Source organism: Dermacentor variabilis, chromosome 6 (genome assembly GCF_050947875.1).
Source record: "Dermacentor variabilis isolate Ectoservices chromosome 6, ASM5094787v1, whole genome shotgun sequence".
Lineage (NCBI taxonomy): Eukaryota > Metazoa > Arthropoda > Arachnida > Ixodida > Ixodidae > Dermacentor > Dermacentor variabilis.
In genome coordinates, this window is record NC_134573.1 from 124,416,853 (window position 1) to 124,624,352 (window position 207,500).

Below are 207,500 nucleotides of genomic sequence, written 5' to 3' on the forward strand. Positions count from 1 at the left end.
ACGCTGTCCGCAAGTTCACGCGCCCCGGACAGCAATTAGGCAACAAGGGCCGACGGGCTCGCCCGAGGCCAATTTCTTGCTGGCTCTCGGGGCTGCTTTCACCGAGCACGCAGCGCTCGCGAGACTAAAGAACGTCATGGAATGTGCCTGGTTCTGTGCCTAATTCTGCGTCTCTCAGGGATACTGCCTTTTTCCGTCTGCCTTCTTGTTGTACCCTCCTTTCCAGCTATGGAGCTTCGCAGTATTGGTTTACCCATGCACGTTTGTATGTATATTTCTTAATGCTTCGTATCTCCAGGCATAGATCTTGTTGCAGCGCTTAATATTACAAAGTGATGGTGGTCTCTCTTTTTCCTTCTTAGTAGGTAACTCCGTCGAAATCGATACAAACCGTGCGGCTGCCGTACAGCATCACCAGTAATTTAGCTAGTAGCGTCGCCAAACTCTTAACCTCATTTCACATGGGTTAAGTTAGAATGTGGAGAATATTCACAAGTACGTTTCATTTACTAAATGGAAACTATATTGAACAAATGTTGCCGGACATCACTGTTCCTTCTGTGGCGCTCTATTTTCATGACTAAGACTTGAAAGCACAGTGCACTTCTTGACATCCACCAGCCTGCATCACATCTCATCATCAATCGCTTCATTGTGTGTGCGTGCGTGCGTGCGTGCGTGCGCGCGCGCGTGCGTGCGCGCATAGTATAATCTCCTCTCGTTCTCATATTTAAGTACCCTTTGCCTCTTCCCCATTGCGGGGTAGCCAACAAGGCTCAGCCTTGTTTAACCCTCTTCGTTTCCGCTATGACTTCTGTTTCTCTTAGTTTCCCTCCACGTATGTTCGACCAAGTATGTGGGACATATTGGCAAAACGCTTTTCCACCTATTTAGTGCAACCTATGTGGAACGTAGTTACTAGTGTAGTAGCGTGTTTTCCTACGTGGCATGTGACGCACAGGACGCAAAACAGTGTCGAGGACAACTCCCAAAGAAAGCATGGCTTTCCATAGTAGGTAACTATGCAGTGCGTCCCACTTGAGCCAAACATGAAAAATATGCAAATGCCGCTCAGCTGGCCAGAGCCAAGGTAATGTTGTTTGCCGTCACTCGTAAATACTCAGGATATATATTTTTTATTCCTCCTAGTAATATCATTATTCTTAATTAATTAATCAACATTTCAAATATTTTAGTTAGATGGAAAGGGTCAATGAGAAAACTGTAGGGCAACTTGAAAAACTCCGGATACAGCTTTCTATTGCTCGATACTTGTTTCCTAACACTTTTTCCGAGCGTGAAAGAAGCCGGCGAATACACGCAGAGTGCCTCGAGCGGCCAGTCGCACGGCAATTTTGCGTGTATTTGCGGGCTCCTTTCACGCTCGGAAAAGCACTTTTATGTAGCACGTATTGAGCAGCAGAAAGCAGTATCCGGAGTTTTCCTTGTTTCCCTACAATTTTCTCATTGACCCTTTTCTTCTAATTACAATATTTGAAAAGTTTATTAGTAAATTAGGACTAATTATCTAATTAGGCGGAGCGAAAATAAATATATATTTTGAGTATCTCCGAGCGACGGCAAACAACATTACTTTGGTTCTGTTGAGCTATGTGGCGTCTGCGTACTTATAATGTTTGGCTCAAGTTACGTGGGACACCTTGTATAGAGCCTAGTATAAACAGAATAGTAAAATAAATCGCATAAGAGCAAACAGTCGGTTGGTCACCACCACATCGTAGCTTTAACTTTCTCTTTGGAGACCTCCCTGGTTTTCCTCTCTTTGCTATCTCTCTCTCTCTCTCTGTCTTTCTCTTTGGATTTCCCTTTGACCGTTAGGATTTTTAAGGAGAAGGCCTCAAGGCCTGCGAAAGGGGGGACACTATCATGACGCTCATTTATACATATAGATCCCCATTATCAAATTTTAGTGATCTGTAGATTTTTATAGGCCTGCGCCTTTGGGCATCTCGCCAGACATGGTGGCTCACTGGCTGTGACGTTCTTTCCCCTTCTTCCCCGGTACTCCGCTGGTTCACGCAAGGTTAAGCCCAAAGCTAAAGCCGTACTTTCCAAACACGAATATTGCGAGTGTGCCCTGGAAACGCAGTATAAAAAAAAGCATTTCATAAGAAAACAAACTTCTCTTTTTCTTGTTTCATACTGACTGTTGGGCTTGTGTTCCAGCTTGTGAGCTTGAATTTCAAAGTTAGGGCTTATTTTTCCCTACCTCCTCGAGCTACTAGTGAGAACTCATTCTCGATAGCTTTTTGTATCGCTAAAGCTTCGCACTTCTCAAGGCGTTCATCTTTTATCGCTCGTTGGATCGCACGAATGCCCGGCGCCTCTACGACCCGCAAACATCTCCCTACATACATTCCATAATATTAAAAAAAAAATTCATCCCTTTGGTGGCCTTCTATGGAAGCGGGATTAGACGCCGTTTTGGGAGGGAACATCGGCGCGAGATACGTTGCAAAAGAGTGTCCTGCACTCGAAGAACAGGGCACGTAAGCGCAGAGGCACGCGAGAGTACGTGATGTTTTTTTTTTTTTTTTTTTTTTGTGCGTCGCGGCTCTTATTCGATCATGAATCACCGACTCGCCCCGCAGGAAAGCGGGGGAAGGTGGAGACCTTAAAAAGGATGCCGTGCGGGTCCTTTCAGGGTGGCAGGTAAATTAATTCTCCGAACCGGTGCACGGACTCCGGGGAATACCTGAGTATCAATTTGTATGCGCGAGGCAAGAAACGCTACACCCCATTTCTGTACGGGACCTGTTCGTCTTTCTTTTTTCGAAGGCCTCTGGCAAAGGCGTGCGCCCACAAAGTGATATGCGTTGGTATGGTTTTTATTGTTCCTGCCTCTTTTCTTTCTTGCTATTGTTCTTCTTTTTCTTTCACGCGAGCGTGCAAGAAGAACAGGTTGGGGCACAAATACGGCACCAGCTATTCCTTCTTTCGAGAAGAGGTGGTACGGTTGCGAATGTAAGTTTGAGCAATTATGTCGCTTTGTCGTGAACTAGTTGAACAGTTAATGCACGAGCATTGACGGTATACCATAGTAGTCATATCAACACAGTGATATTAGAAAGAAACTTTCCAAGCAACGATGCGAGAAAAAAAAACACGAAATGACTGACGCTCTCAGTGGAGTCCGCACTTCGTATACTGTGTGTTCCAGCTAACGTTAGCCAAGCTGTTCAAAGAAAAAGAAGATTTTAAAAAACTCGTTGCAGGATGCAAATAAAATGCCTACGGGGTTCGGTTGTCAGAGGTCTGTCGACCGAACATGACAGGTTTAAAGTAGTATCTCCCTCCGTGTCTTCAAAGTTTCTTATTTTGTAACCGCTTGGCAAGGGTTAGCCGGGACACCCTATATACGCTACAAGAATCGTTTGCACCTGTTGGGGCTTATTTTGTCCCCAAACAATGATGGTCATTAATCTTGCGCGCCTTTCCTTTCTTTAGCGCTGCATTCCCCGTGCTTCCAGGTCACAAATGACGGGGCGTTATCAGCATGACATGGCATTTCCGACAGGAAAGTAGCAAGCTCAGGGTTTCCATGAAAGAAAATTAAATGCAACCAAGACAGATGACGAATATTGTTTGGGAACAAAATGCGCCCTAAAGGGATCAAACTCTTTTTCGTGTGTATTTTCCCAAAATTCAGCGTACTTTCAAAGGTTTTTACGTGCACTAAAAATTTGCTTTTCTTTTTCTTTTTTTTTTCATGAGTACATTTTGCCAGATATAGTTTCACAGGTGGCTTTCTCTTTCTTTTTTATTTGAACAACTTTCCGCACCAAGTTTACCGCGATTATATTTATTTTCGGTGAGTACCTTGTTCCTTTATTATGGGGCGACATGCGAAAACATTTAGATTTAGGTGCACGTTAAAGGAGCCCAGGTGGTCCAAATTTCCGGAGTCCCCCACTACGGCGTGCCTCATAATCAGAAAGTAGTTTTGGCACGTAAAACCCCATATTTTACTTTTTTTCCCTTTATCTTCTTTTTTTTCGCTGAAACCTGCTTTGTGACTGCAAATTCTGATCTTCGAAACTGTGATGGCATCGAACATGCATAATGACAAAGTTTTTCAGATGCAGTCTCGCTAAGACACAACGCTATACGAAAAAGTGATTCTTCACTAACTCGGAAAGCATGCTCTTTATATTCGAAGTCAAATAAGATGAGAATGTATTTGTAACGTTATGCGAGTACCGAGCTCCAGGGAATTATAAAAAGAAATACTGGTTGGATATGACTATCCGTTACCATCCCAGAAATTGCTCAGTTTAATTATTGAAGTAGCCAGCATCGCGAAGACTGCGATTATCCGAGGCCACGGATATCCAGACTCCTATGCGCAACAATGTACCCCTTTCTGCTTCCGGTTTTTGTCGCAGCGATAGGCAGAACGAATGGAAATCAAATGAAGTAATTAATGATTGATTCTGTGGCAGGCTTACACACGAGGCCACAAAGCTGCAACATATGTTAGCTAACGGCTGAACCCAAAACATTTACTTAGCTCTCTTCTCAATTTTGATTAAATTTGACGTAAAATTAAATTTTAAAAAATTGGCGTAGCTTTGCTTTTTTGTTTAAAACGAAAACGCTGAAACCTACAGATAACTTACAAGACAACTGTGCAAATGAGGAACACTTACAAAAAGCGCTTTTAGTAACAGTTATCCGAATATCCTTTGAATAACATTGCTAGGACTTACCAACGGTCAATTGAAATCGTACGTACAATCATTAGACTTTCTCACAACTCCCTAGTAACATCCAATTAATTATTGGTATTGATGTTTTATTTCAACCATGTTCATAGACTTTCTGTCAACTTCCTGCCAACTGACGATATCTGTGTCTGGACTTCGGCAGCCACACGTCCTCAGATACGTGCACGACTTCAAAGAGCGGCCACTTTGACAGCGAACTACTTGTGTAAACAGGGTCTCAGCATATCAGCAGAAAAATGCGCACTAGTAGCATTTACTCGAAAACCGATGACGCCTTATGTCATCTCAATCAATGGGCGGACCATTTCCTATGTCCGAACCCACAGATTCCTTGGCGTAAATATTGACCGAGACCTCTGTTGGAGCCCGCACGTGGCCTACAAGAAACGGCGCCTGACAGCAACTTCCCAGTTGTTTAAATACTTGACAGGAAAGGCGTGGGGGATGTCAGTAGACGCCATGCTTAAACTCTACCGAGCTTTCTTTCTCTGTTTTTTAAGATATAGTCTACCTGTACTGACCAACACCTGCAAGACAAATATTCGTGTTCTGCAGGCAGAGCAAGCTCAAGCACTCGAGTCAGCCTTGGTTTGCCCAGATGCACGTCAACAGAGGCAACTCTTGCGATTGCTTGGGACCATCCAATGCGAACTCACATTACGGTGGAAGCCCTGAGAACGCACATCAGACATTTTGCACGTGCCCCCTATCACCATCTTGCAGCACTACCTTCAGGCGGGCACCAATCATCCTTCTCTAAAGCTATCATCAAGTGCAACGACAAACTTCCCTCGGGCTTCACCGCTGCATCTAAACCATCGATGCCCCCTTGGTGTCTTATCAGCCCCACAGTCCATCTCAGTGTGCCAGGAATCGGGAAAAAGTCTGAACTGTCGTCGCCTGTGCTGAAACAACTGTCTCTGCTTCTTCTGCACGAGAGGTACGCGGACAGATAACAGATTTATACTGATGGTTCCACAAACATCCAGTGTTCGTCCGGTGCTGTGGTTGTCCCAGCAAAAGATATTACCATCAGCTTTAGGACTGACTACCTAACAACATCGACATCTGCTGAACTAGCTGCTCTTCGCGCTGCACTTCGCTTCGTCAATCGGGAGCCACCTCGACAATGGTCAATCTTCAGCGACTCAAAGGCAGCCCTACAATCTGTACTATCAGCTCTGCGTCGCGGGCCATTCGAACAGCTCATATTCGATATTAGATGCCTACTCCATACATCACAGGAGAAAGGACACCACGTGACTTTTCAGTGGCTGCCAAGTCACTGCGGTGTCACTGGAAACGAAGACGCCGATAATGCCGCTCGGGCAGCTCTTGAAGACGCACAAGAAGAAGCCATACCGCTTTCACGATCCGACGCAGCTAGCAGACTTCGAGTGCTTGCACAGGAGATCACGCTCTCTCTATGGTGCACACCAAACAGCCAGACCAACCAGAGCAACCGTCAATACCACCTGCCCTCTTTGATGCATCGTTGTGGGCCAACTGGACTCCGCCGAAGAGAGGCGACTCTGCCTTATTGCTTATGGCTAGGGGTGGCTTTCACGAAATCTTACTCATTCCGCATTGGAATGGCCAACAACGCTCTCTGCAATGCCTGTCTTTGCGAGGAGACGCTGGAACACATTCTGTGCGACTGTCCTGAATATAATGTTCAGCGACAGTCCCTGGCATCCGTTCTAGCGCACCTTGACACTAGTCCATTGTCCCTCGACACGATTTTCACATGCCGTCGACAGAAGACATCGCAGGTGAAGGCGACGAAGGGACTACTTCGGTTTTTGAATGAGACGGGATTGGACAAGCGGCTGTGACAGTGATATCACGTACCATGCCAGATTGATGGACTCTAACGGACGATGTGTGTGTGCTGTGCTATGTGCTCTATCTCCCTGCCCCTTCCCCATATTGCATCGCCCCATCCCTCTCCCATGTGTAGAGTAGCAAACCGGTTAAGCTAAACTGGTTAACCTCCCTGCCTTTCCCTCTCCACTTTTTCCTTCCTTCCTTCCTTCCTTCCTGCCAACTGCCTAGAAACATCTCTCTTCGCACCCTCTAGAAATATTCTTTAAAATGAAACATGTTCTTATATTGTCTGTAAACTAGCGCGTAGGAATGTATTATTTTTTATTAGACACCGCAGAGTAACATTCTATGAGCAGTTGGTTAATATATATGAATTGAAAGATGTTTTTAGGCTTTTTGTCATCATCTTACCGACATTCTACGAAAAATTGTTTAGGCACCGTCGTGGCTTTGTCAGCTACTTACAACCGCTTACCAACACTGTCCCTTTATACGTCCCAAAAAAGTCGCAGTTTCACCCGAATGGCGACGCATCGATGGCGATAGAAAAGCATTACACATCTACGCCAAATAAAGCTTGGACTTTTATGGGTCGTGTAAATTGCAGTAAACTTCAGCTTACGAATTAGCAAATATGGCGTCACGCGCCGTGTAGGCAACCAAACATATATCGCTCGATGATCGCAATCACTGGCTGTCACGACACTGGCGTGATGAAGAACGCCCTCCGAGCCGGCCTCTGCAAGCAAGTGCTTCGTGCTGTGTTTATCTTCGACGCGTCTTCGAAATTTGAGATTACGCAACCTCCAAGAGTTGGTTCGCGGGAAGGTAGCGTACATGAAGCTACCCGCCATCACGGCTCGTTCTAGCTTTGCAACCGCCACACCTTACCTCCGCGGTAACGCGCACGCCGTGTATGGCAGCCACGCTGGCATCCACGCACAGCAGCAGCCGCGCTAGAATAGGAGGTGCGCGAGCATTCAGCGCAGTTGGAGGCACAGTGTTCGAAAGCTTCCAGTGTAGAAAGGTGTGTAATAACTTGAAAACGTTGAAAATATTGCAGAAGGCTCTTAGTACATTATTCTATCGCTGATAAACTTCGCAGCAGCAGAAATAAACGTGAACTTTTGCGAAGCTGCCACAACATTATGGGCGTTAATTGTATGTTTCCAACGTCAATTATGTCATTTTTCATGTGAGTCTGCTGCTGTTGAATCCTGGGCCTTGAGTCCTGCAAGAGAGATGAAGTATTAGTCACTTGTCTATTACAATACAATACACAGAGGGGCGCATGTGCTTGGAAGAAGTCACGCTCGCTAATACAGTTCCCATTTCGGCATTAAATCATAGGCAAAACATTTATTTCACAAGTTCTCGTGTACCGCCTAAGCAGCAAAAAGCGAAAGACGAATGCACGATTGTTAGGAATGTGTGCGAATATTCGCCATTTCGAATACCATTGTAATATTTCTTGCTTTATGATTTATATTTTCTTCCAGTACTAACTAATCAAAGGTATTCGTTTCTGTTGGAATATTTGAGACTCCAAAGAACACTGCAGGGTCTCGAGAGAGACACCGAAACAAGTAGTCCCTGTTTCGATGGAGAGTGTATGAGCGCGACTGAACGAGGACGTAGAAAGAAACAGATACGCAGACACAGCGCTTGTCCCAGAAGATACACAGAAGCGCTGTGTCTGTGTATCTGCTCCTTTCTACGTCCTCCTTCAGTCGCGCTTCTACACTCTACCATGGAGTCTAACCAACTAGCCCGACAACGTATTTCAATCCTGTTTCGAATGATTTTTCTGCAGAAGAGCCACCGTTTGTTGCACAGAGGCATCAGTTGCTGAATGAACGTACGGAGCAGGTAACTTCTGCGAAATAATTTGCAGTTAGTCAATTATAATGCCTCACCTTTAGGCAGTTATACGCGAATTTGTTTTCTCGATTCAGGCAAAGCCATTTTTTTTTTGGCCACTTTACCACATTAACGTAGTAACGTGGTAATAGTTATGTGGTATCACCCTTGTCCCCTTCAACGAAGACAACATTCTATGTGGGTCTGGTTATGTACTGCTTCCTCATTTAATGAAATCAATAGTTCGACCGAAACTCCTCTGGTCGGAAATGCCGAAAGTCAAAGGCAGAATCGACGCTGACCAGAAACATAAGAATAAGACAAAACAAAACGTTTCGGCTCCCATACGGGGGCCTTCTTCACAGTGCTTGCTCCGCCAGGGTAGAAGCTTGGGCGAGTTGGTCGTGGTTCATAACGGCATTGTTTGCGCAGCGCACGAAAGTAGGAAACTACGAAAGGAAGGACAGAGACGAATAAGAGCGCTCTTTATTCGTCTCTATCCTTCCTTTCCTACTGTCGTGCGCTACGCAAACTCGTCCGCCAGGTTTGTTCCTCGTAAACGTGCTGCAATACTGTATGCTCCCGGTACTAGTGAAGCCTTATTCCGCGTACTTCGTTCTTTTTTTTTCTATGTACATGTTGCACCTGTGTCAGCAAAAAAAAAAAAAACTGAGAAAACATGTTTCTAAATATCAAAGACAAGCTTCCGAAAGAAAAGTACCCAGGTGTTGTGTACAATATTCCTTGTGCAAACTGAATCACGTCTATATCGGCGAGACGGGCAATTTCCAAAGGCGCTTCACAGAACACTCTTATGATGTCACAAAGCACAGCGTGTCTTCTAAGGCTGTTGCCGAGTATTCTATGTCAGAATGACATGTTGACTGGGGTAGGGCGCATGTGCTAGCCACGGAAAGTAACCTCACCTCGAGTTTGCGTCTCGAGTTACTGCTAATCCAAACTACTGATACCCCGCGGAACCGCAATGACGGCATCCTTTCTTTCGTTTATGCCGCTGTTTGCGCCGTCTGTTCACACGTACATAGTCATCTCCCCCAAACGTTTGCTTTCCATTGTGAGCAAAGTTCCCGTATGAGAACCGAAACGTTTTGTTTTCTTTTCTTTTAATGTTTTTAGTAGGCGTCCGTTTTGCCTCTGACTGCTTCCTCATTTCTTCACTGTCGTTCTCGTGGTGCTCGAGATAGCCTATAGCAGTTTCTCATTTGCAATATTCCTTAGTTAATTGGGCATGAAGCTGCGCAAGCCATTACATGCACGTTTGACAAGATGAAAATGGCTGTATCACCATAAGGGCGAATTGGTGACCGCGATAGCAAGGCTTAGCGCTGTACTCAAACTCGAAGAACGGCGTTCAAACAACACGCGGTTGTGACATATTGACAGTGAGAGAGAGACAGAAACAACTTTATTTACTGCATAATTAAGTTGTTAAATTAGCTTGCCGGTTGTCCGAAGGGCGGTGGCCAATTGCTTACCACGACCGTTTCGGCCCAGTTAGTTACTTCTTGACATGAAAACTGTTTACAGCGCAAACACATGCAACCACAAAGTATAAGGGACAGGACACAAGCGCTGACTGTCAACTAACTTTTATTAACAGAAGACGGGTGCCTTATATAAGGGGAAAGGCAGAAGTGAAGGGGGAAGGGAGTGATACAATCGGGGAAAATGACGATGCGCTTCGATGAACGAACGTGCTAGCAGTCAACGCATTCAGACGCGAAGAAACAACAAAACGAAAAAAGTAGACAAACACTAACGATAGGCGAGGGATACTAAGATACAATGAAATCAGTAAGCAGCCGCTTCCAAAAAATGAAGCTCTGCCGCAAAAAGCGATACAGAAGGGGTGCTTACGCACTTGCTGCCATATTTGTGTATGTAGAACGCTTCCAAACTGACGCGCGCCGTCGCGTCGGCACTTTTGCCGAGAATCTTCGTCTCTCCCAAACGAGCCTCGCATCCTGTGCATCCAATTACATGCGCGACCAAATGTGCGTACTTGTCCTTTAAGTTGCTTAAATTTCGGGCATGTTCCTGTGTCCTGTCCTTATACTTTGTGGTTGCATGTGTTTGCGCTGTAAACAGTTTTCGTGTCAAGTATGCACCAACTCGCCCAGAAAGAAGTTTTAATGTAGTTACTTCTGCCTGAATCCGGTAGTCAATCTTAGACAGAAGTGAATCCCATGTATCGTGGGAGGTATTTAGCAGTATTGTCACGTGGTAGTGACGATCAAGAACACAGTTGCAGAACTGTGAATTGCGAAACTAACTCTTTATTGGGCGACCCTGTGCCCAGACAAACAGGCTACACGCAAGGCACAACGATAGCGGCGAATACAGTCACAGATTGTGGACAATATGATGAGCGGGTCAAGTGCGTCGGCTTTTATATATGAGTCATCGAAGGTTCCACAGTAATCGCTGGTGCCCGCGTGTCTGCCAGAAAGTACAAAAATGACTTTGTAAACTCGTCGTTTTCAGCAATGTACTGTGTAATAAATAATTGAATAAACATTACTAAAATTGTCCGATGGCAGGATTCGAACACAGGACCTATATCAGACAAGCCTGATATTGAAACCATTAAGCTATGGACGCATGCATCCACCAGCGATGTGCAACGCTCTTATTAATTTATCGCGGGCATGTCAGTACCTTGAGACGCTTGGAGCGTTTCGATTTGGCCACCTCGACAAGGTCAATCGTTTTAATAACAGCGATTGTGCGTGTTCGCGGCATCTTCCGCACTTTGTATAGTATAGATTGCTCTGAAATTTACAATAAGATTTATACTGCCTAATATACAAAGCCACAAGAGCGTCCGAATCCACAAGCCCGAAGAACACACAAATCCAGGTACTTCCCATCATTCGCATGGTAGCACAGTGACTGCAGTATCAGAGTTCCCTCTAGTATATTGTAGGAAACTCTATAAAAATAAGTCGTAACGGCCCACTGTGTAATCCTTAGGTTCCATGCGTGTCGTGTGTCTAGCCACTTCTAGCGATTCGCACGACATGTTGCATGTTTGTAAGAATCGCTCCAATTGAAAGATATTCTATACGCCACCGCAAGGAAGAAGGCAAGTCGGGCTGCTTACGTAATGCAGCAAGGGCAAGATAAGCAGTAGAGGATGGGGGCCAATGGAGAGAAGACGATAAGGTGGCGTGATGAGATTAGAAAACTTACGGGCACAGAATTGGGCCGGCTGACGCAAACAAGGTGTAATTGGAGATCGCCGGGCGAAACCTTCGTTTTGCCAAGGCCATAATCAGGCTGGTGATGATGCGCATACTATTATTTCGGTAGATCTGGGCCCGTTCTCGCCCGCTTTCTCTTACGTAAATGTCATCTGCGATTGCCCGTCACCTAAGCAATCGTCTCGTTATCGCGCTGATGGCTATAATCAGCGGCGTGCTCCCGAACGCTGGCCAATTAGGCAGCGCTGTTACATAAAAGTAGTTCTGTTAAGGCACTACCATATGTTTGTCTTTCTCTGGGTTCATCGTGAAGTTTTCCTACTCTTCGTTCAGCCATACAGAAAGCGCTTAACGACATATTTACGAAAGCTAGTTCAATGGCAGGTGATTTTCATACCTTATTCGTTGTCGTTATTTCTGCTCACTCGCAGTGAACCACCAGATCCATTTATGCATTTTTGCATCTGCTCTGGCGAAAGCGTAAATGTCATCATCTTCGAAAACATGTGCCTGCGCTACGACGCAGCGGCTTTCTATAGCGCATGCCACAGTGGATGTTACTGTAGCCGAAGCGGTGCGTTCGAACCTCAAATTTGTCTTGGAACGAGTTCCAAGATTTTGATCCGTACTTGGCAAAAGTATTTTTTGCTGGCCATAGATCTACATCCCGTTACTGCTTCAGTGCTCGAAAGCAGTCCAATCGGATATTCGCCGTGTGGTAGTTATCAATTCTCTACTGAAAAACCCATATGCCACATAACTCCCATATCCAATAATATGATGTGAAACATACAGGGTTGCTTATAGGCGTATTTATAGTATAGGAGTTATACTGAATAGGGAGTAGTTTCAGCACGGAGTGTTCACCTTATGCTGCTTCAAGAGAGATGCTTCAAAATTGCACGAGGATCATCAAAACAGAATCCACAAGAAAGGAGTTTCGAGTCGAGATGAGCACAAAAAGGCAGGAAATCTACATTGAATTATCATTATATAGAAAGTGCGCTCTGGAAACAGAATGCACATTGCCAGTGGGCACACATGTTCAAGGAAGGGTGAAGTTGAGTGTGTGTGAGACGTTACATGTGCCCCGCAAACAGTGCAAATATTTGCATCGAAACAAAGCACTGCAAGAATTGACATGCGTTACTGGACCGCCCCATGAATGACCAACAAGAGCAACAGCTGCGCTACCGACTTAGGGCACTGGGCAACCATCCATTTGCACTGCGGACAATACTTCGTCCATGGCGAGGCTTTGAAACAGCAGTTTTGAGTGCAGTGCTTCTAGTACGTTAGCATTAGCAGTGTCGAAGTGGAAACAAATGTATGCGTGTGAAAGGTGAGAAGCCGGTCGCGTTGTATATACATATACACACAGAGAGAGAGAGAGAGAGCGAAAGAAAGAGAGAGCACGATATTATCGTGCATAACACATATCACAATTCGGCTCTACACACATTGTAGCTCTTATGGCGATTAAAGTTGGACGTCGTGCGCATCATTACCTTGCGATTTGTGCGTGTATGCAGTTTGTGTATTTTCCATGTGTAACAGTGTCATTTTAATGCCAAATAACCTTGCGCATGTTTAGCAACATTCTACAAATGTTTAAAAAAGGCTGCCGATGTCTTGTTAGATATCCCTGACGAAGGCTGACCGACAAGCCGAAATGTTTGACCCTAAAAAAACACTTGTTTTACCTACGTCCTCTTTATTATTTTATAATATACCAACAAAGCCAGTGTGCTTTTTTCGCCCCCGCAACTCCACATATATATTTATATATATACATACAGGCTGTCCGAGGTAACTTAAGCCTGAGTTTTAAAAATATGACGATGCACCATAAGACGACGCGACCAAACGCATGTTGCTGACTATTGTATGGAGCAAGTCACGCTATCTTCTTTATTTTCCTTAATTGTCAAGACTAATTAACCAACTTTGGAAGTAACCCGGTTAGGCTAAAAAAAATTCATTTAGAAAGTGGCAGAGCGCTTTGCAAAACGTCCGGTCGAACAGTTTCCAGCTTTCTACCTATTAAGCATTTGTGTTTTTTCCGCTGACTGCAGATTTCCGAGAAATACAAACGAAAATACCACGTGACATCTCCGCTTGCGCACCGTGATTTCAGCGCTCCCAGTCTTTCCGTGAACACAAGAACACAGCATTCAGCCGGGTGTGCTGCCGCTTAAAAGGCTACAGGGCAGTGACGCAGGCGTTGGCTAGCTGTGCGACTCTGGCAGCGCCATAGACTGGACGAGTAACGCACGCACGCACGCACGCACGCACGCACGCACGCACGCACGCACGCACGCACGCACGCACACACACACACACACACACACACACACACACACACACACACACACGCACGCACACCTTGATTAGTCATATCCTTATGATATGACTAATCGATATCGAGCCCCTAGATTTTCCTTCTTCTTGTTCATACACACTCACACACGCACATACACACAGTGTGGGGAGGGCAGGAACAAGAAGAAGGGAAATCTAGGGGCTCGATATCGATTAGTCATCTCATAAGGATTTGCCGGGTGCGCGACGAGTTCGCGTCCTCGCCGGACCTGCAATAAAGTTTCTTCACTCGCTCACTCACTCACTCTTATTATAAGGAGCCAATAAACAATGACACCAAGGACAGCATAAGGAAAATTACCTGCCGTTCTTAACTGAAATAAAGAAATAAGAGAGGCATGCAAATGAAAGTGGATGAAAAAACAACTGGCCGCAGGTGGGGCACGAATCCACCACTTCGCTTTACGCGTGCGATGCTCTTATCAACAGAGCTACTGCGGCGCTGTTTGCATATCTACTTTCTGCGGTACTCATGCTTATGTACTAGAACTAACCCTGGGAGTGTTAGCCAGCGTGACCACTCTATGCTGTCCTTGATGTCACTGGTTGTTGGCTTCTCATAATGTGACTGTATACATATATATATATATATATATATATATATATATATATATATCTATACCTGAAAGAGGCTAAGTCGCCGCTGTAGTTGTTTATCAGTACGGAAACGTGCACAATATTATAGGGAAAATTTATTAAATTGTGGGGTTTTACGTGCCAAAACCACTTTCTGATTATGAGGCACGCCGTAGTGGAGGACTCCGGAAATTTCGACCACCTGGGGTTCTTTAACGTGCACCTAAATCTAAGTACAGGGGTGTTTTCGCATTTCGCCCCCATCGAAATGCGGCCGCCGTGGCCGTGATTCGATCCCGCGAACTTGTGCTCAGCAGCCTAACACCATAGCCACTGAGCAACCACGGCGGGTCGGGAAAATTTATTAGTGACGCGTTTTTGGTTGATGTGGCTCTTTTTTTCGCTTTTATGTTTTGGTGTTCGCTCTTGTCATCCTTCATGTAAAATGTTTCTTCATTTCAGGTTAATCATTCTCGTTCCAATTTTCCTTTTCCACAGCATTGAAATAAGGTAGCCGGAGTTGTAGTGCTTCCAACCTCCCCAGTCGGATTTAATTGAACTCTAGCGACCTGTTATGACGCCTCCACAGCGATATTCAAATTTGTGTAAATAGCGAAAAAAAATCGTGTGCGTTTATTCAGCTTCTTATCAGCTTTGCCACAGGTAGATATAAAACGACAGCAACAAGTTTTCCCTGACACAACAAATGTAGCAATAATAAAGAAAGAAAATGCGTTTCCTGACTAAATGAAAGCACGCATTCGGAATGCCTTACGCTGCAATAACTTAAAATGGCAGGCCATAGCTAAGGCCGCAGGCAAACTGTTCTACGCAACTGTTACCGACAATCTCGCGAGCTATGTTAAATGTTTACACAGCATTGTTTTCATTGTATGTCGCGTCCGTACTTCCCAAAATTTACTTTCATTCTAGGCGGGCTAAATTGCGGCAGCAGCCCCTCAAAACATTCCCTTTTCTTCATTCCAATACTGGTTAGGAGTTTCATTGCACGTAGCCCTGCTTTTTGCTGTGCTACGGCGCTGTAGCTCAATAGGGGTTTGCATTTGGTAGAAAACAGTGGTGAACGGTTGCAGATGGATTTCATAGAGCAGGACCCGCTGTGGCGATGCCGTTGCGCTGCTAAGCTTGAGGTCGTGGGCTCGATCCCGGCCGCGCGTGCCTCATTTCGATGGGGTGAAACGCAAAAACGCTCCTGTACTTCGAGTCAAGTGCACATTAAGTAATCCTCATAACAGAACGGTGGTTTTGGCTCGTAAAACCCTAGAACGTAGTTGCCACTGATCGCTGCTTTTCAGCATTCCTGTGAAAGTGCAAGTACAGTGCAGCCATACTTTATTCTTTGTCATTATTTTACTTTTTGTTTTTGTTGATATGTTATAATTGTTCTTCCTATCTTCCATTTGTACGTTTCTGTCCCCTCCTTCCTGAAGAGTAAGCGGGCGTTCTGCCCCATCCGGTGGCAGCTGTCAACCTGCTTCTTGCTTTCTTTTTCTCTCTTCCAGGTGTGTATCTCTTCTAAAACCAAATATTAATCATTATATATATTCCTATCATCCTATCGAGATGCGAGACTTCTTGGCATCAATGTCGTCCTTCCCTCAATACACGCAAGGACCTGTGGTTGTAGACGGGCGTGCGCAAATTGCAGGGTCCGCGTCCACGAAGCAGTTCGCACGCTGGAGCGGTTTTCAAGAGCCGGCACCGCTTGAACGCTATATCAAAGGTAATAACAGCCGAGGCTGTTATTACCGAGGCCAACTATGAAAACTTCTTTTGACAAAAAGTTTCCTGAATTCGGATCAAATTTGTATCCGTCGGGGTGCATAAGCAGGTATCGTGTTCTAGACCTGCCGTCTGGTTCTCAATGTTCCACCAGCGACCAGCCGTCACAGCGTGCCATCGACCAATTTCTTTTTTTTTTCTTGCTTTCGAATAACTGTTCCCGATGCTGTCTCCACGCCGACAATCTGATAACGGGAATTTCCGCTCAGATTCCTTGTCAATCACGTAGCATCCGAAGCCATACTCGATTGCACAGGCGCTTGACGTCCCTGCATGTTAAATAATATCGTCGTATCTGTGACTTTTGTTTGTGTCCCGTGTAATTTTCGTTTGTTTTACAATTTATTGCAACTTACCAATTTGGTGCCCAATCTACCGTCTGCGGAAGATATTCTGAAACCGCGATTCTTAAGCAAAATTGATTGATTATTTCTTGCGGCAGAACAGAAAAACAGACCTCATAAGTTTACTGCGCATGACGTCGAGAGAACTGCACCCCATAAATATTTTAGCACAGTTCTTCAAAAATGCTTTTCACATGATGCAGATGTTGCCAACAGGAAACCGTTCAAATCGTCTACGGAGAGGAAAAAAATTAATATCTACCTCCCTTTTTCCCACTAACAAACGACAGGAAACTGTTGTTTGAGCAGGACTGCTTAGCAGCAAAAACAAAAAAAGAGAGAAGAAAAAAAAATGAGTCGCCGCCTATGTGCATGATGTGACAAGAATGTCACGTGGGGCTGTTAGGACAAATTGCTCTCGAATGGTACGCAAGCTAAACTCTCTGATTTCTCTACTTTTCTTTCACGTCGGGCTCTCTTTCTGTCTGGCTTACTCGCACTTCCATTAAGTGTTAAGTGTTAAGCGAATTCCTCGGTTTCTCTCCCCGAATATTGTTTACTATCTCAAAGGAGGTTTTTTTTTTTCCATCTCAACGCATGACAGGAGCAATAGTATAACGCATTGTTGATGGGCATGGTGTGTTTACGAATGGTTTAACAGTTTTCAATGACCAAACAGCAATTAGGAGATATGAAGAGAAAAGCTGCTATTACCTGAATGCAACGCATACTTACAAAAAAGAAACTACATAGGCTTTCCGAAATAACCCCCCCTCCCTCCTTTTCCGAGTTAAAGAATAATATCTTTCAACCTACAATTTTTATGACTCTATTTCATTTCATGGATAGCTGCAGAATGCCTTCGCTTCATCAAATGGGACTTAGTTACCGTGACCTAAGGCCGAATGCATTAATTTGAATGTTTGCAAATTCACTTAAACAATTAATTCATAACTGACGGCCAGTGATAATTCCTTATGTATGTTTTAATCTTCATCAATTCTGCTGAATTAACACCCTTATAATGCTCGAATTATGTGTAGTTTCTCGAATTTCATAGGCATGGACTATGGCTGATTTATTTATTTTTTTATTTATTTATTTATTTATTTATTTATTTATTTATTTATTCCTATTACTTTATACTATGGTTTCGGAACTGTGTACGGCAAATATGTGGCCAGCTTCTACACAACGTTATGCTGTGCACGTCCAAGCAAAGTTCATCCGTTAATCCTAACAGCCATTAAGCATTCCACTACAATACGTGGCACAGTGATTCGCAGTCATGAAAAAGTGGCACCCAAAAAAAGTAATGTGCCACTTTCTACATAGCGCGCTGGTTTTTGTTTATTAATCACTGCGTCTTTAGCGCTTGCTTTTAGATTGGCTACTTCTTTTATAAAAACTCTGTCAAATCTTTCTGATGTCTTACGGCCAGAACATTTTCTACGTCTAACATAAAGTGTACGACAGATATTCCGGTTATATCATCTTTAATTTACTGATCGGTCTTATATAAAGCCTGTTTTCATTCGTCCGAGACACACAGCTTTCGTAATGATCGACGGTCCATTCCGCATGCACCCTTCCTAGAGCCTCCGTTCGTTACGCTCGGGCCAGCTATCCCGCACTGCCTTCGAGTCATCCGTGTTTCTGTGTTTTCGCTTTTCAACCCCGAGCCTTCCTTAATGGGCCCGCACTCGCCTCCTTCTTCATTTCTACGCGCGATAGACAGAATTCTGAAGAGTCCTTTAAGTTACCCTTTTGCTGTGCCTGAAGCGTGAGCTTGGCGCGTACCCGAGGAAAATTCACACCGGATGGCTCCGTAAAAGAAAAAAGAAAAAGTAATCTGTTGATGAAGAACAAGCGCTGAAGCTGGAACACGAAAGCTACGTCTGGGGGTTCATTACGAGTTCGATGCGAGCACATCGGCCCGATGCGAAGGCCGGAGAGAAGCTCTGGATTAGGCCACGGTCTGAGTAAACTTATCACCGGCTCTCGCTCGCGCTGCGCGAAATGGCGGCTGGAATCGGCTCTCAATGTTTAATGCAAGAAACGGGCTGCTTGTTAGCGGCGAGTCTCTATTGATTTTTTCTCTCTCCTCTGCACCCCCCCCTCCTGCCCCCACCCCGTGGGGCCAGTCACTTTTATGCAAATCAGGTTCCTGATCCGAATGCAACCCACACTCGGAATCGAATGGCCGCGGAGAAGCGAGAATTCGGCTGCTGTGTGACGACGTTTTGTTTTAATCATGCACTAGCTTCGCTTTCGCCATTGAAATAGTTTCTCACGCAATAAAGCCTCTGCAATGGCGTTTTGCTTAGCGCTAACACGCCATAATAACGTCTTGCGGATTGTCGTTGGTAGGTAAAGTGTACAAACTGTACGGCTCAGTCTCTCGTATTTCGTGTTGTAGTATCGCTATAAATTGCACATATATATTTCACATAGCAAGATTGGGTCCTTAACGTAATCACAGGAAAATTTTGCTTTTATTGCGATAGCAATTATAGGGAGAGACTAGGCACATTTCTGCCATCGCCGTCAACGTGATGTTCCGTATAAAGTCCAAGGGCGATAACATCGTCGTCGCGCGCCGTATTCTGTATGTGCGAGTGAAAGCGTGCGTGGGTGAGCCGACCATGGCAGCTCAATCTCGTGCGTGCAAGGGAGAAAACAGGGGAGGAAGCACGCCGTCTTCCGTCGCGCGGAAGGAACCGCAGAAGAGGAGGAGGGGGGGGGGTTCTATTTCGGCGGCTGCAGCGCATAGCCCAGCCGCGCAGGCGTTACCTTGAAAGCATTCTGCGATGGAGACAGAGTGCACCGAGTCCTGATAGCGTCGTATGCGCTGTGTTTTTGCCGGTTAGTTAGTGCTCAAGCGAGAAGCTCGAAGGTCAATTCGCTCGCTTCTGCGGCCACGCTCCTCCATTCCAGCGTTCTGACAGCGAGCTTCCGCGCTCATCGAGGGATACTTGTTTATGTTTACTTGTGCGTGCGGGAAACCATCCTCGTTAATATAGTTAGTAAGTGAATGTTTAGAAGTTCATACTGCTGATAAAATTACCATCCTTACTTTGTGTAGATGTCCACTAATTTGTTATCGTAATCGATGCTTCGCGTTTCGGAAGAAACCGCGACTTTTTCTTTTTCTTTGTTCACGATTTCAACATTTTCTTTGCAATCAGTTTCAACTAAAGCCGGCAACATGTGCATTAGGCCTTTTTTTAATTTGTTAGAAGCAGACGTTTCCTGTGTTTGCTTCTATTCTGTTCTGTTTTCTTGATTTTATACTCACTTGGTATATTGTCTAAAGTTTGCGCCCCGTGGCAAATACAAGTCAGAAGGGAAAATTTAGTCACACTTTCAGCAAGTGCATTTTTCCGCAGTAAGAGTGGCTTAAGCGGCGCGCTGCTATATGAGAAAAGAAAGCGTCATTTGGAATCGGTGGCATCGTCGATCGGTAACTCAGCCGGCACGTTATGCGTTTGTTGGTGTAGCGAAATTTTCAAGATAACGTTAGCGCGACCACTTGTCACGAGCGAAGAGCAGACGACATTTCGTCCAACACCCAAATAAGGCGATGCGGGTTTAAGTTCTGATGGTTGCAAATTTCCGCCCTTTAAAGAACGTGAAATGTGTCGTTCGCGCAGAATAGTAGTTTCATAGGCAGGGACGCTTAAAACCTTTTTACATCACAAGGAAACTGGATTGAGCATTAGCGTCGACCGTCCACTGAATGTCGATTTATTTATATCGGAAACACTGTCATGCAGGATACGCGTGGCGAAGTGCACTTGCTCAGCGCGGCGCAAAATTTGTCCGCCAGACAGGGGTATTCGCCAATGCTAGGAACACTATCACTTGGTGCACTTTATCGCTTCTGAGCCGCATTAGACGGCTTATTGTTCACTGGTCTGTTTAGCAACAAGGCAACGTACAAGAACTCGTTCAATTTTAACGTAATTCACATCGGTTGAGAACTTCATGGCCTAGTTAAAGTGGCAGGCTAGGCACCATTTGAAGCGTGCTATTTAACACCACATATACGTGAGCCATATGCTTTGACTCCACCGTCTTTACGACTGATCAGAAGCGTTGTGCGGATTCATATTAAGAATGTGACACATTGAATGAATGGGCAAGATCCGCTGCTTCAAGATAGACAGAGGGAACGAATCATTCACGAGCGGTATCTATTTTGTGTCGGAAGCGTCTATGGATTTCTGGGAGAATTTCCTGTTTCTGTCTTCTTTTTTTTTCCCGATAGCAGGTGTTAGTTAAGCGTATAATGTGATAGACGTCGCGTTTCTTTCAATTTGTGTCTCCGCTTAGAGCTTCTTTATGAATTCGAAGTTCTGAGCGAATGATATTGCCGTTCAAAAACCACTTCGAGGTCATTAACGTTTGCTTTATGCGGGGAAGGTTCATGCACGAATGTGCTGATGACAAGTCTGCTGATGACATTCCCAAGTTTAGCCGATATACGTCCCTTGCCTCAAAGGTGCACCGACGCTCAGCCTACGTAGGCCGCTGGTAGAAGGTCGACTATAAAGGTGCCATGCAACTCCGAATGCTTCCTTCAAGGAAAGCGTCAGTGGCATACGGTATCCTTTCAGTTTCTTCCTTTTCTTCGGCCCGCATAGTTACTTCCGCATTGTGGCACCATGCCTAGCATTCCTCTTTGCAGAGCCAAAATTGCGGCGGGTTGCTTGACAGTGTTAAGGAGAGGCCATCAGAGAGCTCTGCACCGGGATTCGTTTGGGCGTCACTACGAATGAGAAGGGTACGCGCTGCCGTCAGCGCGCAATGCTCTCAGAGACAAAAGGGACGCAATGCAATTTCCTTCCAGCCAATGTGTTGTACTTACACGTTGCCCCGGATATTGTAGCTGTAGAGTGGAATGCGCCAAAGGATGCGACTACCGTCAGCGTGTGGGTGTCCGAAGAATTTCAGCTTGCTTGCCGGGCAATCTATCTCCGCTCGCAACACTCACAGTGTCCCACGGCGAGCGTTCCAGCTTTTTGCCATTACCTCAAGTTATAACGATGCAAGGACGCCCTTTGTGACATCTGGCGTCAAGTGTTTACCATTTCTTTTGGGCTTTCTTCTTGCGACGAGTAACTCCGAAAACGTTTGTCTTACAACGAAAAGGATCAAGAACATATATGGTGCGTCGGTGTCGATGGGCTTAATATTAAGAACGCAGACATTACGAATGTCCCGTGTTCATGTCGTATATGCATGCCTCTTTCTTGCAGCATACCACCTATCTGGAATCGCACTTCCATTCTATATTTACCAAATGGAAGCGGATTTCCCACTTTTGTCATAGAGCCATCTTTAATGTAATAAACGCTGTATTCAATCACTCATTCATCCCTGCCACAAGCGCAACTTACCCATTCCAAAGCTCTTTGTTCTAATTTATTTATTTCGTTTGTTTCTTTTTTAATCCCCGTGCATTGAGTGCCTCTGACAGCGCCATCACTCTGTGTGTCTGCACAGAGTGATTGCACAGGTTGCTTCACAGAGTGTGCAGACTGATGCACAGAGCGTGCACGGCGCAATCATAGGTGGTCGCTGAGCTTCGATGTTGTCTAACGTACAGCAGTGCTTTTGTGACCCGCTGTGCAAAGCGTACCTTAACGGTCTAGCCCTCGAATATTTTCATGTACGTTTTCCACCAATGAAATTCCAAATTAGCATAGGTCCAGAACACAACTTCCTTGCCCAGTGTATCTTTTTTCACTTGAAATACTGATCATCAATACGGCGGTAGCGCAAGATAAGAAGAAGGCAAATGAAGAATAAGGACGGTCCTCCTCCTGTCCTGCGCTAACGTCCTAGTAATGAATCAATGCCACCTATCCCGGCTGGCAGTTCTCTTGGCATACTGGTGTTGATTGCTAATTTGTTTCTGTGCGAACTGAATTGGGCTGTATAAGTTCGACTTACGTGTTTTTGCGCTCTGCCTATACAACCTAAAATGCCGAGCTGTAGCCGGAGTATACAGTTTTAACCTTGTTATTGCCCGAAGCAACACCCACTAGTGAGCGCTATTGCTTAACGTCAGCATCTCCTATGACACCAATATCACCAAATATACATGAATGCTTGGCGCACTTTCTTTAAGCTTTAAAGGCCACCGTAAGATATCTCACAGACGCCCCACCTCCTGCAGTTCTTGCGAACAGTCTTCTTCGAGGGAGTATATGGCTCCGTCTCATATTGCGGAAGAAGTTGCCGAGCTTTGGCCAAGGACTGCAGCTCAGAATCTGGGCGCCCGATGGATCAAGAATCAGAGCCAGTTAAAAAATGCGAGCCAGCAGACTTCGCCAAAGCTCCGCCGGCGAAGCTTTTTTTTTTTTTTTCTCGTTGATCAAAACGGCCGTCTCCTCGCAACCTAAACTTTAGGAATCGACATGCGCGATAAAACAGACACACAAAAATCAACGCGATTTATCAGATTTAAAAAAAAAAAAACTAAAGCTGACGTCTAATCTCCTTTTTTCCACGCCCTACTTCTTTTCTCTTCCAGATTTTCTACGCGCTGGAGGCTCCAGCAAAGGACGACCGTGGGCGGCAATGCGCGACTCCCTTCGGGCACAGTGCGAAAAGAAGACTTCATTCCCCTGCGGCTGCAGAGATTTTCTTTGAGGGGAGCTGTCGCGCCGCCGACAGTGCGCACCGGTTACAGCAACGAGGTTTGTGTTTTTTCAAGACGACCGAAGGAGGGTGAAGGCGGCGGGCGACTCCGAGACACAAGTTGAGCCTCCGTTGCAGACAAAAGGAAGCTTTCAAAAAGCACAAGCGCTACAGAATCAGCGCAAAACAAACTCCGTCGAGATCAGAGAGCGAGGGAACGGAGAAGATATATATATATACACATATAGCTTCTCCATTCTCTCGCTCACGCCGTCAATGTTGTCAGCTCCGCCGCACGGCTTACGTTGTGCCTGTCACCTCGATGGTGCCCTGGCAGGGTCTCCAATCTTCACAAATAAGGTTCCTTCTTACTGGCTGCAGCATTCGCGTTCTTTTCTTTCTGTTTAGTCTTCACTGGTCTCTCCGTTGTTTACGTGTTCGTGGACGCCTTCTTAGCGTTGAGTTCTGTTCACGCTGCGGCTTTTGTTGACGGTTCCACCTCTTGTTCCTGTTCCCATCGGGTATCTCGCTCTCTGCCTCGCTGTCGAAGTCGTCGCCTTTGTTGCAGTTGTGTTGAGGTCTGTCTTTGGATTTCATCGTTGCCTTAGTTCTTTTTGATGCTACCGCCGTTGTCAATATTCGCGCTCTTCTTCTCTATGGCGCGATGCGCGATCTCGCGGTGGCGAACTGCAGCAGTCAAATCTGGTGCGAGTTGACACGCACTCTCGCCGTGAAAGCAAATCGCCCCGCGAACCTATGAAAGGTGGTAAAACGAAGGTTGCCTGACAGCGCTTTCGCAGTGATTGCAGACGGTCTTTTGCATACTACAATGACAAAAAAAATACAACAAATACGCGGAGGCGTTCCTCTTCAGTTCACTAGTTTAATAACATCTTTCTGTCTTTTTATTTCATGCTTGTAAAGTGTTATTTTGCTTTTTTTTTTTGACAGTCACAGTTGACAATACCAAAAAAAAAATATTCTTCTTTCTCGTTTTACGACCTGAGTTCAAATTTTTTCTGCATTAAAGCTAACCAGAGGACTTTTTCTTTCACCTAGGTAACCTCACATTTGTAGAGTTACCGCTGCCTTTTCAATTTTCTGAAATCGTTATGTATGTAGTATTTTTCAAGTACACTGCCATTATTTAAAAAGTCGATTGATTTGTCGTCCGCTTGAAAATAATTTGCATTCTGTTAAGAACTGAACGTACATGGGGAGACTGGACTGCCATTCTGGAATCCGCCACTGGTTACTTGCTGCCACGTGCGCCAGTGTGCGCGATGGCAAATCGAGCAAGTAAACGTAACATCCGCCTTCGTTATTGCGCAGTCAGCCCTCGTAGTATGCAGGCACGAAACAGGAGGCATAAAAGAGCGCCGACTCTGGCTGAAAAATGTCCCCGGTAAAATGCGTGCTCTTGCGCGGATGGGTGGGATGGGGCGGAGGGAGTGCGTGAGAGTATAGGGGAAGTTTTTCTTCAGCGAAAGTAATGGCTCTCGGTGCAACGTTCTGCGGTTCGCCGCGCGCCACGGCAGCACGCGAACAAAGGAAATCGCGTCATTTATTCAAGTCTCGTTACGCCTTAAGGAACAACCGCCCTCTCTCGAGTCCGTTAGGAATGTGGAATTCAGACCGGTGAAGCAAACAAGCGAACGCCTACAAGGTTACTTGAATGCTACGACGGGAAACGCGGCGCAAAACAGTGCGGGTTTGCTCCCTCCGCGAGTGTGATTGTTGCGTGTCAGTGCTGGCAGTTGGGAGCAGCTGGGAGCAGCCGCCAGGCGCGCTAGTCGCGCCACCTGTAGGCCGCCTTGAATGAATGAATGAATGAACTTTATTCCCCTTTTAAGAAAGGGGAGGAACCGGGGGGGAGAGAGGGAGGTCTAAGTACTCCAGTCCCAGCAGGCGTCCATCACCACATTATGTGGCTAGAAGTCCGTCTACCAGTCGTGGTAGGCCTCCGCTACCTCCTCAGCCCACCTCAGGACTCGGTCCTGTAGGGTGGGATCGGAGCTGCGCAGGGCAGTCTCCCACAGCTCCTCGCTACTAATTAATGGTTTGAGCTTGCGGGGGGGAGTTTTGATGGGGCATTGCCACATGATATGGGAGAGATCTGCTATGGGGACAGGGCAAAAGCGACACTTGGGTGTCGGGTATGTGGCGGGAAAGAATAAGTGCAAAGTGCGCGGGGTAAGAAAAGTGCGAGTTTGAAGTTGTCGCCACAGTATTTCTCTCTGGCGCGTTCTAGACACAGAGAGAGGTGGATACAATAGGCGTTGGTTTCTGTAATGTGTGCAAATTTCATGGAATGTGACGAGTGTGTCTTTATTGGTGTGTCGTTGGGAGTCATTGGGTTTTAGAGTTAGGCCCATATTTGCGGCCACTCGGTCCGTGAATCCTCGAGCAGCGGCATGAGCCATTTCGTTGCCCTGGAGTCCTTGATGTGCTGGAGCCCATACGAGAGCGATGTCTTTTTCTGGTGGGTGAGCTACAAGCAAAGAGTGCGCGAGGTTGTTAATGTAGCCGTTACTGAAGTTCCGGATAGCAGTCTTAGAGTCACTAATAATGACGTCGCAATCGGGTAGCCCGGATGCAAGTGCAATGGCGGCCTCTTCCGCGTCCCCCGCCGAGGTGTTCTTGACTGATGCTGAACAAACAGTGTTGCCCTGGTTGTTTACGACCGCTATAGCATAACGATGTTGAGGGGTGTAGGCTGCAGCGTCCACATAGTACACTCCTTCAGCTTGTCCATAGCTGCGTTGTAGCGCCTTGGCTCGATGTTTGCGGCGTTTGACGTGAAATTCGGGGTGCATGTTTCTGGGTAGGGGCTGGATGTGGTATTGGCCGTGTATGTTCGGAGGAAGTTGATGTCGCCTACTCTCGTTGAATGGTGGAGCATGATGAAGTTGTCTCAGGATCTCACGCCCAGCTTCAGTGGTGGTGAGTCTATGGTATTGCGATGATAGATGGGCTTCGGTTAATTCTTGAAGGGTATTTAGTGTGGCGGTGGCCATCACCCTTTGTGTGGATGCTCTAATTGGAACACCAAGAGCGACTTTGTGTATCTTGCGAATCAAGCAATTCACAGTATCCTCTTCCTGCCTAGAGAGTGAGAGATACGGTAGTGCGAAGGTGATTTTGCTTAAGACAAAAGCCTTGATTAGTTGAATTAGCTCCTTCTCTCGAAGCCCTCCGTGTTTGTTGGAGATCCTCCCTATCAGGCGGAGCGTATTATCTACTGTTGTTTGTAGTGTTTGCAAGGTGTGCTGATTTGCTCGGTTGCATTGGAGGTGTAATCCTAGGACCCTTATCCTGTTTACTTGGGGTATAGGGTGCCCTTCAATCGTGAGTTGGATATTCGGGGGTGAAGTCCTGAAGCGTCTTGTGGGGCGTAGAAGGAGAAGCTGTGATTTGGTGGGGGAGCACCTGAGATTCAACTCGTGACCCACTTGTTCGACTTGATCAATTGCGGCTTGGAGGGTGTCTTGGATGTGCCCGTCAGAACCTCCGGTCATCCACAGCGTAATATCGTCCGCGTACAGTGTGAATCGGAGGTCAGGAATCTTCTTGAGAGTGAAAGCTAAAGGTCGCATAGCCAAATTGAAGAGGAGGGGGGAAAGTACTGCCCCTTGGGGCGTGCCAGTACTTCCTAAACTTATTTGGCCAGATTGTTCGCTGCCTAATTGTAGCGTCGCAGTGCGGTTCGTGAGGAAGCTGCGTATATAGCGGTAGATTCGCTCCCCGCAGTTTATACTGCTAAGTTCGCGTAGTATGGCCAAGTGGGACACGTTGTTGAAGGCGCCCTTGAGGTCGAGGCCGAGCAACGCTTGTGTGTCACGGGCGTCGCTCGGTTCGATAATGTCTCCTTTGAGCCTTAACATGACATCCTGACAAGAAAGAGATTTGCGAAAGCCAGTCATTTCCGAAGGGAACAAGTGATTATGTTCGATGTATTTGGAGAGGCGTAGGTGGATTACGTGCTCCAAGATCTTCCCTATGCATGAAGTCAGAGAAATTGGACGGAAGTTATCAATGTGAATTGGCTTATTCGGCTTTAGAATGAAGATTACTTTGGCTGCTTTCCATTGTTGGGGTATCTCTCCCTCTTCGAGACAGTGGTTGTAAAACTCGGTGAGTTTGCTTATGGATTGCTCATCGAGGTTGCGAAGCGTTTTATTAGTCACAGAGTCTGGGCCTGGTGCCGTGGTGGTTCGCACTTGGTTGAGGGCATGTCGAACCTCCGCTTCTGTGATGGGGCTGCAAAGCTCCTGATTGGGTTCACCAGCATAGTCGGGCATGGGTATTTGCGTAGGAGGGGGCATATGTTTGGAAGCCAGGTTGCTGAACATGGTCGGCAGGTCGGCTGCATGTTCATGCAGCAGTTTATTCATCTGGTGGTTATTGTGCGTCCTAGACGTGGTGGGGTCGAGCAGGTGCCGGAGCAATTGCCAGGTCTTTTTAGTGCTGAGAGTACCATGCGCGCCTTCGCAAACCTGAGTCCATTGCTGTGCCGCCAATTTGATAGCATATTGTTGTATCTGAGAGTCTAATTTGGCGATTCGGATTCGGAGTTTACGATTGTAACGTGCTGTTAGCCATTTCCTAAGTAGAGCTTGCTTCGCTTCCCACATGTGTAATAGCTTGGAGTCAATTGTGGCCAAGGGTGTGTCTAGCGGGAGAGTGGTGGTATGGGCCTCTACGTCTGCTTGCAAGGCGTTCGCCCATTGCTCGATGTCGGTAATGGTTTCTTCGTTAGTATTGCAGCGAGATTTTCTAAATTCCGTCCAATTCGTAAGCCTTAGTGGTTTCGTGGCTAACGGTCTGTGCTTAAAATCTACACGGAGTTCGAGGATGTAATGGTCGCTTCCCAAGTTGTTTTGGAGGTTTTGCCACGTCGCCTGAGTGATGCGGTGAGTTAGGGTGAGGTCAGGGGATGTATCCCTACTGACGCTATTTCCTAGCCGGGTAGGAAGAGTGAAGTCATTGTAGATGGTGAAACCTTGATTTTGTATGTGCTGCCATAGAGCTCTTCCCTTAGGAGTGGATGCGGAATGGCCCCACATTTGATGGGGGGCATTGAAGTCGCCCGTTACGACTAGCGGCTGTTTATTGGCGTTAGCTTTGGCCTGGGCAAGCATGTTCTCAAAGCGGTGGTGTCGAGCATTGGGAGGGCTATAAACATTCAACATGCATAGGGTGGGTTGTGTGCGGCTTTGAGGTAGAATTTTGATGAAATCGTGGGGGATTTCAGTACTGCTGAACGTGTCCCGTTTAACAGAAAGATGTCGCCTTGCAAGTATGGCAGTGTTGGGCTTGTCTATGTGAGGGTCTTGAAACGTATTGTATCCAGGTAGTGTGACTTTCCCGTGTGTTTCCTGCAAGGCTATAATGTCAGGGAGCTCGTTAAGACTCTGTAGAAATAGTGTTAGAGATGCGCGCTTGTTGCGGAACCCCCTGCAGTTCCACTGCCAGATGACTAGACTACGGGCTGGCTTCATCATTATTGTCATTTTGAAGGACGGGAATTTGTGACGTCGCGGAGCGTCTTCCCCAGCTGTCGATTAGCTCTTGAAACCGGCAAAACTGTGCAGATGCCTCACAAATAAATGCATCAAGCTTGCTCTGTAGTCGATTTTCAAGGGCAACAATTTTGTTTTCCAGAAGGTCCATGCGGTCAGTGAGGACAAATATGGCGTTTTCAACGGTGTTCTCGGTGTCTGTTATTTCGGCATTCTTCCTTTTTGCGGGTGGGGGCTGCGTGTGTGATGAAGGCAGCATTGGAGTTGCGGCTTCCGTCGTAGCAGTGGATGCAAGTGTGTCCATGTGTTCTGTCGGAGGACGTGTGAGTGTGGGCGCAAGCGTTTGTGGGAGTGGTTTGGAAGTAGCAGCAGGAGTGTCAGTGATATCGATGGGGGGGGTGGAGCATTGCTTTGAGCTGCTTGATTTCGTTTTTAAGCATTTCGTTCTGATTTAGCATGTATTTGATGAGAGAGCTATCAGCATATTGTGAGGAGCTGCTATTGTGGGAGACTACTCCTGCCCAGCTCACCTTTTTATGGTTGATGGGCGGTGTCTCCTCGTTGCGTGGGGTCAGCGGAGGCCAAGCTTGCTTCGATGATGGGAGCTGCGTCGATGCTGCAGTGTTCTTGCGGCCAGAGCTGCTCTGCGGCGTCTCTTGTCCAGTGCGTTGATTGGGGGCCTGTACAGCGTTCCTGGCCGGAAGTGTCAGTTTAGACTCTGGAGGTGCCGGGGGCGGTGTCCGTGGTTTGTAACGAAGTTTGCACTCTGAGGAACCAGTCTCATGTGCTCCGTTGCAGATGATGCAAGTGGGAGTACAGCTGTGGTCCTGAGGAGGATCTGGCGTGCCACATTTTGGGCAGAGACATATGGTCACATTGGGGCAGACGTCTTGGCGATGGCCAAGCTGCCGGTACTTAGTACACGCCTCCACTTTTTGTCGATATGGTCGGCAGCGGAGGTCTGTGCGGAGGTAGTCAATGTAGAAGGGGACTTTTGAGCCTTCGAAAGTGACCAGGATGGAGTCTGTAGAGCCCATTCTTCGAGCAGCTAGGATGTTGATTGCTGGGTTGGACTCTCGAAGGTTAGCCAACACGTTCCCTTCTACCAGGGAGGCCGGCAGCTTGATGATACCCCTACACGAATTTTTAGGTTCTGCCACGTGCGTGGAGACTTCGTAGCTCTTGCCCATGATGGTGAGGGTGGCGATCTTCAAATAGCGTTCAGCCCTGTCCATGCAGGGAGTGCTTATGATGATTGTGTTGTTAATCTCGTTGGCCCGGAGTCGATCTAGTGACGCTGCAGCCGTGGAGAGACCAGTGGACTTGATGACGATGTCGCGGAGAGAGACTGGATGTATGTTGGCGCAGTTGACTCCACCGTGTACACGAAGAATTATTTTGTATTCTGCGGCTGGAAGTGGAGGAGGACGAGGTAGAATGTGGCTTACTTGCCGTGGAGTTTTGAGGGCGCTGGGCGAGGTTGGCGAAGGCTTCTTGGTGTCGGAGTAAATAAATTTCTCGCGCCAATCGAGGATCTCTTCCGGAGTCATGTCGACGCTGTCGACGACGCCGTCCTGACTCATGGCTGCTGCAGCTGCTACCGCCGACGCACGCTGCCGGCGTTGCGCGGCAGGGGCGCAGGGGTTTGGATGTTTCGAATAATTGGCGATGAGCTGAAGATGACAGGTCCAATTTCCGCTGAAGAGGTGTCGTTCGACAGCGGGTCACTTACAGCACCAGTGATCCAAAAATCACAAGAGTCGAGGCAAGAATTTGGACACAGCACACGAAAAAAGACGGAGCCGATGCATCATGCAACCACAGCGTTCGGAAGCTGCGTCTTCCGCTCGGCCGCCTTGAAAACTCGTGCGGAGAGTGGGCAAAGGAAAGACAAGAAAGGTGGCAGAGGAGACTTTGAGAGCGAAAGAAGAACGCACGAGAGTTGAAGGCGCAAGAAAGAAGAGGAAGATGGTTGCAACGGTAGTGGCTGTCGTCAGTACGAGGTCATTCCCTTGTTAGGCGTGATGCAACCTGCGAGCGCGTCTGTCGCATGGTGCATGCAACCCACATGGTCACGGGGAAGAAGCGTTCAAATTTGAATCGGCCAACGTAAAACTTCACCGAGGCTTTGCGTTACGTACCAAGCAAACAACGCCTGTGGACATTTTTCTCAGATTAGTAACAGAGAAAGCAACGGCACTACAGTTAACTGAACAAAATGTCTTGTTTGCTACACTGCACTCAGAGACGATGAAAAGAGGATTTAAGGAGATCGGAAAAGAGAAACATGTATAAAGGCAACGGAAGTCGTAGAGCGAACTTCTGACGCGGCGCACATCACTTGGCAAGTATACTAAATTGCCAGAAGTGCAGCATATTTGACTGAAATGAGAAAAACACGAACATAGAACTTTATGTTGTTGATTATTATTATTATTATTATTATTATTATTATTATTATTATTATTATTATTATTATTATTATTATTATTATTATTATTATACTTAAGTTACTTCTAGAACTCTTATTTTCGTTCGTTGCAGGGACTAAGCACGAACCGCCGCATGCGAACACCGGTGTCTCGTCACTTCTTTGGTAACCGCACCATAGTATTTTAAAATTATAGGCTGTATATAAAAATTTATACCGTTGCCTCCTAAAGGCCAGCGCCGATGAACCCGGATTAGAGCCAGCCACACAACCCCGAAGATGCAATTCGCTCTTGCTTTTCCTGTGAAGCGTGCTCTGCCACAATGCAATAGTTATAGAGACGAAGTATTTATGTAGAAGCACAAAATGCATAAGCACGGCATATTTTGTTTAATTTGTCGCTGTCTACCCCTATGCAGAAACTTTTGTAGACACCAAGGCCGCTATTTTGTAGCGATGCCTTATGCCTTACTCTATGCTATTATCATCCACCACACACGGCCGCCTGATCCCGTTGATAATGCGGGCAGACCGTCGCTCTGACCACTGGCCAAGCGCGAAAAGCCTGAAAAAGCATAGAATCGGAAAAGGCATCACTACAAAATACCGGCCCAACGATTCGCTTCTTCAATTACAATACCCGGCATGCCAAGTTTTGTATTCATGCAAGGGAACACTCCAACAATGACACAGGCTTTGCGCAATATACCGTATGTAGGTGACTGTCGCATCTATCTCAAAGAAATTTTTTTCAAGAGAGAGAGAGAGAAAATAATGCAGAGAAAGGCAGGGAGGTTAACCAGAGGTAGTTCCGGTTGGCTACCCTGAACAAAATTCTCGTTCTCAATATAGCCCCAGATACATTACTCCTCACGACAAAGAAGCAGAACAAAGTCATACATACGTCACTGCTAGCAAGCCTCAGAGTGAGTTTCGGTTGCTCAGCAAACGACAAGTTGGGTCATGCGCCTGCAGGAATAGCTCGCTGAAATATTTCTACCATTGCATCCTAAAGGCCAGCGCCGATGAACTCGGATTAGAGCCAGCCGCGCAACCCCAAAAATGCAACTTGCTCTTGCTTTTCCTGTGAAGCTTGCCCTACCACAATGCTATCGTTATAGAGGCGAAGTATACATATAGAAGCAGAAAAAGCGTAAGCATGACATATTTTGTTTTATTTGTCGCTGTCTACCCCAAAACAGAAATTTTTGTGGACACCAACTATTCGCTTCTTTAATTACAATACCTGGCATGCCAAGTTGTGTATTTATGCAAGGTAACACTCCAACAGGTACGCAGTCCTTGCGCAATATAACGCATGTAGGTAAATTTCGCATTGATCTGAGAGAAATTGTTTTCAAGTTTTTCGTTCTCAATATAGCCTCAGATATCCTACCCCTTCTCACGAGAAAAATCTCAGCAAAGTTGTATGTACGTAATTGCAAGCATGCGTCTGAGTGAGTCTCGGCTGCTCAGCGAACGACAATTTGTGTCCTGTGCCCGCAGGAGTAGCTCATTGCATAATAAACTTTCGCCGGCTAATATATGTACCTAACAGATACTGACGGGGTAGTTGGTGCTCCATGATACTGATGAAGCAGTGCACTTAGAATCGACACGTTTACTGGCACATAAAAAAGGACATACACAGGCTTTGGACTGCAGTTACTGCTTTATTCTTCAAAGACCCGCCTTTTAACAACGGAGCTGTTTGAAGTTTTAGTTCCGCCGTGGAGCGTTACCGGAAAACTCAACCCAGCTGTGCGCCGCCTCGCGTTGCCTAGCAACCACCTGCTACAGAACCGAGCCACGTAACCTCCTTCGTGACGTCACAGGCGAGTAAAAACTCGGAACAGCCGGCGCGGCGACACACCTCTCGCCTCCTCTGCTCCGTGCATACGTGTTGCTGCCATGGGAAGACCAAAGAAATTCCAGACTCCCGCAGAAGAAACGGCTTGCCAGGAAGCGCCCCGTACTGCCAAGCGAGAAGCGAGGCGTCGACGCCAATCTGATTCTGGACACCTCGCCGAAGCTGCGGCTGAGAAGAGGCGACGCCGAGTCGAGGATCCCGAGCTTCAGTCCAGGGAACGCGAGAGTCGGCGCCTGAAGGCTCGACATCGCTGAGAAAGCGATACCGGCCTGCGACGGCTCAAAATCTTCCAGCGTCAAGCCCGCCCAGACAACTCAGCGAAACCTAGCATAGCCTAGCAAAACCTAGGAACAACTTAGCCAAGCCTACTATAACGTCGCAAAACTTAGAAACGACTTAGCCAAGCCTACCAACAACTTAGCAGAACCTAACAGAACCACGCAAAACCTACAAGCAACTTGGGCAAGCCACGTAAGAGCTAGGTGATCACAAGCTCCGCTGTGAACTCCAGCCTTGCACCATTAGTGCAAGCTGCGCACCTTTTTTTTTCTTTTTTTTTTTGTAGTGTCGCTTGAGAACAGCACGTGCTCTGACAACAGTGAAAGGCGAGCAATACCCAGAACAACAAATAGACAAAGAAGACCTTTTTCTCAGATTCCCACTTTAGATATAAGTAGTAGTTGCAATGCAGCGCCTGTGTATGTTTTTTTGTCATGTGTCAGTGAACGTGCTTCTCTTTTAGGGCGCTGCTTCATTATTAACATATGTGAAGACGTAAGAAACAAGTTAGCTTATACAATGGAACAAGTATTTTAGTCACTTTCTGCTGCATAAGACCGCAAAGTATTACATCTATAGCAATACAAGTGGCACATCTTTAAGAAAGCAAAAGAAAGCACTGCGTCATGTTTTTTAAGCTCTGTAACGTTATATTTTCTTTCTTTAAGTCAGAATATTCCTCGTCAGCACCAAGACCCGTTCTATATAGGCGCTCACCTCACAAGCCAGTAAAGATGCTAAACCGCGAAACATTCCTTCACGAAATGAAAAAGTCGGCCGCCATAAATGAATTTCAAATGTATACGAAAATAACGGTCCCTTACCTATCAGCAACAACACTGAAATCACGTAGCATATCTTGAGGCTATATTTTTCTCACGACGCGCTCACATTACACTTCCGATAATGCTGCGAAGAAGCATCAGCGTGCAAGACGAACCGGCGGCGAGAAAAACCCGCGCAGCTCTGACTACAACCTAACTGCGAACCGGCTTGCTGCGCACTCATAACGTCGTTGTTAGTAAACTCTGGTCGACGTCGCGCTAGTAATGTCGGTACGCTTCATGGCTATTCCGCTGAACACTTTTGAAACGAGTGCGAAGGCCTCCTTTTCTTTTATGTGCAAGGAAACACGCTCTCATGTTATCAAAAGTGGAAACCACGGGCCGTCAATGTGAGTCAAATGGATCTGTCTCGTTATTTTTTCTTATTTTTGTTTATTTTTTTTCTTTATTTTTTTCTGCTTCCACAGAGTGCTATAAAGATAAAATGTTCAGCTGGTTCCACAGAGAAAAAAGAATGGAGACTTGAAGTCTGAACAGAAGTGCGTTTTCCAAATATCAAGCGTGACTGCCGCAATGAAGCACTCTGCAACGCAATCCGTTTAGGTGGCGGCCAGCCAAAGGCACAGGGAACACAAAGCACGTGCCCAAACCAGGCCCCGCAGAGGCGCGCTTACACGCGGTGGTCGCGCCGCTCTCCGAGGTTTCGTAAAGAGATTCAATTTCACGCTCCTCCACCAGCGTAAATAGAAGCGCTTTCTCTTTGTCACCTGTGCTTTTTTTTTTTTTTACTCTCTTTTCGTCTTCGCTCCTTTGCCTTCGGCCGCAGAAACGTTTTCTCTTTGCCCGAGGACTTTCAGTTTGCAGCACGGTGCAATTCAAAAGTGCGGTCCACTTGGTATTTGCTCTGCACGGCAGTACGAGCACAATGCGTCGGGATCATGAACGAAGAAGAAAAAAAAATCTCATATATGCAGTGGAGTTGCGTGCCCGTCCCCTGTAAAAGCTTCCGGTGTGCATTTTCTTCCCGCTCAAAGTCATCAATATATGTCGCCATCTAAACTCATGTCCGAACTGTTTCTCGACAAAAGGTTCCATTAAGAGACGTAATGTATTTCAGAAAATATCCGACATGGATGATGACAAAAGAATCCTACTCTCAGGAAGCGTAAGTGTCGGCGACGCTAACTACATAATTTCTCTACTGTGTGCCGCAGATATATATGGCAGCTCCTGATATTTTACAAGCGTCCATGCATCGCGTCACGCTAAAGTGTAGGCGTGTGTGCTGTATTCTTGGAGGCTAAGGCCTAAGGCCGATCACCTGCCTTGGGTGGCTCAAAAATGGTGTTCAAATGATCTGCGGCCGCATTTCAAACCAGTATGATTGTGAGTTGAAAATTCTCAATTATCACATCAACCATAAAAAAAATATATCCGCTCCATATGTTAAACTGCTCAATAAGTTGGTTTTGTCTCACTCTCTAAACTGCAACACTTTGAGTTCTTGGTAGTTCATGCGAGAAACCTCGGATTCATTGTGGAAAACACCTGTGGGAATTTCTTTTTGTAAAATTTTCCTTCTATTTTGTCGTTCAACTACACGTGCGATAACATTTTACCTCTATGGAAAATTCACACCTAAGAGGCTTTACACAGCATGGCCTAATAAAGCCCACAGTTTTCCTATGCACAGGGTAAACCGGTTGACACGCACCTAGTTTAATAAATAGGAGAGGCGTTCTATGGTGATGAAATAAACTGTATGTCCATTAACACCCTCCTAAAGAAGCCTATAGACTTGCTTTTTTTGTTTATTGATTGGTCGTTGTTTTAAACTAGAATATTTTCAGATGAAATTCCCGGCCAATATGTCGATACCAGGTTTCCAGAGCTCATACTCGAAAACATCAGTTGAAGTTCTTTGCAGTGTGGTATATATAAAATATTTCATTTCAATGAAACAAAAATAAAGGAAAACCTTTTGTGACATGTTGCTTGAGCAGGTGCGGCGATGCTGCAGCGGCGCTTAGGAAATCTGACATTCAAACGTGTCTTACTTGTGCCAATTCAAGTTGCGAGACAGGTAGAAGAGAATGACGTTCGCCCTGGTGGGCTGCTTGCATACTCAAAATTTAATATGAAGTGTTTTATTTCAATTATGAGCTTTGTGACTCAAATAGACGTACAACGCTCCAGTTTCTTGTCCGATCTCCCGTAGTTAAGTTTTATACCTTCCGCACAAAAATACAGTGACCTCAGGATTAACACAGCTAATCTTAGACACCAGGGCTGCATCATCGTCGCGTATAGATAGATCCCTTATGTTAACGCAACAAGTTCAAAACGAGAAAACAGAACGTATTTCAACTCAAGAACGTATCGTTTTCACTTTGGTACAGTTTTCCAGCAAGTAACCGTAAGCCAATTTTAGCTCAAGACGTGCGTTCAGTTATTCATAATGCTCCAAACTACATTCGAGTTTTCCTCGCAATCGCAGGGCTATTACGCACCGTTGGGTTAACCTTACTCGTCACAGTTCCCTGCTGCGCCCTGAAATGTATGAAGTGTATGTTCCGCGCTATGACTTCAAGGCAATTGTGAACAGCATGTTTGCCCGCTGGGCGCTTCATCGTTATCGTTGAAGTTAGATTTGTCCACGCGTCTCTCGACGTCACAGATTTATGGCGGCCAGAAATGTAAATACAAGCTGGATGTGTTGCCCTCAAGCACTGAACCTTTTCTCATATGAGACATAATATGACCACCGCGGACAACCGGGGGGAAAGGCCGCGGAGTCAGGAACGTAGCACATTTGGCAGCCAGCGTTGCAACGAACTCACACTTTATTTATTTATATATTTATTCTCTTATTTATTTATTTATTTACTTATTTAGTTAGTTAGTTAGTTAGTTAGTTAGTTAGTTAGTTAGTTGGTTAGTTAGTTAGTTAGTTAGTTAGTTAGTTAGTTAGTTAGTTAGTTAGTTAGTTAGTTAGTTAGTTAGTTAGTTAGTTAGTTAGTTAGTTAGTTAGTTAGTTAGTTAGTTAGTTAGTTAGTTAGTTCCATAATAACCAAGTGTGACGTCACGAAGAGTGCATCGTGTGTATTACGCCTTCTTGCGAATTCTGCATAATTCCACCGCTTTAAAAAACGAAAATTGCGTTCGGCCAAAGAAAATGCACTCCCACCGTTTTTTCTTGCCCCAAAAAAAGTTCATTGCCTGATTCTTTCCTTGTGCACTTTCAAAAAGTTGATGGTCTTGCGTAATTCAATATCTACTTAAGGGCACGTCGCCGTAGTTCTCGAACCGGGCTTGACGTCCTCCCTGCAGCGTTTTAGATTTTCTGGCATAAATCTAGGCGGCTGGTCTCGACACTTAAATACAATGACGGCTCTTGCAACGCACAGAGCACAGGGGATACTAGTAAAGAAATTTCACTTTCAAAACGCAGTGAACATTGATTTGTTGCTAAAAAAATCAGAGCACCGTGCTTTAATTTTAACTCAAGTTTTCTTACTTTTTATAGATTAATCTGTTCTGGGACATTTTCGTTGTTTAAAGATATGTCAAAGCCGTTAAGAACTGGATTCCTCCTCTTACTACAGATTTTGTCGCACTTCTCTAGGGCACTGCAGCAGTCACGTCAGCAGCCAAAGGATTCGTCACCATAAGTGTTTCGCTCCCTATTGTCTGCTCGTCCAAAGCCACCTTGAATAGCGCCCAGCCCCACATGGCAACTTAGTCTTTATAATTCCGGAATAACATGCAGGCGAGCCTAACTGGCATGCAAATGGTGACATCAGGAGAATTATACGCTTTTCGCTACACTATAAGTAAGCTCGCTCCCTCAAAAGTGATTTCATGTCTATAACTGGCGCCTATATACACGCAGAAAAGTGTGTTTTAGGGGAGTAACGAGCTCGAACGGAAAGTCATTTTGTTGGAATTACACTATTTCCCATTGGTCTATTCAAAAATTAAATGTCAACGCAGCAATGGTGGATTTGACCTCTACGCACTACAATATATAAATTTGGTCCTACTAATTTTTTACTTGTTGCAAAAGTTGCTACGGCGATTTACTTGACTGAAAAGTCGAAGCGTCACAGCAATCTTAACTCAATAATGTGTACCCTGTATACGTGGAATTGCCACGGTGAACGGTATACGCGAAATTGTATACGCAAATGTAGTCATGGTTGTCTTTATAGTGAACACATCCACAAGGGTACAGTTTTTTTTCTTAATGTCTGCTCTGTATCGTCTATGGGTAAAATCGTAACGTGGGTAAAATTATCAGACAGTTATCACAGCACTAGCATCAAAAGCGACACACCAGCGCGAGCAAACACTAACATGTGCTTGCAAGTGTAAAGCAAACGGTTCATCTATAATTCTAAAGCATTCGACAGAACCCGTCTCGGGATGACTATCGACGCCAAGGGGGGTTAGCATTGAATAAATATAGCGACACAACGGAGTGCCACCATCGAAACGAGGTATGTATGAGGCGTATACTACAGTGGGACCCCTCTCTCGCACTTCCCTAAGAACACTTGGCGCCATCTACCGCCACGGCCGTGAAGCCTGTGCATGGCATCTTAAAGCTACGGCGCGTCGATGCGTGCGAACGCTCAGAAACGCGTAAATGGGCAGCCGGGCTCCTTTCTCTCGCTTTTTCCTAGCAAGCTGCGCCATCTAGTGGCGCTGCCGAAAAGTCCACGCGTAGCCTCCAAGATAAGAAGCGTGGCGCGCTGGCGCACCCGACAGTTCAGAATTGTGCGCTCGCTCGCCACACACTCAGTGTGACAAACAGTGACCCAAGTTCGCGAGAGGTTCATTCAAGAGTGGCGCAGACCCACAATTGATGGCGCAGCTCGCTAAAACGTTGGGGGAAAAGAAGTTCACTAACTAGCTGCGCATGCCCAGCGCAAGTTAAATAGCAACAGCGCAGTGAATATGCCTTGAATTCAGCATGCCCAACAGCGCGCGAAAAAGGTACATTGCGATATAGAACCGTGCTAGCTCTAGCGAAAGTGTTCCACATACTGCACCTGTGTTACGACTGCGTTTTCTAGTCTCGGAGTTTGGAGAAATTCAACTCATTGAGATGTTCTACAGCGCTTGAGTGACGAAGTACTGACTATCAGTACTTGTTCAACAGCGTTCTGTCCGGTGTGCGTGTGTGTGTGTGTGTGTGTGCGTGTGTGTGTGTGTGTGTGTGTGTGTGTGTGTGCGTGTGTGTGTGCGTGCGTGTGTGTGTGTGTGTGTGTGTGTGTGTGTGTGTGTGTGTGTGTGTGTGTGTGTGTGTGTGTGTGTGTGTGTGTGTGTGTGTGTGTGTGTGTGTGTGTGTGTGTGTGTGTGTGTGTGTGTGTGTGTGTGTGTGTGTGTGTGTGTGTGTGTGTGTGTGTGTGTGTGTGTGTGTGTGTGTGTGTCGCAGTGCCTTCACAGACGGGATTGATTAGGCATTTTCCTGAGAGCAACGAACCAGTTCCTACCGGCCATCACGACACAATGCTCCTTTCGCGGAGGAGTTTCCCCTCATCTCTTCCCTCATAGCTGAGACTTTCTTTAGGCGCGCCCGCGGAAAGAAGAAAAAAGAAGAGATTGCAGGGAAGGATGAGAAGGACGTGTCCAGGAATGCGTGCAATAAAAGCAGGATTCCTTTGCCGTGCACAGCCAGGTCATCCGTGAAAGCTTTGCAGGGCCTTTCTTTAGCCCCTGATTTGCGCTCGTCTAGTGGTTCGCGCAGTGGAGAAATTGCCTCTCGCAGATTTGCTCCCGCTCAATCATCGCCAGGGCCCATCCCTGCGGTGTCTTTGATGAGTGCCTGGAGAACGGCGTGATTACCTTTGCGATCGGTGGTAACGTGCCGCGCTATGCATTTTACTGCTCTTCGCCGCACGTGTGATTCTGTAGGAACGATCCAGAATCCGGGATCCTGAGTTTCCTGAGTTTTAGTTGCGCCCAGTATGAAAGAAAAGAAGTGCGCTTTTATGTTTATTGCCGATACTTTAGCGATAGGGTGTGAAGTCCCAGTGATGTACGCCTGGGTTTTAGGAACTGCCCAGAGCATGGTAATCATTTCGATCTACGGTGTTCCATCAAAGTCGGCCGAAATATCAGCACGTTCGCGTTTTTTACGTCGCGCTTTCGTCGGGTCTCCACCACTGCTGCGTATCCGAACGGCTATCTTGTGCTGAGCAGCAGGCGCCGCAGCCACAAATTGGCCAGGGCAGATCCCTAGATAGGCCTTGACAAAATCGCACTTATCTACGAGCTCGCTGCCTCCACACGACTTGCACCTCTCAAGCTCGCTTTCTGTGAAATGTATCTTTTTTTTTTGCATTTTGCGCATTTTCGCATATTTTTCGCATTTCGATAAGAGCTGAACCCATATTCTTAAAGCAAGTCGCTCGCTACAGAGTTTTCAAGTTGCAGTCTGTAAACAATTTTTATAGCAGACCCATTGTTAGCGAAGTCTGCCATTTTATTGCAAACCCTTCGCATAAATAAAACAAAAATATGTCAACTCGGCCTTTAAAGCCCTCACAGCATTATCCTACCGCGTGAGAACATAATGGCCGGTCCCACTGCGCAGCAAGGGCACCTGAGGGGGATGCGTTACCGTCCTTCCAAGCATCACGTAGATGTGTGCCCATGCAAGCAGTAGAAGTTGCGTGCTCACATTTCCTCTTCGTGGAGAGACCAGGAATACAGTTCTTTCTCGGAGGGCAGTTGTGAAAGAAATATAGTCACCATCCGTCGTTCCCGTGGCACACGTGCGTTATTACGGCATCATAATAACTTAGACGCTACTAACGCTGTTTCACAACCGCTTCGAAGTAGTGCCTGCCGGCACAACTGTCTTTCGAAATTTTATATTTGAGCTGTTTCAAAAAGTTCATAAGATCGATTATCTTGACAACAGCGCGACTCCAGTAAACACGTCAGCTTATTTTCCGCCTCTTCCTATGCTATATATATTGCTAGTGTCAGCAATCTGAACTGTCGCCGCCAGTGAAACAAATAATCTGTCCCCAAATCTCCAGAAACGCGAACTGTTGGAATGGAAGGTAGTGCAGCGGAGCAAAATCAAAGGACACAAGAAGAAACAAACCACGGATATAACGCTTACGTCAGTCGTCCGTTACTTCTTGCGTGCTTGTTTTTTTTTTCTTTTTTTTTTTTTTTTTGCTGTACCGCACTACTTGCCATCCCGTGATGATACAACAATTCCACGTCGCAACCCTGGTTGAAAAGTTAGCGCGACTATGCAGCGCGTTATAGGAAACCCGGGGACAAAAAAAAATTGTAGACGCGCATTTAATAATTGCATTGTTTCTCAGCCCACAAAAAGTCCTAAAACAATACCGATGCCAGCCACAATATCGGCGATGCGACTGAACGTCAAATGATAGCAGGAAATCGGGACAGTGGTCTAAAGCGACGCGAGGTATGACAGCAAATCGGCCTTCACAAACCGGCACAATTGCGGCCCGCTGGAACGGGCAGGGCGCGCCTCTTCGAGGATATTCATTACCCCTGCGCTGTTTGTTCCCAGACGGCGACTAATTAACTCGGCTCGATTAGCTCGATGCCGCATCAGCTGCTCGCCGACAACTGCTGACGCAGACGCCGCACTTTATCCAGTTCGGTCGTCCCGAGACCCAACTGAGCCCGTCATGAGGCAATTATCCGCCATCCCCCTCTAGGTCCGTCCGAATTTAGACGCCATATTGACAGCATTAATTTTACACGCAGAATTACTCCACACTGAATAATTATATAACTCGAAGTCCGCGATTACGAAACGTCGGTCAGGTAACTGACACACGGAGCTGAAGCGTCAGTAAGCTTCGAAAGGAGGGCTTAAATGCCAGTATGAAGTAAATAAAGTGACTTTGAGGAGATTACTGTCTGTTTCCGCTTAGGTAAATGTTCAATGGAAAGCATCTCTCTTTTAATCCTCACTGTTTTTAGCGAGAGAAAATGTTGGGCAATCTCTCTGCAAGACCAGTTGTCAAAAGATTGGCCCGTGTATTAGGGATAAAGACCATGGAAAACTTCACCGACGATTGCGATAGTCCCTAATGCGAAATTTGAGCGCAACTCTATGCGTGTTTTCATTTCGCGATATATTGGCTGGCGCGGACAGTCGGTCTCGTGCGGCACCTTGGAAACGGAGCGAAGTGTGGCGCGACTGCCTCGCTTATTAGGAGGTCTCCAAAGGCACTGTGTGGATGACGCGTGGGTAACGGGTGGGCGCGACTCATAGCAGCGGCCACAAACAGATTTTCGCTCATGCAGTGCTTTATTTCTATACAGGCGACGCACGCTACTCTGGCGCCATCTCGTAGCCATCGTCGCCGCACAGTCCGACTTGCGCGGCACTACGCTTTTCTTCTTACGCTTCCGCCATACCCTCCTTCTCCGCTTTCCGCCTCATTGTGCCACTGCACCCTCCTCCTCCGTTTTCCTCCTCGCACTCTCTTTGTTATCGCTGTCTTTCATATCCCGCTGCGCCTTCTGCGTTTTCCACCTCATTGTGCCGCTGCACCCTCCTCCTCCGTTTTCCTCCTCGCACTCTCTTTGTTATCGCTGTCTTTCATATCCCGCTGCGCTCCGCATTCTCTTTCATTCTTCGCTGTATTCGTTCGCTTCATTATGAGGTACTACGACGACGTCGCAGAAACGGACGCCTAATAGCTGCACTCGAAAAGTACCTAGTTGTGCTGCTGACGCTATAAAACTGCTTAAACAATGCGGTCACATCTGTGCGAAACATCGCAGCACTGTATAGTAGACGTGTACGTCCGAATGCAACGTATGTGGTATGCGGAATTATGGAGGCAATAGCAAATTTGACGTTTTCACTAAGGCAATGGCAAGCCGTACTTCCCAGCCCGGGCATGTATCTTACGTCAAAAGGCCCGGTCAAATACGATGCCAGAAAGCAAGGACGTTCAACCTGCAAAAGTACACAAAGCCTACACGGCTTTGCGAGGCACTGTAAAAGCATTGATACGGTGCCAAGACCTGACAGTTTAAACTGGCCGTGAGTATCAAATGTAATTAATGATAAGCAAAAAATAGTCGTACTTCATGCACACACACCTTTAACTTAGTGTGGACGTCAGACAAAATTTTCCTTCGACTTTAAAGAAATTTTATTTCGGTGGATTTCATATATTTTCCAGCACTGCTAGCTAAGTTCTACACCGTTTCTTAAAACACTGTTATAATGCTTCTGGGCGCCTCCACAAGCAATTTACTGCAAAGGCAGTAATTCATCCACATTCGTTGAATTTCGCTTTCGCATCACCTATAAACTGTCCTTTCTCTTCGTGAAATATAAGCAATGCCACAAGTTGACCGGAAACACCGCGGACGGCTGATAAATGAACTTAATGAGAAAAACAAAGGTTTAGCAATTATTTGCGAAGCCAGAAACATCGAGATTTCCGACACACATCTGTCTTATTATGTCGCCCATTTCCACCAAATATAAACTTGCTGTCGCGTGTGGTTCTGCTAAAACTCTTGGTAACATTGTGGATTACGGTCGTATAACGCTTTTGAGCACTTTATAAACAATTTTTTCAGAAAAAGAACGCATAAATGAAGAACTTCAGAGATTGCTCATGCAATGCGCACAAGATTCTCCCTATTACTTTGATATATCAACTTTGTGCCACTTTGATTTTTAGCAGGACGTTGGGAAGACTTTCAACGCGGGTGGTAAAATGCGGCTGTAAGGCTCTTGACCATTTGTTTACGTAATTTTCAGCAAACACTGTAATTATGCTACCCTGTTGCAACTTTGTTTCTAACGTTGCTCACAACATGCCTCTTACCTTAGCGATATGTATACCAGGTTCGAAGTATTGAAGTATGAAGATTATTTATTCTCATGACAATAGATTCCGAAGAACATCAGAACAAGAAGTCGCAAAATGTGGCTTGAACGTGTACGAAGTGCTTAGTTTACAGAGGAAATGTGAGAAACCAAAGACATGTATTGTACAACCACTTGTAAATGAGCAAAAAACGGGCATACAGTAATGACTTTAAACCACGTAATATAACCACACGTTTCACCCTTTCGGTACACGTCACCCAGAACGTTACTCCGTTCTCTTCATATATTAAATTTCTGTCACCTTTTGTTCTCCCACGGAAACCGGGAAACATTGTACGCCTTTCATAAGGCGCCTTTATAGAGGCAGAAAACAGGGGCTTAGTAAGTTAAATTTAGCCAAGAAGTAACTCACACATATTGATATTTGGCTGCACATCACGCCATGGAAACACGCACGTAACGTTTCAAGGGCTTTTAGTGGCACTAACAGCTTCGCTATAGAACTGATGATACGCCTTCAACAGGTACAGTAAAAGGCAATGGATACTAGGACATGATTGCGCGTAGCGTTTGTCAGCTCGTGGCAAATGTACCCAGCTGCTCTTTTCTTAAAGAATATCTGACTGACACGTTTTATTGTGCCATGTGTAAGTATAAATAGAATAAAGAGTTATAGTGCAAACTACGTTGTTCGGCTGAAATGTTTTCGCTTTTAGAGTTCCCGAAGCCATGACACACGTTTATCTCGAAGTTACCGACAAAGCCAGGACAAGTGTTGGGGTTCAGCACAGCCGTATGCAATAGTATTTATCGAGTATGATGTGCTGTGCACAGAAGTAAGCATTGGCCTATATTTATTGGGGCTGGTGTGAGGAGATTACACTGTAGTAGTAAGAGGAATAAATGTAAACACAATGGCCCAAAAGTAATATTATAGGGTAGCATGTGTGCAGTTGCAAGTATGCAAGTATGCAACGTCTGGAAAAACGAGTACCAATATTCGTCCTATTTACTTCCGTCACAGGGTTCCCATCTGTTCACCTCGGCTGCAAAGGTCGGGCGTCATCTCTTGGATCGATATCGAGAAATGAAGCCCTGACTACCAATAGGAGCACCTCACTCAGGTAACACACAGGGCGGCTCGTGATTTTGATGACTCGGATTAGAATGGCTTCAGGCAGCATATCCTAACCGTGGTTTCTCGGTCACTCGTGGCACCTAGCGTCTTGAAGTGGTTTGAACTGTGGCTTTTGCACACACGCGCGTGAACGCGTGTAAACGCTCAATGGCGCAGGCATGGAATGCGCGAAGCAACTTTCGCCATTTCGGCTCACTTTCTCTCGAGTAAGTCTGCGCCATGCTTAAAACACCAATTCGTGTTCAAAAGCGCATAAACACATGGGAAAGCTCACACAAATTTTCAAAGCGTTAGTTTTTCTAAGCTCTTTGCTCAAATTCATGTTGGCTTCGTCAGCGTTCGCAGGGCAGGCCTTGGTGAGTGCCAGAAGGTACTTCCATTAGTGGAAGAGCACGCGGCGCCTCCTACAGTCACTGTACAGCCACTGTTGCCTTCAACACCACGAGCTGGTGTGGCTCTCCGCTCATCAAAGACGCGCACGCCTCTCCGCTGGACTCCTTGAAGCCCTTGGGTTCAGGGATAGCAGGGGAAAAGTAAATGTCCGCATAGGGATTAGTGAAAGGCGATTTGAGGTTTCGCGACATAAAAGTAGGGAGACCACGTACAATGAAGGCATAAGTTTGATGCTGGGAATCATTTGTGTGTGTGTGTGTGTGTGTGTGTGTGTGTGTGTGTGTGTGTGTGTGTGTGTGTGTGTGTGTGTGTGTGTGTGTGTGTGTGTGTGTGTGTGTGTGTGTGCGTGTGTGTGTGTGTGTGTGTGTGTGTGTGTGTGTGTGCGTTTTAAAGATAGTCAAAGTAAGAACCATAGCTCGATGGCACATTCCACCTCCCGATGCCAAAGGACATGCTCATAGCATTCATCCATGTAGCAGTATCGTGCAATTTGCCGGGGCTTTCGCTATTGACAGTGCACACTCAGCACGTGACGGGACGGTTGAGGGCCTCCAAAGACGCGGAGTCTGTTTGGATAAGGCCCGAAGTCTCCAGAGGTTAAGAGTGTGCTTGGGGCTGGAGATTAGCAATGAAATAACCTATCCCTCACCACATATGACGTTTGAACATTCACTTTACACACTCGTAATCGTCGTGCGAATTTTTTTTCTGACTCTCAGTGCTTCATGACACCTGGTATTGCTCATTGAGCCTATACAGATTTCTGCAATTTTGGTAGGGACTATTATGAATCACTTCGAAGGAGACGCTGCGTTGACTCTTGCCTTTAGTTAATATGCATGAGCTTAGTTCCTTAGCAGATATTTAGGGGTACTTTACGACAACACAGCATAAGTTCATCATGAAAAAACGTTGCATCGACGCAAAAGGAATTTTATTGTACACGGTTAACTTGCACCGTCAGATGAGGCATCGGGTGCACAATCCTTTAGCGACGATGTGTGACCGTCCTAGTTGCGCAGACAGGGACAACCGCAAACAACGTGTGGCTTTCAAGCCTCTTTGTGATTGTTTTCGCTGCTCAAGTCTCAATTTCTATGGCCCCTTTTTGATGACCATGCGATCACGTGGTCAAGTGGTTCTATGGTCACTTAGCTTGGTTCAAAAATCAGATAACCGTATTAAAGCGACAGGTTTATTTTGCGCTGTATTTCGTGGCTCTTTCTATTCCAATTTCGTACGCAAGCCTCTCATTGGCTGAGAGACGAGACAGCAATGGACTGTAGACAGCGTTTCGTGCAGGGGGCCAAGAATGACAGGGGATCGCCACCTAGTGAGCACCCGCTACAATACTGGCCCATTTGCCGAGGACTACCACCTGTGCGCTCGGTCGAATATGCTACCGCTATTCTTTTCTATCCCTATTTCCCACACCCTTTCCCCTGACGACGCTGCACCATGCTCTCTCAAGGGTTGCAGAATAAAACATCATTTCCTATACTCTAAGTCACTAGATTCATACCCCAGTGAGTAAGCCCTAACGTTGCGTTGATTGCCGCCGACTGAATTCCGTTACCAAGAAAGACGCTTATCCGCTGCCCCGTATTCATGACGCCATCGAATGCCTGCATTCCGCTTCCTACTTTTCTTCCGAGGATCTGAGAGCAGGTTATTGGCGAATTCCGATGCACCCAGCTGACAACGAAAATATTGCGTTTTTTACGCCTGACGGGTTGTACGAATTCAACGTCATGCTGTTCGGACTGTGCAATGTGCCGGCGACATTCGAAATATTCGTGGATACTATTCTGCGCGGTTTCACATGGCATATTTGTATGTGCTACCTTGATGATGTCGTAATTTTTGGACCCACATTTTAGGAGCACAACACGTGTCTCGCTATTGTACTCGACTGTGTCGAAAAGGCTGGTCTCGAGCTGAATTCCAAGAAATTCCATTTTGGCGAGTGCCAAACTGTGGTGTTAGGGCATTTCGTCAATAAAGATGGCATTAGACGCGACCCACAGGAGACGTCAGCCGTTGAATCATTCGAGCAACATAAGTTTGCCAAACAACTTCGTAGCTTCGTAGGGCTCTGCTCATATTTCCGGCGGTTCATACCCGGTTTCGCGGATGTCGCTCACCCTCTGACGAATCTTCTGCGTACAAACACTCCGTTTCAGTGGACCCCTGAGTGTGAAGCCGCTTTTCGCCAGCTGAAGTTTTAGTTAACTTCACAGCCAATACTCCATCACTTCGATCCTTCGTCACCAACAGATGTCCACACAGACGCAAGTGGCGTCTTCATCGGTGCCGTTCTCGTTCAGCGCTCTAGCAACAACGAACATTTTTGCGTACGCAAGCGGTTCTTTAGCCAAGCATAAACGGAACGAAACTGTGACGGGACAATAATGCCTAGCAGTAGCATATGCCGTGCAGTGGTTTCGCTCTTACGTCTATAGCCACCCCTTTACCATCGTCACAGGTCACCATTCTCTGCGCTGGCTGATCAATCTTCGTGACCCATCCGGTTGCCTCGCACGGTGGGCCCTTCGTCTACAGGAATAAGTGTTCACTATTTCCTACAAGAGTGGGCGTCGACACAAAGACGCGGATTGCCTTTCCAGGATGCCACTACGTACGACGGATTGTGAAGCTAACTTTTATCACCTTATCGCTTCCCTGTCGCCTGACATTCCCGATGCCTTGACATTCGCTGCGGAGCAGCGCTAAGACCCAAGCTTGAATACTCTTTTCTCTGCCACAAAAGGGCCTATAACCGCAGGTCGGTTTTGGCGCGTTAAAGAAACCAGAAGGGTAAAAATTAATCCGCAGTACCTCCCCCCCCCCCCCCCCCCCCCCCCAGTGATGTTCCTCGCAATCAGATCGTGCTCTGGGTGCGACAAACCCCAGATATCTGGTTAGTTTGTGTTTTCCTTGTCTTCCGCTCCGTCATTTAGCGAATCTGTCGAATGAAGTGTGCCGATCCCGGAGGCGTTCACTAGGAGACAAAAATGTCACAAAGGGAAGAAGAAACATGGGCCCATTGAAACCAACAGTAACCGAAGTTGTCAATGCTATTCAAACAACGTCATAGTTAGAGATTTTCTTACAGTCCCTCCTTCCGCTTTGCTCGGTCAATTTACTTATTCAGACTCACAAATGGCTTTCTGTCCCATTTGCAAGTAGCAAATATTTGGCGTAAACACCTTTCCCAAAAAAGTCATATTTGAGTGAAACTAACTGTGCAGCCCAAGAACTGCGATGTCGTGTCATGACTGTTTCTTTTTTTACTTTTTTTTCTTCGAGGAGTAACTGAACGACTGAAACTTTTATAATTTGCTGACATTAAACGCGGATAATTTCCTGGAGCTGTAAACTGTCTAGCCTGAATAATTTCTGCCTCCTTGACTTAATATTTTCCGCTGTCATTACGCGCATGTACGCGCACCGCCGCAACATCCTATATCGTTCGCGAGAGCGAGCGCAATATTAAAACATGGCTTTCAGTGGCCTAGGCTTTCAAGTATTATTTTATTTTTTTAGAATTTGGGTCACTGCTTCTGCTGGCGCTCCCGCGAAACTTTGTGCACAGCGTCATCCGCGAGCTGCTCCTGGCGCGCTTTCAATCTGCATGGCAGTAAGCTTTTACGCTGCTCTTAACACGGGAGCTGCGTCAGCTGGACGGCGGCGCAAGAATTCAAGCTTTCGCAGAAAGCTGCATCCTTCGTTCGCTTGTGCCACAAGATTGGTCACTACAGGCGCGCCGTTAGCACAGGGAAGTTGACATCGTTTTAAATGTTGTGACAAACGTTATAAATAACGTACCAGGAAATGCGTGATAAAGATTAATTATCAAGCACTTAGTTCCTAACTTAACCGGGCTTATCAGTGCTTACCAAGTGTTAAAACTCGCGCACCGGACGTTGCATATAAGGTGGGCTCAATCAAGGGTGCTGTCGCCCCCATCCCCTGTGACGGATGGTTGTCACTCCTGTGTCATCGTAGTGGTAGGAAGGGCTGTTGCTCCTGCGTTACTGTTTTGGCATGAAAACGGTCGCGTTTTGTGGTCCTCCGAGTTAGCGAAGCAAAGCAACTGCTCTATGAGTTAGAAGTCTGAATACCGCATGACGTCTTTGTCTCAATTCCCAGTTCTGTTCGTCGCACTTAGATAATTAGACAAAGTGGGGGCAGGTGACTTAGAGGCTCGCTTGCTTTAAGATTTCAGTATTCATTAGGGAATTCCGGTTTCCTAAGTTGGAGAAGAACTCATGTGAAAGGGCGTCCTCATTAGCCGCGCGTAGCTCTGAGAGGACCAAACAAGCAGTGGTTCCTAGTAGGTCTCAACTGTAGTCCGTTATATATAGTTGGTCCTGCTCGAAAGTTCTGCTTTCATACAAAACAACAGATAAAGTTTACTGCTGCTACTACTACTACTACTACTACTACTCTGCCCGTGGACCACGAATTCTGTGGAAGCCGCTTAATGCAACACACAGTCCGATGCATAAAAGGAACACACATTTTAGAGCGGGATTTTCCAAAGATTTTTCGAGGTTCGCGTGTCCGTTTGTATCAGAGCACGAAAAAGCAATGCGTGAAATTTCGCGTTTTGCGCTCAGTTGCTTCTTCAACGGATTCGTTTCTAGAATCATTGCCAGCCAATTTTGATTACACACCATGTTTGACTAAGGAATGACTGGCGAGGCATCTATTATTTGAGCCAGATCAGTCATGTTATCAGATTTGAGATAATCTGCCAAGTATATAGTAAAAGCATGTGCTAGCAAGGTGGGTTCTTCAACCTGACGCGTAGTGCTTATAAGCATGCGGCAAATGTATTCAGCCGTGCTTTTTTACAAAAAAACGCTAATTTACACGTTTCGGTGTGGAATGCGTAAGTATAATTACAATATATAATGAGTTATGGCTGTGAACTGCAAGGTTAATCTGAAATGTTTTCAGTTCTAGGGTGTCCGAAACCTCTGGAAATGCTTGTCTTGAAGTCACCGATAGAACCAGGGCAATTGTCGCGGTTCAGCACAGCAGTATGAGACTGTACTCAGAAAGCTGCGCCGTGCACGGTAGTAAGCAGTATAGCAAGTAACGTTTCCTTCATGAAGAATGGATCTTCCGTGATACCGGCTCATAGTGTGAAACGGTGTGCCGATGAGTCATGTAGGTCGGCGTGGTTCGGATAACGCGCGATGTGGTTCCCTCCATGTACAGTTCCCTGTGGCTGCTGTTGTTAACGGATGGCCTGTGATGTGCTAGAGACCACACCGCGTTTTCACAGGTCACGTTCAGATGGAGCAACGGCCAGCAACTTTTCCAAGACTAAAACCGCCGGCAGCAACCAATGTTACTCTTCCTCATCCTAGGCACAACCGAGACATTCTAAAGGTACTTCACTACGGAAGTGCTTGCAATATCAGGGGCGGTATTCTCGGGCGATCACTTTGGGAGCTACTTTCACTTTCGCGAAATTTCACGAGACCAGCGTTAGACTATCCATTTTATATTAAGACAGCTGTGCAGCAGAAGTGTCAAATCTTTTAAAAGAGACGTTTTGGAGTGGAAAGGCATGTGGCAATAACTACAAGTTGATTGGAGGACGAGAAAAAAACTAATCAGACCAGACCAATCCTAGTGCCTACGACACTAGCGTTGTGGGCAAATAGGGCACAGGAAGTGCGAATTATATTAATGGATTTGCCTTCTTTGGGTACATCACGCACTTTCCGGCGGCTACGTATGTATGTGACCGTTTCCCCGTCTATCAGGGTCACTTGGTGCTCCGTTTTCGAATGGGTACCGCATCGGGCTGCTGTGCTGAGGTAACATTCTTATACACGAACCGTCGGACCAACTTTTGTCGCTGGGTATGTGCTAGCAGGTGTGTGCAGCTCTCCAATGAACGTCTTTGACGCCAACTTGGGTAACTATGTGTGTATGTCACTGGGAATGTGCCGCTCTACAATCACAAAAAAGATCGCTTAAAATTTATCCGATGCTCAGCGGAATCGAGCCCATGTCTCCCGGGTTCCTCGAGGACAGCAATCCGGTGCATTCGCATGCTGCGCCACAAGTGCACTGGTTATGTGTCGCTCTTCAATGAACCTATCACCAACTTGAGTCACTGAGCATGTGCCACCGAGTGTGCGACAGCGAGGGAATAATTATCAGCACTCGCTTCTGGTCTCGGAACCCACGTGCGGACTTCTCGGCCGAGGCACTAGATGGCGCAGCATGTCCAGAAGGAACCGTAAGAGAGGAGCGTTCGCCACGCACCGGCTCGCCTCGCATTTCGACGGCGACGCACAGAGAGGAGAGAAATTTGTTTACAGAAAGGCAGAGAGGCCGGCCTGAGCCAAAGTTTCTCTGGCCTGCTACTCGACACTCTACACATTTCGAAGGCCACACACAGACTTCGCAGCCACAGTACTAGATGGCGCCGAGTGTTGTTAGAGAAGCGCGAAAGAGAAATCCCGCTGCAGTAAACGCCTAATACTTAACTCGCTTAAACGGTAGCAATACGCTGTGTCGCTATATTTTGATTCAATGCTAAACGCATTACCGTCGTCAATCATCGTGAGATGCGGTCTGCCGCATTTTCTTGTGCCCTGCGCACCGTGTCAAGTTTCTAACTTTCTTTAACGCTGTATGCAATGTCCCAATGAACTAGCACTAGCATTGTGATTTTTTCCTTTATGAGGTTTTGCACGTGCGTGCTAATTACATGGTGCAACAAATGCATTAAAGCCGATGCCTCTTGTTCAACTGCTTAGTGGCTTTAAAAATTATTGAAAATATTTTCGACATACGTAGCCTACCAATAAACAGCAGCCGCTGTCACATAACCACATGAACTGTGACCCTCAAGCAGAAACGTTACTTTTTTATTCATTCTCGGAATTCTAAGACGAGAAAGCATTATTTATAACTAATGTGGCTCATTTAGGTTTTGTGTGGCATAATCGTTTTCTGGCATTTCACGTATGAGCTTTTGTTAAGCTTTTATGAGAGCCAGCTTCTGACACGTTTTAAACAGTTTGCTAACCTCATCAAATCGTGGTCGTTCGCACCTCCTACTCTAATCTACGCGCACTAGTATAAAACCCAGTCGTGTCCTTATATTCTACTCTCGCCTCTAAACTACATCGTTGAGCGAAGTGTTCTGTTCGGTGTGCTTAGTCCTTCTATTGTAGCTAGTCAAAATGCCTCAATTCTGTCCTACCGAAAGGTTGGGCTTCAGATAAATCGAATGGTAGTTTATCAACAACCGTTTCTTAACTAATAGATTGGCTGTAATCACGTGAGTCACATGAAATAATCGTACCCTTTGTATTCTCCGTGCAATGACCTGCGCGTATACCAAGCATGTGATTATAGCGCCACCCGTACTTACATTGTCTTTCCTTTCTTTGTCCGTTTTCTGTTCCACTTTCGGCAGAAGGCTGCGAGTATTCTCGCCAATGGGACATTTTTTTTCTACTCATAGCAAAAACTGCTGACTATTCGGAAGACGCCATAAGCTGACCTCACGGCGACGCTGACGGCGCCGACGTCGCGAACGCGTCTCGAGCATCCGTGTGATATCGTAACACTGCGAAATAGTGCGGCGGTAACCTATCACAATGACTCGGCACTGGTATAGCTCCATCTTGCTGCATAAAAGATTCCGGTTTTACTCACCACTGCGTGTGCTGCATTCAAGTCAAAGCATAAGTGCAGGCAAATTTCAATGCTAGGCTAAGAAGCCGATGGCAGCCGAATGTTATCCCCCCGCTGGATAACGAGCATGAGTAAAACCACATCGAGTAAAACCATATCCAAATAAAAGAAAGACAGGCAAAAAGTTAGTGCAGAGCACACAGAAGAAATTAAATTCAGTCAATACTTACACAAGGGTCGGTGCGGTTTTATCAGCCTTTATTTTAGCAAAAACAAATCTGATGAATAAAACAACTTTTTCAACAAAGCTGCTTGTAAGTACGCCTTCTATATTTCAGAACTCCTTTCCTCTTGGCAGCAGACAAAACAGCATGCGCACACTTCTCATTCATATCGCAGCCGTGTTATGAGGCATCCGACACTACGACAGCACTATTTAGTAATATTGATGACGCACGAGAAGTCTCAAGCACTGCGCCGCGCGTGTTCTTTGAAGTCCTACGACGTGTTACACAACATGGAAACGAGGTCGCTTTCCCTACGACATCCGACGCTCCTCTTCGCGCTGACTTTATTTCTTGAGCTTGGAGAACGTGAAATGCAGTTAGGGACGCAGAAGGGAAACAGCCACTTCAGCATAAATGTCAGTTTCAGGGGCTTCGAACACATGTCTCCATCACATCTCTTCGAATGGCGAGGCGCCGACGAGTCGTATAGCGTTCTTGAGCCTTGCGTCGCGAAACTGACCAGCTGACCGCTAAGAAAAAAAAGCAGAATCTTTCCATTTGCAAGCCAGACAGCTGAAGACGCCTGTACAAAAATAAACGCTGTGTTATGGGCTCGTGATCGTACCGGCAACTGTGCATTCCTAAAAACAGCAGCTCTTTCTATCTCTATCTCTCCATCTGCTTTCACTGAAAGTGCTTACACGTTCACGTTCCTACGGTGTTGGGAAGCATCAATGGGCAATGCGAAGCTCTATGGTTTATTCTTCCAGCCTAGTAGCACTGTCAGCAGCATTGTTCGGGGCCTGTGCTATACATGCCTTCAAGGCGGAGGAAAGATAGCAGCTTGATCTTCGACGTTTAAGATAAAGAAAAGTGGATACACACCGTTGTTTATGACTGGGAGGTATTTACAGCTTTCTTCAAAGCACCTTACTCGACATATAAGTTGTCTTGGAAAGAGAATAACAGTTACGAACGGCTTCTGTTCTAGACAAACGAGAAGCTGAGATGCTGTGAAACACCGTGCTTTAACTTCCCCCTTAACACTTGTGTGTGTATGACCTTTTTTCTGAACACATGAAGTGCGAACGGCGCATCTTGTTTTAATTGTAATTGGGGCGCAATTTAAACATATGTTAACAATGTTCTATTCCGTTCTACTCGGTTTACAATGTCCTACTCTAATGTTGTTGTTGTTGTTGTTGTTGTTGTTGTTGTTGTTGTTGTTGTTGTTGTTGTTGTTGTTGTTGTTGTTGTTGTTGTTGTTGTTGTTGTTGTTGTTGTTGTTGTTGTTGTTGTTGTTGTTGTTCCTTAACAGAAAGCGTTCTCTGAGGCTAACTGCGTTATATCACAAGCGAATAACAGCGTTTGGCGAAGCTATGGCGAAATGCCTCACCTACACAACGGCCATGTCAACCATATCCGTGCGGGTAAAAACAATATTCTTAAGCAATGAGATTAGCGGCATCGGCAGTAAAAGTGTCCGTCAGTGCTTTGTTAAGTTACTCACCGAATATAACGGTGAAAGGACGGCATTAAACATCTCGCCTAACTTTTCTACGAGCAGCTACGGCAATACCCTTATAATAGTTGAACGTTTGATACACAACTACTTTTTCTTGGTGCCATTTTTTTACCATTTTTCATTGCACTATAATAATTTAGCCGCCCGTAGAACGACAAAAATACTCTCCTGGGTTGAGCAGTGGCTTATACCATTAAGAGAATAATGTTCCAAAATAAGTAATGTTCCATGTGCTTAAAGCTTGTTTGTTTGTTTGTTTGTTTTAAAGAGCCTCCAATGTTGGCGTTATATCGCGAATTGACAGGTCCAAACCCGCATAGCGATAGCCGACACAAAGAGCGACAAGAAATTTCTTAACAACTAATGCCTGTTTCATAAAGCTGTCTACCTCTCAGGAAGGGTTCGCGGCGTATCCACACTTGATCTCTCACACTGTATCTATGTAGTCTTTAATCATTTTCTGCAACATTTCACTGGCGTAGCGGGTCAGGTAACAAGATGGGAATACTGCTCGTAATTTATACAGGAACTGCGCCACATTTCATTTCTGTACATTCAGTTCTGTCTCATCATCATCATCATTATCATCATAATCAGCCTATTTTATGTCCACTGCAGGACGAAGGCCTCTCCCTGCGATCTCCAATTACCCCTGTCCTGCGCCAACCGATTCCAACTAGCACCCGAAAATTTCCTAATTTCGTCGCAGCACCTAGTCTTCTGCCGTCCTCTACTGCGCTTCCCTTCTCTTGGTGCCCATTCTGTCACCCTAATGGTCCAGCGGTTATCTAGCCTGCGCATTACATGAGCTGCCCAGCGCCATTTTTTTCGCTTATTGTCTATTAGAATATCGTCTATACCCGTTTGCTCTCTGATCCTATCCACTCTCTTTCTGTCTCATAAAATTATGCCTAGCATTCTTCTTAAAACTTTTTTGTGCGCAAACAGGGACGAAGAATAGGGGCAACACAAGGACCCTATTCTTCGCGTTGCCCCTATTCTTCGTCCCTGCTTGTTTGCGCACAAACAGTTTTAAGATGAATCTGTTCCAATTAGGCCGACTTGCAGTTATGCTTAGCATTCTTCGTTCCATCGCTCTTTGCGCGGTCCTTAACTTCTTCTCAAGCTTCAGCTTGAGAACAGCTCTGTTTCATAGAGATAAAAACCTGTTTAACATGTTTAATTAAGCTAAAGATAAGGAACCGATTGTTGCACATGCCTGACTTCTCGCCCTTTGTGGCAGAGGCTCTCGTGAGCCTGGACTAGGGTGGAAGCTCTTGGCTTGTCAAGCAATAGATACCCCGTTTGCTCTTAACTTCGAACATTTGCGTCTGACTGAAAAAATATATATAACCCAAAACAAGACTTGTCCTGCCCACGCATGGCAGCGCATGTACTACGCACATTCCTATTTGACGTAAGTGCTACAATTAAACGATAGGAACCCCGCTGAGAAACTGAGAAATAAACCATGTCTGAAAGGCAGACAGCTTAAAGGAAAAGAGCGAACTGCAAAACTTTTCATTGTGGTGACGCTGTTTTACCCAGGTGGTTAACGCTACTGATTAAGAGTATAAACTGAGCCGCTATAATGCATGGACGCTCTTCCAAGTGCCCTCTTCTTTGTTCCCCTTGTTTGATTCCATTTTTCCGGAAAAGAACCACCTGCAGAAGAATTGCTTTTTTTTTTTTGCTATGTTGCCTTCCGCAATCTTCAAGAGCTTGTGCTTCTTTTTTTTTCTGCTCACTGGTCACATGGCTTTCTCGAAGCTGTGCGTAATCAAAATCACAACGAAAAAAAGAAAGCAGTTCGAAGTGCCTTGCTGTCAAGGCTTTTGTGCAAATTGACAACTACTGAGGCATGGCTGCAGCTACCGAGAACAAGCCGCATCAATCGACTGCAAAAATTGCTAGTTACGGGCACAGTGTGAAACTTACGCCGCAGAACTGATTAGTCGCCCAGTGACGCAGTGTGACAGGTCATGCTTTGCTCTTGCATCACACCGCAATGATATTGGCACAGTCCTCAGGCCTAATTTTCTCAAAGCTTCTTTCAGCGCTCATCCACTGTGTAGACGTGTGTGCGAATGTCTGCAGTAAAATAAACAGGGACAAAGAAGGCTACGCAAGGAGCACGGGTGAGCGCTCTAGATCATCTGCGCCCTTGAGGTGTTTTGCCCGTGGTGCTGGAACAGCCAAGGATGTAGGAAACTTTCAACGCTCTGTACATCCCGCATCTCCTGGAGACGTCACTGCTGCAGATAGACGCAATTTCAACAGCCGGTTTTCTGACTCTGTGCGCATACCTGGCGTAGAGGTACAAGTAACTGTTCTACAGGGACTTTGCATGCAGGTGTCTTGTGGACTTGGAGATGAGTCGAGGTACTGAGTTGTCGGGCTGAATCGCTCATAGATAACGGACACGGGGACATTTGTGTCAGGGCCTTCTGGTCGCACTTGTCTCGAATCCCGAGGATGCATGCAGCCGAGTGTTTCGTAACCAACGCACACAGGGTCTACCAGGGGAAACCATGGCGCGAGCGTAGAGATGAGCAGCAAGCAGCGGCCGCTTCGTGGCCAGCGGACAGGGTCTGGCCGCCGGCGGTCCCGGCGGTCATAGGTTGATTATAAGCTTCTGCGAACTGGAGAAGTGCCACTTGTGGTTGTGGCCGATGTCCACGAGCAGGTGCGTGTACAGGGGCAGCACCTGCTTGCTCACAAGCCGGTACTTGGTCGTGCTCAGGCCGTCCTTGTTCATGCGGTACCAGGCCATCCGCACCAGCGCCATCCTGCAGCACAGGGGAGTGACAAAATGAACCATCCGTACAGCAGTCGATAACAAAAGTTCGGGTTGTACTGGATAATAATGGCACAATAACAGGTTGTGTTTCTGAGCAAAGTGCTTATTCATGAAGGCAAGAAAACTTCCATTGCCGGAAAAAGAAAATGGGGACAGTAACAAGAATACACCATCTAAGTTTAGTTTACTCACGTTTATTGCATATATGGAAATGACTCATGAACACAACGGCCGCTCTAACTCTAAGCACCGCCGGCAGTGTTCCGTCAAAGGGTCAACTGTTCTAGCAATGTCTGAATTTCTGGTGACACAATTACGGCCCGATTTAAGTATATGCTTTCGTTTTGTCTGTTTTCGCGCATGAACTGGCGAGCATGTAGCTATAGCACGATTCACAAGAATTACGCTCCAGTCTTATATTTATAGGCATATGTTTAGACTATGTTTAGGCATTTATACTATGTTCTCGTAGCCGATCATTAAGACACCTTCCTTTCTGTTTGATGTATTTTTGCCCGCAGGACAGCTGAAGCTCGTAAACAACAGCTTCTACGCAACCCACTGGCGTTTTACGATGATGCGTAGAGCATCCTAAAGCTCGCTTACGGTCCGGGTCTGTTAACCGACATATTTTCGCAAGTTTTTCTGGTGCTCAAAAGACTTGCTCCTTTTACATAAAGGACTTCTACTACTCCTTGCCTCGAAAGAAACTAATAGCATGCGTGGAAGAGTGCATCGACGAGTATGGTGTGGTTACTTTTCAAAATTCAGCCGGTTTATCCGCTCAAGGTTTTTAGATATGTTTCGTTGCAATCTTCATTCGACCTATGTAGAATGGAATTATGAGATATTCATTCAAAAGCAGGGTGTCTGTATCGGTTCATGTTTGGCACCTATACAAAGTGATATTTTTCTAGTCCACCATAACAAAAACCTGTCGCGAATCTTGTAAGAGCACAGCGTGGTTAAAATTGTTGGGTGCGTTGATGACTATCTAGTCCTTTTCGAACGAGACACACGTTCAGCAGCAGATAAGCTCTACAAAGTTTTTTTTTTCTGCAGGGCTTAGCCCACTCATTCTCACGGTTGAAGAGCCAACTGATAACGTACAATGTTTATTGGCTATTCAGCTCGAGTTGAGGGAACGACACATGCTGGGCATATAAATCCAGGGCTAATAACCCAACGTTACCGTATCGGTCCACCCACTCGAAGCTCGTCAAGAAGTGCATTGCCAACTTGTGCTTTAAAAATGCATGAAAGAAATATTCCCAAAATAAGATCTCTACGAGTCTTATGGATCAGGCGGGAAGGTTATCAGCAGCAGGGATTCCGGAGTCAGTGCAGGTTTCGGTTGTACAGGGGCTGCTAAAAAGATGCTGTTCAGACACTAAGAGTCGGGACGCGGGAAATTAAAGCACGGAAAGCAGAATGAAGATAGTGGTAGTGCCCTATATGCATAGAACAGCACATAATCTTAAGAAAATTGCTAGCCGTGTGGGCACAAAAGTGGCCTGAACTGAAAACATTTGTTGTGTAAACTACTTCTTAAATCCTATGGCTGTCTTTCGCACCTGCCAAAAGTTATGGAAACCATAACAACGTAAACCTAGATTTTAAACCAAATTGGGCCAACATCTGGCAAATAAACAACGTAGCGTCAAGTGATTTCACATCTAAGTTGATAAATTGTCAGAAATTCCTGTTATTTTCTTTGTGCGACTACATTCATCCAGCGGAAAAGTTTAGGTTGCCGCTGGCCACTGGAGGAGCGTGGTTCCCACAGACATTGAAGCTGACTGTTGGGAGATAAACGAAAAAAATAAAAAAAAACAAAGAATTCGCATCTGCAGAGTCAGTGAAGCCCAAAAGGTGGGAAGTGCTGGAAAAAGTTAAACGCGCCGAACGGTGCGTCAGCGAATCAGTTTCCCTTGGGCGATTTCTCGCGCCGGCTGTCACCGACAGCCCGCAACTTCGCCGCTGCTTTGTCGTCGCCATTGTCGATCAGTAACGAAGAAGAAGCTCCGCCGTGCGATTGCCTCGTTGCATTTCCTTTTCAGAACTGCTCCGAACCTGCACTGACGCCACCGGCGCCTCGCCTTTCTTGTTGTTAGTTCTGTAGCGGTTCGGCACACTTTCTCTTCTCGTCTTCTTCTTTGGGATTCGCGAAAGCGATCTCTCTGATCGATATCTAGGTCCTAGCGCCGAGACTTCAAAGGCATGGAACGACGGCAGGGCAGCTGTTGCGCTTGTGCCCTGAAAACGGCGTTGCTTTCAACTACGAAACAGGCAAAACCAGAAACCGAAGTCCTTTGTTGCGCGATGGGAACGGGCCTGTCACCGTACAGGCGGCAATACCGTTTCTTCTTGTGCGGATTGCGTTTTTTTTTTTATCTTCGTCACGCTTGGCGTGCAATCTCCGAGACCGTTTGCGACGAGCATGTCATTTGCACACGAATGGCTCCGGTTAGCGAGAAGGTTCCCCGCACTTACCTTATGTTGTTCGGCGATTCTGGACGTTGGTGGTGTTTGATCATTGTGTATCTTGCTACGGAAGCTGGAGGACGAATTATCTTGAGATTTTTGTGCTTGATTCTGCGAAGAAGATGCGAGAAATGTGGCCGAAGCGAAGGAAGAAATAGCGCAGAGTGGAAACACCTAAGTGGCTACTGTTCCAGCGTCAAGGCACTGAAAAGTATTTTGACGCTTAACTTCTTATATAAACCTCAAGTCAACAGGATGTACGTAAACAGATTCGTTATTATTAGAGTTTTTTATGAATTAAATTATTTTTGTGCATTACAAAAACGGAAGATGCAAGCAGTATATCATACCGTAGAGGGTCCCAATATCAACGACACAGGTAATATACTGTTTCCCCAGTTTCTGAGTTACTGCATGTCGTGAAAAAAAGCCATGATCATTGGACATGCGGTTTTACTGCATTTGTTCTTACAAGGCACATTTTTCTATTTCTTCACTTTCCGCTAGGTTCCTTGGTTGTTATTTCTAGCTTTTACTTGATTACATCCCTTTTCATGGTATTATTCATCTTCTGCTCTTGGTTTTATCGAAACCAACCATTACTATCATTTCCTTTGTTACAAATGTCATTAGGGGTTCTTATTTTTCAAGGCTAAGCTAGTTCCTTCAAAACATTCCTTTTCTTGCCATATCAGGGAAGAGAGAGAGGGAGACGGGAGAAAGAGGAAAGGCTGGGAGTGAGCCAGAACAGAAAACTCTTGATCGGGGCGACGAGGGAAGGTAAGCAGAAAAAAAAAGAAACAGACATGGAGCAAACGCACAATATCGCAGCCTTCGGGAGAAGAATGCGTAGGCAGTTATGGCGGATGAATTGCGACCGCGGTTCCTTATTACTACACCCATACCAACCTGCTAAGCAAGTTTGCTATAACGAAATTCTATTGATTACACAATGAGCAGTGATCATCTGCTGAACACATTGCAACTCTGTATGAACTTCGTCCGGACCAAAATTTTCTAGCTATGCCTTCCATTCGATTGCATGTCACCCTTATCATTCCGCGTTCATGGCCGGCTGGTCTCAATGATAACGCGGGCAAAGATTTTTTTCTGACCACTTACGAAGCACAGAAACTTCGAAAAAAGGAATAGCATCATAAAAGGCATCGCTGCTTAATCGCGGCCCTAGTCGTCTTATGTGCGCCACCAATGTGAAAAAGTCTGGACTCTTCTCCACCAGTGGCCGTAACTGCTGCTGGGCTAGTTTCTGTGCCTTGCAACATTCCCGGGTTCTGCAACACCCCCTGTTGGGTGCGGTGTCAACTTCAGTTCTTGACAAAGAGCGTACGGTATCTGAGCTATGTTGCGCTTTTGGTAAAACTGACTAAGTTACATACGGAGTGCAAAGCTTCCGGTACTGTGTCGTGGACTCACCTGTACGCCATGTCATCGTCCTCTCCTCCCCAGCCCCAGTAGAGGTTGGAGAATCCATTGACTTTGAGAAAATGCTCTCGTTTTATGGCTAGCACGCCGCCTACCAGCATCTGGTAGGGTAACCTGCAAACGGAGGGAAATAAAATAAAGCCTGTCATCAGCCAACCGATCAAGACATCACCGCTGTCTGTAATCTTTTCGCCGTTCCTCTGTTGAACAATTATTTCATTGGAACAAATCATGCATGTGTGTTTGCTATACGCTAGCCGTGTTTTTCGTACATTTGGTGTAGTGCCGTAACTTCTCACTCATTTGTCAAGTCATATGTCAAGTCATTTGTGCCCACATACCTCGCCCTCACTCTCTCTCTCTCTATTTCATTATCTGCGCAGCGAAAAACGACTCTGTCTACTTACTTCCAAACGATGCTAGCTGACTGCGATCCGAAAGAGTTTCCTGACTTCGGTTATCAGACACTTCAGCAGTTCTTAAATCATTTGCACGACTCCTACATCACTCTGCCGAGTCACCGCAACACAAGAACTTCTACCCTCTCGTGTTCTCAAACATTATACTTCTTTTTCCATCTTTTAACAAGTATACGCGTGAGGTACGTGAGCTGTGCGAGTCATGATGGGCACATACGCAGTTTACATGTACGAAGTATCACGTGGTTCATTTATTGTGCCATATTCCACGCAACTACACCTACACTTCTGCCTTCAGGATGGCAAGAAATTACTACAGTGAACTTAAACATGGTGCTATGTTACCACCCTGTTAAAAATTTCATGTGGATGTTGCGAATGCCGCGATACATAAACTGAGGTCCCCTTCTTTTCCCAGGAGTCACACTCGACGTAAACACAAGTGTATGGCATTCATAACCGTGCCAAATAACAATCGTAATCGTAACTCACGTGGGCCAGCCAAAGGTTGTCTAGGTTTCAGTTTCAAACAGGGCACCTTTTTTATTGTTGTTTGTTGTCGTGATAGAAGGAGATATTGGCGCACAAATACGTCGCCGGCTGCGACTTAACTTTTGAGCAGCTGGCGGTACAGTTACATATATCGTTTTCTGTACTATTGTACGTAGGGTAACGAAACCTAATGGTACTACCGGAAACTGAACGAATTAAAAAAGAGCAGACATCAACGTTCTGAGTGTACCGCATGTATTGAGGCTCGTAACTCGCTTTATTAAGGAAGCAAGCAACTCATCCGTCTAAACTCACCATTTCCTGATCGTATTAATTCTGCATTCCGTCCCCTGAATGGGACCTCAACCGGTGTGTTTAACTAAATGAGTCCTCTCTGTAGAAACGCTCGCGGCAAATTAGAGGCAAGCACCGAGCCAACTTCCACGCGTCGCTCAAATCGTTTCATTGTGACGATTTACACTATGGCAACAAGAAATCCAAGCGAAAAGCAACGCTCTCGGAATTGTTAAGCGCGTCGTAAATGTACCACCAACAAGTGGGCACTGATTGGTCAGAGAGAACCGTTGAAAAAACCGCACAGCTGCTTTTATTTTTTGCGTTACATCACCTCATTTCGCGCTGCCTGGAGTCGCAGAACTAGACGGCTAGATTGCCTTGTATTGCCGAGTGCCTTGCTTAAAAACCGCAACAATTACTATTTAAGGCAGGCTGCAAACTCTTTCCTACTGCATTGTGCTACTCATCTGCCAAATTTTGACACTGCCGCGACGATTCCTCAACGTACATAACCCAAGGTTTCTGACGACAATGTCCAGCAGTAACAAGCAGAAGTGGGTTCCGCCTCAAGGGAGCATTTTCAGACACGCACAGGACGCTACTCGATGACGTTAACCGTAAATGCTATTGATTCTCCTATTCTAGCGTACTTCAGGTTGTGCCGGTAAAAGCAGTCCTCGCCATAATTTTGTGGTCAAGAAATTCGCCGACGAGGAGCATCACCACTGCAGATTATCAGAAAATGCTTTGTAGACTTGCCCGCGTGCGTATTCAAATGGAACAAATTTTTCTGTGCTCTGTACTACATTCTGCAGGGTGCGACCCAACAGTCTATGGCAGCGCAGTCTCAACGGCGCTGTCATGAACCGCACAGGTCCTTGAAAGGTTCCTTTATAAGGCCTCCGCATGCGGGCAACCGACAAGGTGGCCTTCGACACATTGGTTCACGCATGCTGTTGTTCTTGGAAGTGTACCACATAGTTCAGAAGGAAATGTCTCCTATATTACATCCGCCTGCGTTTTCTCTGTAAAGTTACAGTGCGCAATGCATGCAGAGCAGTGTTTTTGTTATGGAAGCAGTAATACGGGCGCGCACTGCCAGCCTCCACTCGCAAGCGGCTTAAAAGGTTTGTCAGCATCGAGCAACTGAAAACGTAAATCTAACCACTAATATTTAACGAAATGTTTATGTTAATTTGTTTCTTATGGTTAAATATATTAACTTTTTCTTGCCTTCTATTGATTCTCTAAGTATTTTGTCTTGATTTGTGTTAAATCGCACTTATTGGTATACGTATACACGCTCAAGTATCAGTGACCCAATTGAATCTTGAGCAACTGCTCCTAATGACAACGCACAGGGAAGACTGGCATCCTTGTTCAAGGAATAAGATTTGTTGATCACTATCTGCACAATTCACGGATCTTGTGAAATAATTTGTTGTGAGCAGCAAACATATTCTTGTGAGTCAAGAGATTATGGTTATCTAAACAGTTTTTAAAAAAACAACAAACTTTCCCTCTCAGTTTCTTTCTTTCTCTTTTTTTTTTTTTTTTTTTTTTTTTGCTGTGGTCCAGCTCCTGAACGAATGCTGAACGTACTAGGCCGAGAGCTCCATTCTTGGGTAAGCCACATCATAAACCGCATGTTTCATTGTATAACCACCTAAGTCACCTTCGATGTCTAAGAAATGTCACAGTGCTTTTTTTTTTCACAATTACAGCGCACACAAAATGGGGATGCAGAAAACTAGGGCAACGCACACAGATGGCGCCTACTATTTACGCTTTAACCGATTTCTGTCTCGCAAATTCCTGTTCTTTCAGCGAGCTACTCTCTATCAAAGCTCCGCATAATTTTTTTAGTGGCACAACGTTCTGCAGCTCATCTTACTCGCCAGTGGGCCGTTCTTCCCAAAATATTTCGCTTCTTAAAATCAATAGTTTGGAAAACGCTTTGAAGAAAGGCTGGTGATTTTCCGTGACTCGGAATTCTCGAAGAAAAAGAGAAAAAAAAACACTTTGTCTATTGGGAAGCGTTGTGGGAAATTTCCCATTGCCAAGAACCACTGCCAGAAATTCTGTAAGTAACCTTTCAATAACTAAGCGATAGAAAAACTCATTAAGTGAGGAACTTCCGATACGAAGCACTCTCCTGCCTCAGGCTGCTTTAAGGTCACTTCGCTGCTTTGCTAGGGTAGGTCTGCAAAACTAACTATTTTACTGCTCTTCCGTTGTTCGCACCCTCTAAGAAAACTGAAGTGAAAAAGAAGTCTAGAAGCATCTGCACGGACATTTCAGATTGAGCAGCACTGTATTCTGGAGAGCAACGAAGCTGCGGCATAACGACTGTTAAGTGCTGCGTGCTGCTTGCTGCGCAAGTTAATCAAATTACAGTATGGCTGAAATAAACAGAAGAAAGAAAGATTTAAAGCTTTCAAGACGGTAAATTGCCAAGGGGGTCTGGCAGTAGCTTTACCGACATCAAGCCCACAATTGGCCTTTCTTCAAGTTATGTTGTTGTTTTTTCTCATCAACAACAGTCTCCAGAAGCTTGCCGCGTCGACCTACGCTTCCAGTGAAAAGCAAACTGCCAGAGCTTGGGTCCTCATTTGTTTTATTTTATTAGAGTAGCGTGCGTTTCAAGATTTATTGAATAAGAAAGCCAGAAGCTAAAGTTCAGGTGCGTCCTACTGTTTTTACAGTAAATGGTTTTCACAGCTAGCAAGTATAAATGGCGAGCACTGTGCGCTTCACATTCTTGCTTGCGATAGATTTTATCGCTTAGGTCAAAATGAGTAGTCTACCTATTCCATTTACCTAAAAGCTACTGCTCCGCAAGAAGAAAAGAAAGAACCACGGAAAAATGGCCGTGACAAATGTTGTGAAGCCGGTGCTGCAGCACTCAAAATTTCTTCGGACTAAGGATGGGTAAGAACAATTTCCTTTATCTATCGGCCATGTATCATCATTTTCGCCGCAAGAAAGCGTCCTCCCTAAGTGCTTTCACTAATTCTGGATGAATAGGTCGCGTTACGGAGCTTCCTCAAGTAATGCACTGCTCCTTGTCCAGTTTCGCTCTCTAGTGGCGTAAGAGCGGCGTTACGTTTCTGAAGTTTTCGGATAGGCATCTACGCTTTCCAGTGTGGAAAGCACAATGAAAGCGAAATTAGTAGCGTCGAGCGCACAATTCAAGCAGCTGCAGACGCTCGCAGACTGGAATGTCTGTGCTTTCAGATCAGTGACACCGTTGCAGCACGTTAAAAACGAGTAAACACGTAAACAAGGATAGTAACAGGGGCCTCTCTCGGCAAAATCTGTGCTTTCTCAACATCATTTCAAAGCTCTGCTGTCTTGTGCCTAAACGCCCGACACCGGCATGAACCGGTTCACCGCGCCTGCTAAGCTTTTATGCACGTTCACCCGCAAATTTAGAGCACGCACTGCGTGTGCTACTCACGTGTAGTTGAACTTGTCAATGGCGACGGACATATGCCTGGGACTGGGCGGGCAGGAGTACATGTTACGGTCGTCCTCGGGGATGAGATCCACGTCGTGGAACACAAAGCAGTTGTAGTCGGCGTCGCGGAACGCTTCCCTCACACCGGCGTTCATCAGCACGCCCTTGTTGAAGGTGTCGTTGCCGTACTGCATATGGGCGCGAAAGAAGGTGCATAGATAATCAGCAGTTTACCGCACTGGCCGCTAGGGAGCCTTCATACGCATGCATATCTGCCGCTTGGGCGCGTGTGTATATGGAAACGCCCCACACGTCACAGGCTTCCACCAACCCGAAGGTTTACATAACCCCTTACCGCACGGCGCATCATATATGATACACATACAGGGACTTTTTCTAGCATAATAGAAGCGAAGAAAACGTTTTACATATTTGCTCGAAACTGCTTTCCTCTCTAGCAATGAAATATATAGTTGTGTCACTGGAAGTATATTTTGGTTTAATGTACGGTAGGAGCTCGTCACACAGCATGCAAACAGTTCGTAAATAAACAGGCTATATCCCCAGTCTGTGCACCTGAAATGAGTTCACTAAGAAATACTAGAGTATTCTTTTAGTTTTTATTAGGCCACTGTGATGCTTTGCTTGAAAAAGACATTCGTTTGGTCCATGAGGAAAGCATTAATTGCTGTGTGATATGTTATGCACCATGAAGTTATTGGTTGTTTTGTGGAGGAGAGCATAAATTTGTTTCCAAAGAAAAACACAAATTTAATGGCAAAATATAATGTTTGTGCAGGCCATACTCTTTCCTGGCACTACTACTGGTGATGAATGGTTCATAAAATTGAAAATGCCAGCAGTGCTTACGATGAAAGAAGCGCGGCGCCAGCTGCCGTGATCAAAGGGCTACTATAGCAAAAATAGGAACGAATTTTTTTGGAGGTAGGAGAACAACTTTTTTTGGCTTACTTCAATTTCCTAAATGTATGCAAAGCAAACATTTACATAATTCAAGGTGTATAAACGATCCGACCTGGATATTGAAGCTGCCAATTAGACAATAGTTATGATGTCAGCAAACGTTAGAGAAATTTGTACTAGCTGGAGCTGCGAGAAATGCACTAAATATTTCAGGCACGCTTTCAAGTTGTTTTAGTGGTTCTGATATTTTGAGAAGAATTCTGAAGATAAAATGTATTTCTTCAAGGTCATAAAACATACTCACCACAGTGTGGTATTAGTCTGACTTATGATGTATGATTCGCAACAAATTTGTCTTAAGAAAATGCAACCAAGCATTTCTTTAAGAAAGTGAGGTTTGTCGGGCCAAAGCTGGTATGCGCGAAGGCGAATCCGTTTTCTTCAAAAGGAAATAAAGATTCATGTGTTAAATAGTTTCAGAATGGCCTTAATCAATGACATATGTACTTGTTTGGAATAGTGTCCATTAAGAACAGTCGGCTCTTCGCAGTCAAATCTGCCTCCCCGTGCTCCTGCTGCAATTTTCATTTTGACTGCGTATCGCTGCCGACATCGAATAAAGAAAAGAATTGCCGTCAAAGTCTATCGTTTCGTCTCCATTACTTTCTCAATTCGACTGGCCCGTTTCAATGACCAACACAACAGCTTTCTCGTCACCATGAGACGATGTGTGATCGATTCCGTCTGAACGTCGCGTTCGTCACTATATAGCTCCTTTTGTGCAGTCTTGGATTGACCATCGATCCTCAATGTAAATAAAATATGCTGCAGTGAAAGCCGCGGAGCATATTTTTGTTGCAATGTCCAGCTTACAGAGACGAAAGGACTTGTTATTTTAGTAGAATGGGCTCAGAGTCTCAAGAAACACTATACAGCTGCGAAACATAGGTCTTACGCGTTTTCCTTCGAAGTAAGTTGAAGCTTTATAGTTTCTTCTCTGATTTCTTCGAGACAACGTCTTATTTGACAAGTTATAGCATATTTACATCAGTACATACGCAGCGGTGGCGTAGAGGTAGAACACCCGCCTCGCGTGCAAGAGGTCCGTGGTTCGAATCCCGGTGCCGGCAATTTTCCACCGGATTTTAAAAAAAAACCCGCGTGTTGATAAAATTGCACAAACAGGCCTGGAGTGTGGCCTGATCCCGGTGACCAGAACTGGTAACGCACTCCCTCACCAGAGCAGGATTGGCCACCCTGGTGCAGTACTTGGCCACAACCTCCTATGAACACAAAACCCCGGCCCTCAGTCCCCGGCAGCTGCGAAGCAACTGACCACGGCGGCGGTCAGACCTGCGACGCAGCAGAGGGTGCTAAGAATCACTGGCTCCGGACAGGCCGCCATTGGAATATGAACCTGGCAACGTTTAACGCTAGAACGTTATCTAGTGAGGCGAGTCTAGCAGTGCTATTGGAGGAATTAGAGGGCAGTAAATGGGATATAATAGGGCTCAGTGAAGTTAGGAGGCCAAAATAAGCATATACAGTGCTAAATAGCGGGCACGTCCTGTGATACCGGGGCTTAGCGGAGAGAAGAGGACTAGGAGTCGGATTCCTGGTTAATAAGAATATAGCTGGTAACATACAGGAATTCTATAGCATTAACGAGAGGGTGGCAGGTCTTGTTGTGAAACTTAATAAGAGGTACAAAATGAAGGTGGTACAAGTCTATGCCCCTACATGCAGTCATGATGACCAGGAAGTCGAAAGCTTTTATGAAGACGTGGAATCGGCGATGGGTAAAGTCAAAACAAAATACACTATACTGATGGGCGACTTCAATGCCAGGGTAGGCAAGAAGCAGGCTGGAGACAAGTCAGTGGGGGAATATGGCATAGGCTCTAGGAATAGCAGAGGAGAATTATTAGTAGAGTTTGCAGAACAGAATAATATGCGGATAATGAACACCTTTTTCCGCAAGCGGGTTAGTCGAAAGTGGACGTGGAGGACACCGAACGGCGAGACTAGAAATGAAATAGACTTCATACTCTGCGCTAACCCTGGCATCATACAAGATGTGGACGTGCTCGGCAAGGTGCGCTGCAGTGACCACAGGATGGTAAGAACTCGAATTAGCCTAGACCTGAGGAGGGAACGGAAGAAACTGGTACATAAGAAGCCGATCAATGAGTTAGCGGTAAGAGGGAAAATAGAGGAATTCCAGATCAAGCTACAGAACAGGTATTCAGTTTTAACTCAGGAATAGGACCTTAGTGTTGAAGCAATAAACGACAATCTTGTGGGCATCATTAAGGAGTGTGCAATGGGAATCGGTGGTAACTCCGTTAGGCAGGATACCAGCAAACTATCGCAGGAGACGAAAGATCTGATCAAGAAACGCCAATGTATGAAAGCATCTAACCCTACAGCTAGAATAGAACTTGCAGAACTTTCGAAGTTAATCAACAAGCGTAAGACAGCTGACATAAGGAAGTATAATATGGATAGAATTGAACATGCTCTCAGGAACGGAGGAAGCCTAAAAACAGTGAAGAAGAAACTAGGAATTGGCAAGAATCAGATGTATGCGTTAAGAGACAAAGCCAGCAATATCATTACTAATATGGATGAGATACTGCAAGTGGCTGAGGAGTTCTATAGAGATTTATACAGTACCAGTGGCATCCACGACGATAATGGAAGAGAAAATAGTCTAGAGGAATTCGAAATCCCGAAGGTAACGCCGGAAGAAGTAAAGAAAGCCTTAGGAGATATGCAAAGGGGGAAGGCAGCTGGGGAGGATCAGGTAACAGCAGATTTGTTGAAGGATGGTGGACAGATTGTTCTAGAGAAACTGGCCACCCTGTATACGCAATGCCTCATGACCTCGAGCGTACCGGAATCTTGGAAGAACGCTAACATAATCCTAATCCATAAGAAAGGGGACGCCAAAGACTTGAAAAATTATAGACCGATCAGCTTACTGTACGTTGCCTACAAAGTATTTACTAAGGTAATTGCAAATAGAATCAGGAACACCTTAGACTTCTGTCAACCAAAGGACCAGGCAGGATTCCGTAAAGGCTACTCAACAATAGACCATATTCACACTATCAATCAAGTGATAGAGAAATGTGCAGAATATAACCAACCCTTATATATAGCTTTCATTGATTACGAGAAAGCGTTTGATTCAATCGAAACCTCAGCAGTCATGGAGGCATTACGGAATCAGGGTGTAGATGAGCCATATGTAAAGATACTGGAAGATATCTATAGCGGCTCCACAGCCACCGTAGTCCTCCATAAAGCAAGCAACAAAATCCCAATAAAGAAAGGCGTCAGGCAGGGAGATACGATATCTCCAATGCTATTCACAGCGTGTTTACAGGAGGTATTCAGAGACCTGGATTGGGAAGAATTGGGGATAAAAGTTAATGGAGAATACCTTAGTAACTTGCGATTCGCTGATGATATTGCCTTGCTTAGTAACTCAGGGGACCAATTGCAATGCATGCTCACTGACCTGGAGAGGCAAAGCAGAAGAGTGGGTCTAAAAATTAATCTGCAGAAAACTAAAGTAATGCTTAACAGTCTCGGGAGAGAACAGCAATTTACAATAGGCAGCGAGGCACTGGAAGTCGTAAGGGAATACATCTACTTAGGGCAGGTAGTGACGGCGGATCCGGATCATGAGACGGAAATAATCAGAAGAATAAGAATGGGCTGGGGTGCGTTTGGCAGGCATTCCCAAATCATGAACAGCAGGTTGCCATTATCCCTCAAGAGAAAAGTACATAATAGCTGTGTCTTACCAGTACTCACCTACGGGGCAGAAACCTGGAGGCTTACTAAAAGGGTTCTACTCAAATTGAGGACGACACAACGAGCTATCGAAAGAAGAATGATAGGTGTAACGTTAAGGGATAAGAAAAGAGCAGATTGGGTGAGGGAACAAACGCGAGTTAATGACATCTTAGTTGAAATCAAGAAAAAGAAATGGGCATGGGCAGGACATGTAATGAGGAGGGAAGATAACCGATGGTCATTAAGGGTTACGGACTGGATCCCAAGGGAAGGGAAGCGTAGCAGGGGGCGGCAGAAAGTTAGGTGGGCGGATGAGATTAAGAAGTTTGCAGGGACGGCATGGCCACAATTAGTACATGACCGGGGTTGTTGGAGAAGTATGGGAGAGGCCTTTGCCCTGCAGTGGGCGTAACCAGGCTGATGATGATGATGATGATGATATGACATCAGTACATTTAGAGTCTCACTTGTACATGCCATAATCTTATATGTTCTCACTATTTTTTCTTTTCGCGGCCTTCGTGCTCTTGACGTCTTTCTGTACCCGTTCTCTCCCCACGCGCAAAGCCATGTAGGAGGCTATAAGCACTGAGACAGAATTCTCCGCGTCTCAATTCTTAGTTACCATTTTTTCGTCTATTTCTATCTCTCCATCTGGGCAAATAAAAATATTTTATTGAGGACTATGACCACGCAAGCTAATGTAAATCAGCGCATGCTCAAGATTCATGCTGAAGATTGGGTTTAGAAATCACCTGTGCACGTTCTCACGCTTTCTATGCAGGGTTAAGCAAGCATCAATTAACAATGCTGCTACATTCGTGGGACCAGCTTGCAATGGGAACTGCAAGTCGGCGTCTCCGTTCGCACACATCTCAAATAAGTTACGGAGAAGCCCAAACTATAGTCACTTGTTTAGGACTAAAGGAAGAATCGTGGCGTGACATTCGTTACCTTCCTTTCTACGTATTAATTCTCTTCCGCTTACTACGGGACACTCCAGAAGAACTGCAGTTTGGCCTAGTTGGTGTTTACTGCATATCATACTTTCCGCAACTAAAGACGCGGACAGCGGTGCTTATGTGTTCTCTGCCGATGTCCCCGTCTTTAGTTGCGGTCAATACGATATGCAATATACGGGACACTCGCCAGCTCTATAACGAAGCACAACTCAAGGGGCGCAAATGATTGATGTTGTTTATGCATCCTCCAAACAAGTTGGCCCACCAAAATTAGAGCAGGGTTAAAAGATTGCGAGCTTCACACGAGAAAGAGGTTCTGTGGGAACACCTGCCTCTTTCTTTACGTGTAATCGTTGCGCGTGCAACAAACTCGCTCTAGTGTTTGTGCGCTCTTTTCGTGGCGTAATTAACTTTTGAGCGTATGGCACGGATGCTATTTTGCCTGCGTGTTTGTACTTGAAGTGCCCACCGACGCTGCGACGCGGGCACGCTATGGTCGGCGCTCACAGCCGGCGGCTTTCTTGCCGGCTTAAATGGTGAAGAGAAAAATAAATATGCGCAGCGCGCGCTCGGGCCGCAAGCTCGGCACGCTCAGCGTTGTTCTGAAAGCCTGCCACGCTGGTCGCCGCAGCCGCCGCTCCTCTCGTCGCCTTCGCCCTTCTGCATCGAAATAAGTTTAGGAACGACGGCACGGCTCTTGAGCCGCCGTCGCGTCCTTTTGCATATTCTTCCGCCGGTGTTCTTCCGAAGGTGCGACTGCTCCTACCTGCATAGCGAGCCGAGATAATAGTGCACGCAGGGCCTCTTTTTATTCTGTCGTGCTTTGCAAGTGCATCGGATACGAAAAGCAAGACACGCCGGACTTTTCTTTTTTTTTAGGTGGTACTCGCTAGATAGATGCCGACTTATCTTGGCAATTGTTCTCTTCCTTTCTTTCTTCCTGTCTTTTTCTTTTTCCTTTTCTCTTTGCTTCTCTTTCTTTTCTTTTTTTTTTTGTTGTTGTTGATGCACACACTTCGAAGGCTCTCATCCTGGCTATGTCATTACACGGATTATACTAGCCTCGTAACATTTATTCTATGTCGCCACGCAAACCACCGAGTGACAACATTGATGCAGCGCCATCGTTTTTGTGCTCACTGCGACAGCCGGGAAAATCCACAACACAAATCACAAACCATCGTATCTCAAACGGACAAGACGGACTAAACGAAGCCGGCGTAGTCAAGGTCATACACGAGCTGATCGCCAGTAGACTGACCTTCAGCACCCCTTATATCTAACCCTTACAAGCAGTGGCGTGCGAAAGTTAGACACTCTTATAAGGCGAGCCTATGAACAGGCGTTGGGGCTTCTACCAGGGACCTGCACCAAACGCCTCGAGGAGCTCCGCACGCACAACACAATAAGCGAACTGATAGAGGCACACTTGGTGAATTCGAGGGAACCGTTAGCGCTCACGAAGCCGGGAACAGCCAACACCCTCTAGAGAACTTAAGGCCTTTTGGCTGTGCCCTCTCCCCTTGAGCTATGGCACTCAAAAGACGCGCACATAGAAGTTCCGTGCAGCGTGCTACGAAGCTACGAGTGGCGCACCTGTGTTGAAAATGAGACGCGGAAGACCGAGTGGGCGACGACGGCGATAACAATTCTATTAGTTCCGGGAACCCTGCCACTCCTTGGATAGCTTCAGGGATAGTAAAGTCCTGGCATGCTGTGACATGCTTCCGAGCGCACTTTTTTTCTGGACGTGAACCGTGCATGTGGTCTCAGCGCTTGTGCTGCGATTGCTGTTGTGTGTCCGGCAAGCCTTCATTGCCGCGAAATCTGGATTACGTTCATGCCGGGATATGCCTAATAAGTGCTGCGTGCCCAATTGCTGGAGCAATTACAAATCGGGGCCGAAAAGTCATGCGTTCATGTTGACTCAAGATCAATGACAGAATATTGGGGGCCAATTCTAGGGCAAAGAAGAGAAAAGCTGGAATTCTGCGGAGTACGGCAGCTGTTTCTTTGTAAATAGTTGCACGAATGTTTTGTACCTCCATTGCTGAACTCAGTTGAGGTATTTTAAATATGTGCACTGCGGTATTGTATGTAATAATGCCTCGAAAGCGAAATTATTCGTTTAGGGCCTAATCAAACTGGAATAAATACATGTGTCCCGAATGTGAAGAAGAGCACACCAGTGAAGTTGTCATGAGATATGTTTTATGACGCAGTGCTAACATTTTGTTGAAGAACTTTTGCGGTCGCATGAACGGCAAACTCTTTGACGCCGACGATAAATCAGGGCAAAGAAGCCACTCTGCAGAAGAGGGCAGCACTGTGACTTTTCAATATAAGCCATGCTCCCTGTCATCATTTACTCGAAATTTGTTCTCAATCCTAAGGTTGAACTATTTCATCAATTATGCACGGCCTTTTTCATAATGCAGCTCGGGAATAGTTTTGCATAAATAAAATAATCTTGGAACACCCTCTGTTCTCTGCGGGCCACCTGCTCAGCTTTGCCTTTAAAAAACAATAACTGCGCTCTGGTTACGTTGCCCTTAAGGGTGCGATGTCTTCATTCAATCCGTATCACCGTGTGCGCTGCCGGCCTCTTCTCCGTGACGTCACTCGCCGAGCGCTCAGGACTCTTCTCGTCTAGGTGATGTGAGAAGAGCTGTCCTGCGGCATCTAGGCCACGCTGTGCCAGTCAGAGAGAGGGCGCAAAAGAGACGCATACCCCCGACTATTTGTGAACGTGCCCACGTCACACCAGTACGCAGAATCATGCATCCCGAACACAACAGAGGTCGTCGATGTGCTCGCGTGAAAGCATAAGAAAAGAAGTACGCCAGCTCTCAGGGCACGCTGTGCACGGACGCGGCCAGGCACGGAGACGCCCACGCCGTCAGCGTCATGGACTACGCCCTCGGTGAGATCGCCGCGGCAGTGATGCAGCGCATTGACACCACAGGAGCTGAAGAGATGGCCATAGCCATAGCTATATAGTCACCGAACCCCGTAGAAAACACATCACGATAATCACGGACTCGCACGAAGCACGTCATGACTGCACAGCTGGCAATATTTCCCGAAAGGCGATCTCCATATTAAGTACCTCTACTGTTCCATACTACAATACTAGTAGTATGGATGCCTGGACACGATTTTCTCACTGGGAACTTGAGGGCCCCATGCCTCGCCTCGATCGCACGCTCGTTGAGCCTCACAGCGAGACAACCACGACGAGGAGAGATCGGAACCAATTACAAAACAATTTCACGCCGTTATTCAACGCTTCAGATTACAGCGCAGGAAATGTCCCCCACCGCACGACTCCCTCACGCGCGCCGAAACAGTTTTGTGGAGGCGGCTACAGACAAAATCCTTTCCGCACCGCACACCGTATCACGCCATGTACTCCACACAATACCCGCAACAATGTCCAGATCGAAATGCCCCTGCCACGCTTTACCACGCCACTTGGGCGTGCCAGCTCGTGAGCGCCAACCCTATAATCCCATACCCAACCACACAACTGTGGGAAGTCTCGCTGTCTAGCGTCAACTCTTGGGACCAGCTCGATCGGGTCCGGAAAGCGCACCGGGCGGCCGCCGCTCATGGGGTCCTGGACTGAAGACTGAAGACACCAAGGCCATAACTGATTCTCTTACTTTTGCTGGGGACAAGCAGTCTCGGGGCAGACAATCTTGGAGTGCCTGCTGATGCGATCTTCACACCATAAGGCGATTAAAGGCGCTGCTGAGGCTTCTGCCATCAAGCGACCTGCTTGAACGATGTGACACTCCTGCGTTCCTGTGTGTGCGCGTTTTTCCTTTCTTTCACTATCCCACTCTTTCCGTGTGTGTGTGTGTGCACTTATCTTTCTTTTCTTTTATCTTTCTGTCTCCCTTTAATCTTTCCGCCAGGCAGGGTAGCAAACTAGATATCTATCTTCCGCTTAACCTCCCCACCTTTCTCATCTCCTTTATCTCTCTCTCTTTCTTTGTTTCTGTTGGCTCGGGACGTCATTCCCGCTAGACCCATCGTATTCACATTGCATTGGTTACAAGAATAACACACACGCATCAATAAACAGCAAAAAGAGGAGGAGGAGGATGTTATTCACGACAAACCGCGAAAAAAGGGCAGCAATGCGTCTGCCCGGAATTTGTCGTTTTTCGTTTTTCAGATATCGTACGCGTTCTCCTGGGTTTATTGTACTCTTGTTCATTCAAAACAACTCTATTTGTGCCTTCATTCCTATAGGAATAAACCTGTCGGAAATCACTGTGGTACGTAAAGGCCTTGGCGTTGCTCTGCTAAGCCCGAGAACGCGGAATCAAACCTTGGCCACCGCGTCCGCATTTCCATGAGGGCGAAAAGCAAAAGACGCCCATGTGCCGTGGGTTTGATGCACGTTAAAGAACCCCAGGTGGTCGAAATTAATCCGGGCTTTGTCCCTGCGGCGCGCCTCATAATATTTTCATGCTTCTGGCCCGTAAAGCCCTAGAATTTAATTCAAACTTGTCGGAAGCCAGCTGCTGTCCTAATCTTTCGCGATATATTTTCGCACTGCTAATTGTAGATTTACTCCAAGATCTATTGTTGATCTTACTGCACGTCTAAAGCTGCGGTCAACTCTTGAAAGGTTGTCACCAAAGTCAATTATTGGCCGCACTTACGGGCCAGTACACTCACCTGTTCGACAACGTATATCCTGTAGGACAGCAGCTGCCTCCTGAGAATCGGGTGCAGGTGCCTCAGGAGCAGGAGCAGGTGCAGGCGCCTATCCCGGTAGGGCACCACCAGGGCAACCCGGTGACGCGCGGCGCACTCCACCGGGCTCCACAGTCCACCAATGGGCGACGACGCGGGTGCGCCGTTTCCAGCGCCAGCCTTGGCGTTCTGCGATGCCTTGGCCGGCCGCTGCGTTTGTCGCCGCCTCGGTCGCAGATCGAGGTCAACTTGCACGCGACCCACTGCGAGGAAAAGAAGTTGCAGAAGGTTTACCTACTGCAGTGCCTGACGCAATTTTTTTTTCATAGATAGTAGTCACTGTCGTCAGTCTATTTTATGTCCCACGCCGCAGTTCGGAGACCTTTCCCAACAATCTGCGAAAATATGGATGCACGTCCTATGCCTGCAAATTAACTGATTTCGTCAGACCAGCACATCATACACTCCGGACTGCGCTTTACTTTCCTTGGCGTCCGCACTCGGCAACTGTAGTAGACCAACGGTTACCTGTCCTGCGCATTGCATGGCATGCGCAATTTCAAGAAATAGCTTTCTCGGTCATTTATACCCGCGTCGTATTAAAAACATATTGTTCCATGGATTCTATTTCTAGGTAGTACTGACAGAGGGGCGATATCGCCAGACCAGCCCTGCGCGAATATGTGCTTAGGGGGGGGGGGGGGGGGGAGGACATGGCGGCGCAGTCTAATCATCGTTACTTCCGATAGCCTTGGACGCCACTGGATTTTCCACGGAAATTTTAGGTGCTGTAATTCTGTCCACGACGCTATTGTTTCAATGATGTCTCTGCGAATTGAAAATTTTGGACAACTAATCGCTGTTATTAGTGCCACTACTGAGAAAACACATATTAGCGGTCAACTGAGGGATGCTCGCGGTAATGAATCGGCCATTTCGTTTAAATGCAGTTCGCAGTTACTTGGTACCCACAATGGTTTTACAAGATTCAGCTGAGGAGGAACTAATGTTAGGAATTTCATTAGGGCTGGTAAATTGGATGCATCTGTAATCGAAGTACAGAAGAAAAAGAAATCTGTTATAATACCTGAAGTTATTGCATTCCAAGGGAGTTTCAGCAGCGCTATAATGATTGCCAAGAGCTTATCTTCAGAGACAGGAGTGAAATATGGAAGTCTCAGAGGCAATTATCAGCCAAGCAAAAGCGAGAAAATGCCTACATCCGCCTTGTCGTCGTTCACGGAAGCGTCTGTGGCTATTATGTTATTTGTTTGTACATGTGAAATGCAATATTGCAACGAGTTATTTAAAATCCTGACTGATTGAAATGTAGTTTTCTTCTTTTTTAGGGGAGGGGGATGTTTTCAAATTCAATCTTAATATTCTTATTTGAGTCATATGATGGAAATAAGCCTCCGATGTTCACATTTAGACTATCTAGACATTAGACTATCATATTTAGACAAAGACAATTTGTGGAACGTGAAAAAGTGTCCTATGAGAAAAAAATAAAGAGTTCGGATCATTGATAAAGAAAGCTGTAAAATTTTATAAATGTTTGTATCGTTAAGACACGTAATCTGCGGGACAATGTAGGCAGACGCGCTTCCTGATAAAGAACATTATTTGCTGCAAACCTAGGGAGTCCCCAACCAATGCGCAGGGTTTCACGCCCCAAAAGAATTAGAGGGTTAGCTTTAAAAACTGGGCCGCCTGAGAACCATACACACTCGAATTCCAATATTGTGCGCGTGTAAATTTTGTAAATCATTTGCAGGGAGTCCCTACGTGGCCCATATTATCGGTTTCCCAGTCTGCGCAGTAAACCTAAAGCACGTTGTGCCTTAGATAGCACATTTTCTGTGTGTGGACTCCAGTTGAACTTTCCATAATTATTGATTCCCAAATATTTAAGCGTCTCTACCTGGGAAATGGGCTCTTGTTTATAATTTATAGAAATTGAAATCGGATCCGTGAGTGCGAACACCAAGATGACGCTTTTACTTACATTTAGTGACATGCATGCTGTCCGAAGCCATACTTCATGCCTATTCATCTATCTTTGTAATTTCCGGTGTGGAGAGTAAATGTCACTGTGGGCCGCGACGGTAAGTCTGATTGAATTTAGACGAGGAGCAGCCATCCTTAACGCAATAAAATTATCTTGATGACGTATTGTCTGTAACGAAATGCAGAGACAGCCAAATGTACCTAAAACCTAGAGCAATCTAAGGCACCTCTTAGATGAAAGCCCCACGAAGACAACACAGCAACAAAACTTACAGAAGATGCTACACAAATGAACAGGGACCAATGATCAGATACTGGGTTACCTTGAAAAATACATAGGAGATGATGCATCTTCGACAGAACCACAAGACAAAGGTATGTATAACGGTGAGATGGATACTCCGATAACTATGGCAGAACTACAAGAGGCGGTACAAGGACTTAACACCAATTCTGCCCCTGGAGAAGACCGCATGACAAGTCAAATCCTTAGAGATGCAGACGAGGAAACGCTTAAAACCCTGCTGAAATACATGAACTAAATATGGGAATCTGGACAGCTATATACCACATACCTTGAAGCATGCAAAAGTGATATTTATTCCAAAGCCGGAGAAACCATTAAACTTGGAGAATCTTCGCCCAATTTCCTTGACATCAAGTCTCAGAAAAACAATGGAACACATCATACTAAGGAGACTTACTGCACCCATTGAAAAGAATGAGCAACTACGACATACTATGATAGGATTTAGGGCGAAACTCTCAACGCATGACATCATGCTGCAACTTTACCATCAAGTCATAGATCCGCATTAAGCTCCTAAGCTGGATACGGGAGCCATACTCGGACTGTATCTCAAGAAAACATTTGACAACGTGAGCCATAAGGCAGTACTACAAGAACTTTCTAACTTAAACGTAGGGCATAAGACACAGATTTATCGCGAATTTCTTTACTGGTAGAACTGCTACCCTGAATATCGGAGGACTCAAGTGGAACACTGGGAACATGGGTGACAAAGGCACGCCTCAAGGATCGGTGCTATCATCCATGTTATTCAACGTCGTACTCATTGGGCGCTCGAGAAAGCTCGAGAACATCCCGCGCCGGCGCCACAGTTTATATGCGGATGATATAACGCTATGGGTGAGGGGTGGCAGTGATGGCGAAATACAGGAGACCCTGTAGGAAGCAGTAAATACAGTCACAGCATACGCAAAATCGAGAGGACTCTAATGTTCCCTGGAGAAATCTGAGCTCCTACTGATCAAATCAAATACCAAAGAAAATCGCAAGCCTCTATCCAACAAAGAATTGCCTTGGAAATCAAAGGCATACCCGTATCCCAGGTCTCATGCCTAAATGTACTGAGATTGTACCTACAAAGTGACCATAAAAAAAAACACCACAACAATCCAGCGCTTAAAGACATACACGGCACAGATGGGCCGGCTTAATTTGAGAATTGCTACCAGACGCACCGGCATGAAAGAGAACAATAATATTTGACTGGTACAAGCCTTTATCATCTCCCGTATAGCGTATAGTGTGCCATTCTTAAATTTCACGCATACCGAGAAACACATGATTGACATAATGATAAGGAAGGAATTAAAACGAGCATTACACTTTCCTCCAAGCACAGAAAACGAAAAGCTATTAGCCCTAGGATTACACAATACACTGGACCAAATTATAGAAGCACGGCGAACATCACAATATATGAACGCCTAATACACATGAAGACAGGACGGATAATACTACAAACAAGCTACAAAACTACAATACTAAACAAGCTACAAACAAACTACAATACTAAACAAGCTGGCAATACAATACCAGACGCGAACTGAAGAAAAGAGGGATATTCCACCGGACATCAGCAACACCTTCATAATCCCCCCACCCCACCCAAAGAACATGCACCCAAACCATAACGCAGAGTGACGGAAAGCAAGAGCTCAAAGACTCAACAAAGTGCCCAAAGACGCTGAACCTGTGGCTTATGTTGATGCAGAAAAGTATCCGTCACAACCAGCCATGACTATGGCAGCTGTTCTGGGTACAAAAATGGATATCGCTACAACTGGCTCCATATGTACTAAACGCCCAGAGGTAGGGGAAGAGGCTGCAATAGCTTTATCATACGCATCAAGCACTGCATCATGCATGGTCACCGACTCCAAAGCAGCCGTAATTAATTACACCAAAGAACATACGTCACCTCGAGCATTCCGAATTCTCATTGGAACACATCCTACCCGCAGAAGAACTGTTCGACTCATCTGGATGCCAGGCAACGCAAGGGTAATTGGGAACAACGCTGCGCACGACACTGCCCGAGCAAGTATCAACCGGGAAAGTCACTTTCGTCGCTAATCTCTCTCTGGGCAACAAATCCCCGAAGAGACCCAAACAGAACTACGGCCCGCAGAACCAGATCAAGAAATAACAGCTTCCTAATATGAACAAATGGCTACTTACGCACAAATTCTCGAAGAACTACCGAAATGCTCGCTATAGATACCCTCCTTCTGACAAATCATTAAACAAACGCCAAGCAGCTATATAGAGACTGCTACAGACAAGCCCCTTCCCTACGCCACTACTCACGCACCGAATACACCTAGAAGCACACTGATCGCACTGTAAGAAATGCAATACACCACGTGCAGACTTCTATCACATTATACGGGCATGCCAATCAGCTCCAAACAATGTCAGACAGAGTATAAACCACAATGCTAAAATAAAGAAACGCTGAGCAGTGGGAGACTATATTGCTCAGCGAATGCCCAGAAGACCAGCTCTGGGCTGTCCGGCTGGCGGAGGACGCCGCTACGGTTCAAGGCCTGGTCTGTGTCTGACGGAAAGGGCAGCTTTACAGGACTAACCTCCCAGCCTCTCCCCTCCCCTTTCGATCCCAGCAGAGACTTTCCATAAACATGTTATATATATATATATATATATATATATATATATATATATATATATATATATATATATATATATATATTCTTGTCAAAAATTCTGCAACCACGCAATAATACATTTTGGGAAGTTACGACTCTGCTGTAGGTTATTAAGTCAAACTGAATGTTCAGAGCTGTGCTATGCTTGTTAAATCTATTGTCACTAAAACAGCATATTTCTTCTTTTTCTAGCAAGTTATATGCGGATATATGCATATATATACAGGATATATACATATATACATGTATACAGCATGGGCCCACCATAATTAACTCTGAAGCCTACTTGATTTCGATTTCAAATTAAGCTAACCGTCATACTGACAGTAATTCTGCAACGCAGAATTAGTGCCCGCCGCCGCAGAATGCTGATGTCAGCACAGGCATTCTCGAAAACGGCAGTCAGACCGCGATGAATGTTGGTAGGCACACGACCTTCCACAGTCAGAAATTCAATTACAGCCCGCCGTTTCAACCGTACATCACCTCGGGATGCTATGGATTGCTCGATTACTCCGAAAAGAAAGGAGATAGGCAGGTGAGGCAAGTGACATTCTATAGCTTAAACATCAGTGCATTAATGATAAAACGTTCAATATTTTAGAAGTGCTATTGGCAAAGTATTGGGTTTGAAAGCATTACTTTCTGAATCGCCCTCGTATGATCGCGGGATAAGAAATACAAAAAAACTCTAAAAAAATGTTGGTCGATAAAATTTTGCTCGTTGCTTGACACTCCGTTCCGTACGCGTAGGCAGAAATGTCACCTCACGGCGGGTGTCACCTCACTTGGATGTTTGTTATTAACGCGATGTTGAGCATATCGAAAGAGCCGAGAGAATGCTATGAAATCAGCTCGAACCGCGTTCTGTTATGTAGAACGCTTAGCAAAATGAACGCATGGAATTTATTATTATTATTATTATTATTATTATTATTATTATTATTATTATTATTATTATTATTATTATTATTATTATTATTATTATTACATAATGGAAACATACACACACAAAAGAAAAAGGAGGAGGGGGGGGGGCAAGCTGACAACTGCCACCGAGAGGGGCACAACGCCTGCTTACTCTTTCGGGAGGAGGGAATGAAAAGAGGAGAAGAAGATACGAAACAGAGAGATAGGAAAGAAAATACGAAATAAACAAATGACAGCGACACGGACAAAACAAAGTAGGAACACGGAAAAAATGTCTATAAACAGGAGGCCAAATCAGTTTTCTCCATGAAACTTATCAAGGCTCTACGGGCCTGGTCGCGTTGAGCAACACTCCCTCTCGGAAGGAGGCCATCACCAAGGGTCGTACACTTAGGTCCAATCAGTCCATATTCCTTAATTAGCATTGCACGTTGTGTGACCAATGCGGGACAGTCCAATATAAGGTGTTCAAGTGTCTCGCAGGAGCCACAGTACGTGCACGACGGAATGTCCACACGCCCTTGACGATAGAAACGTTCGCGCTCAGAGCCAACTCTTAATTTCACTAACGGAAATATGGAAAAACAAAAAGAACAAGGCAGACAGGCCTGAAACAGGAAACAGTCCCAATATACGCTTTCGAACTCCCGAGGGCCAAAATTAAATTGTATGAGCGAGTGACATTCGTCAAGCGACGAGAAGTCGGGCGCAAGATGTGAGCGCTGCGTTCGAATTCCCTCGTCCACCGTTGTAATTGGATTTCTGGCTCCTTCGCCAACTTCGCGGCTTTAATCTCGGGCAGTGATTGCGCCACGCACCAGAGCGTAGTGCGCAGCTCTGATCAAATTGAACGAGCGCACATTCCTCGGCGTCGGGAGAGAGTCAGCACGCGAAATGTTTCAAGACCTCGTTGCCGAGCGCCGAGCTGGAACTCCGCGCCGCTGCGAAATACGTTCCAACTTTGTGATGTTAGCACAATCGTGAACATCACCAGGAGACTCTGATTGATTGTTCGCTGTCCTCAGCCAGTAGCTTCCGACACCGTCAGACCTGGGCCCGCTTGGTCGAGCAAAGTGTGCTATGTAAAGCGGCAGAGTCAAATATGCAGTTTATATGTTTTCACGTTTTATTTAAAACGAGAAGTCGAGATATTATCCACACTACGTCACGATGCTAAAACATTGGAAAGAGTGAAGCATTACTTAATTGGTGCTGCGGATATTTGCCTTGTCATACGCCGGGCCAGCTACTTAGGTGAGTTTGTGTGTGTATGTATGTATGTATGTATGTATGTATGTATGTATGTATGTATGTATGTATGTATGTATGTATGTATGTATGTATGTATGTATGTATGTATGTATGTATGTATGTATAGAACGGGAACAGCGCAACACAGGACGAGCGAGTAAAGAGCACAGGATAGAGCGCTGTGTGTGTGTGTGTGTGTGTGTGTGTGTGTGTGTGTGTGTGTGTGTGTGTGTGTGCGTGTGTGTGTGTGTGTGTGTGTGTGTGTGTGTGTGTGTGTGTGTGTGTGTGTGTGTGTGTGTGTGTGTGTGTTCGTGTGTGTGTGTAAAATTGAAGAAGATTGCTGCAGAATAATAAGAAGATAGAAGAAGGATATTGAAGAAGATTAAGAAAGGTCAAGTGAACTTAGGTATTCCTACGTGGATGAATGAGAAAGCATTGCGACGTCTTCCCGGTGACGATTGGAAACGTAATGGTATTTTCACGTTGCCTTGTATCATTTGTCGCATAACGTGCCACGGCCTCGTTCGTATACTTGCGTAAACGTCCAAAAGAAACCGGGCGCAGCTACTAAGAAGTCGACGTCGAAGGTTCGTTTATCGGAGCGCCCGACAGAGCTCACTAAAATCACCGCACCGACTGGCAGCTCCACGACGCGCGGCGCATATATAGGCCGGCCACCGGCGTTGTCTGTCCAGGTGACATGTTTTACTGTGTCAGGCCACACCACCGGATTTCCTGCTTCATGAGCCATATAATGCTTTCGCGTTAATTCCAGAAAGGAAAAGGCTACCTAAGGGTGAAGCCCTTGGCCCAGAGCTCCACTGGCGCGGGCTGCTTGCTTGACGATAAAGAGATACGGACCGCGCGCCGGCTTCCGAGAGTGAGAGCGAGAGTGACGTAGCGTCGCAGTGATGCCATCTCCCCTCACCCAACATATGGCACGCTGTCGCGGCAGCAGGTGTTTTCTTTCGCCCGTTCTGCATTGTTGAGGCGCACTTGTGACATGGCATGCTCGTGACGTGACGTGATCGTGACGTGACGCACTCGTGACGTGCATCGCAGCCAATGGGAATTTAGGTGTCGTTTCGCTGATACAGACACCGGCTTTGACGCTCAGTGGGCGACTTGATGCTCTTGCATCAATAAACAATCCTATAGTGGCCGCGCCGAGGAACATTACCGAGTCAGAAACATGACAAGCCGCTGCATCAAAGTGTTTGCCAAATGAAGAAGGAATAGCAAGACACACTGATCCTGACTTAATTCACAAGTGGACAGTTTGGACAGCTTGGAGCGCATTAATCGCCTCGCTTCTAATGCAAGTACCGTATACCCAGCGTGCGCTCTTTGGACAAAGTGTAACGAGCTCTGAAAGCACTTACATGTCCTCTGAAGCTGTGGCCAAAGCTTCGTGACATTCACCCAGTCACCGTCAACGATATCCGCCAATACAGAGTTCTGCTGAGTCACGCAGGGCCGTCATGTACATCCATTGTAAACGGATAGGCAACGGAGGCAGCTGAGCCAAGTAACGGACACGTCATCATGTGATCAAACAGGGCAGCGCCCATGAGATCACCGCGAAAAGGGTCTATCAGCACGCATACGGGCCTTCTGCGGAATAGCTTTTCTCATGCAGAATCTGGGAGCGTCATTACAAATAATAAGAAGTCATTACTAAAAAACTCTCTTAATATAGCAATAGATGAGAAATTGCTTTTAGCAGTAGCACAGGCCCTCTTTTCTGGCCTTTACATATCAGAATGAACTCGCATATAGCGAATTCTGTATTCAGTAACAGGAATTTGCTTTCGGCCACTCGAAACGCTTTTTATTTTTCGATTACTTTTTCTTGTGCATGGTGTGATTTATTATAAGCAGGGCTTAGTCTTCAATACTCCTCCGACTCTTCGACTTCCAATAGGAAGAGACTCGTCTCTGGTACAGACGGACAATGAGAAAACTGCTTCAACTCAACAAACAAATGAAATCGCGTTTGACAGGGCCAGAGGCGCGACACCAAATGAAATTTTAAATTCAACGGACTCCATCCTAAAACTCAGCGGGTTTACCCAGTCACTCCTTACTATTTCGGAATGCCATCACATCCTTCTTTCTTTACTCTATTTATTATCATTTTACATTTTGCTTCTGAGCCCCACGTGTGAAACATTGTCTCAATACCCAGGAAAACTCGCCGCGTTCCGACGCAATGTTTTGCTCTGCGACATGCCCCCCGAGACCGCTTTCATCTTTTCTACAAAGGCGCCGTTCGACAAACCAGAATCAGAAAAAAGGCGATCTCCACGTTTTTGTGTCGGACAGCGATGGATTCTTCTAATAACAAATGACAGAGTCCCACTTTCCTTGGAGTTAAGCTAACATTCTACTCAGGCTTATAACACAAAGAAATCTCGTGGGAAATTGGTTCTCTTTCTCCTCATCTGATGCCTCTCCTATCCCGAATTTTGCTCGCTGCAGCGGGACAGCGGCTGCCAATTAGGCAGGGCCGCCTCGCTCATCGTAGCTTTATTCATTTGCGTCTTGAGATTAACTTTCTGCTCCTTGAGCTGACGTCTCGAAAGGCGTCGAAGTTTAGTTCATGATTTATCTGATGTCTGTCGGTGGGACTGTCTCTATGTAAAATGTATATTACTCACGAAGACAGCCTTGGAGAGTCGCTACTGTGCCGGTCGCGATAACATTAAGAAGCGTGACCTTTGATTACGAACAGTAGAGCAAGTACTTGCTTGGAAGGGGGGGTGGGGTGACGAACACGCCATGTCCCATAGCGAAACCGATAGCCTGAAATAATCTATGCGTTGCCATCCAAATAGAAAGATGATCACTTTCAGTCGACAACCATGTGTAAATAAATAATCGGAATACAAAACAGTCCGCTGAACCTTGTTAGGCCTGTACTGCTAAGCCTATTTCCCCCTCACTTCACTATGTAAAACATCTTTAAGACCGTATCCTGGCGAGAAATGTTAAGATTCACACTAAATAGAATATGTGGAACGGCTTAACCGAAAGCTACAGTTTGCTTCTGACTTTTTTTTTTCAGTCGACTTGCACCTTCTTTTTTATTTCTCTGCAGTGCCGTTAAAGTCTAAAGTCATATACTGGCAGTAATGATTACGGCTGACATGATCATTAGTGGAGTCTCCGTGCTGCTCAGACAGCGGCGAACTTTTGCGCCAGTAGCCAAATTTCTCTTAGTTTGTATATCTTAGTGCATAGCATCTGATTTACCGGCATGACTTTCCTTGCTTCTCTCTATCTCGCTCTCTTAGAGTGTAATGAATAAAAAGATTGGCGTTCATCGAGCGACAAATACCCTATGGACGACTACGCCTGAAGATGCAAAGTGCGCATGAAGGCTGACAGATCGAAACACGTGGTGTGATGAAGCCTGGATGAACCAGGGTAAGCTGGCCGACGCTCTTATAGGTGTACATACTTTCCCACCTATAGAAACGTTGGCCAGACTGTCTGACGCACCGTGCCATGGCTTATCCTATTTTTATCAAGTGGGCCAAGGTACCAATAGTTACACTAGGTTTGACGGCGGCGAGTCGGGAATTTTTCTGTCACTACGTATAAAGCGTCATTGCGAATTAAGCGGGTTGCCGATTCCGCTGTTCTTAGGACACAGAAGCCTATGTTTTAATTCAGTCCATATTCTCTACACTTTATAACGCCCTATTCATGTTCCTGTATTCCTGAACTGGCCATAAGGCTTGCCGAGTCTACATGGCTATACATACGCCCAGGCACTCCAACAATCTCTTGTGTCCACTGATGTCTGAGCACGCCGATGCTCCATGTGCGAGAAAAAAACCGTGGCAACGCGTAGTCTCAGTGACGTCAGCAGACTCGACAATGCGTCACAATAAGAAGATCTATATTTCGCTACTATTCAAACTTCTTATAGCGCACAAACTTTTCTTTTTTTACCGTCTCTCGCCAATCTCCTACTGAAACCTCTAACGAAACTTCTTTTATCCCGGCCACGAAGTTGATTCAAGGAGAAATATTTAAAGTAGCCAAGCTCATCCAAAACTGGCCGATAACAGCACTAGAACTGCTCTAAAGCTGCCGCAGTATCGCTGCGCACCATTTCGCAAACTGCAATTTCCTGGTATATTTCCCTTTTCCATCACAACTGCAGCTCCGCGTAATACAAGCTATCTTATTTACGCTTCACTGTTTCTTTATGCGTGATCTCGTGGTAATATAGTCCATTAGCAAATGTCTTACGTTCATTTTTGTTTGTTTGTTTGTTTGTTTTTTCACTCCACCGTCGGGATCGCCACACCATGCAGACTTCATTGCGCCACCCTTCTTCTTCTTTTTTTCCTCCTTTCCTTTTATCCTCGCCTCCATTCTGCCATCTCCCGTGACTGAGGCGTACAACGTCGAGTGCGACAGCTATCTAAGTTTCCTTCCTCTAAAGCCGCATCCACCTCCTCCTTACAAACTGCAATTCAAGGTCTGGATGAAAAATCACTTGAACACTAGTTCTCATTTATTTTCTTGACCCCCTTTCAGATTGTTGCACTAAAGTTGGCGCGAGACAGTTTGGGAATGTGCAGCGAGCGCGTATCGTTCTCGCTCACTCCCGTTGTTTCTCAGAATCAAGAGATTCTGTGCCCCAGTTATTCATTTTTATATTTATTTTATTTTTTTTAACAGTTCACCTCTTGAAAAATTCTTGTGCAAGGTAATTTGAATAGGCAACCATTGGCGGAGAATGAGCTGCGGAACATAGAGCAATGTGGGCGGCGTACATTATAAGAACAAAAAGAAAGAGAAAAAGAGAGGGTGACGGAAAATGCAAATGAAGAGGAAAATTAATCCATCTAAGTTAAAAAAAGAATTGCTTCGGGTGAAAATTACTGGTTAAAAGAATGCGTTGCCTTGCTCCTGGATTTCGCTGCTCTCGGGGCGCTTTCTGGCGAGCAGCCTCAATTTCGTTAATACCCCTGTCTTAGGGAGAAGTTGCGCCTCTGCTGAGCCGAGCCTATTTATTTTCCTATGCCGGCTTCGTTACAGATGGCTTAAGAGTGAACTCCTCTTGAAAGCCTTCCAAGATCAGAAGATTAATTTGCACAGCGACCTTTCGAGAGCCCTAATTTGGTGCACAAATAAAGAAGGTCCAAGAAACTTTCTCCTCTTTTTTCTGTATGAAGAAACAAAAACGAAAGAACTGTGATTTACGGGCAGCGCGAGAACTCATTCCATTGGATTATCCACCCTGCATATATTGCTCCAGCGAGGATCTTCTCATAGTGAGCGCAAGTTTTGCCAATTCCTTTCCCAAAGCGAAAGCTTGGAACAAGAAGAATTGCTATCTTTGTAACAGGGCTAAACGACGTGACAAGAAAGATAACGTGAGAGCTTCTCCCAACTCAGTAACAATGTACAATCAGCTCAGTTTTTAACTCCTCTGCGACAAGAAGACGCCTGGTAAACGTGGAACTCGTGAACGTTGGATGCATAACAGATTTTGATTGCGCGTTCATTTTACTATTTAAGATAGGCAGTCCAAACGTTTCGTACAAAATTAAGTGCACCGATAATAAAGGTCGGTTTTCCCCTTAAAAGTAGCACAAAACCCGATTGTTCAAGACAACTAGAGTGCCGGCTATTGTGGCCTATCTCATCGCCTTTTACGTATGACACTCGTCGCAAAATAAAGATTGGCTAACTTGCAGTCGCGATTAACTGAAGAAATTCTGAATTCTTAAAAGCATCAAATCCGGGTAAAAGATTATTGGTTTATTTGTCTCCCACTCGAGCACGGTTTCTTTTTCTTGTTTTTTTTTTCTTTTGAAAATGTTGTGACACTGATGGCCAAGTTGAGCGTATCATTATTGAGTCTGGCAGCAAAATTACATCTCGTGAGCTATTCCTCGTTCAGCAATGGATGGCTTGGCACACGCAGATATCGCCGAGATAACGAAGCTGGTTGAATTAGTTTCGCTTGCACTCACGAGAACTACCGGGAAGTTTGACGTAAGTTTGACGATGCACCTCTGTTGATTCGTTGTTAGTTCCTCGAGCAGCCCGCTGACCAGCATGTTGCAAATGGATCGTTTCCTCCCCGTGTTCAGGGTAGAAGCCCTGCTACGTCTCGCTAGATCACCGCTAGTCAAGCTAAGGGTTGGCTGGATCCTGGCGTGGGAACGTTTACACCTACAAGGACGTGCGGACAGTTCATTGTGTGCTTGGGCGCTATTCTTTGACCATCACTTTCGCAGATGATGTCCCTATCGCGAGACTTCGCAAGACTCGGCATTGGAAGCGCCGAGGCGTACGGCCTATATGACCTGCCGCGCCCTTGGCACCGTGCGAAGATAGTAAGCTTGGGACAGCACCAGAAATGCTGTTGGCTGCATGCGCTGGCGCGTACGGTGCCGAGTCTCGCGAAATCTCGCGAAAGCGAAACCATCTCCGATCTCCAGTCAGGCGAGCTATCACGTGAGTGCAGGAGTACTTGAGCCGCGTATTCCTCCTCGTCGGAGCGTCCTCTGCTCATTCTCAAGGTCGGCAATCTCGAATTCAAGTCTCGAGTCCCAGTGTTAGTTGTAATTTTGTAATTTCCACTTCAGTGTAACCTCGCTGGGAAACGGAACGTACAGCCGATTCCAACACGGCCTGCAAGACGAACGTTCGCCAGTGCATGCGCTGAAAATCTCGGAGCCCATGCTTTAAAACGCCTCTTCTCTTTCTTAGCAAAACACGAGCCGTGCACTCACGGAAAGTAGGGCACTTTCATGAAGGCACCCTAGTGGAGGAATAGCGTATAAATTAGTGCCACGCAGTGTCACAAGAAGCCGATAAGAGCGTCAATTTGGCTTCCCTTTGGCAGCATGTGGACATTTGTACGCCCAGGCGACTAAGGTAGAAACTTCAATTGTTCCTCACAGACGACTACTTGCGACCACTTTCGAATGAGCCGAAATAAGGAAGTTAACTGGATGCATGTACGAAGTTTATTTCACATAGGAACGCTTTACCACTGACAGGGCTATTAGGCCTGGCAAGCTCATTTGTCTCTCTGTTGCCAATTCTCTGGCCAATCGCGATAGCTAGCGACGCTCTCGGCGAGAAGCCGAACAACTCATCGAATTCAGCATCTGCTACTGGCGTCTGTGTGTTTGCTTTACTGAAGGCCTCTAGAGAAATACCAGACACGGCAAGAGTGTTGGGCCGGGACTTTCGAGTGGATCTGGCACAAAGTGGAGGAGCGTCCTGTTATATCTACTTGATGGACGCATTAAGCGCAGAACGCAGTGGCTGAGGGAGAAAAAAAGATGAGAATTAATTCTGGTGGCAGAAAGCTATTCGGTTTCTTGCCATAAAAAATAATGGCAAGAACCATTCAGAAATAATAGTCAGCACACGAATGAATAAAAAGAGGCTTCACTGTTTACAATAAATAACTGACGAATTCTCTTTTTCAACGCTGAGGAATTTTTTTACGGAGTTGTGTAGCCACAGGGTATTGCACAAGATTTTTCCACAAGAAATTTTAATTATCAGTGGTTGGTCGGCTTCTTGTCTATTGCATCACTAGCTAAAGTGATTGCCCTGAGTATCGGCTACAGTCAATAAAATGCGCTTACCAAAAGGGTGGCAGTTATTCATGGTTCGAATTAGGAAAGAGGAGCTATAAGAAAAAGACATCAAAGCAGAGCAAGCCTGTGACTATGCTGAAGCGATAAAAGGGAAATAAATACTAGCAGGTGCTCGACTCCTCGATCAAACCAACGAAATAATATTTCAACAAATGCTGTCAACGAGGTATACCCGTCCTCAGTGCCAGAAATGCCGTACTTCAATTAGTGCCGGTCCTGCACCTTCAGTCTGCTACCTGTATGATTTTCTCCATTTCTTTCTGAAGCTGCGTGCGTTTCTCCAGCGCACAAGCACTCCATCTGTCTTCTTCCACCATCCTCACTTTTCGAGTCCCGGGGGCCTTTCGTGAAGAGCTTTTCCTCAAAGTAACTTGGCGAAAGCAAAAATGCATCAGAGCGCTCAGTGCTTTAGCAAAACGTCTTCTTGGGTGAGTTGCTTCATAACGAAGAAACGTAGAACGAAGTTCATGATCTACAACTTTAGTTTTTCTCCCTCGCTCACTCACTGCTTTCCGCTCTTAATGCGTCTATCCAGGAAATATAACCAGACGCTACCGCGCTTTGCGCCAGATCCACTCAAAGCTCTCGGCCCAGCACTCTTGCTGTGTCTGGTATTTCTGTAGAGGCCTTCAGCAAAGCAAACTTACAGACGCCAGAACCAGATGCCCACTTCGCTTAGACCTCCTTGTTCTTGTTTTTGTTTTGTTGCGTTATTTTTTTTTCGACACTATTTCCTTCGCTTCCATCGTCGGAAAGCTCACTCTCATAGGTTATATTGGGAGGAATCCAGTTGCGCTATTACACGTGATTTACAAAGCGCATTTGCTGTCAGCAAAGCAGAAAGAAACATCAGAAGTGTGGCCAGAAAAAGTCGGCACGGTCAGCAACGAACATATTATCAGTTGGTGGCCACAATTAGCATTTCCCGGCTACATTTAGTTTGGCTTACCCGGTTCGCGTGTATACATCGATAGCGTGCCCACTCACCACAGTGTTGTACGCTTGCCAAAGCTCACGTTGTCAGACACCACGCCCGATATATAAAATCAACTCCCTGTTCGCAGTCGTGTACCAGCTTGCCCGTGCGGGTGCGTCATTCAGTGCTCCTCTCCAATGTCAGCGTCAATGCATGCAATCGTTTGCTCGTCGATATGACAAACGCCTCTTTCACGCTTCGGCAAACTCACAGAATAGCTTATTTATACCAACACGAAGTGACGTACATTATTTTAGTTAAGCCGCGTAGTTATTACCAAACCGTGAACGGCTGTTTGCCGCAGTGTTGCGGCAAATAGAGTGTTGCGAAACACCATAAATTTTGTTTCAGGGTCTGGACACTCTGATAGAGGTCAATTATGTGTGGGCCATAGAAAGGGCGAGATTGGGGGGGGGGGGGGGGGGAGGGAGAGGTGCAAGGGTGGCTGACCGTTCGTTGTCTCATCAGCTATGGGCAAAATGAATAACGCCATGTCACCATGGCCTAAGAATTGCGACAGCATTCACCTGATTCTTAAGATAAGAAAAAGAAAACTTCAAGTTCTAGTAGAGCGAAATGATTAAAAGTAAAGTGAACAACTTTGAGGTCAGCACGCTTTCCGTTTTCTGCCAGCTCTGTCACGTAGAGCACTTTCTCATTAGCAGTTGGCAAATCGCGATGGCAAAGAAACACCGAAGCAAAGTTCCGTTTTGCAACACTGGTGGCGCGTTGGTTTCAAGTCTCCCTGCGACTTTGTTTGTTGCGACACAACATGGACAACCGAAGCGCGAAGAGGACTTTCGTAACTAGCGTAATTAAAGAACTCGTATCCTCGCTCTTTCTCGATCCGTTGCAGCGAGTTACCATACGAGCCGGGCAAAAAGCTGGAGCAAGCATCAAACTCAAGAAGGAGTGTCAGTTTTTATACACACGCTACCAAACACATGCGAAACGCGGAAATTTATCTTGTAACTCTTCCAGTCAAGCGGAGTACGGATGTTTCTTTTGTTATTTTTTGTTTTGTTTTTTAGTAAACGCAGGAACGTTCTTATAGACGCGCTTTCAAAGCAACTCCAATTAATTTTGCTTCATATAAACGAAAGCAACAAATTTCTAGACAGAGAAGGAAAGAAGCGAGAAAACAGCCAGGTTAGCCAGGCGCCCGTCCAGTTTGCTACCCTGCACAGGGAAAGAGGCTATAAAGAAGTGGATAAATAGAAAGGAGGGAAGAGAGAGAGCATTAGTTTCGCGCATGCTTCAAGGTGCTCACCAAGTCTAGTGAGCATTTTCAGCCGACGATATAGGCTAAAATTTTTCGGCTGAGGAAAAAAAATAACGAAATTTTATAAAAGTTGGAACATCCAGTATTCAACAATATGGATTCGCAGCAATAACACATAATGCAGTTATAAGAATTTCTTGTCTTACAGAGGGTCCAAATTGAGCAGAATTGTTATATAGAACACTACTAGGCGAGAAAGCACCACTATTTTGTGAATGTCACGTTTCCGAAGCTCACCTAAAGTGCTTATGTCTTATGCGAGAACTGGACGTGGCATGGAACGTTTGACCAAATGTGAAAATCAAATGAATGGCAGCTTACAAAAGTCAGGTTTCTGTTTTCATTCCGACATTGCATATTCGCAAACTTGAATCAGTTCAATTCAGTGTTAATTTTACGAAGTGCGTTAGCTTTCTCTGATTAAGTGCAATTTTGAAGGAGTTCCAAAAATGAGGGAGAATTAAAATGGGACCGCCTTCCAGTGTGCTATATAAACAACCGCCCCCAGCCACTAAAAAAAATCATTATAATTTTTGATAATTAGTCTTCTGAACTCACATTATTTGCGACGAAGTATGTCCACCTCGCATGTGAGTTCCTCTGAAGGAACCCGACGTTCGCTGCGCTAACGGCACCTTTATAAAAAGTCTGTATGGTCTAAAAGTAGAAAACGCCCTGCATATCCACAAATGCATCAGCGGAGATACTGAGCGACCCAGCAGACAGCCCAGCCAGCCAAGCCAAACCGAGGAGAGCCACCAAAGAAAGCTTGACTTTAAAGCCATTGGAAGGAGGAGGAGGAAAGAAAGAGAGGAGACAGGGATGTTGTTGCAGAAAAGGCGGCCCCCGCTGGGTGAGCACCATTAGAAGCAGAACAGAGGGTGAAAAGAAAGACTAGCATCACTGCAAACTGGAAAGAAAAAGAGAAGAACGACGAATAGGCGAAGAAGAAGAATCCGTTAAGGCGAGAGGGTATATACATATGCGCATTTGTAATGCGTCTCCCATTATTTGCACAGACGGGTGCGTCGCAGTCACGGAGTTTATATATGGGAGGATCACAGCGATGTGAGGAGACGAAAAAGATATTGTCCATGCAGTGGAGAACGCGGCTGACGTTCAGCGAGATCTGAAGTCGCGCCATTCCAAGTGGCAAGCCTTCAGAGAGTGCAAATAACTATATATTCGGAATTTCTTTCGCCTGCACGACAGCATTCCCTTTAAGCCTTCCCTGAAACGTTTTTCTTTCGCAGTGTATGAAGCGGAGACGGAGGCTATAAGAGGAGTTCTTTCTTGGGATTCGCTAAGTCCTACGTAGGAAGCTTCGCGCACTCCTTTTTTTTTTTTTTTTTACATGTGCTTTAAGCATGCCGCGAAAAAAGATACAGTCAGTAAGTGTATTGCTCAAGCCCGTGCCGGTTTGAACTATGTGCGATACCAGTCAATCGTATAGCACCTTCGGCTATATATCCACAAATATATCCGCCGATACACTCAGCGACCCAGCAGATGGACAGCCAGCCACGCCCAACCCAGAAAAGTAGGCTAAGAAAGCTTCGCTTTAAAAGAGAGAGAGAGGGAGAAATGAAGGAGAAAAAGAAGAAATAGAAACGCTGTCTCCTACTCCGGTTACCTGAAGAGTCCATTTCCAAGTTTCGCATTTATTTTGATAGAGAGGCTAATAAAATCTAATGGTTCCTCTTAACGATAGAAAGTTAGAGCTGGCTACTTTGAGCCAGGGAAGCGGGAATAAAGACGAGGTATACTAAATGGCAAAACATTGCACCTCTTCACTCTCTCGTCTGTTCGTCATCAGGTGACTCAGAGAGAGTGATGGAAGCCGCGAGTATATGACATTCGTTCACTACGCTATCCATTTCTCCTGCTTTTCATCGGCTTATGCGTGTCATTAGCCTTCATAGCGAAGCGTATTAGCCAATACACTCTTCTCAGCGTCCTTGTTCCTTTTTTCTGTCTTTTTTTCTTATGCCTCGTTCGTACTCTAGCAGCTCCAGAATAGCTCCCTCGCTGCTTTTATACATGACCAGTCAGCCAGTGCAATCCGGATAAAGTGTAGTGCGCTAAACCTCCTAAGAAAAAAAAAAAGGGGGGGGGGGAGGGGATTTGGTGGACAAATACGTCTCCTTAATGAGCGCATTTATCCTACCGTCCCACGCATTCGTCATGACTAGCGCTCCGGAGAGAGCGCGAAACGAATGGGCCATTACGGAGGCGCCCACAAAATTGTGGCCAGAGAAAGAAGAATTTGCTTCGAGAGAGTTGGGAAACCAGAAGCAGGGTGGGTAGGTAGAGTCCCACACGAAGCAGTCTTGGGGCGAAAAAACTACAAAAGAAAAAAATGAAAGTAAGGGAAAGGGGGAGGTAGGAGGGGGAATATTTCTTGCTCCGCTTCATCAGAACCGTGCAGCGGGGGAGACGTTCAACCTTGGGTTTGCGTGCCGGCGCATCACAGGCCGAATTGAGAAAGTTGACATCACGTATGGATGACTCTTCTACGGATGACGCGTACGCCAACGTATTGTTGGCTTATCGGGCTCAGTCGACAGGCCGGAGCACTCGAGTTATCGCTAATTGTGTTTCATTGTAGTCGTTTTTATATGCGATACAGTACAGTGTGAAGCAGCTGAAAGAAGGCTGCTCAGTGCATAATGTCGTTCTTGGAACCCGCTATTATGGCTTCGTGGCTGTGGCGTTGCGCCGCTAAGCACGAGGTCGCGGGTTCAACTCCTGACCACGGCGACCGCATTTCGACGGGGACGAAATGCGATAGCGCCCGTATGCCATGCATTGCATGCATGGTAAGGAACCCTAAGTGGTCGAAATTGGTCTGGCGTCCCCCAATTCGACGTGCCTCATTATCAGATCATCATTTGGCACATAAAAACTCTGAAATATATATTAATTTAATTAGGTTATTTGAATATAGACACGCTCAACCTCACGTGGAAAGCGCTACCCGAGTTCACTGCCAGTCTGGGAACTCTGGTCAATGAATAGACTAAACTAATTTAGACAGACCATATTGCGTGATTCTCGTTAGCAACTATAAAAACTATTGTCTGTAGATGATGAAAAAGATAACAAAAGTAAAGAACGCGCAGAGGGCAGCCAAATAGAAGCTTATGAGCATAAAGCAACGAAAAGCCACAAAAAATAATGACACGTACAACTAAATAATAATAATATTTGGGGTTTTACGTGCCAAAACCACTTTCTGATTATGAGGCACGCCGTAGTGGAGGACTCCGGAAATTTTGACCACCTGGGGTTCTTTAACGTGCACCTAAATCTAAGCACACGGGTGTTTTCGCCCCCATCGAAATGCGGCCGCCGTGGCCGGGATTCGATCCCGCGACCTCGTGCTCAGCAGCCCAACACCATAGCCACTGAGCAACCACGGCGGGTGACACGTAAAACTAATATACGTTCCTCTGCTAGCAGTTTAAGGCAGAACGTTTAAATCGGCACTAAGTATAGCTGCAGTACTGTAACCACACGCGCCGGACATTAAGTTAGTTTCTCGAGGGCAAGTGGGGCAGCCATGTATTTCACGCATACTTTCGGCGTGGCGCATGAATGTCCCAGCCGCGTAATCCTGTATAGCTGAAACGTGTGGTACGTGGTTGCAACAATTTAATTTTGTGTCATGGTGAACAGCCCGTCGTTTTGACAACGTGGCCACATCGCACGTGGTAACAGACGCGTCGCCGCCAAATAGTGCACGTGCCGAAATACGCAGGAAATGCGCTTCATGCGGATATTGCATTTAGCCTATACCATACCATTCCTGGGCTGCTTGTTACGTGCTCTCAGCGTATAAACGACCCTACTCTCGGTCAATCCCTCAGCATTGGTCTGTGCTACTGCGGCACAAAGGATATAGAAGCCTTAATCGTATTTACATAGCATGTGTCGTAGTAGTACCTGCATGCGCAGCTCGTCGCCATTCTTCCCTCGACAAACGCCAAACATCGCCTTGGTCATCGCGACAAGTGTTGACGTATCGCAGCGTGCATGGCGCGAACTGCTGTCTGCATTGCGCCATATAGCTTGCGAGCGGTGTAGCGTGCGAGCACAAACATTCCGTGACGTTAATGTTGCGATCTGTGTGGTACATAAACTTTGATCGAGATCACGCGTTGCGTTGAATCAAAATAAACACAGTTGCATGGCTCATATGTAGTTGTAATAGCGTTTAATTAAACACTTCGCGAAATCTTCGTTAGACATAGATTACAACATGTGCGTTGGATCTGCATGTTTTTTTGTGTTACTACAGACGCTGTTTGGTAACTGCGTAATCGTCATGTTCAAATTGACGTGCGATCAAAGAGCAATCGCACCTTCGAGAAGAATTCGGTACACACCCTTTCATAATGTTCGCTACAGCACCTGCTTTAGTACAAAGCGAAATCAACAACGTTACCCCGGCATGGCGAAATCGGCGCCCGAATGGGAAATGCCGGTTCCAGACGTTCGCGGTGGTGCACGGTATTAGCGACACCGAACGCAGCGTGTCTAACGGCGAAGCAAAGGCAGTAAATGTGGCGGGCGCGAACGCGACCGCGTATAGCGAAAAGAAAGCTGCCAAATGAGGTATGCAGACCGGCCGGGGTTCCCTGCGCGGGCGTTGCCTAAAATAAGTCCCTAGCTGCAGTGTGCGCCCTCGAGGGCTGAAATGACGCGCCATAGAAGGCGCAAAACCTTTCGTGCTCGCTTTAGGCTGGAGACGCGGTTCGCGTGGCGTGAGCTGTGGGGCATCGCCAGAACTGCGACTGCGAAAATTTTTGCGCCGCAAGCTCAACCAGATGCGGAGTGTGACGTCACTAGGATGCGGCGGTGCTGCCGTCAGATCTTGCGCGAGCAGAACGATGTTTCTTTTTTATTATTTGAAGCGAAGCTTTCTTTGGAGAATCCTCCCGGACTTTGCTGACCGTGTAGGATAGTTGCGGCTCCTACTGTCATCCCGAATAGCTTACACAGAGGAGAGCGCACGTATAACGACTCTAAGTATACATAGCACTCTGGACTACACGCATACAAATGTGCCGGTGAGCAGCTCAGTTCCCACTGGAAGCAAAGAATTCAACGACAAACGGTAACTAAATATCGTTAATGCAACAAATATACGCCTTCAAAGTCATAACTGTTTCACTGAAGCAAACATTTCTATGCCTTATTTCGAGGGGTTCCGGTTCGGTCAGTTTTTTTGACAACTACAGCGTGGACCCGTTCCTGGAGAAAGCGTAATCCACGGTCCCGTGGGTGACGTGGGTTGGGTGGTGCATGATGGTTGTCTCCTCGTCTTGCTGTCCTGTCGGGCAGGCAAGTAATCGCCACGCTCCAAAACGCGGTGCCGAACATGAATAGTCCTGTAGCATTAAATTAAGTGGTTCCCGAAAGCTTCGCTACACGCAAATTCCGTGTGCCTTGGATCTGCTTAACTTTCTTGCTTTCTGCGCTGGAGAGAATTTTTCTCGGCTGGCAGGATTAATTATTAGACGTGGCGGGGATTTCTACAGTTATATTGAAAACCTATATATATATATATTCCTGTTGGAAATTGCGAAAGGCGACGAAGAAGGGCAATGTCAACGTTGTAGCAATTAGATTTTGCATGCACTGTGCTTTTATTATTTGGCAACGCGCATCTTGTCTGCAACGCGACATCCTAAAAACGAGGTAGTGCGGATGTTGGGCTTCATGTAGTCAAAGAAAGAAAGAAAGAAAGAAAGAAAGAAAATTCTCCTCACCCTACCGTAATAGATTTCCTCGAAAAGCAGACAACCAAATTCTGCCATGTTTTCAAATGCATCTTACAGAGGTTATTGTTCAAAGCGACAAACAGCGGTAACGTTTAAAAGTATCAACGTTCCAATAATTGCCGTAGACAGCTAAATAAGCTAGAAGGCCGTTAACGGCCATCTTCAGTTTCGTTCCTAATCTAACGAAGCCGGCATAAAATCATCGTGATGACAGCATCATACTTACAGGCGATGCTGGTTATATCGGGGGCTATGTCAAAAAGGTGGCAGCTGAACAAGTTACCTGCAAGTCAGGCAGAATTTTAACCCTTGCACAAGACAGCGCAATAAGGCCTCCTTTGCTTTGCACTTACATTAAGAAACGAGTTCCTTAATTCTAGTGCACAAAGCATCAAAAAAATGACGTTAATAATAGTTACTTTCAAAGCTTTTTTTTTTTTTGTCAACACGAGAGAAGAACGAGGTGAACTCGCTCAGACGCATGCGCCGCGATCTGTTTCTAGCATGCAAAAATTGCTGCGCAGTGAATTTCGCATATTGTGTTGTGATATCCGAATATACATCCAAAAACCGGGGGGTCATTCTTCATGAAGCCTTGCGGCTTAAAGATAGTAATGAACAGGTAAACATTATCAAAATACGCATAAGCAAGAGACTCTTGTAATATTGGGGCAGCCTAGATAGAAAACTAGAGTTGTGCTGAAAAAAAAATGGTGTATAGTCTTAGAATAAGGCAATCATGGATTATATATACAGGCATCAAGAATTTGGGATTAAGCCATCTTTACCACTATTGATGTTACACACGAGCTTAAATAGTATATGTTGAAGTCTTCTGGCACATACGACCACCAGTTAAATAGAGAGATATATCATGCTCATCGTCTGTGTTCCAAGTGCATTGCAATATTTCGGCTCTAAACAGTTTTCTCCACCGCCATAGCTGACTGGTTTCATTACTGGCTAGAATAGAAACACGCCCGTATTTTTCTGTCACTTGCTCACCATCGTTTACAAATTTTAACTTGTATATTGTAATGACCACGTGTATCTGCCGTTCTAAACTCGCTATGCTTTAGCTAGACGCTCCGCAAACCAGCTGACATATTATATGCTGCCACGCCATATTCACTCTGCGTTTCATGATCTGTCGTAATTTTTTCCCGGAGGTAAATGTAAGGTCTGCCTTTTCTAAATCCATTAAAGGTACGATTTCCATGCAGGGGCGGAAATGGGCGCTTCCTGAAAGTACACGTTATCCTTAAGTGCTCACTGCCTGCACTTCCGCAAAGTCTCTCATTGCAAACTTTGCTCCAGCTTCGTCATTAATCATGTTTCAGAACATTTTACCGTGAAGCCATTGCTTCATGTTTCACGAAATTGCAATGCGCTCCGCGCTCAGAAGACATCGCTCCATCCATAGTGGCTCGCGCCAGAAGGAGACCTTGCGAACGCTGAGGAGAGAACCCCGACGGGCAAAGTTTTAGGAATGCACGCTAAGAAATGTTTGTCATGTCGTTGTCGATGTTTTTTTCTGAAGCGACAATCCTTGCAGTAAGTGGCTTTCAGGTCTCGTCCGTGCACCCGAACCCCAGCATTGCGAGCGGCCTAAAAGCCAGTGTCCTTGGCCTCTTCGACTGCATGCGACGCGCATATGTATGCAAATTTGCTGTTCGAGGAAACGAGTAGCAAATTCAATGTGGAAACAAATATTGCGTATAGGGTCCATTCACTAAACTTCGTTTTGATTTCTCCGGAAAGGGCAAAGGAGGGGTCAACGAAACACTGCAGAATTTTCCATGAAATGCTGAATACACGGTCTGTCGCGTCTGAAAAACAAAAAACAAAAAAGAAAGAAAACGAAATTGTTCCCTCTTCTTTCGCAGGAGCGAAAGATGAAGTGTATTACAGCGGGAATCTCCCCGAACTTCTCGTGGATGTTACATTGACCTAGCATAGGAGGTTCTTGCCTAATGGCACCAGAGTTTTCTAAGTGGCTGCTCGCAATGTAGGTGGTACATTTATATGCTCTCTTTTTTTCCAAGTTATAAGTCCAGGAACTGAATCTCATTACAACTCAAGAAGCTTTGTTGTATGCTAATGCATTACTAGCGAAACTGAAAGGAATCGTTGTGTGGCGCGATACGATCACGCTGTAAAAAAGTTTACACCCTCAAAAACGAGTAACGGTATAAAAGTCGGTCCATAACAGACGCGCTTACATTCTTTTCGAGCGTAAGGGTGTTATTAGGTGTAAGGGGCCGGAGTTATAGACCAATTTACATCCCTTATTCGCACCTAATAGCGTAAATCATTTTAGTATGCGGCTGCAGCTCCACGAGGGCTAATGCCGACACGTCACGCTCGTGAGCTCTACTATAACCACGCACAACTTTCTGAGTCAATAAAGGAAACGCGACAAGGGCGGCGCTTCTCAAGTGCGTTACTGCGCCAGGTTCTTTGACCGTGGTTGCTGGGTGTTGCCCCATGCTGTCTTGCCGAACAGCTCACGCTTAAAAATTGCTTACGTAAACGACGGTGGGGTTGAACCTCGGCCCCTCGACACAGCGGCCCGATGCTCTAAACGTTACGCCACAATGGCACGTACACCTCTGTCGTTCCAGCGCCGACTAGTTTTTCGAGGTGATCGCCGTGCGTGTCGCAGTGCGTAGCAACAGATACGCGCGAGCAAATGCGTGCGCTCCACTTTCATCTACGCCAAGGACGCAGGAATGGAATGGACAAATTTGTAGTGTTTGACTAACCGCTTCGCGAAAGCTTCGCTTCGCATAGATTCCAAAATGTGCGCTAGATCTGCATATTTTTGAAACAGCGAATCTGCATTTGGCTATGGTTCCGTGTATACTTATCTTCCGTCAACAAAAACTGTCATCGTCAATGGCTGATACCCTCGTAAGCAAGCAAAAAATTGTAATGGCTCATAGCCCCGTAAAGCAGAGGCTACAAGCACTGAGAAAAGTTTAGCAAATAGTGCTTACATTGTTACGAATCTTGCGTGCAATATACAGAAATGCAGAACGCCATCTCGAAATTGCCATCATCAATGGCCCATACCCCCATAAGCAACCAAATAATGCAATGGCTCATACACCCGCAAGGCAGAGGCTACAAGCACTCAGCAAAGTGCAGCGAATAGTGAATGCATTCGTTGGCATCACGCATACAACGTACAGAACAGCATACGTTTCAATAAAGCACAAGCTAAAAAAAAAGCATCCGAACAACACAATTGATGATACGGCACTCGTGATGGCAATGCGCAGCCCGTAGCACTCCCCGCAAACGTTATACCCAGTAAAATTTACTGTTGCGCAATGCGCCGCGGCGACGCCAGCTTTCGACGTGGGGTGTGACGTCCCCAGCCTTTCGTATATGAAATAACCAGCCTTGCAGCTGATTTCAATGTTGTTGCAACGCCGATATGGGCGGCTGCGTGCTGTCAAAATTACTATTACTCCCATTCCTACCACTACTCTAACATCGCGCTACTACCATTGCTCTAAAGCATTATAGCATCGCACGCCGGGGGCCCTATAACGTAAAACTATTCCAATAAGTTTCTATTCCAATCTCCTGACGTCAAATTTGCATAACCACCAACGCAAGCACCGGGCGGTCACCCGCAGGATTGTCTGAACAGACCAATCAAACGCTCTCCTCGTTCATAGGAGGTCACTTTTGTTTGCTTGAAAAACGAATAACATTGCCTACACTGAGCGGCTTGTCGTATCTAATTGGCTGACAAGAGGCGAGGAGAACGCTCAAGTGGAGAGGTATTCGATGGGGCCGAGCCACTGCACTGAAAGTCGATAACCGGATGAAAAGGGTGGTGCCGGCGTTTACGATTGGTCGGCTTTCCCTTGCTTAGCTTGCGGTCGCTGGTCGAAAATCGCGGCGGCATGCAACGGAAGCTCAAGAATGACGCGAAAACGGCTCTCATCAAAGAAGAGTTGGCAGAATCACGGGGTAAACGTGCCGAAAGTGTTCGAAAACGTTACACGGCCACGCAAGAAGTTTTATTATACGCAAATACACCCATGCTCTCCAGCAGGTGCGAGCAGCCAGCGTCTGAGCGATCAGCGGCAGCCATCTTTTATTCTTTTCGGAACGGGGCAGCCTGCGGCTATTCCGAAGAAAATTCAGTTTTGTTCGGCATATTAATGCATCTTTATCGCGTACACGTCACTTTGACGCGGTGAGTTCTTGCGGTTTTGTGACGTCGCGTGACAGGCAGGTGAAGTGGGTGCAGCCCGAAAACTTTTTACCAATAGTCGAGGACTAAAGGCGAAAAAGGGTCGAATGAAAAATAACTGTTTTTCTTTTTCATGTCAAATCATGCATAATCAGTGCGTACACATCATATCAGATGGAGAGGTATAACGGTTTTCGTGACGTCGCGTGACAGACAGGTGAAGTGGAGGTGGTCGAAAAAAGTTTTTAACCAATCGTGGAGGGCTGATAGCAAAATTGGAATAGAAAATTTTGGAATAGATTTACGTTATAGCGCCCCAGCCTCAGCAGTTGTAGTGGTTGTGTTCAACAGCTTCGCTTATTACTGACCTTCACAGAGTGCAATGGCTCATTCATCTTTTCTTTGTTTTTAATAGATACCAAATCAGCGTAGCTTCTGCGGGCGAGTGTATTGCATTTGACCAAACGCGAAAGAGATAAGCAGAAGATAGGTTGAATTTAATACTTATTGGTGTACTTGTCATACTTTCCTGTATAAAATAAATTGATTGTTTTTTTTCTACTTAATGTCGCGCATATTGCAATGCTGTACTTATTTCAAGAGCGCTCTTATCTTGTGCGCTCTTTGTCTCAATAGTTTTTTCAAGCGAAGCTTGCATACGCTAGCCTGCGCCGGCCATGTAACACTAAAAAAAACAGCTGCTCTCAGAGCTTCACAGGTGCAGGGATTGCTAGAAAGAAAACAAGCAGTAGACCCGTTGGACGGAGAATCCTGCTGCGTCACGCTGCTTCTGACGTCATTCTCTCCGCCAATATGGGTCTTGTGTCTAGGTAACGTGAGAGGAACGAGTGTCTCTCGCGTCAGAACACTATCGAAGCTGCGATGGGTCGGCGGCGCGTCGTGCGTCCATCCGAAGAACAGGCGGCGTTTGATGAACGCCGCAGGGAACTCGTTCAAGAAAAGGCTCGTCGTCGACGTGCCGACCTCGCTGTGAGGGAGCGCGAAGCCGAGGCGTTACAACAACGAAGAGCCGCAGATGCGGAGCTGAAGGAACGTGAAGCAGAAGGTCGTCGACAAGGTCATCTCGGAGCCCACCCTGAACAACACAAGCCCACGAACAAATAGTGTCTGAGAATCTTGACGAAAGTTCTACCGATGTGGGGAAGCTTCGCTTGCACCCATCATCATAGTAGCGAAAGGGCGGTCAATTTTATTCATTGCAACAGGAAGCTGTGCGTCATCGTAGCTTTTCACAATCATTTGATTTCGTGTCGTATAGTCACGGTCAGCGTCTACTGCAGCCTGAGCCATGCTTCATTTAGAAACTCTGCTTGATTCTAATTTCTCATTCGTTTACAGTTGGACACGTTATTGTTTCGCAGGTTTTGGGTGTCACCTGATGCATTTCAGCGATTCGCAGCTTTTACCGCCACGCAGTATCTTCATCGAAACAGCGCCTTCTCAATTTCCAAGAATGTAAAAAGTGGACGTAAATGTGTAACAAGCTCTACTATGGCGTCATGTACATTGATCGCCAGTGCGAATTACGGGAAGCACGATAACAAATAGCCGTGCTCAAAATTGCCTACTGGAATAACATGTGTTTTAGAAATAATACCGAAGTGCACAGGTCACTGTGCTTCTCATCCTCTTTCTGGCAGGCCGTTTATCGACTCAGTAAGCATCTTTTAGTTTACGCGCAACTAAAGCTTTCTCTTTCTCCCCTTTTTTCTCTCTGTTCACCCGTTTAAGCTCTCCTTCCAGGGCAGGATAGCGAACCGGACGTGCTTATGGTCAACTTTCTTGTTTTTCTTGTCTTTTCTGTTTCTCTCATCATCTTTCTCTCTCTACTCGTTCCAAGCTCACATCGCTGCCCATTTTCTTTTTTATGACACATCCTAATGGTTTCATTCATTCGCTCCTAAATGTGATATAATTTCTTTTAACAGCAAAAGAGTATCTACAAAGCGCCAAAGCCTCGGTTTCGTCTTCAATGTTCCCGTGGTGTGTGTGTGTGTGTGTGTGTGCGTGCGTGCGTGCGTGCGTGCGTGCGTGTGTGCGTGCGTGCGTGCGTGTCTTTCCTCATCCTTTACCCTCCATTTGGCGTGGCATGTTAGTCCTGCTGCTAAAGTCGAACACCGTATGTTTCAATAAAATACAAGAATTGTCTTTTTTATTTTGTTCCCGTTCTATCTTCCTTGCATAACAAAAATGTGTGCTATAAGATTCTGCTCTTTACGAACAAGATTTCTACCCTTAAGATGGGAACGTTGGTCTGATCATAAATATCATGTGTCTAAAATTCAGTTCAGTTCAGATGTGTCGAGTATTACGGTCATTCAGTCTTACTTGTCACCGCACTTCATTTGTCACGCAACCATGGCATCTGCTGCTAAACCGCGCATTGCTACCTAATATAACGCCTTGGTTTCGAAATAAACCAATAGAAGGTTGGTAAATCTGCTCGTTCTTTCTTGCTTTTCTAGTTCACCTTGGTCAGCGCTAAACCATGTAATTGCGTGCAATCACGAACTCTCCCACACATGCACGCTACCGTCTGGTTTTACTGTTAGCAAAAAGATCCAGCAGGAGGCGAAACGCACCAGCTGTTCATAGTTAGCTTGGCCGCTGGCCAGTAAGTTCCTAATGCATGGTTAAAACGAGCACAGGCTCACGTCCGGGGAAAAGCGCGTGGATGAAAGGGGTTTCCACATAGTAAAAAACCGCGGTCACGTTCCTGGCGCGAATGTAGCATTCGCCGAGCCAGCGAGAAACGCCGCAGCGAACGTCCCAATTACGCTCGCTGTCGCCAAATTGAACCCTTCCTTTTTGGCACTATAACTACCCCCACCCCTTTTTTTTTTCGGCGTCTGGCGACGCGCCAGAGCCCTGCCCGCCGGCCATTTTTCCCGTCTGCTTTCCGCACATCTGGAGGCACGGAAACAGCGACATCGCCGAAAAAGGCGCCCTTCTTGCACGTTCACTGCTACACCAAAAAAAGAAGGAAACATAAAAAACAAGACCGACAAGCTCGCCATTACCGGTTACATTTCCCTGAGTTCGTTTTACTTTGCCTTTCCCGCGACGTTTCTAGAAAACTTTGGAACAAGAACGGACCCTCGGACACGGCAAAAACTTATGAGATGCCTTGAGGGAGGGTTTGGCAAAATGCCAAAGAAAAGTAAATGTCCAATAAAATGACGACGACGTCATTGGCTGTCCTTAGGGGAACGAAGCTTCGATGTTCTTGCGCTGAAAGTTAACGAGAACAGAAAAAAAAAAAGAAGCAGAGGACAAAAAGCATGGGACTTCGGCTGAAACTGTCACCCGTGACTATTCGGTGTTTACAATTTCCTTCCTTAAGAGTTCTTTCTATCTGCACGTTTTTCTCTGTGTCCTATTTCAACGCAGTTCCTTCTTTTTGTTGTCTGACCTTTCCACCGGCGCACCCTCGGCGAAAACGGTTGCCGATGAGGCGCGAGAAACTGCGCGAGCGTTTTCATCGCGCAGAAATTTTGTCGAGATCCGTAAATTCTTTGCTCGGGAGACGCAAGAGATCTGAATTCTCGCTTACGGTAAACTTTAAACAAAAAAGCACCCATAGCGAGAAATACTTCACTAGAGCAAAGTTCTTGTAGCAGTAGTTAAGGGATAATACGCAAAGTGACAAAGCGCAGCGCTCACGTGACGGTCAGAAATGCTTCCAGTAAAAGCCGTCGTGAACTTCGTTCAATATAGCTCACTATGTAGTTACGTAGAAAGGTTCTGAAAACCTAGGGAACTTTCTCACGAGGTCTGGGTGAAAGCTCCTTCGCAAACAGGGAAAGACTGGCGCTGATAAAATCATCAAAATTTCAAAGGTATAACTTCTATCTCGTATTTTCCCGATGGAGTGGACCGGTGCTGCTGTAGGTGTCTTTAAATGTTATAACAGCCGCATTTTTTATTATATTTTTCTCTAAATTTGTCATTACGTTTTATGGTTGCAACTAATAGAACTGGAGAAGTACCCGAGGTATTTTATGCCTGAATTACTTCGCATGGTCTTGTGAACAACAAAACACTTTCTAAGCGTTCGCCCATGCTTCCTAGGCTTCGCGAGCAAAGCATCCCATCGCTTGCTTTCACTGCCAAATACGTTCAAATAAGACTCACCAAAAAAAAAAAAAAAAATTCGAGAAACTAGTTGTGTGGCCTACATTCGAAGAGTTTTGCCTTCCCTGCGTGATCATAAGCGCATCAGCCGGAGCGGGTGTTTTACGACCATCGAAAAAAAAAAAAAGAAGGTGTGACGGCTTGGGACGATGGTGTATAAACCGCACCTAAGCGTGAAATTAAACTTTAAAAAAGCAGCTTAAAGTAAGGAATGAACGGCAAAGAAAAAAAGAAAGCTAAGTTGTTTTAGCTTCAAAACTTTTCAATTTATACGCAACGCGCGGACATGCATCAGTCTCTCTCTCTCTCTCTCTCTCGTCCTCACTCTCTTCCTACTTTGCGTGTATCCGGCAATTTCTCAGGCCGCTTTCAGCGCGTCAGCTGTGTCCGCCAATGCGACGCATGAAAACAGAAGCACGTCGTAGAGATGGAAGGGACGCGAAAAAAAAACAGAGAAGAAAGGAAGTCTACGCGTCGCCCGGATAGAAATTTTAGGGGCGCCCATTTACTTACAAGACTTCGCTCGGCAAATTCAATTTGCCGATCTGTCACAGTATAAATATGGCTGCGCCGCGTTTTCTTTTTTTTTTTTTTTGTATGCGCCATTTGTTTTCTTTTCTTCTTTTATTTTTTACGTGCCAAGGCGGCGAATAATAAAAGCGGGGAGGCGAAAGTACGCAAATAGAATGCGTGCGCGACGAAATATAGGAAGCATCGGATTTGGCAGATAAATATCATGTATATAAGGCGATGCTACAGCGAGGGTAGATGAGCGTTCCCATGGCGCAAGAAAGCTCTTGTTGAAACAGCGGCTGGCGCGTTTCTCGGACAAATTAAATTAAAGAATTTTGCGTCCCAAAACCGCAACCAATTGGCCGCGAGATCAAGCGGATTCGCCACCTGGCGGATGCTGGCTGAACCACGATAGTGTGGACATAGCCTCCGAAATCACCCCCGCGCGCGAGAGACGCATGCGGGGATGATCTAGGAGGCCATGGTGTGGATGGCGCGTCCCGTCGTCTGCTAGCCGCTACTAGTTTACATGCGCGCGTGCGGCGCACATATCCTTTGAAGTCTTTCTGTTCCGTGGTTGTAACGCAGTCATAAATGGCGGCATGCTTCTTTTTTTGCAATGTAGAGACTCGTTTGGCTCTGCGCTTTAGTCTTCGCGCCGCAATAATATCAGTTACCGCACGTATCGAGCGTGCGATGCGTGATCGCTCTGCCCTGCGTTCGTCTCAGTCATTGAAATTGTATGATTGCATTGGGATTCAAGCACTTCACAAAGAGCATATGGCGTAGTTTTAAACAACTGAAGTTGTTGCTGCGATGCCTGAACGCAGCGCTTTAGCGATTGCTCGTAGCGATGCATTGACCATTCCGCAATCTTTGTGACCGCATGAAATATCGACGAGGTTGCCTGAAATCGCTCAGCAGTGATCTCACGCTGAGTGGTGTTTATAACTAGCGCAAGAACGGAAGAAAATCTAAAGATCTCATGTGTAGTATAGAACTGATCTCAGGCGTATAATTGCGTGACTGCGATTGTGATTGGGGTTAGCGCTTACGCAGTCACTCTTAGTTGTTTCTGATGTGCCATTTCATTATGTGGATGTGCCGTTCGCAGAAATAATGTTGCCTCGCAAGTGAATTTTCGCGCCCCGGTACATTCACTATCTGCTACATAAGAGAAGCGGAAAAGAATTATTGCAAGAGGATCATGCGTAACATTGCAGTCGTTAGACACATGACGTCGTAAAGCTGAGTTGCTGGCGGCTAATATAATGCGCTCTTTAGCCTGGTGTTGTTAGCTTGACGAGAAGCAGCGGCCATTATTTTCACAAAAAAGAAAACAATGCAATGTGGCTGTTTCCTAAAATAATATGAAATTATTTGCACCATTCCCATGAATGTGAGGGTGCGTGAATGATGCACTCGCACTAGTCTCAAGCTTCGATATAATCACGCAAGACACCCTTGTGATAAAACGTTGTATTTGTTATCTTGCCACTGCGCTGTCACTTATGGTATTGTACTTTGCTTTGCTGAAATTAATAACTGTCTTGTATTTGACATACAATCGAAAAATAAGTAAAAGTATACTTATGCATGCGTTCGAGCGTTGAAGTATAGAGCGACAATAGCTAGCTACCTTACCTTCGCTGTACAAGAATACACACAATTTTTTTATAACTGGTGCAAGAACGGAAGAAAGTTTAGTTCCGCAGCACCATCGCCAACAGAATGGGCTGAAGCCGTACGCCAACAGAAAGCACCATGCACGCAACAGGACTGAAACTGCGTTTTGCGCTCCTTTCATGTGTAGCAGGAGTCTTCCGTGCACTTCGTGCAAAAATCTAGCATTGGAGGGCAACATATGATCAATTCGCTGCAGTCGGCACGTTTCATTACCAAACAATTTGCCCAGGTCGCTCACAGCGAAGCGCCACCGTGTACATCTCAATGCGCGAGGCCGACCACCCGTCCACACTAACGTGGTGACGGTGCTGCCACCTATAGGCCGATCTCGCGGCCGATAGCCTTGAGAGACGCGTTATGGAGAGAAGACTTGCAGGATGAGTATTTACCGCCTGAGATTTTTTATAGCGCGCACCAAAAGCTCGGCATACACGAAGGTTTTTTTGCGTGCCCACAAATCGGTGATCCGGACGATCGAGCCCAGCTATGCCAGCATCAGCGCACCGACTCTACCAAGGCGAGTGACGTGGTCTCACGCAGTCCGGCAGACGTCCCGCGGTTGTAGGGTGTCCGGAAATTCTGCATCGACATGCCGGACATCTGGCTTCCTCCACCTGGACAGCCACTTCCTTCTCAACAAGGTTCCAGGCTCGGGCTGCGTTCCAGGCTGAGGTTGCCATGACTTGCGGGCAGCCGTCCTTGCTCACTACGTCGCCTCGAGCGTTCACTCCCAACAGCTCTCTTCATTTGACGCGTTTGCGTCATTCCGCGCCTTGTCGTCCCACATCGCCTGCGTCCACCCGCGCCGATCGTCAGCACGCGCTGGCCCCAGCATGAAACGTTTACCCGGTTCGTGAGCCTCCGGCCCAGCTCAAAGGCAGCTGCGCGAGGACTCTTTCCAAGGTATTCACTGGGCCAAACGCGAGCACTTTCGGCTATTCTACGGTCCGCCACTCTCCTTCTTCGGACGTTCCCGCAAGCTGTCTGCTTTCCGTTCGGGGGCACCTCACTCATTACGGATAGAAAGGCTCTTCCACCGGCTCCGCCAGGCGCAAATTTCCCTCTCACAGGCACGGCGATGCCACAAGCACAACCTTCGCGATGCGTTCAGCGACCAGCGCAACCCTGACACTATCGGCATTCAAGATTTCGCCGCGAGCAGCAGCAGGCGAGCCTTCCAATGTTGTGTGCTCACACTTTCCACGTATGCATGGCTTACCGAAGTTTTGCAGGAGCAACCCTGACGTCTGGCTTCTTCCGCTCGAGAATCACTTCTACGTCAACGACATGAGTGACCCACACTTGCGCTATCTCCACGCAAGCCCCGAGCTGCCAGATGGTCTACTTTTCAAGCTCCCACTTCTACAGGCCCGGGCATCTACGAGAACCTGCGGCAGGTCGCGATTTCGCACTGTGGTATCACTGTGGCTACGACTCACTCACAATCTATACGCTGCCGCTGCTGCCGGCTACATCTCTGTCGGATTGCGTGAACCCGACCCTACGAACGACGACACCGCCTGCACACTTTACCTGGACTTTACTATTGGATTTTATTTCAATTGCGCTTCGCATTAGCAGGTGGGTCCTGTAGGAGTGTGACTATCGCCTCTAAAGGAGGCGAAGAAAATGAGCTCGCTTGTGATAGCGCGAGAATAGGACATGCTAGCGCGCTCAACTTGAGCAGCTGCGTTGTCGGCGGCCCCCAAGATCCCACTGCATCATAGCTGGCCGGCCTAAATAAACCGTGGTTACGGCGGCTACTTCTCCGCACCACCTCCCACAAATTCGTTACGATGAACGAACGAGCTCAGCCATGCCAGCATCAACCCGCAAGGTACTCGTGCACACTTAACATGGTTCCAAGTTCGAAAAAGGACTTACGGGTCCCTCCAGGATGTGATCTACACAGACGCATCCGCATACCGTGGTAGAAGAGCCAAAGTGGTCGTGGTGAGGACAAAAACGGATACTCTCGTGAATACCACCTGAGCTAGCCGTGGCATTAGCCCTCACACAGACTACGGCAGCAGACATTATAACGAATTCTCAGGAATGGTGCAGGAGCTTTACGTCGGGCTCGGTGGCACCAACGACTCAGCGCGCACTAACAGCCAAGATGCCAGAAGGAAATGTTGCAATGGCGTGGACACCCGCTCATGCCTCCCTGGAAAACAATGCATTCGCCCATTCCAAGGCCCAAGAACTTATCGACCTGGCCCGGGAGGACACAGAAGAGCTCGCGAGACTGACAACATACCAAGAAATCACTGAACACTACAGGCTCAACCGTATCACACTCCCACCACCGTATCCACAGCTCATGAAGACTCAAGAGACAACACTCAGATTGTTGCAAACCAACACGTCCCCGCAGTCAAGGAGGCTTAATCTCATGTTGCCTACTCAATATGACGAACATATAAATACTGAGAGAAGCAAGGAACACTCCGGCACATTGTTTTAGATTGCAAACAAAATCTAGCCTTGCCTGCTCTACCCCCTCCCCCCGCTCACTTTTAAGAGCAGTGGGAGACGTTGTCCAGCTCCTGCCTCTGATGATGTTGGTTTAGAGGGCGGTCGCAGACAATACGCCGCATGAATGTCCGTGAAGAGAGAACCACTCCTGCAAATCGAGCCTTCTTTATGCTTACTTAAGGCGTTTCTTCTGTCTTTCATCCAAGTTTGTGTGACTGGAACCCAGTTACAGATTTCAGGTAACAGGTTACAGTATGAGGTGTGCTGTTCCAGATAACAGTGGCAGCTTCGCTGGAGCACTGTTTGGCATAGCTATCAACTATTGAAGTGTTAATGGTTACGCGGAACCATGTCCTGGAACCATGCTCGCGACCCATGTTCACGCATGTGTAGACAGCTAGTGCTTCAAACACAAGCCACACTGTTCCATGCATTTTACGTGGAACACCCGTTATACCAGGTGTTTAAGCGACACTTTCAAAAATGTTTAATAATTGCCTATGGCAGATAGGATGTACAATTCTAGTCCATGAGCTGGTCTACTCGAAGAGGCGGGCATTACTTGCACAAGAAATTCAAATGCATAATCGACTAAAATTAACTAGTTAGATTTTTAACCAATTATCTTACGGCACAAATTCTATCCGGGGAGTTCGCAAGATGGACCGAGCCTCTTGGAACGAATTCTAAGCATGACCCCAGTTCCGAGATAATAATTCCCGAACTTTGCGGAGAAATGTACTCGCCTTCCAGTTACTTTTGTGCTACAACGCATAGAACGACGTTTTCTTTGGAAAGTAAGTGGAACGACAGTGCATCTTTACCGCGGTTTTGACGGCGCATATCTCGTAAATTGATTCTTGCATACAATTCTTTTCAAGTGGATAAGCCTTGCAATCTCACCCACTATAATGTTTAAATTGCGATATCTACCATACGTTAATTAGTTAAAGCTTAATTAGTGAATATTGTTAATTAGTACATCATGCATTTCAATTTTTTTGTGCGCGTAATTCCCGCCTCTTCGAGGAGACCAGCTCATAAACTAGGATAACGCTATCCGCCAAAAGAAGTTTTTAATCTGGGGGAGGGGGGGGGGAGGGGCGCTAGTGTAAGTGTGAAAACATTACAAACATTTTCTGCTGCTCTAAGAGTACTCGCATGTAATCCATGCGCATAAAACAACATATGTGTGTGTTTGTGCGAAACTTTATTGAAGAAGCGAAAACACAATGGAAAGGAAAGGACTTATTAAGTGTGGGCCAGAGCCCCACTGGCGCGGGCTGCTCGCTGGGCCCGATCTAGAAGAGCTGTTTGCATCCCCAGATCACAGTCCTCGAGTCGCGTCTCACGTGGCCGCGAGAAGTTTGACGTTAGTGCGTGAGTGGTGAGTCCAGTGCGCGAGGGTGCTTCCCGCACTGCCACTTGATATGTATCGGTGTTGCTCGATCCCCGCACCAGGGGCTTGTGTGTTGTGGCGCCGCCGACACGATTTTGCTCTGCCGGAGGAAACTTCGATAAGCGTTGGTTTGAATTCTGCGCGAATCCCTTCACCTGACTGTGAGTTGGTCGCTCGCTCCGCTGGACCGCAAGGACCTCCCGCGGAGTGACCGCTGATGCTTTGGTTGGAGGGGACCCGAGGGCCGAGTCCGCCGCTAGGTTGTTTGCTTGTCGGGCGGCGGAGTCTGTCGCCTCGTCTGCCTCCAGGCCCTCGTGCGCTGGACACCAGGTGATTCCGTGGTGCAGTTCGAGCCGGTTTTCTTAGCAATCTTGCTGCCGCAGCGGGTAGGACCCCCTCGAGATGGGCCCTGCACGCCGCTTGAGAGTCGGTGACCACGTCGGCGGGTATTCCTTTTCGGTCAGCATCGTTTATGGCCACCCGCCGTGGTTGCTCAGTGGCTATGGTGTTGGGCTGCTGAGCACGAGGTCGCGGGATCGAATCGCGGCCACGGCGGCCGCATTTCGATGGGGGCGAAGTGCGAAAGCACCCGTGTGCTTAGATTTAGGTACACGTTAAAGAACCCCAGGTGGTCGAAATTTTCGGAATCATCCACTACGGCGTGCCTCGTGATCAGAAATAGTTTTGGCACGTAAAACCCCATAATTTTATCGTTTATGGCCGACGCAATGGCCACCGTTTCTGCGACGGTTACCGATCGCGCCCTTGACTGCGGCCGCCTGCCGGTCGCGTCTTGTGACCTGCAATCGCGCAGTAATTTCTTCCCGCGATGCAGCTCGCATCTGTGTAGCAGGTGTTGGGATCGTGCAGGTGTTAATGGACATATGAATTACCGATCTTTAGCGTGGGCGAAGGGCTTTTCGGGTAACGCCGATGTTTTAAGTCATTAATTTCTTTTCGTTTCCTGATTCTATCTTTCTTTCTTTCTTTCTTTCTTTCTTTCTTTCTTTCTTTCTTTCTTTCTTTCTTTCCTTCTTTCTTTCCTTCTTTCTTTCTTTCCTTCTTTCTTTCTTTCTTTCTTTCTTTCTTTCTTTCTTTCTTTCTTTCTTTCTTGCTTTTTATTCATACGCGATCAAAATATTCCCAGCCACGCAGTGGTCGCGGACAAAACGTTGTTTGTCTTTGGACGAACACTAAAGAACGAACCCTAAAGAGCCTTGTAAAAACAAGGTGCAAACATGGCGGGTGTGGGCATGACAAAAACAAAATTGCTCGATACCAGAGGCAATTAAGACGACTCGTTGACTAGCTGGTCGCTCACCTGTGACGAGAGGCGGTGATAGCAGATATATAGGCGCAATGAAGCGCTAGAGAGCCCATGGTTTTGTAGCTCTTTACTGTGCACTCAAAGAGCGTATAAAGCATCTGCACGACGTGCCATCGTGTACGATTTAAAAACTTGACCAGAGAAAAAAGCAAAACGTTGGCTTCATGGCGGTTATGACACTGCAGCTCGGATAGCGAAGATGCCAGAACATGTCGCACTGGTTTATGGTACGTCAAATAAATTGAAGAACTTCTCACACCTTTCGCAGACCCAATGACAACTTCTTGGAATTCTACTTTGCACTACATTGAGCTGTGGGATAAGGCGCAATATTCGAGCTTGGTACGTTTTTATGAGCTATCTGCGAAATGCTTACGGGCTTCAGCCATGATCTCAAACTTTCCTGCAGAGCCTCCCAAGCTGATCGGCTGATCGACTAATTAGACTTAATGAACTGTGTCAAAGCAACACCAATGCTCGGATAAAAAAAATGAAGCACTACGTTTCACTAACGCTCCTATAGGTTATTCCTCCGAAACAAACGTTCTCTAATGATGAGTGGCCCCGATTATGTAATAGGGGTATTCGAAATACCGTAAGCAGACTATTTCAGACTGTTGGGTTGCCCTACGTAAGATAACCGACCTTCCACTTACAGCATCATTGAGGCGAGAATAGCCTAGCGAAAAGTGAAGCTGTAGTAACAAATAAATGGTGGCAAGGATGAGCGATGCGAGCTCGTGCGCTTCTACTGCCGAACCCACCTATGAAGCAAATAGAGGTTATTCTCTCTCTCTCTCTCTCTCTCTCTCTCTCTCTCTCTCTCTCTCTCTCTCTCTCTGTGTGTGTGTGTGTGTGTGTGTGTGTGTGTGGTTGTGGGTGTCTGTGCTTTATTTTAACTCCTAGGGCAATGTCCGCTTACTATGTGTACGTCACACGAAAGGTGTGGGGAAGCGCAGTTACGGAATTCGGCATATACCCTATTGTAACTCACCTAGTTTCCCCTAATTCTGCAAACGCGAAATAGCATCATTGAAGCACACAATTAGGACTAAATCGGAAGGCGATGCCGCTGGGATTTGGTTAAGCCTTTATATTTAATGGTAATTAAGGTAATATTGATGCACCAAAAGAGAGAGAGAGAGAGAGAGAGAGAGAGAGAGAGAGAGAGAGAGAGAGGTCAGCAAGAGGAAACCGGACGATTAGCTGGGGAGAGTAGTGGAACGGATCGGCTCGGGAGAAAAGGAAACGTACATTTATGAGCGCAGCGTGCAAGAACGATGGTTGTTGCGAAGAACAAATGCTTGGCCACCTATACTCGTGTCATGTAAAGCAGATTAGTGCACGGTATATTTCTCATAACCAAGTTCAAGACGCCGTTGTCAATCCTAGGCGGCATTCGAAGGCCGGTGAGTAATTAAGCTGTCTGTCTGTCCATCCGGCCGTCCATTCATCAGCGTGTTTGTATGTCGAGCCAATTCAAGTTCTGCAGTGCCGAGTCGAGAAGGGGTTTCGAGACCGTGCGAGCATATGAACATTTACTGTTGACCCATCTGGACTTGATATACCAACAGCAACGCTTCGTAAATACCGGTTTTTATCGTGACAAAGATAATGGTTCCTTCGCTTAAGAGGGTTCGCATGAAAGTTCAAATGAATTTGTTTTCCCGCAGAAAGCACAGCGCTCGTACAAGGTGAAGAAATTAGCAAGTGACATAAGCACGTACAATTTAACTTGGCAACTCCAATTCCCGCTCTCCCAAGCAGCGTGCCGGGCATCGCACATGCTATGCATACAAGAAGAACGAACCAGAGTGCATATGCTAAAGCACAATTGCAGTAAAGAACGCTTCACTAGAACTAGGTACAACAATGCTTCCTACCTCGTTCTCGCTCAAACGATAGCGTAAGTAGGCCGGCATCACATCGGCGGCCACATAAACAAAGACAGGCGTTTAATGTCGCCTGAAAGCCTACAATAAAGCTAATAAGAATTAAATCGTCCGATGAAGTCACGAAAAGTCCCATAAGGTATCAACGTTCCATATGCGTTTTATGTGTCCCCTAGAGTGTAATAGCGCTATTTCACGACCAGTTCTTTCCGCTTCATTGTTCTTTTATATCCTGCAACCCGCATTAAGCAAGCACCGTTCAAGCGCACTGTAATTCCCACCGGAACGTTTTAGCGCGGAGAGGGCTTTTGGCCAAAGTGGACGGGCCACCACGTAAGCCTAATCGCTCCATTTTTTTCGCTCGATTACCTGCTGCGCTGCGCCCAAAGTGGGCGTTTAAGAAGGCCCCGGACAGGCGGCACCGTTAAACCGCGACAGGCTGCAAGTAACGAGTTGGGGCGAAGGGAGGGGGGGTGTGCTTTCACCGTAATGAGAATAAAGGAAGAAGACCCACCCTCGATGCAGCAGCAGCGGCGTCCGCAAAGTTCGCGCATCGGGGAACGGGCCATCAGAGTCGATTTCGTGGCCCAATGATTCCCTCCGCGCCGGAACGAACCTTCGGGGAGCCAGTTGTTGAACGTTTCCCCACCGCGCTCCAGCTCTATTTCCTTTTTTCTTTTGTCTTTCACTCTTTCTGACCTTTTTTCTCACGGCCTGCGCGCATTATTGGACGGGAGCTGGCGATTTGCAGCTGGTCTGGGAGATGCCGCACGCAGGAGAACAACTCTACTCGCTTACTGTAACCTTCCGCTTTCCCTCTTTCTTCTTCTTCTTCTCTTTTTTGGGGGGGGAGAGAGGGGATGCACCATTACTAAATGCTTCACACTCACTTCTCTCTCACTCTCAATCTTTCTTTCACTCTTCCGTAATTAATACCAGTCCATCTGTTGGGAAGGTACTATAGCTGGTGGCATTAAGCTCCATGATTCAGTCGTTCCTGCACAGCAAAGCGACTCCCAACTTCTTTAACATGCTGGACTATAACAACCAACGGCAAAGGTTAGTGACGCAGTAGCTCCATCTCAATGACTTCGTGTAGTACCGCGCAAAGCTACGCGTCCCAACGGTCCATCGCCGTAGTAAGAGGGGGCGGGGTGGTAATATAGGGAAAGAGCGACAAGTGCGCGTCCATAGCCAGCGTAGGGTGCCTGAATGCGCTCCCGCTTTGGTTTACTCGCCGGGTTGGGGGGGAAAGGAGGGCGAGGGAGAGAGTGGGGATGAGCACATTGAGGCGCCCTATATAAGTCCTCCCGTAGGCGAAGTGAGCAGGATGATAAAATCATGGTAGGGATCAGAGGTGCACAGCGGACGACTCCTCTTATACTTTCTCTGACACACAATCCGGTTCTCGTTCCAGATTCGCCAACGATAGAGGTAGCTCTAGCACTGTGGCACAGAGGTGCTATAGCAAGAACAATGTACTGACAAAGCAGAGCAGATCATGTGCTCTTTCCCTGAATAAAGGAATAACCTAACCTTGCCGCAAGAAATCGCGCCGGGAAAACACTATGGGCGCAGTAGGGCTGACCCGTTACTCCTTTGGCATATGTTTCTCCAGGATAGGTTGTTCTGTAGGTGTGTATGTACGTGAATGTGTGAATTAGCGATACCCTTCGAAGCGTCGATTTCTCCACTTCTTCCTATCTTCCATTACTATGTTTTTGTCTCCTCCTTTCTGAAGAGTATAGGCAAGCGTTGTGCCCTTCCGGTGGCAGTTGCCAGCCCGCTCCTCGCTTTCCATTTCCTGTCAAATGTATGCATGTTTTAAAAACAATTAATAATAATAAATGTCGACAGAAACGTTTCTGATGGTGCAGGTAGACATTCCAAATATGCCCTATATTTGCGAGCAGAGAGTCCTATTATTCGGCCTCCAGTGCCTGTAATCTTATACCTTATAAGTCTTTCTTCCTGTGTTGCCGCTAGGCCAACGCAGATATTGGAAAAGAATATATTCCTGAAAGTATTTTTAGTGGATACAGAATACGATCAGCGTTAGTGACAATAGGCCGTCCACAATTTATGCATGAAGTAGCGCGCTTATGCTTATGCTAACTTGACCGAGGGGCGCCTGCATGCACCTAATATTCGTTTGGCATACGTGGACGACTCTTGTAAGCCACTGCAGGAGGACAACGCAAGGTATACATTATTCGGTTACCTCCATAGATAGAGGTCAATGTATAATCACCATTGTAGAGTTATATTCAATAGTGTCATTGTAATTTTTTATTCAATTATTTATTTTATTATTATCGTTTATTCCCTTATTTTTCCTCAATGCCTTGAAAAGTAATGTAGCCTAGGTACCGTTCACAGCGACCTGTGTATAGCAGATAAAACAATATAATAATAATAATAATAATAATAATAATAATAATAATAATAATAATAATAATAATAATAATAATAATAATAATAATAATAATAATAATAATAATAAGTAATTAAACGCTGGAAAACTGCTACGTGACAAATGTAGCTCGAACTTGAACTCTTTCTACGATAATTTTGTTTTTCACGTTCGCATTTATGCGGCTATTTCACGGCTTCAGAAGTGGATCTTGAAGTATCAAATCCAATCTAATAAAAATATTGCTTATAACAGACGTCTAGATTTGCTCCAAACTAAATATAGAACTCTTCGTAGCCCTCGACGGCCGCATTTCGATGACGACGAAATGCGAAAACACCCGTGTACTTAGATTTAAGTGCACGTTAAAGAATCCCTGGTGGTCCAAATTATTCCGGAGTCCCCCACTACGACGTGCCTAATAATCAAATCGTGGTTCTGGTACGTAAAGCCCCGTAATCTAATTTTCTTTTTTAACTCTTCGTAATCGTTTTCTGGCAACAGCTATCGCTCTTAAGCCCCAGACTTGATTGCTATATTTGGCACGTAAAACCACAAATATTATTGATTGCTATAGATTACTTTTCTCGTGACCTCATTTTGCCTTCAACGGAGTGTACTGCTCGCTTTATTTTCTTTTATTTATTTTTTTTGTCACCGCATCTCCCCTTGCTGCGTTTTATTTTACTTTATTTCTAGCCTCCGCCCAACCGATAACACCGTTTTTCTTTTTTATTCGTGCAAAGGGCAGGAAACTACGGAATTGAAAACTTCTCATGCGAGTGTAACGCTCCAGTGAACATGGCGCGGGCTTATTCACCGTACATTAACGGGTGCTCGAGACAGACAAATCAAATAAAAGAAACATATGCTTTCTCAGTGCTACGATCCATCGATATTTTCAGTGGACAGTCGTTCTGATTTTTCCTAGTTTTATTCTTGTTGCTGTTTTTGCGTAGCGGAGAAGAAAAGAAAAGGCATTGACGGAAGCCTTTTCATTTGGTGTAGTTCAAAACGTGTCGGCTGGGTCATCGAATAGCGTAATAAAATTGAAATGTGCTTATAATAATGACATGCGTGGCCTGATTGATTAACGCCGTCGTTCGACCCAGCAAAGACCGGCGTACCGATGTTGAGTTGCAGCTTCGACAGTAGTATTGATCGATCGTCGAGGAGAAGGAGATCCCCAGGGTACCGGTCACACAGCGCTTGACCGATGACGCAAACGGACTAGCTGCTAAAATGTTACTTTGGTCACTGAAATGAACGCAAATGTAATGCACTCTGCCACAGTGCGCGTGTACGAGGGACCAACTCTAGTGCAATCTGCGAACGTTTCTCCCGTTATGCCCCGCTTGATAACAGTCATGATGATGATGATGATGATGATGATGATGATGATGATGATGATGATGGTGGTGGTGGTGGTGGTGGTGGTGGTGGTGGTGATTTTGCATACAATTAACGGGCGACGCTCTCTGGTGTGCAGCCACTTAACGCGTTCGTGTCTTCATCACACAGTTGTTGCCTATGGTGCGCATGTGATGCGTCGTGAAGACCAAGCCCTGCGCATTTTCGCTTTAAAGGAAGGCAGGGCGGCAACTCAGTCTAGTTTCTAATCGTCTAAAAAGTTGAAAATTCTACTTTCATTCGCAAGAACAGCTTTATCGCTCTTCTCTGGCATTTCAACGCAGAGAAAACGTTCCAATCAAAATTTCAAGTTGTTGTGAGGTAGACCGTTTTTGTGAATATGGACGATCGTATATCACATGCTTAACACAAGAATCACTAGGTGATTTGTTCTCCTGATGGAACCTACCGTTATTTTGCGTTGGCTGTTGTGAGAGGTGCAGTTAGTGTTTTATTGACAGTTGTAATGTCCTGGTGCTCGCACTGAAGCTATGCACATAACTATACAAATCTCTACGCGTAACTGTACAAACTGCTCATGGTATATGGATTGACCGGTGCCGTATTTGTGTGCCAGCATCTCCTTCTATCATGTCAATATAGAAAGAAAGAAGAAGACGCGGCAGATTGCTACCGTGGTAAGACGCTAAGTACTGATCCGCGAAGGGAATCAATTTTTCACACTCCCGATATCTCGCCGGCCCCTGAGCTACGGTTTCTGAGCAAAACGAAACCGAAGAAAAGGCGTCGTCGCCGAGAGATCTCGCAATACGAAGCTCCGGCTCGTGGAGGTGTTTACCCTACGTCTTTCCTGGGAGAGAAAGGGGGGAGGAAGGCTTATGTGGCCGTCGTTTCTGCTATTTTCTGTGCTCGCGGCTAGGCTCGCAACGTTTTCGGCGAGCTAAGAGTGCAGAGACCCGAAGAGGTTGTGCTTATTTCTTGACCCTGCGCCCATCTGTCTTTCCGCAGACGCTGTTGTGCTCCTTGCGCAAGTGGGATTTCTGCAAGCGATATCTCGCGTGTATATCTTTCTCGTCAACCGACGTGTGGCACTTTCCCTTCTTTATCCTTCCATGCACATGAAGACGCGAAGCCGGGATGACTCTCACAAAGCAAACCACGGTAGTCGCGAATAGTGCCACCGCTAAGAAAAAATCCTTCACGTCTCACGGATCACGACGAAAAGACCCAGAGGACTCATTTTGTGGGCTTCTCGCTGAGAAACGGCCGGAGCGTACGTATCCGCGAGCAAGCAGAGGGCGACGTTGTCTCATTTCGCTCGAAGGTTTTGTACAGTGGTCTCTTATCCAGGATTATCCGAGGCTCTGTTCAGCTGAGCTCGACTCTCCGTTCGCTCTTACGTAAGCCCCTGCATTTCCGCAAGTGACTCCTGCAAAAGCCCGGTCTGTGTTTCACCGCTCGCCTACGCCCCGCGGTCCTCGGCACATTCGGAGACTCTGTAAGAGGCAGCACGCCGTCTCGTCAGCCCTGCGTATCGCGTCGAATGCTATGCAGGGGCCGCATCAGCCCATCGAAAAGAGAAGTTGGCTGTGTGTCTTTTTCGTGGTCCACCGCGAATTTCGCGCGCGCAACATTGTTTGACCTAAAGGGTTACGGAAGCAGTAGTGACGGACAGTTCGCAGGTATTTCACTTTTTCACGGAAGCACACTGTCGATTACTGTTCTCTGATTGGCCGACGCAGCTCTTAAGCTTTCACAGCATTGCAGGGAGATGGTGAGACGATGTTTATAGTAGGTACCTTCGAGGAACAACAAAATTCGTTGCAAGCTACGCAACAGGAAGCGGAAGCCGAGAGCAACATTCTCATAACATGAGAAGGTTACTTAAGGAAGTCACAGGTCAAGCTCTGCTTGTCGATCTCCAGGTGCCTGAAGATTATCTTACGTCAGGCACGGTGAAACGTTAAAGGTCGTCTCGTTTTGCTGCACGAGAACTCCCTGCAATCGCGCTACGAATGTTAGGGATTCGCAAATGAGCGCGCGCTCACAAACATGCCGCGCCACGTAAATGACGGTACGTGCCAGCCATGAATTGTCGCTGAAATGGACAGTTGGGCTTATCGTATATACTTCCTCCCGTTTGTTTCGTCATGTTTGTGCCCTTTCAAGCATGAACCATAAATTGTCGAAGTTCGCTATAAAAAAATAGTACGTTCGAAAGCATCTAACGTGTTGAAAGAACTTCAGAAAGCAAAATATATTGTTTTTATTGTTGATCGTCGTCGTCGTCATTGTTGTTGTTGTTGTTGTTGTTGTTGTTGTTGTTGTTGTTGTTGTTGTTGTTGTTGTTGTTGTTGTTGTTGCTGCTGTTGTTGTTGTTGTTGTTGTTGTTGTTGTTGTTGTTGTTGTTGTTGTTGTTGTTGTTGTTGTTGTTGTTGTTGTTGTTGTTGTTGTTGTTGTTGTTGTTGTTGTTGTTGTTGTTGTTGTTGTTGTTGTTGTTGTTGTTGTTGTTGAAGCCAGGAATCACTCTTAAGCTAAAGAGGGAGTCCCCGTGTTCTCAGCTGTTCGCAATTTGTACGGTAACCCGTTCCCTCAAAATTTTGGCAGAAGCTCTCCTTTTTTAACCTGATATCAACTTGAGGCACCCAACATCATGAAACTCAACCAAGCCGCTTACAACTCAGGTGATACTGTTAGACATCTGCGACCTTTGGATACAGCTGTTATTGCATTTTGCTTTTGTGGCCCTTGATGATCGCATCAAAATTATGGTTCTTCTTTTTTTTCTTGTTTATACACGGAAACACAGGAATGTGGGCTTTTACGAAAATAACTTACGAAAACAACAAGAAAATCCAAAGATACCTAAGCACTTCTTATGAGTTGTGACTGTAGAAAGCATTAACGTGAACGCTGCTGAGCGTTCCTTCGATTTATGAACAACTCTCGGGCAAGCGAGCGCGTTAAGACGCTTGGCGCATTTTGATTTCGATTTCACCTTGGAATCCCGACACTTTAGGAAGAGGCGCAACTAAACACCATTGATGAGTTGATTCATCAAGGCCGCCAAACAAGGGATCTCAAACCATCCTTTCTGCAACATGCTGCTGACTTAGCGGCGTATATGGGCAGTCCGGTTTCTATCTCGCAATCTTCGGTAGACACCCTTCTGCCTTGGGTCACCAGTGACTCACAAACAACAAAACCATCGGCCGCCTCCGAAATCCAGCCCCTCGTCCACCGGCTACCTTCCGGCGCTACATAGAAGAAGCAGATGCCGCACTCCTGACAAGCTCACTGGTGGCCTACACCGATGTGAGCTGCACGGACAAATTAGTTGTTACGTCCACCGTGGTGCCAGGACACCCATTCATAACTGCCAATTATGTGCAGCGTCTGACAACACCGGCCCTCTCGGTCAGTGCTGAACGTTTGGCCCTACAAAACTCAACAAACTTGGTGACAGCTGCTTCTGCGTCACCCACATTGATCATAATAATACGCACTGACTCCATCTCGGCCATAAAGGAGATTCGGAAAGTATACAATGCCCACCCTTTCGCACGACGAAAAAAACCGCATGACTGCACAGACGCTCGGTTAGCTTCGGATACAGTGGATTCCACGGTGCACTATTACAACTCACAAGTTCACACCCCTACCCACAGTGAGCTACCACCAGCTTTGGAAGCACCTTTCCCAAGTGACCCGAAGGGCCATTTCCTCCACCGCAAAGAAATTCTCCGCCGCACCACATGAGATGTAATTCCACGGTATGGTTCAAGCCTCCCAGGCAGCCTTCCTCGCCATGAGAAGTTGGTGTTGCGCAGACTCCGTGTGGAGGCCGTTGGTCACCTATGCCTGGCCACAACAACTCCCGGGACGACTTGGGCATACCTCTCCATATTGTCCAACTCAAGCGTCCGCTGCTACAATCAAACACCTGATGTGGGAATGCTCTGGCCTAAACGGTATCTATCCCTGTTTGCTGTTTGCTATCTGCAAACAGTGGGCCTTCATCCTACGAGACCCCCATACTATGATTCTTAGCTCTATTCGACCGACCACCGAGCACTATTGGTGTATGCATCGCCGAAACCGCGACCTACATTTGTATATTTATTAGCTTATGTCATTGAGCAAACTCGCAAAATAATAAAAAAAATACAATCGCCCTACCGAGGCGCAGTTAGAACGCAAGCGAGAGCTTGCGCGGACAAGGAACGCGCAGATAACACAAGCAACCAGACAACAGCGTCTGCACGCGACATGGCGTCGAGGCGCGCTTATGACGTGGCGTCGCGACGATGCCCTTTCCTCTCACGCAACACCAGGCACGCTAGCGTTGCTACAGGTGTTCCAATTCGCCCGCTCTGCTCCATCGAGGCCCGCTCGTAACATGGCGTGGCAGCCAATGGTAATTTAGGCGCCGTTTCACTACTACAGACGCCGCCAGATTTTTCGCTGAATGTGCCATTTGATGCTGTCGCATCAAAATCTTGACGATTGCTGCTGGCCTTTGTAAACATATAGTTGAATTCGTCCGGTTGAACCTTTAAAACTCGCAGCAAAATATGGCGCCTACATATGTGTACCTATAACCCAGAAATTGACGGCGTTTTTTTTTTCTCCACTGAGCTCACGGCACCCAAATAGACACGCCTTATTTTCTATGTGCTACTAGGGCTATCTTATCTTAACAGCCACCTTCATCCGGCTGTCGAAGCTCGGTGATTTATTCAAAAATATTGTTAATATTTCTGCGCCCCTTAGGTATCTTGCTCGTAAAATTGTCACGAGAACTTGTTTTTCTAAAGGAGCCCCGAAAAGATAACTGCAGCGTGCGTTACACCTACAGACCGTGTGTTGTTTCGCGCATGCTTGAAGAATACGTGATCAAAAGCAAATAAAATAAGAGAAGCGCACCAAAAATATCCTCACTATGAAACTTAAGCACCTTAAGAAAACACTCTTCTTTATAACCTTCCTTTCAGATTCATATAGAGCGAAAGGAAAACGTTTCAGAGAAGGCTTAACCGAGAATGCTGTCGTGCAGGCAAGCGAAATTCCGAATATACTTATTTAGCACGCTTCTCGAAGCTTGGTATTTGGACAGCGCCACTTCAGATCGCGCCGAACGTTAGGCCACATCTTTCCCTGCATGGACAATATCTTTTATGTCTCCCCTCATAGCTGCGATCCTCCCATATATAACCTCCGTGACTGCGAACGCACCCGCCTCCGCACACAGAGGGAGAAGCATTAGAAATGCGCATATGTATATACCCGATCGTGTTAGCAGGCTCTTCTTCGCCGATTCGTCGTTCTGTCTTGTTCCAGTTTGCAGCAATCCTCGTTTTTCTTTTATTTGTTTTTTTTTTCGCTTAGCTCTCACCCACCACCCGCCTTTTCTGTAACGTCCCGATGTTTATTTACTCGTGAATATTATTTCTTTGTGCCGCTTTATTTCGTTTCTTGCTTTTATTTTCCCGCTACAGCCTCCTCCGTTTTAGATCAGGCACTGCAAAGTTTCTATGCCCGTCGGATGCGCCAGCACGAAGCTTTTTCTTTTTCGTTCCTTCTTTTCTTTTCTTGCTTTGTTTTATTTCGTCTCGCCATTGAGATTCCCGCTGCTGTCGAACGATTTGCAATCTGCCCCGTTTCGCATCCGTGATGTTTCATTGCGACGAATGCGCTATGTGCGTCTGTCCATGCCTGGCACTTTCCGCTCTGTGATTTCGCGCATATCTTTCTTTTTTTTTTTTCTCTCGTTCTCACGGCACGCCTCATCCCTTGGCGGATGTAAGCGTACTCGTTCCATTATTATTTTGTTCTCTCGCTTTCTTTTCTGCCCCGTGCGCAAATGTAGAGGTCCCTTCGCTGCCTCGGCGAAGAGCTCACTCAAAGAAACGGTATCTCCTTCAAGCTAAATGATGCGGAAAGGGAGGAAGGCAAAAGAGGGGGACACGCTGACCTCGACTACAAAAGGGATGTTTCTGTCCTGTGGTGCTCGAGTGGGACGCACATTCTGAATGTCAGCAGTTGCTCTAGTGCTGAATCTTCCGTTTTTTGTATTTCTTCTTTCCTTTCATTTTTTTTACTTTTAATATTTGTTTTGCCAGTGATTTCACTTTGTACTTTTGTTGACTCTTCGGATCGCGGCTGCGTCAAACCATCGCTTCTGTATAGTAGCCCTAGCACCATTTGTGCAGTGTTTCAGCGTCTTCGGTGTTCTCTTTTAAGCCGTGCGTAGATTCCGTTTCGTTGCTATACTAATGCTATTTTCATGTCTGCGCGAACCACTTACGTTTTTCTTTTCTCGCTTAAGGCGAGAGCCTTAGACGGCTCATGGGTCGCAAAATTTGACCGTATACAGCGTCAAGGCACCAAAATTCAATGGCACCAAGATTGGAGGTCGAACCCATGACCTTTGATGTTATTTAGGGCAAATTTAATTAAGGTGGAATTTATTAAGGCCCTCACACCCACGGCCTTTCGTTGGAGAAAACAAGTGATAGGAAATAACAACGCATTCGAATGAGAATGTCAAGTGATGTAATGAATGTCTTGTGAGCGCTTTCATCTTCTTAACCGTATGCGAAAGTGACTGTTAATTTCTTTTCCTCATGACGAAGGAAGGAACCTACAAAACTTACTGTTGAGTTTTTAACTTTTTTGTTGACTGAAGCGCAAGTTGAAAACTCCATCGAAGACGGAAGACTTACCGAAGGCTCTTGGGCCTCTCACTGGAGCTTTTAACGCAGCTACTGCCGGCACGTTTATTTGCTGAAACTTCCCCTGTGTAGGTGCTGTACTTGGTCTTTTCCTCGGTGAGAACTTCGAGACTTGGTCTTTTGCTTCCTCGCCCACCTATCGCTGTGACGCGTTCTCTCGTGCCAGACATATCGATGCATTAGGAATGCGCATATATACGTGCGCTCGAGTTCGTTGGCTTCTCTCTCTATATATATTTCATTTTTTTTCTTTGCGTCTTCGTATCTGGCTCAGTTCCATCAATCGCTGCCTTCTGTCCTCCAAACCCGGCATCCACCATCGGTCTTCTCTTTTGACTCCGCGCTGGTTCTTTATTTGCGAGTATAATTTTTTTTCTTGATATGTTCTTTTTCTTCCTTCTTTTTTTTATGGAGTGTCCTCATTTTTTTTAAGGCAGAAGTAGCAGTTTAGCTGTGCGCCATGTGCACATAAAGGAAGCGAGATTTTAAGTAGTATCATTCACTGAGACTTGCTGACTCAGCAAGTTCTTACTGGGTGGGATATCACTCCGAACTTACATGGGGACGAGGACGCATTCCAGACCATTCGAGATCCATCCATCCGGACTAGCATCAATTCGAAACCAAGCCGCTCGCCTGCCATTGCTCCAACTTATATGCGGGTGTTATCAGGATGAAGCCCATTCGCCGCGTACGCTCATGAATCCCGATAGCGTTGTAGGCCTAAATAGATATGTAAGTGGGGGAAAAAACATTGATAATTTCGGGGGGAAAAACAATTTTTTTTTCGTTTTTTTCAACCAGGATAAAATAAAAAAAAACTGAGAAAATATTCTCCCCAGAATTCTTCTGTTTAGATGCGACTCCTTTCGACGTATCTAAAGGTTTAATCAAAAGAAGGAGTTTGGGAGTCTGTGAAGCACCAGGATCCATCAACGTGGGGCCAAGGGCTTTGCTTCAACCAACCCTTGAGCGCCTTCGCCTGTCGCGTACCGCAGATTCCCCCTACATTTTGAGGCATGTGAACCAAACTCGTACCACTTGGACAATGTGCACACCAAGCTACGCAACAAGCTCCCAGGAGTTCGCCTTCAAAAACTTGTGTACGTGCGTTCGAACCTCAATGTGTAGAAAGCTTCGTCCACTGCAAAGCAAAGCATTGACGCGTCGAGCGGAACGGAATTGGACACAGATTGATACAAATGTCGCTATTGATGCTTTGATGGGAAATCAATGCCTTGGCGTGAAAGCGTGCATAGATTTCAAACCCGCAAACTCTGCTGGGCCTTTTGTGATGCAATAATGCAACAGTTGTATTATTTTCAGTGTTAGAGAAATAAATGTATCGGGCATTTCATAGTTCTGTGCGCAATAGCCTCGTTTTTTTATTATTATTATTTTACGCATTTTTCTGAAAAAAACATGAAGAAATTCAGTTTTATTTTCACGAGCTCCTTCAAATTTCATGAAATTTTACATCTCTAGGCCTAACACGAAGGTGAGTCAACACTGCTTGGGACTGAATTACAAGGAGTGGGCGAATGTCTTAAAGGGACACTAAAGAGAAAAATGATTTCTTTTGTATCAGTATATTGTCCTCCTACAATATCAAAAACTTCACTAATACCACCACGAGACGCTTGGCATAAACAAAAAAAGCGCAACAACAAAATACGGGTAGCGACGTCGCCTTGAAGTTGCCGCACCAGATCACTGTGACGTCATGGATCTGACAGCGCCTTCTAGGGCCCTTTTAATTATTTGGCGGCAAATGTGGGCTACATTGTGGTCTGAAGGAGCCAAAGATCGAACACGGCGAGTTTCGGGAACATTTGCCGAGCGAACGGGGCCTAAAAGCAAAAATTTTCTTCGAAATTCGCGTCAGTCACGTGCCGGCGTTCGAGATCCGGCGCGAAAATCAAGAACTAAAACGTTGGCCTTCTTTTTCTGTTCTGGTAATCAACCTACCATTTTGAAGTTAACGACAACAGAGTTTTCAAAGAAGGTTTTATCCAGCTAAACTGGCATAGTGTTTTGCTTTAATGTCCCTTTCAGTATCTATTATACGAATTGACTATCCTGAGTTATAAGATTCGTATCCCATTCGAAACATTGATGTTCAAAATGTTCGAACAGCCTTTTTAAGTTAGAAAGGTACAGTATCTTTTTTATAACTGCGACACTATAGGAAATATGGCTATATATCTACAGGTAATGAAGGCGTGAGTTAGGAAGTTATGTCTAAATGGCACTGTATACTATGGTTACTCGTATGGGTGCTGTTAAATCACGCATTCAGTAGTCAACCATTTATGCGCTCCGTTTGTAAGGATTCCATTCAAGAAGACATTTTCATTGCTTAGAGCCGCCGGTTGTATTACGCGAAGATAAAAAGCAGCAAATTATATAGAGCGCAGCTCTTAGGCGCCCGTTCCTGCGGCGAACGTCGGCGTCGGCGTAACTGAGCGAACGAGCACAGCGAACGAGGAAACAGGGAACGCTGAGCGCAGCGGTGGATAAAGACGCGAGGAGGAGAGCGGAGAAGGAGGGTGCAGCGGAAGCATGAGGCGGAAAGCGCAGAAGGAGGGTATCGCGAAAGCTTAAGAAAAGCATAGTGCGGTGACGTTGGCTACGAGATGGCGCCAGAGTAGCGCGCGTCGTCTTGAAGGTTTGTCTGCGGCGGCTGCTGTGAATCGCGCCCACACGTCACCCACGCGTTGCCTCTCGTGATCTCCAGATTAGCGAGGCAGTCACGCAACACTTCGCTCCGTTTGCAACGTACCGCACGAGGCAGATCGTCCGCGCCAGCCAATATATCGCGAAATGAAAACACGTATAGAGCTGCGCTCAAATTTTGCATTAGTGAGTATCGTTCTCCTCGGTGAATTTTTTGCGCACTTTAAATCATAGGAATCTCATTAACTCGTTTCTTGAAGGACACTGGATTGTATGAACGCTTGTGACAGTGGAGATTCCTCTGCGACTGACTGAATGACTGACTATTATTTTTCTTTTCTCGCTTCATCTGCTCTTCCCTTTTCCCCCTCCCCAAGTGTATGGTAGCCAACCGGATACGTCCTTGGTTAACCTCCCTACCGTTCCCTCTTCGTTTTTTTTTCTCTCTCTCTCTCCTCCGATCACAGTACAATATATTGTAAGAAGCCCAACAATGAAAATGTGAGATGGGAGATAAAGGGCCCCGATAAAGAAGAGAGGCCGGCTAAAAAATCCGATAAAAAGATAAAATATTGTATAGGCACAAAAATCTGCGATTTTTTGAGGTAGTGCTAATACAAAACAGCCACAAGAAAACGAAGTCCCGGTATCAGCCAGTGAAACCAATGCACCTTTAAGGAGAACGGTATCACCGATATTCCGTATATGAAAGCAGACTGCCTACTTCAGTCGTCGCATCTGGAAACAAATCACCGTGGCAGTGTAAGAGCCTGCCGTGGTGGGCTATCGCCAATGATCGCTAAGATCAGATATAAATACGGAAAGATTGATCAAAAGAGAGTGGAGAGCTGTTTTAGAGCGCAGCTCTTTGGCGTCCGTTCCTGGGTTTCGCGTCGTCGTCGGCGTCGTCGTCGGCGTCGTCGTCGGCCTCGTAACCAGCTCCGCCCCCCTTTCATCCCCCCAGCGCTAGCAGCGACCGACTGATACCGCTGGATGCCGCTGACGCCGCTAGAGAGTCAAGATAACGTGACTGCATAGAACACCGTCGCCGCCATGCAGAAAGAGGAGGAAAGGGTCCCCCCCCCCTGTTCTTGTGTGGCGGATAGCTGGGGTTGACTCACTATCGCCGTCAGCGGCATCAGTCAGTCGCTGCTATCTCTTCCCTCCTCCCTTTATCGTGTTGTCCGCTTGCTGCGCGCGCTTCTGCCCCCATCGTTTGCCGCTGGGTGTACACGCCGCCCCCCTCCGCTTCCGCTTACTGCTGGTTGCTCTCGACGGCGGCGATGAGCCTCCGCTTCGGCGGCGCGAACTGCAGGGTCTTCTCGGCGGCGGCGATGAGCTTCTGCTTCAGCCTCGCTTACTGCTGGTTGCTCTCGACGGCGGCGATGAGCCTCCGCTTTGGCGGCGCGAACGGCAGGGTCTTCTCGGCGGCGGCGCTTAGCCTCTGCTTCCCCCACGGCTGTGACAACCTCGCGAGGCACTTGTATAGATCTCGTCTTTGAGAATCAAGCATTGGTGTACCAAGTCGAACATATATCAGTCTATTTCTCCGACCACAAAGCTTCCTTCATGACTGTCAAGAACTGTTAGTGGAGTCTTTGTTAAAGGAATACGTGTGAAAAATAAAAAAAAATTATGTGATAGCGCATACATGTGTTGCTCGATTTCTTTGCCTCAATCTATCCAAAAGGTGAAACAGCTTATTTGCTGCGCTCAAATTTCGCATTAGGAAGTAACGTAATCGTCGGTAATTTTTTTAGTAGTCTATTTTATTACCACAAATGTAGAACGAAGCGTTACAAGCAAGAAAAGAAATGGCAGCACCCTTGTTGGTCCTAGATAGTGGAATAGCATTGTTTGTCTTGGTCTGTGCATGCGTTTTTTTTAACGGGCACTGCAATACCTTCGTAGTGCCTCTGTGCAATGACCGGAATGTATAAAGCCGACAAACGTATAAGCAAGTGAAACGATTTATGACGTACCAGCTGTACTAAATTGACCGTATCACAGAGCGAGCTTCGCCTTTATGAGCAGGGAATATATATATATATATATATATATATATATATATATATATATATATATATATATATATATATATATATATATATATATATATATATATATAATCTCTCCGGCAGGCTATCACCCTTGTACTTCGAACCCACCGCTTAATTTTTTTTCACATTTTGTAACCTTTTCTTTGCCCTATAGTTTGAGCGGTAGAGACTAAAGCATAGCAAAGAATAGTCTCTTGCAGTGTTTTTTCGGAACAGCAGTCCAGTAGCTTAAGATATCGATCGCTTAAAATAGTATATAATCTGCTACTTGCACAATACAGATAGTTTCACTACGTCGTTTCCTTAGCCAAAGCATTCGAATGATTACTTTCTTAGCTGTTTTTGATTTTGTTATTATTGATCTATGTCCCAATTTATGGCCTGCGTATATTGGTTTGCCGTTTATACGCAGTGTGGTGAAGAACTGAGGCAAGTTTGAAGTGAGGTGCCGTCCATGTCACGAAGATAGGCCACTCCATGTTCATATTTACACTTGCATGTAGGCAAAACACGGGCCGTAGACGCCGTTGAAGTTTCCACTTTGCCAGAGACGGTAAATTATTGTTTAGCATCGAGGGGTCTTATGGCTGCTTTTAAACGCACTTGAAGCACATCACAGTGAGAAATGACAAGGCGCGAAGCACCTCTTATTTGGGCATGGCCACGGAGAACCAAACGCCCTAGAACAGCGTCCTCGTTTTCAGTATGGCAGCGAATGTCACCGCACCACTGCCGCGCGCTTCAAGGTGCGCTCCATTCGAGCACTAAAGGCTTCGATCTGAGAAAGTCGCGACACATCCACTCTTCTCCTTCTCCTTTTAATGCCTATAGCAAAAAAGTATGGTCCGATCGCGAAGATAGTGTGGTATAAAATGTGAGTCGTTTCCGGTGTTATGTGAGTATATGACTATTCCCGTGAATATGTGCCCCTGGCTATGTACCGCCTTTCAATGGACCTCTTGACGCCAACTTAGGTATGTGTCATTTAGGCTACTGAGCATGTGTCACTGGGTAAGCGCGAACTTCGCGGTGGCGCCGCTAGATGGTGCAGCGTGTCCATAGGGAAGCGTGATAGGGGAGCCTGGCTGCCATGCACGTTTTGTAGAAGATGCGTTTTGGCTATTCGTATACTTGCATAGCCATCGTGGATGAGTTCTGTGCGATTTTTTTTATTCCATTCTTTTTATCGAAGCCAAACTTTGTGGACTTTCTTGCTTTGCCTCTGTTCACCAAACCCGCCGTGTTCGCTTAGCGGCTGTGGTTTTGGCCTGCTAGGCACGAGGTCGCGAGATCGAATCTCGGCCACGGCGGCCGCGTTTCTATGAGGGAGAAATGCGAAAACACTCGTGTATACTTAGATTTAAGTGAACGTTAGAGAACCCCAAGTGGTCGAAATTGTTTTGGAGCTCCCGACTACGGCCTGCCTCATAATCATATCGAGGTTTTGGCACGTAAAGCTCCATAAGTTAAGTCTGTCTGCTAAGTTTAGCTTGTTGTCGATGGGCCTCGCCAACTAGGCCCATGCGGGAAATGATAAAACCGTAAACTGTGCCCATCCTTCAGAATGCGCGATCACAAGTGGTTACGTGGAGGGCCTATCAGAACATCTATGCCTGATATGCGTCCTCGGCAGAGTTTTATTGTGTTTTGTAAGGCGAACCGGTTCTGCAGGTAGTGCAATCAAAGGAACTGATGGCACGATCCTGACTACGCTGTCGCAGAACAGTCGCTCAGGTGTATAGCATGTGAACCTAGCTTATTTCCCACTTTCACTGGGTTTAGAGTCGGTGTCTCGTCGAGTAGTCTTAGAGGTATTTCTCTCCCACAACTGAGATGCGGACAGGTAAAGGACGAAGAACAGCTGTGACGTCAGCCTAGTGGTATTTGGAGAAGAAAGAATTGCGTTGGCGTCCACTACGGCGTCTGCTATTACTCATTCTGCTTTTTAGGAAACGTTTGGGGATGGGTTTTCCGTGCGTAGGGTTCGCGTTCTTTTTTCTTTTTTTCTTTTTTTTTTGACGCGCTGACGCAGCGCTTACTTAATTTTTTTGTTTTGTCATCAGAAAATGTTATAAACATGTACGCTTACGCATTCTTGTGATTTCTTACTCGTAGCTTTTTGTAAGACAACTGACAGGTGACATGAATCTCCGCGTTGCTGTGCTACATATCAACACTATAGTCACCTACTCCTTCGTTCAGTAGCTTCTGTGAGCTTGATGAAGATGTAGCAAAAAATAAAGGCAGTAGTAAGAAAGGCTCACTGCATTAGATAAACTAAGCTCAGCGGTGACAGGACAAGCCCCTACATACCCAAACTTAACCTGTCCCGCCGTATACGTACACCATGTAGCGTTGTATTCCCAGCGGAAACGCGATGCGGAGCATACCCTTCTCGATTGGCTCTTTCCTTCGCGTTGCTGACGTCATACGCGCATCAATCAGGTGTCGATCGTGGCAGGTCCACTATCAGTATCTAGAGTGCCGGCTATAGGAGTGCCATCGTCCGCGACTTCACGGTGCGTGGTATAAGAAATCATAACTTGACAGGCCCTACGAAACGAAGAAAAGAATATCTATTTTTTTTATCTCTCTATATTTAGTTTTGCTGCTGCCTGCTACAAGACATCTCCATTTGCTGTTTTGCGTCCTCTTCATCTGCATAACATTTTCTTTCTTTTCTTCCTTACTTCTTTCTTTTTCCTTGGACAGCTCCAAGCAGAATGTAGTGCCCCACGGGAATATCACAACAGCGGATATCCGCAGCATAGTTTATCACTGTCATTGCAGGTCGCCGCCCACATATTTTTTCTTATGTCTTTCTCCTCCATCAACTCTTCCCTGCTCGTTCTTTATATCCATGCTGACAAGAAGACAAGGCGACAAGAAGACAAGTAAAGAAAATGAGATTGCAAAGTAGAGACCTATGCAAAGCCACTTCTTTTGCCTGGATACAGTCAAAGCGTCTGCAAATTCCGCCGAATATACACAATCTTACTACAACAAATATGTTATGAAAGCAGAAATTATCCAGCGAAAATTTCCTGCCGTATTACGGAGAAAAAGTTGTGTCCCTGTTTTACTTCTTTTCTTTTTTTTTTTTACTGCGGGAAAAATTTGTACGAAACGCTGTTCCCGTAAAGAATGGGCTACACAGAGTACTTATGGTTTTGTGCGATTTTGCATCTGTCCTAAAATCAACGACAAGCGCTGACAGCGAAGAGGCTGGTTGCACGCGTAGTGAGACATCGCTTACTTTAATGCAGTATCATTCTTAGGGCATCTCACGCACTTTCCGGGGGCTATCTATCTGTACATGTATGTGTGTTCGTATTTATGTATGCTTTTTTGTGTTCGTATCTAACCGTTTTCTCTCCTACGTGGGTCACTGGCTAGGCAGTGGCCGAATGGGTAGCGCATCGAACTGATGTGCTGAGGGGACAGGGCTTGAGGCCAACCATTGGACCAACTTGGATAACTGTGCACGTGGAATTGTGCACATACGTGCTGCTCTTCTACCAACCTCCTTTAACTCCGACATGGGTCACTGTAGACGCGGGACCGGGTAGGTACCCCTATTGGACCAAACTCTTTGACGTGATGCCAACTTGGAGCACTGGGTGTGTAGTATAGGTGTGTGACCCTCTTCAATGAACGGCTTTGATGTCAACCATATGGTAACAAGGTGTGTGTCACTGAGAACGTGCCACTTTGCAATGAAGAAAAAGATCGCTTAAATTTCCCAGAAGCTGCGCGGAATCGAACCCACGTCACAAGGGTCCTTTAAAGACAGCAACCCGATGCATTATCAGGCGGCGCCACGAATTCACTAAGTATGTGCCGCTTTTCAATGAACCGGCGCGCCATACCTTTCGGAGTTCCCATCTGCTGATGTGGCGTCGCGGTTCAAGGGACAGAGGCCTCGCGCATCGCCGAAATGTCGCACCGATGCTGCAAAGTTACGTCTCTCTTTCGTACAGTGTCTCGAAAATTCGTAACTGATAATTTAATTGCCTGGTTAGCAAGACTAGTGCCGCAAGGAAGTTTAGTTGAATAAGGGCGATTTTAATGCGCTTATCATTGTTAGAGTACTTCTGTCTAGTACTGTTAGAGTTTTTATCTTTGTCTCTATGTATCTAATCGTTTTGCCGCCAACTTGGGTACACTGGGTAGTCCACAGTTTAACGGGCAGAGCATCAGGCTGCTGTGCTGGGATTACCGTGTTAGTAACCAGCCATTGGATTAACTCGGGTCGCTCACTATGGGACGTTGGGTATGTGCCGTTCTCCAATTAACCTCTTTGACGCGAACTTGGGTCACTGGTTATATGCGGTGCTTCAATTACATGAAAAAAAAAACCTTTAGAGAGAGAGAGAGAGAGAGATAAGAGAGGTGAGAAAGGCAGGGTGGTTAACCGGTAGATATCCAGTTTGCTACCCTGCACTGCGGAAATGGTAAGGACAGATGAGAAAGGTCTTAAAAATGCACACACACGAAAAGATTGGGAGGGGAACGAAAATAAAAATTAATAATTAATACACACACAAAAAGAACGCAGGAGTGTCACAGTCGTTCAAGCAGGTCGCTTGACCTGAGACACCTCAGTAGCGCCTTCACCCCCTTCTGGTGTGATGGTCGCATTAGCCGGCACTCCAAGATTCTCTGCTAAGAGAGCGGTCGGTCATCGAGGCGTGCCAACGCCGTCACGAGCGACTGTCTCTGGGAGCTGTACCGAGGACAACGACAGAGAATATACTCGATTGTTTGCTCGCTGCCACAACGATCACAGATAGCATTGTCAGTCATTCCGATGCGGCATGCAAATGCATTCGTGAAAGACACTCCTAGCCATAGTTGGCAGATAACAGTTGTCTCGATTCTGGATAGTCCAGATGGAATGCGTAGTTGGAAGGATGGGTCCAGACGGTAAAGTCGAGTATGTCAGAAAGCTGGTGCGTTCCACATGAATCATGTGGCACCACGCGCTAGTATGCGGAGCTTTCTTGCTGCGTCAGTTCTTGACCGCGGGATGGGTTTCTTCACGGTATCTTCGTGAGCCATCCTAGCAGCTTCATCCGCGTTTTCGTTGCCCATTATGCTGCGCTGGTCTTGTGGTCCATGACGTAGAGCAGATAGCAAGCAATGCAGGGCTGCCTTCGAGTCGGGGAATATGCTTTATCTTCGAGGTAGGTCTTCATAGATCATGCTAAGTGCACTACGAAGTGCAGCAAGCTCCGCATCAGTCAACGTTGTCCGGTGAGATGTTTCAAACTGAATGGTCACGTCTTTTTCGGGAAAGATCACAGCTCCTGTAGATCCGTTCGCAGTTGTCGAGCCATCAGTGTAAATCTGGAGGTGGTCCTTTTATGTCTTGTGCAGCATGAGTAGAGATAACTGCTGGAGAGCTGGCGACGAAATTCCTGCGTTCGTTCGAATTCCCTGTACTGAGAGTCGAACTTGTGGGCGAGCCAAACACCAAGGAGGTGCAAGGAGCCTCTCGGCAGGCGCATAATCCCTAGGGAGGCTGTCATGGTACACTGAATATCTCCTGGCAAAAAGAGGCACTGGGCCAGTCTTTCGGTAGCGGAGAGAAGTGGTGGAAAGGAGCACGGGCAACGTGCCTGATGTGTGCTCTGAGCACTTGCAATCTCATGTGAGTTGTGACTGGGTAATCTTGAGCTAACATAATTGTCTCCACTGTAGATGTGCAGCGCGGCAATCCAGTTGTTTTTCCATCCACTTTCATTTCCATTAATGTATCCTTTCTTTTATTTCATTTATTAAGCAGAAGTAATTTCCCCCATGTCCTTGGTGTCAGTGTTTGTTGGCTTCTTATGGTATGGCTAATAAAAATCGGGCCCCTCGGTTAACCCTTCTTCTCGTTCGTTTGTTACATAACGAGGGTCTCGAATCCGGCAACATTGATGCCTTCAGGTAGCACGTGTGGGTTTACTGACCGGTTGCCTTCACCCAAAAAGATCACATTCTCGTGACGCCTGCGGCGGAAAGGATGTTCCAGATCCGCCGGCAAGGTCTGTGAGTGGTGGCGCTGGCTGACACTCCCAGGGTTCTACTACGAAACATAAATACCCAAGAAAGTGGATGGGGAAACGCCGCCGCGGTGGCTCAATTGGTAGAGCGTCGCACGCGAAACGCGAAGCTTGAGAGATAGTTCACCACCAGCGGCAAGTTGTTTCTTCATCCACTTTCATTTCATTTATATATATCTTCAAACATTCTTGTCTCAATTCAGATGCGCGCCGCGCGCGGACTTCACGGCGGCGCTGCCAGATGGCGCAGCGTGTCCAAACGGTGTGCGAGAGAGGAACGCTGCTGTAGTACACGCCTCAGGCATAATGCGTAACGGCGGTGGCAGTACAGTGTGTCGCATTTCTTCGATGCTAACCGCATTAACGTCGACATTTATCAGGAGACAGGTTCTGCAGGAATTTTTTATACTATAACGCTAAGTTAAAAGCAAATGTACGATCGTCCCAACAAATTTGCAAGGTGTTCCAGCAGAGGAACCATCAAAAGAATGGACTTCAGCGGAAATTAAACGTAAGTATCAGTTTTTTTTTTTTGTTCGCTTTCCTTTGTTCACACTTTTCTTCGCAGTAACGGCATTAAGCTCGTTACGTAATGGTGAGTGGCGATCGGGAGAACCGTAATCCAAAACGACCCAGATGGGAAGGTTCCTCGACTAAACTCAGGCCATTAAAGGCGATTAACACAGCCGAGGGAACCAGAAAGAGAACAAAAGAGAACATCATCATTGATTATAAATAAGAATGTTTTCTGAAGCTGAGTCTCTCTCAAAAAAAAAATATGTTAAAGAGAGGAAAGCAGCCGGAGGCTAATGAGACGGAAAGTTCGAGATAAGAAGCACATTAATCGCATTCCGTTCCAAGCCCTGCGAACATTCCTTGGGCGGATAGTTTTATTTCGTTACGCTCCCGCCTCATACAGCGCTCACTAACCGTGTCTTCTAAGAAGGCTTAAAAGAGCGAAAGTTGCGTCTTCAAGTGCCGAACTTGGTGCTTCGTGACAGGCGCCTAAGAGCGTGCATTCTACCTGTGCGAGAGAGGGCCAGAAGAAATATAAATCGTCCCTAAGCCGCGTTCGCTGTACAGGTACAACGTGGAAAGAAAAGGCGACGTGACGAGGAAAGTGCCCGACACTCCTTCGTTAACAAAAACTCTCTGGGCGCGCGAAATCCGATTAACGAAGGTATCCGCCGTCTCTCCTATATAATGTTCGAAACTATGGCTTCCGCTTGTGCGTCGCCACCCTCCCTCCCCCTCCCCCGGCTGTCGGACATGGCGACAGGCCTCAGAAAGAGAGAAAGGCGGCAACTGGGCGAAGTAAATAAAATTAGCATCAAGGGACGACGCACGTCCTCGGCGGCATTAACGAACGCGAAGCGGGTCAAACACGGTGCTTGCCCTTCTACACCTCCCCCCCCCCCCACTACCCCCTTACCCCGCACCCTATAGCCTGCCACCCACTCTAGGCGAGCGAGAGCCGCGTTATAACGAGATTTCGCGAGAAAAAAAAATCAAGAACGACTCCTCAGTGTGGTGCTGTCCGAACGAACTTCGAGGAAAAGATTGGCTCGTGTCTTCGTTGCTTGGCTTTTGTGTTCGTTTCTTCTTTTTTTTTTTTTCCGGCGCTGCGAGTTCGACTTCTCTGTAGTTGCGCGCTCTTCATGGGCCAAGCCTTGTTTGTTTTGATTACTTGCTTTCTTTCTTCTTTTTTTTTTCTTCCACGCTCAGCACGCCGGTGCCGAAGTAATTTTCCTCGCGCGCCGAGAGGCAACAATGCTTGCGCATTTGCCTAACCACGTTACGCTTTACGATTGAGAACGCGAAAACGCAGTTTCCGCGTAATTTCCTCGTGGAACGCAGTTGTAATAGAGCGACCTTGGATAATGATTTTTTTTTTTTCGTGCGCGTAGCGGGGGGGGGGGGGGGGGGGGGAATAATCATAACTAGGTGGGAGTCGTTGTTGCTCACTGGGCGAAGTTCGCGCATCGCTTCCTTGTGCCGAATATTGGAAATCATCAGCGCGTGGGGTACTTTGCACCCCACCGACATTATTGGGGTAATTTTTTTCCTTAGCGAAATCCTTAACTGCGCGTCCCTAAACGTATATTACTAAAAAACAAGAGCACAAACAAAATACACCAAGCCTCTGGTTAGCACCACAGCCTGTGTTCTCGTCTGCGTAATTTTTTTTCAGGTCTTGGCTTTCAGCAATACAATTGCGATAAACCTGTGAACCTCAGAAATACTTGCCGATCTGACTAGCTCTCTGGCGATGTGTCCTTTTTTTTTTTTTGGTAATAACGCATTAGAGGAAACTCATTTTAGCATTTAAGAGCAATTGTCGACTGCACGTTGAATCTTGCTCTGTTCCAGTTGGAAGACCGTTTGAATCGATCTGAATACGCAGCCTTGACGAGGGCAGTTATAACGTACCCGGTGCTCAAAAACCGATTCGCTCCCCCTCTCACAACTGGGAGTTAAGCACTTGGGTGCTTGTGCTATGCGAGCCAACGCTATTTTTCTTGGTCACATGGCTGCTTGTGCTTGAGATAAAACAGAATAGTGAGCGGCGAAAACTGCTGAGGGAAATAGAAGTTTTTTTTGTTTGTTTTCGGCTTACTACCGACACGCATTCGAATATTTCAATTGTACTTAACCGACTTTGGTATGATGTTACGGTACACTTCGAGAAAACAAACTGGTGTCAAAAAGTGGTCGATGTTACTGGCACTGCCCAAGTGGTTGTTATTATATAGATCAAGTCCTTTCTTAAATATGAATGCATACAAACTCGCCCAACTTTCGGTACTTCTATCACAAAACGTCTTGCGAAGTGCGAGCGGAGTAAGGCCGTTACGTATGTACTTGCGACGTCGTTTGTTCTTCGTGTGGGCAAATGCGTAAAACATTCCGAGTCTGAAGAGCCTGCTCTCTTATCTACGCTATGCTTAACTCCTAATTTCCTTCCACATGGGTTGTACTAAGTATGAGTTATATATGCACAAAGATGCCCCGTCTGCTTAGTGGAACCTATGTGGGCTGAGATTAGGAGTGTGCGCGAACGGGAGACGCACGTCTCAAAGAAATATCTCTTTATTTAGTGCGCCTTCCCCAAGAAATACTTTCAGTCACCTCCGGAATATCTTTCACGCATGCTTAATATTTTACAAAGGTTATAAAGACAAGAAAAATGAAGTGGCCAACAGTTTCATATAGATATACGAGTATAATAATGTACGTAGCTGTTCTAGACGCTGCATCGAGAGTGAAAAAGTAGGGTGATCGATAGAACTGCCAGTTACCCGCACTAATATTTATATAGATGTAAGTACATGCTTAGAGCCTCAATTTATTATTTACCTGTCGGCAATGAAAGTAGGTGCAATGTACGCATGAAACGTGCTATAAAACGTGCTAGACCGTGCTACAAGCTGCGCTGTACCAAGTAATTTACGGTGTAGAGTGTACGCGCTGTGCTGTACAATGTGAAATGTGCTCATTTCATCTTTCTGTTAACTATGCGTAGATGAGTTGCAAGGATGATTTACGTTTTAATTTAATTGATGTGCATATGTTTCCAGAACGACCCTTAGTTTGCTTTATTTGGCATGATATCTTTCCAAACAGCTATAGCGCCCACGTCTCTCTCTCTCTCTCTCTCTTGCCCTCCTTCATTCATATACCCATACAGACAGTATACTCCACAGATCGATAAGTTAGATGAAACACGTTATATCCGTCCCTTCATAAAGCCAGCCGGTCCTCCAACTTTGACTCGTCACGATGCCTCAATAGAGGCATGAACAGAAATGCCTCCACCGTATCAAGCTCAACGTTACCTACACCAACTCCTTTGAGTGCACAATTCACTCGACAAACACGCCAATCTGTTCTGTGTGTAACCTGCCCGAGGACTTTCAATGTGTTCTGTGGGACTCGTTACGATCGTTAGACATGCGTTCTACGAAGCGCGCAGCACACTTGCAATGAGTCACGAGCTTCGAGCCGCGGAACATTCTAGGTTCGTACAGAAGAAGCACTGCCTGCGCGTTAATTTGCCGCAACTAAGGCGCTCACATAATATCTCTGAGAGCTTCAGGCCATAATGAGACTTTCTAAACAGCTTTAGTTCGCATACGCGTGCTTTCTGACGGTGTACGTGTCGCTTGTGTGTTTGTATACGATCGCAAAGCTGAGGGCGCAACATAACGCACCATGAACGCATCATTCGGACGCTTTTTATCTTTTCGAGGCACTCCGCGCTTGAGATCCAGAGTGAAAACAAGCCGCTACGGATGCATTTCCACGTATATACGTCCTTTCGCCCACGCGAGGTCCTGCACTCGTCGCCATCCACAGTTCCACGGGACACGCCCAGGAGCGCAGCGCGTGGCACCATTTGCAGGGCCAGGATGATTGCGCTTCGAGGTGCGCGTGTTCGTACAGCGGCCGCGGCACCCTTTCTGCATCATTCATCCACGGAGACCGGGCGTGGCTCGTGCAGGCGCGGCCTTCCCGGAGAAACGAGATAGCGGACCGCCGGAACCTGATCAGTGAAAACGACGCGTACATCGCGGCATGAAATATTAGATGACCCGGGTTCCTGGTTGCGTCCTATACCAACCGTCACAAATGCCATCTGCGCCTTCCTCACGAAGGAAACACGAACTGCTCGAGTTTTTTATTGTTTTTTTTTTCCTAGTCTACGCTGCTACGTCCTGCAGACGCCTACTACGCCTCGTTTTTTCTGTTATTTCACTGCGACACTCATTAAGACTTCCGCTCAATCTTGCGGCTGTAACGCGATTTCTCTGCGCCTCTTCGAAGGCTGGGGGGATGCTATGCCTCCCGTAGTATTGTGGGAATTACCAGCCTTTCGCGTACTGACAAAGGGCGAAGTGAAACATAAGAATCGCCTTCCCGCTGTGCGTCATGCGGCTCGAGTTATCTTCCGCGAAGGCAGTGTAAATGTTGGGGTCCCCGTTACACGAATAAGATGAGGCAGCAGCAGGAGCAAAGACATCTGTAACGCGACACCTACGGTTGCGCGTCTTGGAGTTTGACATGGTCTGGTGGCGACGGCGCTTGCTTGCGAAGCTGTCGAGACCGAACAGATTTGCTGGTGAAGAAGACGTAGGCACTTTACTACACACCTTTCCGTTATAAATTGAGTATCAGTGTGATCTCCTGGTCAGTGTCTCAAGAACATGAAACTTAATATAATCTCGAGTGGCCGACTCGAGATTATATCTCGAGCCTCGATTTGTGACAGCATGTGGTGAGCAGGCAGCATCGCTAACATCCTTCTACAACTGGGTAGATGGCTGGAAAGCGAGCCGTGAGTCAACGCTGAACGAGACCAGTCTTGGATGTTAGCCGACTGTGACGACGCCACCGAACATCTCCCGAATGGAAGGCTCAACTATAGAGGACAGGCGCATGCCATTCACCCAATTTTCCCCGACTTGGCTTTTTCCCGACTATCCCCTGTTCGGAGTTACGAAGAGACCCCTGCGTGGTCATCATTTCACTAACACGCAGGGGCTCCAAGACGCTGTCCAGGCATGGATGCGCAGCCCTCCAAAGAAATGGTTCCAGGAGGGCCTAGCGAAACTCCCTCACTGGTGGGAAGATGTGCATTGCTCTCCAGGGTGATTACTCCGAGAAACAGGGTGTTCAAATAGATATGCCACAGTTTTCTGCATGTCGAAAAAACGAAAACTGCAATTAAGTATAGCCCGCCCTTCGTAATAACTATACACGCACGTGCAACATGTTCGCGCGACGCGACACTCAAGGCGACTATGCTGCTGGCCAGACGGAAAAGCGCCCCCCCTCCCCCTCCCCCTTTAGCTGTCATGCGTCTCACAACGCTAGGGTTATGAGAAGCGCCGCCAGTAGCGTTGGAGGCGTCGAACCTCGTGCACAAAATGAGACCGCAGGGCAGCCGTCTGCGCTATTCACCACCTGGTGAAATATTAGATAACGATAGTTTAAAGTTTATTGTCCGTTTCGGTCAGATCAGCACAGATCAGCAGGAACGCTGGTGCTTTCATAGTGGGCGAGCGCATAATGGTCATGCCAGCAGCCGAAGGCAGGCAGAACGACATCCTGTGCTCCACCACCGGGCCGACGACTGAGCGGAGCGTCGATGGTGGGACCACTTCGCTTCGTGGTTTTTAAAGCGAAAGCTTTACTGGCCGCGAACTTGCGATTTCGCCGTGGAGGTGCTCCGAGGAGGCACATGACGTCACAACGCGAGCCTCGCCGCGGATATTTTTCTCTCTCTCGCTCCGTAGTCACTACTGCGCATGCGCCACTAGTAGCACCGAACCACAGGTGTTCCGCCGGCGCCGTTTGGTATGACGTCACACCGCGTTCCTCGTCGTTGCGATCGCCTCCGCTCGCTTCGCCAGCTGCATCACATGCCTGATAACATGTCGGAGGATTGAAAAGGAGAGCTAGCGTGCGCCGCAACCACACTTGAGGAGGCAGTATGGACGGCGACAATTCTGATGAGCAGGAGGAGGCCTGGAATCGACATCGGAACGAGATGAAGAGGAAACGAATCCGAACGACTGGCTAAACGCCGCAACATAGACAACCAGACTAACCTGGACTTTCAATCAAGATTAACCAAGGCTAACCATCCTATGCCTTAGCTTTCGCTACGTATATGCTGGCATAGCCTAGCTAAGCCACTGCTAATTTTTTTTATTAATTTGTTTGTTTGTTTGTTTGTTTGTTTGTTTGTTTGTTTGTTTGTTTGTTTGTTTGTTTGTTTGTTTGTTTGCACCCAAACGCACTCCGCGTCTCTGGAGACTCTCTAGCCCTCCACGCTCGAGCGCGCGCGTACGCCGTCGATAGCGGTACAGCACGGCAGTGGCGGCGCCGACGGCGGGAATGCGCCTCGAGCGTCCGTGCAATTGCTAGAGCAACAAAACAACTTTCTGCGAGACTGTTCTGACGCATTCACTGGTATTGGTGCATAAAAAAAAGAGCAGACTCAACTCCAGTTGGCATCTAAAAGTAACGAGACGCATTGACGGTTTCTGTAGCGAATGACGATGATTTATACCAGGTGGCACGGTATTTGTAGACATCCATCACTGACTTGACTGACTGCGTCTCATATATAGCCGAATACCTAGTGAGCATTCGTATCAAGCCATGAGCTCGGTTGCTTTATGATCGTCCGACGTTGAGTTGCAGTCACCGTCACCCGTCGACGTCTACAAAGAGCATGCCAGTTTCACTCTTGAGGTGTTCAGTATCGCTTTTCCGTAGAAAGCACGCCGGAATTCATCACGCTGTAAAAGACAGCAGCGTTACCTTTTTGTATTTCTGGAAATGGTTCTCAGGTTCCGGACGGATGGCGCGCTTCAAGCGCTGGAATCAATCGCATGGCTTTTCTTTCTTTTTTTTTTTTTGCTTAAAAAGCTCATTAGTACAATTTGCGTAATTACTTCTTTCGTTGCTTTATCAAGTTGTTTTCAAGTTTATCCCTCTATGGTAAAATGAAATCGACAGTAAACCATTTGAATATCTCGCTTATCGTATTTTAAAGGAATTTCGACAGATTTAGCGAGACACCCGCTATAAGTGTTTTCTGCAGCAAATGGTCAATGCTTTTGCGACGGGTTACCAGCTGATGCGGAGAACAGCGCATGGTATTCTTTGGGGCTGTTGGGGTACACCAGTTACCCAAATGGCGTCACAGAGGTTCGTTGAAGAGCAGCACGTACCCAAGGGCACCTACCCACGGTTGGTTTATGCTGGTGAGGCGCAAACACTCACGTCACCTTTCGGGCGCGACTCATGGCCACTCATGGGGTGGCCCTCATTTTAGATTCCGCTCTCTTCAGGAACGGACGGGAAACGACGTATTCAACATGGTATGGCCGATGGCATCTTCACGATCGGCCCAAATATTTAGACTTCACTATCTTCGGGACCGGCCAACAGAAACAGTGAGATAGTCACGAGATAGTCATTACACATAAGCTGGACTCTACGCAAAAATGGACTGGCTTCTACGCGCGCGTTGCGGAGAGTCCAGTACGGCCATGGATGGGTTAAAGTCGGCAAGAATGCTTCGCATTAAAACTTTGCACGCAGGTTGTTCTATATGCACAGTGTCTTAAACTAGGCTTTGTACGCAGCCCAAAATTTCCTTGCAGTAGGCCTTTAAGTAAATAGCTTGTCCCTGAACTTCGCTACACCATTCTCTAATGTAGCTATGGAAAAAAGAAACCTGTACTGGCAATTTAATTTCTTATAAAGCACTAAAAGGCGCATCCGAAAAAACTGGTTCTCTGTTCTTGTGTTGAATCCTTTCAGATTTCTCTTATGTTCTCAAAGGATATTTTCAAAAAACCGACGTATTTATCTTGAGTAACTATTAAAGTTATGTAAGAGGTAGTACATTGAAAGCCTCGACGTTGCCGGATCCTGCCACGACGCTCTCGGCCATGTTTGTGTACGAATCGTGTATAATTATTCATTTATTTGTTTATTTATTCCAATGCCTTCAATGCCTGTAGGCGTCAAAGAGAATGGTGACAAAAGAACAAAAGCACACATTTACATGATGAAGTAGTTACAGCCCATAGTAGTACCCGCCATTGTTGCTTAGTGGCTGTGGTGTTGGGCTCCTAAGCACGAGGTCTCGGGATCGAATCCCGGCCACGGCGGCCGCATTTCTATGGAGGCGAAAACACTCGTGTACTTAGATCTAGATGCACGTTAAAGAACTCCAGGTGGTCCGAATTTTCGGAATGCCTAGTACGCCGTGCCTCATAATCATATTGTGGTTTTGGCGCGTAAAACCCCGTAATTTAATTTTCTAATTAGTGCATAGTATATAGTCATCGATGGCAGCACCAAATAGAGAAATGGTATAGATGTTGCCGATGGAGGTAAGCAAATGATTCAAATCGGTGCACATTTGCCAGTATTGTATAACCCTCTATATGTTATCATCGGGGCTTACAAAGCTCTTATCGTAATTTATTGGGGACGAAAATGCGCAGTTTCACTTGGAGAGCGATGCACTTGAAATTGATAGCGATGCTTGGCGTTGTGCTACAGCTCCTCAGACGGTGCTTAAAATACCATGTTGGCACCGACACAGCAAGTGCCAAACTCATAACGTAAACAGGTCAACACGTTATTAAATGACGTTTCATTGCAGCAAGCGCCGGTCATTCGAAGTTGTCAGATCCTCAAACACCTGTCCACTACATACACTAGTGTCTTTCCTATATAACTCCATACCTCAACCATATCCCGCTTTACATGGTATCGACGTAATAAACATTTCTTCACGTATGTTGTGCGAGCAAATGCTTGGCATTAACGTTCAAGTGTGTCCTACGTGACCTCTGTTGGGATTTATTTTTAAACCGCCGCGGTGGCTTAGCGCATATGGCGTTGCGCTGCTAAGCACGAGGTCGCGGGTTGAAATCCCGCCCGTGGCGGCCGCATTTCGATGGGGCCAAAATGCAAGAACGCCCGTGTCGCGGGCAGTGGGGGTGCGTTAAATATCCGTTGGTGGTCAAAATTAACCTGGAGCCCCCCACTACGGCGTGTCTTATGATCAAATTGTGGTTTTGGCATCTAAAACACGAGAATTCAATTTAATTTGTATTTAATGCACTTGTATGATGACTTTACGCTCTAATCTGTTTTAAGTGACTTGTTTTGTGAGTTCTCTTTTCTACATTTATCTGAGATGAATTTTTGTTCCAATATATATTGCCTGATTTCTGTGGTGAACTGTTGTTGGTGCATTTACGTAGCTTATCTGATCTTTTTCGTTATTGTTACCTTTCTTTTGCAAAGTGCCGGTTTGTCATTTCATTTCTTAGTATATGTTTGTTCTATGCGTAAAGGAGTAGGCGGCGCCACCTAAAGGCGCCAACACCTCCTAAATGTCATGTCTTAAATAAGCAGACTTCCACATTGCGTGGGACCTGCAAACTCTTTGTTTGATTATATAGAACAAAGGTGCGCTCACTTTATAATGCGCGGATGTAACGCTTACGAAAAAGGCTGGCAGAAACCGCCCCGGGGAGACCGTCAACGTTAACGCGATTAACATTGAACCAATGTAGCGGCACACTACCCTGCCACCCCCAGAAATGTGCCACGTACGAGCCGAGTACCTCGGACGGGCTCCTCTCTCGATCTTCCCTCTGGACACGCTGCGCCATCTAGCGGTGCCGCCAAAAAGTCCGCGCGTGGCGCCTGTATAATTGTACATCCATACATGATTGCCTGAATGCATATGACGCGGGTCCGATTCCTCCCGCCATCGAATAAATTTGGAAGGAACTTTCTTTTTTGCCATTTCAGAACGGCACACACCCGGTGACCGAAATTGCGTCCGATGGTTGGTTTCGAACACGGGTGTCTCGGCACCGCAGCCCAATGCTGCATCTATTAGACTATGGACTACACATTGTCCCAAGTTTTGTAAGTAACGCTGCAATATCGACAAAAGTGGGGTGTTTTCTGTCTTCACTACACCCCGCCACGCCGCACCCAAGCTTCACCTTCAATAAATCACCGGCTCCAGTGGAGCAATCAGGAGACTTGTCCCGCCCAAATACCGACCTACTGTCTCTCCTCACTAAGCCTCATGGGTCTTCGGTACATCAGCCCCTACGACGTCGTTTGTTAGCAGAGCGAGGTTGCAACAAAGAACGCCAGACAATTGTACCGCGGGGACGGCACTGTGCCGCTTCGCTTCTAACGAGCTGCTATCGCTATTCCTGCAGTCGTTGCCCTTAATAGTGACACAGTTTCTTACAGCTAAAATAAAAAATAAGACAGGCACTGTGAAGTATAGCCCCATAAGTCAAGCATGCGAGAGAGCATTATTGACCTTCAAACTTTCATATTTCATCTGTACCGAAGGAACTTCCTCCCTGACGGATCTGATCTTCTTCTTGTCGTGCCAAAACATCTACGCCACACTGTGCTCTTTGAGATGCATGACGCACCTACTGCAGGACATCTTGGCGTATCCCGCGCGTACGACCGCGTCCGCCGCCGCTTCTATTGGCCTGGTCTCGCTCGCTCCGTCCGACGCTATGTTGCTGCCTGTGATACCTGCCAGCGTCGGAAAACACCTCAGGTGCTACCTGCCGGTCATCTCCAACCGATCACTGTCCCTGTGGAACCGTTCTTTCATGTTGGATTACACCTCCTCGGTCCCTTTCCCACGTCATCCTCTGGGAACAACTGGGTAGCCGTCGCAGCTGATTACGCCACCCGATATGCTATCACGGGGGCTCTCCTTGCCAGTTGCGCCACTGACGTCACGGACGTTCTCTTGCGTGACATAATCTTACTTCATGGCGCCCCGCGACAGCTGCTCACTGACCGTGGTCGTAACTTCCTCTGGAAAGTTATCGCCGACATTGTACGTTCCTGCTCCACTCAACACAAGCTGACTACCTCATACCATCCTCAAACCAATGGCCTGACAAAGCGGTTAAACCGTACTCTTACCGATATGCTGGCCAAGTACGTTTCCAAGGACCACCACGACTGGGACATTGCCCTTCCTTACGTCACATTTGCATATAATTCTTCCCGGCACGACACCGCCGGATTTTCTCCCTTTTATCTACTCTACGGTCGCGCACCGACCTTGCGCCTTGACACGGCACTTCCTCCTGCTTCGATCTCAACAAGCGAGTATGCGCGCGACGCCATCGCCCTCGCCGACCATGCACGCCAGCTTGCCCGTGCTCGACTGACGGACTCGCAAACCACCCAGCAGCGTCTGTACAACGCCCGCCACCGTGACGTACAGTTTTCGCCTGGTGCGCTCGTGCTCTTGTGGTCGCCCTCTCGTCACGTCGGACTTTCACAAAAGCTCCTTTCGCGATACACAGGGCCCTACCGCGTGCTGCGCCAGGTGACGCCTGTGACGTACGAAATTGCTCCTGTGAGCTCAACCTCGTCATCTACTGTGGCATCTAGTGATGTCGTGCACGTCAGTAGGCTCAAGGCCTACTGTATACCCTGCTTCCGAGTCCGGCCTTTAGTCGCTCTGGGACGGCGCTTTTGCCGCCGGGGGTAGTGCTACGGAATAGTATTACCGATGACGAAGAGGCAAGCAGTAAGAAGACGACGACGACGATTGGAGGCTAGCGCGGGCTGTTGCCTCTTGGCCAAGTGCGGCGTATTACGTTGTAAATATACTTGTATATAGCTTTTCATCTGCGTCTTCTTACGTAACAATATTTTTCTCGAAGCACACAGCAAACTTTTCACAAAAACGGTCGGAGCTATTGCATGAATATTTAAGGTGTATCACGAGCCATCATTGTTACAAAATTAATTACGGGTATTTCACTTCTTTAGAAGGAACGTTAAATCATGAAAGTAGCTGAAATATTGGTGATAAGTAGATCCGCTAGTTATAATTGAGTTGAGGGCCTTGTCATACAAGAAATAATGATAACAGTAGTGATACCGAGCAACACATCGAACTTCTCGCGAAACCTGATTCTGTGCCCCTCGAAGTACCATTGTTTTGCATTACTCTCCTTACAAGAGTGAGTTATAGCATTATTTTAGATTAGCAAAGTGTCACATCTACGTGCAGTGCTATCTATGTTCGAAGTTGTCATTTTCTCGTCGTGCGCTGGGTCAGAAGAAATTCAAAAGAAAGTTGCGCCTTTATTCGAGACACCGTGACTGAAAGGGACAGTTTTGTGCCTCGCACGGGGCATTATAGGAATCTCGCCAGGCTAGAACAGCTTGGAACCATTTGACGCTTTTTATTACTCGAGAGTACAACGTGACGTCATTGAAATAATATCACGTTGCCGCCCCCTTTGATTTGCATTCCCACTCGCAACAAAAACTAGGTCCACTTAGCACGTCGTGATTGCGCGACTCGGAATACAAGCAGTGACACCGGGCAAAAGTTCGCAGCCTACAGGTATGCATTCCACCAAATCACCACTCAATAGTAAACCCTTACTCGTGCATCCGATCTACACAAAACTGCCCACGTTGAAACTCAGAACGCCTGCGTCTGCCCTTGTAAACAGACAGTCGAGCAGTATCCTCCGTGAGCTTCCACTGTAGTTTCATCCTCGGACCATCTCTGCTCACAGACGCTGAACGAGACAGCCTCTATTACAGGCATCGTCGCCATCCTCAGGTGTGTTTACGAGCGTCCAGCGGCAGGCGTTCCCCGTGGGGCTTATAACTCGGCCGAATCGCGAGTGAGAGTAAACCCGTTGCGCTAAGCCTCGGTGGAACGAACTGCAGGCCCCCCTGTTTGCCCAAGCATGCAGGCCCCCGGCCCGGTTGCAATAAATCGGCCGGCGCGGCTGTTGCCGTATAGTCAACCTTCGCTCCGCTCCGCTGGCGACTCGCCCGGCTCTCGCACGCTAAGCCTGGCAGGCCTTCGGCGCTGTCCCTGGGACGTCGTTTGTTAACGTAGCGAGCGTCGAGACAATGAGGCACGCGATACCAATTGCTCCGCGGGGACTGCGCTGTGAGTGTACTGCGCCGTTCTGGTTGTTCCTTGTATCACTCCCAAGCTGATGCAGCGGGGATTTTGAACGAGAGCTGAAAGGAGCCGCGTTCGGCGCTTGAAAAACAAAAGGCACAACGGGTAAATGAGGGGGAAACTTCTAAAGCGATAGCTTTCTTCGGCTCATTCGTGGGGATTTGTGGGCCCGTTCGTCATCTAATCGTACATGCGAGCCTCTCATTGGCTAAGTGACAGGGAGAAAGTGACGGAATGTGAAGAGGGTGTCACGGGGCCTAGAACAGCGAGAGGAGGTGAGTGTCAGTCACTAGTGAAGATTATAGGAGTGCGTTCTTCCCACTTCGCGCGGGTCTGAAGATGGCTAATTTTGCCGTTCGGATTCTGTTCTACGTTGATCTTGAACCTTGAACATCTCGGCAAATTTAGTGGCAGATATCAATACTCAGCCAGAGGAAATATACGTAAAACAATGTGCCAACTTGTGCCGCTTGGTACGTATTTAAGCGAAGAAACAACGCTCTTGAACATCATAAAGGCAGAGATGACACACACAGCACTCGCGTGTGTCGTCTCTGCCTTTGTACCAATCAAAATGGCTGTTTTTTTTTTTTTCGCAGAGGTAATATGTTAGCCGGAAACGGCAATCTTATTTTGTTAAATATTCTGGAATCGGCATTCATATATGGCAAGAACAATCGAACTGCGAACGGGCTCCAGCTGGCACGGCTCTTTTTCGTGAGTGAAGTATGGGCAAGTGCCGACTTCAGCTCCGCTGTTAAGAAGCTGCGGAGGCTGCCACAACAGCAGTTTTACTTGAAAACTTCCTCGACATGTTCCATCCCGCCGGACGAGAAGTTTCGTAGTTTTGTAGTTAAACCATAAGAAAGCAATTATTCTCTTAAAACGAGTCATCGCATCTCTCTTTGTTCTGATGAAAAAGAGAGGAAAGGACAGTAAGATTAGCCATTGTAGATACCGTTTGGCTACCCTGTGCTGGGGAGGGAGAGAAAGAGAAAAGAAAGGCAGAGGGTAGTGATGTTAACCAGAAGAGCGCGGTGTTGGCTACCCTATACTGTGGGAAGGGAAAACGGGACTTGAAAGACGAGAGAGAGGAAGGCGGTCACGCAGCCAAAGGCGCTCGCAAAAGCCAGTCGTTTTCAAAAAAGCTCAAAGGTGCCTTCACATCTGTCTTGGCGAACGAACGGTGGGGGCGGTGTTCCAATAGCTTCTGTACGCTCAATGGACGATCATCTTAGTCGCCTTAATACAATGGGCTGGGAGAACAGGTAAAGGGACGATAAAGCTACAGGGAAAGAGTGTTCTTCATGTTGGGATAATCTCCGCCCGAGGAGTCAACATATTGACACCACTAGGTAAGTTTGTCGTCTGGCATATACATTCGAACCTTCGGCAGCAGAAGGCAGCGGAGACAGAAAATAAACGACGTGCTGACTCGGTCAAAATTTTTGCCGTGTCTTTCATCTACAGCGCAAGTTTACAACCTCGAAGAACCTACGCAACAAGAAGTTTGCGCGAACTCGTCGATGCCCTTTCTATATCAACCCTGCCTGAGTAACCGGCGACCAGTTTTGTTAGAAACGAGCGCTTAAGAAGCCTTTGAAGTTAGAGGCAGCTTCGGTTTCGGTTTTGAAACGAATGCCTTACTGCCCTTTCGACGGTCCGTGATGGTGCTTCTGCCGCTGGGGATTAATGCTACGAAACCGTTGCTGGCTGTTGACGTATGGCAGGCCCTCTGATTGTTGGAGACGACGACATAAGCTTGCTCGGGCTGTTCGCGCTGAGACTGCGCTACATATGCGACTTTAATAAATTTGATTTCAATGCCATTCTTTCTCGCACTTCATCAGAGGACTGAGCCCGCGTTATCAGCCCGCGTTATCACCGAGATCATCCGGCTGTGAACAGCCGGCCAATCGGTGAAACGGCCGATTGGTGAAACGGCCAGCCACGCCGACGGCGCAAGCTGCCGTCGCCGCAGCAGCTTGCGCAGTAGTAACCTTTACTGGGAAACGTATGCGGGGAGAGCTACGCGCTTCGCATTGTTGTCACGAGCGCCTTACCATCAATTATGTGGTTCAGATGGTTGTTCTGTCCTTGTTCTTTATTGAAAAGTGCGCTGTTCTGTATGTTGTATGCGTGATTCCAAAGAATTTAGGCGTTGTTCGCTTCGATTTGCTGAGTACTTCAGGCATCTGCCTTACGGGGATCACCCATGAGTCACCACTCCTGACCTGCACTGCCACCGGGATCGGCCCACATTTTTGCAGATGGACGAGCACACGTAAAAATGACGACCACCGACAGGCTAACAACTTCACTGTAAAAATGACAGAGTAGTATAGTGATGGTGCTATGTGTTCGAACACACCAGCTGCCCGGTCGCGCTTCTTTCATCGAGGAGATGTCTGTGTCTCACAGTGTCTCCGTTCCTAGAAATTTATTTCAGCGAGTATAATAGCCCCATTCACTGTCACGCAGACCGTGTCGTTCGGAGCCTACAGAAGATAGAGAGAGGTAGTGTGTGTGATTGTGCAGAGGAAATGGCCCTATTTTCTGCAACCCTTAGGGAGGAGGACTCAACGCCTTGCGGAGAGCACCGACAAAGTGCACGGAAGTGACGACGTGCTTTCTATCTCCCAGAGCAAAGAATGACTGTTTCCTCAACGAAGTCATTGTACTGTAGTTTGGACTACTGACGGCGCAATAACTAACAAATCACGAATCGATAAAATTTTTACGAAGTAGTTATGTTAAACAATTTAACCCGATATGTACTTGTTCTTACTAGAAAGCAGGCTACATTAGGTCTTGTCATTTGTAACGATCCCAACATTGTGGCCAATATCTCAACGCAACCTGGCCTCAGTGACCACGACGTGGTCATTACAAACTTCAAGATTTCAGTGGTTCCGATACGGGTGCAATTACCACGGCGAGTATTCTTATATGAGAAAAGCATTTTTGACACCGTCCAGGCAGAGAGAGAGAGAGAGCAAATTATAAAGGAAAGGCAGGGAGGTTAACCAGGACTGAGCCCGGTTGGCTACCCTACACAGTGGAAAGGGAGAAGGGGACGGAAAGATTAAAAGAAGAAGATAAAGTCTACTGGGTATATCGTGCGGTCACTCAGTCCGGATCACAGACGCTGACTCAATCCAGTGGCTTTCAAATATCGCAGCAAAGCTTTTGTGGCCTTTTTTTGTGGCCAGGCAGAATTACTATCATACTTGCTAACGTTCCGGCATTTGCCAGAGAGCAGTGATGCGAATAATTTCTGGTCCACCCTTCGCAACAAATTATTAGAGCAACCAGACGAAGATGTTCCTATAATATTCCTGCGACAAAGTAAAAAAATAAATAAACACTGGTTTAGCCCTGAGGTGCATATAATGATCCGGAAATCTAGTAGCGCGTACAAAAAAAAAATATACTGTAATAATAACACTTCACTCAACCGCCAACAATTAAAGGATCCAAACTGGACGGTAAAATGGGGAATCAAGAAAACGAAGCAATTATTTTTCGCCGGATTAAACACGCTTCTGAAAAATGACTTTAAAGTATTCTGGAAATATATAAAAACAAGTAGAACCGATGACACTTCAGTTCCTGCTCTAAAACCAAATAGAAATACTATAACGACAGACGCTAAAAAGGCTGAAGTGTTTAATCTCTATTTTAAATCGGTGTTTTCGGAGGCACTAATGACTGACACGACCACATCACTTTCTCCTAACTGTGCCTCTGGCCATTAAATGGGTAGAGGCACGAAGACCTAATGGAAACTTAAATGGAACGTACACATTTAGCAGTCAATATCTAAGAGGAGTAAAATGTTGATTTTTTTATTCGTAGAATTTCAAATCAGCGTCCAAAGATGTTAAAGAAACACTATTTTTTTGCATGCCAGATCTATCCTCGATTATGTCTCTATAAAAGAATGTATGTCTGTATATATAATGTCTATTGGCTTGATATGATCATGATTAACAATATCAAGCCCCTCGGTTGCCCTTCCAACCCTTTCAAAAGTATCACTGGAATAAACGGATTGCTGGGCTAGGAAACGTTAATCACCACAAGAAGAAAATTTCAGTTTCAAATTTTCCCACCATATCTTCTATAATCAAAGAGGCATCGATAGCCCCAACTACCTGTGAGCGCCAACCAACTTATGCCTCGACTCGACTCGACCACTCAAAGGTGCGCGAACACAGCTGTAATACGAACCGTTTTGCCAAATCTTTGTTTTTTTCCACAAACTGCGACAGACTGGCATTTGTTGCCGGAAGAATGTGTTTCAGCCTCCGATAATGGCGATTTTCGTTTCCGCCTGTGTATGTGACAGTGCATTACTGTCTCAATTTTTTTGTAACTTTCTACCTTGAAAAAATGTTAACATATCGTATGTTCCACCTTGACGTTACATTACTTTATATAAGTATTGATTGCTTATTTCTGTGAACAATTTAACACGTCGTCCTCTGACTGTTTCCCCTGCGATAATACCTTCGAGGTGGCGCAGGTCTTCTGTAAACAGATAAACAAAATAAAATTATATTGCAGTCAGCGGTCGTTTTGAGCATGAGGAGGTCGCGCGAGGCCTTAACACCCGGAATGTGGGAGGCCGAGTTCGCGGCCAACGAGCGGGTAAGGCGCGTTACGCTAAGCCACCGCGCACTCAGCGCGCCTTTTCGACGTCGACAAAACGCACGGCACTGCAGCGGGAGTAGCTGCGTGGCTAACTGGAAGCGCGACCACTCGGGGTGTTGCCACGCATTAGGTATGAAGCATGCAAGGAGCTCGGGAGACGGAGAGAGATGGAGCAAGAATGCGAGAAGTCCTCGCATGGCTGAAGCCAGGTAGACGCGGCGGGGTCGCCATTACCGGGTTCCCGTGTGCGCTATGGTCCACATGAACTCCGCGCCATACGGGCCGCCGCGTCTTCATCATCGCAATGCGCCGCCGGCATGACAGGCGACGCCTGCGCACATTAGAGCAGTTTAGATCTTGTTGCATGCGTGTTAGCTTGGAGACTTGGAGTCGCATAATGCAGCAAGAACCACGGCGTCGTTAAAAGAGAACTGCCGGGCCGTTTTCAAGCGCTGCGCGCGGAACTCGTATGGCGACGAGTTGTTAGAAATGAGCTTTCCGCGGCGACATAACATTTGCCGCAGGTGTTTTATTGCCATCCTGCGTCATGGGGAAAGAGTTGAGCACGATCATGTCTCCTGAAACATGACGCTTGCTTGAACTGGTTGTTTGCGTCACGCAAATGCAAAGAACTAGTTCCCTGACCCGAAACACATAATCGACAGACGGCCCATACGTTAACTGACCATGTATAGTCATAAATAGACTATATCAAGCAGTGTACTCTTATTTTAGTTGTGTTGGTTCACTAGCTTTACTAGTAGCTCACATGTGTTTTCGCTTCCGTTCAGTATAGTTAAGCGACTCGTTAGCGCTAGTTGACGCATTAGTTAAGTGCATGAGTGATTACGTACGAGATGTGATGGAGAAGCCCACAACGGAGTTTTGACGCTGTCTCTTCTCAAGTATTCCCAACGCTGCTGCGCGTTATGAAACATTACTTCATGTCCATTCCCATTCTCTGACGGCTCTTGCTGCCTCTGTAACTGCCATGTTGGAAATCAGTATGTAGTTTTTAGCAAGGAGAAAGGTGGAGCCAGATATTTTTTGCGAAGTACGGTAGCAGAAAATGAATTTTGGCGAGAACATCTAGAAAATGAAAGTTAACCGAAAATAAACTGTAAAAGGTCACCAGAGCACAACGTCGGTACCTTCAGCCTCAGGAAGATCTTAGGTCCTTGGCCAACATACTGATTGCAAAGACTAGCGTTACTGGCCCTTCAAAGATTTCTAGAAGCGAGCAATATTCTCACAAAGTATTAGAGTGTTTAAATAGAATAGCGCACTGTATGTTTTTCTTTTACCCGACTTTGGCCAATCCAATGCCTGGTTTTTTGTAACTTCATCAGAATTTAATCCATGATTTCTTATGTGCCCTTATTTAAGTCTAGCTAAGTGACCGGACATTGTGTTTACTTTAGTGCGCATATGTGACTGAACTTTGTTTTGCTATGTGACTGAGGTGACTTTCAGTTTTAGTGTGGTATTAGTCTACTTACGTGACTGGACTTTGTGTTTTTATGATTTAGAGTTGTCTTTCAGTTATAGTGTGACATTAGTGCACTTATGTTACCAGAATTCGTGCTGTTATAATTTCACTATTTGTGTTATGATTTATTCTTTTTCTTTGAATACGTATGTGAAAAGGAGTAGCCGACGCCAATTAAAGGCGGATGCATCTCCTAAATACCATATAAAAACAAATCGGCGTCGTCGCGAGCAGTAATAGCTGTGCTTTCGCTTGACGCATGCAACGACTAATCTTTATGGCTTGTTGCGTTGAGTTCTCGTTGTGATTTTCTCGTCGATATGGCGATCTGATGCATCGCTCGAAGCCGCCCGAAATGTTAATCTTCCACTATTAATGGTACGGTGACTGCGTATTTCTGATTTCCGCCTCTTATAACTATTTCTTCCAACGTGGATAGGAGCATTTTTCGTGTACATTAAATGGTTAATCTGACCACTGAGTTCACTTTACAGCCAACTGCATTGTTTGTAAGATGCAAACGTACCTTCACCACTTTAAGTTGTCTATTGGTGCGCGTTAGGAATCATCCTTAATAAGACGATATTGCCTACAATAGCGAATTTAAAACCCATATTTGTGATAGCAGCGTTCTTAAGTTTAAAAAAAATACTCGCACTTGATTTTTTTTCTTTATTGATGCATACTACGTAAATAAAATGCATGCATGTGATACGCTTTACGTTTACGCTTGTTGCGTGGGGGGAGGGGGGTAGAGCTTTTACAAAGAAACACTTATCCAACCTCCATGAATATATGCGAAACAACTCTTGGGGTTATTTTTTGTAATGTACCTATGGTATTTACGAATGTGAGGCATGTATTTAAGTATTATGGTACAGCCTTGGAATTGGCTACGGACATGTCAAAACCTGATAAAAAATCAGAGACAGATGCCTGAGTCAAAGTCGTGAATATATAACCATGCTGGCCAGCCGAACCGTTCCACCGATGCAGCCTCTTGATCAGGGTAGTATTCACAAAAGCTTACTCATTCTGCATCGAAATGGGTGACACGCCCCAAAGCGTCTCTTGCATGAGCAAAGAGAATGTTGAAAACCTATTCCCATGCATTTTTTCTCGTTATAACATCCAGCGCCGCTATCTCCAGGCAGCATTATACCGACAGGACTCAGGGCCGTACATAAAAAGTTCTCGAGCCACGCAGACTAGATCCTTGAAGACCGCGTCCTTGAAGTCTGTGCAGGTCACTCGGACAGAAAGCATGAAGCGCGTTGCTGCATTACATCAAGTCGACATATATCTGTGATCGTATATAGACGTTGCGCACCTTCAAGTACTCGTTCAACTAATGCTATCTTTCTTTCCTGCTTTCTCTCCTTTTTTTTTTCGCTCCTTTACCCCCTTTTCGCATTGCAGGTTAGCAAACCGGTCATTCGCCTGGTTAACCTCATCTTGAAAAATTTAGAGCATATAAGGCCATAGCACCTACAGGGAAGAGAACACAACGCAAGCACTTCTATCAACTCAAGATTTATTTCAGAAAACAATGGTTATATACTGACAAATTGCGCATCCGCTTACACGCGAAGACAAACTACACAGCAAACTCGCAACCAACAAAGCCGGTATGTTCGTCAAAACAGAGATAGATCACAAATTGATGCAGGCTACGAAGTGAGTGCCTATCGTGCTGCTCCAAAATCTAGAGAAAGAACGTTCTTACGAAGCGCTATAGAAAGGGGCTTAGCTGACACACCTCGTCCAGTTTTCTTTTACAGCTAATTTCTAACCAATTAGAGCAAATAAAGTTTTTTCTCCTCCTCCTCCTCCTCCTCCTCCTCCAGCTTTCTTTAATACTCCGTGTCTCACTAATTTTCCTCGTTGCCCGGTTCAAGGTCGATCCCAATAGCTCGCGAAGCCTCGGACGAAAAGCTTTTCGGAACACATTGTCACCGACATAAGCAAGGGTGGTTATGGGAGCCGCGATTGAATGCGACTATGTTTGCAATGAACAAACATTGGGATAGAAAAAAGCGTTTTTTAGTAAGAGCGAGACACAGTTAGATTCACTCAACGAAAATAAAATTCATGATCACTTTTATATATTCGTGACGAGTAAAGAAAATACTGTTTAATTTTATCATTATCAATAATTACCTTCTTTTTCAGCGCCCATCGTAAAAGGGGGAAGGGGGCGGGGGCGTTGACGCCTCTATCGTTTGCAAAGCAATGTAACTCCTCAAGTGTGCAGAAAGGCGCGCTCGTTAACTTCACCTGTTACATGTGCGCCCCCCTCAAGCGTTTTGCTGTTTTGCTTGTGAACCTTTGTCTGAATTTGGTGACGCGGGCAGCTTCATCGTTTCTCCCCCTGCTCAGTCAAAGGTAGTGAGTTACGACCGCCAGATAATTTCTTACTTTAGTTGTTTCCGTGCGATTGCGCAGACCAACTGGCTTGGCGTCCGACGACAGAACCAGCACTCTACGCCTAAAGCTTTCGTCAGCCTCGAAATAAAGTATATGTTCTCTTCAGGGGTGCGATTTCAACACCCGTACGGCTGACATTTCCTTTCATCGCTTCCCGCACTGAAAGCTCGAAACGCCTGTCAAGTCTAATGGCGGGGCACTTGAATATACAGCTATAATGGCAGGCCATCAAAATAAATTTCGCGCCTTTGAGAACAAAATGACGTCACTTCTCTTTTCGACGGATATGGCGTCACATCGCTTTTTTTTTTTTTTCTCCCGCCGGAAGTGTTCCCTCCACATACAGATGGCGCTAAGCCCCATTAACCCCGATGAACCGCCATGTTTTGAACGCATGGGCTTCTATGGAAACTTCGATATCAGGTATATTTACCTTCCCGGTCCACGTTAGGGGCAGAACCGATGAGCGCCCGAGCTCCGCTGCGCACCGGCAGTCTTGGCTACTGCATCGCCAAGTGGTAGGAACACGCTGGTCTTTCCGTTGAGTTAAATAAAAAAAATTATGGGATTTTACGGGCCAAAACCACTTCCTGATTATGAGGCACGACGTGGTGAAGGACTCCGGAAATTTCGGCCACCTGGGGTTATTTAACGTGTACCTAAATCTAAGTACACGGGTGTTTTTGCACTTCGTCCCCACCGAAATCCGGCCGCCGTGGCCGGGATTCGATCCCGCGACCTCGTGCTCAGCAGCCCAACACCATAGCCACTGAGCAGCCAAGGCGGGTCCCGTTGAACTACGGCGTTCTTTCGAGCGCACACTTAGGCTCCCGCCAGTACTTATACTATCAACCTTTCCTTGCGCCTCTCTGCATTTCACAGCCTACCACAACGACGGCGACTGGGCCAGAAATCCACGAGAAGGGACATGTCCCAGTGAGCGTGTGCTGATTTCTCGGATAATGAAATCAGTCAGAACGCGTAGTGCAAATTGATGAATAATCGCTGCTAAGCTTCTCAACGGGACGCCAGAGGCCATTCAGGGTATGCATATTTGGCGCTCAGCTGCAGCATGCCAGAGCTTCTTTACACATCCCACCGCAATCTAGCACAAACGCTTAACTGACAAACAATATTGCGTCACTTGCCAAGCAATATGACAATCAACGGACGTATAGTGATATAGCTAGGATATTACGTGCACGTGCCGCCTTTAAACGGGGTGCATTGAAATCCAAACATTGCTGATTGTATGCGCAGACATCACTTCTGCGTGCAAATTAAGCTCCCTGTCAAAAATACGCATACCACCTTGTTTGACTACAAATGTGACTGCAAATGCACGCTATTATCGGTTGTGAGTGCTTCCTCAGCCATCTTACCCACGTCGCGGCAATCAGACACGAAGGAAAACAGAGCCATGCCAGGCAATTCTCTATCAGCCCTGCACTAGGCCTATTACTGGAGCGAATATCTGGACCATGTCGTCCTTGCGGAAACGTTTATCGATTCCTTTGTCTTCGCGGGGCGACGGCGAAGCCGCCAGCTGCCACCAGGCTCGTGAGCACTGGCCAACATCTCGAAGGAAATTGCCTTCTCAAGCACTGCTGGAAAGCCCGCACCGTGCACTTTCTTTTGTACGCGAAGCTGGTGCCATCTGGCGGACTTTGTGGGAACCTTCGCGAATGCTTCGTGTACATCCAGACGAGGCGTGCTTATAAGCGCGAATGCTGCGCTCGTGCCTTTGTCCTAGTCGAGAAAGGTAACGAAAGGGTGCGATATCGTCACGCACCTCGTTCCGTGAAACGTCTTCTCTCGCCTCTCTTCTCGTCGCTTTGTTCTCCTCCGCGTATAATTTATTTGCTCTCCTTCTTGGCGGAGCAACAGAAAGGAACGGCTCTGGGCTCCGGCACCAAATGCGTGCAGTAACTGTACCACCAAAATACATAGAGTTATGGGCAGAGACGATGTGCGAAGTACGTACAGGGCGGGGACACAATAGGATGCAAGCGCTAGGTATCTGTGCTTTGTGCGGCACACGAGGACGGAACGAGACGGGTGCGCCATCTTGTATCTCTACGCACCAGGCGCTCGCTTCGCCGGAGGACGCAGTAACTCAATTAGGTACGACGCACTCTCGTATCTCGAAAAAGACGTGTTCCCGCCCGTACAAGCCTAGTCCTGATTAAACGCTCAACCGAACGCCACGCCACTAATTGCAATGTCCGGCGCGTGTCCTTGCTGTTTTGTATCCTGCAACTGTTCACACTCGAATTTATTTGTTCTATTTGGACAATACTATTAGCCTCATTCAGAGGCTGTTACAGGAAAGGGCCAAAATGAAACGCGAAAGCAGAAACATACAAATGACGGCTCAGAACTTAAATAAACAATAAAAGGAAGACAGAGCCCCGACAAAACAAGTCAGAGTTTGAATACTAAGTAACAATAATTGTACAGGGTAGAAAAGGCGTAGTATCCGAGTTATACAAACTAAATACAGAAACAAGGCGTTTGTGGCATATATTTACTCAAGAAACAAATTACACGGATGAAAAAGAAAATGTCAACACATGGCAAGAGTCAAGAGGGACGAGCAGGCCTTAAGAGTGGATAGAAAATCGAGTGACGGGCTGTTGACTGTATCATCTGTTAGTACGTTCCATTCCCCGGCTGCTAACGCAAAGAAAGGATACCTAAATATATCACTATGAAATCTTAACTCTGTTAAATATATATAGTGTTTTGTGCGCCTCGTTTTTGTAGATGAAGGTGACCGGTATTGGTTTATATCAACTTTAAGGGCTCCCCTCAAAAGTAGGTAGAGGAACTTAAGGCGCAAGAAATGGGCTGCGACTGCTGACCGGCTAAGACCAGCGTAAGACCAGCTTTCAGCATTGATATACATAAAAAAATTGATCTGGACGAAAATCATATCTTTTTAGTACGAATCATATACGAATATTAATTATCGAATCGAATATCGAATAGCCAAACGCAGATGCCTGTATTAACAGCAGAATTTTTTTATATATAGTTATGTACTGTTACGATCGGCCATCGAGGGCAGTGACCTTCTAATCTCTCCTGCACCACTCCGACGAATCGCTTCGTGAAGCTAGCAATGCGTCCCTTCGGACAGACCTGCGGCGATAACAAGGCGAGATAGGTTTGGCAGATCGAGTCTTGATTGATAGTTCACTGTCGCCGTCACCGACGATGGCAACAAGGAACTCCTGGAAAAGGGCGGTCCGCGCCGTTTCCTCACGGACTCCGTTAACCGCCATGGTGGTTTCACGGACGCTCCAGCTAACTTCTGGGCCATCCCGACAACCAAGATGCTCCAATTTGAGTCAAGCGTGACAATCTCTGTCTCCGAAGCTCCCTCCTTTCTTCGTGTTCAGGGAACAAAGGTGCCGTAGTGCTTATGTGCACCCTCGGTCTCAAGGTGGAGCCGTCGGCGACTTTGGACGCTCCGGTTGGAGGAAGGTGTGACCCCAGACATTCCCTGACCTAGGGATCTAGGGAAGACCAAAGGAATTTAAGCGGACTGCTGAATTGTGTTGTTATCTGTGGTCGCCGGGAACATGTAGACTATTGAGAACGATGTACTGCACCCCGTGCTCCGGCCAGCATGATAGTCCTTGTTCTATGTAAATAAGTTTTCACTTCCAATGCAAATAGACCCCCTGTTTCGTTCCTCATCGTCTCGACCTCGTAAACTTCACGAAAGAAGCAACCATGGTCAAGTAAACTCGGACGACGGCGTGGGCCCGCTTAGCTTCCGTGCGACGGCCCGGTAGCGTAGGCCAGCTACCTGTTAGGAGACGCACCGGTGGCGTTGACTAGAGAGCGACCCTCTGTATGACACCAGACTCTGAGGCCATGACCCCAGGCTCCTACAGTATCACGCCTGTACTGACTACTACAAAGGAGATAGTCAGTTATATCAACCAGAAACTATCAGTTTAAAAAGCGAAACTAGTAGTTTGTCGTTAAAACACTGCTCGAATATCTTCTCAACCAACTTTTACCGCCGTATTCAGAAGTGTATCTTAACTTGAAGCTCATGCTTGACTTGATATAAACGACGCCTGGTGCGAACCGGCCCAAGACGCTCATCACGTTTCTTTTAGTGCGTTCACGACAGGCATCATTTAAATCAAGTCAAGCATGGGCTTCAAGTTAAGATGCATTTCTGAATACGGGAGTTAGAGCCTGGTTGCAAACAGGCTATCCAAGGCTGCTGTATGACTAATTTTCCATGAACTCCAAATAACTGGCCGCTGCAAAAGCACCAGAAGTGAAGGTAAAATAAGGAAAAAAAGAAGCTGTTGAAGGGTTCGCGATTCTTTAATGCGTGTGACATGGAAAATGTTTAGATTACACTTCGTGACTTGTAAACATTGCGTAACATTTTTGTAAATCTTATGCTGTAACCGCATGTGCTTCAATTACCGAAGAAAGGCTGGACCTTTGTCAGATGTTACGAAACACCTTTAGCCTAATCTCCCCCGGTATGCAGTCTATACTGTGAACCGCAATAAAAAGTTTGTAAGTGGTGGTGTTATATACACGTGCAAAAGCTCCCGTTAGAAGAACAACGCCAATGATTGTATCGAAACAAGAATAACAATTCTACATTATTAGACTGTCAGATACACTAAATGGGAGAATGCAAGCAAAAAGCAATGATTGTCCTATAGGCCGCATAACCTAAAATGAGGCTTGCAATACCCATTTTGTTTCTACATTGCTTCAAAAACTTTTCTTGTTGTTTCACTCCTGATGTTTTGTCATACTTTGTTTAGCAGACAGAGAACAGTAACATCACTTTAATAGTAGGTTATTACAAAATGCTTGGTTATTTGCGAATTTTCGAAAATTCCTACAAGTTCCTTTTCGAAGACGAATACGGATAGTTAGTTTGAAATATTCAATTCGTATACAACACTTCTAATGTTCTCCTACCCTTAATGGAAACATTATAAGCCGTAAGAGGTTTATCCTGAGGCCCCTGACTCAACGCCGTTTTTGCAAACGTTCGTCATCGAGCGTTTCTATTTCGAAGACGCCGAGATCTAGCTGCGATATATATTCATTGGTTTGCGCAGCATCTTAGTCACTCGAATCAGAAAACTATTCGTTGTAGTACCACAAAATCGAACAGAATCGGACAAGGAAACTTGGCCAGAAAATGTATTGGCCAGAGAAAAACATAGAGGTTTTCAAGATGAAATGAAGGCAGTTCGAGAGACGGTGCGCGATTGACTGCATGCGTTTCAGGCCTGTCAGCGATCGATTTTATTCTTAAGCAGGCCGTTCTTGAAATGTATGCGTATAGTCTGAGAACTATATAGCAGTGTCCTGACCCGATCTCTTTCGCGGATATACCACTTTCAGCTAACGCCAAAGATTGGGGAACCAGAGCGCAAAAGGCCCGTCGCACCAATAGGGCGTCCCGCCGGGCGCCACGTCAAGCAAATCTGAAAGCATCCCCGAAAGGTGGTCGGTCTCTAACACGGTTCCTGAACACGGTGTCAGACGCAAACGAAAAGAACAGAGCGCGCAGCCACAAAACAGACTCCTCAAGCTGGAACTATTCGTAAGAACAGATGCCGGTCAGTTGCCAATACTTGGACACATTATTAACGGTAGGCGACATGAAAACGACAAGCAGATCGTGCGACCGATAATATCTTTTTGTATAAATTCAGCCTCTGTTTTAATTTCGGAACCAATGAGCTTTGTTCTCCGAACCCTCAGTTCACCCATTTGGCGCGAGGGAATTCAGTAGGGGCGTATGAAATGCCACCATAGCGCTGTCGTAATTTGAGACCCGCTCCCTTGAGTACCCTAGTCCCACAGTCACTCGAGTTCCAAACCCTCAGACGCAACGACGGGGAGCCGGGGGAGCTGCAACGTCGCAGCCCACATAGCGCCGGAGCAGTCCCGCGAACCCGGGCGATCCGACCGAGCGTCTCTTCGCAACCGCACGCCTCAGCGCCGGCGAAGGGGCTGTCGGCAGCCCTTCCATAAAACTCGTATTTCCTCGGTGGCGTCGATCCTTTCCTCTCCGGTGCGCGTTTATGCTTAAACGGCGAGTGAAAAAAAAATACCCTGTTTACTGTTTAGACGCGCGCTACTTTTCCATCACAAGGAGTTGTCTGGGTCTGAATTTCGCCACGACTCGGAGAGATTACGAGAAAACGCTTCCTCTCAATTTCCTTCTCTTCGTCCTTTACTTGCACTTCCGTTCTTCCGGTTCGGCTGCTCCCTTAATGCGAATCCGTGAGGCCCGGCATCGATCTCGGTAGCGAAGACGTGAGTGTAGAGCGATCCCAGTTGCTCTGTTCTATACTACTGCACTCTTTCGAGTTCCTTAACGACGTCCTCGGGAAGCAAGCGGTTTTAGGTTCTGCCGGAAGTGCGTCGGGAGCGTTCGGAGAATATGTTTTCTGCTTTGTTTGTTTTCTGTGTTTGTCGCCGGTAGTCGTTGCTGGTCAGTCATAAACTTACCTTAGGGAACAGTTTCCCGTCCTGAATTCGTGCCGCTTGCCGTATAGAAGAAACATTACTACACAGCATGACTTCGCCCTTTCGATGTTGTAGTTTTAACGCGCATTCCCGCAAAATACTTTCATATAAACTTTGTGATTACCTACGGATAGAAAAAAAAATTCTTTGGAGAAAATTGGCCGGGTGCGCCACCAGCTTCCGAGACTTCAAAGCTCTAACGCCTTCGACACACGGAAGCTGCCCATAAAAAAAAACAGAAGCAAGGAAACGGTGCAAAAGGTCCCACGCTATCTACACTCGGTGTGCGCTGTGTACAGTTACAGCTTTTCTGCTACCTTTTTACCACTTGCGGGTTACCGGAGACGTAAACGTGAGCGACCGAAATGTAGCTCTGAATGCGAAACATTCTCCCTTTTTCGTTACAGGAACACTCATGGAACAGAGAAACGTCTGCATAAGGGATTGTGCTTAGACGAAGCGTCACAAGGTGTTGCTACCAGCGTTGTTGCTGCCGTACACCTCCTCGGTAAGTCGGTAAAACCGAAGCTATAGATCACTATGCCGCATACGGCAAGTTTGCGGCGAAGCTAAAGCTCTGCAACACGAGAACCTGTCCGTAAACATCAGGGCAGCCGCGTCGACGCCGCCATCTTGTAGCACATGGTTGAAGTAGAGGGGACACAGAGCTATTACTGCAGTCACGAATGAATCTCAGCTGCGGGTGCAAAACGTCGGCAACGATGGATAATCGTTGAAATGCAGCTTCCGTTAAAATCCTAACGCGTCATGGTTTGACAATGCGTAAGAAGACATCGTTTTCAGCGTTATTGCCGTCCACGTTTCCGGTAACCCGACAGTCCGTGAAGTATTATGCGTTCACGAATCAAGCTGCAGCTGTCGCATATATGCAATGTGCACAATGCGCATAGTGTCTCTCATATTCGCCGTATGCACCACAAACGCGTCCACAACATTGTATTCCGCGCGTATATGAGCGGCGTTGCTTTGGCGGGTGTGGCGTTTTGTTGCTATGGGCACGAGGTTGTAGAGGTGTGATTCTTAGCCGTGACTGTGGTACTGCTGTGGTGGTAGGCCTCGTCTGAAGGAACTCCAGGTGGTCAAGACTAAGCCACGCTCATATTCACTCACACTTACTTACGTCAGTCAATCGTAAGTTTGACACGACGGCTTTCTCTTTCCCACGCCGAGAAAATCGTCGTTCTCCTTGACTGCCGGTACAATAAGGGCGCTGAGGTCCTTCGAGGGGAGATTGAGTGTGCAATCGCAAAACTTCCTTTACGTAAGCGATATCCTGGATTGGCGCCCGCAGCCACCATTGGCTCTTTATCACGTAGCTCGCCATCATGGCTGGCGCATGCACTAACAGCGACCATTCAGGAGACCCTTTAACGCAGCAGAAGGAATAATAACGCGCACTACTGTGTGTGTCGCTCAGTGCTTCGCTTCAACAAACTACATATGTGAAGAAAAAAATATTCAGAGCTCTAGCCCCGAATTCAAACTCATTCCAGATACATGCATCGTTTCCAGGACGTCAAATAATCGTCCATAATGCCTTTGCGAAGCTCATTAAATTAGCAGGCACACGGTAATTTCACACTCATTCCCTCTTGTGTAGTTGTCACAACGCATAAATGCGAAAGAACGGCTAGCCGTAATTATACTGTCATCGTTAGCGCATGCTATCAGAAAAACACGTCGGCGGTAATTGCCACGTTTAGTGGTGCGACCGTTAAAGCAGCGACTCGTAGTGTACGTGCGCAGTGCCTCTTTTGCCACCCGTGCACGCCAAACATGACAATAGTGAGGTCAGGTTCCCCGTGTTTACTGCAAGCATGCGGGGGAATTAGCAGTCGGGATTCAGGTAAATTCGTTTTTATGTTGCGTTGGTTGGTGAACGGACAGACGGACAAGCGAAGCGGTTCACGGAAAATCGTCACATTTGTCGGGAAATTACTACAAAGCCTACATGCAAGAGCTTGCATGAAAGCTACCCAGAAATGGAACAATCACTGCGGCCTATAGACGCACGGGTAAGAAACACGTGTAGAGAATAGACGTGTAGAGTTTGCAAGTTTGGGCCTAATGCCTTTAGCTATAGGCTCTGCTCATGCGTCACGAATATGCGTCACGTATGCGTTTAGATTAACAAAAAAAAAAAAAAGACGGCTGTAGCGCACAACTCCCAGAGTTATCACGTCGGCTTTTGTGATTAAAACTTAATGGGGGTGGACGTTAATGTGCACTCCTTACCAAAATTTGTGTTCTTTTTTTTCGGTAGGCAATGCAAGTATATAATCCGTGAATCTCCGTGCTTTATGTAGCGCAAATTACCCCCACAAAACAAAAAAAGGAGACGCACTCAAAATGTAGTCTAAACGAAAATTTTGTCAAGTCGTGCCCTAATAAGTCCAAGTATGATGAGTCGATGACGTTGGTCGTAAATGAAGATAGTGCGCACTTCTGAGCGCACTCGCACGCCGCGTCCGCAGCGATCGCCGGAACAGAGCGAGCCAATGTAAGATGACGTCACGGCGCGTAGCTCTCCTGAGTACCGCACTTAAACTAGTTCTACGATTGTTATAGAAACGCTGAGGCTTGCTACTATATTTCCTTGGATCTAGAGGGTTTGGAGCTGCGCAAAAAATGAAAAACAAGAAGAAAGAAGTGTCACGGCAGTACTGCTATGAGCAAGCCTTCGCGATGGCCTTGGGAATGGCGGCAATTCTGATACACTTAAAGGCCCGTAGCAGTTATCCCTTGTTACAGTAATCGGTGCTGTTTAAGATCTTCACGGAGGCTCGGCGCCCGACGACTCTGTTCTTTCGACGCTCTAAATGGGGAGTGCTCTTACCGACTCGTCCCAGCAAGAAAGGCGGACGAAACAACCACGAACCGCGCGCTTGGCGAAAGGAACGGGTAACCGCACAATCGTCGACGACCCGTGGAGGATCGCAAGCAGAAGCGCATATACTGCCCTACTTGCGAGTCATACACGTGTCCGGGGGCCCATCGCCGAGCTCCTTCCTCTCTCCATGAAAAGCCCTTTGTGCTTCGGCAGACGCGGACAGACGGGCTTCCCCACCGAGCCGCTCGCTTGGTGTATCTCGTTCCCGTCCCTTTCCCGCTGTGTCTTTGTAAACGCTGAGTACACTGCTGCGATGCTCAGGCACTGTGTGGCCAGGCACAATGCGAGCCAACGAGCGGACGAGCGATGCATCGCCGCAGAGTCATCGTTCTTCGCTCTTGTTTTTTTTTTCTTCGGTACCTCATTGTTTCTCGTTTCCCTGAGCGCTTCTCCTTTCTCCCTAGCTTTCTCTTCGCGTCCGTGTTTTCTCGAGAAGATTCATCTTGGTCCCCCTCTCATTCTTCTTTTTTTTTCCTGTCTGTTTTTCTAGCGTTATTTATTTTGTCATTGTGTTTTTTGTCTTCTTCCTCGATATTTCCTTTCTATTTCCATTGTGTTTCCTTTGAGATTTCTTTCTACTTCCTTACCCTCCTTTCTTTTCATGCGCACGAGAAGCAAGCCAGTACTGGGATAACGGGAGCTCTGTGTTATACGCGAGAGAAAGAAGACTTTGCGTTTCGCCGATCCACTGCGGCTACGGCTACAGCTTTTCGTGGCCCTTCCTAGGAGTGCGCTTTGATGCGGGAGGCGAGCAAACGAAGCGAGGGGGTTGTCCCGTAGCCAAAGAATTGCGCTCGTCTCGGGAGGAAAGCACGCCCGCCTCCCCAAAGTGGAAAGTTCTCTCGTTCGATTGCTTCTCGTTTCGGTTGTTCCGCGCGCCCAGAACAGCTGCTGAAGAAGAATGGCCTCCGCGACTCAAGCGTATCGCCTTAAGTGACTTCTCCGGTTCGTAGTGGTAGACTTTTTACGGAGATTGCAGACATCGGCGCTGTATGTGTCTGCATGATAGCCCTTTCAAGCCCAAAACCCTCCATTAATTCGGCGCGGTAAACGCATGCGCACTGTAGCAAATGCAACATTTAATCCCACCTCACGCGTGATGAGATACAGAACATGGGCTAGTTCCACGCCAACGTAATATTATAATTAGGGCATGATATTGTTGCGGTATTGTGTGTACCCAGCTTGCTAATTAAGTTTCAACTAACGGGCGAAAGCTTGGCCAAATAGGGAAGTATTTTGAATTACACCGAGTTTTCTTTCCCATTCTCGCCTCGATAGGGTCACGGAAAAAAGTCACAGACCTGCGCGGCACACGCAGCACAGTCACAGCGCAAGCCGGAGAAGCGACCCCGTAGGAGCACCATTTTCGGCAGCACGCACACGAGGGTCTTGGCGGGGAAGTCTGTTCGCATCGTTTTCATGAGAACGACCTGAACGGTGCGCCCGGCGTCGACGGCGAGCTGCGACTTGCGTTGCGGCTTCTCCTGCTCTCTGCACAGCGGTCTGCTGGGCTCGACGTTGCCTGGTTGCAGCCGCGCGCGTAGCTCGACGATTCGCTTCTTCAGCAGCGGTTCGTACCTTGTGAGGAGGCACCATAACGTTGTACCGGAGACTGAACACAGGTATCCAAACTACGCGGCGGCGCACATGGCAGATTCCTTGACCCGTGGCACGGTATGATGATGATGATGATGATGATGATGATGGTTTATTTATAACATCCTGCTTTGGAACGGGGCGGTGACAAATAGTCATCTAGCCCGCTTGAGTTCACCAGGTCCAGCTACTCGCAGCATGCAAGTGGTATGTGTAACTGCTACATGTCGAGACACCTGGTGGAATACAACGCAACTGCAATGAAAAGTTTGCTCGTATCGACGCTATGCGGCGCGCATGTCACATCGCGTGACAGATGGCATGATACTATGCTAATGATGGTGATAATGATTTCGTTGCATTTCCTTCGAAACTTAACGGTGACAAACAGTCACATAGTTTTCATTCTAGCGTGTTTGTATGCACTCCTTAATCTTTATGTTCCTCAAACCTTCTCTATCTACCTTGTACCGCCACCTATGCTGGATGGATGGATGGATGGATGGATGGATGGATGGATGGATGGATGGATGGATGGATGGATGGATGGATGGATGGATGCTATGAGCGTCCCCTTTGGAACGAGGCGGTGGGTTGCGCCACCACCTCTTGTTATTATACTCCCTAATGTCCTACCTAGGTTAAACAATAAAAAAAAAGCACTATGAACTCCCACACCCAAATTTTCTGATCCCCTATTGCCAACTGTGCTTTTGTGCGTCATGCAACTGCTACATGGCGTGCCACCTGGTATAGTAATATGCAACTGCAATGCAAAGGGTTCACGCATAGACGCCACGCGGCGCGCATTTCACATCGCGAGAGAAGTGGAACGGCGCGCTGCTAACGGATATGATGATGATGACTTATTGGCATCCCCTTCGAAACGGGGCGGCGACATAGACACCTAGCCAGCTTTATTTATTCGGGTGTAGCGGAGCAGGAAAAAGATGCTGCCACATTGAAATGCAAGAACTACTTAATTTGTCCAACCTCACACACTCGCTCCACTCGCACGTACCGCACGAGCCTGCGAGAAACGTACATGCATGTACGTGAGTCGGCCGTAAAAAGTTTGTTGGTGCGTCGGCACATCGGTGCTGCGACACAGGTATACATCTTTGTTTGTTTTTCGTTCTAACACTTTTGTATACATCTCCTTAATCTGCTTTCTTTTCACCCTCAAATCTTCTCTATCTACCCTGTACCACTACCTATGCAACTGCTACGTGGCGTGCCACCTGGTATAGTAATGCGCAACTGCACGGTGAAATGTGGACGTATCGACGCTACGCGGCGTGCATGTCACATCGCGTGTCTTCCGCGTGCTAGAGCGCGTTTACAGGGCATGATTCCGCTGCAAGCTAGAAACCGCAGGTGCAGCTCTTTACAATTTTATTCTGAGACGTCCTCCATAGAAGTTTGCAGAAATCTTTTCATCTACTTTCTCACAGTATCCGATGTCTTGTTGTTTCGCATGATGATGTACCGTACGATATGTTTTTACTAATAGGCCTGCATAGCCTATGGAAAGCTCGTATCCAAGACCGAAATGCAGAAAGAACATTTTCCACAAGATCGCATTCCGCTGAAATGATTACACACTTAAAGGACATTTACGATCAAAAAGAATGTCAGCCGGATTGGTATCGACTTTTGATTAGGAGCTTAACTTCGTTCAAGTTTTTGTTGTGATGGAAAGACGTTGCATCGTGTGACGTTTACTTTGTATGTACTGTCCGTATAACTGTGATCGCTTATGGTCACCTGCTCATATTATTGTAAATAATTCCTGTAGATACATTATTTCATTCATTGTAATAGATACCATGTTTTCAAAAAAAGGTGCGGCTCAGTGGTAGAGTAGCTGGCTATACACGCAGAGGACCCGCGTTCGCTCCTGGCGGTAGTTGGTTTACTTATTTTTCTCTCAGTCCCGGCGATAGTTTCGCCGAACACCAATGCCAGCTGTGGCGGAGGACAACACCGCCAACCGAAATGCATATCTTAATGTGGCCATAACAGCTCACGCCGCGAAAAGCTGCATGAACAGCTTGACAAACCCCTCGGCTTCTGTGGCGCTTTGCCGCAGTCGGCAAACTGTACGCATAATGAAAATAAACAAGCAGAAAAAATTGGCTGGATATTCGTCAGAAATGTCGAAGAACACTCTACTGAAAATGACGTCCTAATGCCTTTTCTAGTGTGCCTTTCTTATTATTATGCACAGAAAACATTATTTTCTGTGCATAAAATGTTCTGTACCACCCATCTTCTTCGTTGCTGCCTTTGTGACCTGTGGCTGTCGTGGCCGTAGAGTTTCCTACAATAATTACGAGAGGGAATTCTGGCGCTGCAATCGTTCAGCCACCATGAGAATGATGGGAAGTACACGGATTTGTCTGATCTTCGTGCTTCTTGATTAAGACGTTCTTGTGGCTTATTTTATATGCCTTCAGTGTCGTAAATTTCAGAGCACTTTATGCTTTTCTAAGTACACAAGACGCTACGAACACGCATAATCGCTACTGATTGCGATGGTTGAACTTGTTGAAACGCGCCAAGCCTCTCAAGTCACTGGCTTACAAGCGAGAAATTCATAAGGGCGTTTTATGTCGCTTGTCAATGCAGGCGTCCGTGGTGTAATGGTTTTAATATCGAACTTCTATGCTAGAGTTTGTGTTAAAACCCTCGAATCATCACCATCATCAGCCTGGCTACGCCCACTGCAGGGCAAAAGCCTCTCCCATACTTCTCCAACTACCCCGGTCGCGTGCTAATTGTGGCTATGTTGTCCCTGCAAACTTCTTAATCTCAGCCGCCCACCTAACTTTCTGCCGCCCCCTACTACGCTTCCCTTCTCTTGCAATCCAGTCCGTAACCCTTAATGACCATCGGTTATCTTCCCTCCTCATTACATGTCTTGCCCATGCCAATTTCTTTTTCTTGATTTCAACTAAGATGTCATTAACTCACGTTTGTTCCCTCACCCAATCTGCTCTTTTCTTATCCTTTAACGTTACACCCATCATTCTTCTTTCCATACCTCGTTGCGTCGTCCTCAATTTAAGTAGAACCCTTTTCGTAAGCCTCCAGGTTTCTGCCCCATAGGTGAGTACTGGTAAGACGCAGCTGTTATACACTTTTCTTTTGAGGGATAATGGCAATCTGCTATTCATGATCTGAGAATGCCTGCCAAACGCATTTTAATTATTTTAATATTTTAATCATGTTAATAATATTTAATTATTTATTACGCATTACTGTGTTGAAAATGTCGAGTTAACAAAGTCACGAAGCCGTTTGAAGCCAGAAGAACGAAGTTTACGCAAATCTATCTACTTTCCATAATTCCCACTGGCTGAACCGCTCCAATTGCAGCTTCCGTAGACACTAGCGCCAGATTTCCGTCTTGTAATTATTGTATGAAACTTTACGGTCGTGGCCACTCAAGCTGCTAAAAGACGGCTTTTTCGCCGTTATACACGTAATTATAGGGGGCATTCTATTATGCACTGGTATAATAACATCAAATGAAATGAAATTAAGAAACTTTAGCACGGGGACACGCACCTGAAGACCCTGTAAAATATGACGTAATAGTTCTGCAGAAAACCGCAAGGTGGAGAGAAGTAATTAATAAAGGGAAAATGAGCCGAATTTTTCTTAAACTGCGAGGCTTTTTCTTTCGAGGAACCCGTATGGGTTTCCTTTGTAGCAATTTGCTACGTTTGGGTGGATGTCTCATTTTCCCTTTATTAGTTACTTCTCTCCACCTTGCGGGTTTCCACAGAACTAATACGTCAAACGCTAGCCTTTGCTTCCTGTTGTTGATGAATTCGACTTCGCCCTGCTATCTGCTAGCCGCCTGGTTAGATCAGATGGTAGAGCGGCTGCACCGGGAAGGCGGTGGTCCCGGGTTCGAGTCCCGGACCACGAAGAATTTTTCTTCAACTGCGCGGCTTTTTCTTTCGAGGAACCCGTATGGGTTTTCTTTGTAGGAATTTGCTACGTTTGAGTGGATGACCCATTTCTCTTTATTAACCCTGTAAAGTAGCTAAATGCTCTGCAACCCCTGCCCTTTCCCGCGCGTCCACAGCGACAGCGTCTAGGGACAAAGGTCACACGAGGGAGAGTGCTAGAGGTACCTGGATAAACAGACAGAGCCCTAGACGAGCTATACACAGTTAATAGTTCACAGTAAGTTTCACAAACCATTCATTCAGCCTCGAGAAGGCTTCTACGCATTCATATTACAATACAAAAAAAATTTGGAGGACGCTTAAGCTTCGCCTTCAAGAGTGGAACGCGACAGCGTTCCCGTCGACCCGCCAAGGGGTGTAAGACAATGGGCTACGGCGCAGCGACTACGCGCCCCGCCTCGGACGCGGTGAGCGTCGAGCAACGCAGCGTTCGGCGCGACAACGAAATGTGCGCCTGAGCAAGCGACGCACGCCTGAGCCTGAGAAACAGCTCGTTTCTAAGGCAACACCGCGTTCACTAGAGGCGCTTTTGTACCGCTTTGAAGCATCGAACGCGTGGCTCAGTGGTAACGTCTCCGTCTCACACTCCGGAGACCCTGGTTCGATTCCCACCCAGCCCATCTTGGAAGTTGGTTTTTATTTATGAAGTGCCTGCCGTGATTTATCGCTCACGGCCTACGCCGCGGACGCCGACGCCGACGACACCGGCTTTTCTGCGACACGGGCTCCTTAACGCTATCGCGTTAAAATTCGGAAGAACCAATCTTGCGATGAGTGTCGACGGCAGTGCGTTTAGCATGGAATTAACATGGCGACGCAACTCATTGCCACCGTCGAAGCGAGTGATGCATGAGACGCGTACTGCTGCATGGTTCTTCTTTCGTGCTTAGCTAAGAACAAGAACAATTGGTGCGAACTAGTGGCGCCGGACCCGCGAAGTCTCTACGTGGCCTCCGAAATGCATGGTGCGCCAGTTCGTGTGAACGTTGATAAACGCGTCCTGCGGCAACCGGGCTCATATTTCGCGCTTCTTTGGGGACACACAGGGCCATCTGTCGGGGCTGGCGAGAAGTCTGTGCGTGGCCTCCAAAATGCATGGTGCGCCGGTGCCTGCTAATGCTGGGAAACGCGTGATGTGGCAATCGGGCTAACCTATCGCGCTTCGATGGATGGATGGATCGATAGACAGGCGCTATGAGCGTTCCCTTTGGCACCGGGCGGTGGGTTGTGCCACCAAGATCTTGATATTGTCTAATGTCTTACATACGTTAACAAAGAAGACAAAAAGAGAAAAGGAAGAAAACACGATGAATTGCCATAACAAAAGTTTCTGAACCCCTATTGTGAGCTTTGTTTTTGTACGCCTTCGTTGTTTGTCGTTTCCCTACTTTTCTCCGACCAATCAATTACATCTTACTAATCTCTATTGCGGACATGTTTACTTTCCCCCTGCTCTCGCTGAACCCAAGGGCTTCAAGGAGGCCGGTGATTCCTAAATCGAATGCTGGGATAGATATCTTCACATTCTAATAAAGCATGCTCCGTCGTTTCCCTAGCTTTACCGCAGCAAGCACATGCTTCTTCCTTCTTATGTCTCGCTTTATAAGTCCGTGTTCTAAGGCGTGCCGATCTCACTTCGAAAAGTAATGAGCTTCCCTTTGAGTTATCATAAATGGTTTCTTTCCTGATTTCGCTTTTTTCCCCTTAAGTAGTTACTTGTCGCGTTTGTTTGTGGACACGCAGCGCCATCTGGTGGTGCTGCAAAAGACTTTGCCGCGTGGCCTCCAAGACGACAATCGTGGCGCGCCGGTGCCTGCGAACGCTAAGTCATGCTGGGCATGCGAACGCATGCCCAGTGTGAAATGTTCAGTGACCCAAGTTCGCGAGAGGTTCACTGAAGAGCAGCACATACCCAGTGCACTAATGCCGCAGCTTGCTAAAGTGTTGACGGGAAACACTTTCATTGAAAATCAGAACGTAGCCACTGCATTTTCGGCGCAGCCTGCTAAAATGTCGGGTTGTTGTCCTTGAGGAACCCTTGTGACGTGGGCTCAATTCCTTGCGTCACTGTAGATCGGCACATTCCCAGTGGCACATACCTCGTTATCGAAGTTGGCGTAAAACGCGTTCATTGTGGAACGGCACACAACTATTGGCACATGCCCAGCGATCCAAGCAGGCATCAAAGAGGTTCATTAAACACCAACAAAGACCGAGTGGCGTACACCCAGTGATCCGAGTCGACGCCAAAAAGATTCATTGAACAACGGTATACCTACCCAGTCCCACACCTACAGTGACACATGTCGGCATGAAAGCGGCCCATTGAAGAGCGGCCTTTATATGTACACATGGCCGCATACTCAGTGACCCAAGTTGGTTCGATGGTTGATTTCGAACACTTCCAGGACTGCAGCCCCCACTGCAGCACTGCAGATTTCAGCACTGCAGCCCCGTGCGCTTCCCATTCGACCATGGACTACCCAGTGACTCAAGTAGTCGACAGAACGGTTAGAGACAAACATGCCTACATAAATAGATACATAGTCACCGGAAAGTGTGGAATACCCTAAGAATGCTAACGCATTAATATTACGCTTGGAAGCCAATGTGTTAGAAAGTAAAATCAAGGTTCATTTCGCAAAGAAAAATAAAATAAACAGTTCTGTTTATCTTAAAAATTATCTTATCTGTTTATCTTAAAAATTAGGATACGTCACATTGTATAATTTTGACGACCTGGAGCGTAACGTTCACCGGAGGCTCTAAACACGAGAGTTTATGCACTGTGCGCTCTCAGACCACGGCCGCACCACCAACGAATCGAATCTGCAACCTCGCTCTCAGCAACAAGACGGTTGTTTTCGTACTAAATCAGGAACTTAATATACATTCAAAGTAGCATGTCGAACCTCCCTGTGTAAGTGACGGGGTTTATTTCCCGCTGGTAGTGTGGTACAGTTTATTAGCGGTGGAGCGTCGCTTGTAGACACACTGTCCAGTCCTGTCTTCGGAGCACCTCTATACGGCGCGCCTCTATAGCTGCAGCTTGAATGATATGAGCTAATATATACTGGTGAATATGCGCGAGCTCCGAAGCTGCGAGCTCGGAAGCATGGAGCTCCGCGAGCTCCCTGCGCGAGCTCCGAAGATGTAGTGTTGCCTGAAGGGCGAGCGGTAATCAGGAGGGGAATTCTGCGAATGTTGATTGCCTTTCTTCGAGACGCAAAGTTGATCAGCTTCTGGCGGCGCACCCTTGATATGCATGATGTGTTCAGGCGGAACAATAGCCGGTCAAGTATACCAGGCTACGTCCGCCTTAACTCCGCCTGCTGCAACACCGCTACGTATTCCTGTACTCTAAGGGAGCTGTTACAACACTTCAAGTTGATTGCTGCACGATATAGCACAAGCGACCAAGCACACAAAAAATGTTTTTTGCTTACGAAAGTTGCGCAGTATTTTACGTAGGCGCGTATACACATTCTCTCTCTCAACTCGTGTCAGGGAGCGTGTGCGCTCTTCTGTGGGTTAGTTACGCTGTTATCGTATGATAAACTGCATTTACATCATACTAGTTTCTGTTGAACGTGCTACGAGAGCAGATTACTGGTGAGAGGCGTGGCAATCAAGCTGACATCGTAAAATAAGTACCTTAATATGGTACGAAGGACACCGCTCACTTTGGTGTTAAATTATGCGTGAGAGCTCGGCACTTAGCTAACATTACCGACAGCACAAACCAGGGTTAAAACGCTAAACGATGTTCATGGCACAAAATTTCTTTACCCCCCCCCCTTTCTTTTTAGCTTCGATGCTCCCATTTTCAGCCTATAGAAAAGATGTCCGTCCGAAGCGGGTGAACGGAGTAAATGACCCTAACAAAGCAGAGCATCAGGAGGAAAGGGTCGGCGCTTTAGACTTGTACTAAATGACTTCCGGCAAATAAAACCAGAGTGATTATCCTGTACAGCCTAATATTCTGAATGTACACCTTTGACATTTTCATTGCCATAAGCATGGCAAATGGCCCAGTGCGACAACATGGCTTAACTTGGGCGCGTGCAGCACGAAGCGTGAACGCCGTGCAGCGGCATGCGTGCAATGCGTGAGTGACCCCCCTGCCCCTCCCCCTTTCGACGGCGCATGTGAGCTGAACCAGTCGCCACCCAGAGACGCATCTCGACAGCTTCAAATTGTCACTCCTGAGCTGTGGCTGCCTTTAACAGTATTTTAATTATCTGAAAGAGTCTACCCGCTAGTTCTTTCTTATTTCCTTGCCATTCAGGGTGACGCCAAAGAGGTCAGCGTGCTTGCAGCCCCAGTAAAGTTTACAGATATTACGTTCGTACGTCTTTCCGTCTGAGCTTAATGAAGAGCGATCGTGCCTGCGTGCGTGTGTGTGCGTGCGTCGTCTTACATTCATAAGTATATATTATATCATTCAAGCTACAGCTATAGAGGGGCTCCGTATAATGAAGTTTTGCGGATTCACTTGTTTAACGTCTAGTATGCATCTTTTTTTTTACACAGTCTCAAGCATTCAGTATTGGACTATTCGGTCATTTCCACATCTCATTTTTTTTTTTTTGTCAGAATGAGGCCACCGCACTCGGGAATTAAACCCACGACCCCACGACCAGCACAAGAAAAAAACTGCATATCCGTAAAAAACAAACACCATGGTTCGCACACCACGCAGCCTTCTTCTAATAGTACCATCTTCGCGCCACTGACAGCCGCGCAAACACGCTACTCCTCGAGTGAACGAGGACCGCGAGTCAAGTGTCTGCAACGTCGCCACACTTGCTTCCAAGTTCCCCTTGCCCTAGCTTTCACTTCCTCCGTATTTTGTCTTCTTCTTCTTCTCGATAAGCGTTCCTTCGATCGACAGCGCCGCACTAATTAATCACTCCGGCCCCCACGACGAAACGGTCTGCGGAACCGGCTCACCAAGCCCAAACCCCGCCAATATAGTTTGCGCCGAGCACAGGCGTCTGCGGCGCGCGAGATTGGCCGCGGCCGTCACCCGATATATCGGCTCGTGCAGGCGCGCGTATACGGAAGGCGAAGCGCCACGCGCTCGTGCGCTGAGCCCTACGTCGGTGGCAGCCGAGTAGGCAAACGACTCGGCTCGTAATTAGGTTGCCTGTCACCGCTTTAGCGCTCAATCTCGGCTCCTCGACTTCGGGGCGAGTGTAGTACCCTCGTCCCAACCGGCGGGGCCGAAAACGAGTGGCTTTTGCGCGGTGGCGGTGCTTCTTCCTGGCGAAACGAAGCCGTGTTTCATTACTACCTCGCGAAAGTGCGATTTCGTTTGTTGGTTTGTTTGTTTTGTTCTACTTTTGCCGCGCCAGGTGAAACCTTCGAGAATGCGCTCAAGCGGATTGAGCGTCGCCGACAAATGCTGCTGTCGCGCGAAGCCTATCGTCGGCCCGAATGATACTGAGCATCGCCGGTGGCTGGTGTTATCGACCTCGTCATCCCTTCGATCCGTCTGCATAACAACTTGGAGTCGTTGAACGCTGCGTCATTCGGGCCTCGCGGAGATATCGACGGGCAGTTAAATGAACATCAGAGCGTTGGCACTCTGCCGTCTTTCTCGATGATTACGAGGAAAACATCGCTTTTCGTTCTTTTTTTTTTTTTTGCGGAAGAATGCGGACGTTTTCTGTACCTATAGGAGTCGTTAAGTGAGAAAACAAGTAAAGCGAGATAAAGGATCTATTCGTTCAACTTGTGCCATTGTCGGTACTCCTCGAAGAACGCGGAAATCTGACACCTAACAGGTTGTCGAGAGATCGCACGAAACATTTGTTTCCACCTCCTCCGTCTGATTGCCTAAGCGCTGCCGACCCCACTGCAATCAGTATAATATATGGCATCAGTAACACAGAATGATCATAATTTGTCTCTAGTATGTCTGCGACATTCAGGGGAGCACAGGCAAAATTATATCGCCGGTCGGTTGCATGCATGCACAAATGTTTCAAGCAAGGTATACGCAAATTGTTGAGATACTTTTGCTTATGGCGTGCTTCAAACTTGGGAACAATCTTTGTGGAGTGCGACTTCACTACGCTCATAGAAATTTGAGACATAAACGAGCCTACGGGCACAAAAAGAGGGGGAAAAACAGTTGAGCAGGGTATCACTAGCGTAAGGAATTCGGCGCACAATGAATACTAAAACTGGTCACCAGCAACATTTCTGGCGTACATAATAACGAAAAGGTGGTACTTACAAGATACAGGTGTAGGCAACAAATGTAGGCCCTTGCGACCAACTCTCGCCGAAAAACATTGTCTCCACCCACCCCGAAAAACCAAAGCAAAACAAAAAGAATGTTTCCAAACTGTGTTCATGTTGCTGCTTAGAAGCTTAGACTGCTTAGAAACTGCTGCTTAGAAGGTCACTCTTAGTGGCAGTCCTTTTGCCTACGTTTCTTTTTTCTTTCCGAGAATGCAAATAGAGCGAAAGAATTCGCATTCAAATAACCTAGTTGACAATTCGAAGTTGTCGGTTGATGGTAGCCACCGAAAAGCAGCAGTTTCAGATCGCTTTTGGTTTAGCTCAATGAGACAGACAGAAACGATGGGCGCTATGCTTTTTTTTTCTTTGTCCCTTATGGACAGTTCACCGCTATACACAGGGTGTTTCATCGAGCACTTCCCGAATTTTTTTTAAATTACCTGTGGCAGATAGGACAATTTGCAAATTGCAATATGTGCCATGACGTAATCAGATAAAAGAACTTAATTAGTGATTTTTGTTAATTAGTCGATTATGCATTTGAACGTTTTCGCTTAAGTAATCTCCGCCTCTTCGAGTCGACTAGTTCACGGACTAGAATTGTACTATCTGCCAGAGGCAATTTTTTCAAAAAAAATTTTGACAGCGTTCGCTGAAACACCCGGTATCTTATATCTGCATTGAATGCAGCCTGGAGCTCGCGCGGCGATGGCATTGCTGGCTAGCTCGAGTATATGTCCGTATATTTCGCTTCGCGCTACCTGTCCCACTTGCTGATCTCCTTACCATCTTTCTTTTTTTTTTTTTTGTCTGTGATCATAGGCGAATGCACGCAAAAGCACTCAGAAGATTGCTTCGCGCGCTCGTAAAGTCACCTTTATTACCTCGTTAACTCGCATTCTGCATCTTCGCATGAATGGCGGGCTCACGATAAAAATAAGAAAGATGTGGTTTGCAAGAGAATTCCCATTATTTCGAACTTTGTTTTTTGTGTTTTCTTGCCCGGTAGCCTGCAAGACGTATGCGACAGCGATGGAGGTATACAGCAGCACACAAGAACTTGTTCCTTGCTTTTTTGGGGGGCCCGTGTTCCTCGCTGTCGATTACTGCGTGGTACCGCAAAGTTAGAGCCAGTATAGTTCACGTGCTTTCTTTGAGTACAGTCACGTTAAGCACTGTTTTGCGCATACGCTGTTCGGCGTTTCTTTTTACGTCGCCGCAAGACGCCGCACTTGAGCCTCGCGCACACGGCGATGCCAAGCCACGTTCGTGCTTGTTATCGAGCGAAAGGTGAAACGCGAACAAAAGAAATCCTGAGTAATCCCACGTAAGCACGCGAGCTAAACTATACGGATGAGATGCGTAGGGCAGCGTTAGTGATGATTATTTTAACTGCTCCGCTTGGCGGAAATAAAGGACAGGTAGCGCGAAGGGATGTTGCTCACGTAGTTATTGCGTGTACTCGTTAACCTGGTGGTAATGCGTTTCCCGCAATACATCGCAGTACGGTGAGATGATGGGAAAGGAGACATATGGCAAGAAAAACAGAAGGAGCTAAACAGGAGTAAACCATTTTGACTGCCCTACATTGAAGGTTACAGGGCGCCGTGTACACGCATCTTAATTCCTAGTTTCTACGTCTAGGAAAAACCCGACGCCGACTAAATATATTGCCGAAATGCGGGGTTCTTGGTATGCCACCTTGAAATACCAGCGTTGCGCTATAGAAAGCCGGCTGTTTGAAATTCGCTCCATGCGCGCGCGCGCGCGCGTGTGTGTGTGTGTGTGCGTGTGTGTGTGTGTGTGTGCGTGTGCGTGTGCGTGTGCGTGTGCGTGTGCGTGTGTGTGTGTGTGTGTGTGTGTGTGTGTGTGTGTTCTTTGCCTAGTAGTCCGAATCGCCCAATCCGGTTCAGCGCACTCAAACACTGCCTTTGATATCAACGCCGAAAAAGTGTCAACAAAATTAAGGCATATCGATAGCATACGACTAGCTTGTCGCAAGCATCCGTTTGCCGAAAAGGATGCAGTTCTTTCATTTATGCGCCATAGCACGTAGAGTTCGACATTGGAGCGTACCATCTATGCGCTGCAAGTTACCTTGCAACATACTTTTTCTGGACCTATAGCGCTTCTTCTTTCACCTTCTATTAATGATTTCATTATCGCTAGCATCTTCTATCAAGCGGCCAGCGTCGGCTGATACTGTGGTTTCTCAGTGAGTGCGTGTGCGTACATGTACCCATCGAGCCACCTGTGAACGAGAGTTGAACAAGCTCCACTCTGTAGCTCAAACAGGTCTGAAAAGCGCGAAAGCACGCACTCTTAAACAAGTAAACACCAATAAGTACCTCTGTAAAGGAATGAAGACGAGGAGGCAGTGTTTAAGAAGTCATCTGAAACAGCCTACTTCTTGGTAATCCGTCAAAAAGCTGTTACATACTCATATTGAAACAAACGAGTGGTTGTTGTGGCTTAGCGTCAAACTAAACAATACTGATACAAAAAAGGATACTGCGCCCATTTAATGCAAGACTATGCCCATAAGGAAGTTTGTGCAAAACAACAGTCTTCTTAAACAGTTTTCTTTTTTTATTGTTTCTCGTTTTCTGCCCTTCGTCATGGGCTCGTACGATGTCGAGCTGCCACTATCGCCAGGATCGATCGCACAGGCGTGATGGATGATAGGAAAGTGAATAATCAAGTCAAATGATCAAATAGGATCCCTTACAGCATCCTATTCGAACCTTCTCCCCTTCAGTCACTAGCCGTGTTTACATGAATGCGACAGTAGCGTATCGCATTTCATAACGCATCACGGTAACACTATGCGACAGCGTTTACATCTGGCCCATTCCCCTTCGTGCGAGACAACCTAAACCTGGTTCCGGCGAATACGTTTCCCCTGTCACTGGAGGAGAGCACACGCCGGCAGCCGTCTCACTTTTCCTCCCTCTCCCTCGATGCGATGCGGCAGCGTTTACAAGCACCACGTGAGCTGACTTGACCGCTTTGATTTACCATCTCCTGGTGCTTTAAATCAGTTTGCTCCTTCCTAGCGCATTACCGCCGTTTACATGGATGGATGGATGGATGGATGGATGGATGGATGGATGGATGGATGGATGGATGGATGGATGGATGGATGGATGGATGGATGGACGAACGAATGGACGAACGGACGGACGGACGGACGGACGGACGGACGGATGGATGGATGGATGGATGGACAGACGGACGAACGGATGGACGGACGGACGGATGGATGGAAGAACTTTATTGAGGTCCATCGGAACGTGCACTAGCACCTAACGGGCGCCACTCACGCTTTACAAAAAAAAAAAAGCCGCCTACATTACACCCCGTGAAAGTAGATGCAGAGTAAAACTGGTGCTGGCGTTAGACAAGTACTACCACCTCAACTGACGTTAGACCACGTTGCACAAGCACCACCACCACAAGCAACGTACGTCATGCGCGCACGCACGTGCGCGAAAGTGCAGCATGCACCCTCGTTTTTCTTGGCCGTCCGCCACGCGCAAGTTCCTTATTGAAGTAAATTAATGTTTAAGAAAAGTAAATTGGGTCAGAAAATTCGTAAAGTACGATTACATACAACCTGCAAACAGCGGATTATAATTCGAATACATGAGAAAACATAATTCTGTTACGCGGAAACTCGAAGACAAAGCGTTCCAGCTGCCATTCGTTTTTTGGGCCCTCCGCCTGGCCCAAGTGCGTTATTGAACTAATTGTATTTCTAAAAGTAAAATTCGTCAGAAAATCTGTAAAGCACGACTTACACACAACACAACCTACAGGCATGATAGCATTGGATTGTAATTCGAATATACGAGGAAACGTAACTCTGTTTCGCGGGAACTTGAACACGAGCCCCTTTCCCAGCGTTTCTACTATTTCTAGAGCGGCGCGCCGCGCTCGGTTCCTTGCAAAACCATCCAGATGGCGCTCGCCTCCGCGCATCCGCGGCCCACTCAAGAGGCCGCGTTTCTACCAGAAAGCTCACCTTCGTTCGTAGCGTTCGCCGCTGGCGTTTTCCGGTAAAGGTTACGGTTACATAGGCTGCAGTTGCCGCAAAGCATGATCAGCAGTCAAGGATCTTTTGAATGCTATCGCGTTCTTCTCTTAAAGGTAACGCCTAAGCGTCCTCCAATTCTTTTTTCCTTGGTTCTACAGGTCTTCATGTTCCTTCGTCACTTGCTTTAGTGTGAATATGGGCGTTCGCGGGTTTATGTGCCACTCGTATGATCGCATTGTATTGATTGTTTGAAAGTCCTTTATTGTCGAATAGGGGCAGCACAAGGCCTCTGTGGAGCAGGTGGGGACGCTGTCAGTCAGCGGTTACTTAACTCGATTGCAACGTATCACTGCGCATCCGACTTGCTTCACTCGATCCCGGGAAACTCACGATGTATATCACACAATTTCTCACCCAAAAACCGGAGTGGCATGCCAGGAAGTCAGCTAGGCTAACACCTCAAGCTTCTCTTTAGAGTCAACATCGCTATCTCTCCCTCCTCTTTAACTCTGTGACATGAATTCAACAGATAAGTTTGACGTATCGCTCACGTTAACAAGCGCAGGCGTTAACGGTTCATGATCCACTCGGGGCATCCACCACACGCGGTAAGCCGGAAGGCCAGTAATGCGTTATGTACCACCAATGTTTTATTTGCTCCTTCGCCTAAAGTTGGTAAAACGCCGATCACGCAAAAGAGAATAATCACCTGCAATGATGCACGTCCTATTTCGAGTGCAGATCTTAGGCGCCCGTTCCTGGGCCGTGAGTCGGCGTCCCTCGGCGTAACCATGCGAACGCGCTCGTTCCATTGTTCGCGCTTTCGTCGTCGTCTTCTTCCAGAGCTGGCTCCGATACCTCTCACCGTGCCAGCGTTCTCATACTGCCCTTCCCTCTGCGACGATACTCAAGAATCTCCTTCTCTCCCTCTGCGACGGCGCTGACAGCACTGGCCCACTGCCGGTCGGTGCGCTTATATCGGTCTCAAATTCTTTGCCTCAGTATATCGCGAAATGAAAACACCTTTAAGCTTCGTTCAAATTTCGCATTAGGGAGTATCGTAATCGTCCGGCATTTTTTTTTTTTTACATTGCTGAAGAAATGATTGCAAACTCACGCTGACAGTGATCTATCCTCTTTAAATAAGCACGCTGGGCAAGGATTTCTACATGCAGTCTATATAGCTAATGTTGGAGGCGCCACACAGGTAACTGAAGTTGGCATGCACTAACGTACGCAGACTTCAGTGATGTATGTGGTGCCTCAAGCATACATACCGTCAGTAGCCTTGAGAAAGTTCCGCGCCGGTTGCCCCGACAGCTGCCTGGTCTGCCTTAGTTTACTTTGACTTATACAGGCGATCAATTGCGGGATTTAGGATTCAGCCGCACACTATTCGGAACTCTCTTTCCCGTCTTTACGCAATGTCTGCCCTGTTTATACAAAATTGTATCTTAATTTGTCCCATTGCACACACAGAAAGGAAAATGTTCTGCCTGTGGGGCGACCGCCTTGAAAACGCCAAAAGCAGACTCCCCGTGCTGAAGCTTACAGGGATATCGACAATTAATTGCAAGTGTCTACTGAGTTCTTCTCGAACAATTGTAGCGCACTATGCAGTATGTGGGAAATAACGCTAAGTTTCTACAATATTTCTCTTCGATGCGCCTTCTCGTCTTCTTTTTTTGCACTTGCTTAAAACTCCATCGCCCACACGCATGCGAGACAGTGCCGGAACGGGACACCTGGTATAGACGCAGCACACTGACAACGGTACATGGGCTCTTCAATGCTGCCGCTGGAAGACGAAACCCGCTTTAGTCGCTGTTCCATGCACAAATGACGGGACTATTCAACAGACGCAAAGAGAACAGTAAGTTCAGCTGTAACGTAGTAAATTACTCTCCCGAAATGCCAAGTAAAGTCCTCGTTACCGACCGACAGGAGGTCTGACGGGCCTGCGCGAGTGACGGCGCCGCTTTCTGTAGTTTCCCGCTGCAGCTCGTCGCGTCGTCGCAAATTGGCCACGATGTCTGTTCACGCCGAATTAATTGTATCATCAGAAAAGACGGACGAGGTCGTAGCTTAAACGGACTAAAGATTGGAAAATTCTGAGAACCTTTGCGTGTGCCGTCGCGGTCTTAACAGAAGAAGCTGTTTCAGAAACCAGTCATGTCACGCATACGTAACGGCGCTCTGGGGTTTAGGCGTAAACGTTTATATATATATATATATATATATATATATAAAAAGGGAGCTTTAAGCTATACCTTAGATGTGCATGCCAATTTAATGTTTCTCGTTATTTGTGAGAAAATTCCGAAAAGTTTGTGCGTGTGTGTGTGTGTGTGTGTGTGTGTGTGTGTGTGTGTGTGTGTGTGTGTGTGTGTGTGTGTGTGTGTGTGTGTGTGTGTGTGTGTGTGTGTGTGTGTGTGTGTGTGTGTGTGTGTGTGTGTGAAGCAAGAGCGGTGGAGGAGAGAAAGCAAGGCGAAGAAAGGTAGGAATGTCAACCAGACTAGTGTCCGGCCTGCTACCCCATAGACGGGGTGGTAAGGAGATGGGGACGGTGAGAGGTCGGTGGCCTCGTCTCCGTACATTGAGGTTCCTACGCCTATATATTGGTGTGGTGTGCGCAGTGGACGCCAAAGCCACCGTTAAAGGGTGCACTAACGAGAAACGATAGCTGAATTTAGACTAATAAAGTATATTCTTTCGGAACTCTATTTTCGTTAATCTTGTGGGAACGCAAATGAGTATTTAAAGAGAAAATTAAGCTAAAGGTTTCTTTCTTTTTAACTTCAAGCCGGACACATTTGCGCCGGTACGTCAGTGGGACGTTCCGAATTCCAAAGAACATTTTTCTTAGTCAAGTCGTTGTGGCTCCTTAATTAGAAAAGCCCTCGAAGCCTGCTAAGTTCACTATTTCTCTCTTTTTTTAGAACGCAATGTAGAACATCTTTATTGATAAAGAATTAACTAGGCCCCAGCAGGCGCAGTTCAAAATTGATGACGTCATGGTGGCCTGGTGCAAGAGCTTCAAGGTGGAAGCGCCTCCCGGCTGGCATACAAAGCACCTTCTCAAGGCATGAGTGGCTTTTTCTTTTCTTTCTTTTCTTTTTGCGAGACAGTGGACTGATGCGGCCCAAGGTATCTTTTTTTCTTTTTCGTGCCCCTCTAACGCGGCAACATTTGCCGGCGTTTTGTAAGTCTCTTCTGAAGTCTCAGTCTGGGGATAAGCCGGAGTGAAAGCTGCTGTTTCTCCATATATTCCCAAAACCGTATATGAGGTTTAGCACTTTCCACCCGAGCGTGCAGCCTGCGCAGAAACAAACGAATTCATGCATGGAATTTGTGTCGGGATAAAGATCTGTCGGGTCGGAGTGAACCGCTTACGCCGAGGATTTTTAAATATTTCGATCCGAATTTGCTACGTAGCAGCGGCTAAACTTGTAGTAGACCCCAAGCCGCTAATACCTAAAGCTCAGCTCGAAAAAGCTATAAACCATATATATATATATATATATATATATATATTGGAGGCGGACGTGGAACGTCCTTGTTGCCACAGGCGTCACGTTCACGTGACGCCTGCGGCAACAAGGACGTTCCGCGTCCGCCGCCAAGGTCTGTGAGTGGTTCAAGTGACGCCTGCGGCAGCAAGGATGTTCCACGTCCGCCGCCAAGGTCTGTGAGTGGTGGCGCTGGCTAACACTCTCAGGGTTCTACTAGTACAAATAAATACCCAAGAAAGTGGATGGGGAAACAGCGACGCGGTAGCTCAATTGGTAGAGCATCGCACGCGAAATGCGAAGTTTGTGGGTTCGGTTCCCACTTGCGGCAAGTTGTTTTTTCATCCACTTTAATATCCATTAATTTATCGTTTCTTCATTCCATTTATTAAGCACAAGTAATTTCCCCTATGTTGGCGTTGGTTTCAGTGTTTGTTGGCTTCTCATGACATGACTATATATATATATATATATATATATATATATATATATATATATATATATATATATATATATATATATATATATATATATATATATATATATATATATATATATATGCACACACCGGAGAAGAATAGACGGAGATACGTGCCGTATATAAGCCTTCGATCGACGGCAGGACACGGAAATAACTCTGCAGAGAGGAGCGAACGTTGAAAGATTAGTTCCTCGCTCACAACACTGCTTGCTGGAGTTCTGATTCACGTTTCTTTTCTTTTTGCGTGAACGCATGGGCACCACTGGCTCCGCTTCTAACAGGACGGCAGCATGATGAATAAAAGTGGTTTCGGCAGCAGTTATGCGCACGCTATTCGCTTCGGTCAAGGCCTTAATTACTTTGGAGCAAGCCGGTCACGTGTTCATTGATCGCTGGCTATGCTCTTGATGTTTTCACTGAGATAACCTAACGAGTTTCTGGAGCTACTTTCATCCCAGTCAGTAGCTGGGTTCGAGGATTAGAGAGAATGATCTTTCTCGTCTTTCTTCAGCTGAAGAAGCTCTTGAATTTACTGCGGTGCGGGAACATATGAAAACTAAGTGTGTTCAACTGCAACACCCTTTCGGTCACCTAGAACCAAGAACGACAGACTCGCGTCTTGTGGTCAACCTGCAAATACCGACAATTAGGCGACCGCTCCTCGCTTAAAGCAAGATTGAACTGTAGAACCACACATGGCATCTCGGCGCATTCCTCTAGTGCCAACTCCTCCAAAAACATCCGCATGGCATGAACGAGAAACATCGACTGTAACCCAGTTTAGTAGTAAGACGCAAAGAGAAAACACAGACCTAAGCAATGCCATGCGATACCTGGTTCTTTCTATAAATGGAACTATGGTGTTCCCATGAGAGGCGGTTTGAATACTGGCAAGGTTTGTTGCAGCAACTTGAGTTATAGCGAGGTTTATTGCCAACTTAAGTAAAAACAAACAAAATTGTCATTACGCTGTTCGTAGCCTTCATTAACACCGAACGTTTTTCGCATCATAAACGTTTTGGTTACTGCCACTTGACCTCTAACCAAACCGAGTTGAGGCAGAACGCATTGCAGCAATAAAGCAGGACTCGAAACGAGAAATTTATCTCGTAAGTAGTCCCCGCTCTTATAGAAGTAGCCGCCAGGTTTGCTTATAATCACAGCTTCTGGGAGTAGAATGTATGCCCGCCGAACAAAGCCTGAAACTGCTATCTAAAGCTGGAGTTGCTGCAAACGAGGTTATTACAAACTCTGTTGTTGCTAAACGTTTCTCTTCGTGCATGCCAGCCGCGCTGCAAAACTTACCCTTTCGGCATTTGGTACACATACAACTGGGAACACCGCGGTCTCTTTTACTCGGGAAAGCGTACGGCGCGGCGCTCCGCGAGCCCCGCGGGGCGAGAAGATGCGCCGCGTTATGACTGATAAGGGTCGCGCGCCGTGGGGACGACAAAGGCGCGCCAGAGGACCGCCGTCTCTCGTCCTGAGCGCCCAGGAAAAAAAAAAAGAAGAAACGTTTGCGGCTGGGCGCGCGTCTCTTATGTGGCATTCACCGCGACCGTGGGCGAGAGCACCGGGGAGGCGGAAACCAACTCGGGGGAAACCGAGAGGCCCGCTGTGGCGGAAGAAGCGGGCCAATCTGTCTTTCCTCACGGCGCATACGCATCCCTTTCGTCCCTATATACTCGGCGGCATCTCCACGACAATGGGGACGCGGTGGCCCGCTGGTGTTGCACGCCAGAGAGATAGCCGCGAAAGTTGCCGCGCTGGAATGTGTGTGTGGAGGGTAGTTGCGAGAGTTGGAGCGATTTCGCTTGTGTCTTGCCCCCGCTGGCATATTGCGGTCGCGGTTTCGCAACACTTTGACCTTAAAAGAAAGACGCGGAAGGCTCGCGCGCAGTTTGTCGCTCGTAAGCAAACTTTCGTAGCGACTGGAAGTAGTGAGAGACCCAGGCACTCCCATGCATGAATGCCCGCCATTGTAGCGTGGTGGTTATGGCGTTGCGCTGCTGCGCTCAAGGTCGCGGGTACGATCTTGGCCGCGCCGCGGCCGTATTTCGGTGGGCGCGAAATGCAAAAAGACGCTCGAGTTCTTAAATCTAGGTGCACGTTAAGTAACCCAGGCGTAGTCAAAATTAATCTGCTCCCCAAATACAGCATTGCTTTTTAATCAGATTGCGGTTCCGGCACGTAAAGCCCCGAAATTCAATTTCCAGTCATAAAGATGCAGGAGTAACATCCTGCAGAAGCTTCGTGCTCCCCTTCCCGACTGGTAGTACCGGCCGACGCTGCTTTTCAATGACCAATAAAATGAAAGAACCTTGAAATCCGCGACCTCCATTGGCACCCTTCCGAGAGCTCACACAAAGGAGCCAGTCAGGCGCGCGCATTTCAATTGCTTTTGGTTTCAGTGGTCATCGAAAGAGAGTCTGTAGCTGCGGTATTACGCTTCTACGCGGATACAATGTTGATCCAACGTTGTTTAAAGTATGGCAAAAGCTGTTGAACTTGCCCAACATTGGGTCTACATCGGGTGTACATTGGTCCTTCTTTCCGTACTGATACGTTCGTGCCTGTTTGTTTCCTTAGCTCCATGCTGCACTGAGGCGGATTCCAGCTTTCAATTTACTGAATCTTCGTTCACTGACTTACCGCAGAAAGGGCTTCATCAGTCGATGTTCTCGCACTTCGAGTGGCCGATTAATCTGCCCTCGCAATTCCAAGCGTGCAGGCTGCTCAAATGCTTAGCGTTGTTAACATACCCTAGAACTCCTTCCTGAGTGGCTTCCTCTTCTAGTCGCTTGTTGTTTGTCACAGTTTTGACTTCTCTCTGGAGCACAGTGTGCATGTATTTGTGTAAAACTGTGATTTGACTGGCACTCGCTCTAGGTTTGTAGGGTATTTCCGTTCAATAAAGAAAGAGAGAGAGAGAGAGAATGGCCCCGTCATCTACAACGCCTCAAAAAGGTGCCCGCCTTCCGTTGGTGCCGGGTCCCGCATCACGACGATCTCTGTTTTTTCAGCTGTGAAGCATTCTTTCTCAAAAAAAAAAAAAAAGACACGCATTTTTCTCGCACACCTTTATGGTTTATTCTGGTAGACGTTCATCTTCCCGTTGCCAAACACCAAGGCATTCTCGTTTCTGTAGATCACTGCTGCTACTTATGAACTCCATTAACACTAGCCATTCCTTACTGCTGACTGCAAGGTATTATCGAAGCGTTACTATATGGTATGACGTTATTGTTACTGTCCATTGGCACGTGTCCACCGCTGCTGCGCAATACAAATGTTCGCACCCCTGATGGTGCTGGTTTTTCCCACGACTAACGCACTTAGCCATAAGGTTGTGAAAATGTTCTGTTGAACACGATGGCGAGCTTAAACTGCACTTGCAATGAGAGAAGTCGTAGTTGAAAAACTGTCTTGTGCTTATGACCCACTCATTGCGCGCCGAAATATCTGTCGCGAGAGTTTGGCAGTGATGGCTATTGCCATTTACTTCATTAAGTTTCTGTGTCACCTACCTCAGTTTGCGTCATGTTTTCTTGCACGCAAAAGGTCGCCAGAACAAGAAGCTTCATTTTTCCTCATGAAAGATTCGAGCTGAACCCCTTAATGGTGACCATGTTGCCCTCAAGACCGTGTTAACCACTGTTAACCATTGGACAAACCAGTCCCCTTGAGGGCGGCGAAAAACATTTGACTGTGTGGGCGACATCGAAAGGCTTGTGCACGTATTCCCCCGGTGTAGGGTAGCCAACCGTACGTTAGTCTGGTTAACCTCCCTGCCTTCTACTTATCTCTTTCCCTCCTTGTGCACGTACATGTGGTAAATGAAGTAGTGATAACGCTAGATAGTAACAGTATACGCTAAAACGTTAAATTGAGGTTCATATAGTAGCGTAGCCTCTCAATAAGACTAGTTTTTCTTCGTTCCTTCGCTTTCGAATTGTTTTCTTTTTTTTTTCTTTCACTTCTTGTTACTCGCTGCGAAGCTGCCAGAAATTTGATAGAAATAGCTGGCTACCTTGCGTTCTCTGCAGCAAGACTCAAGCCTAAAGGTGAGGCCTCGAACATGCACTCCGCATAACGCCCGCTGTCCTGTCTATTAAAAGTTTTCTGTTTGCATGACCCTTGGCTTTACGGATACAAGGCCGGAGTACGTGAATTCTAGCATTTGCATGCACCTGTAAAAAGATTAAAGCTACGTTCTATTACGCACCAACGTTTATGGTCTTTTACGATATTCTTGGTACTATTACAGATATACCTAAGATCATTCACTTGAATAGAAAATTTGTCACATTCACTTTTTTTGCTTGTTTTAAACAGCTGTTCGCACCGTATTCTACAGATTGCTAAAACACGTTATGCAATTAGTTCGTTCGAAAATAGGCATTTCATACCTGTTCCTTGGAAAGTAACTTCGTAGTTAAATAAACGTTTGTGCTGGTACTTATAGGACCACCGCCTGACCAAGGCAGACACTCTTCGACCTATAAGCTAACCAGAGCGCTATAGCATGTTGCCAGGGCAAGCGCAGGTTACATCTCTAATTTGAATCGCACAGAGCTGTAACAGGTGATACAGTTCTACCGAAATCCGCGCAACTCGTACAAGTGCACATTCGTAGAATGAGTTGTCATCTGCCGCCATTGTGTCGCAGCCAATTTGATGAGAGGCACTTCTTTTAACCAACCCGCCACCACCACTCGATTTCCTGCGGAACTCAGTCAACCGAGTACCGACTGCAAGGAATCGACAATAGATATGGCGCTACATTTTACTGTTCCCCCAAGTCCGTGTAACCCGAGTTTTCTTTGTACATCCCAGTATAGAGCGCGCACCCACACAGAGGCACGTAAATATAAAAGGGCGTGAGGAATAGCTGTCCGCGGTATAGAATTTCAGAAGGATCGCACTGCAGAGGGAATACAATGCTTCGGCGCCTCGCAGAGGCATCGAGTTTTATCCTGTCGACGGGAAGAAACGGGTAAGCAAAACTGGGTGCCTTTATTGCACATCGCTTACGCGAACCGATGTTCCTGTTTCTGGAGTTTAAAGAGGTACCCGGTGGAAAGAGACGCCCTGGCAAATGCGCCGGGGCGCGGTTTGGAGCTTTAGATGCACATACGTTGCGCGAGCTCTAGAAATGATGCATTTTCGCCGGCCTCGCGTTGTTACCGTAGCTGTTAGCGGTGTCGAATTTCCTTTGAAGGTACGCAACGCATGTTTCCAATGTATCTCATTGCTCGATTGAAACGCTGGCGTCCCGTATGAGGACGTCGTTGGGACGCCGAGGAAAGTTCGATGAAGCGAAATGGAATGCCTTCAAGAGCTTCGTCTTGGAGAAGTGGAACAGAACAAGACAAATGAGAGTAGACGGCGGTAAATGTCCTGTCGTCACCTGTGCTGCTGTGTATCTTTATTTGTCGTCTTGATTTGGTGCCATTTTTTTTTTCGAGATTAAGCCTTACCGAAACTAGGCCAGCCACAAGTCCTAGTCAAAGAGCTGTTAAGTGTTTCGTTCGTACGACCCATGCGTTTTTGTGTTAATTTATCAGGCGCTGTTGGTTGTACTAGTTCCCGGGCGGGGAATCCGAAGCTGATACGTTGCCTGTTGGTTGACATCAAACAATTAGTTCAGAAATGCAAGCGAAAAAATCTTGCTCCGGTACGCCGCGAGCATCAGGCGACGTCAAGTCATACGACACGATAAGAGTCAGCAACGCGAGATCTTTCTCGCGAAGCGACTGGCGAAGATAAGAGGTGTCCGTTTCTGGCGTTTCGCGGCAGTTGTTCCGAGTTTCTCGACGACTCAAACGCGCGTGCTGTTCCACCAGTCGCAGAAACATTTTTTTTGTAATGAAGTGAAAGACCACAATGACGTTTGATTGGAAAGGTCTCCAAATTAGAATGAAATAGTCTCTCTTTATCTTTTTTTCTTTCGTTACTTATACTTATATCGCACTGCATACGCGGTCTTCGAGAAGCCCAAACTTCAAGCGTTCTGCTGACTCTCTGAACACCCAAGAAAGCGTTGCCATGGTGCAGTTTCGCTTTCAGCTCACCAATCCAATTTTAACGCGTGTCAATGCGCGCATCTTTTTCGCGGCACGCAAAACTTTTCTTTTGGTTCAATTGGTTGGTACGCTTATCTAGCTCCCGCATTCCAAACATCTATGTATTCGGTGTTATATAGTGTGGCTGCTGCGGTTTTAGAATTTCACGCGTACGCTATTAGGTGGCTGTATAGTACTCGTATTGGAACAACGACCATGTTCACATAGCGATATTAAGATCATCGCGATGTAGTGCATCGCATCTCTGTGTGAACATCACGCGTGCATAGAACGCGGCGAAAGAACTGACGCGTCTATATTAACGACGCGGGCACCGCGAGAACAGCAGCACCCCACTTACCCAGTCCTGGAGGCACTTCGGGGCAAAGAGGCCGCGTAACCACTTCGGCAGACGACTTCCTCGCCTTGTCCGCCGCAAACTTTCGCGTCCGTCGCACGCTGTCAGTGTCTTCCTCGTCTTCGCGGGCGGCCGTAACGGCCGACACACCACCGCCGCCCGCCCGCCGGTACACATCATCTTTCACCAACTCCCAGGAGACCTCATTGTCGTCGCCCCCCGCAGCACCCCCCAGCGTATCCTCGCGTGCCGACGTCGGCAACGTCAGCGTTGGACGCGGCGTACCAGCCGAGGCACCGGCAAAGATGTCGCGTATCCTGGCCGCGTTCGCCAGTCCGGTCAAGATCTTGATGTTGTTGTCCACCGTCGGCGCGTTGCGGTCCAGCAGTGCCTCGACCTGGAGCGCATTAGGTCGCGCCCTGACCGCCGCCTGCGCCCGGTTGTGACTCGCGTTGGGCTTGCGGTGCGAGTATTCCCCGCCCCGGGTCCTGTGGACGGCCGACCAGGCCTGAAAGTGGGCCGTGGGAGACCCGGACGGGCCGCCGTCTGGAGAGGCGGCCGCAGGCCGCAGTTGTCCCGAGGAGGAGACGACTGCGGCCTGTGGCCTGGCCGGCGACGGCCTCGAGGTGCTGGCCAGTCGCCGCTGGAGGTAGATGGCCCGCCGGTGGGAGTGGATGACGGCGATCTGGACCAGGGTCACGAGTATGAGCGACAGGACGAATATGAGCAGCAGCGCGGATGGCAGCAGTCGCACGGCGCGCTTGACGGTGCAGCACAACACCGGGTGGACCACGTGGTGGTGGTGCGGCGCCGCGGTCGCGCGCACCATGATAACCATGGTGGGCCGCCGCACCGCGGTGAGTTTGAACGGCGGCGGCGAACTTTGGGAGCCGCGGCTCCGCCGCTGCTCCTGCCGGCGGCGGCAGAGCTAGGAGGCAGCATGCGGGACGGGCCGCATCCCGGTCGCCTTCTGACGGAGGAGAGGATCTCTCTGTGTCCCCCCTGGCCCACGTTGGCGCGCGTTGAGTCGGGAGATACGTGTGGGGGGCGGCCCCTTTCTCGACCCGCTCGCGCACGCCGATGTTGCGATCGATGGGCGGGAAGGGGAGTTGGAAAAGCTTCGGTGGCTTCGCCGCCGTTGCCGTGGAGATCAGCATCCCTTCGTCGCGCGCCGGATGTTCTTCGTCTGCGCTTCGGACAGTTGGCGCCCTCTCTTGGTTCGGCACGCCGCTTCTCTTCAACGGGGCTTTTCTCTGAAGCTATAGGACGGCTGATGCCCTCTCTCCGGCAGGGGAGCAACTACAGTTTGCCCTCTTGGTACCGTGGTACTGCGCGTATTATCCGACTCTACGACCCGGATAATACGCCCAGAAAAGAAATTAAAAGAAACTTCCGAGTAGCTATAGTAATTACGAAAGTCTTTATGCAGATTTCCCACTCTTACAGTTTCAAAACAGTCCGCACTAAATGCACAAGCTTCAAAGGGAAACCTGCCTTAAGAGCTAAAGGAACGTCAGCCTTAACACTATGGCTTACAATGTGAACAGCAAGAATAAGAAAGAAATGCGGGTAAAGAAGTCTTGAACAGGACATATATGATAACAAAAAAATAATATTTTGCTGGTCCTAGAAGTAAAAGGACCAGTAACAACCGAAGGGAACTTTTCTCGCGCCACCAGGTGAGGAGATGGAGTGAACATAATGCAAAATTATCAGCTATAGGTAAGGTGGTGCTAGCAAAATGGTGCAGTCGTTTGTGATACTGTAATTGAGGCATATGTCCTCTTTGGCAGATTTAATTAGAACATTTATGGTTATGATGAAATAAAAGGGGGCGGAAGTGCTAGCTCTATAAGGGAATCTTTGTGCACTGTTACAGCGGCACGGCAGAATGTGCAGCGTACCTGAGAGCTCCCCAACTCCGGTGATTTCGTTGACACGATGTTTCATGATGTCGCGTGTCACGGTAAGCCTCCACAAGGAGCCAACTGTTCACGTCACGAAGGTGCCGCACGTACGCAGTTCACGCCTCACTTTAGCTAATAACGGTGTATGGTTAACTGCGATACGGCGGCCTGATGTCGTGAAACCATAAAAGGAGAATGATGTTGTGTTGCCATGCAAGCTGACGCTATAGTGGTGTTTCTTCTCCTGCCTCACTCAATATGTTACCAAGACTTAACTTTCAAACAAAACGGGCCTTCTCTCGATACCGAGCGCCGTAAATCTTCCGGCCCTGCGATCGAACTTTTGTTCAGGCAAGTTATTTACTAGTTCGTGTGCAAACGCCTCTAGCATGTACATACTAAATTGAATTGTCAACAACCTTTAAATGCAAGTATTTAATCCCGTTTAAACAAGAGTGTTTGAAAAGCCACATTTCCAATCTAATTGAATAAGAACGTTCGAGAAGAACGGCCTCCGAATATCACAACCAATATTGAATATTCCCAATTTCCAAACAGAAATTGGAAAAGAACAGTTCTGTTGAGATTGTCTTACAGCAGACGGCCTGTCTGCCTTATTTTATATAGGTAATACGGTTATCAAGAGAATTCCAAGTCAACTGAGAAGCTTGTAAATGACAAAGAAAGGGTAGTACGATCGTATCGGCTGAACGATGACAATGACATTAATGAAAAACAGAGCAGCACCTCCGAATTGCATGCACTAGAGTGTAGTGCTCGTTGAAGAATATAATGGCAATACTACAGCACAGCGCATTCTTTTCAAGGAATCTCAAGATGATGTGATTCGTCGAATACTTAATTGCTTTGTCTAAATAGAGACAGCGAATGCGTAGGCTGCCTAAGGCGAGACATTCTTACCCAAAGGTTGCTAACTATTGGACATACTAGCTTCTTCCCCTTATTCGTCCAGGAACTGAATCCTCTGCGCGAGTACCTGGCTCTTCTGCACCAGAATCATTCAGAGGAGTCTCCACTTGCACAGGTCCTGCCCCTGTGCACGGCAAGAGCTGCTGTTGGCCCTTTGTAGTATTCGAGTGAAACGAAAATTTGGCAACTTCGAATATGGAATTCAATTCAGTTCATTTCAGTTCAGTTTATTACTTTACAAGTCCCCCGTAGGGGCATTACATAAGGGGTGGGTTTTTATAAGATAGCGAAAGCATCGTGAGAAATAATTATTTAACAAAATGGTCAGTTCCAAGTTCTGTGAACGAAGATGGACTAAGGTATTAGCGATGTTGGTGGGAAGGCCGTTCCAGTCTGTGGCGGTACGGAAGAAAAAGGAGGCTGCGAAGGTGGTTTTCCGTACTCGTGGGCGCGCTACTTGAAGTGGATGGTTGGTGCGATGAGATATGCGTGCTGCTGCTTTGATGTAAGGCTCTTCATTGAGGGAAGAAAAGAAGAACTTGTGGTACAGGGAAAAACTGGAAATGTTGCGTCGACATGAAAGCATTGACAAGCCGTATTCGGATTTCAGAGATAAAACCTGGACGTCGTATGAGCATGAGATATGAAAGAATCTAACAGCACAATTCTCACATTTTATACCAATTGAAGAGCATTAGTTCGATTCGTATTCCAAATTTTGAATATTTGCGTACCCCTAACTTTAACCGATATATTGCCCTCCTGAAAGTATCACAATTTTTAGTTTACGTACAGAGGTGACTTATTTTCAGGTAGAACCATGTCTTAAAGTCTTGTGCGACCTTGTGTAATTACATCCCAGTTTTCAGCGAAGCAGTTCTTTCGAGCAGATGCAATAACCATTTGAGTTGTCTGTGAACCACATACTTCAAACCGTTGACCTCGTGTAGCGATTCCGAGGACATGCTAATAAATGTTTATGAAGGCAGTAATTTATATACGCGCATTTTAGTTCGAAAGAAAATAGACCATAATAGTCCACTCATTTTCATTAAATTTGATCTTGGTGGCTTTTATATTTCCCACAGAAAAGCGGATTAAATTATGCGACGTTCCTAAAACGTAACGCTACTGGGCATTTGTATGCGTTATTTATTACGGAACGCCTATTAAACCACACACTTTGAACTTTTCCCACATATCACCCATAACCTACCCCTTATTTTCACCAAATATAAAGTAATGTATATTGTTTAGTTCACCGATGACACCGTAGAATTTTACTACGATCCTCGTATAATGTGTTAAAATAGCGAAATAAAGAGGTTTCGATTGGTATTTGCCGCACTCCTAATTAAGCGAGAAATTTTAAAGTTTCGCCACCCATTCCATCACGACACCAAAGAACCATTCCACCATTTACACCAAATTTAAGCTCGCTGTGACATGGAGTTATCTGGGCACACTGGGAAACAGCGTAAAATTACTGTACAACGCTTCTGAACAGCTGCCCAATATTTTTTTTATAAAGGCTCTATTTTATCCTTGCACATTTAACTAAGCATCCACATTTGCCATAGCGTTTCCCCAAATTTCTATAAATTTGATCTCAGTGGCGTTCGTAGTTTCCCAAGAGCAGCGGGCTAACTTCTGCGTCGTTGGCGAAACCCACCTATAACTCTCCGAATTGCTGCCATACGTAATTTACTGCTAAAGCCGTAATTAGCCCGCACACTCAGAATTCCGCCTATACACATTACCCGTAATATTCCCCTAATGTTGCCGAATATAAAGGATCATTGTCTAATTCACCGGGGAAACATACTACGAACCTCGTAAGAAGTGTGAATGTACCGAAAAAAAAAACTAAGGTTCGGTAATTATATGCAATGGTGCAACTTAAGCCGCAAAAGTTAAAATTTCGCTGCGCATTACACGCGTGACGTCATCCATTGCCACCGAAATCGAACTCGCTGTCCTGTACGGTTATATTACGACTCCGGGACACGTTGCGGTCAGAGGTAGTATATGGTACTTGCAAACACTTGATAAAGCATTTTATTTAGGAGACTGTATTTGATGCATAGGCATTTAATAATTGTGCATACTAATTCAACGCAAATTAATCTGACATAATGGTCCTCCCATTCACGCTGAGTTTGGTTCTGGTGATTTTTGCAGTTATGTCAGCAATGCGGGCTAAATTTTGCACCACTCGTAAAACACATTCATAACGCTCTGGAGCGCTTCAAATCTGTAATTTATTGCGAAAGCCACGATTAAACTGCACACTTCGAACTTTGCCTTCTCATAACCCATAACGTGCCCCTCATTTTTGCCAAATTCAAGCTTGGAGTAAGTTATGGTTACCTTGGGACAATGGGAAACAAAACGCAAAATGATTGTGTTGCTCTTTGAAGCAGCTAGTAAACAAATTTTTAACAAAGGCTGTAGCTTATGCACACGCATTCAACTTCGCACGCAGACTGGCTATAATGTCCCCGTAACGTTCCCCAATATTTATCTTGGTGGAATTTGTAGTTACCTTAGGGCATCGGGCTAAATTTTACACCGCTCGTGGAACACACTTTAAACGCTCCGGAGCATTTTGATACGTAATCTGTCGCAAAGACTGAATTTAACCCACACACTTTAAACTTTGCTTTGTTTACCTTGCCTTGTTAACTTGTTTAGCTCACCGAGGACACCAGGTAAGCTAACTTTGAAGCTCACATAACGCATGAAAATAGGAAAAAGATGAGGATTTACTAATTATTTTAGCGTTTCTAATTAAACCAGAAACTTGAGCGTTTCTGGCTTAATCCATCCATCCATACACCGACACGGCGACGGGAAACGATATCACTAGAGAGTTCCGTACACATAAACTACTGAACCTCGCCAACCTGTATATTGTATTTCTTTTCCAAATGCCACATAATTCGCTTTTTTATTACTATCAGCCGTTGACAAACGTATACTGATTAAAAAAATGGCGATGTTGCCATCATAAGTACTGCTACTATATCCTCAATCTGGCGGCGCCAACCGTGGAACCTATGTTTACATCGTTCTCCCTGCTTATGAGGGCTCTGTCCTCGGTAAAACTGGCTCTCTTAATACCTTGGCACAGTGACCTATTAATTAAGCTTGAGCTAATGTCTGCTGTTAATGCCGGTTTACGAGCTCGATCTGACTGGGAGCTATACGGAGACTGGTTGTCGAAGCACTAAGCCAATGGATTATTGGCGTCTTCGGCAAGGTATTGCGTACGGATAACGGGTACATTATTTAAACCTTGACAGCTGTACAGTGTTAGCGGTGTTGCAGAACAAGGTGGCTTTGGTCCGGCAAACTATACGGCTATCTCCTACGCGTAAGCCATGTTTGGCAAGGTGCAGAAGCGGGGCAGTTGGCAATTGTCAATCTTGTCCCGAGCATCTCATCATTGAGCTGACCTTTCTTTTTTACAGCGAAGCTGTTGAGGGCTGCCTTCCCCACTATTGTGTCCGTGTGTAGAAAAAAACTATCATCATCATCATCATCATCATCATTGGCTCCAGCGTCGTCGTCGTCTTCCACAACTGGCTCGTTGGCGCCCCTCGGAGCTACCGCTCGAACGCGCTCGTGCCACTAAATCAATCTAGCACGACTTAATATTTTATTTAGTGTCCCTTTAAAGAAATCTCCTCTCAGTGGCTCACAAAATTGTCCTTCTTTCTGTGTGTTGCGCGCAGAACTTAAGAAAATGTGGGTGAATCGTTTTTTTCTTATTATTTTTTTATCAACGGTGAATGATGTGGCTCCACTATCACGCCGATGCAACAAACGACACACTGAGATCAGTTATATCGTTCAAGGTTTAGTATTTAAAAATCCCGTTGAAGCGTATTGCTTTTCTTCTCTCATTATGATGATATATAGCTTGAATCAGGATTTGGAGTTCGTTTGCGAAAGGCAAACACACTCGGGAACTTAGATTTAAGTGCACGTTAAAGAAACCCAGATGGTCTAACTTAATCCGCAGCCCCCCCTATACGGCATGCCTCATTATCATATCGGGGTTTTGGCAAGCAAAGCCCCAAGATTTAAGCTTGGTTCCTTTCTTTCTTTATTTTTTTATTATATTTATTTTCTTGCTTGCACAGCCTATGTCCACAAAAGGGTTGCACGCACAAATGTGCGATATCTATAGGCTAAGTCAGTGGCGTTCTATAGGTGCATTTTGCACACTCCTATTATAGGAGCGTGATCATAACCGTGGTGGCTTTCAAGCAACAAACCGAAGGCGTCTCTGTGTTTTAGCTTATGATATCACTGTAAGTTAACCCGCGTAGTCTCTCTCTCTCTCTCTCTATTTCCCTTCATCATTTTTGACTAGGTACGTCTTGCGGATTCGAAAAAAGTGCGCGGTTAGACACACGACACCGCCTCACAAACTCATATACGAAACAGTGCTAAACTGCCGACCTTGACGTCATGTTCCATGCTTGACACTATCTTTTGCTTCACAGCCGTGTTCGTTTTTGTTACTCAGTTGCACCCTAAATCCACGACGAACTTCATTCACGGTGGGAAGAAACGCGCCGTTTTGCCATCGCCTCTTGGCCATTTGCGACACGTCGCTCTCAAAAGGCGACGCGGACAGGAACAGACAACTTAGCGTTAGGCAGTAGCGGTCAGTCGATAACTCTGTCGATTGCACGCCACAAAACCAGACGCTAAGGAAAGGACGCTGACGCCAGCGACAGGAGCACTCTCTCTGCGCTATAATGCGGCGCGCCCGAGTTGTAGAACAGCGCATTGACGTGCGTGAAGGTTCCTATATTCGGCAGCCAGTATGCGCAAGACCGCAAGAGAACGCAGTTGCTTTCCTCGGGGTAATTCCTCTCTGGAGATCGCGCCAAGCAATCAGCTTCGCGAGTCGGCCGTCCGAAGGAACCGGCACAAGCGATATATACCGTACAATGTACACGTAGAGTACGAGCGACCGTGTTATGCGAGTGAGGTTCTGACGGCGTAATTATCGTGAAACAGTTGTGTGGCGCCGAGGACGAAGGACGGGGCGGACGCGGATACAAATGCTATTTTCAACGGATGCAGTATACACAAACCATCTAACCTTCCGGAGCATTGCAAGCGTGCGCATGCAGCTCAAACGGTCAAAGGGCTTTAAGCGCTTGTTTGCGTTGATTGCTTTCTCCCCGTGCTATGGCGCGTACCCACGGTGGGAGACCGGCCAAGAAGCCGGTGGCTTCTTGGCCAACGTGGGGGGGACAGAAAAGTTGAGAGACCCTTATTGGGTCGGATGTATCTATGTGGCCAGCGTCAGGGTAGTGCTCAGAGCTCTTCTATTCGACAGACGCGATCGCGACAGTTCTTTCTGGAACACAAAGGATTTTCTCGCGCAAAACAAACGGAGCATTGGCAGGTCCAGTTATGCGAAATTTTCGTTTAACCTCGCCCCGGTCATCAGGATTGCACTGCATGTGTACATCGACCCTGCTTGCGAGTGAATATGGTGACGACACACGAAGGGCGCAGCCGCATGAGACTCAGTGTCCCAACCGCCGACTACTCTCCGATAAACACAATTTCCGGTCAGCCTCATAATGCAATCACTATCTTTTGTCTTTGTTGTTTTCTGAAGCCACAACCTAATCGAGTTTGCTCTGCTCTTCTATCCTCTATAGCTTTTTTATTTGTGACTTTTTTTCGATGCATTCTATGAAGTATCGTGCACCTAAAATACGAGATACACCATTGAAAATCCACGAATCACTGAAAATCACGAGTCACTGAAGCTAGCAAAAAACGGCAGGTGAAATTTATTCTAGACGACGGCACTTTAACACAATTGAGAAATTCGGATGCTCTACGGTGCTATGTTAGGAAGAGCTGCGCCTAAGAAAGAACGAACATTGGGAAAAAACAAGGTAGACGGAAAGAGCAGGGGCGCATGTATTGTCAATTCGGAAAGGAGAAGGAGCACACTTGCCCGCTCATTGCATGTAAAGTATGTAGATCACTGTTCAACAAAATTAAGATTCTAGGCAGAAGCAAGAACAAGATAGTCCGTGAGCATTTGGAAGCTTTTCGTATCAATGAAAAGGGCAATGACTGCGTAAGTGGTGCTTCTATTGCCTTATATCATGCTGAACACAACTATCTGCGCAGCTTGTGTTGACAATGAGGCAGGCTTGATTTGCCCTCTCCTCCTCCTTCCCCCTTCCTTTTTTTTTGTCACGTGTGAAAATTGCCTATATATGCAGATTCGAATTTGCGCTCCTTTCGTCTACCTCGTTTTTTCCTGCGTTCGTTCTTTCCTAGGCGCAGCTCTTCCTCACATAGCCATGAACCTACTCACCCAGCAAGAAGTTTTTCTAATCTGCGGTGCTAGTATTAATAATTCAAAAATCATCATTAACTCATCATCATAACTCACTTTATAGTTATCAGGCAGGATCATGCAAGTACAGTCTTAAACCAAGCCAAGCTTTTCTTTAAAACTGCGCTTAGAACCAGTTTGTAGAAACATACGGACTCAGCATAGTGTCGTGAAATCCAGGCTAACAGTTACACTGCATTGTGCACAGTGCAGAAATACATTATCGCGAGCAGCAGTGCATTCTGCGGCAAATTTTCAGTACGCAAAACGACTGCTGATCTAGTCAGCGCTAAGTGCCCGCCCGTACAGACTCTTCGTAATGGAAATCGAAGCCTCTACCGTGCTTTGAGTGCGCTTTAAACAGCCCCAGGTAGTCTAAATTATTATTTTGTACCCCTTCACTGTTGCGTCCCTCAATACACTGTGTAATTTCAGGACGTTAAACCTCACGATGGTAATTAAAAGCAGCAAAAGGAGGCGTTACACATGAGCCATGAGACAAAACAACATGGCGGTCGTCACAAATAGCGTGCAGCATGAGGCGTATACGAATGCCGAGCCGGCTTACAGTTTACCGTATGTGTATTACTACTCTGTGGCTCCAGCCATTTTTTACCATTCGCCGCCGCCAGAATCAATGGCCTTTTCCCTATCACGCTCGACATTTGAGTCCGTAACAGGTCTAGATGGATAATTCGACATGCTAACAAAACGCGCTGAATAGTATCTGAGATATTTACACCCATTGCAGATTAACAGTCGTCATCGACAAATTCTGTGCTATAGCAGGGCGTTTTCAGAATCAGATATTGTTATGTTAGTTCTAACATTAGTGCTCAGAGCTTTGAATTACTACGAAAACTTCTATCTCTTCATTTCGCTCTTTGCTCTGTTTGATATAAAGTTTATGTATCTGGCTTCTCACCGTCGCGCCGATCCAGTGTACGGTTTCTGCATCCCAGATTTACGTTTGCCATCCTTGCCTTTACCTCTACCCGTATGCTGATTAGCTCAATATTTAATGGTTAGTTTCGTGGCACATTTCCAAACATTCTCTGCTGTGACTGAACGTTCTCCGGGAGTACAGCATGGCCAGCATTTCTGATTTTTAAGATGGACAACGTTTTTTCCACATTTTTTCAACGCCCCGTAATGAGAGCGCGTAAAAAAAAAGATCTGTTGCCAAATGCGGATGATCGCCGAGATCTGCTGCACCGTTTGCGAACCTATGTTCGCGAAATTTCAACCTGAGGGCTGAGCATTCCTAATGATAGTCTGCCCTGAGTTCTCAGAATGAGATAGATGGAACATTATCTTGGAGGGATGAGTATATTTATCGCTATCATCAAGTGGAACATTATCTGCTGTAACATGAACGATGTTACAGCAGATACGATACGAGCAGCTGTTACGATGACAAAATAAAATAACGGCGTTTTGTTGTGCAAGGCAATGATTAGCGGTGCGTAGTGCTTCAACTCGAACTTTAATACTTACTTAATCTGACGCACACATTGAACGTTAGTGTAAGCCGCCGCCGTTATAATGACGAGACATAAAGCACATAGCCGTGACGTTTTGTGTCTGAGCATTGCTAAGTCTACAACTTGTGACTCCCACCTTTTCAGTGCTCAGTTAGCAGACAGCACGCTCAATAGAGCGTAATCTGCAAATCAAGTATATGAAACTTAATGT

At 46.6% G+C, this 207,500-nt stretch overlaps 1 protein-coding gene across 1 annotated transcript; it reads right to left on the bottom strand.

The window, feature by feature from the left end:
* Positions 1-53,603: 53,603 nt before the first annotated feature.
* Positions 53,604-197,576, bottom strand: LOC142585160 (uncharacterized). Its single transcript, XM_075695693.1, has 6 exons — positions 196,584-197,576; positions 76,899-77,179; positions 66,514-66,701; positions 61,837-61,959; positions 60,412-60,513; positions 53,604-57,907 (listed from the first exon to the last, which is right to left on the bottom strand). The coding sequence occupies exons 1-6, from the start codon at positions 197,416-197,418 to the stop codon at positions 57,733-57,735; spliced, it is 1,704 nt and encodes a 567-aa protein (XP_075551808.1). The 5' UTR covers positions 197,419-197,576; the 3' UTR covers positions 53,604-57,732.
* Between the last annotated feature and the right edge of the window lie 9,924 nt (positions 197,577-207,500).

Excerpts from the sequence above, each read along its gene's own strand:
- LOC142585160 (XM_075695693.1), bottom strand. The coding sequence starts at position 197,418 with ATGGTTATCATGGTGCGCGCGACCGCGGCGCCGCACCACCACCACGTG. Across the intron at positions 61,960-66,513 it reads ATTGACAAGTTCAACTACAC|GTTACCCTACCAGATGCTGG; the intron begins GTGAGTAGCACA and ends CTCCGTTTGCAG. Across the intron at positions 60,514-61,836 it reads GACGATGACATGGCGTACAG|AATCAAGCACAAAAATCTCA; the intron begins GTGAGTCCACGA and ends TCTTCTTCGCAG.